This window comes from Schistocerca americana, chromosome 7, assembly GCF_021461395.2.
Source record: "Schistocerca americana isolate TAMUIC-IGC-003095 chromosome 7, iqSchAmer2.1, whole genome shotgun sequence".
Taxonomy (NCBI): domain Eukaryota; kingdom Metazoa; phylum Arthropoda; class Insecta; order Orthoptera; family Acrididae; genus Schistocerca; species Schistocerca americana.
This window is the reverse complement of record NC_060125.1, coordinates 392,513,690-392,731,234: the sequence shown is the minus strand read 5'-3', so window position 1 is coordinate 392,731,234 and position 217,545 is coordinate 392,513,690. Positions and strand designations below refer to the sequence as shown.

At 42.1% G+C, this 217,545-nt stretch overlaps 2 protein-coding genes across 4 annotated transcripts; one reads left to right on the top strand and one right to left on the bottom strand.

Moving 5' to 3' along the window:
- The first annotated feature begins 3,357 nt into the window (after positions 1–3,357).
- Positions 3,358–52,800, top strand: LOC124622969 (filensin-like). Its single transcript, XM_047148756.1, has 2 exons — positions 3,358–3,514; positions 52,040–52,800. The coding sequence occupies exons 1-2, from the start codon at positions 3,358–3,360 to the stop codon at positions 52,798–52,800; spliced, it is 918 nt and encodes a 305-aa protein (XP_047004712.1).
- A 1,005-nt stretch (positions 52,801–53,805) lies between these two features.
- On the bottom strand, positions 53,806–200,860 carry LOC124622559 (ethanolamine kinase 1). Of its 3 annotated transcripts, XM_047148295.1 has the most exons (7): positions 200,738–200,860; positions 200,312–200,648; positions 95,051–95,188; positions 87,748–88,010; positions 75,691–75,917; positions 65,118–65,337; positions 53,806–54,588 (listed from the first exon to the last, which is right to left on the bottom strand). In XM_047148295.1, exons 2-7 carry the CDS (start codon positions 200,435–200,437, stop codon positions 54,513–54,515), a joined length of 1,050 nt encoding a protein of 349 aa, XP_047004251.1. In that variant the 5' UTR covers positions 200,438–200,648; positions 200,738–200,860; the 3' UTR covers positions 53,806–54,512. The 3 variants fall into 3 exon arrangements, with proteins under 3 accessions (XP_047004251.1, XP_047004250.1, XP_047004252.1); XM_047148294.1 differs by having other exon boundaries at positions 200,312–200,852; XM_047148296.1 differs by lacking the exons at positions 200,312–200,648; positions 200,738–200,860 and adding an exon at positions 192,182–192,355.
- Positions 200,861–217,545: the final 16,685 nt, after the last annotated feature.

Below are 217,545 nucleotides of genomic sequence, written 5' to 3'. Positions count from 1 at the left end.
TATCACCAGTGTTAACATTCTTAACACAGATCATTATCTATATTCTAACTCACTGTTTACATGTGAACTGACACCGTTGGTGCAAAAATACATTTACAAGTCATACTTTATGTGTACATATCAGAGAGATGGTACATTCCAGTCATTCATATTATAACATTATTTTATATCTTTTGACAACATACAACTTTCTATGTGTTGATATGGTAGTTTGGTACAAGGGGACGGGATAAGATAATTTACTTATAACAGAGTGTGATAAAAATGCATATCTTATCTGTCCTAAAAATGTTGCAGTGGCTTGGATGCTCATACAGAACATGGAAACAGTAATTTCACATATCACTTTGTGTGCGTATACATTGCAACTGATGGAAAAGCAAAAAGGCACAAAACACTTGCTCATGAAACAACCAACAATGCAGCACAACAAATTGAGAAAGTGCACTATGAGATACTATCTCGTAAATATAAAACATGTCTTTTTGCCAAGCACTAATATGGGAAATATAATGTAATTATGTAAAAATACATATACATATAATAATACAAATTCAAGGTGCTTAAAGGGTTCTTAAGAAAAATCTAAAAAGTATAATTATACTGTATTATGAGGCCCTTCTAAAAATTGATTAGATTGAGGGAGATGTTCAAGTTAGTTACACCAAACAACCCCCATTTCGCAGTAGTTAATTTATTCACCCAAACACAAGCAAGGCTCACAAAGAACGGGGCATGGCAGAAGAAGCCAAAGATAATCTAAGTTCAGTTCAAAGATCATTAGGGAACGATTGACAGGAATGGGGGAAAGAAATACAGTAGAAGGAGAATGGGTAGCTTTGAGGGATGAAGTAGTGAAGGCAGCAGAGGATCAAGTAGGTAAAAAGACGAGGGCTAGTAGAAATCCTTGGGTGACAGAAGAAATATTGAACTTAATTAATGAAAGGAGAAAATATAAAAATGCAATAAATGAAGCAGGCAAAAAGGAATACAAGCATCTCAAAAATGAGATCAACAGGAAGTGCAAAATGGCTAAGCAGGCATGGCTAGAGGAAAAATGTAACGATGTAGAGGCTTATCTCACTAGGGGTAAGATACATACTCCCTACAGGAAAATTAAAGAGACCCTTGGAGAAAAGAGAACCACTTGTATGAATATCAAGGGCTCAGATGGAAACCCAGTTACAAGCAAAGAAGGGAAAGCAGAAAGGTGGAAGGAGTATATAGAGGGTCTATACAAGGGCGATGTACTTGAGGACAATATTATGGAAATGGAAGAGGATGTAGATGAAGATGAAATGGGAGATATGATACTGCGTGAAGAGTTTGACAGAGCACTGAAAGACCTAAGTCAAAACAAGGCCCCGGGAGTAGACAACATTCCATTAGAACTACTGACAGCCTTGGGAGAGCCAGTCCTGACAAAACTCTATCATCTGGTGAGCAAGATGTATGAGACAGGCGAAATACCCTCAGACTTCAAGAAGAATATAATAATTCCAATCCCAAAGAAAGCAGGTGTTGACAGATGTGAAAATTACTGAATTATCATTTTAATAAGTCACAGCTGCAAAATAGTAACATGAATTCTTTACAGACGAATGGAAAAACTGGTAGAAGCCGACCTCGGGGAAGATCAGTTTGGATTCCGAAGAAACGTTGGAACACGTGAGGCAATACTGACCCTATGACTTATCTTAGGAGCTAGATTAAGAAACGGCAAACCTACGTTTTTAGCATTTGCCAGCTTACAGAAAGCTTTTGACAATGTTGACTGGAATACTCTCTTTCTAATTCTAAAGGTGGCAGGGGTAAAATACAGGGAGCGAAAGGCTATTTACAATTTGTACAGAAACCAGATGGCAGTTATAAGAGTCGAGGGACATGAAAGGGAAGCAGTGATTGGGAAGGAAGTCAGACAGGGTTGTAGCCTATCCCCGATGTTATTCAATCTGTACAGGAAACAAAAGAAAAATTCAGAGTAGGTATTAAAATTCATGGAGAAGAAATAACATATTTGAGGTTCGCCGATGACATTGTAATTCTGTCAGAGACAGCAAAGGACTTGGAAGAGCAGTTGAACGGAATGGACAGTGTCTTGAAAGGAGAATATAAGATGAACATCAACAAAAGCAAACAGAGGATAATGGAATGCAGTCGAATTAAGTCGGGTGATGCTGAAGGAATTAGATTAGGAAATGAGATGCTTAAAGTAGTAAAGGAGTTTTGCTATTTGGGGAACAAAATAACTGATGATTGTCGAAGTAGAGAGAATATAAAACATAGACTGGTAATGGCAAGGAAAGCGTTTCTGAAGAAGAGAAATTTGTTAACATCGAGTATAGATTTAAGTGTCAGGAAGTCGTTTCTGAAAGTATTTGCATGGAGTGTAGCCATGTATGGAGGTGAAACATGGACGATAAATAGTTTGTACAAGAAGAGAATAGAAGCTTTCAAAATTTGGTGCTACAGAAGAATGCTGAAGATTAGATGGCTAGATCACATAACTAATGAGGAGGTAATGAATAGGATTGGGGAGAAGAGGAGTTTGTGGCACAACTTGACAAGAAGAAGGGATCAGTTGGTAGGACATGTTCCGAGACATCAAGGGATCACCTATCTAGTATTGGAGGGCAGTGTGGAGGGTAAAAATCGTAGGGGGAGACCAAGAGATGAATACACTAAGCAGATTCAGAAGGATGTAGGCTGCAGTAGGTACTGGGAGATGATGAAGCTTGCACAGGATAGAGTAGCATGGAGAGCTGCATCAAACTAGTCTCAGGACTGAAGACCACAACAATAACAGTTCAAAGATGGATGCATCGATGTTGGTGTCGATTTCATTGGCCCCCACCCCCGCAGTACCGAGAACTCTTGAAAGGCCGTCGGGGGGGAGAGGGGGGGGAGGGGGGGTGACTATGGCATCGGCAGGAGTGGTCCGCGGGAGCCGGACCACGGTCAGCTCGACAGCGTCATTGGGGAGCTGTGTGGGTAGATGTCGTGAAGGAAGTTTTGGCTACCGAACCTGGAAGATGTTGAAGCGAGCCAGGCGTTGTACTGGGCATACTGGTCATCAGTGACAAGTAGGCCGGCAGTTTGCGGGTGGAACGGAGCGACAACGACAATGTCTCAATGTCTCCGGTGAGCATGGCGAACACACGAAGCATGTCCAGGTCGACGTCGGGTGGGAGGGAAACACATTTCACCAGGTGGCAGGGAACGGTGGAGGTTGTGTCATGAGCACTGGATGAAGAGAAACACACAATGAACAGTGTACAATCACTCAGTATTATTGAGATTTCGTGGATTAAGTCCAGGGGGACAGGCACAAACATCTCGAGCGAGGGCACGTATAAGATGGGGGGGCATGAGAAACCTCGACAGGGCAAGGCAGGTGACGGTGGAGAGGTCGAAGGGACCGGCGAAGGGCCCGGCGGCGAGGGCATGATCGTAGGTAGGCTCGACATGGGGAGCATGTGGTCACTCGATGGAGTGCGTGAGACCGGAGTAGAGGGTGAGGTCGGAGGAGAGCTCAACGATTGGAGCTGGAATTTACTCGACCGAGTGTGTAAGTCCGATGTGGAGGGAGTGGTCGGAGCATTGTGAGCCACAACAGTGAGTGGCGTTGTCGTGGCCTGAAGGGGGGTAGAAGAAGGCTCGACATGAGCAGGCTTAAGTCTGTTGAGAGAGACTGTAACAGCTGAATATTTCCTCTAAATGTCATAGGTGTTGGCTGAGCGCCGGAGAATTCGGTACAGGCCGGTATATGGAGGTTGGAGGGGATCACGGACAGTGTCATCTCGGAGCATGACGAACTCGCAATTGTCCAGAGATTTCGGGACGTGAACTTTAGGGCGGGAGTGGCTGGTGGATGGAGGGATATGGAGATTGATGAAATGGCGTCTGACGCGGTCCACGAAGAAAGGTAAGTCAGACTGAGTGAGAGAAGCGGAAGGGCTCACAAGTTCGCCAGGGAGAACAATGTTCTGGCCGTATACGAACTCAGCTATTGTGCCTCTGAGGTCTTCCTTATAGATCGCACAAATGGCGAGTAGCACAAGGGGAAGGGCCTCTGTCCATAGAGAGTCATGGCATCGAAGAGCCGCCTTGAAAGTGCGGTGCCAGCACTCAACTAGCCCATTACTTTGCAGGTGATATGCTGTGGTATGGATGTGCCGGGTGCCGCAAATGTTACAAATCCTATTGAACAGGGCCGACTCAAATTGTCTACCTTAGTCAGTTGTGATGATATCTGGACATACGAAACGCGATACCATTGACTCGACGAAAGCTCGAGCAACAGTTTCTGCCGTAATATTGGGGAGGGGGACAGCCTCGACCCAGAGATGTCTGGAAACGCCCAGGAGGGATCGAAAAGGCGCCGAGGGGGGGTGAAGTGTGCTTGTGTAATTTGCAGCGTTGGCACGCGACGCAGGAGTGTGCCCATTGCTGGCAGTCCTTGTTGACATTTCTCCATACAAAGTGCTCCACTATGAGGCGGGCAGACGCACGAACACCGGGGCAGGCTAAATTATGCAATGCATTGAAGACAGCTCAATGGAGCATGGTTGGGATGAGGGGCATAACGTGCCCATACTGTCGTCACGCCAGATCTCACCAGAAATGCCAAGGAAGGTGGTGCGGACGAAATGTAGTGAAGAGATAGAGTCTGAAATCAGGTTTTGTGTTTCCTCGTCGGCGGGTTGGAGGTTAGGCAGTTCAGAGAGGTCTAACAGCGAATGAACGGCGTTGACTCATGAAAGGAAATCAGCAACTGTATTGTCAGCACCCTTTGTGTGTCTGACATTGGTGGTGAACTGAGATTTGAAGACCATGTATCTGAAGCGGCGAGGAGGCGGGTCAGCTGGCGGGTTTGTAATGGCCGCAGCCAGGGGTTTGTGGTCCGTTAAAACATAGAAAGGGCGTCCCTCAACGTCAGTCTTAAAATGCTTGATCGCTTCATAGACCACGAGCAACTCCTTGTCGAATGCGGAATATTTCCGTTATGCATTGGTGAGCTTGCGCGAGAAGAACTGCAGAGGCAAAGTATGGCCATTGATTGTCTGGCTAAGGACAGCGCCGATGGTAGTATTGCTCGCATCTGTGGTGATGAAAAGCTACGCATTGGGATGAGGATGCACAATGGTGCAGGCCTCGGCAAGAAGATTTTTGAGGGCAGTGAAAGAGTCAGTCATAGCAGGGGTCCATGGAACGGGCCGAGATCCAGAAGTGTTGGTGCCTGCCACAGCGTCCGTCAGTGGAGCCTGAATCTCTGCAGCCTGAGGTAGATGTCGGCGATAATAATTAACCGTCCCTAGAAAGCGCCGGAGCTCTTTGAATGACGAAGGTCTGGGTAGGTTTAGTATTGTTTGTACTTTCTCAGGGGGCGGTGAAATGCCGTTGGCAGAGGCCCAAAAACCAAGAAAAGTGACAGTGGGTTGATGTAGCTGCAATTTGTCCTGGTTGGTCTCGATGACTGCTGCCGTGAGTGTGTTCATAACAGTTTGCACATGTCGAATGTTGTCCTCGACGGAGGAGCTGAACACAAGAATGTCATCAAGATATGCAAAGCAGAATTTTAGGTCGAATAGCACTTCATTGATGAAGCATTGCCAGGTCTGCATTGCGTTTTTCAGACCGAAGGGCATGAATCGAAACTCAAATAATCCAACTGGGGTGGTGATTGCTGTCTTCTTGCTGTCTTCAGGTGCCATTGGGATATGGTGGTAAGCCCGTTTGCAATCAATGACAGAGAATGTGGTCGCACCTGCGAGGGAACTGATGAAGTCGGCAATGTTGGGTATGGGGTAGATGTACATAATTTTTGATGCGTTTAGTCAATGGTAGTCTCCGAACATGCACCAGGACCCGTCTTTCTTGGGTGTCATATGTATGGGCGTAGACCAGCTACTGGAAGAGGGTTCAATGACGCCGGAGTTTAGTAGTTCAGAAATCTTATTTTTATGGTCAGAGACAAAGTCGACGTGGTTTACTGGAGATCGGGGGACCTGGCGTGAGGCGAAGCTTGTGAAGTGTGCCGTTGGTGAAGATGGAAATGTTGCCGGCGGCGCAGGAGGCGGTTTGTTTACAATGTGTGGCGGGCGGGGCAGGCAAGGCGTGGTCGTGGTGTTCGGAGCCACTCGGCGGACCCGACGGGAGCCGAGGCAGCAAAGTGTCCCAGGGGTCAACGCGACAAGATGGCCGCTGGCCCGAAGCAGTGGCACCGTGGTCAGGTGAGCTCGGCAGAGCTCGTGAGCCATTAGTGAGTCCATTGTCCGAGGGCATGGCCTGTGGCAGCACGGTCGCAGGCAAAACGCTTGGCGCGAGTGCACTGTTTGTGTTGTCAGTGGCGGTCACACGGTGGCGCGCAGGAGCCGAAGTTGCATAGTTTGAGGTGCTGTCCGCAAGGGGCGGGGTAGGAGCTGTCAGTTTGGGAACACGTGACGCCTGTTGCGCGTGTGCACTTGTGTCCGGCCGAGTGTCAGACGATGCCGTGTTAAGAGGGTGTGACTCTGTGGAGCTGTCAGTATATGTTATGGCAGTCTTGATAGCACAGTTGCGAGGGGTAGCGGGAGGTAAACACATGGAGGCTCGATTGCTGGGACTGCAAGCAGATTCGGCGCACTTACTGACCTTGCTCTGTTCTTGCTGTAGTGTCTGTAATTCTTTGCTGCATCGGAGAGCTGGAGCTCAGTTTCATGGAGCTGGAGGGAGAGCTCGAAGTTTTCCTTGTGTAGGTGAGTGACGTTTTCAAGCTCGACAAGGCATTTGTGCGATGTTTCTTGTAATGTCGTCGACAGAGACGATCATGTACGGATGAGATGAGCCCAGACTGATATGTCACGGGGGGGTTTTCTCGCCGGAGCACAGGGGAAGTGAGTCTTGGATAGGTGATGAAACACGGTGTTTCACACTAGGTCCAGTGAAAGTTTGTGGTGTCGCAAGAAGTCAATGCCTAGTATAGGTTCGTAAATTTCGCACACTAAAAAAGTCCACTCGAGTTTGCAGTTTGCGGGGAGAGAGACGACGTGGGAAGTTGAACCCGAGCATTGTACTTTAGTTGAATTCACAGCCTGCATTGAAGTATGATGAGGGCGAATGTTCGACAACACTAAGGACATAGGCAGTAGCGAAACATCGGTGCCTGTGTCCACTAGGAAAAGGTATCCCGACGAAATGTCTTTAATGTAAAGTCGTCCGCAATTATCCAGTCGTTCCCGGACAGAATGGAGCACTGGGGGGTGCCTGTCATGTTGTGCACAGGAGGCGGCACCCAGACCTACCTGCGATTGGCGTTTGGGAAGTAGCATGGTGGTCTGCAGTTGCGTGCCGCCTCACGAAACCATGTATGGAAGTAAGAGTATGGGTACTACGGTTCCATTCCTTGCAGAACATTCATTGCCAGTGGTGGTGGCCGAGGTTCGGTGGCCGCAGCAGGCTCGGTTGCAGGAGGGGGCGTGACTGTGGGCAGAGCCAGTGACGCCCCAGTACCTTGTTTACTGCTTCCCGGAGCAAGCGGAACGGTCGGCACAGTGCGGCAGGACGATGAGCCTGAACCTGAGACTTGTCAGGTAGGCAGTGGCTGGCGAAATAGAGCAATGATGCATCGTGTAGCAATTGTCATTCTTTGCTCGACAGGTTCGGGAGACATCCGAGCCAGAGAAAAGTGGATGGGAGGAGATGGTTTATCTGACCAGATGGCGAGGTGAGCTGCGTCAAAGAGTAGATCGGCACTGACCAGGGCACATAGCCGTCTCCAGAACTGGGAAGGTTTGTCGTTGCCTAGTTCCTCAATGTGGAGCACTTGCTGAATTGCTGCCTCAGTTGAGCGTGCAAGGGCTGTCTTTTTGGCTAGAGTGTACCGGGTAGATGAGTCCGGGGCATCGACCAGGTCAGCAATCAAGTCCTCCTGTTCGTGCAGGTGGGTGATGAGGCATAGAAACCTGATTGACTCGTCAAGTTTGTAATGGTCGAACACTTCGTCTGCAATTTTGAACCAGTTTGTAGCTCTGTCGGGATTAAACGGCGGCAGCGTCGGTAAGCATTGTAGAATGTTCAGAACATGTTGAGCTGAGCTCGTCAGGGCACTGTCTGAATCGAGCTGTTGCAGGTGTGTTCAGATTGATGCGGCGCGGAAGACTGACACGGATGAGGCACCGGGATGTGCCGAGAATGGTTGCGGAAGCTCGACTGGAGCCGGCGCTGGGGCGACAGGTGAGAAAAAGTTCTAAGTTTGAGACCGCGTGTTAGTCCACGGCAAGCTCGACATATAATCAGAGCCGGGGCCACCTGTGTTGCAGGGAGGCTGCGGAGGTGCGGGCTGTCCAGAAGTGCAGTGTGGGAAATGATGTCGAACGTGGGACGGAATGTGTGAATGTTCACTGTTCATAGTCACTCCACTCGAAACAGTGTACTGATAAGGTGAATGTCGTGGCAAAAAACACTGAGGCATAGCAGTGGGATGGAGGTGTAGGTCAGGCACAGATAACAAGTTATTGTTCCTGTTGCAGGCCGAGGTATCGAAGTAGGAGGGCATGAGCTGATGCTGAACCGAGGCAGGCGTGGGCGTGGTCAGATGCTGAGGAGGTTTACCTGTGAACGAAGCAGTTCTGGCCACGTGGCAGGTATCCACATGGTACTGCACAGATTGTGGCATGGCAAATCGTTGTCCTGGCAGTGGTAGGTTGTCCAACGAAGCATTTGCAGAAATCGGCATAGGTCCCATACTGCACGGAGATCCATAAGAAGTAACTGCACAGTCGATGAGGGAGGGCACATGTGACGGGAACAAAGGTGTTTGATAGCTGTAGTCATGCACACTCCTAACCTCACTTATTATTGCAGGCTTGAAAATGTCCGGCGAAATCGGTGTAATCATCGAGTGAGAGGCATCGTGTTGCAGTCCTGGTGGGTGAACATCGCCCGCAACACAATGCATGTCGATCACAAAATCTGGCGTTAGGCACTGGGCCGAAGTCATTGTTCGAATGCTGTGTTGATGTAATACATGCAAAAATAACTGACGCGGAGGTCGCGGACACAGTAACACGGCGAAAACGGAAGACGTTACAACTCGGGGTCACCAGTGAGGGAGATGTTCAGGTTAGTTACACCAAACAACCCCTATTTCACAGTAGTTCATTTATTCACCCAAACACAAACAAGGCTCACAAAGAACGGGACATGGCAGAAGAAGCCAAAGATAATCTTAGCTTAGTTCAAAGATGGATGCATTGATGTTGGTGTCGATTTCATCGGCACCAAAAGATAATACAAGATAAACTCAAAATGAAATGCAGAAGATAAGATGAACTTACAAAAATTAAATGTATGAGAACGCACTTCATTTTGCCTTGTTATCATGTACAAAAATTTCTGTGTGATAGAAAACATCAGGAGCACTTATAAAAGTTGTTACATAGGTCTTATGAAGCTCTTGTAAAATACATCACATAAGATAAGAGATTCTAAAAATACAAATAAAGATGAAAGTAAAAAACGGCAGTGCATATGATTCTTCCATGTTATCAAATAAAAATGTTTTAAGCACCATACTGATTATAAGATCATGGTATGTATGTTTCTGTAGAAGATGAAAATAGACGGGAAGTTATTTAAAAATCTTCTATAGCTTTAGTCAGTCTGATGATCAACCAAGTCACCTGGATAATTTTTAATGTGATTGTAAATTTCTATTTCTTCAAGTATGCTCATAATTCTGAAGCTAGCATGATAATTGGAGTTACGTGTGATTGAAGTGAAAAAAATAACCAGAATGCTAAATAAATAATAAGAAGAAAAAGCACATTTTTTATTAATCATTTGTTATCAGAAACAATGTACCAGTGAAATAAAAAGTTTTAATTCAACTGCTGTCTTCTAAAAGTTTGTCGAGACCCAGAAGCGATCACACTAATATAGCAAAACTCTTGGTTGAATATAATAGAAAGAAACATTCCACGTGGGAAAAATATATTAAAAAAAGGTGCTGTGACTTACCAAACGGGAAAGCGCTGGTAGATAGACACAAAACTCTTGGTTGGTGACACATCTCTCTACTGCAGGACTATCTTTGCAGCAACACAGTCTGAGCTTCACTGCAGGCACATGCATCTTTTCGACATATTGCTTCAGGACAATAAAGCATACATATTTCGCATTTTCTGTCTCAATCATTCAACTGTGAGCATCCTCACCTGGAGCCTCTCTACACCGGTGACCCTGCGATGAACACTAGCACCTAATATTGATTATCCTGCATCTTTTGTCTCATCTCATGTATGAAAACAATGGGACCATGTCACGATTACAGTGACATGGAATATGAGTACAAGACAGTCACTTAAACAGAGTGCCCCATTTATCTTGTTCACCCAACATAACTTTTTATTGGTGCATTAAATGAAAAATTGTTTCAACCAGTTTTAACATCATTGGTTAGTTCTTGCTGATGATACAGGTTTTATGTATCATCACGGATATGGGAGATGTGGAGTAGAGTTTAAATTTTTTAATTGGAACCGTGTACATTTTATTCAAGAATACACTTACCGTCTCCAAGAGGTATTCAAAAATACATCGCACTGTTCAATTTTTGTCAATAAAATGTAGATATGCAAATGATAAACTTCTTTTGCTTGCAGAAACTGTGCTGTTTACTACCTTGACATTTCCTACTTATATAAACACAGGTACTCATCTCCACCCCCCCCCCGCCCCCCCCCCCCCCCCCCATTGTAGATATGAACATTTTGCTGATTTGAAACTTCCTGGCAGATTAAAACTGTGTGCCCGACCGAGACTCGAACTCGGGACCTTTGCCTTTCGCGGGCAAGTGCTCTACCAACTGAGCTACCGAAGCACGACTCACGTCCGGTACTCACAGCTTTACTTCTGCCAGTACCTCGTCTCCTACCTTCCAAACTTTTGCTGATTTGTTGTTGTGTTCTTGTATGTATTCCAGGAGTGGAGCCACAGAACTAATCAAATTTCTCTTTTCAGATGGCTTTGCTTGCTTTTTTGTGTAAACCATAGCTACTCCACCCAACTTCCCTGTGCCACAGCCTCAGACAACCAATGTGATGGATCTAACACACGTTTTTCAGTTTTAGAACCAATAAATTGCTGCTTGCTGATGATGGTACAACTACTATTGGCTGCACAAGTTGCGTCGGCTGTACAACTGACCAACAAACCAGACCAACAAGTTCTGCCGACCAGTACCACCATTCCAGCAACTTAACAACACTAAAGAAGAATGGCTCAAACACCTGACTGAGTCCCAAGAACATAGTCAAGTTCATCATGTTCAAGGTACTGTAAAACTACAATACTTCCTTTCGATTGCGGGGTCCCCAGGGTTCAGGTTAACACAAAAACTATTCCCAACCACATCTCCTGATGAAATCAGTTATGGCCAAGTATTTGATGCATTAATCAAGTACTATGACCAGCAAGTCCAAGTAGCTGCAGCCAGATATCACTTCTTTTGCTTGCAGAAAAAACTGGAACAGATGTACTGTCAGTGGGACACACAATTAACGGGCATGACTAGGAAGTGCAAATTTAAATGTAGGTGTGGCAACTTGTACAGTGATTTAATGATAAGAGATGCAATAACATACAATATTCCAGGTAGTTGAATATGGGAACAGATCCCAAAGTACTCTGATCCATCACTTGCTCAAGTATTGCAAATCTTAGAGCAATATGATTCGGTTGCCATAACGACCAATAAGTCTGCCCAGGCCTCGATTTGTCGGGTTGAGTCGCCCCTTGCTCGTGTCTGCCCCAAGCAGCCACAAGAGTGAGCATGTACACAGCCATGTGGACAGCCACATAGACAGGTAAACAGGTCTGTGAATTTAGTGAAGTCATGCCCTAAATGTTTTGCTTGCAAGACAGGATTGCCCATCACATAACGCAACATATTACACATGTGGAAAACAAGGCCAAGTCCAAGCAACTTGTTTGAAAAGGCACAAAAACGCCAATCAATTTTAACCTCTCCCAGAGAAAACAGGCTCATGCACATGCAGTGAATGCTGTGTTTTCTAAACCTACAACAGGTTCCGACAAAAGTAAGGTTAAGATTGTGCCTCCTTCTCACTCTAGTGCTGTGCAATGATATTCTGAGAAACTATTTGCCTCACTACAAATTGTTGGCCATGGTGTGCACTTTCAGTTAGACACAGATGCCTCAGTAACTTTGCTTAATTGTACCATGTACAAATAGTTGGGCTCACCACGCTTTTCTAAATCTAGCAAGCACCTCACTGCTTACAACAAACAGGAGAGTGTTTGGACATTGTAGTTCGCCTGCCACTTACAAATCTCACACTAGAACAGTGAATTTTACTGTGTTGAAATCAAGAGACAGTGAGAACAAATATGGTTTAGATGCCTTTAATTTGTTTGGCATTAGCATAAAAGACAATGTACTTTCAGTGTTGGATTTTGCACCAGAAGACAGTGTTGTTAGCCTGCTTAAAGAATTTCCTGAACTGTTCTCAGATGAATTGAGAAAAGCTAATAACTTTGTAGTGCATGTTATATTGAAAGGCAATGCATAGCCTAAGATTTACTGGGCCCACCCCATTCCAATTGCTTTTAAGAGACGAAGAAGCCAGTGAATTGAAAGAATTGCAATATAGTGGTGTAATTGCTCACATTCAAGCTAGTCAATGGGCAAGTTCTCTTGTTTTGTTGCATAAGTCTTCTGGTCACATTCACATTTGTGTTGACTTCAAGCCTATGTCAACCTGCAGACAGTAGTTGACATTATGCAATACCTCAACCTGAGGAACTCATGGACAGGCTTGGTGGAGGATGTTACTTTTATGAGACAGATTTATGTGATGCCTACTTGCAAATTCTGTTGGACGAAGAATCACAGAAAGTGTTTGTTGTAAATACACACTTAGGACTGTTCAAGTATTTGCATTTGCCCTTCAGCAGTGCTTCCGCACCCACCATTTTTCAACATTACTTGGAACAGCTGACAGCAAAAGTGCCACTTGACAATATTGTCTTCTCAGGTCGTACACCAGAGGAACACATTGCCAATTTGCTTACTCTTTTTCGAGTGTTGTCAGAAGCAGGACCCAAGTGTCATGTTGAAAAGTGTGACTTTTTTTAAAACTGAGCTACAATACTTAGGAAATGTGATAAAGAGTCAGAATGTGCAACCCCCCCCCCCCCCACACACATCTCATTTGATAGCAATCTGTGACCTGCCTGTTCCCCACAATGTGTCTGAACTGCAGTCAGTACTAGACAAGATGACGTACTACATTCAGTTCATACCGAATGCTGTTAAGATCGTGGCTCCATTGTGTTGCTTGCATCGGAAAAATGTGCCTTTTGGGTGGACTAAAGAGTGTCAAGATACATTTCAGAAACTCAAAAATGCTTTGCTTAGTGACATATGTATAGTGCACTTTGATCCTGCCAAGTTGGTAATTTTGCAAGTCGACGCTTCTTCCTACAGAATCAGTGCTATGCTTTCACACAGAATTGGTGCACAAGAAAGACCTATTGCTTTTGCCTCAAAGTTGTTAACTCAAACTCAGTGCAATTATTCTCAAATAGAAAAAGAAGCTCTTGCTATTATCTATAGTGTGACAAAATTCCATCACTATTTGTATGGTCGCAAGTTCTATTTAGTGACAGATCACAAACCTTTGCAATCCTTGTTTCATCTGTCAAAGCCAGTTTCTACATGCACTGCTGAAAAATTGGAATGTTGGGCTTTGTTCCTTTCACAGTATTGGTATTAAATTGTGTACGGACCTATGGCAAAACGTGGCAATGCAGGCATCCTATCTTGCCTCTCGATTGTCTCAGACTCTGAAATGATACATCTGCCACATCTTGTTGCCAAATCAAGGTGCAGAACTCTGAATTCCTGGGATCCTTTCCCTTGCAGCACAGAAAAATTGGACAAGCCTCGGTAGCAGACCCTGAGCTCAAGATTTTGCTGCACTACATTCGCATGTCTTGGCCTCCTTCATTGAACAGTATCCAGAACTTAGTCGTGTGCCAATATTTTGCATATTGGCATAACCTTTCAGTTCAACATTCTAGTTCAAAATGACAGTGGACAATCGTGTGTGCTTATCCCCGAAGTGTTACAAAAGAATGTGTTGCAGTTGCTCCACCAAGGAAATTGGGGAACTGTTTGCACTAAACAGTTAGTGTGACGGCACTATACTTGGCAGATGGACACCCACATTGAACAGATGACATCACAACATCATGTATGTACAGAAAACCAATCCGCTACAACACAGACATTCTCAGCTTGGCATAAGACTCAATCACCATGGCAACGAGTGACATAGACTTTGCAGCATCATTTTGGAACACTTGTTCCCTCATAGTGGTAGATTCTTTGAGTAAGTTTCCATTTGTGGTGCCTATGGCTTCTACCATATCACGTAGCATCATCCAAGCATTGTTCTCCATATTTTGCATAGAAGGTTTGCCAGAAGTACTTGTGTTGGACAGTGGATGACAGTACACTTCACACGATTTTGAACAGTTTTATGAATGTAATGGCATTCATCATCTAACAAGTGCTCTGTTTCACCCCCAGTCGAATAGAGAAGCAGAACACTTTGTACATAGTTTTAAACAGATGACCAAGCTTCACACCACCCACACATGGGAACAGGCACTGCAACCCTTTCTCACCTCCTATTGTTCCCACTCATGAGACGGACCACTACCAGCAGAACTTCTGTGTGGCCACCACCATCAGATACTGCTACACCCACTGCTGCATCTGGTGCCACCAATTGTCCACAAGTATCACCTTGCGCCACACAATCTTGTTCTGTTGAGGGTTTATGGCAACTGTGGGTGCTGGGAAAGAGGTGTGGTCCAGGAGCACATTGGCTCTTTTATGTACTTGATTGCAGGTCCTGATGGTTTGCAGCACTGCCACCAGAACAAGATTCATTCATGTCATTTGCCCCGTGATTCTGCTGTTTTGTTCCCCCAGATTCACGGCCTTACTGGACCGCATAGCCTTTGCAGCTGTTCACTGGTGCTACCAGGCACTCCCAGAAGGAGCAGATGGACAATGCGCCCTCACCCCTGTCATTGCCCCAAGAGATGCCCTCAAGCCTGGATGTGTGCCCTGGCAACAGTTTTCCAGAGGATGTTACTGTTGCCTCGCGTGCTAGATGGCGGGGTCCTGTTGGGAGTGTGCTGCCCTCCACAGTCACGAGTCCTGGCTCATCTCTATGTCCAGCATCGTGCCTCCCTCCCTGTTGTCATTTGCATCTTCTCTACATGGCAATGGTGCATCATTTCTGGGGAGAGGAATGTGCTGGTGTATGCTGTCACCAGAACACTGGTCAGCAAAGGTGTAGCAAGAAGATCAATAAGTGTGCCTGTGAGGAGGGAGGCCAAAGACAAACTCACAAGCAACAAATCACCAACATCCTCTTAACTGCAAGTATTTAGATTGTCAATGCTTACCAGAGGGCTCAGGCTCAGGCTCAGGCTCAGGCTCAAGCTCAGGCTCAGTTTCAGTCTCAGCACAATTGCTCAGTCACTGACGCACAAACTTGCTACTCCAGTATGGCTTCTCATTCATTGTATAGCGGAACTTGTACTTCACCAGCTGTGAGGCTAACATGGACTAATATTCAAGAGCTTCTACCACAACACATGGATGCTGTTAAAGCTAAGTAACAGCTATCTGTTTAAGTAAATAAAGAACCTTGTCAATACATGTGGGCAGTTGTATTGTAGAAAGAGGATACCAGCCAACAAACAACATCCTCTCCCTTGATTCCTATGGTACAAGATTCTACAGTGGTGATGAGGACACTACAGCCAACTTCTAAGCATAGTTAATTTTTATCGCAGACACATATCTCGTGCAACTGCCATCCAGACAGTGCTGACAAACACATCAGCAGGCAAGCACACAACAGGCAAGCAAGATACTGAATGGATCCCACAAATTCAACAGGTATTTAAGCAAATTAACAACTGGCTTTCTCGGGCCATGATGCTGGTACACTCACTTTCCACTGTACACCAATCAATCATTTCTGATGCGACCGATTTCTCAATTAGAGTGGTTCTCCAACAGTTAGTAGCAGGAATATAACCACTAAGCTTCTTTTTCAAGAAGTGGACCAATTCCCAACAGATGTGGTCAGTGTACAACAGCTGTATGAAGCAGTATATCAGTTCAAAGATGATGTTGAGGGCAGGCCTCTGCCCATCTACTCAGATCATCAGCTCCTGGTGGATTCCACCTGCAATCCATCACAAATCTGTTGCACACATTTTTGTCATTTAAATTATATTGCACAGTTCGCAACAGATGTTTGACGTTTCCATGGAACAGACAATATCATGGCAGACTATCTCTCTCAGATCAATGCACTCACTGGATATTGATTATGATGGACTAGCAGAAGCACAACTGCAGCACATAGTCAATTACATGAACTCCTATGCAACACTACAACTGTGTGATTCCTGGCTCATCAACACAAAAATTGTGTGATGTTTTACACAATCATCATTGATCACTTGTACCGCTCAGCATGAGCAGAATTTTCTTAATAAACAATATGGGTGTCCTACCCAGGCATCTGTCCAACAATGAAACTACTCACAGAATGCTTTGTGTAGTCAGACATCATAAGAGACAGTAGTTCTTGGACCACAGTGTGCTGAGAGCCAAGTTCTAAGGCAGGATGCCATGCACAGCTACAACACAGATGTTATTTAATCCATAAGGGCTGTTTCCAGCATGTCCACCTAGACCTTGTTGGGCACCTCCCCAAATCAGGTGGCTTCCGTCACATCCTTTCAGCAATTGACAGGATAACTTACTGGATTGACACTACACCAAAGTAGGTGTATTCTGGCAGGAATTTTGCTAACATTGGCATCAGCATATCCTGGAAAAAGTTACATCTGCACTCCCAGAATCACCGAAGTCAGCATCTGATACTCAGACAATTGTACTGTGACATCAGCATCCACAGAATTCGGACATTATGTCATTGCTCCCCCCCCCCCTCCCCCACCTCCCTCTCCCTATGGCCAATGGTTTCACACATTTGTGAAAATGCTGAAGTGCACCAGGTGCAATGGCATGCTCTGTTTCCTAACCTTTGAGCAATTTTAATTTTTATAATTTGATCCTGTGTGCACCATCTTTTGTGTTCTCTATATTCTCCTGTGTGAAGCAGCAGCAATTAGCCAGGAGAAGTAGTCTAGGAGCAACTATTTGTCAGTTCGTTTTGTTATAATAATGTGATTATTATCAGCAAAAGCTACCAGTTTGTGCAAGCGCATCTCAGCACTCCAGCATGGTGGGAGGACACCAGCTTAAGTTGTACTACTTCCATGCAAAACTTAGAGAAATTAATAACATTATGACATTCTCTTATTTAATGTGTTTATACTTAGTGTGATTAAACAAGCTGGGATCTCTTTACTTCCTCTCTTGTTTAGCCATCTGCCTCAAATTAATTTTATTTTCATTTTTGCCTAATTACCATTAATTAAAAGAGAAAGGCTGGCCCTCAGTCTTAAGGAATATAGCACCAGGTCAAATTTTTTTTTAGATTTGTGTATTAATTAATTTACTACTAGGATTCTTAAAGTATTTATTTGGCTCTATTCGAAAACTTATTCGCAACATCAGCCGTTAATTAATTCAAAAATAATTACCAAGTTTACCAAACGTATTGTTTATATAACTATATCTGTTAATTCCATTATGATAAACAAATAATTCAACCTAAACTTTGTGGTAGAAGGAACTGTTAAAAAGAAGGAATTTTTCAATGTATTCGGTTAATTGAATGAGTTAGGTTGTAATTGTAATTTCTGTAACTTAAGTGTTGAACAGTGTATAGTTTCAGTACCTGCTATTGTGAGGATATATAAAGGACCAATTTTTGGTCCTGATACAGTCAGTCCACAGCCAATTTTCAGATATGAAACATGTATTTATTAGATTGGCACCAAAGCATCAACTTAACTGTCGAATGAGTGTAACACAAATAGGCCATGTGTTAGAGCAATTAATAACAATGTCTATTTAAATTATTTGAAAAACAGTATCACATGTACTGTATTATTCTGCAAGAACTGTGAGCTGTGTGTTTAGGTTTTTACTCCTCATAGATGTTCAACAGCAAGCTATAGCAGTATGCTGATGTTTCCTGCAACTTATTAATGAGGCTTATCAATATTTACCAATAGTGAACTGGCCACATAATTGTGTAATATTGGGGTCGAGGGGGGGGGGGGGGGGAGGAGGGGGTGGAGGGGGGTTGTGAACAGTGAAAGAAAAGAACCATGAAACACAATTGTGCAACTGTCGGCTACATCAATTACATTAGTCAGTGTTGAACTTCCACCCCCCATGACACTGAGGACTATCAACGAATAAATAAAGCAGGCAAACATCACACTTAGGTGTTGTTGTTATTGTTACAGTCCCTGATCCATTGTTGGTAGAGTCACAACAGTCCATTGAATTTAGAGTCAATATGAGAGAGGCCCGTAACCCATACGATTCACACTATGCCATCTGAATGGCTACTATGCTCTGGAGTGCCATCAATGTACGGAAAGGCAATTTGTGTGATATGTTCAAGGAAATGCCACCTGGAGAGCAACTGCCATGAATGCCTTTGGCTGGGTCTATGAAGAAGAAAGAAACAATAGATAGAGGGAGTCTGACACTTTTATACAGGTTGGTCCATTGATTACGACCGGGCCAAATATCTCACGAAATAAGTGTCAAACAAAAAAACTACAAAGAACGAAACTTGTCTAGCCTGAAGGGGGAAACCAGATGGCGCTATGGTTGGCCCGCTAGATGGCGCTGCCATAGGTCAAATGGATATCAACTGCGTTTTTAAAAAATAGGAACCCCTATTTTTTATTACATATTCATGTAGTACGTAAAGAAATATGAATGTTTTATTTAGTTGGACCACTTATTTTGCTTTGTGATGGATGGTGCTGTAATAGTCACAAACATATGGCTCACAATTTTGGACGAACAGTTGGTAACAGGTGGGTTTTTTAAATTAAAATACAGAACATAAGTACATTTGAACATTTTATTTTGGTTGTTCCAATGTGATACATGTACCTTTGTGAACTTATCATTTCTGAGAACGCATATTGTTACAGCATGATTACCTGTAAATACCACATTAATGCAATAAATGCTCAAAATGATGTCCGTCAACCTCAATGCATTTGGCAATACGTGTAACGACATTCCTCTCAACAACGAGTAGTTCGCCTTCCGTAATGTTCGCATATACATTGACAATGCGCTGATGCATGTTGTCAGGCATTGTTGGTGGATCACGATAGCAAATATCAATCCACCTGTCATGAAATATGCGGTTGAATACCGCTTCAACCGCACGCGAGCTATGTGCTGGACACCCATCATGTTGGAAGTACATCACCATTCTGTCATGCAGTGAAACATCTTGTAGTAACATCGGTAGAACATTAAGTAGGAAATCAGCATATGTTGCACCATTTAGATTGCCATAGATAAAATGGGGGCCAATTATCCTTCCTCCCATAATGTCTCACCATACATTAACCCGCCAAGGTCGCTGATGTTGCACTTGTCACAGCCATCATGGATTTTCCATTGCTCAATAGTGCATATTATGCCGGTTTACTTTATCGCTGTTGGTGAATGATGCATCATCGCTAAATAGAATGCATGCAAAAAATCTGTCATCGTCCCATAATTTCTCTTGTGCCCAGTTGCAGAACTGTACACAACTTTCAAAGTTATCATCATGCAATTCCTAGTGCACAGAAATATGGTATGGGTGCAATCGATGTTGATATAGCATTCTCAACACCGACGTTTTTGAGATTCCCGATTCTCGCACAACTTGTCTGCTACTGATGTGCGGATTAGCCGCTACAGCAGCTAAAACACCTACTTGGGCGTCGTCATTTGTTGCAGGTTGTGGTTGACATTTCAAATGTGGCTGAACATCTCCTGTTTCCTTAAATAACGTAACTATCTGGCGAACCATCCAGATACTTGGACGATGTCGTCCAGGATACCGAGCAGCATACATAGCACACGCCCGTTGGGCATTTTGATTACAATAGCCATACATCAATGATATCGACCTTTTCTGCAATTGATAAATGGTCCATTTTAACACGGGTAATGTATCACGAAGCAAATACCGTCTGCACTGGCAGAATGTTACGTGATACCATGTACTTATACTTTTGTGACTGTTACAGCGCCATCTATCACAAAGTGAAAAAAGTGGTCCAATGAAAACATCAATATTTCTTTACATACTACATGAATATGTAATTAAAAAAGGGGGTTTGTATTTTTTTAAAATGCAGTTGATATCCGTTTGACCTATGGCAGCGCCATCTAGCGGGCCAACCATAGCGCCATCTGGTTTCCCATTGAAGCTAGACGAGTTTCGTTCTTTGTAGTTTTTTCATTTGATGCTTATTTCATGAGATATTTGGCACGGTCACTATCAATAGACCACCCTGTATATATGGAGTAAGAAGATATAACCTATAATTTTTTAACCATATCAATCAATGACAACAGTTTATAAAGTCCTAGCTGTTAAACAATGCCACCACTAGGAGATACGATGGAAATCCCAGCACCAATCCTAAACATGGATAAAGGAGGAGGGTTGGGCATGGGGCTAACAATACTATCCCAGAAAAAAAGAGGATTTGTGGAACCAAAGGACAAAGGAAGCCAGACAAATGTAACAGACAAACGGCCTTGGCAAAGGAAATGGAATATTAATTGGTATTTACCAATAGGGTATGCAAGAATGCTGAGCAGGACTGGAGGGTTACAGAATCTGAAACAGGAAATCAAAAAATATGTGATAATGGCAGCAATACAAGAGGTGAAATGGAAAGAAAGTGGAGTATTAGCATCTCAGACACATACATTATTCCACAGCTGTGGAAGCAGAGGATATGGAGGCACAGGTTTTCTGGCTGATAATGCTCAGAACACTCCCATAGTGTACTTTAAGCCTGTTAGCAAAAGAATCTGTGCATTATGAATGAAAGCCTGCTTCTTCAATATATCCTTCATATGTACATATGCTCCAACAGAAGATGCAGAACCAGTGGAAAAAATATATTCTGTGAGCAACTGGAACAGGAAATAGCAAGGGTGGCAAAGCATGGTGTTAAGGTGGTTATGGGGGCCTTCAATGCTCGAGTAGGAGAGAAGTTGCATACAAAAAAACAGCTGGTAAGTAGAGTCTGCATGAAGCTTCTGACATAATGGTACCAGACTAATTGATTTTGCCATGGGCAATAACGTGATCCTTAAAAGCACATGGGTGCAAAGGAAGGATATAAAGAAAGTTACATGGTGCTCCCCAGGTGGGATCACAGAAAATCAAATTGATCATGTACTCAAAGGCAGATGATGTGCTTCTGATATATTAGAAGTGGATAGTTGTCATGATGCATACGGAGATAATGATTACTATTTGGTAAGAATCAAATACAGACAGAGGATAGCCAATTACAGAAAGACCAAAAAAACTATTGTGGCAAGGTTTGATGATGCCAAGTTAAGAAATGATGAAAATACAGTACAACAGTATAAAACTATTTTGACAAATAGATATAAAGAAGCTGAAGATAGGGCAGGAGAGGGTATTCAAGAAAGATGGGAAACAGTCATTGGTATAACACTTGAGACAGTTGAAACTGTACTGGGTAGAAAGAAGCAATCGAGAACACAGGTCTGGTTTGATGAAGATTACAGGAGGAAGATAGAAGAAAGGAATGAGGCAAGAAAAAGAATGCTGTAGAGGAGAAAAAGAATTACTGCAGAAGAATACCAGGAGAAGAGAAGGGAAGCAGATAAGGAATGTAGGAGGAAAAAGAAATAATTTGAAAAATGGTGGATTGATGAGCTAGAAGAGGGAGAGACTGCTCAGAAAACAAGGAAAATATATTAGCATGAAAGGTAAAGGAAAGCTTTCCAACCCAGAGCAGTTTACTGCAAAGATAAAGAGGGAAATCTGATTGGAGGAAAAGATCAGATTTTAGACAGATGGGTGGAGTATTTTAGTGAACTACTGAATACAGAATCAGAAAATGAAGGTAAGGTTGATGCTGGTGGGGAGGAGGAGGAGGAGGAGGAGGAGGAGGAGATTAGTGTTTAATGTCCCATCGACAACAAGGTCATTAGAGACGGAGTACAAACTCGGATTAGGGAAGGATGGGGAAGGAAATTGGCCATGCCCTTTCACAGGAACCATCCTGGCATTTGCCTGAAGTGATTTGGGGAAATCACAGCAAACCTAAATCATGATGGCCGGACATGAGATTGAACTGTCACCCTCGCGAATGTGAGTCCAGAGTTTTATGCTGGTATGGTAGAAGAGGTGGAGCAGGAAGTAAACAGAGAAGAGCACCAGAATCAGTAGAGTGACCTACACTGGAAGAAGTTAAAGCTAGTATCAAGACTCTTAAAAACAATAAACTCTTAAAAACAATATTACAGTAGCAATGATAAAATATGATGGAGAAAAACTAATAAGGGATTGTAGTGGAAATAAGGCAGAAAGAAAATATGCTGGAATAGTGAAATACAGCAATACTCTGCCACATACATAAGAAACATCACAAAGCTGACTGATAATTATATACGAATTAGGAAAAATCATACCTTGGCGACTAAGGACATATGTAGGAGAGTATCTAAGTGACTACCAGCATGGTTTCAGAACTAATAGGTCCACTGCAGATCAGATTTTTACTATCAGATAGAACTTTGAAAAATGTTATGAATATAACATTGATGTCCACCAGCTGTTCATTGATTTCAAACAAGCTCTTGATAATCTCAAAAGGCATCAACTCTGGAAGGCAATGCAAGAGGCAGGAGTATCTGACAAACTGGTAAGACTGGTTCAAATGATTTTGAGAAAAATGGTATGCAAAGTAAAAGTTGAGGGCACTTTATCAAAGGCATTTGAAGTTAACCAATGATTGTGGCAGGGTGACATGTTCTCCACTATTCTGTTTAATGTTGCCTTGGAGAGAGTACATCTACATCTACATCTACATTTATACTCCGCAAGCCACCCAACAGTGTGTGGCGGAGGGCACTTTACGTGCCACTGTCATTACCTCCCTTTCCTGTTCCAGTCGCGTATGGTTCGCGGGAAGAACGACTGTCTGAAAGCCTCCGTGCGCGCTCTAATCTCTCTAATTTTACATTCGTGATCTCCTCGGGAGGTATAAGTAGGGGGAAGCAATATATTCGATACCTCATCCAGAAACGCACCCTCTCGAAACCTGGCGAGCAAGCTACACCGCGATGCAGAGCGCCTCTCTTGCAGAGTCTGTCACTTGAGTTTATTAAACATCTCCGTAACGCTATCACGGTTACCAAATAACCCTGTGACGAAACGCGCCGCTCTTCTTTGGAGTAATGCAAAGACACAAAACGGCAGCCCTGGGAGAACACTGTTTAATAGAGTGACGCAGGGTCTTGCATATGCAGATGATATTGATTTGTTATCCTGCAGGAATCAGGACCTGGAAGAAAAGTTAGAAAAATTAGAAAGATATGGAGCAAAGATGAGGCTGACAATTAATCAGTCAAAGACCAATTATACGTTAATATCTAGGAAAATGTATAGTGAAGGAGAACAAGCACGACTTTGAATGGGAAAGAATATAAACACAGTGAGAGCTTTAAATATCTTGGGTCACTGATAGCTGAGAATAATGACACAAGAGAAGAAATACCAGATTGCAGCTGGTAACAAGAGTTTCTTTGCACTGATTAAAGCATTTAAAGCAAGAAGCCTTAATAAGAGTCTGATACTGACTGTGCATCATACAGTAGTGAGAACTGTGGTGAGGTACGGTTTGGAGACTTGGACAATGATGCAAAATGATGAGTACTTGTTCAGAAATGGAAAAGGAAGATACTTCGGAACATTTATGGGCCAGTGAATGATAGGTGGTTTTGACAAATCAGAAATAACAAGGAGATCAGAGAGTTGTTTAACAAACCAGATATCATGACAGAAGAATAGAGCAATAGACTATGTTGGATGTGACAAGTTGAAAGAATGGTGGAGAACAACGCAGTCAAGAAGGCTTTCAAAGGAAATCCAGGTAGAGACTGTATAATGGGCAGACCAATGACCAGATGGCTACACAATTTGGAGGAGGACTTAAGAATGGGAGTTAGAAGATGGAGAGCCAAGGCAGTCACCAGGGAAGAATGGGCAGAGATTGTCCAGGAGGCCAAGGCCCTACATGGGCTGTAGTGACAAGGAGTCAGTAAGTAAGTAAGCTCTTAAACTTGCAGCAGCAGAAGCAGCAGCAGCAGAGTGTTGTAACAGTCACCTACATCATATTTTTTTAAAAAAATTGGTAGGACACTGGTAGTACTGGTTGTACAATTGAAAAATTCATAGGACACCAAATCTGGAACTGGTAGGAAACTGGCAGTTTGATAGGACACCAAATCTATAAATTGGTACGATGGCTGTACAATTGGTAAATTTACATTGCAGTGTCATATGTCCACCACAGTTACGCCACAAAAACACCACATATGCCATAATTACACCACAAATACAGCCTGTTTGCACCATATATATGCTGCAGTAAGATACTTCGACAATATAAAATAATGACATCATAGCACAGCCTGTAAAAATGTTAGTAGTGTGGTGCCAAATCTGGAAACTGGTAAAATTGTCTGTAAAATTGGAAAATTAGTAGGACACCAAACCTGGAAATTGGTAAAATTTGTGGGATACAAAAACCTTTGAACACTTTATGTGGATGTGTAACTGCTTACTAGATAAATGTAGTTCTTCGCTCAACAGCACTCAAGCATGAGCTAATCACAATGTTGCAATGCGCCCTGTACTCAAAAGTATTTGAATGATATGAATCATTTATCAATCATGCATTGTTACTCTCAGCCAATAGCTGTAGGGCTCCACTGCTCTCAGGCAATTTGCTCTCCATTCTATGTCTGTGCTCTGTACTGAGAGGAATAGGGTGTGCTTATTTGTTATAAGAAAATAATTTTTTAATAATATTCTAATTACATAAGTTTTTGTCACTCTTTAGTGAGAAGTAGCATTAGAAAATGGATGAGCTAAGATACTTATCTTGCTGTGTGTGAAAATTCCTCAAAATGTTGATAAATATTAATGTATGTACTTCATCATTGTAGTGTGTGTGAACTCTATAAAAATGTTGATCCTCTAGGTGAATTGTGTGTGTGATTAAACCTAAAAATGGCAGTCAGTTTTATCATGGCTTTTGTATCTAGCAGCAAAGTACTGGACATTTTTTCTGTAAGCACTACATACATATCAAAACTATGTAATGCATTTACATTAAATATTTCAACGCTGTGAATATACATTCGTGATCACTTATGTTAGAGTATTTGTCAATTAGACAGCTCGAATTTTTGCTGTCCATACACACGTGCACTTCTACTGAGTTGCTGGTTGCTAAAAGTATTGACTAGGTACTTTTGCAAGCCCCAACTTGTCAAAACAAATATTCTGTCTACTGCTGTGTGTAAATCAATCCCTATGTAGCTAAGCAAGTATTATATTAACGCAGCAGGAGAAACATATTCCTTTTACCACAATACTGTTGTGGCATCTGTACCACAGTATTATGTGGACAGCAGTGTGCCAGTATTTGCCAATCCTTGGCAACACTGCAGTGCCTATGGGTGTAGAAGAGACAAAGTGAAAACCAGTGCGAGCTAGAACTCCATGTCCAGTGGACGTTTATGAAGATCACAGATTCTGTCAACTGGAGATCACATGGGTCGAGCACAACATGTGCTCCCCACCAATGCATTTGCAATTTGAACAGACCTTGAGCATTCCCTCTGTACCATCGGATCTACAAATTAAGCAGTGCTATGTGCACAAGAGGTAATTTGTGTGCTCAGCCAGACACATGTCCTTTGCATCTCAATGGCCACAGGATCATACTGTGTGCTCTGCCACTGAGGAGTGTTCATCCTTCGGGATCAGTAGTCGAGCTATTTACTGCAGACACACAACCACAGGGCAGACAGTACTTCTGCAAGTTTTTAGTGTACCAACCATTGCCAGTAATCATGTGTTTGATCAATTACTATCACCTAAGCCTACGCCCTGAAGTCAGCATGTGGATGCAGCAGGAAAAGCCCACACACCACACAATAGACTTGAAAGTGGTAAACGGGACACGTATTGGTTATGCTGCCCCTTTTTGGTCCTGTTCATGTGGTTTAGCCAAGTGGAGGTGATTTTTGTAAGTAACAATGTCACTTGTGAGCTCAGCAAATCTGGACACATACTGAGCTGGCTTGATCAAAACTACTTGGCAAAAGTGCAGGACATATCACCACTGTACTGTCTGAAATGTTCACATGCTGCGGTCGCATGACTGTGATAAATAACTTGACCATTGACCCCAGATGGTGCACACACCTCAGGGATTGAGTGATCTGGTGGCCCTGGAGAGACAAACGACACATGTTCGGCCAAATGAAGAAATTACCTCTTGTCTCACTGAGCACCATTTATATCATTCATGGACATGACAGGACGGAGTGAAAAACTGGCACCTGTTCAAACTCACAAAAATGTCGGTGAAGAGTGTGCAATGCCCGTGTCCCATGTGGTCCATGGCTAACAGAATCTGTGACTGGCATAAACATCCAGTGGGCATGGAGGTCTAGCTTGCACTGTTTTCACTTCTTCTTTTCCTTACCTGTGGGCACTGCAGAGTTGCCAAAAGTTGGCCTAATGGTATAATCTGTGCTCACAGGTGAATACTAGCATGCTGCCCTCCACAATTCTGTGGTACGGCTGCCACATGGATCACCCTCTTGGAGAGTGGAGCTCTGTGGCCACGAGAAGTGAAAATGATCCACTTGCTGCCAGCATATGTTTGGGCCTAACGTGCTTCGTGTTGATGTCAGCGCAATGGCAGTGGCCCAGTCAGGTGTGATTGGGCAGCGGTGCATGACATCACGTGCCTGGCTGGCTGTGTGATCACATGGATCAGTAGCAACGGCAGTGACAGGCAGCACTGTTTGGGAGCTGTCTGTGGTGACATGTGGCTGCAAATGTTCAATGCAGAGATGTTGCCTTGAAGGGCACTGGTGCAGATACAAAACAAAACATTTACACTGATGTACTGTTCATAACACAGTGAATTCTTGACACATAGAAACATGGTGTGGCACTTGCTGCATCCTTCATGAGTGTGGCAGTGGGGCCACGGAGACTATGGAGTAGCTAGGCTCATGTGAATGCGGTGTCATTGAGACTCGAACGTGGGTCCCGGAGCAGTAATGGACAAGCCTAGAAGTGTGGGAGGCAGTGTCTGGAGCTCAACAGTAATGCGACACAACACAGCCTCAATGTTCAAAACATCAGAGGTACAGAAATGCGGCAGCAGATCCAGGAGCTGTATAACAGACCAACATCCAGTACGGCAGTAGGTGATGTTCAGAGCTCAACTGGAGAAGGGCTCACAGCAGGTGAAGTAGCCCATCAGAGACTGTCTCTCAATGGCACATGGCAAGTAGGATGCATGCAGGCTGCATTGTGTGGCATGAAATCATTATGATGCAGCATGGGCACTTGAAACAGACACAGTGCTCAGCTTGCATGACGTAGTCCACTGGCTGCTGTGGTAGGGGTGGCCAGCATACCCGTGTGAACGTGGGCTGGGTGGGGTGGGGCGGAGGTAGGCTGAAGCACACGTGGCTGCATGGCAACAACTGGCAGTGTGCATGCATCACCAGCAGTTATGGGATTGGGCTTTACCTGACCGGTTATGTGGGGCAGGTCCTGCACTGGGTTGAAGAAGGGAATGGGTGCCAGAGTGGTCAGGACATAAGAGGGCTTGACTTGGTCAATGGAGACTATAGTCAGCTTGCTGTTCCATTTGATCTGCAGAGTCTTCTCATCGTGAGTTACCACATGGTTCAGTCCTGAGTAGGGCAGCATAAATGGTGGCTGTATTGCATCTGTGAACAACATAATATGCCTGCTGTGCTGTAAATTGTAATGAACAAATACACTGCTGGAGCCATTCCACATTGGCACATGCAGTCAGAGGCCAGCCATCTGACTGCACAGACATTCTGACAGTGGTTTGGTGATGGTGGTACTTCCTTCACAAATCCACTGGGGATGGCGAGCATTTGACCATAGACTAGGTCTGCTGGTGAAATGCTGATCTTGTCCTTTGGTGTTACTCACTGGCCAAGAAATACGAGTGGAAGTGCCTCTGTCTAGGTGAAGTTGTGACACATCAGGGATGCTTTGAGCATCTGATGGAGCCATTTCACCATGCTGTTGGGTACTGTATGGCAACTGATCATTCAAGGTAGACATACGCCACACAGTCGGGTGATGTGCGTAAACAGCCCCTAGTCAAAGTGGCAACCGCGATCTGTTGTTACGCGAGTCGGGCAGCTGAAGAATGCCACTCAGGTGTCAGTGAAGCAATGGTGATGGTCTTGGTGGTGATGTCCACTGTTAGTATTGCCTCTGGCCAGTGTGTGAAAAGGTTCACCATTGTAGGTAGATACCGCTTGCCATGGGACAGAGGGAGGGTCCCACAATGTCCACATGGATGTGTGCGAAGCAGTGTGTCATATTAGGGAGGGTGTCAATGGTTGCATGGGTATGCCTGCCGACTTTGGCATGTTGGCAAGCAATGCAGGTATGTGCCTATTCCCAGCAGTCTTTTCAGATTCCCAGCCAGACAAAATGCATAGCCACAAGCATCACAGTGGTTTTAACACTGGGGTGTGATAGCCTTTGAATGCAATCGAACGCACTGCACCAGAACTTCTCAGGAGAAATGGGTGATGTGATGTGCACTTGTCGAGACATTGCATCAAATCTTGTAGGAGGAACTGGGGATGGGCACGAGTTCAAGTTGTAGGCCACTGGAGGTGTCTTGGCAGAAGTTGTCCAATTGTTCATCACTCCCCTGTTCTTGTGTGATGTCTTCAAAGTTTACGGGGGAGGAGACAGCAGCACAAATGTGAGACAAGCTGTCAGCAATGATGATGTCATTCCTGGACATGACACATGCTCCAGCTGTTGTAGTTGATGCAGTGAACAGTTGATGTAGCAGCTCTGAAATGCATATTTTATTGGATTCTGGCTGGTAAAAATAATGAAAGGACAGGCTTCTACCTTTGAACGGAAGTATTTCACTGGCAGGTACATGCAAGAAACTCACAGTCCTACCCACTCCATGAGTGTTGTGGATAACTTGTGTAAAAAAAAGTTAACTGGCTGCCAGCTGTTGCCAGTGTGTTGTTGGAGTGTTACACCCATAGCAGTCTGGCTGGCATAAACAACTACAGCTAATTCTGTGTTGTGTATTGGGTGGGTGAGCAGTGTCGCTTCAGTAAGGCTCCATTTGGACTCGGCAAAGCTTTGTTCCATTGTGTCTGTTCAGATAATGAGGGCCTTCCTGTGTCAGTTGGGCTGTGTAGCACAGCAGTCAAGGATTCCAGCACAGTGGTAGCATTATTCATATAAGGATGGTGAAAGTTGATCATACTGAGGCATCAGCAGAGACCTTTGTGCGTCTGTGGGTATGGCATGTGCAAGATCACCTGTAACTTGTCCTTTAGGGGCTTGGATCCAGTAGGGGTGTTACATGCCCTAGAAATTTGATCTCCATTACCCCCAATATGCATTTCAGTGGGTTTATAATGATGCCAGGCTCGCTGAGGCACTGAAAGACAGTCATTAGTTGGCCACGGTGGAGTTCGAGCAGCTTTGAGAACATGAAGTTGTCGTTGAGGTATGCAAAACATCCCAGCAAGCCTTGCAAAATGCCATCCAGGAAACACTGCCAAGTCTGGGTGGCATTATGAAGGTTGAAAGTCATGTACATGTTCTCAAAGAGCCCAAAGGGAATGACGATCACAATTTTTTTTGCATGTCTTCCAGCACCACAGCGATTTGCCTGTACACCTTCTTGCATTCGATCTTGCCGAATATAGCTGTGCCCAGCAAGGTGTAGGTAAAATCCGGCAGGTGTGGCACCGGGTATCTGTATAGCACTGCCCTTGAATTCAGTGCATGGTAGTCCCTACATGGGTACCACAAATTGCCCTTTATCGGTACTAAATGTAAGACAGAAGACCACGGATGGCTTGACACTCACACAATGCCATGCTTCAAACTCAGCCTTTGACACTGCAAGCCTATCGGCTGTGGGCAATGTGGGCAGCACAAGGTGGAGGGCTGGGCATGGTAGTAATGTGATGGAGTGTCATATGTTTGACTTCCCTCCAGATGGGCAAATAAGCTCAGGAAATTTCTCTAGGAATGGCTCTGTAAGGTTCGGAGAATTCACAGGTTTTATGCAGAAGAATACTGCCAGCTGTCACCGTCCCACTACCCTCAAACTCATTGTGGAGTCAATCAGTTGAACGTTTGCAATTTCAGCAAGCAGCTCATAGTGGCCAATTAAATCTGTGCCCAGGATCAGCATGAGAATGTGCAACGCAGTCTGAGGACCACATTCTAATGATGAGTACTGTATGTCTTTATGGTGGAATTGTTTCTGCCATGAGACACACAGTTTCAGCCTTCCTACAACCTCTTACCTGAACCAGTGTTGTCCAGGTACCTGACACCCCTTTTACATCCTTACACAGTAAAGCCATACTTACGGCAAAAAAGTTCCATGTACCTGCCACGTTATTTGCCCTGTCATGTGACACCTCCATCAAACATAAAGGGCGCTTTGTCTATGTCTTGATCACCTCGCCCACCAGAACTGAAAGATGAGTTACCCACTGTAGATAGTCCTCCAGATCGGCAAGAAAAATTTCATCTTGACCATCAGAATACTGGAATAACACACATCCAGCATCCATGTAGGCATCAGCACCACCTCTTAAAGGATATGTAGAAATTAATATACGGAGAGACTGTACAGCACCAGTATGTCACTCAAATGGGCAGCTCTCTACTGAACGCATTTCACAATGTGCTGCACCTTCCGTGTCCCTCTCAACTCACCAGCTGGGCAGCACATACACAGAGATGTCATTAGGCTTCACGATAAATGTCAAATAACACACATAGCCAGCACATGTCTTGATGTAGTGCGCTCTTGTTCCATTTTAGTGATACACAAATCACCTAAACTATAAATATTATGACATTTATATGAGAACTAAAATTTATTGATCAACTCAGGAACCCTTCAGTATGCATGTGCAGTGCAGAATAGTAGGTTGTAGTATGCTTTTTTCATGGTGCTGCATCACAGTCCACATAAAACACAAATGATGTGGTCATATGTGTGTACATTTTAAGTACTGTTTGGTCTTGTTGTTGTTCAAACAGATGTATACGTAAACATTGGACTGGTTTAACAGCCACACAGTAAAGTAGGTTTTCATCATAGTTTCTCATGATAATTATACCTCAAATCCATTATTGCTTAACCCGGTAAGTGTCCCAGGCTGATGAACAAATTCAATATTTTCATATAAACACCATGAAAACTCAAAATTTGTTACACTGATGATAAATAATTATAGATTAGATCAAACATGATGTGTAATCATGAGTATTTTTATGAATGCATCCAGACACTAGCATAGTGTGATGGAACTGTAGCACATTTCCAGATACACACATAAAAAATGTTTTGCATCCCCCTGCATCCTTTAGATAGATGTTGATTGTGGATATTGTATCACAGACACAGTCCCTTTGACTGTTCAGAGATGTCACTAAATCTGCCCAAAGATGTAAACAACCATGCATGAGCAGCGCCTAGTAGACGGAGGGGGTCTGACAGCCGATCAGTTCCAGTCATTCCACCAGGAAGGAGGTACATGGCTCATGTTGTCTGTAGTTCAGCCATGCTTAGACGGTCAATACCATGGTTCAATCATATCCACATTCCAGAATGAGATTTTCACTCTGCAGCGGAGTGTGCGCTGATATGAAACTTCTTTCACATTGTTACTTTGTGCCAAGGAGGGCTCTCAACAAGGGAAGTGTCCAGGCATCTCAGAGTGAACCAAAGCGATGTTGTTCGGACATGGAGGAGATACAGAGAGACAGGAACTGTCGATGAGATGCCTCGCTCAGGCTGCCCAAGGGATACTACTACAGTGGGTGACTGCTACTTATGGATTATGGCTCAGAGGAACCCTGATAGCAATGCCATGTTGAGTAATGCTTGTCGTGCAGCCACAGGATGTTGTGTTACAACTTAAACTGTGCGCAATAGGCTGCATGATGCGCAACTTCACTCTCGACGTCTATCTTTGCAACTATGACACCAAGCAGCTCAGTACAGATGGGCCCAACAACATGCCGCATGGATCGCTCACGATTAGCATCACGTTCTCTTAACTGATGAGTGTCGCATATGCCATCAACCAAACAATTGTCGGAGATGTGTTTGGAGGCAACCTGGTCAGGCTGAATGCCTTAGACACATTGTCCAGCGAGTGCAGAAAGGTGGAGGTTCACTGCTGTTTTGGGGTGGCATTTTGTGGGGCTGACGTACACCACTGGTGCTCATGGAAGGCGCTGTAACAGCTGTACGATAGGTGAATGCCATCCTCTTACAGATAGTGCAACTGTACCACCAGCATACTGGCGAGGCATTCATCTTCATGGATGACTAGTCACGCCCCCATCATGCACATCTTGTGAATGACTTCCTTCAGGATAACAACATTGCTCAGTTAGAGTGGACAGCATGTTCTCCAGACATGAACCCTATTGAATATGCATGGGATAGATTGAAAAGGGCTGTTTATGGACAAAGTGACCCACCAACCCCTCTGAGGGATCTATGCCAAATCGCTGTTGAGGAGTGGTACAATCTGGACCAACAGTGCCTTGATGAACTTGTGGACAGTATGCCACGACGAATACAGGCATGCATCAATGCAAAATGACGTGCTACTCGATATTAGAGGTACCGGTGTGTACAGAAATCTGGACCACCACCTCTGAAGGTCTCACTGTGTGGTGGTACAACTTGCAATTCATGAGCAATAAAAAGGGCAGAAATGATGTTTGTGTTGATCTCTATTCCAATTTTCTGAATATGTTCTGGAACTCTCAGAACTGAGGTGATGCGAAACTTTTTTTGATGTGTGTATAATGATGTATTTTGTAATGTTAGAGCATAAGTTAACACATTGAAAAGCACTGTCAAGGTCACACAACCAGCTTACCAGCTCTTAATAGGTAATGCGATAAGTCTGCTTGACACATTGACACCTTTAGGTATCTATATCTTAGTTATCAAGTCAGCCAGATCTATAGAGATGTATGGGTATTCTTTGCAGTCCCATAGTTACTGCCAAGGAGACAACAACTCTCACTATATTTTCTCCTTATTCTTAACACTAGCAAAGAAAGTGGATGGGAAGCTGGTGCTTTTGCCAGACATAGTACCTGCCAGTAGCCAAACATTGGAGTGCTGGTTGAAAATGTTGGAATCAAAAGTGTTTGCTGCATTATAGGATATGCAAAGATGTATTTATAAAGATCCATTCACATCTGGATCTGCTTTAAAAAAGGGGATGTTTACATTGCATGTAAATGTGGCAGAGAGGATGTTCCACACCTAGTCCCATGGACAGTAGCAGCAGTTTAGCAAGCGATCAGATGCCTACCAGTTTATACCAAATTAGAATCTTATAGCTGGGAAGAGAATGGATTTTGTGTTTTATCCTGTGCAGAGACCAACAAATAATATTTACAACTGTACTCTGTGCCAGTCACTTCCTTTTAGTACCAGTATAGAACGGCTGTGGGTGGTGTTTAGCAGTGTTCTGCAGTTTGTCTCCTGCGGTAATAAACCCAGAAGCACAGTTAATATGATAAGCATAATGAAAAAAAGAATACTAGAAATGGAGGAAATTAAAGTCAAGAAACAAAAAACTGGAATATATGACTCAAACAACTGCCATAAAGAAGGAATATATAAACTGCAAATGGAAAAGAAGAAGAATCTATTACAATGCACAAGCACAAGTTAACACATTGCTTTCAAGATGGGGAGATATTAGCATTTACTTTACATAGCAATTGGTAAGTAGCTATATATCTGAGTACTGGTCAACAAAATGTCAGACTCGAGACCGTTTACTGCATTAAGGGATACACAAAAAGTATTTTTATAAAAATACCTCGCTGCTAGCTACAAAAGCCATTAATTATGTTAAAACTGACCACCAGTTTTCAGTTTAGTCACACTGACAGCCTCTCTGTAAGGTCAAAATATCTTACATTTATATTTATCACAATTTTGAGGAATATACTGTGGTGTCACACACTCTGCAGTATCAAAGTATCGTGACTTACCAATTTTTTTTTTTTTATTACTCACTACAGCAAATGATGAAAACTCATGCAATTGGAGTAATGATGACAAATTAATTACTTGTAACAAATCACCACACCCTAATCCTCTCATACAGAGTACACACATAGAATGGAGAGCAAATTCCTAAGAGCTGTGGAGCCCTACAGCTTTTGGCTGAGAGATCATTATTTTATGCTGTTGAAGTATCTTACTGTGGAATATGTATGGTGTATGTGTGATGCACGTATAGTATATCTATGGTGTAATATATTTGTGGTGTAATGGAGGCATAATTGTGGTCCAGTTAGGCATAGTTGAATTGTAGTGTACGTATGCCATTGTGATGCCAATATACCAATTAAACAGCTAGTTTACCATTTCTGGATTTGGTGTCCTACCAATTTCTGGATTATATCTCCAAGTAGTTTCGTCAATTGTGGAACTAATACTACCAATACAAAGAAACATAAATATATCTAAAAACAAAGATGATGTGACTTACCAAACGAAAGTGCTGGCAGGTCGATAGACACACAAACAAACACACAAAATTCAAGGTTTCGCAACAAACGGTTGCTTCATCAGGAAAGAGGGAAGGAGAGGGAAAGACGAAAGGATGTGAGTTTTAAGGGAGAGGGTAAGGAGTCATTCCAATCCCGGGAGCGGAAAGACTTACCTTAGGGGGAAAAAAGGACAGGTATACACTCGCACACACACATATCCATCCCCACATATGTGTGGATGAATATATATATATATATATATATGTGTGTGTGTGTGTGTGTGTGTGTGTGTGTGTGTGTGTGTGTGTGTGTGTGTGTGTGTGCGCGCGCGAGTGTATACCTGTCCTTTTCCCCCCCTAAGGTAAGTCTTTCCGCTCCCTCCCTTAAAACCCACATCCTTTTGTCTTTCCCTCTCCTTCCCTCTTTCCTGATGAAGCAACCGTTTGTTGCGAAAGCTTGTATATAGGGAAACATTCCACGTGGGAAAAATATATCTAAAAACAAAAATTATGTAACTTACCAAATGAAAGCGTTGGTATGTTGATAGACACACAAATAAACACAAACACACACTCAAAATTCAAGCTTTCGCAACCCACGGTTGCTTCATCAGGAAAGAGGGAAGGAGAGGGAAAGACGAAAGGATGTGGGTTTTAAGGGAGAGGGTAAGGAGTCCCGGGACTGGAAAGACTTACCTTACGGGGAAAAAAGGACAGGTATACACTCGCACACACACACACATATCCATCCGCACATATACAGACACAATCAGTTTATTTGTGTGTCTATCAACATACCAACGCTTTCGTTTGGTAAGTTACATCATCTTTGTTTTTAGATATATTTTTCCCACGTGCAATGTTTTCACAAACTCTCTCTGTTACTTCTTTCTCATTCACAGAGCCAGCCACACACACAGTCATGGCAAATGCTAGCTGGGTGGCCTTGTCTCTAACATATCGAGCAAAGTGCCTCCAGACACTCTAGAACAGGGTGGCCATCCAGGTTAGATAGTATGCATCTTATGGGATTCAGGCAACTGCCCACTGTAATGTTACTGATATTTAAAAAATTTTTAAATCTTTTTAACCCTGTCTTCTTGTGACAAAGCTTCTGAAATGGTAAAATAGTGCACAGAAAATTTTTACTTGCTTAATAATGAATTTACATTCCACCATGCAGCATCAGATTCCCATCAGACCGACTAGAATGTTGACTGACGGCATTGTTTAGAGGGCAATGATCGATCTCAAAGCTATGTAGTTTGTGTAATTACATTTCCCAGATACTAATATAAAAGATCTGCGACAGAAATCTCAGGGACGCTGAAGTAAAAATTTGATAAAGTAAATGCCAACTGAATACTAGTTTTGTTCAGCTGTGGCCACCAAACAATTCGTCGGCAAATCTCCTTTGCTGCTGCCTGAACAAGGGAAAAGGAAAGTAGATTTCTTGATTGAAATACAGCTGTTATCATTAGCTTAATGTAATTGTTTAACCAAAAGTTACTGGTATGAGAGTGACACTTACTTTTTATGAGGCAGCAATCAAAAACAAATGAGAGAGAGAGAGAGAGAGAGAGAGAGAGAGAGAGAGAGAGAGAAGGATCACAGCTCCTGCTTTCGTACAGTCAAAACAAATTACAGTGACTGCCTTCAACTTGCTTCACAGAGTGTCTTTTATCAAGTTTCAGTATATAAATATTTCTCTGGAACATTCTTTATATGAACAGTATAAATAACATACATTTTTTATATTAAATTATGACCTTTTCTCCTTACTTTACAGATTTATTTATAGAGAGAAAATTTATTCTTAACATATTTTAGGATTAATTAAATGCTTGGGGCATATTTTATTAATTATTTAAAAAAAAAGCAAAATTTCACTAGCCAGGTAGCCTTGCCTCTTATATATCATGCAGAGTGCCCCCAGAGTATATTGGCACTCAGAGCTTGGTGGCCATCCATGTTACATTGTATGCACCTTATGGGATTCAGGCCACTGCCCATCTCTGTCATATTGCCTCTGAATCTAACAGCCTATTGCGACTATTCCAGCACTGGTTTGAGGGCTGTGACAATAACAACAAAATCTAAGTAGAAACACATTAAATAAGAGATTTCATAACATTATTAATTTACCACAATAGGTCAATGCGTCTGTAAAAAAAAAAACCATGTGCAATAGCTCTCTCAGTCTTACATGGAAGTACTACAACATTAGCTTCTGTCCTTGTGCCATGTTGCAGTACTGTGACATGCATTTGCAAGTTGGTAGCTTTTCCTAGTAATAATCATACTGTTATAATTAACAAAAAGAGCTGGCAAATACTTACTGTCAGATTTCTTCTATACAGCTGATCGCTGCTGCTACATACTGGACAACATGTGGAACACAAATGATGGCACAGACACATTCAAATTACAAAAATTAAAACTGCTTGAAGGTTGGGGGGCTGAGCTTGTGGTGTGCCAGGGACCCTCGGTGTTTTTGCGAATGTGTAGCACTGTTGGAAATGGAGGGGGGGGGGGGGGGGGGGGGGGGCTTCTATGTCAGAATTCTGGGAATGCTAATACTGATGTCACAAGTACAATTGCCTGAGCACTGGATGCTGACATCAGTGATTGTGGGACTGCTGATGCCATTAGTTCCCGGAATGCTAATGCTGATACCAGAAAAATCCATGTCAGAATATTTTTTTCCATTTATGGATTTTCTGTTTTGGCTGGAACACCTCCATGACTGATCAAGGCAGACAATTTGAGTCATCACTTTTTATCAGACTCTGTCACTTGTGCAGCATTCAGCACTTCCGAACCACGGCATACCACACTCAAAATAATGGCCTCTTGAGCAGTGGCACCACACACCCAAAACAGCTCTCATGTGCCACAGAAGCCCTACTGTCTTTATTTTTAGGTTTGTATTCAGTATATAAGGAAGACCTCTGCACATCCCTAGTGAAAATCTCTTACAGGGAACTGTTAGCTCTACCAACAGACTATATAGCCACCTCAACCACCAACTGGTAAAGAACTTCCTTTCCTCACCTGCAAGGTAAAATGGCACATTACTCATCTCAAAATACCACCTCCAAAAGCACACAGTTCACGCAAAATCTTCATCCGTCAAGCCCTAATGAACTGCAGTCACTTAATGCTGAGAGACGGCGATGTCCACTGGGCTGTGCAAGCACCACGTTCAGGCCCACAGAGAATGATTAGTTGGGGTAAAAAAAAAAAGTTTGACATCTTACTTCACAGGAAGCTGACAACTGTTACTATCAGTAGCCTTAAGCCTGCGTGGATCCTAAAATGTACCTCTGTCATGACTGACAATAGCACCGACTCCACAGACAACAGTAATTATATCCCTCTGGATGATGACTTAATGTAGTGCAAGTTAGATGTGCAATAATTTTGGCCCAAAGAGATCTCAGTTAAACTCCTTGATGACTTTCTCATCACGGAAGGGCAGTACAGGGAACAGCTAGCAGACGGAGGGACAACTCCCAGAATTTTCTCTTGCAGTTACAGACTCCCTCTGGATAATGACCCAGACTCTATCACTTCTCAGCTTTCAGCAGATAGGACCCTTACTGTTACTGCTGCTAAGAAATAACCAAAGCTTCAGCACTTTAAAAGGAGCAGGGTACATTTGTAGCCATGACATCTCTGCCTCCACCATTTAACCCTCTCTCATCATTCCAATGCCAATCATCAATCTCCTTACTGACAACACTGAATCCCCCTCACCTGCACATTATCATCTCTACTGAACAGCAGCAATTTTTCTTCTGTCCATCCAGTTGATGCACTGAGATTTGGTACAGCCATGCCCTGCTTACGCAACCAGGTGAAAAGGAGGACAACAACAGTGTTGTCTGCCCTGTCCACAATGCTACAAACACTCTCAATTGGGGGAAGATACAGCAACCTTGCTGATCAAGGTAGGGTTTGGCAAGCACAAAGACAAGAAGTAGAAACTCTCGGCATGTGCGGATGGACATTATCTTGCTGAAATGTGAGCCCAGGATGGCTTGCTGTTAAGGGCAGCTAAACAAGGTGAACGATATTGTTGACATACTGATGTGCTGTAAGGAAGCCACAGATGACTACCAAGAGGTCCTGCTCTCGACAGAAATGGTGCCCGAGACCATCACTCCTGGTTCTTGGGCTGTATGGCGGGTGACAGTCAGGCTGGTGTCCCACTGCTGTCCGTGTCGCCTCCAGGCACATCTTCACTGGTCATCGGGGCTCAATTCGAAGCAGGACTCATCCTGGGGACAATTCTACTCCAGTCAATGACACTGCAGGCCGAAGGTGTGTCTGAAGATGCCCTGGATAGCTATGGAATACCAAACCGAATGTTATGCACCATAAGGCCTGACAACCAGGAGTAATGGTGTGCTGTGCCATTCCTTTTGTAGCAGGACCCATTTGGTTGTAATCTACAGCACACTTGTAGCATAGTGGTACATCAATGATATTCTATGCCCTGTTTTGTTGCCCTTCATGGCGAGTCATCCTAGGCTTACATTTCAGCAATACATTTCGGCAAGAGTTTCCACTATTTGTCTTTTTTGTAGTGTTGGCAGAAGCACCAACACTGTGTTGCTAGAGGAGGCCGAAATGCACGCGTTTAATTACACGCTGACTGGCGTGAGGTCTGGAACAGGACAATATCTTGAGATATGTAAATAAAGTACGTAGATGATTAATACTTAACTTTAATCCACAATTGTAGAACATCTCTCGTTATGGTACATGCTTCATAATATTAATTATCAATTGAATACGGCGCCTTGCTAGGTCGTAGCAAATGTAGCTGAAGGCTATGCTAGCTATCGTCTTGGCAAATGAGAGCGTATTTGTAACTGAACCTTTCCTTGCAAAGTTGGCTGTACAACTGGGGCGAGTGCTAGTACGTCTCTCTAGACCTGCCGTGTGGTGGCGCTCGGTCTGCTATCACTGACAGTGGCGACACGCGGGTCCGGCGTATACTAATGGACCGCGGCCGATTTAAAGGCTACCACCTAGCAAGCGTGGTGTCTGGCGGTGACACCACAGTCTTCATGCTTAAAATCATTCCTTGGCTAGCAAAGTCCCATATCTCTCTCCAATTGAGTACATTTGGAGCATTATGGGCAGGGCCCTCTAACCATCTTGAGATATTGACAATCTAACATGACAGTTGGACAGACTTTGGCATGATATCCCTCAGGAGAACATCAAACAACTCTATCAGTCAGTGCCAAGCCAAATAGCTGCTTGCATAAGGGCCAATGTGTTATTGACTTGCTCAGTTTGTGAAGCTCTTTCTCTTGAATAAATATTCCAGTTTTCTCGAAACTGTAATCATTTATTTGTCTATTCATGTACATGCAGCAATTTCCATCCTATTAAAAAAATCCTTCATATGCATCATTTGTCTCTCTTGTTCTAGAGAGTATATGTAGACCTCAATAGGGAGAAAGTTTTCCCAGAAAATTTCTTCATAAATGGTTTGTAAAAGTCAACTAATGTCAAAGCATTAAATATTTGACAATGTGACCTGACTGCACATCTATAAGTTCAGGATGCAACTCCTCAGGGGCTGTGTCAACATCAGCAGTGATGAAATAAAGTAGCAAATAGAATTTAGGCTCAAGTTTCTTCGAGTCCTGAAATCTTCTTGTGAATTCATCTTCCAAAGTTTACAGGTGATTGCTCATCTTAGCAGAAAAACTTTCTGTTTTCCTAATAAAGGAAAGTGACAATAATTGCCTTCACCTGCTTGCCTTGCATATGAACCTAGTGTTTGCTTTGAATGGTGTGTGTGTGTGTGTGTGTGTGTGTGTGTGTGTGTGTGTGCGCGCGCGTAAACGCATCCACATTTCATGTGCAAACATGTCTTTCCCCTGTAATGTCATATTCAGTTTCTCAGATGTATCAGCAGCAAACGTCATTTCATATCTCTACTCCTCACATCCTATTTTTGTAATCAAATCATGAGATATCTCCTTCATGTTGGTTTTATTCTGCAGTGCCCAGACTCTTTTTAACACTTCCCCAGGCTCAACCAACTTGCACTGTTGTGAAAAATTACATCTTCATACTCTGCCCTCACATCCTCAAAGAGAGCGTGGAACTGTCGATGGTAGAATGTCCTTTCTCTGATTCTGTTCACAATACCAGCTACTAGATACGAGGGCAGTTCAATAAGTAATGCAACACATTTTTTTTTCTGAAACAGGGGTTGTTTTATTCAGCATTGAAATACACCAGGTTATTCCCCAATCTTTTAGCTACACAACACTATTTTTCAACGTAATCTCCATTCAATGCTACGGCCTTACGCCACCTTGAAATGAGGGCCTGTATGCCTGCACGGTACCATTCCACTGGTCGATGTCGGAGCCAACGTCGTACTGCATCAATAACTTCTTCATCATCCGCGTAGTGCCTCCCACGGATTGCGTCCTTCATTGGGCCAAACATATGGAAATCCGACGGTGCGAGATCGGGGCTGTAGGGTGCATGAGGATGAACAGTCCACTGAAGTTTTGTGAGCTCCTCTCGGGTGCGAAGACTTGTGTGAGGTCTTGCATTGTCATGAAGAAGGAGAAGTTCGTTCAGATTTTTGTGCCTACGAACACGCTGAAGTCGTTTCTTCAATTTCTGAAGAGTAGCACAATACACTTCAGAGTTGATCGTTTGACCATGGGGAAGGACATCGAACAGAATAACCCCTTCAGCGTCCCAGAAGACTGTAACCATGACTTTACCGGCTGAGGGTATGGCTTTAAACTTTTTCTTGGTAGGAGAGTGGGTGTGGCGCCACTCCATTGATTGCCGTTTTGTTTCAGGTTCGAAGTGATGAACCCATGTTTCATCGCCTGTAACAATCTTTGACAAGAAATTGTCACCCTCAGCCACATGATGAGCAAGCAATTCCGCACAGATGGTTCTCCTTTGCTCTTTGTGGTGTTCGGTTAGACAACGAGGGGCCCAGCGGGAACAAACCTTTGAATATCCCAACTGGTGAACAAATGTGACAGCACTACCAACAGAGATGTCAAGTTGAGCACTGAGTTGTTTGATGGTGATCCGTCGATCATCTCGAACGAGTGTGTTCGCACGCTCCGCCATTGCAAGAGTCACAGCTGTGCACGGCCGGCCCGCACGTGGGAGATCAGACAGTCTTGCTTGAACTTGCGGCGATGATGACACACGCTTTGCCCAACGACTCACCGTGCTTTTGTCCACTGCCAGATCACCGTAGACATTCTGCAAGCGCCTATGAATATCTGAGATGCCCTGGTTTTCCGCCAAAAGAAACTCGATCACTGCCCGTTGTTTGCAACGCACATCCGTTACAGACGCCATTTTAACAGCTCCGTACAGCGCTGCCACCTGTCGGAAGTCAATGAAACTATACGAGACGAAGCGGGAATGTTTGAAAATATTCCACAAGAAATTTCCGGTTTTTTCAACCAAAATCGGCCGAGAAAAAAAATGTGTTGCATTACTTATTGAACTGCCCTCGTATATCACATGCTTTAAGTCCAGTGCAGCTTTACAAAAGCTTTCCTGATGCAAAATGCAATGAGAAGACAAGATATCATTGTCTGCATATTATGCTTGAATTTGTTTTTTAAAAGATTTAGATTAGCTATCCTTTTCCCACTGACAGCTTTGGCCCCGTCTATTGTAATGCTTATCATTTTGTTCCAGGACAAGCCACTTTCCTCCACACAATTCACAGCACACTCGAGCAAGTCCTGACCAGCGATTCTATCTTTAATTGATTCTGGGCCAAATAAGTCCTCTGTGGTGAAAGTGTCATTAATTCCACAGATAAAGACAAGTAATTGTGCAGTACCTTCATCATCTGTTCTCTCCACCATTGCCAAGGAAAATCAAATAAAATCTGCGCTTGTAGTCTTCAGCTTTTCTGTGAGTTTGTCACTAATCTTTCTTGCAGTACAGTCTTTCTTGACAATGAAATACTTTCAAATTTGCTTCTAACATCTGGACATATGCTCACACATTCTACCAGACATTGCCTAATAAATTCAATATCCAAAATAGATTGTTGTGTTTAGCAAGATTGAAGACTACCACAAAACTTGCTTCTTTGAGGTGTAGATCACTTTTTAAATAATATTTGCTGCTTCTTCAGACTTTTCACACACACTGCAGCTTTTATTTTGCATTCTTTGTTGGAAAGTTTGCAGCCAAATTTGTTATATTTTGTTTCATAATGTTGTATCAGATTGTACTCCTTAAACACAGCTGTCATTTCACGACACAAACACATTGATATATTCTCTGTACCAACAAAGAAATATTTGTTCATCCATTCTTCAGTAAGTACAACACATCCATCATTGAGTTGTTGTTTTTTTTTTTTTTTTTTTTTTTTTTAAATTCATGGTTTCACTAATGTTGGAGATTTATATATTTGCTATTGCTTAGACAAAATGGAAATAAATCAGATCCACTGGAAAAGTGTCTTACTATTTGTGCTCCCATCAGCCATCATGCCAAGTGTCAATTCGGTATGCACAAATATCTACATTGCACACATATACTGACATGGCCCTCCTAGTGGAAATCTTCAGTCGTGCACATGGAGGGAATCTTGGTTCAAGGTGGATTTTTCTGATCGTCTTGCGGGTCACATAAAAACCAAACCATTAGCGTGTGGCCCATGGGCACTATTTGCCAACACCTGACCTAGGACAAAGAGACATTCTTGGCATTGTTGCAATATGTTACACTGTATATAAGGAGAGATGACACTGAAATGAGAAAATTGGCAAGTGCTTCTGAAAGTCTTATAGTAACATTGAGATACTTGGCAACTGGAAGAAGCTTCGCCAAACTGAAATTTTTGAGCAAGTATCATCAAATACTGATTAAGATTTTCAGCTTTAAGACAACAGACAGACATTCTACAGATGAGGCACCGGATACTACAGAAAATGCAGTTTTTGGCTTACAGGCAGAAGTAAATATAGATATCCTGTGGCATGAACACTTAATGTTTTCAGTTTTTCAGCTTCACATTTCAATTAATAGCGAAATGAAGACTAGGAAATCTCTTATGAAATTACCTTAATCACACTGTCAATAGAAAGCTTGTCATTACCAAAAACTGCACATTCCGTGCATATTCTCTATGATCTAAAGGGAAAGACAAGGCAGCTCTCACTCTAAATCTAGTATCCAGACAGGCATATTCTGCCCTTTCTCCCTGTGGCCACAGACCGAGTGCCTTTTCACAGATCATATGGAATAAGTTAAAAAAGTGTAACATCTTAAGTTATCGGTGGGATCAAATCTGAAAGCTTCACAACTCAAATTCATGTCCCTAGATATAAGAAACTGTATCTTCTGCAACATATGGCACAACAGAAATTTGACAAATATAGTAAAAGAACTTGGAGCTCATTTAAACCTTAGTCAAAAGCAGTTAAAAGAATTTTACTGAAACATAAACCATTCATTTCCAGATCTGCGAAGAAAACACTTTTTTTAGTATGAAGTGCGAAAACATAGATTACACCTCAATGAGACATGAGATTCTTACAGTAGTCTCCATTGGACACGTAAAAATAGTGGGTGGGGTTCTCTCCAAGGTTCTGCAAAATAGGCTATTTCTTTGCATGCATTCATACTACTAGAAGTTATTTTAATTAATTTTTGCTGTCATTGTGTCCTTTAACAGAAAGAACACTTTGTTATTTCGCTAATGACTTTAATGTCAAACAAGCAGATATGAAGAGCTAATTACCCTCAAAAAGTGAGGACCTTTAAGCAGGTCTTCAGTTATGTCAGAGTACACTTGGCAAATTTCAGTGAGCAGGTAAGAACAGTACGAGCTGGAACACATTGTGTACATCATAAGCAGATGGAGTAGTCATACTGAGCTGTAATAGAGCACTTAATGCAGCAGCTTGTTCTAACAATTACATCTCCAACTCTCATCTGGATATTCTGACAGCCCTGAGGCACTGTTAATATGAAAACAGAAGGAAAACTCGAATAAGGGCAAACTGCAACAACTTCAAAGCGCTGTACGGAAACTCTGTTTAAAGCCAATCTATTTTTTTTTTACTTTGGCCATCAGTCAACTCGTGGACTGCCAGTAGAGTATTCTTGTGGCGGGGACTGTGCTCCACAACTGCAAGGCGGTTACGCCCGCTGCTCATGAATCAGATTGGCTGCAGAAACCTGTTTCCTTCTACTAGAAGAATTAAGACTTGATTACAATTAATCTCAACTTCTACATTCTGAATGCTGTTTTAGCTGTTGCTTCCAACCTCGGTGGAGGACTAATATACTTGCACATTATCTTTTGCTATTATTGGCTTTTCCATCTTAAGCTTACTGCAATTTAATTAAAGAAAATTTTACACCAGACTTTTATTTATAAAACATTTTCCACATTTATTCTGCAAATTGGATACATTTGTTTGTACATTTTTCATTGTTTTAGATTAAAATGTCCTCAGCTTATGGTAGCATTCTCACTTCCTGAGCATGGGGTCCTGGGTTTGATTCCCGGTGGGGGGGTCAGGGATTTTCACCTGCCCCAAGATGACTGGGTGTTGTTCTTTCGTCTTCATCATCCTCAATCATCCCCATTATGGTCGGAGGAGGGCCAGCAAATCGCCCCCATTAGGACCTTGTCTGGTACGGCAGTGCGTGTCTTCCGCATTGTTCCCCTACACTCTGTCAAGAAGCATGGCATTTAATTTCCATTAGATTAAAATAGCACTTTGTTTATAAAGTTGGAGTGCAAATTGCTCACTGTGTTTCTGCCTCTTGTTTACATATTCTCCAAACCACTGCTTCTTCCTTGCTTGTTAGCAGCAGTTGATGTCGAAAGGCTATTCCACATACATACTTCGCAGTTTTTGCCTTTCTGCAGTATTTCTTGTGCTGTATTTGTGTTTTTTACATTTGCATTTTTTACATTTTACCTCACTTTTGTAAATCAAACTGAAGTTGTGTGTGTTGTCACTCAGCACAGTATTACGGTGTTTATGTAAATTGTGCAGTTTTCATTATTAAATCACGAATGACACAGTTGCAGCCTTTCCCAAAACATCTAATAAGACGAACAACATTAAAATTTTAACAGCTGCTGAAGAAAATGGTGATGCAAACAAACATATCTTTTGGTTTCTGTCTCAGGTTCTTCGACAAACTTGGACAAGGCAAGTCATGCTGATGAAAAGTGAGAAAAATTGTTAAATGTTGGCCAAAGAACCAGAGGAAGAAGCCAAAAAGCAATATGTCTACAGACTAAAGATTTTTGACTAGTAAACTCAGTGTCTGTCCTCTTCTTGCAAAGAGCCAGATTGAAAATTGGCAAGAAAATCCTAAGAAAGCCTCTGCAAAACCTTCATGCAAGCATGGTCCAGTACACCATTGACTTGAAATACTTATGAAAGTGAATTGCAAGCTTGCTTATACTGGCAATATTTCTGCTTCATTAGATAAAATTTTAAATTTTTTGGGAATACACAATTTGATTAGTTTCTGAGCAGCATTAATAATTTGTTAACTAGGTAAATTACTTAATTTCTTCTGTAGCAAACTGAAACCTCCTTGTACAGACAATAAATAAGAGTTTTAGATGCTCACACCACCTTGAACCCCTAGCCTGTGGATTGCATGTAAATTATATTCTGGAAATCTTGTGTAGTTTTATGTGAATATTGTTTTACATTTAGGATAAAACCCTTGATGGAAGTAGCAGAAATACTTAACTCTGGCCTCACCATTACGGGTAGAGAAACAAAATCATTTGAATCCAACCCTTAAAAGTACTCAAGTTGTCCAAAACCTGTTGAGCAAGAAGGCTATTGTAAAAGCAGAATAGAAAGTTTGAAATAGCTCCTGGGAGTATCAACCTGTCTTCAGATACTATAGATCAGCAGCTCTTGTTTAACTGAAAGACTGCAGAAACAAATACAGAGGGATCCAGAAAAATGAAGACACTATTTGACAGTTGAAAATTTGCACTACAGCATAGTCCATTGTTCTCTCAGCAGATATCGGCATGCGTTTTGCAGCAGATGACAGTGCAGCACTGAAGAAGTAAGATCGTCATTTGAGCAATGCAAGGCTGTACTGAAGTGTTACTGGAAGTATGAAAACACGATGGAGATATAACGGCAATGGTGTAACGTGTAGGGAACTAAGCCACCAACACATGAAACAATTTATCATATTCAGGATAAATTTTAAGCCAATGGTACTGGTACTATTCAGCATATGCATAAGGAATGGTCTGGCTGACCTAAACCATGAAAAAGTCCAGTTTCCAGTACTGCTGTATTGCAACGTTTTGCTGGGTGACCTCAAAAATCTGTTAAGCAGGGTGCACGTGAAAGTAGACTAAGCATGATCAAGCATATGACATATGCTGAAGACTGAAAAGTGGACATATATATTCCAAGATCACTGCACGCGATGACCCGGATTGAAGAATGGAGTGGCTTGAAGGCATACTTTTTGATTAACGGGTTGCACGGATGGTTATCTGGTTCTGACAAGACACAATTCAAACTGAACGGTACTGTAAACTGCCACAGCTGCGAGTTACGGGCTCCTGAAAATCCTCAGGTTCACATGGACAAACTTGTTAATCTACTGGGTGTTAATGTGTGGTGTGTAGTGTTTTACTACATTTATTTGTCCATAAATGATGAAACAGCCTCTGGTATGTGTCACAATACCAGAGAAGGAAAGTTGCTACTCACCATATAGCGAAGATGCTGAGTCGCATTAGGCACAACAAAAAGATTCACCATTATAGCTTTCGGCCATTAAGGCCTTTGCCAGCAGTAGACACACACACACACACACACACACACACACACACACACACACACACACACACACACACTGCTTGTCTGCAAATCAGTGTCTCCTCTGGGTGGTGAGCAGCAGTCTATTTTTTTCATTATATTATTATTCTGTCCTGGATTTTCCACTGTTTAAAATAATTTTCAGTGAGGAAAGTGACGAGCTTTGAAGACTATAAACTTTAGATAGTGTCTAGATGGGGGGCGGGGGGGGGAAATAAAAAATGAAAAATGTACAACTGGCATTTCCGAGACCCTAATTGAAGTCATAATAGTGCACGTGACATTTATTGTTGACAGTCTTACTTCCAACTTTAGTTTATTTTTGTACTGGCACCTCTTTTATAGTATAATGTATAACAAATGTATTTGATATCCAACATTGACACTGACTGCATTATCTTTCAAATCTTTCACCGGGTTTTTCTCAGGGAACATAAAATGTTACTTATACAGATATAATATCCACCCCTTCAATTAACACTCTTCTGTTATAGTTTCAAAGAATTACAGGAATTAAATTAGGGACACTTCACAAAAAAGTGACATGTACTCCGAGTTAATTTTATTACTTCCATCTTCTTTGTATTAACAGAATCTGTTAACCTGTTTACTTATAATTGTACTTCAAAGTTAACTTGTCCATTTTCTGAGTCTGGTTCCTACCAGTTTCCTTTGGGGTGGGGGCAAATACGGATGCTTACGTCCGGAATACAATAAAATTCAATCATGAATTTTCATTCCTCCCCACTTCAGCATAACTGCTATGCAATACCAAGTATGTGTAATGCTACCTCACTGCACCCCAGGACATGCACACTTCACATGCAGTTTTTACATACTGAAAATATCCAACAGTAAAACAAGCAACACTTTTAGCTTAAAATTCTAATCAGTTTCAAAATATTTATTTTTAATCTTTACATCAGTGAAATGAACACAGTCGAAACAATCTCCAACGCACAGCATGTACTAAAGAGCGCTTAAGCAAGATGTTTTCCTATTTATCAGTATTTCCGCAAACCAAGTAATACGTTCATTTCAGAAATAACTAAAGATAAGCTGCTTCTACACATACTGTCAGTAATATTTTTGAAGACAAATACCCGGAAAATTATTATTTCATAAGATTCAATGCAATTTATAAATAAAACTGGAAAGAAGTTAAAGTACAAATCATGTCAATACCAACCAAAATCATTACTAAATTTAACTGTCCCAATTTCTAAATGTACAAAGAATGTGTGTTTCCACCTACATTTGAAGTATTACAATCTGTAGACAATTCAAGAAACAACATACAGCCATAAATGTGTCAGGTTTCTTGCATTTTATTTTTTACAAATTACAGAGTTCACTTTAATACGTTTCCAATGCTTAACAGTTTGGAGTTGACATTTTATGTATGGATCATCAACATTTATAATTTTGCCAGTAGCGATCTTAAGGATACGTTTATGCATTTAATAGAACAGATTATCATCATTTAAGGTTTAGTATTTTATGAACATTTCTTTTGAGTTGAGATAAAATTACAAACAAATAAAATTACCTTTACTTTTATTTGATATGCAGTAGAAGAATTAATTTGTATTAATTCAAATACACAATTACAAATTCTTATTGATACGCAGCCAATAATTAAATATATCCTTTTGTCCCTCCTTCTTTGAAGTAGATTATGTTTTAACACATAGGCTACTAACATCAGTCATTAAGTTATAGGAAGACAAACTGTGCTAAAAAAGGCACTCACTTGCAAAGTAACACAGACTAGATAAAAAAAAAACTTCTTTATATAACTGTAACATATATCCTGTCTCCAAGTGAATTTATTTTATTTTAAATGGAAAAATAATCAGTTATTTAACAACGGGAATAAGCAGCACAGATACACTCCATATGCTTTGTATGCTACAAAACAAAAGTTAACGTAAAACCACAAACATTTGTCTTGAGATTTTTTCCTATATGTAATGTGTAACAAAATGATTAGTGTACAGTTTCAATAATTTTAAACATGGAATTGTTACAGAAAATCAATACCAATGTCAATAACAGGAATGACATATCTGTGAATGAAACACCATTTTAATTACCCAACTATATTAGTATCCATTAGGCATACAAAAAAATTCAAAAAATATTTACATTATTTACAAAGTATACAGTGAGCATAATATACACAACACGGTTGACTATGGCATTTGTATTTCTGGAGGCAATGCAGCAAGTGTGAACCAATAAAATATAGCTTTGCTTTTCAGCACCAAAACAATACCACTGTGATGAAGAATGAATGGTTGATGAAAACACCATGGAAATTACTGCATACATTAACTGAACTTTATGCTGCTCAGAAAACTGACAGTAAAGCAGTCTACAGTCTGTCTCCTTCCACATAGTTTATAAAAATTTTCTGAGGCAATTTCTGAAAGCGATTACACCTGTGCACAACAGTTTACTAAAAGAGAGAATTAAAAATGTGCAAAGGAAAATATTGAAATAATTACTATCTTCACTTCCATGAAAGAAGGGAAACATTATGCTTATGGAAAGGGGAGAAAGGGGGGGCAAGGGGGAGAACAGGTAAGTGATGACAATTATAATCATTTGAGAAGATGAGAAATACATGGTAATGAGGAACTGCTGGTTGACAAGCCCTATTTTTTTACATTATTTTAGGTTTGAGCATTAAGAAGGCTCTAATGAGAGAAAAGACTAAGGAGCTGAAAATGAGATGTCAACGCAAAGAAAACCTAAACAAAAGAAAAAAATAATTATGTGAGTAAGTGTGTGAAACATGATAAAGGTGATGACAAATGAGAATGAGATAACACGTGTAAAATTTTCATTTTGTTATTTAGTTCTTGCATGCCTGCAGCATGTCCAATAATTGCCAGACGTGTCCACTTCTGATGTCTAATTAGCTTCTGGGTTCCATCACTGGCAGCTTGTATCATGCTAATGAAAACTAAATGTATTAAGAAGATTTATCTGATTTGGAAGGTTATATTTTCTCTGTGAATGAAGTTAGAAATTTGGATTTCCTTAACTTATACATCAGAAATATCATCTCAGTGTCAGTTTTAAGTTGCAGGTTCATGTGGCTGCTGAGGGGCTTCCTAGTGAAGCTACTTCTATTCCCTAATTTAGATCAAGGTATGACGACAAAAATATAGTAACAAAAGGCATTTTGTGCTCTCCATTTCAACAGGTATACTTCAGTTACAACTGTGCAACATTACTGCTCCACCCACAGCTGACAGCATTCAACAAAGTCACTAGCCTTATGCCACTGGTCTCCAAGGTTGCCTGATCTAATTCTATATGACTTCCATTCCTAATACGGAAACATTTTTAGGTCACTCTCATGTGTGTGTCTCTAAACAGAATATTAAACCTATACTCAGTCCGTGGGCTCATACATACTCACTCTCTATTAGTCTGTGAGCTCATCTTCAAACAGTGTTTTCTTGGAGCATAAGCTCAGAGTAAAGCTTACTTCATCATAATGTGAGTGCCACAAACTATGTCTAATGTGGACTGGGTGGAATACTTAATTGTTTACACTGCTTGACAACTGCTACAGAACAACTTGCTATGGAATACCCAACCAACGACAGCAAAAGGAAATGTAGAGGGCGGGACTTGTTAACCACATCCAAGCCTGTGCATGAACACACTGTCTGCATTCAAGATCCAGCATGCAACACGGTATCTGGCAAAGGTTGTTGTGGAACTGGTTAGTGTAACATTCCATGTGGTATGGTAACATGTCTGCAAGGCATCAGTTGAGTGCTTATGATTGTGGATGAGCAGTTTGACTGGCCACAGTAACTGGGATGTCCAAAAATTGTCATTTCAAAATTAAAAAAGGCTGCTGGACATGGAAGTGCTATGTGAAAGCATGGCGGTGGTTGTAGATGGGTCAGTACACAGCAATATGTACATCTAGCAGTGGAAAGGAACAGATATCTCACACCTAGGCAGATTGCTGCAGACCTTTCAACCACTATTGGTACACTTGTCATTGACAACCATTTCACAGTGATTAAATAAGGATGGTTAATATGCTCTGAAGCCTGTCAACTGCCTTCCACACTTCTATCACACCATCATGAAGAAAGGGTTTGTTGGTATGGGGAGTTTGAGGGTTAAGGTCAGCAACAGTGGTCCACAGTGATGTCCTACAATGAGCCCTGCTTTACTGTGACGAGGGATTAAGGTAAAGGAGGAAGGATAAAGGAGGAAGGAGGAAAGGTAAAGGAGGAAGGTGGAAGGATAAAGGAGGAAGGTGGAAGGATAAAGGAGGAAGGTGGAAGGATAAAGGAGGAAAGGATAAAGGATAAAGGAGGAAAGGTAAAGGAGGAAGGAGGAAAGGTAAAGGAGGAAGGAGGAAAGGTAAAGGAGGAAGGAGGAAAGGTAAAGGAGGAAGGAGGAAAGGTAAAGGAGGAAGGAGGAAAGGTAAAGGAGGAAGGAGGAAAGGTAAAGGAGGAAGGAGGAAAGGTAAAGGAGGAAGGAGGAAAGGTAAAGGAGGAAGGAGGAAAGGTAAAGGAGGAAGGAGGAAAGGTAAAGGAGAAAGGAGGAAAGGTAAAGGAGAAAGGAGGAAAGGTAAAGGAGAAAGGAGGAAAGGTAAAGGAGAAAGGAGGAAAGGTAAAGGAGAAAGGAGGAAAGGTAAAGGAGAAAGGAGGAAAGGTAAAGGAGAAAGGAGGAAAGGTAAAGGAGAAAGGAGGAAAGGTAAAGGAGAAAGGAGGAAAGGTAAAGGAGAAAGGAGGAAAGGTAAAGGAGAAAGGAGGAAAGGTAAAGGAGAAAGGAGGAAAGGTAAAGGAGAAAGGAGGAAAGGTAAAGGAGAAAGGAGGAAAGGTAAAGGAGAAAGGAGGAAAGGTAAAGGAGAAAGGAGGAAAGGTAAAGGAGAAAGGAGGAAAGGTAAAGGAGAAAGGAGGAAAGGTAAAGGAGAAAGGAGGAAAGGTAAAGGAGAAAGGATAAAGGTAAAGGAGGAAGGATAAAGGTAAAGGAGGAAAGATAAAGGTAAAGGAGGAAGGAAAAGGATTGGTGAAGTTTAATAAATAGGGAGAGTTACGGAAAAGTCACTCGGAACCCCCCCGGTCAGGTGAGACTTATCAGATGGGATGAGAAGGTAAGGCATTTCTGGAGACTGCAGTGGACGAGACTTGAAAGCCTGAGTGCTTAACGGAGGAAGACAGGGTAATAAGTAAGATGAAAATTACTGACAAAACATACTGCAAGAATTACTAAGAGCTGAAAGCAAAGTGCATTATATGTAGTAGACAGGTGGATTGGGAGTAGGGATGGGTGAAATACTAACAGGCCAGGAAATAAAAGATAGAGAAAACTAAAAGTTTTAATTTTTCCTTGCAAGTTATTCTATAAATAATGTTCGTACCTGAAACAAAACTTTTTCTTGGCCATTCTGAACATTCATTTCTCAGGTCCTAATAGGACAGTTGGTAAATGCTCCTTTCCACTGGACACAGCTTGTGATTTCTAATTCTCTACCACTGGTACATTCCCGTTTACTTCTGAATTGTTCCATTCTTCCAGTTGTAACAATTTGGTGGTAGCATTCAGCATCAACAATTCTTACAGTCATCAAGTTCAATAAGATCCAACACGGATAAAATAACACGTATACGTATATCTACAATTAAACATGGAAAATAATTTGCAAGGGTAGTTACAACTTACATCTTCTTATAACAGATTTGCCAAAACCAATGATATATTATGTACCCACTGCTCCAGAGGAAATATGGAAAGGTACAACAGCGAGGAAATAAATATTAGAGTAGCACTTCCATTTGATCCTGATCAAACAGAGTGATAAAGGAACAAACAGTTTTTAAATGTTGTATTCTTAGGCCAGGTATAATAGATACAATAAATAAAACTTGAGGTCCTCACTCATCATCAAGTACGAAGTGAGTGATAGCAGAAACTCATCTTGCAGGTAGAGTTAGTAGCAAGACAATCTGAAAGGAACAGTGTTTTATTTGCCAAATATGCAACTACATATCATTCTTTTCACATATTTTATTTTGCTAAGGCCTCATTACCCTGTGCACACAATTACAACTAATTTTTAACTTAATTCTGAATGTGGGAAGTACGACACACAAAATAACAGCTGTATCAGATTTATTATTACAGTTTCTCATACAATACCCAGATATATCACAATCCCATTATCATACTCAGGACAACAAAATAACAGACAGGCAGTGTGAAGATAATAATGTTACTTTCTTTTCACTCCTTAATTGCAGCTCTTTTCTTTGTTATGTAACATCACCACATGGGGGAATCTTATATAGTCCTCTCATCGCCCCCCCCCCCCCTCTCTCTCTCTCTCTCTCTCTATCTAATATCTTTGCACACATGCACAGACACCTAGCATTGATAACAGGCTTTACTTACATTTCACAGTGTGTGTGTGTGTGTGTGTGTGTGTGTTTGAGAGAGAGAGAGAGAGAGAGAGAGAGAGAGAGAGAGAGAGAGAGAGAGAGAATGCTCTCAATAGAATGTCCTTTATTCATCATCACACCAGTTATCACATGTTAAGATGAAGTATTAAAAAAATATTGCCCCCAGTGTTTCAAGTTTCTTTTTTTTGTGTCTTCTGACTTCTATAAGTGAAACAACCATAGCTGCACACCTGTGCAAGTAATTCACAGTTATCATCATGAATTAGGAAACTCCATGTTCAGGAACTTTTCTTTCTTGCCAAAATATTCTTTCAACTTTATTGAGGAGTATCTGAAAACAAGAAAGATAATTTTATATATACAGTAATGGAAATTCCTGGCTGGAGCAGTTCCAAATAATTTATGCATAAGAATATTTAGGACTTACAGGGATCAATGAAATACAATAATTAAAATTACATGAACAATCATCAGATAACTATGTGACTTAATTAGGAAGATTTAATTAAAACCAACCCTTTGGATGATATTTAATGACTTCAGGTCCATCTATAGTTCTAAACTTTATATGCAGCTGTTGTACATATTTCAATAGCTAATACAACTAATTATCATTGCAGAGGTACATAACAGTATTTTATCACATATTTCACTAGGAACAAAATACGGCAATTCCATTTGCAATCATAAAGTCATCGAAGATGTTTATATTGTTACTGTAGTTTACTCTGCTGCTGTGACTTTAAATAAGCATTTACTAGTTCTGAACAATTTACAGTTCAGGAGCATGTAGCAATATTGACAAAAATGGGTGGTGGAAAAATGCTGTATCAGATATATTATTACAGTTTCTCATACAATACTCAGATATATCACAATCCCATTATCATACTCAGGACAACAAAATAACAGACAGGCAGTGTGAAGATAATAATGTTACTTTCTTTTCACTCCTCAATTGCAGCTCTTTTCTTTGTTATGTTACATCACCACATGGGGGATGTCAAAAATGGAGGATGCATGAATAGTGCGGGTGGATATTATAAAGGATCATAGTGGGTGAGAATAAGAATGTGAGGATCAGTGACAAGTAAAAAGATCACCTGAAAGATTACACATAGAAAAAAGGAAGGTATAGATAGATGGTAGATGATCCCAAGTTGGAGGAATATTTAAGGGAAGATTTCAACATTTAAGTTAGGTTGGATTAAAAATGTAAAAGGTGGAGTGAGAGGCTGGTGGAGAGGAGGAGGATGGAATAGGTAGGGAACAAAAGGGAAATTACAAAGACAGACTTAAACCACGAGGGGGAGTGTGGGGGGACTGCAAGACTGGATGATATCGAAGGGCAAATTCCCACCTGTGCAATTCATAAAAAGCTGTTTGTGGGATCGAGGTGGGGGGTGGGGGTGGGGAGGGAGGGAGGGAGGGAGGGAGGGAGGGAGGGAGAGAAGTGGGGGGGGGGGAGAGAGAGAGAGAGAGAGAGAGAGAGAGAGAGAGAGAGAGAGAGAGAGAGAGAGAGAGAATATATATACAAGTAGTGTAGATTATGATGTAGATGTTGAAGTCAACTACATCATGTGCATAGCTTACTTTCAGCTCGATGGCCTACCTGGCCTTTGGACATTATTTGACAGTGGCCACTCTTGAGATGCCACAACAGAATGCCGTAGAGTAATGGAATAAGAAATGTTGATGCTGACTAAAAGAAAATTTGATGTATGGACATATAGAATACGTGTTATGCTTGTGTCTTCCTCAGATACAAGACCCATTGGGTAGAGGGTTGAGAGTGACACAGACATACGGACGTGTGGTGATGACAACGACAACGACATAGGGATTAGCTGAATGTGGAATACCACAAGGTAAGTGAGAAAGACTGCAGGAAAGATATTCCTAAATTCAGGGAATGACAAGGGAAATGACACACTGGTAGATTTATTAGTTCAGGTCCTGGGTGGTGCTGCGAGATGAAGGTGGTGCCCCTTTGTGTTTGGTCAGTAAGTATGTGAGTAATGAACGGTTCGTGCACACAGAAATTACTCTCTCAAGCTCTCTCACAAACAGATCTTCTGCCTCCAAAAAACTGTTTACAAGATCTTCAAAAATGTTCAAATGTGTGCGAATTCCTAAGGGACCAAACTGTTGATGTCATCAGTCCCTAGACTTACACACTACTTACACTAGCCTATGCTAAGAACACACACACACACCCATGCCTGAGGGACTACTCAAACCTCCGGCGGGAGGGGCCACGCAGTCCGTGACACGGTTCCTCAAACCACGCACCCATGACATCTTCAGCATTTTTTTAGACGAACTACCAAACACTACAGATGCAGCTGCCTTAGCTAGTTAAGCCTTAAGTGTCCAGAAGGGATTTTAACATTTCCACACACCCTCACAACCTAAATTATACCTTTGTCTGCACCTCAAAGGTTTTGAGGTTTTGAAAAGTAGAAGTTTCTAACCATTACTCTGATGTAAGTGTGAACTCAAATGACTTGCAAATACTCAACCATTTTAAGACATTTCCGATTTCTGCATCCTTTATTTCACCCTGACCACAACATTGTATTCTCTTGACTCCCACACTGTGAAACTCTTCCTCACTGTTTCATACACAGAACAACTCAGTTCATCCAGCCAGTCACTTTGTCACATATGCGCACTTGACAGCACAAAAAGTGGCAGGATAAAATCATAGCTAGAATCCTGTAGGGTACTGACATGAATGAAATGCAACATCCTATTTTTCAGAATACACGGATAACACCCAGAAGAGGAATCATCATTTGGAATATTAAACAAAAATGATCCTAACTGCAAATAAAATAGATTTATTAACTTAGACACACTAAATAAGCCTGTAACAGGAAAATGTTTGCTGTTCAGCACTCTAGCTGATAGGCAACCTGTAGGCTTTCTATGTAAAGAGGCAGAGGTTAGATTCCATACAAAGTTGCAAGAGTTTTCTTTCTTTTCTTCCTTGCCAAAAGAGAGATGTCCTATATAGAAAATACATCTCAATTCTAATGATGTGGAATTCGTTTTTCACACATGTGAGTTTTTAGGCTTTAAATCAACAGTGGCAAGTACGCTACTCTTAAAACTGATGGCAATTGCTGTTAGTCAACACATGTGGACTGGCTCCTACCTCTAAAAAAAAAAGTTACAATAATGTAGTAATACTAAATTATTCCCATCCCAGGCTACCAGATGATGGGGGTTACAAAAATTTGATTATTCATTCTACATAGGAGCACAATCACTGATGTTTTTTCGATGATTATATTATTGATTTCTGGTAAGGAAAGGCTACACTGACAACCCACAATTTTGATGCGTTTTAAAATGCTGATTGGGAAGCAACTCTTGTAAAAGGGTCCAGTATCCCTGGTTTCCATTCAGGCAGTCTCTTTCTGAAATTCATTTTGACTATACATAGAGGCCAATAAATAAATAAATAAATAATATATAAATAAATAAATATATAAAAAAAGAATCGTCTGCACCATGCATACTGAATAGGAGGCACTTTTGCACATATACCTTTTGTCTAATAGTTAATAGAATACAAGCTTTTATATTATACATGAAAATGCATCTGTGCACAGCTAGCTAATGGTACAGCACTGCCTAAATGATAATATGGAAGATAAACATTATGACTGTAACTGCATACCATGTCAGTCTTACCTGTACAATTATGTTATCCTGTAATTATGGCATGAAGTAAAGTTCATATACAGCTTTATTCAATACTTTTATTATTCAATGAAAAATTAATGAAGAAACTTGAGCGTGGGGATTTTAACCCATGATATTGTGGTCAGTAAATAAACGCTCTAATTATTGTGCCACAGACAAAAGCAGCAAATGCTATAAACTGTGATGATTGCCTACTGAGTTTTTTCGTAAAGTAAAGTCTACTGATCTACACTCTGTATGGACACCATTCAGAGAGATAAACTGCTGACCTTTCTTGTAGGATCACCTTACCCAAATGGAAACATCATTACAGAGAAATTTTCCCATGTTGGACGTTAACAGATGGTTGTGCACCTAGTTAGATCTACCACTGTACGATTCATTCTATAATATCTCATGACAGTACATAATTCGTGATCAGATACCTGGACCACTTCTGTTTTAGTCCAGCCACATTATCATGAGCCATTCCTCATTATCAACATGTGATGTGCGACTGTGTTACGTTCTTGTGGAAGAAGGGTATTTCGTGTCATCAGAAGCTGGGCTACAATATTAAGTTCCTGAATGCACTGAACAGCAATGGATAAAACTATATCATGATACAGAAGAATCTAATACACACACAGGAATTGGATGTTGGCATGTAATAACAACAACACACAATAATCAACCTGAAAAGCAACAGCAGAAAAGTTCTTTTTTAAAGGTGGTTCAATTGAAATATACTACCAAGTTTCCTGATTTGGTGCTAGTAGCTTTGTGTGGCAGACATCAAGGGGAAACTATTATCACAATCGACTTTACTGATTAATGTTTATGGACAAAAAAAAAAAAAAAAAAAAAAAAAAAAAAAAAAAAAAAAAAAAAAAAAAAAAAAAATCTATTGTGACTAGCAGAATTTAGTATTTTCTAATAAATTATTATTTTCTGCAGTGAATTATGTATCAGTACTATTATACAGGCTGTTCAGAAATTCCTGTTTCAAACTTCTAGGACTTTTTGAGGAGAGTAAATACATATATTGATTATGAAGCGATGTCCAGAAATGTACTGTTTCCTTGCTGCAGCTGTTTGAAAACATGCTTTCTAAATAGATTTACAACAGGGTAGTCATAGCGGGCAGTGTTTACATCAGATCGGCTGGTATCATTTGATGTCTATCCTTCCTCATTGACCTGGTTCGAGCCCCGTTCACGTGTCCGAGTGTTAGACCAAAATGGTTGAGTACATGTTTGCAGAAGACACCAATGTGATCCTTCTGAATGTTGAAACTCATTTGATGGAAGAGCTGCTCGTCGTCTTTATCAAGATCATTCTGTACAACGTCCAACTCCATTGCATACCCTTTCTGCTGCAATTAAGCAATGGCATCAAGAACAAGGTACCTTCACCAACAGCAGGTATGACTGAGGTGCTCTAAGGAGATGCTGTACACCCAAACTGGAAGAGGCCGTACTGCATCATGTTGAAGAGAACCCGTCATCGAGTTCAGAAGCAATTTCTTTGGCTATTAATAAGTGGAATTATAAAACAAGTTATATACTGGGTGACACACAATCAATTACTAGTAAAAGTGGTCGCATTTGTTGAATCCTGCCTACTCGTTGAATATAGGGTGTTTAGGAAATCTACTTTCTTGAACCACTAGACAACATTCAAACAAATCATATTAATGAGTTTTATTACAAAAAAGTAAATGACAATACTTAACTTTTACTATTATACAGATGTGTCACAAGCAAATGCCAACATGCAAAATAAGCAAGGTTCTCCTGTATAACAATTCTAATACAACCAAAGTAATACAATTGACGCTTCTGCTCAGGTCGCTAATCTTGAAGTTTCTCCTTGATTGGGCGCAACCAGTCAGGTGCGACACTTATGTCCTCTTTGCATAGAGCCGCTGCTGTCGTGTTGTCCTGGAGAGGGGTCGGTTAGTGTGCAATTGGCTGATGTCTTGTCACAGCCCTCTCTGCCCTACCGTTCCCTCCTGATGTGCCAGCACTTGACTTTACACCATAACAGCATTACCAACATGTTACAGAAAAGGTATGGTTCCAGACATGGGTTGCAATTCAGAATATTATCTACTCATTCCCCTCTACAAGTCCTTGAAGATTGTAACAGAAATTCCCGAACACACTGTATAGGCCACACATTGTCTATTTTGACAATATATCATCTGCCGTGAACACGTCCATGTCACATGTTCACAGCAAACTCCTATATTGTCTTTTTACACTGTTTTTGTGATGGCTCTGAATTCCACCTGCCAACAGTATCTTTGGAATGGGGGATAATCACTACTGATTGATATTATGTCCACTCTTCCTCTGATAACATGTAAACGATCTGCCATCTGGCAATTATCTTTGCTGATGTTGCATGTACTATAATCAAGCATAATGGAGAAACTTCAATACTTAGAAACATTCATAGAATTTTCTTGAAAATTAAGTTTTCTGTAAATGATTGTCGTTGAACATAGATACAACAATGCATGCAATTATGTACTACACAGAGCATGACCACACATTTACAAATAATGTAGCACAGAAAAATCAATAAATGAACCATATTCCAATTTCTTAGGTGTTTATGCTTACAAGAAACTTAACTGGAACTCTCATATTACAGATCCTCTTAAATGTCCAAACTCTGCATCATATGTGTGGCAGTTACTATTACAGTTTAGAGATGAACATTTAAAAAAGTTGACATTCCAATTTTCATTCACTAATGTTTAATGGCATGGTGTTCTGAGAACTTGCTATTGAAGAAGAATGTATTAGCTGCGCAGAAGTGTGTAATATGTACTATACGTAATGTCCACTCTACAGTCTCTTTACGTCAGCTCTTTAAACAGTTTACCATATTAACAACATTCTCACAGTAGATTTACTCCCCTATGAAGTTTGTTGCCAACAATCACAATTTGAAAACAACAGTAACATTCATATTATAATACTACAAGAAAAGCTGATTTACATTATCAATTATTCAGACAATTACTCAGCCTTATTTGTGGCAAGGAAAGAGTGAGGCATTCAACCGTAAACTATTTGACCACTTCCACAGTGATATAAAGAATAAATAACAAAATTAACGTCAAACACTAACTAAAATCACGTGTGCTTGTCTGAACATTACACACAGGTAGAGCAGGCTTAAGGGGAAGGAAGATAATGTAGAATTAGATTAAATGTAAATCACTTTATAAAACAAAAAAGCAACCACCTTGAGACAAGCAAGTAAGTAATCAGTAAACATGTTGCCACTTCTGTACCTCAGGAAATTTATCATATTTTACAATTGAATTGTTCTACATCATAATGAGGGGCTACATTTAAGACCCATGGAACACACACAGAATTAAACTAAACTATTCTCAATATAACCACTGCTTCCTTTAATTTGTAATTACTTTTATTTGTTTAACCTTTTGATGTGTTGGGACACCAGTCCAAGCTGTGCCATGCCCTGAGTCTGGTCGACTGCTACAACAGTTCAGTCTCTACATGCGTGGAATGTGGTCAACCCCAGTAGGAGTTTAGAGTTGTATGCTTGTTTACCACTTAGTTGTGGTGAAATATGATGTGTCCATTTGATCGTGGTACTACTGTCAGATTCTTGCAATATCTCATGTCTTCTAAATCTAAAAGATGCCACTTCAATGAAAGTTAATGATTTTGTTGTTAGTGTTTTTCACAGAGCTGTACAAAACTCAAATGTGCTGTGAATCCTACAGATGTTTTCGGAACATAGGTTGGGCGATTTATGTCAATTGCGAATCTCTGCAGTTTTTTTTTGTGAATGTTGTATTGTTATAGACTACAGTTAAAAGTGTAAATATTGAAAATAAATACTCTTATTAACTCTCCTACAGTCAGTTCAAAGCCTAGAAGAAAAACAAAGCTGAAAAACAGGGAGTGCTTCAGAGGTATTCAGAACTCAGTGCACAATGAGATGTGAAAATGCAACACCCAAGGCACAGCTACCTAGTCTTGCACATGGCACTCAAAGTAACCCTTTACTCTTACAGCATCTAAGATTATTTTTCTTTTCTAATTTCCCTTTCACAGAATCCTTTACTGCTACTATATAATGACAAATGAAGGGAAGATGCTGCTCCATTACCTCATTTCCAGGAGGACCACCCAGTCTCATTGACTTATTATGAACTTTTACCTAAAAGATGCTGCAGTGAAAATCATCTTTTCCATGTTCTGCATAACACACAATCACTGTAAACTACAGTGATTCACAGAGAGGTGTTTTGTCAAATGAATTTCTACAATGCCAAAGTCAGTTTGAGAGTGAATCAGTGCCATATCTAAATGGCTTCGACTCTTTCCATGGTCATAATCTTTCTTTGGATCAATGAATTCTGCAATATGAAAGTTTTGGCAAGTAGAAACATCTGGTAGCGAGGAGCATATATTTAAAGCTCAGAGGACGACTAGAGAGGATACACAAGAATACATATTTAATGCTTAAAAGCTTATAGAAGATGGCACCATCTGCTCCTCTTATCAGCCATCTTTAGTATCTTATACAAGTGTCTCCATGTCAGGAAGATTTGGAGTTTGCAAATATCTTAAAATTCGAACTAGAAACCAAAGGTTCAGTGTTTACAGTTCAGTTAATGGATACCAGATTTCACTTTGCCCATTCCATGTACATATTAAGCACGACTCTTGGCGAGAGATAGTTGTATCAGTTTAAAGCAGAAATGAAGTAGCAGTCATTGCAGGATGTACATTAAACAGACACTAATGTTAACAATGTAAGTCATACATCATTACAAAACAAACTACAGTAAAAATCCAATCTGGCAGGGCGAAATGTGAAGACCTGACAATTTCAACAAAAAGCAATGGATTCAATATTTGGTACAAATAATAATAATAATAATAATAAAAATAAAGATTTATAGCACAAGGTACTCCATAATTTCCTCATTTGTTACAATTAATAACATCATAATTCTGAATGAGAGAGGAGGTAAATGGTTAGCACACTGGACTTGCATTCAGGAAGACGAAGGATCAAATTTCCATCCAGCACAGATTTGTGTTTTTCCATTATTTCTTTCCATCGCTCCAGGCAAATGTTAGGATGGTTCCTCTGAAAATAGCACAACTTCCCCATCCTCTCTTAATCCAAGCTCTTACTCACTCTTCAAAGACCGAGCTGTTGACGGGATGTTCAATCTTACTTCTTTCCTTCCTTAATTTTGAGACACATTTTGTAATTAAACTTGATGGTCAGTAGACTCATTTCATTTCATTTGTTAAAAATAATAAGAAAACAATGATGATCAGATACTATTAGTTCATGAGTATCACATTTACTTTTTTGATGAAGGGATACAATTTCAACACAATTTTAACTATTTACTTTATGCCACCTATACTTCATATATAATGGGAGTAGCATTCTATTACTGTGTGCCAGACTAGGACAATGGTTCTATACGTTGCTTTCATGGCAGTGTTACTGCAGCTGAGCAAAACCAGCATATCGCAGCATCTCACCATCTTCCAAAACTCACCAATACTTCCAATACTACAAGTCAATGGCTCAATGTTACGCTAATATAGAAATTACTGAAAAATGCGTCTGTATATGTGTAATGCCAAGGAACGAAAACTGCCACAAAAAAAATTAGTACACCCTTTCAGAGGTTTCAAATTCACTCAAGATTTATTGTTGTGAAAGTGCACATGAAGTACACAAAATGATTACATTTACAGATCAATAACACAACCAGTTCTGATGTACCAGGTATCGAACCATACTAAAACACACGTCAGTATGTTGTGTAGCCTCCACAAACGGCAATGCTGGCACTGACTTTGGGATCCATTCGATCGTACAGATGGTGAATACTGTCCTGAGATACCTTTGCCAACCTACTCCACCTGTTCATGTAGTTCTGTCACAGTAGTTGGTTAACGAGTAACAAGTTGCTTCTCATCCTATCATATCCCAGATGTGCTCAATTAGAGACAAGTCCAGCGATAGTGCTGGCCAGAAAGTTGCTGCATTTCTTGTAGAGCACACTGAGTTTCACAGATAGTGTATGGGCAAGCATTATCCTGTAGGAACAAGACATCACCTTTCTGTTGCAAGGAGGACTATAACATTCTGCATATACTGAGCACTGGTTAATATCCCATCCAGAAACATCAAAGGCGTATGAGAGTTTTAGCTTATGACACCACAGACCATAAGTTCTGGGGTGAGGCTAGTGTACCTTCGACAAAGGCACTCTACAAGACAGCACTGACCAGGCCTACATCATATGAGCAAACGACCATCAGTTGCTTGCATGCACAATCTGCTTTAGTTGTTGAAGACCGTGGTGCACCATTCCATCTTCCAAGTGATCCTCTGATGGCACCAGTTGAGCTGTGCATGTCGATGCTGTGAAGCGAGTGGAAGAGGGGCTAGAGGTGTGCGTGCTCTTAGTCCCACTGCTAATAACTGGTTCACAACAACTTGTGTTGACACATACAGGCTTACGAGCTTCTTATCTGTGCTGTGGTAGTTGTATGATCTGCCACTGCTACCCTTACAATATAACGATCCTGGCGAACGTCTGCTGTGTGAGCATCCAGAACCTCTTCTACAGATGTGAGAATGTTCACATGTCCCCAGTACCAGCATCATAGCACAACTGACAATACATCCAACTTGTGTGACAATTCCCTGAAAGGACCAGTCTGCCACTCAAAAGGCCACAATTTGACCACTTTCAAACTTGAACAGTTGGCTGTATGAAGCACAAGTGCATCTCCATAGCATGACTGCCTACATCCTTCAAATGTCTGCACCACACTAACCCTTCTTGCTGCGAGGATTCCCTATTAAAAGGTAGACACAGGCGGCACTCTGGTAGCTTCACCACTACAATATCTGTTGGTGGACAATGCTGAAATCATTATCAGTACTACTTCTATCCCCAGGAGACATATGCTATCATTGGATCAAAATTGCCAACTTCTTTCAAGGTATACTGATTTTTTTTTTTACTGACCGTGTATATTTATGAAAAAAATTTAAAATAAGAAAGCATATAAATACAATACTAAAGACAGTAAAAGGATTATTAAGCTTGGTTGCATAATGAGTTCTTACCCAAGAAAGTCAAAATCAATAGAGGAATGCTCAGCCTGTATAAGGGACCAGACAGCCCATAAGAAATGTGCTGCAAGAGCAAATTTATTGACATGAACAAGGAGCTGCTCAACTTCATCATTTGTAGGCTCACGATCTTCAAATGCTTCCAGATACACACTAATCCACTGACGCTGGAAGTCCTCACTTGGATATCGGCCAAAGTCCACATCTGACACTCCTGAAAACAAATAGTTTTGTAGGTACACACAACATTCACTGATGAGCCAAAACAAGTACAACCACTGCCCACTACAGGACTGAATGCCACCTTGTGGCATTGTGGCCACATGACATGGTAAGTATACAGTACAAGAGACAAATGAGGAATCATTCTAGTGATGATATGGGCCACAAATGGGGAAATCCAACTCTGATAAAGATCAGATTGTTGTGGCATGGTGTCTGGGGAGGAGCATCTCTGAATGTGTGAAGTTAGTCAGCTGTTTGCATGTTAATCTCATGGAATGTGTAGAAGGTTGTTGAAAGATGGTGGAACCGCAAGTAAGCTACAAAGTGTTGGACCACCACAGCTCACCAATGAAAATGGAAGTTGGAGGCTTGCCTGCTTTCTAAAGCAGGATTGGCAGTGATATGTGCCAGATCTAACAATGAAGTGCAATGCTGGTGCAGGCACAAGTGTTTATGAACATACCCTTCAGCGAACATTGTTGAATATGGGGCTCCACAGCAGGTGACCTAAACATGTTCCCATGTTGATACAACTACATTGTCAATTATCAGTGCAGTGAGCACACGATCATCTAGACTGGACCATGTATAACTAGGAATGTGTCACTTGGCCGGATGAATCGCATTTCTTGTTACACCATATCAACTGTCATGTCCAAATACATGGTCATCCAGATGACTGGCTGCTCAAAACCTGTACCATGAAATGGATGCAGGCGAGTGTGTCATTATTGTGCTACGAGGAACAACATACTGGGCTTCCACAGATTGGTTGGTTTGGGGTATAAAGGGCCCATACTACTGGGTCATCAGTCCCTTTTTCCTCACGCAAACAAGTCTCAAGGTAAAACAACTCCCAAAATTAGTTTGGGAAAGTAATAGGCATAAAAGTAATTGGGAACCACACTGAATGAGAAAACGAAGGATGTGAACAAAAAATGAGGAAAAGTAGAGGAAGGTATTAAAATAATAGAGCAGATGGCCTGGGCTGGCTGATCACCAGAATAAAAAAAGGATGAGCCAGCCACTCTTCCACACACTAAAATGTCCAGCCTAAAAGACAAGGTGAGATGAACACACATAGGGAAAAGACTAACACCATGGCAAACAAAATGCAAAGAAAGAGTGACGAAGAGGTAAAATGGAGGGGGGGTGGAGGCCTTGGAGAGAAGGCCAGATGCCCATTATAAAAACCGAGCTACATGAATAAAATGTAAAACTAAATTGTCCGTTGACGCATTGTCACCCAGCACCAAAGGTAGGGTGCTGGGAACGTTGAAAGTCTGCTGCAGAGAGGTTAATTTGGGCAGTCCAACTAGATGTTGATGACAGTCCTAGGGGAGCCACAGTGACACAGAGGTTGATCCTCACAATGGAGGAGCTGACCATGCATTAGCTACGTATGGCCGATTTGGAGCTGGCAAAGGACAACATAGTCCCTGTGTCTCCTTCATGGTGGAAGACCGATCACGAATCAGTCTCCGGCAGGCCAATCTCCAGATCTGGTTTACCAATAGCATGTTTGGCCAGGCGGTCAGCAAGTTCATTGTCCTGTATCCCGACGTGTCCTCGGGTCCAAATGAAGGTCACTGAATGTCCTTTGTTGCCAAGGGCATAAAGAGACTTTTGGTTAGTTATTACCAAAGGATGTCGAGGGAAGCACTGGTTGAGAGCTTGTAGGCTGCTTAAGGAGTCACTACAGATGACGAAGGACTCACCGACGCAGGTGCGGATATGCACAAGAGCACGATAGATGGCTACCAACTCGGCAGTGAAAACACTGCAGCCATCCAGCAAGGAGCGCTGTTCAGTATGTCCAATGTGAACTTCAGCAAAGCCAACAAGGCCGTTTACCATTGATCCATTGGTGTAGACTATTTCTGAGCCCTGGAACTCACCGAGAAGAGAGAAAAATTGCTGACAAAAGGCCTCAGGCGGAACTGAGCCAGCTTCCATGACAAGACTGTTCACTGGGCTCTTTCAGAAAGCTCCCATTGCGAGCCAAACTCCACAATGGTTGACAGGGTCCAGCAGACGCAGTGGGGAAGGCGATGCTGAACCATACACCAGGCTCCCATAGTCAATACAGGACTGTACAAGGACTTCGTATAGCTGCAGCAGTGTAGGAAGATCAGCTCCCCAATCAGTGTGGCTCAGGCATCTAATAATATTAAGATGCTGCTAGCACTTTTCCTTAAGCTGACGAAAGTTGGGGATGCCAACTTTAGTGGGTGTCTAAGACCAGTCCCAAAAACTGGTAAGTCTCCACTACATAAAGGAGTTGGTCATTGAGATAAAGTTCTGGATGGGGTGGACAGTACAATGACGACAGAAGTGCACAACGCAAATCTTTGTGGCCGAAAACTGAAAGCCGTGACAGTCCATGACTGCACTTTCCGTATAGCTCCCTGCAGCCAGTGGTCAGCCACATCAATAGAAGAGGAGCAGAAGGAAATACAAAAGTCATCAGCATATAGGAGGGGAGATACTGAGGACCACACTGCTAATGCAAGTCCATTGACAGCAATTAAAAAGAGTGGGACACTCAGGACAGAGCCCTGCAGGACCCTATTCTCTTGTATTTTGGGTGCAAACTCTGGAAATGTGAAGTGACAAAAAGTTCTGTATAAAAACTGGGAGCGGGCACCAGAGATCCCACTCATGAAGAGTGGAGAGGATATGTCGTCACCAAGTGGTATCATAGGCCTTCCTCAGGTCGAAAAGGACGGCAATAAGGTGTCGCTGGAAAAATTCCAATCGAATGACACACTCCAGGTGGACCATGCTGTTGGTGGAGCGCCTTTGGCGAGAACCGTCCTGCGACAGAGCCAGAAGACCCCAAGACCAAGGAGCCAACACAACTGTGGGTTCACCATACATTCGAGCAGCTTCCACAGAATGTTGGTGAGGATGATAGGATGATAGCTATACACATCTAGTGGGTTCTTCCCAGGCTTTAGCACTGGAATAATGATACTTTCCCGCCATTGCGACAGAAATTGGCAATGAATCCGGATGCAGCTGAAGATGACAAGAAGGTGCTGCAGGTAAGCCGCTGACAGATGTTTAAGCATTTGGGAATGGATGCAGTCTGGGCCACAGGATGTGTCAGAACAGTCAGCAAGGGCACTGAGAAATTCCCACTCACTGAATGCAGCATTACATGGCACAGGGTGGCAGGGAGCGAAAGATAGGTGTTGTTGTTCACCCGCTGTTTGAGGAGATAAGATGTAAGGCAGTAATTCTGAGGCACAGAGGTGTGAGCATAATGCTCGGCAAGATGCTCTGCAATTATGTCTGGATCAGCTGATACAGCTCCTTATGTAGAAATTCTAGGTACACGTGGAGGGGTCTCATAGCCTTAAAGTCATTTGAGCTCAGTCCAAACCTGGGGTGGAGGGATTCATGTGCCAATGGTGGATACGTAGCACTCGCAACCCTCCTGCTTCCATTATTTGATGAGTAGCTGGACCTGGGCATTGAGCCATTTGAAGGCAATGACATTCTCCAGGGATGGGTAGCACTTACGACGTTGGAGAGCCCACCTACAGTCTCTAATGGCCACAGTGATTTCCAGCGACCACCAATGAACTGACTTCCACATGGGGGGGGGGGGGGGGGGGGCGGCAACCTGAGGAACAAAGGATTGCCGATTCGGCTGTGGCAACAATGGTAGTAGTGAGGATGTGAAACACCTCATCGATGTTGCCCTGCAATGAAGATTCAATAGTGGTAGCGGAGGTGAAAGCATCCCAGTCAGCCTCGGGAAGAGCCCATCTAGGCAAGCGTCGAGGTGAGGGACACTGGGGTAGGGGCAGGAAGAGTGGAAAATGGTAACTATCACACAAGTCATCGTGAGCTCTCCAGCTAATAGATGGCAGAAAGTCAGGATTGCAAACCGAGAGATCAATGGCCAAGTTTGTGCCATGTGCCACACTGAGACATGTGGAGGGACCTGTATTTACGAGGCAAAGTTCGAGTTGAGTTAGTAGGTCCTCAAAATCTTTGCCCCTGCCAGTAAACTTGGTTCCACCCCACAAACAGTTACGGGTGTTAAAATCACCCACAAGGAAAAAGGTGGAGGAGGAGTTGCGAAATGAGTGCAGCCAATACATGGGGCAGTGCATCTCTATCTGGAGGGAGATAGATGTTACAGATGGTAATTTCCTGAATTTCCTGTGTAGTCCTCACCCTGACAGCCACAGCTTCTGAAGATGTTTGAAGGGGCACAGATTCACTACACACAGAGGTAAGGACAAAGATACAAACTCCACCTGATGGTCTGTCACAGGAAGGAAGGTAGAGTCCCAAGGAACCCCTTCCACTTGAGAGGAGCCAGAGGAGGCTGTTGCTTCTCCGACTGTGGGGAGGGGACAATGTCCTTGGCTTTTGGGGGATGGGAGGGGGGGGGGGGTGATGCTCCAAAAGTAGAAGCTTCAGAATCAACAGAAGATGTGCCCCCAACCAGCTGGAGGGCCCACTGAAGGAAGTGTAATGAGGGGCATAATGGAGTCATTGATGGCGATGGCGTTCTAGCAGCAGCATAGGTAGATAGCATTTGAACAGGGTTCAACCTTTTTAATTTTAGTTTAGCCTTGCAATAAGACAGCCTGTGCACGGTCTTTTACTCCATAGTTTTCTGCTCCTTTTGGAGTACTGGACGGTCCAGCGAGCAAGGGGAGTGGTGCTCTCCACAGTTGACACAGGTGGAGGAGGTGCACATGGAGTATTAGTTTGCAGAAAATGTTTGCAGTCTCTACATGTGGTGCTGGAACTGCACCAGGAGGACATTTGCCTGAATTTCCAGCATTCAAGGCACTGGATAGGGGGAGGGCCGTAAGGTTTGACATCATAGCAGTATACCTTCCAAATTGGCACATAGCTCGTCGTCGGACTGCAACAGGAAAAAATAAATCCCTGGCCTATGTTGAGGCTTTTATGGGGAGTGACCACAACAGGAATATCACCCAGTTTGTCAAAAGCGAGTAACACCCAGGACTGGGTTGGGGATGCCATCTGAATCAAAACCGATCCACTGTGCACTTTGGGCAGAGCTATCACTTCCCCAAACTTATCCTCCAGATGCTCAAAAAGAGAGACTTTTTACCTGGAAACGCGTTCCCATCAGTTCTGCTGCACACTGAGTATCTAGGTAAATATGAATCTCTGCGTTCTGTAGCCTTATGTTCCTCCCATGGTGTTGCTAGAGTGGGGAACAATTTAGGGTCATACCTGTCAACATTGTAGTCAACCTTCCCTTTCTTAGAGACTGCTTGGGCCACTCAGTACCCAACAAAATATGACTTGGTTCACTTCATTGCACATCATCCACCCTGATGCCACCCACCCCAATCAGGAACTCTCCCCCACAGGTGGCACCCAGCCACAGCAAAGACCACCTAGCATGATGGTTGTTGCCAGGAGTCCTGATGTCCCAAGATGGGCATCTACTCTTTGGCATATGTGGGGAGTTTTCAGCTCTGGCATCAGCAGTGCGATCCCTGTGTTGTCAGGGGCCAAACACCAAATGGGTACACGATGGCCCCACCACAATGGGCTGGCTACCATGCTGGATTTTGGTTCTGAGAAATAAAATTTTGTCTTAGGGCAAAAGAGGGTAATTAACTATGGAGGAGGAGGAGATTACTGTTTAACGTCCCGTCGACAACGAGTTCATTAGAGACGGAGCACAAGCTCGGATTAGGGAAGGATGGGGAAGGAAATCAGCCGTGCCCTTTCTAAGGAACCATCCCGGCATTTGCCTGAAGCGATTTAGGGAAATCACGGAAAACCTAAATCAGGATGGCCGGACGCGGGAGGTAATTAGATATGGATGTAGATAATGTACCCTGTAAGATGACCTTGCCAAGATAACTCGATTGTAGGTGGTGTTGCAGATTCAGGACAATATGAGGTGCAGAAGGTCTAACTGCACACTGGATGTATGGCACACCACGTAAGGCATCCATCCCCAAAAGACCTGCACTTTGGATAATTTTGAAAGAGGTGTAGCTCAAACCCTGAAAGGGGACCAGAAGTCAGTCAGCCAAAAAGTGGGAGATTCCTCCTAATTACCTCTTATAACAGGCAGGAATACCTCGAGCCTATTCTAACCCCCGGAGCCACAGGGGGTGGCTTCCATGGAACCTGTGATAGTAACTGAAGGCACCACGGTAGCTGTGGACTATGAACATTACTACGAAATACTTGCAGCCCTACAAACTACGTCTTCCCGATGGTGATAGTGTCCTCCAGTAGGATAACCTTGCGTGTCACAAGTCCAGACTTATGCTACAATGGCTTGATGGAGTATGACAGTGAACTCTCAATGTCTTTGCCACCAAATTTAACTGATGTGAAAATGATGGGACACTACTGGACATCAGCTATGCACTCACGAATAACAACATCTAATTTACAGAACACAAGTGACCCGTACGTAGACATTTGGTGTCACATAGTTCTGCAAAGTTACCAAGGCCTCAACAGATATATGCCATGCAGAATCATTGCTCTGTATTGCATTCTAAAGGTGGACCAACAGCTAGTAAGTTTGATGGTTGTAGTGTTTAGGCTTATCAGTGGACATACATGCATACAATCAATAAAAACTAAAGTTAGTACAAACTATGCAGACACTGTTTGTCCTAATACAATTTACTATAGATAAGAAATTAAAATCTCTAATGTTACAAAATAATGGCATTTCATATTTTGTAATCATGTAATATATGGAAAAAAAAACAAGCTGCAGCTACATTTGCACAACACTGTTTTTAACATACACAATGACCTTTACTTTGGACAAGTATTGGGAAATTATCCTAATGTACTAAAAATTGTCATTTTCTGAATACTTATGGGAAACTTTTTAAATTAATTTTAACCAGTGTAAAGTTGGAGTTTCATATTTATGGCACTTGTTTGAGACAATACCCTCTATCCTTTCTCAAGTATGACAAGAACTACTAAAGTACAACTACCTATCACAATGGTATTGAGAGAATAATTTCTTTCTCCACAATCTTCAACAGTTTTCCATACTACTGTTGGTATATTTAGTCTGTGAGCTTTAACCACTGATTTCAGTGCTCATTATGAATGTGCGTACAGTTTTCTCAATCCAGTCTGTCTTTTCAAGAATGGTATGATGGTTACAACTGAACTTTCAGTACTTAGCCACTGTAGACAGAAAACTATTTACCATAACGGGTAGTGATCTTCCAATAAAGATGGTCAAACTGTGTGCTAGTGTTAGTGTGATGACTTACAATTACGCATCAGTGATGGTATGGCAAAGTAGTGTTGAAACCCAAATACCAACATGGATCTAGACAAGGTGAGCAGAGCTTCATTCATAAAGCTGTTTAGTAAAACAACAGCAATAGTGCTGCTGCTCTTCGCACATCTTGACGCATTAAACGAATATGGAAAGATGCACTTTCTGCACTGCAGTTAAAGAATGTGATCCAAAAGTTTGAATTAACTGGTAATTTGGGAATTGCTTCAGGAGAGGCTGATGACCAACTGCGCCACAAATTGTTGATGTTAGTGCTGCCATGTCTGGGAATGGTGGATGCAATGTGCAATCTTCAAGCAGTACATGAGCTGTGCCATGACAGTTGAACATTCCAAGGTCCACCATTCGAAAAGTGCTGCGAACAACTGTGAAATGGTATCCCCAGTGCAGTTCCAAGCTACTGAGCAAAATTTGTAACCGGGAGTGTAAACAAGGTATGTAATTCACATAAGCTACCCTCTTTGGAAACTAAAATGGTTTTCTTTCAGTGGTTTATTAATTATTTATATTCCACATGTACTTACAAATATTTCCACAAAGTTTCATTGTCTTAGAATTGCTCATTTTTCATGGTGGCCCTCTCCAGTAGCAAAACTTTAATTACAACCACCCTGTATATGAAGTACAGTCATGAGCAAATACATAATCACTTCCCTTCCCTTCAATGTTTTTGATGGATTTATCAGTGGCCAAAATTTGTTTTGCGTACTCCTTTTAACATTAACATCATTCTTACATCATGTCCCTCCAGTGTTCAATCAACAAAATCTTCACTTTTGACAGCTCCCATTCCTTTCATTTTGAAAACTCTTTTCTTATAGTCAAGGTATCTATGGTGAACAAATATGCTATAGAACAAATTTCTCAACATTTACAATAATACTGTCCATTAAAATAACTACTCTAACCTACTTAAAAAAAAGATCTCACAAGCAGTCTTCCCACTCAGAACAGCACACCTCGTGCTTCTATGCCAATTGGAAGCGTCTCCTTCACTACTCACTACTAACCAAGTTTTTTACATCTCCACAGGTTACAACACCAAGAGTGCAACAGTCAAAGTTGAGTCCTCATACAAGATCATCCCTCCGTATTCCCCTAACTAGTCTGGGTTGCCATGTGTCGCCTTCCTAATGTTTGAATCATCATTGTCGAACATATGACATTACGTACCCATCATTTCCCACCAACAACACTGACTGCTGTAAAAATTGCCTCTCATGGAATGAGAACCATCACCTACTTCAGTAGCATCACTAGCAAAATTTACAATATTAAATGCAGGGTCAAATGCAAAACTGCTTGCATTATTTATCAAGTATTCACCGGACAACATAAAAAATATGAGGGACTTGCTAAGAGCCTTGTAGAACACATTGATGATGAGAAAATGTCCTACATTTGCAGTAGCCAGTTTGTGAGCATGATCTATAGTGCGGCTCACAAGGCTCGAATGCTGGCTATATCACATGGTGCTTTTGGAATCTCTACCCAATACCTTCTCCCCAGAACTCCCAAGAATTTACTTCAATACATCTGCTCATCCCCAAAAATAACAGACTCAACCTACACTCTCTTCACACCTCCCCTACCTGTCCTCATTTTTCATTCCCATTTACTCTCGTCCCTTCTTCCTTAGGATCCACTGCTTCCTAATAACTTTCCTCTATACAATTGTTATATACAGAAATCTAATATGATTAAAGACATTACAAATGGCTTCATCTGTTTAATTCATTGTGATATATTTGTAAGAATTACTGGGAATGAAAAACCAAGTTCAAATTTTCAGCTGGTGCACAAGCACAGTGATTCCTAAATGAGCCTGCTGCTGATATGTAGTTAAAATTATGCAGTCCCTTTTCCTTCATTGAGCTAAATATTTGCACGAACATTTACCTGGGCATGCTTGAGCAATGCCCAGAGCCACAGCTTGATACAGATTCCATGGACTACACCCTTACATCTTTCAGCAACACAGCGCTCCATGTTGGGATATAGTGGTTCACACAATTTTAAATCTATATCTTCTAAACCATTGAATCATTCATACTGAATGTGATGACAATTCTGCTCTTGGCACATAGATTTCTAGACTTGGCACCCATGGATTTCTTTTTATTTGGTTATGTGAAGGATCCTACGTATGTGCCTCCTTCACTAAATAAAGTTCCATTTGTAATTCAGTCTTGTCAGTAACTCCAAAATTGCTTTAGAATGTATGGTATGAAATTAATTATTGCTTAGATCTCTCCAACTGACCTAGGGGAGTCTCTTAGAATACTATAAACTACCAGTATGTAAAATTTCTATGAACTTACGTTTACTTTCTCTGTAATTTTTATCAGTGTGTCGCAGATGCATTAAGTAGTTTTAACTGTTTGTAATCATTATATTCATTTTGAATTGTCTTGCACTTTCATAATAGTTCTCCAACTTATTTTATCTTTTCTTCTTGTATATTCATCATTACTTCTCCCCCCCTCATAATTATCTTTGAGGTGAAGTTGACACAGATTACTGATTTACTAATTTTGGCCTTCTAACCCCTCTGAAGCTGACTCAGTTTTTGCCTTTTTCTTCCTCATCTCTCATAGGTCTTTCTTGCCTTGAGTTCCAAGTCACATGCCCTGTCACTTTCTTTGGAAATAAGGTCTTATGGGACCAAACTGCTGATCATCGATCCCAAAGCCTACGCGCCAAGTTAATCTAACTTAAAAAACCAACCACACACACACACACACACACACACACACACACACACACACACACACACACACCTGAGGAAGTACCCGAATCTCCAATGGGGGCAGCTGCATGGATCATGACAAGGTGCCTCAGACTGCGCAGCTACCTCACATGGCCCCTACCCCTGTTTCTTATGAAACATGTCTCACCACCACCTGGTGTGCGTGCACATGCGAAGGGTGAGGGGGGGGGGCACTTTTAGAAAGCCAGTCACATAAAATATCCACAGAATCTACATCATAAAAATGCAACAGACAAGTATTTTATTTTTTTAGAAATACTGTGAAACCTTACCTGCAAATTCTGCAAAATGGTTTCCAATATCGAAGGCTTGATAGTTGTAGCTGGAATACTCATAATCTATGAAGGTAACAGAGTTCTTTTCAGCATTATAGATGACATTTCCAAGCAATAAATCATTGTGACAAAACACAATTGGACTGTTCAGACGTGTCAACTGTAACTTTAAATTTTCAAATTCTTCTTCCAATTTCTTCTTTGGAGGAATGAGCTCTTCAAATCTGGAATGATGTACAAGTCCTCTTCAGTCACAGATTTCTGACAATAAAAGTGAAACACATGTTAACACTTCAGATTACCTACTGACACTGTAATGTTTATTGAGTGTTGAGACATTTATGATAGCTGGCTTTACAATAGGAGTTTGCACATTACATAAACAATAACTTTCTTTGATGCACTTCTTTTAACCTGTGACAGTATCGGGTGATTATTATTAATTTAAATAATGAGAGTGATCAGGTATCATAAAACTGTGAGATTTATAGCAGTTTAATACTAAGAGCAGCAAACCATCATTTCAAATAACATGCCATTTTTCCTTGTCATTCTTAACTGACAGAACATAAATAATGAATGAATCAGTGGAGCGCTGCTGTTTTTGAAATTTTCTAGCAAATTAAAACTATGTGCCAGACCGATAGCTGTATCCAGAACCCTGCCTTTGGATGGTATTTTTTACTGACTAGGCTACCCAGGCACAGCTTGTGACCTAGCTTCGCAGTTTCACTTTTATCACTAACACTCTTCCATTTCCTCTTAATCTTGTTGGACAGGCACTCCTTCAAGAAACAGAACTGGAAAGAAATTCCTTACCCACAGTCTTGCATATTGTTTTCAGAATGAATCTATCATTACAGTTGGGTGGGTACTGTTTTCAAACTGGAAGAAAGGCATGCTACCTAACAAGGTAAGCACGGCAATCTATCCTTTTCGTAATATTGATGTTATTCCATCCTCAACTTTCCACTGTTTGTACTTCTGCATGTCCATACATATGAGTAAGTAAGAATATAACCTTTTCCACATGAATAATTTCTCTTTAATGAGCAAACAATGTTGGCAGCAAAACAAAAATAATTCTGAGTCTATGTTACAAGAATATATTGCCAATGTGGTGTCCAACCATCAACCTTCTTTGTAATACAATTACTGTAATCAGAATGCCAAAATGCCTGCTTATCATTTCTTGAGACAGGAACAACCACAGATAAAGAAGTAAAGAAAATGCACATTGAAATTTGACAATATAAAAATAATTAGTTCACCAGATGGAAAGAAATTGAAGACTTTTTAAAAACTTAGTTGTTGCATGATGTGATGCCTAGTGCCATCACAAACCGCTATTTTTTGTGTGGATACTATGATGTGATAACCCAGTTTTCCATCATGACAAAAATTCTCGCCCTGCATGCATATGTTTAGAAGGCAGCTGCATGTCGAAAATTTATGCAGTGTTGTGTAAATATCCTAATGCCAGCTAATAAGAAACCTCTCAAGTTAAAAACATGACTAACTGATCATCATAAAATATGGCCTGTTTGAGTATTACTGTTTTCAAAAGACAAATGCTCCTCTATAAGCCTGTGGGGAAATTTAGTTGCACAATAGTTTTTGTATTTTCAGTAATCTGTAAATACTTCTTAAATAATGTTATACGAAGTATGTGTACCAGCTGTTCACTGAACCCATTAAATGTGACATTCAACTGTTCCCCAAGAACAACTACACTAATGATATGACACATTTGGTGTTTCTTCACCCTCAGAATACTCTCAAACACAGTCACTGAACAGGTAATTGATGTAGGGACCTACTTTCTTCACTGAAATCATACTTTTCTCTTTTAATGAGATTTCACACCATCTCATAATTAGCTTTAGCGTTTAAGTATTCACACTATGATTTTCACTTAATTATATTTTTAGTCTTTTAGCGTTTCCCCATACTTCTACAGGGTGAATTCAAACACCAACAAAATTTTGTAGGTTGTTCAGGGATATTGTTGGCATATTTTTGTACAAGGTGGTCTCCAGAGACTTATTACATAATAACAATTTGATCCGAAGAAGAGAAACACGTTTCATTACAGGTTTACTTAGCAATTGTGAAAACGTCACTGTGATTCTCAGCGAACTCCAGTAGGAGATGCTAAGAGAGGCATTCTGCATCACAGTATGGCCTACGGTTCAAGTTCAGAGAGTGTACATTCTTAGAAGAGTAACCCAGTAAATTGCTTCTTCTTGCGTATATCTCATGGAAAGACCATGAAGATAAAATTATAGAGATTCAAACCCACACAGAAGCTTACCAGCAATTTTCCTTCCCATAAACCATTCACTATTAAAAGGAAACGGGTGAAGCGACACTGGTACGTAAAGTATCCTCCACCACATACCGTAATGGCGCTTGCAGAGTATACAACGTCGGTGCAGAAGTAATTGCATCATCTTTTTTGCTTGTAAATATGTGAGCAGATCACAAACTGCTATTTTTTGTGTGGATACTATGCAGGTGTCTTGAGTATTCACAATAATAGGTGGCTCTACGATTTTTGGTAGCAGCACAAAGTGCACTGCGAAATCAATTGTGCATCATGATAGATGGAAGTAACCCAGGTTGAACAGCATGCACACATCATAACAGCCATTCTCTGAGGGACACATGCAAAAGAGTATCAGAGTGAATTGATGGAAGCCCTTGGTAATAAAGCCCTCCAATACCATGCAGTAGCACGGGAGACAGTACAGTTTCAGCAATAATGTAAGGCAACCAGTCATCAGCAATGCTTGGGATGACCTGTCAGAGTGAGGGCCAACATGATTGACTAATTGAGAGGGGTTATGAGACCAAATGGCGAGGTTATCAATCCTGTGATTCTGAATTGAATCACAGAAGAAAGAGGGTCTGCTAAAAGTGGACGGATCCAGTCAGGGGGGTCAAATTATAAAATAATGAACATTAAACACACACAGTAAAGGCACAAAAGGTGAGACCAAACCTAAAAACTGGAAAAAAGGGGGGGGGGGGGGGGGGCAGTCATGGGATCACAGACCACAACCACCCACCTCTGCTCCAAGACTATAGTAGAACCTTATATCTGGAAATAAAAACCACTTTCACGGAGGAAACTGAGGACCAGTTCAACCATCCACGGATCATCTGATAATGTTAACACGAAGGGCTGAAAGAAGGAGTCATACCACCAACATGTGAGAAATCGTCAGTTTGGCTCCACAACCACACTGTGGGGTGGGTCGTTACATAGGAGGAAACAATGGGTGAGCCAAGTATGATCAATGTGTAAACGGTATAGAACAGTGAACTACTCCTGAGAGGAGTAGAAGGAAGAGTGCCAAACTGCAGCAGACTCCTTGAGTGTGCGGAGTTTATTACTAGGAGCAGTAGCGCTCCCGATGGCATTCCACTTTTGGGTAAAGAGAGATTTGACATAGATCCGCGTATCCGCAGCTGGAATCATGAACGGAATTTGGGGGGGGGGGGGTAAGTAACTGTTTCTTTAGCCAAACGGTCAGCCAGGTAATTCCTGCTCACATGACTTGGGACCCAGAGAAAGACAACTGAACAGACAGCACGCTCAAGGGTGGAGAGAAGGTCATGGATAGCAAAGACCAAAGGGTGACAAGAGTAGCATCTGTCGATAGCCTGCAGGCTGCTCATGGAGTCTGAACAAATTAAAACACTGTGGATGGAGGCCTGAGAAACAAAAAGGAGGGCCCTATGAATGGCTAGAAGCTCTGCTATAAACATCCTACATGATCCTGGCAATAAATGGTGTCTGAAGCCAGTAGGAGAAGTGAAAGCGTATCCCAACTTATCGATTGTCTTAGAACCATCAGTATAAAAGATGGTAGCACCCTGGAACTCTGCAAGGATGGCACATACAAGACACCGGAAAACCACAGGAGTGACAGACCTTAGGATCCTGGAGTAGATTGCTCCTTATCCGTGGTCTATGCACCATCCACGGGGGAGGGGGGGGGGGGGGTTATCAAAAATAAGGTCCAAGAAATGGGACTGTGCTACAACATCATGGAGCTGGTTGCCTGAAAGTTCTGGATTGGGAGGCACTATGGGTCCACGACAAAAATGCATAACCCACATTTTGGAGGGAGAAAGCTGGAAGTCACTGGCAGTGGCCCACACAGAGGCCATCAGATGGCACCTTTGCCACCTTGGAGCTGGTGCTCAGCAGACGCTACCAAGTGGGAGCTGCACCAGATGCAAAAATTGTCAACATACAATGCTGGGGTAACCAGAGCCCCAACATAGATCACAAGCGCATTGATGGCAATGAGGAAGAGTGTGACACTTGGCACAGGATCCTGTGGGATACCATTCTCCTGAATCTGAAGGGCAGTGAGTGAAGTGCCAAGTGAGGTGCCAACTCTAATTCGGAAGAGCCGGTGGGAGAAAAACTCATGGATAAAAATTGGAAGGGGACCACAGAAGCCCGTGTCATGGAGGGTAACTAAAATGTGATGGTGCTAAAAAAGTGCTACATAGCAGATGGTTTGCATGTTCTACTAAATCACTTGCAAACTCCAGGGAAGAAGACATCAATAAACCAAGAAGTGTGATATGAACAATGACAAATATTTGCACCATTAAGCTAGCCCAAAACTGTTGCAGCTTGTCATCCTTATTCTGAATACGGGCACAGGGACAGTTGGCATCCACACTGGTCCCTATATGATCTATTAGGGACACATCTGGGGATCGTACTGGCCACAGGAGTATCTCATGCAAACAGACCAAAGACATACGTGTCATGTGGACGAGCATGATTCTGTCTAAAAATGTCAGCACAATATTGTGGCACGAGAGGTAGCACATGAGGGGACAGGATGTCTGAATTACTGTTGTGCTATCAGACTTACCTCAGTTCATACCAGCAGTGACCTTAAGTCTTACCAGATGACACTCCACACCATAATGTCACAAGTAACATTGCGCCTCCAAAATACATTGAAAGTGTGGGAACTTTCCCAGGTCACTGGCATACTCATAATGGTCATCTAGGGTAGTGTGAGCCAAGAGTCATAGCTGAAGACAACGTGATGCCACTTGTCAGCAGTCTACACTTCCGAGTCACACCACCACTCCAAAAGCAGTTGCGAGTAGTGGTGTTAATGGCACCGTATGCAGGGGGGCAGTAATTCCACAGTCTGGCAGTCACTAGTCTCCGACCAATGGTGGCGTATGGCACAGAAGACTGAAGGTTAGTTTTTAATATCCAGTTGATGAAGATGCCATTAGAGACAGAGCACAAGCTCTGTTTTAATGAATGATGGTGAAGGAAGTTGGCTGTGTCCTTTCAAAGGAACCATGCCAGCAATTTAGGGAAATATAAGACACACTAAATCAGGATGGTCAGATGTAGATTTAAGCCATCAAATGTATGTCCAGTGAGCTAACCACTGTGCCAACTCACTTAGTAGATGATACAGAATGTTGAAGGCATTCCATACTTGTTCTCAGATGGCAGGCACAGATGTGACGGGTTTACGATGTGCCTGGTGCACAGAACAGCTATCCTACCTCATAGTGGTCAACTGGAATCTTGACGATGAGTATGCTTGCCTCACATTCTCATGCAGTTCAACATTGAGCCAATGTCACATCCAAGTTCCCAGCAAATCTAGACATTGTATGATTTGACGAAACAACCAAATGGGGACCCACAATGACGCCCTTTTCAAACACATTTAGATGGTGGCAATTTTGTCTCATGCAAGTATGTGCCATCTGCATCTCCTGAAAGTATCTCAGTTCAAGCAACACTAATGCACTCTAGTGGCTGATGTATCTGTCACAGGGAATTGAAGCTAATTATATACGTACCTGTCGTTGGTGCGTATGTGTACAAAATTACTTTTATATGTCTGACCATCTCTCACGAGTGCTTCACATGTTTATCAGGCAGTGCATATAGACAAAATGGACAGTGTACAATATCTGTAGATGTCAGTAAGTTTATAACCACATACTGTCCTATATTTGAACAAATTAAGGTCTAAAAAATTCTGCATAATGTTTGTAGGTACATACACAATCCATACATATTATAAAAATGTATAGACGTATGTTCCACATCTCCTAACCACTGGACCAATTTCAACCAAACCTGGTACACATATCATTACAACCAAGTGACAACTGCTGTGATTATAAGAACCACTTACCTATCACAGGTCAGGAGATACGGTGTCAAACACTGAGTTGCATGAATAACTGCCACACTGTGCACAATGATTAAATTTATTACTTTTTTGCTATTAACACTACTTGCAATGCATGTCCCAGACAGTATTTACATATGCCACTGAATGTACCTACACAAATATGTCATTGTATGACACACAGTTCGAGACACATGACATCACAAAACACTGAGATGTGTGGAAGAATGAAGTTTTAATACTGTTGTTCTTTACTACTACGACCCAGCTACAGTTGAGTTAACTTAAGGAAATTCCTGACACCTGGCAACACTTTTGACAGCGTGCAATAGTAAAGTGCAAATGGCTGTAGGTGAAAACAATAGCCATTTACCAAGTTACAAAGAGGCAGTGCCTTAGAGACATTTACAAAATCGCATTGTAGATACGTAAAACAGGTGCACCAGCATACGGAAACTGTATGGGGTACTGTACTTCTACGTTTGTACATCGTGCATATTTCTTTGTATGATTCTTTCATAATCTCAAAGGTGTTTGCACAAATACAAAGAAATGAAATATTTTCACTATTTCACTAAAAAAACAGTTCATTTTTTGTTTTGTTTTTGTTTTGATATAAAACTGGCAAAAGAATACCTGAACAATGTGGGGTTTTCAGACAGCTTAAAGTAATACAAGAAATTAAAAATTATATACTATAAGAAATTAATTGTTAGTAGTGGGGGTGACAAGCTGGCTAAATAAACAATAAGGAAAATTTTTTTGGAAAAACTGTTTCTTCTTAGCACCATAGATAAAAATAAACGTATATTTTGTGCACTTACACATAAAAGGCATTGGATCACCTGTCAAAAATCTAAATGGGAAGTTGGGGGGTTATAATTGACGATTTACAAATTTTTTGTGTCAGAACGGAGAAACGTTACAGCCCTTTGCCTTACAAAAGACATCAAAAACCCTATTAGAGGATTACTACTGTAGCCAGTAGCTTAAGTAGAACTAACATAATTCCTGGAGCTCCCTACATACTTACTAAAAGATCTTTAAAATATAAAGTAAGAGCTATTTCCAATTTTATGAACAATCAGGACATATTTGAAAATCACTGCATACAATTAAAGGACTAAAATATTTTGTACACACACACACACACACACACACACACACGTAAATAAGTAATGACTCAAAAGTCTCTTTCAGAAACTAACAACAGAAAAGAAATGGAAAGGATTGTGATAGCTACCAATTTTAACACAAACACCATAAATTAACTTTCACACTTAACTTCATACAATTCACAAGAGAGTGAGTGAACTCCAACCTGTACACATAACATTCTGAGAAATTTTACATTTAGTGATACAAGAAAATTCTGCATTAATTTAGGAATTCCTGACCATTCTGCATGATTTGTGGAGATACCAAAAATCAATGAACCACACTTTTAGAAAATGTATATCAAACTATACCTCAGCAAAGGTAACATGTACTTACTCTATTGTAGATTTTCAATAGTAACCTGGCTATTGGGTAACAGTATTACAAGCTTTTAAAACTGTGATATTTCTTGGAAGTTATTTACACTCTTTGCCCCTACAGTGTGCTACAAAAATGGCAAGCAAACTTGAGCAGGTACTACTGGTGTAACGCTGGCAAGTGACAAAATGATGGTACCACAATGACACGAAAAATAATACTAAGTGGACTTCATAAATTATATCAAATGATATAAACCTGTATTTAGAGTATAGACAGAGTCAGCAGAAGAAATTGCATAAAAAATTCACTCTGACCCACACAAACAGAAGGCAGTATGTATGTCAGAGAACATGAAAATCATTTCATAACTGGCACCCCACAAACCTCCCACATTAAATTAGGTTACAAATTCATTGTAAAACCTTAACAAATATCATATTATTTCAATGACTGTTTAATAAATGTATCAAAATCAAATTATGTAAGAGGCTACCCGGGTAATGGCCACCTCACCTGTTTAGGGGAGAATAACTAAATACACTACTGGCCATTAAAATTGCTACACAAATAAGAAATGCAGATGATAAACGGGTATTCATTGGACAAATATATTATACTAGAACTGACATGTGATCACATTTCCACGCAAGTTGGGTGCATAGATCCTGAGAAATGAGTACCCAAAACAACCACCTCTGGCCGTAATAACGGCCTTGATACGTCTGGGCATTGAGTCAAACAGAACTTGGATGGCGTGTACAGGTACAGCTGCACATGCAGCTTCAACACGATGCCACAGTTCATCAAGAGTAGTGACTAGCGTATTGTGACGGGCCAGTTGCTCGGCCACCATTGACGAGACCTTTTCAATTGGCAAGAGATCTGGGAATGTGCTGGCCAGGGCAGCAGTCGAACATTTTCTGTATCCAGAAAGGCCCGTACAGGACCTGCAACATGTGGTCGTGCATTATCCTGCTGAAAGGTAGGGTTTCGCAGGGATCGAATGAAGGGTAGACCCACGGGTCTTAACACATCTGAAATGTAACGTACACTGTTCAAAGTGCCGTTAACGCGAACAAGAGGTGACCGAGACGTGTAACCAATGGCACCCCATACCATCACGCCGGGTGATACGCCAATATGGCGATGACGAATACACGCTTCCAATGTGCATTCACCGTGATGTTGCCAAATACAGATGCGACTATCATGATGCTGTAAACAGAACCTGGATTCATCCGGAAAAAAAAAAAAAGACATTTTGCCATTCGTGCACCCAGGTTCGTCGTTGAGTACACCATCGCAGTCGCTCCTGTCTGTGATGCAGCGTCAAGGGTAACCGCAGCCATGGTCTCCGAGCTGATAGTCCATGCTGCTGCAAACGTCGTCAAACTGTTTGTACAGATGGTGGTTGTCTTGCAAATGTCCCCGTCTGTTGACTCAGGGATCAAGACGTGGTTGCATGATCTGATACAGCCATGCAGATAAGATGCCTGTCATCTTGACTGCTAGTGATACGAGGCCATTGGGATCCAGCACGGCATTCCATATTATCCTCCTGAACCCACCGATTCCATATTCTGCTAACAGTCATTGGATCTCTACCAATGCAAGCAGCAATGTCGCGATTCGATAAACCACAATCGCAATAGGCTACAATCCGAGCTTTATCAAAGTCGGAAACGTGTTGGTACACATTTCTCCTCCTTACACGAGGCATCACAACAACGTTTCACCAGGCAATGCTGGTCAACTGCTGTTTGTGTATGAGAAATCAGTTGGAAACTTTCCTCATGTCAGCACGTTGTAGGTGTCGCCACTGGTGCCAACCTCGTGTGAATGCTCTGAAAAGCTGGTCATTTGCATATCACAGCATCTTCTTCCTGTTGGTTAAATTTCGCATCTGTAACACACCATCTTCGTGGTGTAGCATTTTTTATGGCCAGTAGTGTATGAAAGAATTACAGCTGAAGGTTTAGAAAATTCAGTACCTCCGTAAAAAATAAAAATTCCACTGCATGAAATACTAGAACCTGTTCCAATTGCTGTAGTGGTTATTCACATCAGGATCCCAATATACAATAAATTATTTGCACAAATATACTTCTCAGGTGCTGTAAAGCATGCAATAGTAAAACCACTGTTCATGGAAGGCTGAAAAGAAGATGTAGGGAACAACCAACCAATCAATATTTTCAAAATTGTTTGAAAAAACAGTAATTTCTTAGATCTCCCATAAAAAGCTTTTTATTGCATTAAATTAGTTTGGCTTCCAGGAATGTGAAGTACAATGTGTGCCATCAATAAATTCATTGAGAGAATTCATTTGTTTCTGAACTACTCCCAGATGCTACGAGGGATTTTATTTGACTTTACAAGGGCTTTTAATTGCACCACCCACTCTCAGTATCTTCATAAATTAGAGAGATATGGAATCGAGGGTAGTCTTTTGTGCTTCTTTCAAATGCTTTGAAATGAGTGAATCATATTTATAATGCATAAGAACAGTATTAACTCTAAAATGCAATATTCTACAACTCCCTGTGAAATAATTTTCCAGTGGAAATCTACTAAATCTGATTTGAACTATTTGAAAGCACTACTCTTGATTTCACATCTTTCTGATCTCTGAATAAAATATACCATTCAGTTTTATTTGCAGAAGACATACCTGTACTTACTGAAAGTGAATCCACTGAGCAAATTTCCTAAAGAGTCATCAATATCCTGAACAGCTTAAAAGATTTGTTTGATCTAAATGGATTAATTAAACATGACAAAGGCATAACTAACACATTTGAGAACAGTCAAAAACCAAATAACTTTGTTTCTCTCAAAAATAAAAATCTTTGTTTGTACATAAAAACTACTTGCGAAACAAGTTTAACAGTCTTTCAGTCACAATGACAATTCTGGCCTATGCAATTGCCATGTCCATCATTTTATTATAATTACTTTGTGTGTTTTGAAATATGATTTTTTTTTGGGGGAGGGGGTGAAAGTAGCGTAAAATATTATTTACAAAAATCTTAGCAATATGTACAATATTGAGCCTAGGGATGCATGTCAACCACTATTTAGGTATCTAAACATATTAAGTATTCTGTACATTTACATTTACCAGCTATCTTTCTTTGTATTGGTATGTAACAATTCAGAATTATTTATAGAAAACCCCTTCCTACATTTGTGTGACACTAGAAAAACACTAAATTTATGATATTTTCATACTGCTACACGCTCTAAAAAATTTCAACCCCGTTAATAATCTGTTGCTTTAATACTAATCTATACCTATTAAAAATACAATTATAGAATTGTGTATGGTTTCAGCTAATCTACAATAATTTAAAAGATTTTTATTTAAAAAAAAAAAATCAGTAGTTACATGTAAACTTCCACTGCAAAAGTTAAGACATGGTTGATAACTAGGTAAAAAGGCACGAAGGTACCAAGCAATGTGTGTTAATTATATTATGCTATTAACTACTATTATATTAGTCTTACCAACATAAAATAAAGGATTATTTTATATAGCTTGTGCTAATATAATTTTTGGGGTATTGGTACAAATACCATCCAGTTCATATCACGTACAAAACCAGGAAACAACACAGAGGTCAAGAAGTGTTGTTATTGGCAGTTGAAGGGACTGGGATACTGTACTGTTAATGATGATAATGAGTAATGCTTACTATGTAATTACTGGAATATAAACAGCACTTGCTACTCTGTGAAATTTAATTTGTTGAGCCTAAATGAAAGCCTTCGTGCTGCCTCCAGCCAGAGTTTTATATACGAACAATGTGGCAGCGAAACAGTATTTTTTTTATTATCTGCAAGAGGCTCTTTAAGAAACCCAAGAACCTTACCATCATAAAATTTCCCAATATTTGATATGATACAATATGTGTCTGCTTGAAGAAATAATATTCTTGTGTTCTAAACTAGAGTACTTAATTATTTGAATATCTCTCTCTCTCTCTCTCTCTCTCTCTCTCTCTCTCTCTCTCTCTCTCTCTCTGTGTGTGTGTGTGTGTGTGTGTGTGTGTGTGTGTGTGTGTGTGTGTGTGTGCTCTGATTCTGATTCTGATTTTTACATGTCTATCCGTGCTGATGCCCAGCAAGCCATTAGTTTTCTATTTTAGGGGGTGGGGGTGGGGAATGGGGATGTGAGGGAGGGGGGAGGGAGAGGACCGGGGGGAGGGGCACGCGCGAGAGAGAGAGAGAGAGAGAGAGAGAGAGAGAGAGAGAGAGAGAGAGAGAGAGAGAGAGAGATAGAGAGAGATATGGGGGAAGGGAGGCGGGTTATTTTCTATGTTGATAGGACAGCTAATCAGGTAATCCAGGCAATATAAATTATTCTTACCTATTTTGCTTTGCAGGATCTTCAAACTTTGTTGGCATGATGTCCATGAACTGCCGCACCTTAGACCATAAGGCAGGGCGCCTAGGTACTCCTGGACCACAATCAAGACGATGCATGTTCGCCATCATACGTGCCACCAAGGGAAAAACAGATATATGATGACAAGTGTCCACTGTAAGGACATCCCCCGACACATACTCATATGCCAGACCATTATCAAATGTGGCATACAATTGCGGGGCATAGCCTGCAGCATGAAGTAGCTGTAGGCACAAGCACGAGCCACCTGTTTAATCAACCCAGTCACTGTACGTTTTTGTTTATCACTAAGAGCATGGTCTAATTAATTTTGTTTAATTGTCATTTAGTAGCAAATAAATAGAGTCCCTATTGCCACAAGCAAGCAATAATGTGTACAAAATAATGTATTCTGTACACTAATAAGGTCAAAGAAGACGTTTCATGAGGCAGAAAATAATGTCTACATAAATTGCCAAAATATAAGTATAAAGGTACACACAATTTTAATTTAAGGAAAATAGAATTTCAATTACGAACTTACCATTTGACAATTCCTTCATCAAGAGAAGAAAGCAGTTAGTTAATAGGTTTTCCTAATTTCCAAGTTTTCCACGCATTATCTTTCTAATAAGCAGTTTTAAGTGAATTTTTCTTATCTACATCATATTCACTGTTTTCCTTTTATCTCTTCTATTCTCCTAAACCTTTGCTGAATTTAAAGTTACAAAGTATATCACTGTCAGTTCAGCTGCCAGGACAACATGTGTCACTCATTTCTATGGACCTGTTTCTTAATTGTTTATTTCAATATCTGATATGCAGGCACTTCTCTTCAACCCAAAATACTGGCCATCTTATTCCCCCCTCCCTTTTAAAACTGATGGCAGCAAAGAATATGTACAGATGCAAATAGTTTCTTTCCCATGCACATGGTTTTGTTTCAAACTGTTGAAATATATTACATTGCCATTACCAGCAATTATACTTTTTGACCTAAAATGTCACTTAACTGTCTTTCACATATACTGTTAAAGGATGTTAAGTATGTGCAAAGACATTTTAGTAATGAGAAAATTTATTACAAAGTGACACAGAAAACCATGATTCACAGGCAATAGTACCATATTACAAAATTACACACAACAGATTGGAACAAATGAAAGAAAGAACAGTCAATTACTTTGCGGTAGATATCTCATTACTTGACACTTTTATGCAAGATGTGAAACATTGCAGCAGAAATAAGACACACTGATTTGGGCTACATATGTCCTATATTGTTTCCATTCATGAACACATTTGCACTGGAGATTTATTACGGGTCCAATTCAACTTCAGCATCTTCAGCTGTCTCTCAATAATTTGCTGCTGATCCCACTAGGAAGTTATCAGAAAATTAATGAAGCATAGGTGGTGTTAGGGGGCAACAAATCAATCATGTTATTTTTATTCTCTGCAAAGGGAAATGGGTTTTAGTTGCTTGTTCTGTTGTTCTCTTCACAAGAGTGTCATGTCTAGAAAAGGGTGGTGAATCCAATGTATCATTTTAGTTCAACACTAGTATCTTTGATAAACTTTAAGCAATTTATGTTTAATCATGGCAATTGATCCACCAACATCAGTTTTCTTCACTGTCAAAGCTTTTTTCAGCAGTTCTAAATACTGGATAAAATCTGATGTTTCATCTCTCCTTATAGCGATAGGGGAGATGCTGAGTCGCAGATAGGCACAATAAAAAGACACAATAAAGCTTTTGGCCATTACACACACACACACACAGTTTCATCTGTGTTACAGTGAAGTGTTTCTTCTTCCATTGGCTTAAATAGTTATATCCACCCATGTATGTGGTAAATCTAAATTCTTTCCTGTATCATTTTTCTTTCTGAACATAATTAGTACTACATTTCATACGAGTGTAACCCGGCACTAAGAGCTTGTGATCTGAAATGTCCAGATTTTTTACAATTCTTTAACACTGCCTTAAACTTTGCAATCATGTGTGCATTTATATCCTGGCCAACTAAAGTATCTGATGCTTTACCTCAGAAGATAAGTTTAGCTATCCATGAAGCTGCGTTGTTTGCTCCTCTGCCACCATCTATGCAGCAATTCATGGTTAAGTTAAAGGTCTGGAGTTCTCATTTATAAAAGATCACAGAACATTGCAGGAAAGGGGTGAGTACATACTTCTGCATGTGAAAAGTCAACACAGGCATCATGTCATTGGCTGATGCATCATCACCACTAGATTTTAAAGAGTGTGCCCCATCAGCCATTCTATGGTGTTCACTCGCGTGAGCTATTACTTTTCCATCTATTTTATTTAGTCATCAGTCTTCTGACTGGTTTGCTGCAGCCCTTAAAAATTCTTCTCCTGTGGCAAACTCTTTATCTCAGCATAGCACTTGCACCCTATGTCCTCAATTTTTTGGATGTATTTCAATATCTTTTTACCCTCTACAGCTCCCTCAAGTATCGTGCAAGTTATTCCCTGACGTCTTAACCAGTGTCTTATCATCCTGTTCTTTCTACTTGTCAACATTCCCCATATGTTCCTTTGTTAACCATTTTTGCAGAGAATCTCATTTTTTTACAAGTCCACCAAATTTTCAACATTTTTCTACATCACTACATCTCAAACGCTTAAGACACCCTTCTGTTCTGGTGTTCCCAAAGTGCAAAATTCACTACCAAACAATGCTGCACTCCAAATGTACATTCCCAGAAATATATTTCTCAATTTAAGGCCCATGTTTGATACCAATAGAGTTTTCTTCACCAGGAATGCCCTTTGCCTGTGCTAGTCTACTTTTTATGTTCTCACTTTAACTGTCAAGGGTTATTTTCCTTCCAAGTTAGCAGAATTCTGTAACTTTGTCTACTTCATGAGCACCAGTTTTGATGTTGAACTTCTCACTATTGTGATTACTGCTACTTCTCATCATTTGCATATTTCTTCATTTTACTCCCAAACTACTTTCCATATTCCTTAGACTGTTTTTCCACTCAACAGATCTGGTAATTATTCTTCACTTACACTGACAACAGCAATGTCATTAGCTAATCTGATCACTGATACCCTTTCACCCAGATTTTAATTCCACTCTTTAATCTTTCCTTTGTTTGAGGCCATTGCTTCTTTGATGTATAGACTGAACAGTAGGGGCTAATGACTACATCTCCGTCTTACACTCTTGTCAATCCAATCACTTTGGCCTTTCAGTCTTATTGTTCCTTCTTTGTTTTAGTACATATAGTATATTCCCTGTCTATCCCTATTGTTTATCCCTGTTTCTCTCAGAATTTTGAAAATCTTGCACCAGTTGACATTGTGGAACACTTTACTCAGGTCAACAAATCCTATGAACATGTCTTGGCTTTTCTTCAGTCTTGCTTTCATTATTAACATCAGAACTGCCTCTCTCAGGTCTTTACTTTTCCTAAAGCCAAACTGATCAGCGTCTAACGGATCCTCAATTTTCTTCTCCATTCTTTTTATCAGTATCTTGGATGTATGACCTGTTGCGCCAAACGTACAATAGTTCTCACATTTTTCAGCTCTTGCTATGTTTCAAATTGTGAGGATGATACTTCTATGGAAGCCTCATGGTGTGTCAACAATCTCAGATTCTACACACTGACATCAACAGTCATTTGGCTGCCTCCTAACCCAATAATTTTAGAAATTCTGATGGAATTTTATCTACCCCTTCTCCCTTATTTGATCTCAAGTTTTCTAGAGCCCTTTAAATTCTTACTCATACTGGATCCTCACATCAATTCCTATTTACTTTTCTATTACATCATTATCAGACACCACCTCCCCTCATAAAGGCATTCAACACGCTCTTTCCACCTATCAACTTGCTCCTCTGCATTTAAAAGAGAAATTCCCATTGTACTGTTAATATTGTTGCCCTTTGTTTTAGCTTCATCAAGGCTTCTTTCAACTTTTGTATATGCTGAATCAGTCATTCCTATTATTTCTTTTTTGATTTCTTCACATTTTTCTTGCAGCCATTTCACCTTGGTTTCCCTGCACTTATTATTTATTTCATTCCCAATTGATAATATTGCTATATTCATGTCTTTCCCTGAACATTTTTTTTATCGATATATTTAAGTATTTCTTCTGTTACCCAAGATTCCTTTGCAGTTACATTCCTTATACCTGTTTCTGTCCAACATCCGTGATTGCCATTTTTAGAGATGCCCACTCCTCTCCAACTTAACTGCCTACTATGGCATTCCTTACGACAGCTTCCTTTTCTGCCTTACCTAATAGTAACATTTCACTGCACTGGAACACACATGTCGCAAGTGTCAGACGAAGGACATTTATTTGAAGATTTGTTACTTCATCAGCTTACGGGCTGTAAGTCTTTGATCGGTACCTTATATAGGGTGTACATTTGAGCAAGAGGTTTGTGTGGTAGAGGTATCTTATCCACATGTCTCCTTGCGGGTACAGACAGCAAATGGTTCCTGGCATTTTGAAAATCCAGAAACTGCTCTGAAGGCAGTAGTATCTTTTCATGTCATATGGAACTAATCACTTAGTGGTGCTTGTATCTTAATTAGTGCATTTATCACTAGGTTACTACTCTCAATGAATCATGATAAACACTTTTTACAACCAAGCACCATCGGTCCACTGATGCACAGCTGATGCCGATGAGACAACAAATGTTCCTTCTGGGTACAGGATATTTTTTGGCGTGGTGATAATACTACCCTCCTAGAATGATCTCCCATTACTGAGTATTCTTCCAACATCACACAGTGGTCTTTGTTACTAAATTTTTCTTTGCATGAAGACCTGCAGTCTGGCGATGGTTTACAATCCCTTGACTTAACCACCTGTCCATTTCAGTGACTTAAGTCTCATCTCCCTTTCGTTTTCCCTTTATGATTGCACTGACTTTCCACGATATTCCTATCATGCTATTTGCTTCCTTTAGTTTCTTCCAGGCTGTTTCTTCAGCATCCATCAATTCAACAGCACTTCTGATTCTTTGCTTTTAACAAAGCTCCTGGCGATTGAGATTTGAAAGACTTCTAACGAGTTTTCTATTTTTGCATTATCTCTCTTCAATAAAACTGCCTTTTCATGCAAGTTATAAGGTTGGTGCACAAGTTTGCAGCATTTTTGTTTTATATGTTCGTATTCTGGTAGCTATGGGTTTATTTATCGACTGCCATTTTTTATTTGTTGTCCACTGTTGCTATCGAAGTTTACATTCTATCAGTTTGTCATCTGGAGATAGCGAGTGGAGCTGTGGACACTGGAAAATGGAATGAACATTTCTGAAATTCTTCTGTTCGAGTTTAATAGAGTGGTGACAGCAATGGAGGCAGCCAGAAACATTTGCACCGTGTATGGGGATAATGATACTGGACAGAGCACAACAAGAAGATGGTTCTCTCATTTAAGGAGAATCGTTTTGCCACCAGTGACTCTCCACATTCTGGAAGGCCCTTGTGTTTTGAAGAATATAATTTAAACACATTAATCCACAAAAGTCTATGTGAGTGTGTTTGAGAATTGGCAAATGTGATGAACTGATCATTCCACCACTGTGGGATATCTGCATGCAATGGGATGGTTCAAAAGACCAGATGTATGTGTATCAAATGCTGTAAGCCAAAATCACAAAAATCAATGCGTGGCCATATGCGTATCTCTGCTTGCTTGTCATCAATTGGCTCATGAACACCACCAACCATTCCTACTCTACATCATTACTGGTGATGAGAAATGGTGTTTTTATGCTAAAATTAAGGAAAAGAAAGGCATAGTTTGGCCAAAAAACATCAACTCCCCATACAAAGACCTGCATGCACCCACAAAAGGTAAGGTTATGCATATGGAGGAACAGCCATAGTGTGGTGTATTACAAATTCCTCACGCGAGGTGTAACCACCACTGAACTGATACTACTTCACAATAACACTAACCCACATCTACTGCACTGACAAAAAAGTGCTATACAGGAGCTGTGTCTTCTGCTCTCTATCCAACAACCTTGAAGCAACTTCCATTCCAGGTGAAACTGCACTCCGAACATGGCTTGACAAATTCTTCACCTCAAAACCACGTGATTTTTAGTCGCAGAATCTAAAAGTTATCCCAGTGTTTGTAGACCATTGTAAATAGCAAAGGAAAATATATTATTGTTCATTAAAGTCTCTGTTATGTGTATCTGTTGTGTTTATTTAAGTTATGCACCAACCTAATAGATGCATGCCCTCTAATGAGTGAGGAGTTGTTAGGGAGTCTTCTATTGATAGAACCACAGCTGAATTACCATACCATGTGATGACAAGGCACATATCTTTCATCACAGCAGTGAAGCTAACTGGTTTCTGTATGGAATGAGCCACTTAACTCCATTCTGGCCATTTCCTTACACATACAACACCCCCCCACCCCCACACAAAAAACACTTTACATCACATAAGTCTTACATTCACATTTTTCTGCAGGGGATAAAATATTTTTAATTGCATTAATATAAGTTTCTTGACTTATAATGTGCAGATGCCAGGTAATTATATCAAGTGGCAAACTCATTCAAATACTCTCTAGAGAATTCTAGTTTAGAGGGGAGTATACATTACAGCAAGCTTATGGCATGTTCCAGATGAAGCTACAGATCAAAATTTACTATCAATAAAGCAAAAGTTTTTAAGTAAAATGGAACACCAAATGTAAATAACAACAGTTTACCTTACCCATGCATACCATATTAATCTTCCATATAGGGAACAAGACTTTTTTAATGAACACAAGTTATAGACTGAGAAGAATAATTTTTTAGCAGCCTAAGAAGTAATGACCACCTACCAATCAATCATACAAGGAGGATGATTCCTTTATGCACGAGTATCACAATAACAATGTAGTATGTCAATAAAGGAACAGGCAACTACCATGTAGTAAAAGGTACCAGTGATTTGCAATTCTTATCACTGTGGCAGTGAAAATAATTAGAAACATTATATGCTAACAACTACAATTTTCATAAGGAAAGTTGAAATTACAAAATTAAATTGAACAGTGTGTCAAATTTCTTACGAAACATTATTACAGCTTTCAATACAAAGTCAGTATTATTCAATTTTGCCTAAATTGTTAATTTGTCTTTTAAAGATTGTATTACTCACCTTCAACTTTATAATTAATCAAGAAAAATGACAATGAGAATATTGTGTCACCAGAACAAGAACATTAAATGGATACTTCAGACTACAGTTTCAGAACATCAGTTCCCATTACCTGAATATTCCGTGTTTCTGCATGTCTGTCTATTAGGAGATCTGTCTTCTGGCCATATACTCTTACAAGAACCACATCGTCAGGACAGTCACCATAGAAGCACCCCACCAGTTTGTTGGTAATACCATCAGTAAACACCTGAGACCAATTACATTTCACAGTATTCCACCAGTGATATATGAGATTACTGCTACATTAGATAACTTAAGATAAATTTTAATACATTAATAATCTGTGTACATAAAATTCATTTTATGATATACAATTGAGGAGCCTGCTTGAAACAGACCTTTGGTAAACAGTATGAATTGGTTTACTACAGAAACTAGTCAGATAAGTGTCTGAATAAACAAAACTAATAGTTACCTCATCAGAAACAGGCAGAAGAGGAGTATCCTACAGAGAAAAAAATCTTATTGCCTCTAACTTCAAAGGTGCTGCATAACATGTCTACCTTATTAAATGCCATGCCACCAGAATACAAAGTACACATTTAGCACTTATCCTCAAAACATTTCAGGACAACTCAAACTCACAAAGACAAAACAGTGAACACAGTACTCCAGATTGAATCTACATGTTAGCGGGACTACTGGTAGCACTTTAGAAATCTTTAGTGATTCCTTCTGCTGGTTTCATGTGATTTTTTTGCACCCATCTTCCAAATTCTCGACAATCGGTGCCCATCGGTACACGAGGGCTGCCTGACCTTGGTTTAGCTGTGACTATTCCCCAATTTCTACTCCACAATCCAATCACAAACAACTCACTTTGTCAGCTTTAGAAGGGTTGATACATAGTGAATGGTTGTTTTCATTCACGGGACAGCCAGTGACTACTCCAGTTCGAAGTCACTGAACCCTCCTGACCATCTTATCCTGCTGTTATTACTCCTCTAGCTGAAATGATCGCACGGCAGTATTGGCTGAGAGGGACTGCCTGTGGTTGGTCCGTCACCGAGCGCAAGTCTTTCTATTTGATACCCCTTTGCGACTTCTGCGTCAATCAAGGTGAGAGGAAAGAATTAGGACAACACAAACACCCAGTCCTCGTGCTATCATCATCTCCATCTGGTCGGGAATTTAACCTGGGATCTCACAATGCAGGGGCAACAACGTCAACCTCTAGACCACTAACTGTGGACTACTACTATACTAACTGGCGACAAAACAATATTAACCACCACCTTTTACACTGGTTGGTCTCAGCTATATTGACACCCGCCTATGTACAAATTCTCATTTTTATACAAACTGACCACCAACGTGATTTGTGTGTGAGTGTGTGTCACTTTGCCTCTGGTCATAAATTTAGTACAGCCATCTTCTGTCACCATGAGAGACGATAATTATCAATTTGGAAAGGGCTGTATTAGGCACGCAAGTGAATCAGTAACACTAAGGTATTCAGAGTTTGTTCTAAAATCTTTGAAATGTGGACAGCAGTGACTCCCACTAAAACAGGACACACACACACACACACACACACACACACACACACACACACACACAGAGAGAGAGAGAGAGAGAGAGAGAGAGAGAGAGAGAGAGAGAGAGAGAGAGAGAGAGAGAGAGAGAGGGGGGGGGGGGCAGTCCCTCTCGGCCAATACTGCCGTACGATCGTTTCAGCTAGAGGAGTAATAACAGCAGGATAAGATGGTCAGGAGGGTTCAGTGACTTCGAACTGGAGTAGTCACTGGATGTCCCGTGAATGAAAACAACCATTCACTATGTATCATTATTTGGGCTGCACACATTTATATGTAAACAAGTAAAAAATAATGTAGCCAAATTTTGTCGCAGTGATAATTAGCGCTTCAAGGTTACCCTTCATATATCGTCATCTGGGTAGCAGCACGGCCGTTGGAACAGACCTATTAGATTCGACTCGCCCATCTGTCAGCCGCCTCACCCCTGGGCTACAAAAGTAGCAATTATAAGGGCCTCTGGCGTCTACGAGCGATTCGTAAACCGAGAAGAAGATGGACTTTACTTCTCCGACGCTTGTGTTTCCCAGTAAAAATGCGAATACTTGACCATGGCACAAGTAATTCTTATGAAATCTTACACTCAAGTGCAGCGTTGAAACCGTACATAATTTGTTACGCATTCCCTCGATTTCTGTGCGGAGCAAAAGCCATAACAATAAGAAGGTTTCGATTCGGGCGGTCGAGAGTCAGATTGAGATGACTGCACTCTGACACGCGCCGGCAGGATGGAGAGGTTCTCTTGCGAGGACACGCACGATCGTTAACAGGAACGAGGAGCGGGTGCTGCGGAGCGATAGCCTGGACAAAGTTCTGTATATCCCCTGCTCTACGTACCATACAATATTGATATAGAGCAGAGGTCACCTAACTTTTGTCACGGCGGGCCGGATAACTGACGAAATTACGTGCGCTAGCCGCATCATCATTCTGTATAAAACTTACAAACCAAAACAATAGCTCTGGAAAAAAAGACGAGAAACCAAGTTCAGTGTTCCGTGTTAATAATGAGTGGGTGGCACAAAAACAAGGACAACCAGTATATTTATTTACTAAAATAGATTACATAAGGAGACGTTAGCAAAAAGATAGTTATATCAGAGCTTGTGGGAGCATATTCGAATCTCACGAACTAAGCAGTAAAAGAACGTTTGTGAGATTTTTAGAAACTGACTTTCGGCTTTCAAGATACTATCAATGTTTCCTGCATCTAATGAACAGAACTGTTTTCAAATGCTCATTTGTCTATCTCGTTCGATGTGATGACTTTAAAACACCTCACTGTCGAAAACGTTTGCTCGGACATACTTTGATGTCATATCAGCAGCAAATTTCTGTAGTTTAAGAAACTCCGCTTTAGGTAAGCAGCGGTAAAATTCAGTAGTTTTCCTTCTCAGTTTTTCTCTTTGAATAAATCATTTGTTTGGAAATCAAACAGCTTCAACTATACTTCAACTGCCACACCACCAAGGTTACAATCAAATGGATTTTGGAACAGAAGAACGCCACTCTCACTTCTGTCAAGATCTGAAAATCTCTCCAAATAGATGCTTCAAGACGCGCAAGACTTCTTTTTCGAAAAATCTTGGTTGATATCTTTGAGGATTGTAGCACAAAACTTTTTCAAACACTTAACACGAGAAAAGTTCTCTCCTTCCAGTTTTGCTACATCACAGCTTTCTTCGAAATCCTTCGATGATTCTTTGTAGATCAAAAGACGAGTTTATCCTTTCCCTGAAGTTTCAAATTCAGTACATTCATGTTGCGTGTGACGTCGACCAAAAATGGCAACTGTCAGCTAACTAGAATCTGACAGCTGTAGATCAGCTCTGTTTCTTCCGTGATAATAATACCTGTTTTGTTTCGAAGCACGTAAACTCGAAGCAGGACTCAACCGCAGCTGAGCCACCTCACTACTTCACTACTGTGTGACAAGGCGAGTCACTGATATCTGAATTCATATCTTCAAGGAAAACCTGTAACTGACGGTGGTTGAGCGCATGCCTTCAATGAAGTTCACAGCAGAAAGACTGGTTTCAGTACAAAAGAAAGATCTTAATTTTTTTCCATGGTACGCTTGCTGATGGACAATGCCACGTACCAACAGGTCGCCCGGACTTTGTAAATCTTCCTACTGAGTCCTTATCAACGAACATTGTAGGCCCAAATTTAAGGCACGTAACAAGAGGTCTCCGCATGTATGAAAATCTAGTATTCTAAAGATAACACTCAAATTTAAATTATACACATTGTGGCGTGTTCGATACAGAGCAGTGACTTATGAAGTCTATTTAGATATTAAGACACAATTTTGTGAAAAATGCGTTACGTTTAGCAACAGCAAGAATCTGTTACTCTTTTGCAACAAAGGGCGGAAGGAAGATTAGGATTAAATGTCAAATCATCTTGAAATGTGCTGTAAGTGATTTTAGCAAACTGACCAAATCCCACAGCAGGATGATCAGTAGATAAGCCGAAAACCACCCTCTATGACATTCAACGCCCCCCCCCCCCCCCCATTTCAGCCATTCTGCATACCTGCCTACACCATAAGGCTAGGCCATGTCGAAGACGTTCATGAATGTGTTTGTGTTCCCTCCCCCCCCCCCCCCCCCCAACTCTCTCTCTCTCTCTCTCTCTCTCTCTCTCTCTCTCTCTCTCTCTCTCTCTCTCTCTGTGTGTGTGTGTGTGTGTGTGTGTGTGTGTGTGTGTGTGTGTGTGTGGTCGATCTGACTATCTGTATCGAAGCATGCTGTTTAGGCATTAAGAACCACTTACCAGCTCTTATCTATAAAGTTAAAGCGACTGCTATGTCACATGTCGAGTATAATTACATAATAAACGGGGCTTTTATCTATGCGATAACACGACACCTAAGGTATCGGGTACTTCAAATTGTTGCATTTTGCTTCGTAATTCGCAGCTGTCACCTTCTAGATAACCGGCATCATTTTATGGGGTAAAAACTGAACAAAATATATGTATCCTGTAGATCATCAAAAGGAGGCTAAACACATCAGATATTAAAACGAGATCACTATCCCTGCGCCAAGTGAGACACAAATGGATTGCTCCTTAAATGGTAACTGTAAGCATTTACGGGTTCTTGAAAGTTTCGTAAATATCCTTTTACCAGTGAGGTTTCTTTCTTAATCTTTCCCGGTTTAGATTATTCAACCTTTACGTAATTCTACAAAATTGTTTTAAAGATAAAGTGGTCATTTCTAATTATTATTTCTAGTTCTTTCAATGTTCGCAGATTAATGTAACATTGATTCCACAATACTTATCGTCTGGACTGAAGTTTCCCAGTCTGTTACGGATGAAATGAAGAGTCTTGTGTGCCTTATCCAGCAATAAATCTATGCAATCGTTTCATATATCTTCAAGCATGGTAGTACGAGTGCTGGGTAAACATTTATACGACAGTTAGTGAATGACTACTTTTGAGGACAAAATCTGTTTTCCATGCATTACGTTCATGTCCAAAATTTTTCCACTGAAAGATTTATGCCTGCTAAGAATCTGGAAGATAATTATCTAAAGATGTCAATCTCTCCATTGGACCGAGAACATATTTCAGTTACATTTCGTTAGAAATGGAAGCAGAAGGCCCTAAATCTGATGAACTGCGTGTTTGTTCCATCAATCAGCACTTAGAATCTCTTAGCTTTGCCACAGCCAGAGGGCCAATGTGGTCAGACGTCCTGTCGTTAGGATTTTGGATATGTATGACATCCTTTCTTTAATACATATTTTTGATTTTCTGATCTGGGTCTTGTTTCCGATAACAACGCCGTATAAGCATCTTCTTATTTTCTCTAGACAAGTGACGGAAATGGATGACCAGTCTCACCTTCTTTAAAGAAACCAACCGAATATTCACCTCAGTCGATTAAGGTAACACGTAAAATCAGAAGACAGAACTGGGATTTGAACCCTGTTTGTCCCGAATGCACGTTTTGTATCTTAATCATCACGCCACCTTCCTCGTTCTGCACTGGAGCCATGATTGAAACCGGGCAGCAGCAGCAGCAGCAAGTGTACGGGGACTGTACAAAAATACGGGAAAACCGCGAGAAACGAATGCTTGAACATAAATGCTGATGTTTGCCAAGCCTGCAGTGTGACTTTTTCTTTCTTTTTTTGTGGTTTTAGGGCGCACAACTACAGTTGTCATTAGCGCCCAGACTAGCAGTGTGACGTGGTGTTGTATTATATTTGATCGCGAGCAGCACCCGTGCAATGTCCCTAATCCGTTGCAAGTGTCATCGTGGTCACAATAGCGTTCTGTGTAATTGTGAGTGCTTTATGGCGAAACTAAGTGATTTCGAACTTGGGAAAATTGTTGCTGCTCGTGCGGTAGGTGCTTCCGTAGCCAACAGAGCCGAAGATTTACACCGCATACAGCGAAGGCGGAACAATCATCATCCTCCGAGTCACAACGCGTCAGAAAGTGTTGAGCGCTTGTGACAGATGTTTATTTAAGAGGATTGTGACACAAAATAAGAGGACGGAGCTACTAGAGTCACAACAGAACTGAATGTTGCACTCGCCAACTGGAGTTCCAAAAACAACACACCAGTTTTGCAAATGCTCGTAACATGAAAACGAGGTGCCGTAGCCATAAAACCTGGTCTCTGAAGCAGTGGAAGAAAGTCATTTTGTCGGATGAGTAACGTTTCACACTGTTTCCAACCTCTGGGCGAATTTACGTCCCAAGAGAGGAATACGGCAGAGGGTCCGTGATAATGTGGGCACCCACAACGTGGTATTCCATGGGCTCCACGGTTACTGGGCAAAGTCGCATTATTGCCCAAGACTGTGTGTCCATTTTGGCTGGTAAAATCGTTACTATATTACACCCTTTGTTTCCCAAATCATGCTGTGTTCCAAGACGACAGTGCTCCTGCTCGCACATCTCGCCTTGTGCAGAACTGGTTTTGTGAGCAGGACGAATTGTCGCACGTCCCCTGGCCACCATAGTTACCATATCTAAATATTATTTTTGAGCCTTTGTCGTCCACTTTGGAGAGAAGTGTACGTGATCGCCATCCACCTCCCTCTTTATTACCTGGACTTGCCACTAGTTCGCGGGATGAATGGTATAAGATACCCTTTAAAACCAAGCAGGACCAGTGTTCACCCATGTCGAGACGACTGGGAGCTGTTTCAAATGCCAGCTGTGTTCCTACACTGTGTTAAGCATGGTAATGTGTTTTTTGTGTTTCCATACTTTGTCCTACTCCTGTTGGTCTGACCTGTCACACCGTTATCTTGATACACTTTCGTAGCTTCCGAGGCATTAACTCTTATTTATACAGCAAATTCTACTAAGGTATGACATTTGTCATTTCTCGTATATTCTGAGCTATGCATTTAAGAATTGTTCGGCAGTTTTGTCCTACTTTAGCATTAAAATCCTATCATAATTTCGTGGTCTTTGCTGTCATTTATCACTTTCTGTAACTCTTCATAGACGTCTTCCATCTCAGACGCTAACAACTACGTATCTTAAATGCCTACGCATATAAACTTGGGAAACTTTTTACAATCTTAGGGCCGAAATTTTCATTTATCTTTCACAAATGTTTAATTTTGCCTACGCCGGATTCATGATAAGCATCCAGACTAATGCATGTGCGCGCGCACGCACGCACGCACACACACACACACACACACACACACACACACACACACACACACACACACACAGAGAGAGAGAGAGAGAGAGAGAGAGAGAGAGAGAGAGAGGCGCGCAAGACGCCTTTTGTTGGTGTGTAGTCGTCATTTCTATTCTGCGTATATTATGTTAGTAACGAACGAGTGAGCTGCTGCAATAAAGCCACCCTTATTGACAACCAAAAAATTCAGCAGTTTAACAACCTGCGCGAACATACTTTTAGTTCGAAGCTTAAGTTACAATTTACCACAAGTTGCTGTTGTTATTTATCTAAAAGACTGACGTCTTGAAAAACCGGATAAAACTGTTTCAGATCCCCTATACGGATCTAGAGTGTAGCATGTACTGAGGTGAAACATGGACGATGAACAATAGAAAGACGAGAACATAAGCATTTCAAATGTGGTGCTACAGAAAAATGCTCAAGATCAGATCAGTAGATCGAATGACTAAGGAGGTGGTACTGAGTCGAAATACGGAAAAAATTATGACGACCAGACATGAGGAAGTGATCGGTTGATAGGGAATATCCTCTAAAAACTGTAAAGGGGGACGCAAGCATAACTAAAGCAAGTACATTCAAATGATTGTAGGTTGAGACAGATACGCACAGATGAAGACTGTACAAGATACATTGGCTTGGAGGGCTGCACCAAGCAAAACTTCAGACTGAAAACAACAACACCACCCCAATAGACTAGTTCTGTATCTTGTCTAGTTAAACTAGAGTCTGGATGAATCCTAACTAGTTCAGACTACTTTCTTGTTTCGCAGTAGTTACACGCATTTCCCAAGCCAATTTTAATGTCGTTTCATTCATTCACGTGTTGCAACATCAACCGCTTCTTACATCGGAAGCACGGATATCAATGACTTCCTTAACTGAGTTGGGGAAACAACATCTTTCCCTGCTTTTGCCTTCATCTACTAGCTGATATTACAAAAAAATGGATGAAGCCGAGTTTTAAAGCACCTGTAAGAAACAGAGCTATCAATTATTTTGAAAGTCGTTACACAGAAACAGTCGCTCTTTGTCGTACTACAGCAGGAGCTGTTGCTTTAGACACTAATTCAGCGACTACGATGCCTTGTATGCTGAAACGGACGAGGGGGAATTACAGGGGAGAACGGCGGGAACAGGACAGTGGCGCAACTTCCTAATTCTGTGCAGCAGGCAGGACGCGGCCGCTGCTTCAGCCAATCTGCATTCGCTTTGCCCCACCGCCGCTGATTATCGAAGCTTGGCATACGCACGTATTTCCCTGCAACTCTCCAAGTTCCTGAACTACCCTCTGGTAGGTTCAGCAACGAGTACTAAAAAAAATTAAATCGTGCTATTCTTTGATCACAAGGAAAACAATATAAATTTCAGAATTTTAAAACGTTTACTAAATATCAGTAAACCACCGATTCTTTAAAGAATCCAGCCCCATGTATAAAAACTTCTGATTGCTTTACAAATGAGTTAACGTGTTCAATACGTTACGTTAAGCATGTAAGCGAGGAAAAGGTTTGAAATTATGTGTAAAGTTCGTTGGAAGCTGCCAAGTTCTCTGATTATAGAACATTGGATGAGTACAGTCAGGGTAATTTGCGCCACGTTTCAAGCAAAAGCTAGTTTTTCACGCATATATTCGTTTGTAAGGTAATATCTCCAGAACTACATGTTGTTGAATGACGTAATTTTGCACGTACATTGAGTGGTTTATGTGGATACTGTCAGCAAAATATGTTGCTAACAGAAAAGTAATAAATTAAAACGTTATGTCTGATGCTGAAGTTTTACTGTATGCAAAGCGAAAATCTATAACTTTTTTCCCTTCCGTCGTTTTTTTGAGGGGTGTCAGAGAAAAAACTTCGTTGCAAGTCACAAAGTGCTCTCATTTTCAAATACTGGAAGAATATAATATGGATATACGCACGTGGGCACTTATGCCGCCACAAGACATATACACAGTTTCTAACTGTAATACTTGTCTTCTTGTGTTAAGGGTTATAACTCTTAATGACTACATTATGAAATTTTCAATTTTTAAATTTGGTCAATAATTACGAAAGAAATATTGAAAATCGAATTTTTGTTGACCCTAGAAGCCGTTCACAGGCAACATGCAACTGCTACTCTGTTTCTTAGTAATCTCTACATCTAAAAGGCAATGTCCTGACTGACATCGCCCAGCCCAAACCGCTAAGGATAGAAACGAAGTTTGGAGATGGTGTGGATCTTATGCTGTTGGCATCGTTTAAGACAGGATTGTCCGAAATTCCACTCGTAAGGGGGTGAAATAGGGGATGAAAAGCTTTTTGGAAGTATGTCGTTAGTAAGGGAATTTCGATGGTAGAACTACGAAAACTGGCATTTAGCCCGCATCTCGTGGTCGCGCGGTAGCGTTCTCGCTTCCCACGCCCGGGTTCCCGGGTTCGATTCCCGGCGGGGTCAGGGATTTTCTCTGCCTCGTGATGGCTGGGTGTTGTGTGCTGTCCTTAGGTTAGTTAGGTTTAAGTAGTTCTAAGTTCTAGGGGACTGATGACTATAGATGTTAAGTCCCATAGTGCTCAGAGCCATTTGAGCCATTTGGCATTTAGTTTCACACTCAGAAAATAGTGGGTGACAGTTGTTTTGAAATAAATAATTACTAAAGAACTTTTAAAGGATTTTTAGTGCTACATCTATGACGATTGGTATTTGACTTCTCGGTTGGAAAAAAAGAAATACGTGTTTCAGAGTTTCTGGGAATTCAACCCCTAAGGGAGTGCAATAGGTAATCAAACATTTTAAGAAAATAATGCGTTACATTAAAAAATTTTAAAGCTAAATTTATAAAAATTGATATTTCGATTCTCGGTTAGATATAAAGAAATATTTGTTAGTGGATGAAAGTTGCTAAGGAAATACCTCCACAAGAAAGCAAAAGGCATGATTAACAAAAACTTTTGACTCCAAGTATCAGAATCGCTTCTTGGTCAGTAGTTCATCCGGAGAAGACCATACTTATATGGCCTTAATTAGCGTGAAAAGCTTAGAAGGTGTTGCAATTTGTGAACATAAAAATTCGATTAAATAAAAACAAAAATCTCTGCAGGTCATACAGTCTACACGAGCGAAGCAGCAAACGGTCAGCTAATAAGTAAGGAAATATGTTGACGTGCAAGAAATTTAGCTAACATTTAATTTTTCTTTAGACTTGGGTGGAGGTCTCTATCTGTGACCAGTCTCGATAAAACTGATCTGATGTAGCACACTCATTTGCGATCGCGCCGCGCCAGCGATAAAGCCTGAGTGCAATATCTACAACATTTCTCATACTTTTCATAAACGGATTGAGATATCGAAATGATATTTTGGCAAATGATAGCAGGCAAATAGCATTTTGCCATATAATTAGTATGCAAAACATTATCTACCGTGTTATTCTAGTAACCATAGAACTTATCGATGAAACAATGTAAATTTAAGGGCCGTCGACAGCTGGTGAAATGAGAAATATTATGGGTTTTGGAACAACATAAGTGAAGACTTTACCCGTTTATTTTGTACCGAGGATGCGCTTTTTCGTAAACTGCTGACCTAACTTTTGCCCAGTTCCTCACTTAATAAACCACTGTTTCAGAATTCTCTCGCAATTGGGTCTTCACAACGTGTTAATGAGGCGACATTGTATTAACTCCGCTGTTTTTTGGGAAAAGAAGCAAATTTTAACATAGCAACAAGAGTAATGTGTTCGCTTTTCCTCGAAATTCGCCAGGCATGACGCTTCTCTGAAAGTTACAAAGAAACCAGGCAAAAATAAATAGCGGCTTCCGTTGCATTTTCAGTGGGAATCTTTTTTGATTCTAACCAAAGTGTAAGCTACAGATCTTTCTGAACAGTCACCATGCAAGAGTGGGTGTGAAGGGACTCCAACCAATATTTAGAAAAAACACTTTTCCTCCGGGGATCACCATTTTCACTACATGATTTGACATACACCCCACTCCCCACAAAAAAGTCACATGCTATCAAATCACACGATCTCGATGGCCAGTTCTGATCGCCATAGCAAGAGATAAGAAGAGCAGGGTATCTTTCTCTAAGTAACATTGTTATTTCAACGGCAGTGTGGCAGGTTGCCCCATCCTGTTGGAACCACGTGCGTTCCAAAATTCTTGCAATTGCGGCCATAAAAACTTATGTGGCGATAACGATCACCAGTCATTGTTACTGCTTCTCCAGTCCCGTCTTCAAAAAAGTTTGGCCCAACTAGTCTGCACAAAAGTGACGCTTTCTGGATAAAGACACTTCTGACGGACCATGCGAGGATTCTCTGTGCCCGAAGTCTGGCAATTTTGATTATTCACTTAAGTATTAAGGTGGAAGTGTGCCTCATCACTGAAGATTATTTTCTTATGAAAGTCATTACAGAATTCTTGTTTTGTGAATACCCAGCCGGCAAATGTTCGACGCTTCAGATTGTCCATCGGCTTCAGATTTTGTGTTAGTTGAATCGTGAAAGAATGCAAATGCAGATATTTTGTTGAAATTCGATGCAAACTGCTTCTCGGAATGGCTAACTATTGAGAACGGCGGCGAATCGACTTTCGTGGACTCTTAGATACGCTCTCATTGTCGAGAGCGACATTCTCTACCGACTGACAAGAACGAGATGGAAGACGTCTATGATTTGATGATCACTGTCGACCGTGTATCTTCAAATTTCCTTATTAGTCTGTGCACTGTTGACACATTAGGTGCATTACGCCTATCAAAAATTGCAAGAACACTTCGAACGTTTTCTGCAGAGTATTCACCGTACTTGAAATGCACTTTCAAAATCTGGATGCATTGATCCATCGTGTATCGCTCTGCTGACAATGACAGTAGGTAATCGCAATATCAACAGATGACGGTTGCTTAAATTTCGGGTCCGGCAACCTAACATAGGCGCTAAATTTAAAAATTTCGTTCTTTGTGGGACAACCTTTATTTAAGTTTCCACGATAACTTATCCAAATGTTTTCAATTTTTTGGTGACGTAGTGTACACCTACAAGATATCTACACTGAAATACAGCAGTTGCCTACACGCCGCAAGCTCTTATTGATGAGTCGTCGAAAGTGGGCCACGTATATTTTACGCTTCTGATGTGTGGGGCTATACCTGCCCCTGTTAATGTTAACATTATTATACAATTAACAGTGTTTATACACTAAACTAATATCTAGTGTAGCGGAACCCACAACTCGTTAGCTGAATCAGTATCTCATCCCCGCTAGGATTAACAACCGATAAGCTGTTACTACAGCAATACTGATTGGTAGTAGGCGACTTCCCACGCTTCCCTGAGCAAATCGCTGACAGCTTCTGTTTATAGTGACAATGGGCATCCAACCACAGAATCAAAATAATTACCAAATCGTGAATGATTGACTCCCTACTATTATCGAACTCTGACGAATGCACGACAAAAACACAGAAAAAAATAATGAAGCGGATTGGCACGATATACTGTGAACAGCAACAGTCTTATCAATACCTTAATGATAGCCAGACCGTATTTTCCCTTCTAACGACGCCCATTCTTATAAATGACAAGCTCTAATTTGTGAATGATCTACGGTATTAAGGGGAGGTTTACTATCTTTTGGTTCAAAAAATCTATTTTTTTAAATTGCATTTTTGGATCCATAAAAGTGTTTAGAATCCACCCCTGAAACGGTTTTTCCGAATACGGAACGGAAATGTTTGTTATTCGCGGTTGAAAAAAAAATGCAACTGCCTGAAATCGGCCTTTTTCACGCGCCAGTTTTTTTGTTTCGGAGGACGAGTTATTGTACCGGTGCTTGGGAGAAAACACACTAAAAATTGAAAGTTTGAACGCGAGTGTTTGGCAGTTAGCCCCCAACTATTTGCATTCTGGTGCGAATACTGTGGAGATTGCGACTTTCCTGGCAGTGAGCAGCTTCAACCAAGGGTATTCAGCAATTCTGAAGACCACGACAACGATGGACGTCACCCTGTGACTAACGCAGTTCGCCAAGCATTCGGAGGACCACCGGATTCGAGCGGCCGAAAACCGCTTGTCACCGGCCGTAGGAGCGGCTCTGGGGCAGCGCAGGATGGCCCAGATCGAGCAGAACGCCCTCTATAAGGAAGAGGAAAGATTAGTTTATCGACCCAGAATAGCAGATTGAACGTACGTTGTATAATATTGCATTTATATGTAGTCAAAACTTCAAACCCGTTTGTCTCGAAATGACTTTTTATCGCGCGGTATGGTAACTTCAAATCTACTGAACCGCTTGGCATGATTCTTTGTTTCCGACGAAGCTAACCAAATTGTCTAGGAGTTGTACCACTTTTATTCCGCTCCATGAACTATAAATATTTTTACTTGGCCGACGAAGCCGCAAAATCGATGAAAAAATCCTTTTTTTCAAATGGCCGCCAATTTGTTTCCTATGATCCAAATAACTTAAGCGAGGTGCAGCTCCTAAAGAATCTTATGTACTTCGCTAACGTCAACTCAATTTTTATTTCAGACGAGCCGGCTGAACATACCGCGCTTGGAGGTCTATATCGAAATTTTGTTTCGTTCCGACGGCACTTCCTCCTTTGCTTTCTACATTTCCGGTCGAAAAAATTCTAGTTTGTAGAGGAAATATCAAACATTTTGACCATATTTGACATTGATATTTATAAAGCATCTCAAGAAAGAGAATTCTCAAAAAACATGCTTTTTTCGGGCCAAAGATAGTAAACCTCCCCTTAATTTACTTTGTTCTACATTAATACTGTAGAACATCCAGAATCGGTGCTTTTCATTTCCAGTTATGAAGCTGTTCTACCAAGAAACGACGGAAGATTGCGTTAACATTATGCTTGTTCTGTTTCATAGGAAGTCTAAGACCATTCGCATATCCGTTACGATATTCCCCAGCACGACTTTTGTCAACTGTGCTGAAGTTTGTCGAAGGCTTTCTGAAAGCTAAAGATACACACTTAAGTGTCACAAGGGGTGACCCGGCAGTATGGAAAGCAGGTAACAGCAGTAAGTATCAATCTGGAGAGCTCAGTGACTTTGAATGTGGGTTAGTCATTGAATGTCACCTGAGATATCCATCACAAACATTTAAACCCTTCTGAAGCTGCCCACAGCCACTGTTCCTCATGTGTTTGTGAAGTGGAAACGCGAAAGAACAACTACAGCTAAATCAAGATCAGGCAGACCTCTTGTATCGACTGACAAAAACCAACGAGCATTGCGGAAAAAAAAACCTCATGAAATCAGTGGAAGCCTATCTCGTGAGTTCCAAAATGCTACCAACAGTCCAGCTATACACCAAGACTGTGCGCGGGAGTTACAGAGACAGGAGTACAAGTACAAAGGCCGAGCAGCTTCTCAAAGCCATGCATTTCTGTAGTCTATGCTGAGCGGCCCTTGAGGTTGTGTAAACAGCGATCCGACTCACCACATACTCTGTGGCTGCAATTGTTTTCAGGGACTGAAAACCAACCATGCAATCAAACGATTTCGGATATTTTCGTCTGTAGATATGCGTTATATTACATTTATGGTTGGGTCGGCTGCAAACTTTGGACTAAATGCTTATTATCTGCTCGTGTTTCTGAATTTCGTGACACTTCTCTCACAATGTTGTCACCTACTTGCCATCGAATAGCCACAGAGCTGTAGACATCCATCAGGTTATTTACAAAGGATGATTTTTCTAAACGGGGAATGACTGTAAGAAACTGTACTTGAGAGACAAAGGACCAAAAACTGTCATATGGACATGTAGCCAGAAATGCCTTCCAAGGGAGATACGGGTACACCCACTTAAAGTTGGAGCTACAAAATCTTTGACAGTGACCAAGCAGGAATGAGGAAAGCATGCAAGAGAACACATCAGGTAAGCGGAATTTTCTGTCTGTACTAGTGTGCAGATATGCCTCACCTGTGAGGCGTTCACTGTTCATCTGTTCATACGAGGCAGTCATCAACAATTCTCCCCCCCCTCCCCCCCCCACACACACACACAAACACACACAAATGATGCCGCGCCGGTGCTGAAAATACCAGTACAGAGAAAACATTCCCAGTTGCCTTATGTGTTCTCATGTATGCTCTCAGTCAGCGAAACTGTCAAAGATATTTTATCTACACTCATGTGCGTTTACCTACATCGAAACGTATGTCCCGCCATATGTCCATATTCTCATTATCTTCTCGGGGTCGATTCCTGCAGTTAGTTCCCGCTTAGCAAAATAGCCCTCTATACGCCGTGAATACTGCCGCCAGTATCACACTACCTCGAGGTACATCACATACTACTTGCCTTTCTGACGATGCCTTTTTACCGAGGACAATACACTTAGTTGTGTTTTCTAGATGGTGTTCACTCGCATTTCTTTTGGATATTCCATATGAATGCGTATTTTGTTTACGAGGCAGTGGTGAGGAACTGTATCGAATTCTCCCTGAGAGTTAAAAAAACAGGCCAACATCATAAACTCTGAACTACCGACCCAACAGATAGATGTGGCTATGGGAACGCTACCATGATCGTTTGCGAGTCCAGGGTACCCATTTACTCATGCTCCCGCACCGGTGATCTTCCGTAACAACAACAAAAATTGTTCAAATGGTACTGAGCACTATGGGACTTAACATCTGAGGCCATCAGTCCCCTAGAGCTTAGAACTATTTATACCTAACTAACCTAAGGACATCACACACATCCATGACAGAGGCAGGATTCGAACCTGCGACCGTAGTGGTCGCGCGGTTCCAGACTGAAGTGCCTAGAACCGCTCGGCCACCCCGGCCGGCGTTCCGTAGCAACAGTAGTAGTTACATACAACGAAGACGTTCATTACTCCACATCACAAATGACGCAGATACAACTTTTTAATTCCTCAGTGACAATTAACCACAGACTTAGTTACACAGCTGTATTATAGAGATTATGGATTACGACATTTTCATCACATAATACCCGCTCTGGTGTAATTAAACTGTGGCGTGTGGCATACGTTTTCAAATAGAATATGGACATTGAGTCAGTATTATTTTTGGGTATGTTTTGGCAGATCTGTAGAACAGTTCAAAGTCTAGGTTAGGCAAAAAGGCGACAGCTTGATGGTAAGTTCGCGGAGGCAACGAATATGTTGCATGAGAGAAGGTAAAATTATTGTTATGGTTAAGCATGTTACATTCGAAGAGTCATTGACGCCCGCTATTTTGGTGACTGTGGTAACTCGCGGAACGGTGAGCATTTAATCTGATAAAATTACAGTGACATAACTATTCAAGCTGCATGTGCAAGGCATCAGTATCCCAATCTACACAATTCCTGAGGAGGAAGAATATTCAACACTGCAGTAGCCCGCCACCAGTTACCTATGTGGAGGAAACATAGGACATTACTTTATAAATCCCCACACACAGATCTCGAAACAAACAAAAGCTACCCTCTCAAAACATGTCCCTTGTTACAAATGCAAAATGCATTAATATTTCCATCTATATTTCTTTCTTGCGTTTTAGCATTTCCTTTTACGGTAAAAGCCATATTGTATACCCCCTACCTCTTGCATTTTTCGTAGTTTGTGTAGTGTGCATCATAATACTCATCCAAAACTCTGAATTTATTTGCAATTTTAATTTTTATGGCGAAAGGTTCGTCAAATATGGCAAAATGTGATATATATAGCGCGAACATAAACATTAGGTAAATGAACAGGACAATCTATCACCACAAACTTTACTTAGCATCCATATTCGTTGGCTTCGCCAGCTCTCAACCAAAAGTATCACCTCCCTCCCTGGCCCACAATTCGGACTAGGCTACACATCAGTCTGTCACCGCAACCAACTTCAGTAGTGGGGTCCAATACCACACGCCTGTCCCTTTCAATTCATCACAGTTTCATTTAAATCGGGAAACTGAGTTCGTACGAATCTCATTCTAACACTTGCCTTTCAGCAACGGCATTCATTTGCAGCTGCGAACTTTTCGAGCGAATTTTCAAACTGTATGCATATATATTCAACAGAAAAAGATGCTTCGGAAAACTGAACGGCCTAACGTGTTTTATTAAGGTAATGCTTTAATGAATCGGCGAGGGATCACGGTAGCGTGACCGTAGCAATATCTATTGGTTTATTCGATAGTTCCGCGTTCATAACGATGTTGGCTCCAGACACCCGTGTTAAAAAAAAAAACATTGTATCAATTTCATAATTTTATCTGCACTATCTACTGCCCTCTGGATCTCATGTTGATACAGAGCAAACTGGCTTTCGCACGAAACCATATTATTCCTGCGGAGATGGTACTCGATTTAAAAAAGGGGTCACAGACGAGTACAATGTTCAGTAATTTACAACCGACAGCGAGACAGACGTACTTCATACGTGTCTGGAAAGTAGACTTAATAAAGGTGTGCTTCAAAATGTTGCCGAGTTATTTTTTCCATTTTATGCACAATACTTTTACGACCGATCCAGTCATCCTCAAGTGAAGTTATATTTGTTGCTACTGTGTACTCACTGTTAGTTGTTTGGAGACGTGGTGTCGCACATATTACACTGTGCATAAATGGCTGCGTAATGACCGTTTGCGAGAAACATTTCCCAACAGAAGTGTTAATCACCACTAGCTGCTAGACATTTGGCATGTGTCATCACTACAGTTGTGTAAGTACAATCTCATACGCTGTAGTCATCTCCGTAAGTGTCCTTTTCGGATGAAAGAGAACAGCACTGCCACTCTATTGGGTAGTTCAGAACGCCTTTAAGGCTAATATTGACAATGACGATGGACCCTGTTGAAACAGAACTACATAACAATGTAATGCGTCCGTCAGATCGTGTGAAAAGCTATAATAATTTGAATTTGGAGCTCACTACCGAAGTACCGTTTCCAGTCCCAAGTCTGAGTAAATATGCATCCCCTGATTCGAGCCTGCTACGCTGGTGGTTTTGAAGGGAAGATACAGTGGAGCAACTGACGACGGCATGTTGCGGCAGGTCGTACGTTAGCCGCCGCACAATTTGAATAAATGTTTTATTCATAAGCTCGGCGGCCACCACTGCCACGTTTCCTTGACGCCTCGCACACCGAACCCGCACTTCCAAGCCTTTACTGGGCCTTAAGCGCATTACTCTGCGGGAGCCCAACGATCGATGATCACGGCTCTGCGGACTCTTGCCCGAGAGCTTCGCCGGGACAATATCAACGTTGAGAAATCTTCACGGCAGCTGTAATATATCCAAACTTTGCACTAGGCCACTCGCCAATCAATGATATTCCAACGTGGAAACTTCTCCGCAACTCTCTAAAAGTTCTGGGCAGCTCTAAAGGAGAACTACAAACTAAACAGTTCACCAGGCCTCAGACACGTGAAACCCGTTAAACAGGCGTCAGCAAGGACACTCTTATCGCTTTTGGTCGCGGCACGTTCTCACTGAACTTCAAGATGACGCAATAGGATTACAGCATACTGTACATTATATCCAAAGTACTCGTCTCCTATTTACTGTGACACTTGCAATACACGCAGTAGAGAAAGCAATGAGAATTAATATCACAATAGCGCACAATACAAGGAAAGGCGGGAAACTTAATAACAAAACTCATCTATCGTCTTTTGAGTAGCGCATTTACTTCGCCAAAGTACATCCCGATGCACAGTGTCTGGGCCTCAACTGCCTATCGCACGGTCTTCACTGCGGTACCAACACGCTAGGAATGCCTATCTGTGTTATCTTCTGATTTCAGTCGTATACATCATCACAAGGAAGTAACTTCCAACACTATGTTTGCACTATTATGTGAACGTACGAAGTCTTGAAATAATAGTGTAAACAACAAATTTAGTTACTTATCGAAGACCTTCATTGCGATGTCAGCATTCCAAAAAACCATTATCTCTGAATTTTACAAACTGCTTTTGTATAAGCCATCGCAATGAAATAAGCTAAATCGTTGATGATGCTGTGTTTCGAAATATAAATGCCGAAGTAAATAAGCTATTGGAAAGACATAAGGATTCAAGTTTTCCCTTCATTTCACCGACTGATTTTTCAAGAACAGATACTAGGGCTACCACGAAACGAAAAAAGATACACAAAAATGAGCAGAGTACGAGTATTTTTCATGCTGATGGTAGGTCTGAACATCAAACTGGGATGCCAGGCGTGGCTGTATTAAAGGGGTACATAGTATACATTCCCTCCGTCGACCTGGAAACGAAATCATCCACTAACCAGGGGATCCACTGTTTACCGGGGGATCCTAAAATGATCATCATGCATAAACTAACAATTGTAACGAATATATTCTACAGTATGGTTAACCTAGCTTAAAATTTCGCAAGAAACAGCTTCCAGAGTAAAGTAAATCCTAGTACCGGCAGTAGGATCTTTGGCGAGTAAGTAACCAGTAAGTGGCAAATGCCAGCTCTTCCAAACGACATCACTTCCAATGCGGCCACACTTTGGAAATCACAGGTGCTGCATAACAAGTTTAGAATCTCTTATTACACTTTTAGACGTTAGTTCTGAACACATGATACGTGTTACGTTGTACTATTTTTATCGACCACTTTACTTTCGCTGCTGTACTGAATTTACCATTTCTCACACACATTCAAATTTGAGTAACTAGAGGAATCTTAATTTTCAAAACGAAAAGTAAAAAAAAAAATGTGGAGGGCAGGAATTGGACTCTAAACGCAGATCTTTCTGTCAAGTGTGACCGATACCTATTTTCATGTCATGACTGTCCCCCAAACAGAGGTATGAAAATCTGTTGAATGCTGTAATAACTACATTAACTGATCAAAAGAATCCGGGCACCTGTTACGGGGCGTGAAACCCTTTCGCCCTTATGGCGGCTTGAAGACTGCTAGAGGTGCTTTCAATGAGGTGTCAATGTCTGAAGGAATGGCAATCCACTCTTCCCGAACAGTAGAAACCAGGGTAGTTAGTTATGTCGGACGCTGGGGTCTGGAGCGAGGTCGACGCTCCAACTTATCCCAGTGAGTTTGAAACTTTGGGCGGGTCTGTCCATTACAGAATTGTCCGCAAGACACACACGATGCATTACGAAAGGGTGACTTCTTTATGCACAGACTGAAACGGCGAGTGAAAATTTGTACGAAGGCCTGGAATCGAACCCTGGGCTCCTGCTTCCTATGCAGGTGTGTTAGCCAACAATCAACCTAGGCACAGCGGTTCACACAACTGCACGGAGTACCCTGGCACTTCTTCCTCCTCGATCCAAATTCTCAAATTTTCACTACCGCCCCAGTCTACTTCAAATTCCCCTTCACGTACGAACAGAATTGCAGAGGCTCCCATATTCTTGAAAAGCATCTCAGCATCGAACGTCAGTGCTTACCGCTGTTGTGTGAACCGCTGTGCCGAGTTAGCTTAGTGGCTAACGCACCTGCCTAGTAAGCAGCCGGCACGGCAGCTCAGTGTGTTCGGTCAGAGAGCTGATTGGCCTCTTTAATAAAAAAACTGAGTGGAAGGATCAACAAACGAACTTGACCGGATGTAATGTGACGTCCGCAACGACCAAACAACGATCAACAACGATTAAAAAAAAGTAAGATGGAGATCGGGGTTCGAGTCCCGGTCTTGGTACAAATTTTCACTCGCTGCTTCAGTCTACAGAGGGGTCCAAAAAGATGTATCTACTGTTTAAAAGTCCATAACTGGTAAACTAACTGACGGAGTTCTCATCTTTGGTAGTGTAATAGTTTGTAGTTCCAGCAATCGCCACACAAGCGTTGTATTGCGCTGTTTTGTTTTGTCAGATGACTGTCGCCAGATAGTGTTTTGTTCTCAGTTGCACCTAGTTACTCGAGTAAACATGGCTGGCACAAGGCTTACATTCGATGAAAGGAAGTCAATGGTACAGCAAATCGCCTTAATTGGATCTACTGGGCCGCCGAAAATCCGAACGTGCATGCAGACAAAGCCGTGAATTTGCCAGGAGTAAATGTGTGGTGTGGGTTGTCTTACCGGGGCTTGATTGGGCCATTCTTCTTTGATGGCACAGTTACCGGTGAGGTGTACCCTCAGAAGCTTCAGACATCCATTTTACCTGCCATCCAAGACTTGTATGGAGACGGAAGAGTTTACTTTCAACAAGATGGTGCCCCAGCCCACTATCAAAATCGTGTTAGGGCGTATCTCGACGAAAATCTACCAGGAAGATGGGTAGGCCGCAGAGGTGCTGTGGAGTATCCACCACGTTCCCCAGACCTAACACCTCTGGACTTTTACCTGTGGAGAACACTAAAGGACATCGTTTATCGACAAAAGTCACGCACATTGGATGAACTTCGAGAATCCATCTTACATTCATGTGCAAATATCCAACGGAACACGTTGCAGTCAGTAGTTAGTGCTGCATTTCGGCGGCATCGTTTGTGTGTGGCTGTTAATGGTGACAATTTCGAACACCTACAGTGATATCTTTAAGTTGGACTTTAAGCTACACTTTCACCAAAAATGAGACAACTCCATCAATTAGTTTTCAAGTTATGGACTTTTAAACAGTGGATACAGTTTTTTGACCCCATCTGTATATACACAAAAAGTCGTATCTGTAAGAGACTAGTAGTCTCTGAAATTGTGTCATTTTCGTATAAGGGTGCATTCTCATGCCGATAGTCACCGTCTCCGACCATTTCCTCTACTGTATGCAGTACAGTATTTAGCGTTTTCTTAAGCACAATATGAGGACCACATCCTGACTGCGAAAAACACCGCCATACTTAACGCCGTATTTTCATACTTCGGTGGTGCCACTACACATAATGACATAACGTTCTCCAGGAAATTGCCAAACCCAAGCCACTCTATTGGATTGCCACACAGTATAGCGATTACTCACACCATATCACTCGTTTCCAGTGGCGCAGCTCTGTGTACTACCAAGCGTCGACAACACTGAATTCAGAAATTTGTGGTTTACGAGCTAGTCGACCCTTGTATCCCATCTTTTTAACTCCCCGTGCACAGTTATTGTCACAGTTGGACTGTTGGCAGTACTTTGGAACTTAAGAGAGATTGCTTCCGCTGATTTCATGCCATTTTTCACAGCCAACGTCCACAATGCTCGACGATCCCTGGCTGTCAGTACATGAGGTCTATCTGGTCTTGGTTTAAGCTGTGGTTGTTCCTTTACTTTTACACTTCACCGTCACATCAACAGTCGACTTGGGCAGCTTTAGAAGGGCTGAAATGTCCCCGACGAATTTGTCCCTCGGGTGACATCTAATGACTGGCCCAAGTTCGCAGTCACTGAGCTCTGCTAACCAACCTATTCTGGAGTTACTGGTTCTCCACTGGGAACAGAGTACTCCTCGCCTCCTCTTATACTTTTTCCGTTTTACATTGGGGGTGTCTGGATTCTTTTGATCTATAGTGTACAAAAGTGCATTTCACTGATGAAGTGCAGAACCTTCAGACTTGTATGGGGGATAGACCATTAAGGGTCGTCGATGTACATGAAACATGTAATACCTGCACTGAAGTGTGCTCTGGCGCCATTAAGGAACTTATCAGTGAGACAAAAGGTAGTGTACTCTGGACAACTGGTAATGAAGCATGGGTGGCATTTAAAGTGTTCCTTCCACCGGCAGCACGCTGAATGACGATACCGGATGTGTGATCGGCCTTGTGTGGCAATACAGGACGCACAGCAACTTTTCATTCAATATGTGGCGACGAGGTAACGCCTCCTATTGATGAGCAAACGTCCTCTGGATGTCACCAATGGACCGTGACGGCACTGACAGTGCTGCGATCTTCCAACCCGGCGTATCTTCAAACGGATTTATGTTCAGCAAGTGGCCTGTGTATGTCCCTACAGGCGGGAGGGGGCAGCTGCCGCCTACTCTTAAATCTATTCATTCAAAAAGCGTATGGCACCTTGTATTTATAAAAAGTAAAAAGGAATTTTATAGTAGAGGCGATTTCCGTGTCCAGAACGGGTTCCTTACATACAAAAATGAAAAATGTAAAAGCTGAACAATAACATTCTTTTAGACTGCGCTGATTGAAGTCTTCGTGTGCACCATTAAAACTGACGAATGTTACGGTGGACACATTCAGAAGAAGATATGTTAATGGCTCTGGTTTACCAACAAATAATAAAAACTAATTAAAGCAGATGAGTCTCTGTATGTCCATCTTTTCAGAGATGGTTCGAGACCTCGGCTGTTCAGTACAGAATGTCAAATCAAACACCTTTCAGCGGTCTAAATTTCAAAATTGTTATTTTATTGAGCTAACAGTCGGCAGGTGATGTTTGAAGTGATCGCTGTCCCAAAAATCTGCAGACACCAGTCTTGGAATGCTGCCCCCCAGTTTGACCACAACCACACACTTCCTATACGTCGGGCAGGGGGCGTGAAGATGGCGAAATATATAGCAGACACTGGTAGCGCAATAAAATAATTCTGTAATTTAGATGGCTGAAAGGTATTTGATTTGACAATCTAAGGCAGAATATGTGGTTTGCTTTAGAAGTACCTTCTGCTACTATTTGCATACGGCTGCGAAACCCGCAAAATTAAGTTTTGGACAATAATACTGAGCATTCCAGAGAAGTATAAAACAAGGATTACCTTTTGTGAATGGTGTAACTTCGTTACTGGTAATAAAATGCGACAGTCGAAGTCACACTTTTATAATGTAGATAAAATATTCTACTTTCCAACGTCACCACAGCATATATTCAAGTGCACACACTTCTCGCTATTCAGAAGAACAGGATAAAACTGCTAACGAAAATTTGCAGAGATACGGGTAGGCGTAACAATGGACAATACGTGATGTGGCGTATTACATGCATTTTGTGTGCCTTAAACTGAACCCCCCCCCCCCCCTCCCCCGCCTTCCCGAGGATTTAAGGAGCCTTTGACAGCGTTGTGGGGAATATACTCTCTGAAATTCTTACGTGTAGCAAGCTATGAAGGAAATCAAGGAAAAATCTGGGGAGGAAATTAAAGCACAGGGAGAGAAAACTTCGAGGACTTGTCGATGACCCAATTCCCTCAGGAACGGCAAAGGTCTCCGATGAGCAGTATAATGGAATGGATAGTGTCTTTCAAAGAGATTCTAAGATCAACATCAACAAACGTGAAACAAGGGCAGGAAATTCAGTCTAATTAGTCCGGTAATATGGAGGAAGTTAAGATATGAGATACTAAAAGTAGTCCATGAGAGTTGCTATCCGGGCAGCAAAATATCGATAGATTACGGGAAGAGGATACAAAATGCAGACTGGCAATAACTAGAGAAGTGTTTCTGTGAAACAGAAATTTTGTTAATATGCAATAAATTTAAATGCTAGGAAGTCTTTCATGAAAATAGATACTTGGAGTGTAGCTTTGTACGTAATGAGACGCGCAATATAAGCAGATCGGAAAAGAGAGCAGAAGCTTTTGTGATGCGGTGCTATAGAAGATTGCTGAAGACTGGATGGGTAGATAGAACAACAAATGAAACTGTTATTCAATTGAGGCGAAAAATTTATGACAGAACTTTATTAAAGAAGGGATCCGGTTGATAGGACACATACTAAGACATCAAGAAATCGTCATTTAGGTACTGGAAGGAAGTGTGTTGAGGGGTAAAATTGTAGACACTTGACTATAGTAAATGGATGTAAGCTGCAGTAGTTACACTGTACAGAGATGAAAAGGCTTCCACAGGATGCAATAGCGTGCTGAGCTGCATCAAATCAGTGTAGACCACAAGAAGTTGAACAATGGCCATTTTATCAGTAGTTCGACGTGTTGTGATCTTCGTGTAGTTCCTATCAACAACACTTCAATCTTTCCACGCGTCAATGTAAACCAGTGAAACGTGGGACCTATCGTGCGTTATCACGAACAGCTTCACCTGATTGCCAGTAGTGTGGCTGACAAGCAAGACTGATATGGCGGGGTTTTCTGCTTAACCAGAGAGCTCATTGCGATGCACAAACACGCTGCCGGTTCTGCCGTCCTTGGCCTGGCGACAGCTCAAGCGGCTTTCGTGTGGCGTAACAGTCACATTTCGTAATCCACGGAATAACTATCTCGGAACGCAGTAACCGACAAGTCTGTGTCTCAGCCACACAGAAATCCTACATGTGAATTTCAAGATTTATAAAATCTATTAAGTGAAAAAATGACACGAACTTGAAAATCACGTGAAAAATGTTACTACTGTACCGCTAACAAATGCCAATGATATCCTTCGATGGCACCACTTTTTACATTACCATGTCCGTGGATGAGGCATTAGCAGTAATACAGGAGACCCTGATAATGAAAACTAACAGACATCAAGCTGTATAAGAACCAATCACCTTTAACTAGCATTAACATACAACTACTTCTCATTCAATGACAAAATTTACAGGAGACCATTGGCCTTGCGGTGGGTGCCAGTAGATCAGAAACAACTGCGAAAAATATTTCTTCATTACTTTGAACATTAAACATTCAAGCGCAGAGGGGAACGAAGACGTCGCAAGCAAAGGTTCTACTGTTGCTGTTGTTAATATCTATCTCTAAACAGAGTATTGCACTAGGCTAATTTGGGACCGCTCTATTGAGTGAGCACGTAAAATTCCGCATTAAAAATAATTTTGTTTGTAATTGGAAACAAACCGGCGCTTTCCAATGACAGTGAGCGTAGCACGAAACATGTAATCGGCAACATTTATTTGGGCCGATCTCATCTATACACGGCAAAAACAAAATTGAATGTGTGTGCTAAAACACCAGAGATAAAAATCACCTGACAGCACTTTGGAGAGAGACCCCACAGATGCTTCAAGACCATTGATGGTTACTAGAAAGAGGGACACTCAATACAGAACCCTGTTTGACATCACTCTCTTAGATAAGGGGAGAACTGTGTGAGGCACTAACGTGGACTCAGAAAATAGGATAAGCCAAGAAGTTCTGGATAAAAATCAGGAGCAGACCCCCAGAGACCCCATTCGTGGTAGGTAGTGAAGATGTGGTGTCGCCATGTGTTGTCATAAGGCCATTTGCATGTCCAAGAAGATGGCTACAAGGTGTTGACATCAGACAAAAGCTGTTCGGATGGGAGAATCTCCTCCTTGGAGGATTGTTTCTTATCTTTCCTCTCCTTAGAGGATTTGGATGATTGCGACGGTTTCTCTGAATCGGTTTCAGGTAATTATGATGATCGTGAAGCCCTGTGACCAGCAGCCTATGACTCCAGTCACTACATGGTGTGCGGTTGCAGACCGGCAGAAACCCAGGAAGTAAGTGTCCCAAGGGACCACTTCCTAGGGAAAGATGCTGGATGAAGTAAGTCTGTCTCCAGCTGGGAAGTGGGGACCAATGCCCCAGTGGGTGGGAAGCCAACAATCCTAAAGTAGGTGTGGGGAAAGCAAAAAGAAGAGAGCCGCAACCATCAGGGGGGTAGGCAAGGTCGAGTGGCTGTGAGGGCCCACTGTAGGAGGCGTAACAGGCAGAATTACCGTCGGAAACGACGTCATTGCTGTAGCATATGACACTGTTATAGATACTGGTGCAATCACTCTCACTTCTTCCTCGCCTCTTGATAAGTTAATTTGTTGAGAGTCATATAGTCTTGTATTTTCTTCTCTCTCTGGAAACCTGTGCAATCTGGCGAGCAGGGAGAGTGGTGCTTTCGACAGCTAACACATATGGGGGAGAGGTACGAGCAGGATCTGTCCAAAGTCTCTACAGATTGGCCCAGCATGGCAATGGGGAAGATGTGCCCAAATTTCAAACATAAGAAGCACCACATGACACACACACACACACACACACACACACACACACACACACACACACACACACACAAGTTTTCACATCACATTGGTTTACCATCACCTTGACCTTTGCAGGAAATGAATCGACTCTTGTCCTTTGGCCCCCTATGGACACAATGTGCTAAGTGTACGCCCATCACTCCAAGGTGACACGCAGCTCATCATTGGATTGCAAGAGGTGGTCTCAGTAGAGAACCATGCCCTGAATCATATTTAAAGTATTACGGGAATGAGAGTCACTGGTATGCCAACAAGCTTGTTACAAGCTAGCAGTGCCTATGGCTGGGCAGCGGATTCTGTTTTGATCAAAACAAACCAATTTTCATTTTAGAGATGGTTGTCACCTACTCAGACTTTCTATGTTGTCCCCAAGGAACCCCAATCAGTCCTTGTGCAAACCAAGTCCCGGACTGGGAGGGGGGAGGGGGTGTTTGGAGTATGTCTCTGCTTGCCGCTTAGCCTTACGCTCCTCCCATGACCATATGCCTTCAGCAGAAGATAACTTCATCCGCTTGATTTGCGGTTCATCTGCCATAGTGCCACCCACTATGAACGGGGGCTCTCCCCATGGGCGCCACCCAGCTTCAGCAACGGCTTTCTGCCCAGTAATCCATTGAGATGGAAAGGTACAAAGGTGGAGCAAACAAATGCTGGGCGACCTTCACTGGACGATCGGCACTTACGGAGAATTGTGAAAATTGATGGCAGGTCAAATCCAACAATGGGGACTAAGCATATATTTAAAGAATAGTTGCTGAAAACGCCGAAAGTGGAAATTCGAGTTCCAAATCATAATTTAGGTCCAAGCAGGGTCTGCACCAAGAAAACCATTCGATGGAGAGGTAGAATGGGACAGCGGAAGTAAAGTTTGCAGCATGGAAAAGAAGTAGTGCTGCAAAGGCTCGCTGTGGTAGCCAAGCATGTACTCACAAAAAGAGAGTTGTGAGCCTCCTGGGGGAGGGGGGAGCGGTATACCGCTGTCTGGAATTCAGAGACTTAGAGAAGGTTTTGAACGAGTTCCAATAAAATCTGTACCGTCAGCCCTTGAGAAACAAGGCATTCACTCAAATTATGTTTGGTGTGTGTATAATATGTACGTCACGCTATGGCCAGAATTTATCAGGATCGAGACAAATACGAAAGAAAGAAGATTGCATATCACAAAAGCTATTTTCAGCTATCTTCTTTTAATCCATAAACTGGAGAAACAAAGAAGAAATAGGCTACTACATATTATACTGAACATTCCAGAACCCAACTAATAGAAAAATTGAGAAAATTTGAAGCGGCCGAAAATTATATAGGATTAAAATTACGTAAATTAACATACCAAAAGGAATCTAGTACAAGTTAGCAAAGAAATCATCACCAACTTCTAAGTTGTTATGTTTACTACTGTTGAAGATGACGACTGTATGGGCAGCAAAAAGAAGTAAAAATAGCCTGGAGTGGTTTCAGGAAACTAAACAGAACTTTCAACAAAGAATCCAGTGTGTGCGGAGCCGAACGTTTACTTTTAGTATGAATTACACGTTCTGACTTAAACGGCAATGAGACACGGTTTTTAAACAATTTTCACATTATTAGTCCGTGGGTCGCTCGGCGGGTTATGAAGTGATGCACGTTGGGTACTACTAGAAAGACAGGAAAGAGGACAACAAATAGACCTAGAAACAAACTAGGATCAGACATCATTAGGACTGCAAATTTGAATGAAATGAGGGTAAGCGGGTGACGCAGGCGCGCAAATGAACAGTCCAGATAGTTACGTAGCCCCTTTCTCCATGCAAAACCTAACAAAAGATATTAGCCGATGACCTACTCGAGGAATGGTAGATGACATTAGAAAATATGCAGGTGCGGCATGGATGCATTAGGCTGAAGTTTGCAATGCGTGAAAGTGTGGAAGAGTCCTTCATCTACTAGATGTTGGTGGTGGCTCGAATGCTTTCACGGCTAATATTTCCCACTCGTTTAGTTTCCTATAAAACACTTAGCTCATGCCAGTATCGAAATTAATAATGAAACTCCAAGTTTCCAGGAAGCAGTTCAGCAAATCTGACACTTCTTTAAGAGTCGTTTTTAAATTTGTTATCAATATACAGGGTGAGTCAGGAGGAAAGGTACATGCTTTGAGGGGTGTAATATAAGTGATTCTGAACCAAAAACTTCCTATGGACATATGCCCTATTGTGAATGGTTTCCGAGATGGAACGAAGGTAATAGTACTTAATTATTTTGTGTTAGGCCTATTCAAATATCGTTGTTGTCCACTACGTACGACGGTAGTGTACAGGAAGCTGAGACGTACAGTTTGATACAGGACACTTGTGTTCCATCAGGTCGGGAAACTACTTCAAATTTGGCTACAAAGAGTACCTAAGCTACAGTGAATGCGCGTCGCATCGCATCAGATTTTCAGTATCCTCGCGCTGTCTTTGCACAAACTGTTAAGTCCTAGAGAAACATGAATAGGTTCTTTTTTGGTAGGAAACTGCACGTAGTTTAAATTTGTACTGCGACATGTTTTCGCTGGAGGGTGCGGCTTTCGAGTGATTCCAGAATTCATACAAAAGTGATATTAAATGAGTTCTATCTCGGAAACCATTCGAAATAGGGCATATATCGATATAAAGTTTTTTGTTCAGAATCACTTATATCATCACTCCTCAAAGCCTGTACGTTTCCTCCTGAAAACCATATATGTAACTTCATACTTTACGGATTTAACTGTTTCGTTTAGTATCACCCCGTTTACGATTATCAACTAGTGTGTTTTAGTATAACATATGAGAAGCATTTACGTGTAAATTTTAACGACTTTCACCTCTCCCTAATTTCAAAGACCATTATGTAAAAAGTAAACTGAATATTGTGATTTTTAAACGTAAGTGGTAATTTACTGTTACAATATAAATATTAATTTTTAGTTATAAGAGGTTATATTGTTTTCGGCAAAAGACAATGATATTCACTGACATGTTATATAGTGAGAGCTTTTTCAAATTAAAACTTTCTTCTGAAACGTGAACTAGGTAACTTGTCTCCACTATAAGGATATTTCAGAAGCTTTGCATCAAACGTCTAGGCGTGACCACGTCATGGGGAAAGGCATTTGAACCAAATATACGCTGTTTCTCCCCTGTGACAATAGATTCCTTTTGTACTGGTTATGTCCCTGAGAGGCGGCAGAGTGTAGGCACTCTGTGGCGTGTGTGTTGCCTACAATCCAGTCATCTGCTCCGTATGACAAGGGGCATGGCCCAGCAAAATTAAAGTTCCCGATTCACTTCTAAAATGTCTTTCTCCGCTTGGACATGCTAGGGTTGCTTGATATGTCTGGTAAAAGAAGAAAAAATGATTTTTAAACACCTTACTTCTCGAGAGTGTCTCCTTTGAGGGATATGCCCTTGGTCCATCGATCCTCCAGTTCTTTTATCCTATCAGAACAATAGTTTCTGTGAAACTCTGCAAAATACTCGTTTACTGCACTATCATTTCCTAATTTCATGAAAATTTCTTCCAAGTAAGCCAAAGTTTCTAGTTGGGGAACAGGAGGAGGTCACTTAGGGTTAAGTCTGGTGAATAGGGAGGATGAGGAGCCAATTTAAAGCGCAATCCATGCAATTTCGCCACTGTTATCGCTGATGGGTGGGATGGTGTATTCTCCTCGTGAAAGAGCACATTTTTGCGTGCTAACTTTTGTCTTTTTCATCCAACGAATGTTTCAAACCAGCCAACAACCAAGCATAATAGGGTCTAGTTACGGTTCTAACTTCGTGGAAGTAATCTATGAGGATTATTCCCTGGGAATTCCTAAAAAACAGCGGCCATCTCCTTGTCAGCTAACAAAATGGTCTCTGCCTATTTCTGTGAATTTTCATCATTGTTTTGACTGCTGTCTTGAGGCTGGTGTGTAATGATGGATCTTGGTTTCATAAAGTCACAAATCTGCGCAGAAAGTCTTAAGGATTGCAATTAGACATGGTCACACATTGTGTTGAAAAGTTATGCCGGACGTGCTTTTGGTCGACTGTTAGTAATCGGGGCACCCACCCGCACACAGATTCTCCGTGCAAGATAGTCGCTCAGTTGAGACTGCCTACAGTCTCACGAATTTTTATCTGGCGGTCTTTCACTACCGCATGATGAGTTTAGTCAATGGCTTCCTTTTTGGTGACCTCAATTGGGGGGTGCGCCTGATCTTCGGTGCTTGTCTCATCACGTTAAAATTCATTAATCCAAAAGCAAATTGCCTTCGATGACGGTGCAGAGTCCGCGTGAACTTCATACAGTTCTGTTTTGAGTTGTGAAGCAGACAAAACCTTCAACTGAAAATGTTTAACAGCGCGAAATCCGCTTTTCTCCATTTTTACACGCAGCCGACACACTGACCAACCGAGACGGCCGTCAACAATGTACTGCACGCTGTACATCATTTGAATAATCATGCTTACCAAGTATGAAGACGCAACAAAAATTTTCCATTCTTCCATGGAAATTTATCAGGCTTATCAAACCACTCTCGTACTCAGTTAATGTTTTCTTGTACAAAATCATTCGATCAATTTACTGGGATAGGCAGCATTTGGCACACCTGGTTAATAATGCTGTTAGTTCTATGAAATCTCGCAGCTAACAATCTGCCCTTAACAAAAGTTGTGCCGCGCTTTCACCGGTAGAAGTTTGATGCACAGATTTTGAAACACCCTGTATATACACTGAGGTGACAAAAGTAATTGGATAACGATATGCAATAGGTGGCGGTAGCAGTGCGTACACAAGGTATAAAATGGCAGAGCATTGGCGGAGCCGTCATTTGTACTCAGGTGATTCATGCGGAAAAGTTTTCCGGCGTGGTTATGGCCGCACGGCGGGAACTAACAGTGCGAAGTGGTAGTTGGTGCTGGACGCATGGGACGTCCCATTTCGGTTATGGTGAGGGAATTCAACATTCCGAAGTCCACGGTGTCAAACGTGTGCCTAGAATACCAAATTTCTGCATTACGTTTCACCGATGACCACGCAATGACCGTCGACCTTCACTCAACGACCGAGACCAGCAGCGTTTGCATAGAGTTGCGAGTTCTAACAGACAAGCAAAGGCTCCATAAGGGTGCGAGCTGTGTGTACATGAAACGGACTGGGTTCTATGGTCCAGCTGTATCGATCATTGACTGCAAACGGTTATGTTTGGCTAATTTGAGACCATTTACAGCCCTTTCATGGACTTCATGTTCCCAAACAACGATGTGCCGTGCCAGCAGGCCACAATCGTTCCCAATTGGTTCTAAGAACATTCTGGACAGTTCGAGCAAGTGTTTTGGCCACCCAGATCGCCCGACGTGAGTCTCATTGAACATTTATGGGATATAATCGAGAGGTCAATTTGTGCACAAACTCCTGAATCGACAAACCTTTCCCAATTATGGACGGTCATAGAGGAAGCATGGCTCAATGTTTCTGCATGAGACTTCCAACAACTTGCTGAGTCCATGTCACGTCGAGCTGCTGAAATACGACACGCAAAAGGTGGTCTGACACGATATTAGGAGGTATCCCATAACTTTTGTCACCCCAGTGTAAACCGGATCTCTAGCTGCAGCTGTTTGATAGGCCAGTTAAAGATTCTCGTATTTCAAAAATACTGGCAGAAGTAGAGCTGTGAGTACCGGGCGTGAGCCGTACTTCGGTAGCTCAGATGGTAGAGCACTTGCCCGCGAAAGGCAAAGCTCCCGAGTTCGAGTCTCGGTCGGGCACACAGTTTTAATCTGCCAGGAAGTTTCATGTCAGCGCACACTCCGCTGCAGAGTGAAAATCTCATTCTGTATTCTCGTATTTCGTTGGTACACCACAAAGAACAGAAGGAAGTGTCATTACAACAGAAAAAGAAACACTTTCCGGCTCTTTGCCCATAAGTATGAATCTATAATAACGGGTGTTCCAGATTTCTAGCGAAGAACCAATTAAACTTATCAAAATTAGTGCAAAAATTTACTATAGTTGTTCGGTATACTTCCAAAACTACAGTTTGATCCCAGCACTGGCAGGACAACTGGAAAAATCTCTTCTGTTTTAACTTCGCTTGTGTTTTATTCATTCTCTAGCCACGCTACCCACCACCACAAGGTGTAGTAGAAATCAAAATTCCGCATGACTTTTCGTAAGTTAAAGTGTCCCACACGATGACAAAGATTAACATCATTTACTCATGCAATGGTCACACTGGTAATCACAATGACCTATGTAATTACTACTTGAGTAGACATAGCTTATACGTGCAACGGAACTGACTTCTCTATCTAAAGTTAGATGTTCACATGCTTTGTATCTGAAGTGACACACTGCTTAACAGCATTTTTCTCTCAAAGACACGTACTATAAATGTAATCATCATCATCATCATCATGATAATATCTTAAATGTTGGGTGTCATGATGATGATCTGCACTTTTCGGTATTACATGTAGTCTATTTTGATAACTAAGAATGTTTAAGTAGTACAGACATAACTGGAAGCAAAACAATTTGGCGCAGATTTAGCTATGGAGGTTTTGCGGGAGAGAATTGTGACAACGCAGCTCACGAAATGGAGCGTGTTTGTTCTGCTTTACGGCTCATTATCAGGGGCCGAGATTTATGTCTACAGCGTGAGAGGTCGATAGCCGACTTACCTCTATGTCGCCATTATCTGTTATTTTAAAGGTATCTCTGGCCTTCGGTATCTGCCCGTTCCTTAGTACGTATTTTGTCAATCTGCACGCAATTACAGACGTTTTAGCAGTGACAAATGAATTTCTACACGTGTCACACACACACACACACACACACACACACACACACACACACACACACACACACACAGACAGAGAGAGAGAGAGAGAGAGAGAGAGAGAGAGAGAGAGAGAGAGAGAGAGAGAGAGAAAATCAATTGGAACTCGCCACTGTGTTCTTCGAACCACTCATCACATTCCTGGCACATTATCTTGTTGAAAAATGCCACGGCTGTCTGGAAACATAATCGTCTTTAAGAGCTGTACGTGATCTGCAACCAGTGTACGGCACTCCATGACCGTCATGGTGCCTTGCACGAGCTCCACTCGACCCACAGATGCCCACGTGAATGTTCCCCAGAGCCGTCGCCAGCTTGTCTCCGTCCCGCAATACAGGTGTCAAGGATCTGTTCCCTCGGAAGACGATAGATTTGCGCCCTCCCATCGGCATGATTAATAATGTATCGGGATTCATCAGACTATGCAACGCCCTGCCACTGCGCCAACGTCAAGAGCTGAAGGTCACGCGCCCATTTCAGTCATAGTTACCGATGTAGTGGTGTTAACACTGGCACATTCAGAGGCCCGCCGTTAGGAGTCTGAAGACACACTTGTGCTCCGCAGAGACATTAAAGTCTGATGTTAGCTGCGCCACAGTCCGCCGTCTGTCCTGTTTTACCAGTCTGCCCAGCTTACGACGTCCGATATCTGTAATGAGGGGTGACTGCCCACCGCCACAACGTCTGGACGAGGTTTCACCTTCGTTTCACCGCATGTAGAAGACACTCACCACAGCACTTCTCGAACACACTAGTCGTGAAGCTCCTGCTGGGTCTCCGGGCCGTCACAACTCGTCCTCGGTCAAACTCAGATCGCGCGTCTTCCCCATTCTACACACGGACAGCATGTTCACTGATACTACATGCACTGTGCGTGTGTCAGACCAGCAATCATTCCTCGCCACGTGACGATTCTATCGCAAGGAGGGTTTATATCTATAGTAGGCGGGTGGCTGATCAGTGTGTATGTCAGTACTGCAGCTTCTATCAAACTTCAACAGGACAGTGAAAAATTCAAAGCGAAAGAGTTGGGCACTGAGATTCCAGATATTTATATTGTTATTTTTATAGAAACTCAAAATATTAGCTTTGAAGTAGAGCGTAATGATGCAGGTTTACTATAAAGAAATGAAAACACTTCAAATATATTCTTTGTTAACCACACGCCACGCCGTGTGTCGTAATGACAAAGTACTTCTAGTAAATCAATAAGTCTGCTCTGTACAACTCTTAGAGCCCCCCGCACACGAGCGACGAATTGCTGTGATTTGGCGCCAGGGCAGACGATCCAGATTACACCTGCATGGACAAATCGCAAACCACATAAATCGATCGCTCAGACAATTTGCTAGATTACTATTTGGAAGCTTGTGCTGTCTAAGTAGAAATTAATGGAAAATTCAAGGAAATCAATGATTATTATAAAAATGCGCGTGCGCGCGTGTGCGTTTTTCCACATTTCCTCCTCCTAAACCACTCTACCGATTTCAACCAAACTTGGTAAAAAAATTCAGTATGTCTGGCAACAATTGCTGTGGGGGTAAGAACCACCTACCCATTAGTGTTTGACATCATCGAACACTGAGTAGAAACTGTCTCAAATTTATTTCCTTGCTACTATCTATTTCGCAGATAGCATCCACATATGCTCCTGAATGTACCTACATAAATACACTTAGTTCAAGAGATAACGTCATAAACACCGATATGTGAAAAATGCCGCATCATGCATGAAGTTTTAATACATTTATTAAAACTTCCCACCGCACCCCGCTAAGATTCAATAGTAAAATGGCCCGGACGACAGCTCGTCAGAAACCAGACACAGATCGAACATGAAAACATGTGAAAAAAGAAGCAAAATCGAAACAGTGAACGGTCCATGCTTAAGAAAATGACAGGAATGACGGCGTCATGGTTGTGTGTTCACGGTGTTGGACTGCCAAGCGAGGCATCCGTGTTCAGATCTCCCTCATGCCTCACTCTTTTTTCACAAATTTTCGAACTGTTCGTACTGTCGTTGACATTTCTGTCCTCCTCCAGTAGTCTTAGGAATTGTCATGCTATACATTGGTTACAGAACATGAGTCATATGGTGAGAATATGTTACCGTCGCAAGGAAATGTGATGACTAGTGAGAGCAAAGCAACAAATAAACGGGTGTCAACTGCGTGACAGCAAAGGAATTCGAAACTTCCAAAACGGAACGCAAGAGTCATAAAAAGTGGTGCTTGTGCAGAAAAAACAGGAGGTACGTACGTCTGGAGGTTCCTCCGTTACAACTCGCTGCTGCAAACGGACGTTACACCATGTCATAAACACAAATTTGAATATAGCGAAGACACGCGTCAATGACCAGACAGACAACAGTTCATAAGTTTGAAAATAATAATAATAATAATAATAATAATAATAATACGGAGCAAGAGGGAGGTTTGAACACGTATCTTCTCCGCATTCCAACACCATAATCACATAACCACGACACCGTAGCTATTCAAATTCCGTCGATGTTGCACATTTTGAGTTTGGATCGTTCACTGTTTCTGTTTTGCTCCTTTCATAGTTCAGTATAGTTTCCTGTTTTCATGCTTTATCTGTGCTCTGTTTTTGACGGGCTATCCACTGGACCATCTTACCATAAAGTCCGAGTGACGTGCGATGAGGAGTTCCCTTGTGAGACACTCCTACAGTTGAGATAACTTAAGGAAATCCCAAACACCTGGCAGCGCTTTTAACAGCTTTCAACTGCCAAGCACAAACGGCTGTAGGCGAAAACAGTAACCGTCTTTAGGGCTAGGAAGAGGTGTTGCCGTAGATATGTTTACAAAATCATGTTGTAGACACGAGGAGCAACTGCGCCTAGTGTACAGAAAGTGTCCGGGATCATCTCTCACCTAGTCTACAGCATAATTACAAAGGCGTTTTTCTGAATAGATGGAAATGATTTTTTTTTATATTACGTCGCAAACAGTTCATTTTTGTTTTCTTTTCTAATGTAAAACTGGCAAAATAAATAGCCGGGCAATTGCGGGTTTCTCAGCTAGTGATAATAATAAAGTGAGCTACAGTCGGTGACAGTTGCTTAGGAAACAATTAGACGCATTATGAAACATATTACAATCCTAAACAGAACGAGGTAATAAATAAGTAGGCATTTTAACGTTAATGTTTACGTCATAGTCTAAAGCTATACTTAAGTCCCACTTCATTTTATATAACTTAACTCTTTCTCTTACAATGTACAACAAGACTAACGGAAACCAGCAGTTATTGATAACATTTCTATAAGCATATCTACATTGCAAAACCACAGTGTAAATACTTGCTGTTAAACTGCAAGGCGTCACGTTAAAAAAGGAATTTACGACTTGAAGACGTATTTACGCAATAAAGACTAGCAAGATGTAAACAACACACAGTGTCAGTGAAAACTGGAAGGTATTCTGTAACAGCCAACTGATCCCAGTAAAATAATTTAAAAACAAGTTTAATAACTGTCTTTTTATTATAATTATTTTGCAAGCATTAGTGAACAAATGAAGGTCAATTGTCACTGCCAATATACGCAGCAGTTTATTTTGATGGAAACCCAGTTCTAAGCAAAGAAGGGAAAGCAGAAAGGTGGAAGTAGTATATAGAGGGTCTATACAAGGGCGATGTACTTGCGGACAATACTATGGAAATGGAAGAGAATGTAGATGAAGATGAAATGGGAGATACGATACTGCGTGAAGAGTTTGACAGAGCACTGAAAGACCTGAGTCGAAACAAGGCCCCCGGAGTAGACAACATTCCATTAGAACTACTGACAGCCTTGGGAGAGCCAGTCCTGACAAAACTCTACCATCTGGTGAGCAAGATGTATGAGACAGGCGAAATACCCTCAGACTTCAAGAAGAATATAATAATTCCAATCCCGGAGAAAGCAGTTTAATAAGTCGCAGCTGCAAAATACTAACGCGAATTCTTTACAGACGAATGGAAAAACTGGTAGAAGCCGACCTCGGGGAAGATCAGTTTGGATTCCCTAGAAATGTTGGAACACGTGAGGCAATACTGACCCTACGACTTAACTTAGAAGAAAGATTAAGGAAAGGCAAACCTACGTTTCTAGCATTTGTAGACTTAGAGAAAGCTTTTGACGATGTTGATTGGAACACTCCCTTTCAAATTCTGAAGGTGGCAGGGATAAAATACAGGTAGTGAAAGTCTATTTAGAATTTGTACAGAAACCAGATGGCAGTTATAAGAGTCGAGGGACATGAAAGGGAAGCAGTGGTTGGGAAGGGAATGAGACAGGGTTGTAGCGTCTCCCCGATGCTATTCAATCTGTACATTGAGCAAGAAGAAATTAAAACTTTAAGGTTCGCCGATGACATTGTAATTCTGTCAGAGACAGCAAAGGACTTGGAAGAGCAGTTGAATGGGATGGACAGTGTCTTGAAAGGAGAATATAAGATGAACATCAACAAAAGCAAACAGAGGATAATGGAATGTAGTCGAATTAAGTCGGGTGATGCTGAGGGAATTAGATTAGGAAATGAGACACTTAAAGTAGTAAAGGAATTTTGCTATTTGGGGAGTAAAATAACTGATAATGGTCGAAGTAGAGAGGATATAAAATGTAGACTGGCAATGGCAAGGAAAGCGCTTCTGAAGAAGAAAAATTTGTTAACATCGAGTACAGATTTAAATGTCATGAAGTCGTTTCTGAAAGTATTTGTATGGAGTGTAGCCATGTGTGGAAGTGAAACGTGGACGATAAATAGTTTGGACAAAAAGAGAATAGAAGCTTTCGAAATGTGGTGCTACAGAAGAGTGCTGAAGATTAGATGGGTAGATCACATAACTAATCAGGAAGTATTGAATAGGATTGGGGAGAAGAGGAGCTTGTGGCACAACTTGACTAGAAGAAGGGATCGGTAGGTAGGACATGTTCTGAGACATCGAGGGATCACCAGTTTAGTATTGCAGGGCAGCGTAGAGGGTAAAAATCGTAGAGGGCGACCAAGATATGAATACACTAAGCAGATTCAGAGGTACGTAGGTTGCAGTAGGTACTGGGAGATGAATAAGCTTGCACAGGATAGAGTAGCATGGAGAGCTGTATCAAACCAGTCTCAGGACTGAAGACCACAACAACAATAACAACAACAACAACATTATTTTCCACAGCAGAACTTTGACACAGTGACGTTCCAAATACTGGTCGAAATGATTGAATTGCACGTGTGTGGTTAAGTCCAAGCGAGAGACGTATTGCAGGCTACATCACCAACGCCCGTCGCTCGTATGTGGATTGTTTGCTTCTGTTATACCATGTCCATTTGTCTTTTTTGCGGACAATTGAACGGTGAAAGATCTCTCAACTAGCTGACTTAAGGTATTGTGGAATTCCGCGGAAAAATTCCTGTCAACAGCGAGTGCTGAGTAAATATTTGGCTGCTACTGAAACTACTCTGAAGTCGAGCCTCAAACATTTTGCTGACAGCGTTATATTGTTTGTCTGTACTACGAATAAAAATGACCCACTAGCGGAAGAACTTAATAAGCAAGTTAAAACACTTGAAAATAGTAACACAAAAACTAAATACAGTTTTCACAGCTAAGCTTTCGATGTATCCAACTTTAAACATTTACAGTCCTTGTGTATTATTAGTTTTGACTTTTAGAAATGACACACGGACTTTAGATACGAAAACCAAAACCTGACGGTTGCTCAAGCAGCAATGAATAGGTAATTCTTGATAACACGAAAACAAAGAAAGCGTTAGCGTACAGGCTGGGGTAAAACGTAAATATGATCGTAACGGAAGCGGAATAATGTGGGTGGGGCATGTCGTTAGGACAATGTATCGTACACAGACTGAGGGATATTTTTGCTGGTTTCGAAGGTATAGTAAAAAAACACGGTCAACCACCATTAGGAAACCTTCAGGAGCTGTATGAATTCTAAAGCGGAAGACTGAGGTTCACGGAAAACTCCTAAGATGATTCTATTCACAAATCAAGAACGCCGGTAAGAGGATGGGGGAAGTGAAGATGACGCAAGAAGGGGCACACCTCCCCTCCCCTCCCCTCCCCTCCCCTCCACCTCCCCCCCTCCCCGGGATCTGGAGTTCATAGTTTTTATTCGTTACGGGATTCTCACACTCTTCTAGAAGTGAGTGATCAACAATCAATTCTATGTGATATAATAAGTTTTCCTGTGTCACCTACAAAATTTAGTTCTTGTTGCATGACGTCTCGAGGAAGGGATCAGTACTTAACGCCCCGTCGACAGAGGTCTTTTAGAGACGAAGCACAAGCCTGGATTAGGGAAGGATGAAGAAAAAAGTGGCCCTGCCCTTTCGAAAGAGCCATACTGAGATTTGCCTTAAGCGATTTAGGGAAATCACGGAAAACCTAAACCAGGATAGCCGGACTCTGGTTTGAAACGTCGTTATCGTCCCGAACGCGAGTCCAACATGCGAGTAATGACTCGAAACTGACCGTCGCATTTATATACAAAATGGCAGTTTTAGAGTCTTTTCGCCTCCTGGCTAAATTTCTGCTGACACCCATGTAAACAATGGATGTCAAATTTAACCTTTTCAATGAATACTTATTTTTTGACCAGTTCTGTGTTCGTTATCTTCCTCTCATAAAAGAAAACGTAGAAGCAGTCGTGAAAGATATTCCAGATCCATCCCAGGCAAACCTTGATTCTAGATCAGCAGCAAGCTGCTGCTTCCAGCTATACGCTACTTTAGGTCTATGACCTATATCAAATTTTGCTATCCTATACTGGAGGCAGTAAATTTAGCCCAATGATATATACAATTTTCAAAAATGACTTTGGATAAAGGACTCACTAAATTAAAAACTTTAAATGTGTTTTTAGTGATGGAACGAATTACAATTATAGGCAGTGTTGCTTGTTACATTTGTCACTAAAAGCGCAATGATGTGCACGTTAACACTGATCGATGATGATGATGATGGAGGAGGCGCGTGATGATGATGATGATGATGGAGGAGAAGCGTAAATTCCGGGCGAACAAGCTCATGACGCTTCTCTATCGATTCAAGAAGTAGTTCGTCCATCAATGTTTTATTGTACAGGTCGATTTATACAATAACTGTCACAACGATATGAGGCCACGAAGGAAGTCAACTCAGTTTTCCAAACTGTTGAAACAAAATTTATGCTTAAAGCTTTCGATGACGCTCTGGATGTAGCACTGAAGAAAGCGGTGGAAATTAACAATGAATTTGATAAGAAGCAGATGCTGCAAGAAATAAAAAGGTATTTCAGGCTTCTATGTGCAACCGATCAGTGTTGTTGCCACTGCCGCAAGATACACGACCCAAGAAATCTTTAAATTTATAATTAAATGAGGCTTCAGTTATTTCCCTGTACATCACGTATAGTCTAATATTTTTTGACCATTAGTGTCTCACCAGGATCATACGAGAAAAATTTTTCTAAAACAAACACTAATTAAAAAAATTGTCTTCGCTCTATGACGATTCAGGAACGACTAGCTGATCAGCCCGTTTTATCAACTGAAAAAAAAAAAGGCTCAAATGAAAGATTTCAAGGACATTAAATGGTTCAAATGGCTCTGAGCACTATGGGACTTAACATCTGTCGTCATCAGTCCCCTAGAACTTAGAACTACTTAAACCTAACTAACCTAAGGACATCACACACATCCATGCCCGAGGCAGGATTCGAACTTGCGACCGTAGCAGTCGCGCGGTTCCGGACTGCGCGCCTAGAACCGCTAGACCACCGTGGCCGGCTCAAGGACATTAAGAATTTCATTAAAATAAACATGTACTTTTAATAATATCAATATAGCTATTATCTCGTACTAAGGTTACGAAGCTAATAACTCTTCAAGCTTTGTTTCCAGAGGTACAAAATAAAAGGTTATTTTCTTATTCTATTCTTTATTATTTCTCTGTATTCTACCAGAAGATAGATATGCTAAATGCTGTTTCGTATTTTAAGTTTCTCACCTACGGTATATCTTTAGATATTTAGTACAATTACTAGAGCATAGGATACACTCTTACAAATACTTGACCTTTCTGCCAGTCATTACGTCTACACTGTTCATTTATTACGTTATGTACACAACAAATACTGGCCTGGGGGGCTGATTTAACTTCGCTGGCACGGGCCTCCCACAGGCTTAGTCCGCCACTGCAAGCCACGACACTCTGAAGTGACAGAAGTCTGGATAACGATATGCACATACACTGACCAATCACAACACAATGAGCACCTACCTAATAGCAGGGATGTCGACTTTTGGTGCGGATAACAGCGACAAAGCGTCGTGGAATGGAAGCAATGAAGCTTTGAGGGAGTTGGCACCATATCTGCACCTCCAAGTCACCTAACGGGGAAGGGGGGCGAAGAGTTCAGCCGCCACGTTCACTCACATCGCAGAAGTGTTCGATCTGGTTCATATCTGGCTAGTGGAGGGTCAGCGCATCGATTGGAATTCACCACAGTGTTCCTCGAACCATTCCATCACACTACTGGCCTTCTGACATGGCGCATTATCTTGTTTAAAGATGCCACTGCTGGAGGGAACATGATCGTCACGAAAGGATGTACGTGGCCTGCAATCAGTGTACGATACTCCTTGGCCGTCATGGTGCCTTGCACGAGCTCCATTGGACCCATGAATGCCCACGTGAATGTTCCCAGAGCAAAATGGAGCCGCCGCCAGCTTGTCTCCGTCCCACAGTACAGGTGTCAAGAGACTGTTCACCTGGAAGACGACGGATTCGCGCCCTCCTACAGACATGATGAGGGAGGTTATCAGGATTCATCAGACCGTGCAACGCTCTGCTAGTGCGCCAACGTCCAGTGTCTATAGTCACGTTCCCATTTCAGTCTTAGCTGTCGATATTGTGGTGTTAACACTGGCACTTGCGTGGGTCGCAAGCTGCTAAGGCTGATCGTTAGGAGTGTTCGGCGCACTGTGGGTTCAGACAAACTTTTACTCCACCCAGCATTGAAATCTGATGTTAGTTCCGTCACAGTCCGCCACCTGCCCGTTTTACTAGTCTTCCCAGCCTATGACGTCCGACATCTCTAACGAGGGGTGGCCTCACGACCGGAGACGTCTGGACGTGGTTTCACCTCGGTTTCGCCACGTGTTGAAGACACCACAGCACTCCTCTAACACCAGACAAGTCGTGCTGTTTCCGAAATGCTCGTGCCGAGCCTCTGGGCCACCAAAATCTGCACTCGGTCAAACTCTGATAGATCGCGCGTCTTCCCCATTCTATACACAGACGGTACGCTCACTGATACTACGCGCACCGTGTGTCTGTCATTTCGCGCCAGGTGATGCTGCTATCGCCTGGACGGCTTAATTTCAATGGTAGGTCAGTGGTCATAATGTTCAGGCTGATCTGTGTGTACGGAGTGCGGTAGTATCGCGCACAGAAGGTATGAAACGGCAGTGCACTGGCGTGAGCTGTCTCTTTTACTCGGGGCATAATCCGTATCACTTCAGGCAGGGGCGTTACCTTCGTAGTCTCGGATGTTATTGAATTTAGCATATGTTAAAACTCAGGAATAAGTAAGAAACACGTAGTTTTTGATTCCTCCGAAAAAATTCCTGCCCCGAGATATAGGCCTCAAAAGATGACACTGCGAACATCATTTTGAAGATGCGAATTTCGGAAAAAAATTTTAAATGTTGTATCTCTAACAGTTCTAGATATTTTGTTAGAGTTTTTTTATTTGAAAAATAATTGCTTTATGATTACAATGGTATCCTCCGTTTGGACATATCTGTCTAAGTTCTTTTACTGTAGCCTTTTGAATTTTTTAAATAATTTACACAACCTTTTTTTAAAAAAGGCCAATCAAGAACAGATTTTGCTGTTGATTAGTACCATGCAGTACTATATTCTCTATAAAGGAGAGCTTCCACTTTTGAGGGGGGTAGGACGTCAAACAGGCCGACCTGGAGCGGGAGAGTCACCACAGGACAATTTAATTTCTACTGTCTATTCTTTTACAAATTCATAAAACTTCGTCACCATGACAAGGAAGGATTGAGTACTCACACTCATCGCAGTGGAAGTTAAAAAACGTAGCAAAATACTTTTTTTTACATATGAAATTTCATCATTTTTTCACTTATTATTGGCTGCATTTGTTGCTATAGGTACACTTGTCTTCCTAAATAAGAGAGATTCTTCGATGAATTTTTCATAGCATACAAACAGTAGTTACAGGTGTATGAAACTCTAGAATTTTCCAAATCTATTAAAAAAACTGTGGAAAAAAATTGAGATAATTAACTATAAAACTTGAATTTTTTCTAAACATGAAGTTTAAAATGTAACAGTTCATTCATTTTTTCATAAATTAAATAACTTCTAGAGTTTCATACACCTGTAACTATGGTTTGTATGCTGTGCAAAAGTCATCGAAGAATCTCTCTTACTTAGGAAGAAAAGTGTACCTATAGCAACAAATGCAGCCAGTAGTAAGTGAAAAAATGATGAAATTTCACATGTAAAAAAATGTGTTTTGTTACGTTTTTGGGCTTCACTGCAATGAGTATGAATCTTGAATCCTTCCTGGTCATGCTGTTAAACTTTTATGAATTTATTTGTAAAATTATAGACAGTGGAAATGAAAATGTCCTGTAGTGTCTCTCCTGTTCCAAGTCGGTCCGTTTGACGTCCTACCCCCCTAAGTTGGACAGGTTTTACTTTAAAAAATCATTTTTTTTTTACTTTCCAGGGTAATGTATGTCTTCACTCAAGTTGTTTCTTACTAATTTCTTTGTTACAATGTTTATTTCTATTGTCTTTTTTGCAGTTATTTCTTATCACTTTCTTTATTGCAAATATTTCTTACTTTGTTGTTGTTTGTCAGTTTCTTTGTCATGGATGTTCATTGCAGATTTCTGTATTGCAGTTGTTCAGTGCTAACTGGTTTACTGAAGAGGCTTCTAAGAAATCTGAGACCATCCAGTGAGTCCTATGTTTTCGTGAGGAATCTGCCAGTTGATGCAGTTGCAGTGTGTTCTGTGAAAAGGACTGTTTGAAATGCCTTCTGACTGGGTCCACAGGAGAGTGAAGTGTGCTGACTATTTGCATATCCATGAAAGAGTGACATATAAGACAAACAAAAAAGTGGACCTTGTTCAGACTGGGAATAAGTGTTCTCATTTGAAGACTCTCTTTCAAAGTGAAGATGTTTCCAGTGAAGACCGTGTTCTAAATGTTTTGACAGAATAACAACAATAGTAGTATCTGAACAAGGTGAAGCCTCCCATGGTGCAGATGATGCAGATTTTGCATTAGTAGAAGAACTAAATACCCTGAATCAGTCAACTACAGAGGTAGGTGTTAGTCCTGTTAAGAAGGTGTGGTGAGTGAAGTCGAGTCTTGCTCTGTGCAGCAAGAAAGCACAGAGCAATTACTAAAGCTATGGATGAATACACTACACCAAAACTGACCACACTCTTCAAAGTAGAAATTCCATCTTCAGAAGAAAATGAGCCAAAGCACTCTTGCATTTCTTGCCAGGAATTTTTCACAAATATCAATTCAGCTGTTGAATATTGTGCATTCTACAGTGAAAATGTGCAAGTTTTAACTATTATTCCAGAGACATTTTCAAAGGAAACAATTTTAAATCACGTTCCATCAGTATCAAAGTACGTGGTAGACAAATCAAGAAATGTTACGTCTGTAAAAGGCGTCACTGGAAGACCAGATTCCTATTATGGTCATCCTGTAGCAGCAGCTCAAGTTCAAACAGTGCAGCCATTTTATCTGGAAGATAAATGGGACTGTTCTCGCCAGAGTGCCTACAAAAAAGGCACTATAACTGTAACAGTTTAAGGTCAAAATTTGTGAAAGTGAAGAGGTACATGACTTGTAGTATTAAAGAAACTTTTGTAATTTATAAGAGCAACTATACAACTTCATATGTTGGAAGATCAAAATTTTATGCACTAGGATCTAAGTGGATAGTTCCACACCAACCTAGAGATGTCTGTTTATGTGTGTACTGTACTAATTTTGAAGAACTTACTGGAGGACGTGACGTATGACACCTTGGTTGGGCGTGAGAAATTATTTGTAGTCTGTGACTTAAGGCGACAGACTTGTTTCAAGACTGTGGTGACTGCCCTGAAAAGGGAGGACTGTCTTTACAGACGCGTAGCCTGGAAGACGTAGCAGATAGTTCTGTAGCAATTACATATGCGACATGAGAGGAAAATGAACTAAGAAAACTGTTGACTTTGACAGTTTCACTGATGAACTTGGTAAATGATCAGTGATAGCAGTAACACACCAGCATCCGAAGAAATTGCAACAACACATTGCATAAGTGAAAGGGTAGGTACAGGCTGAAGAAGTATGTTTAGTGCCTCACTGTGCTTTTGCTGAGAACTGGTCTGTAATTCTCCCACACGAAGTACAAGGGTATCATTGGAGTAATTACCAGGTTTCGATTTTTACAGGAGTGACATATTTTCAAACCAAGACCACAAGTGTTGCAGTTATAAGTGATGACACAGGACATGAATCAGCATATGCTTTGCTAGCAAAGCGAAAAATTCTTTAACTGCAAACAGGAGCAAAGAAGATCATCATCATTTCTGATGGTGCTCCTAGTCATTTTAAAAATCGTTACCAGTTGTTTAAATTGACTGGGTATACAGTGATAATGGTCACGGGAAGGAGCCTTGTGATGGTGTAGGCGGCTTGCCGAGGCTAAACGCTACAAAACACAACCTTTCCAGACCAAATACAGCTGCGATTCAGAATGCTGAAGATTTTACAAGAGATATGAAATATTACACATCCACAGCTCTCATTCATTTGTCCAAGAGGAAAGAGAAGAATTCCGTGAGCAGATAATAGAAGAACGATCCAAACAAACTACTACACTGCGAAAGGAATTCAGGAGACACATTTCTGGACACAAAGTGATGGGCGAACTCATATTGCACGCACTTTAAAGAGCAAGAAAGGTGAAATTTCTTTCGTTCGGCTAATACCTCAGAAACAGCAGGATAATATTGATTCACAACCTGAGAATGGGGATGTTTGTGGCCTGTGTGTATGACTGAGTGGTGAATTGCAGAGATTATAGACACCAGTTATGGGTTAAACGAAATTGTACTGAACTTTATGCTACAACATGGACCAGCTGCTGGATGTAGGTTTCCAGCTGAAGGACAGCAACAACGCCATCAGTGCTCAGTTCCTGTTCACAATGTTTTGAAGATTGTAAGTGCTCCAGTTCCTATTGATTCAACAGGAAGGCATGACTCTATATCAAAGGAAGATACTGAAGAGGTGTAACACATTTTTAGTTCAGTGACTGACTAATTTCAGTACAAAACAGAGTGAACAGAAGTTGTATAAATTGAAACCTTTAAGTTTTTGGACCTTTTACATACATTTTGAAACCATTTAAAATGCTTGAAGACAAGGGGCTCTTACTCAACTTTCAAAACTAAAATTATGTTAAATAAGGCTAGATTTTTATTTTTATGTGCCTGTTATGTGTAATAAAACAGGTTTTACGTATGGCAAAAATTTCAGTTGTTTATAAAACCTGTTCAGCCTGAAAGTGATAGCTCTCCTTTTCAGGGAATGCAGAACTACATGGTACTACTCAACAGAGAGAGAGAGAGAGAGAGAGAGAGAGAGAGAGAGAGAGAGAGAGAGAGAGAGAGAGAGAGAGAGAGAGAGAGAAATTAAAAAAAAACACCTATGGATTGACATTTTTGAAAATTTTTTTCCATAAATTATAAAAACGCTCAGCACTCTACAGTAACAGAACTCTGACTCAAGTCCAAATGGAGGATTTGTTTGTAATCTTTCAAATAAAAAAACCAACAAAATTTTTAGTACTGTTCCAGAGATACAGCATTTTAAATTTTTTTTCCATAATTTGCATCTTCAAAATGGTACGCGCAATGTCATCTTTGGAGAACTGTATCCCGGAGCAGAAATTGTTTTGGAGAAAACAAAAAAATACTCTTTTTTTACTTAGTCCTGCATTCTAACATATGCTAAATTCAATAACATCCGAGACTATGAAGGTAAGATTTTTTTCTAGCCTGCCTGAATTGATATGGACTATGTTTCAGGTGCTGTGTGTGAAAAGGTTTCAACTGTAACTATTATTACACGACGGAAATTAACAGACTTTGAACACGGAATGGTAGACGCATGGGGAAATCCCATTTCGGAAATTGTTGGAATCCAATATTTCGAGAACAACAGTGCCAGGAGTGTCCCGAGAATACCCAATTTCAGGCATTACCTCTCACCACGAACAATGCAGTGGACGATGGTCTTCACTTAACGATCGACAACAGCCGCAATTGTGTAGAGTTGTCGGTGCTAACAGACAAGGAACGCTGTTTGAAATGATTGTAGAAATCAATGTGGGACGTATGATGAACTTATCCGTCAGAACCGTGCGGCGAAATTTTGCGTTAATAGGTTTATGGCAGCAAACAGACGAGTGCCTTTGCTCACAGTACGACATCGTCTGCAGCGCATCTCCTGGGGTCGTAATCATATCGGTTGGACCGTACATCGGAAAACTGTAGCCAGGTCAGATAAGTCCCGATTTCATTTGGTAAGAGTGCCGCTCAGACCACACGAAGCTATGGATTCAAGTTATCAACAAGGCACTGTGCGAGCTGGTGATGGCTCCGTAAGGGTGTGGTCAATGTTTATATGGAATAGGATTGATCCTCTGTGTACTGAACCTCCTGAGGTGGTCATGAACTTTAAGTGTGTAAATGCCATGTATCGATAATTATTGTATGAATAGCTTGCGGAGCATGCCAGCGAGTAAAGAAATGCCTTATATAGAATTCCATGGAAATTCAAGATTCTGTGTCTGAACACTATTTTTTTGTCCTCTTCTTCTATTATTGGACTTGAGGAGAAAAGAACGATTGTCTGAAGTTCAACTTGCAGTAACAGTCTAAGTAGGTTGAAAACGAAGAAAAATATAGTTTTTCATAACTTGAAATTTGTGTACGGTATTCAATAATGTATGCTCTTCAACCTTACTTGTCCTGAGTAGACGTGGCCTTAACGAAATACTGACCATTGTTAGGCGCCATACTACAAAATACTTAGTAATTTTCTTTCAGCCATTCTTCGAGGCGTACCGCCGGTTAGGACACTAAATTTACTTTCAGATTCTACGAGCAATGTGGCCGCTACGAATAATTTAATATATTTCACCTTCAGATTTTCTCAAGGCTGCGAGATAATATATTAGGCAGAAAGGCCTGGTCACAGGATTCTAGTTCTAATATGTCATCTGCAAAAGATTATGCTTGTTATCTTATACTAGTATTCGAGACGAAACCACGATATGGAGTCACGGGTTTTATTACCTCAAATTGAACTGGAATACGAAATATTATCTGGTGCTATAAGCACATGAGTTTTAACTCTGTGAGGATTCAGGAGAGAGAGAGAGAGAGAGAGAGAGAATTATTTATGGTCCCGTAACCACCCTGAGTACTGAGCTAGTTTGCTGATTGCTGATCCGCGTCGGGCTAAATTAAATTACATTACACTGTTCATAGTATTGTTAAGAGTTTTTTCTTCTGACGTCACTTTATTAAAAGCTATCAAAGCAGATATAATAAATTTAAAATGTTATTAAATTACATCTGGTAAAATTGAACCGATTATTGACCGGAACTGATTATGTTCGTCTACTTGGAGACGATCTGCAGCTATTCATGGACTTCATGTTCTTAAATAACGATGACATTTTTAAAGATGACAATGTGTCATGGTCACCGGACAAGAATTGTTCGCGGCTGGTTTAAGGAACATTCTGGACATTCTGGACATTTCGAACGAATGATTTGGCCACCCAGATCGAACGTTTATGGTACATAATCGAGAGGTCGGTTGGTGCACAAAATCCTGCACTGGCTACACTTTCGCAATTATGGACAGCTATCGAGGCAGCACGGCTCAGTATTTCTGCAGGGGACTGCCAACGACTTATGGAGTCCATGTCATGTCGCTGCACTACGCCGGGTAAAAGATGGTCCGACACGATATATTAGGAGGTATCCCATGAATTTTGCCGCCTCAGTGTACTGTGCGTGGCGGTAACAGAATGAAATGGCGCTATGGAAAGACACTGAATGGACTGGCGGCATTCAGAAGGGTGGCGGTTCAAATCCCTGATCCGAACATCCAGATCTGGGTTCCCCGTGATTTCTCTAAACAGTTTATGGTTAATATCAGGATGGTAGCTTTGAAAGGACTGTATTTCCTTCTCATCCTTCCCTAATGCGTGCTTGTGCTCCGTCTCTAATGGTCTCGTTTAAGGGATATCAAACCTTAATACTCCTCCTTTCCTTCATATTCCGGTTCTCTATATTTGCAGAGTTTCGAAAGCACGTGATCTTTCCCCGGAAGAGTCCTATTTAAGTTTCGCGAGCATCTTTTTATCCTTTCTGAATTCTATCGATGTCCTGGCAGTCTACCTAATAATGACTCGAAAACGTTGGAACAACAGTCTAGAAGTGGACGCATTAGGTTATGGGGAAGAATGTAGTATGAAAAGAAGTCCAAAACAAATGTGATGGCATGTGATAAAAATAAAGTTAGAGACAGAATTTACGTAGGCAACGTGCTACTCGAGCAAGCTGATTCATTTACTTGCGAATTAATATTAGTATGGATGGCAGAGAAAAGCGATAGTCAAAAGCAAAACTGCTCGCGCAGAGACGGTCTTTAAAAAAAGGGTGAATAGTTAAATTCAAAAATAAAATGAAGAAACTAAAGTCTTCAGAGATGTGGTGTTACAGACGAACGGTCAAAATAAAATGGACTCTCATGGTTACAAACGAATGTGTTTTAAGGAGTGGGTGAGAAGAGAAACGCGAAAATCAATTGTAACACAAAGAGTGCAACTTGTTGACCACCAGATGAGAGACAAGGGATTTCTGAGCAGAACATACGGCAGCATTAATGGAAAGACACAAACTACGACCACGAATGAGGTACGCAAATCATGAAAGATGTTGGATGTACGACCTATGGAGAAATGCAGCGGAAATCGAAAAGATGCAGAGTGGAGTTCTGCTTCCATTCCATCTTCGGACTGATTACCGAAGAAGAAAAAGAAGAAGAAGAAGAAGAATCTTACGTGCGCTTTACTTTATCTACGAACTGCTCTTCCCAGAACCCTTCCAAGAAATCAGTTTTCAATTCCTTTTCCTTATATTTATTTCATGCATCCGATCCATTTCACGCTGTGTATCTCTAAATCTTTAAAAGATGTAATGGGCTCGAAATATTCGCCACGAATCTTGTAACCAGATACTATCGAGTTTTTATTTTTTATTTTTATTTTTCTGCAAATTGCATATACTTCGTGTGTGCTTCGGTCAAACGTATGAACTAGGGTGCAATGTGGCCATAAAAGTCTCTGTTTTGCACTATTCATCAATAGCAGGATTCACCTAAGATTGTTCGAGGCATGTAAGGAATGTGCCGTATCAACTTTTAGATAAGCCCATATCAACTTTTAGATAAGCTGTGAATTGACTCGTCACCACGCCTAGCTTCGTCGCAATGAGCAGTAAGAACGTAGCTATTTGGGTCACGCTGACGTAGGCAATAACGATCCGATGGGGCTATCTGCGCGACCCAAGACAACGATCCTCTAGCGCCTTTTGTTTGATCGAAGTTTACTTCAGTGATCAGCTCCTGCACAGATGACTAAATGAGATTTAAGGTGTGCCATCAGTTACAGATATTAAACACACCAGTACATTATTACTCCGTGAGCACCCATTGTCTACTGATTAGGAGCGAACAGATCTGTCTCCTGTTGATACAGGTATTATCAAATCTGAGACATTAATACAAGGGAAAGAAAGTTTTGTTAAAATTGTTCAATCGAGCTACGCGAGTGAAATGTTAGATTTATCAAACTAGAAGTACAGTACATACATTTCTGCGCATGATAAAGTTTAACTTTGTCAAGAAACGTAGAATTTAAGAGAGAAAGCATTAGGTACGACAATAAGTTACGCTTTATTTACTGTACGCAGCTTTAAATACTGATGTTCAATTACACAGTATCTCCAGTCAATCTGTGCATAACGTATTCACTGCACGAAACTTGCATTAAAGATAATCTGTGCTGTACACCGTATCTCAGGCAACTATTTAGATATCCTACTAACTAATAATCACGATAAACATAATCCATGGATTATTTTAGAGCATTTAGCAGAGTGTACCTCGTAATGTTATTTTAAATTTTGGTCCACACGGGAAAAGAGCACAAGAAACAATGTCTGTCTGCATGCCTCCTTACCCGCCTCAGTGTGACCGAAGACGTACTATAGGGCCAGTAGTATCTTGAAACCATGTCTCTGAAGTTGTTTGCACTACTCCGTAACAGCCTCGCGTTACAGTTTCGAGGGGCCAAGTCTCCCGTAGTAAAAAGCCACACAGGACGCACAGCACACAAACGCACGGCGCAGGGCAAAGTGAATGTAGATGTGCAGCAATGTCCCAGTGCCCAAACGCATCAATAAATATGGGAAACGAGAAACACCGTCTTAAATCGCGCACGAAGGATTTCTCTTGGCATACGGAGACTGCGCGGAACATCGTTGTTTCGTAGAGTGGCGTGGTTTAACGTCCACAATATACGCGGCTTACACGTGGTCCACGGCTCGAAATGTGTTGCGCGAGGCTGTATTCTCAGCGAAGCAGACCCCACTCTGTGTTTGGACGAGTTTTCTAATTGCCACGCTTCGCTCGTTTCGAGAAGTGAAACGTCGTTACTTGGTGCATGTGACGCATTTAGCAAGATTATAAGTACCTTTCTCATCGAATCGTGCAAAAACCATTCGTTATGTAGAATCGCAAAGATAAATGCCATAACAGTCTGGCAAAAAAGGGAGGGCGTGCACACGGAAATGATCGCGATATTTCAGCCAGTCATCTTTCATACAAACGAAAATTGCTGTAATGCAGAAGCGAAAGGTCAAGTGAGAAGAACAAAAGGATTACTGGACTGGGCATGAAATTTTGTCTGTTGTGTGTACGCCCATTCATTTCCTAATGGTTTTCGTGACTAGAACCACTGTAATTTCGCTTATAAGGGTGTCCGTATTGGTGCCCACCAGAAGCGACATCTGCATCGCAGCCGAGGGTATCCTGTAACACTACTCTCTTCCACTCTCAAACGGAGGGAGGGAGAAACGACTATCTATATGCCTCCGCATGAGCCCTAATCTCTTTGATCTTATCTTCGTGGTGCCTACACGAAATGTACGTTGGCGGCAGAAGACTCGCTCTGCTGTCGGCCTCAAAATGCCGGTGCTCTACGTTTTATCACTAGCGCTCCTCGAAAAAGAGTCTCTTCCTCCAGGAATTCCCATTTGGCTTCTCTAAGCATCTGCGTAATACTGGCGTGTTGTTCGAACCTACCGATAACAAATCTAACAGCCCACTTCTGAATCGCTTCAATGTCTTCCTTTAATTCAACTGTTGCAGATCCCAAATACTCTACCACTAATCAGCAATGGATCGCATTGGTGTCCTATACGCGGTCTCCTTTACACATGGACCACATTGTCCTAAAATTCTCTCAACAAACCGAAGTCGATCATTCATCTTCCCTATTACAGTCCTTACACGCACATTCCATTTCATATTGCTTTTCAACGTTACGTCTAGATATTCAACTGTATCAAGCAGCACAAAAATTGCTACACTCGAACACTGAGTTTATTTTTCCCAATCATCTACATTATTTTTTCCACATTTAGAGCTTGCTGCCATTTATCGCAGCAATTAGAAATTTTGTCTAAGTTGCCTTATGTTCCTGCAGTCACTCATGGCGACGCCTTCCCATACACCACAGTAGAAAACCCGCCGATTGCCGCTTCCGTTATCCGTCAGATCATTTACGAACACATAAAAACAACACCGTTACTATCACACTTCCCTGGGACACTCTTAACGATACCCTTGTCCCGGATAAATACTCGCCATCGAGGACGACATATTGGGTTCTATTACTTAAGATGTCTTTGAGCCACTCACATACCTGGGAATCTATTCTGTGTGCTTGTACCTTCGTTAAAAGTCGGCAGTGTGGCACCGTATCAAATGCTTTACGGAAATCTAGGAACGTGGAATCCTCCTGGTGCCCTTCCTGTTCGCAGGATCTCATGTGACAGAACAGCAAGCCGACTTTCGCAGAACGATGCTTCCTAAAAACAGTGCAGATTCGTCGACAGAAGCTTTTCTGTCAAGCAAATTTATTATTCTCGAACTGAATATATTGAATTCTGCTGCAAACCCATTTTAAGGATATTGGCCTGTAATTTTGCAGGTCCCTTCTTTTACCCTTCTTACGTAGAGCAGTCACGTGCGCTTTTTTTCCAGTCTAGGACGTAGTGCTGGGCGAGAGATATGCCGTAGCGTACTCTCTGTAAAACCGAATCTGGATTTCATTCAGACCTGGCGACTTACTCATTTCCAACCCTCAGCTGTTTCTCTACGCCAGCGATGTTCAAATAACGGTTTGTTTATACAACTCTGCTGAGTGAATGTTTTCTTAAATGCGAAATTTAAGACTCCGGCTTTACTTCTGCTATCGTTTACTGCCGCGATATGAACTTTCGCCCCGCTTAGCGATTTTACGCAAGACCAGAATTTTCTCGGTTCTCGACAAGATCTACTGCTAAGGAACGATGCTTGTTGTACAGCAGTTTTAAGTTTCGGGCATCGATCTTTTTACAGACGCACAAATTTCTATTAACTTTTCCGATCGTCATTTTCGCTTTCTCTTTTGGACCGAGAGTCCAACATCCTTTGTTTCCTCAGCAGTTTTCAAATTTCGTTGATAAAACGCGGTGGGTCTTTTCCGTCCCTAATCCACTTATTCGGCAGATATTTGTGCCGAGTATTATTTACAATCTGTTTAAAGTCTGCCTATAATTCCTCTACGTCCATTGTATTGGAACTAAGCGGTGTCCATTCATTGTCTAAGTGGGATGCTAACTATCTGCTCTTTCTAGCAGAAATACTCTCTTACACTTCTTCATTGGTTTATTAACGTTAGTAACAAAAGTCGCTATGATGACATCATAGTCACTAATCCCTGTCTTTATAATGACGCCATCGATTAGGTCAGGCCTGTTTATAGCTACGGGGTCTAAAATATTTCCATAGCGTGTTGACTCCATAGGCGTCCCAGTCTATAATCAGTTTTCTTTATCTTTCGCAAATATAGCACTTCCACGTGGGAGAACGCGAATGCAGCAGTCTAAATGCTCAACAGAGTACGCCGAAATGTTTGTTTCGATCAAAACTTTTTCTCTGCATGTTCCGCACTGCATTTCACTCTTTGCAAATGAAAGGGCGATACCGCCGTCTCGGGAGACAGCTTCACAAAAACTATTTTGCAAGGCTAGTCGACGTAGAATTTATTTATTTATTGCATGTCCAAACTGCAGACAAATATGACGTGAACAACAGAAAAATAATGTACAAAAACAGATGAAAATTTGAAGTAGCTAGTATAAAACTAGAGCAAGTGAACATTCAAAAAACTTAATCCTAGGTCTATGTCCAGCGAGCTTAATCACAGACCAACCTTAGTTCCAAATGGTTCAAATGGCTCTGCGCACTATGGGACTTAACATCTATGGTCATCAGTCCCCTAGAACTTAGAACTACTTAAACCTAACTAACCTAAGGACATCACACAACACCCTTAGTTCCAGTTGTCTTTAAATCATCTTGTTGGATATTCACGGTATGGTCTACTGTTTGTTCCACTCGACCAGTCACATTCAGACTCTGGGCGATGTTCTATTTATAAAGGTATGTTCTGCATCATGCATACTTTGTTATGAAGCAGTTGAAGCTCCGTCTTTTTTTTTCCCGGCAGCACGTGTGCAGACTCTACTTTTGTATCAATCTGACTCGCCAGCCCTCGCAGAGGAAACAGTGTTGCATTATATCTCCAGCATTCTTCTAAATGGCACGGAGCAGTTTGGTGATTACTACGACCCACACGGCCTTTCTACATTTAAGGCTGGTATGAGAAGGTGAGTTTCTAGGAAATGTTTCCTTGTATATCTAAACTATTCTCGCTCCACTCATTTGTCAGAGATATGGTGGTGCCAAAAGAGGCGAGACATGAAGCCAGAAAATTGGTCTTTATTTTATATTGCAAGTGAAAAATTTTCACTGTCCTCAGGATGGACCTCATATTGCTGACACGACTGTTTCTAGTCCACACGTGAGCTCAGTAACAGAATAGATATCCTATTGTGCTGCCGTACGCGAAGTGCCTGCTTGTGGTCCCAAGCTTGTTCCAGCCAGCTTTCTAATAATGTTTCTAGTTTCAATTTTTGTGCCCGGTTATTTCAAGATATTTCCATAAAGTCAGAACGATCAAGTATTGCACTCAGATATGCGGGTTCCGTATAACTGAACTGCGCACAAGTTTAGTAGTTTTGTATGGGCGAGCATTTAATATAGATGGAATGGCGTGTGGCGTGCAGACAGCTTTCAAAATTGCACACTCCGCTCAAGTTTCTGCTAAAACAGAACGACTGAAAAGTCTACACAAATGGCAGCCGAATTATATTTCGCATCTCTCTCGGCCAGAGAAAATTTACACAAATAGAAGAAAGTTAATGTCGTTTTCAGAACCGAACAATAGAAAGATAAAGGATACCAAATATGCATCTCGCAGTTACACATAGAAAAAATGAAAAGACAAGGGTTAACATTCGAACAGGTTAGCCGCAAGTCATAACACAGACCTTATCACATTACAATAACCATTTAACGCTGGAAAAAACGACTCACTGCCACAGAAATGCTCCCAGGATAATAACTAACAGTTCATATTAAATATACCTGGCTCCCTACTTCCTGCACACCTTAATAGTGAGTCAACTTTGTCAACGGTACTACTAACGCTACTTGAAAAGTCATTTCGCGCTAGAAAATGCCATGGTGGAATAATTTTTTATCGAAATAATTTGGTCAGCGTTCCGATCACAGGACTGTGTAAAAAAAAATCCTCGGTTAACATCAGTTATCCATAGGCTGAACAGTAGGGGCGAAAGACTGCATCCCTATCTTGCTTCGTTCTTGGGCTTCCACCTCATTGTTTCCTCTTGGTTCTTACGCATACATAAGATCAACCGTCTTTCCAAGCACCTCACTCCTATTTTTCTCCGACTTTTGAACATCTTCACATTGCCGAACGGTTTTTCTACATCGACGAATCCTATGAGAATATTTCTATTTTTCTTAAGTACTGCTTCAATTATCTAGCGCAACGTCAGAAATGCCTTATGATGCCTTTGCCTTTCCTTAGGCCAAAATGATCGTCACCTAAGAGATTTTTAATTTTCTTTACTATTCTTCTGTGGATTATTCTTGTCAGTGGCTTGCATGCGCTAGACGTTACGCTGATTAAGCTGTATTTTCGCACCTATCTGCCCTTGCTATCTTATCTCTAACAGAAACTACACAAGGATGATATAACGGCCCGCTAAGCCCCCATGACTGCAATACGGTCCTTAGCGTACTACAAGGAGATCGAAAATCTGATTAGGAAGTCAAATAGAAAGACTTATCGACAATCCCAAAGGGCCCTTGAAACTTTCAGGGAAATTAAAACTGCGATACACGACCCTAAATCTTACCTTTCGCGCCGGCAATGCTGTAGCAGCTGGCCAATCCACGCTCACGTAGGCCTGTTTGAATTCAGTACACCACACTGCCAGAGCGGCACTAGGGGCCGGAGAAGCCGAGAACCGTGCCACCGCGCAGGGCGGCAGGCTAGTAGGAACGGCAAAAACTTAAATTTCAATATGGTTCTGAAAGGATGAATTAAACGAGATAATGAAAGTTTTGCGTAAATGTGCAACACGTGTGAATACGTGGAAAATACAAATCAATAATAAGATCCAATGTCTTACTGGAAATTATCCATGGAATTGTGAAACATAAAAGAAGCGCTGGGGTTCGTGAACTTGAGTACACGTTTCAAAACAGCAAAGCTAGTGGCAGTGTTACCAGCTAAATTTCTACCATGCGCCTACACAATATTCTAAATATACCTGCGTCAACTTGATAACCCTTTCAAAAAATGTCAGCGTATGAAGGCCTAACATGTGCTATACAGTATACAGCAACCTTATGCACCTATTGCAACACCGAGGAAAACCACTTTGTAACAAAGAATAAGTAAAATATGATCTGCCCACCACATGCCACATTCTTTTGAATCCAGACTTGACTTTTGAATCCACTTGAAAAGACGCATGACATCCTTCCCCCTACTACCGCCTCTCCTTTGGATCTGCCATTAATAGCACATGCTTGCCACGTTCCTCTAATTCTTCCGCTTTTTTGTGACTTAAGTTTTCCCTTATTCCCTATTTTGTCGGTATTGAAGCTATGATAAATAGATATTAATATTAAGATTGTTCTCAGACAAGCTATCAAACCTTATTTTGGAGCTGAAGCAACTGAACTGCACTGCACCAACAGCTTACCCAGTTCCGTCGATCTCTCACTGTTTGCGTTTACCTACCGTTGAACTGTTACTTTTCTGTACAATTAATGAAAGTGCTTTCAGATCTGCTTGTTTTGAGCCATAAATCATGGTCACAGATTGTCGGAAATAACCCCCTCTCGACATCCGAACGCAGCCGTTTTTCCTTTATTAAAACGGACTCACTGAAAAGGCACTGGCGATTTATTTATGTACGTCGTGCATTTTCATTCATTTAGTGCATCAAGTTCTGTCGTAGAGTAAGACTCCATTAGTTCTGTCTAACGGCGAAATGAGTTGGCAAATGTCGCCCGCCTGTGCAAAGCCATTGTATGTTCTACATACTACACTCCTAGAAATTGAAATAAGAACACCGTGAATTCATTGTCCCAGGAAGAGGAAACTTTATTGACACATTCCTGGGGTCAGATACATCACATGATCACACTGACAGAACCACAGGCACATAGACACAGGCAACAGAGCATGCACAATGTCGGCACTAGTACAGTGTATATCCACCTTTCGCAGCAATGCAGGCTGCTATTCTCCCATGGAGACGATCGTAGGGATGCTGGATGTAGTCCTGTGGAACGGCTTGCCATGCCATTTCCACCTGGCGCCTCAGTTGGACCAGCGTTCGTGCTGGACGTGCAGACCGCGTGAGACGACGCTTCATCCAGTCCCAAACATGCTCAATGGGGGACAGATCCGGAGATCTTGCTGGCCAGGGTAGTTGACTTACACCTTCTAGAGCACGTTGGGTGGCACGGGATACATGCGGACGTGCATTGTCCTGTTGGAACAGCAAGTTCCCTTGCCGGTCTAGGAATGGTAGAACGATGGGTTCGATGACGGTTTGGATGTACCGTGCACTATTCAGTGTCCCCTCGACGATCACCAGTGGTGTACGGCCAGTGTAGGAGATCGCTCCCCACACCATGATGCCGGGTGTTGGCCTTGTGTGTCTCGGTCGTATGCAGTCCTGATTGTGGCGCTCACCTGCACGGCGCCAAACATGCATACGACCATCATTGGCACCAAGGCAGAAGCGACTCTCATCGCTGAAGACGACACGTCTCCATTCGTCCCTCCATTCACGCCTGTCGCGACACCACTGGAGGCGGGCTGCACGATGTTGGGGCGTGAGCGGAAGACGGCCTAACGGTGTGCGGGACCGTAGCCCAGCTTCATGGAGACGGTTGCGAATGGTCCTCGCCGATACCCCAGGAGCAACAGTGTCCCTAATTTGCTGGGAAGTGGCGGTGCGGTCCCCTACGGCACTGCGTAGGATCCTACGGTCTTGGCGTGCATCCGTGCGTCGCTGCGGTCCGGTCCCAGGTCGACGGGCACGTGCACCTTCCGCCGACCACTGGCGACAACATCGAAGTACTGTGGAGACCTCACGCCCCACGTGTTGAGCAATTCGGCGGTACGTCCACCCGGCTTCCCGCATGCCCACTATACGCCCTCGCTCAAAGTCCGTCAACTGCACATACGGTTCACGTCCACGCTGTCGCGGCATGCTACCAGTGTTAAAGACTGCGATGGAGCTCCATATGCCACGGCAAACTGGCTGACACTGACGGCGGCGGTGCACAAATGCTGCGCAGCTAGCGCCATTCGACGGCCAACACCGCGGTTCCTGGTGTGTCCGCTGTGCCGTGCGTGTGTTCATTGCTTGTACAGCCCTCTCGCAGTGTCCGGAGCAAGTATGGTGGGTCTGACACACCGGTGTCAATGTGTTCTTTTTTCCATTTCCAGGAGTGTATAATTCGATCATAAGAATAAACCAGATGTAAACATTACACTATGTATTCTTCCGCATTTGCTGGAACCCCATTCGATTTCCGTTTCACGTGGGACTTTAGCCAAACTGTCTAGTACTGTCAAGTACGATAATAAGGGTGCGTTTTGTGCTGTGCGTTATGTCCACATCGATTTACGGGACAACAACTTTATCGACGCATTTAACTTACACAGTACTGGCCGGTCAGCTGGTACAGCCAGCCTGCAGTGACGTGGCTAGCTGCATTTCACAAGTAAAGAGAGACGAGTAGAGGAGCGATACAGCTTCGAATGTCATTTAATTTTTAAGCAGAATGAAATAATACACTGCAAATATCTCAGAATACGCTCCTTAGACGAAAACCGCAACACGTTATCGTTTTTAGCTGAGTACTATTGTAATTAAAAACAAGAATGACGAAAATTCCTGACTTAACCACAGGGTAATTTCTCTGCATAAGCCGTGTGTGACGTAAGAGTACTGAAGGATTTCACCACACAGTTAAATATTGAAGCCACTGAAGACATTACTTACAGTCAGTCGTCTGGTAATCTCTTAGCTACTTCCTTATTCGAAACCAAGAAATACATTTCAGTTCTGGTAGTGTCACCTGCTACGTTGATAACGCGCGCATCATCAGCAGAATCCACGAAGCCAACCAGGCGCAGCATTTTCTCTTCTTTTATGACGAGCCGTTCTATACCCGCTAGCGTTCGGCAGTGACGTGTGAAAAAGCTGCGTGCGTTAGTTCCAGTACGTCTGACAGTTTAACAGTCTTGTTTTGTTACTTCTCGGGCCAAACCCGCAGCTTGGCTCCAAATCAGTTCTGCTGGGTTCATATTGTAATGGTACAGTAGCAAATGTAAAAATGCAGCATTTGTATGAGGTGCTCGATACTGTGAAAATGATTGTGTTTCTATGATACTTAACTATGTGGTATAAAACGATGGACATAGTCCAAATAAAGAGGATTTGGTTTTTCATTTCTGCCTTAAAAATTACATTGCTGTATTTTCTTCATTTAAACAACTTTTATGAACAGTCTTTCATAAAATATCGATAATTAAGAATTTGTATTTGAAATGGAAACAGGAATTTCGCTTCCAATATGTAATTAGAAACAAGACGACGTGCGTTATTCATTTAAAAAATGATGAGTTTTATAATTACGAGATGTAGGTGTTTCAAATTGAACGAGAAAAAAAACTGGATACTGGGGTGATCTGAACCAAGGCACGTGTAACCGCATTTGTTCAACATTCCATTACGCTACCGACAGCGCTACAACTTCAACGAGTTTCAGTGCCAACTACATTATATACAACACTTGGAAAACTTCAAAACCGATTATCTCCGCAATTTTATGAAAAACATTAAGAACAGCTATTTCTCGGCAATTTTTTAACTGTGTTCCACGCGCGTGTTTCACTACAGAACAGAAAGCAGCCTCAGCCATTTTCCTACTGCGCATTGACAGCGCGACAATCAGAGCACAACGCTGCAGAGACTGTGACTGTACACGATTTTTGAAATAAAAACTACGTAACTAAAGCGTGATTAAGAAAAATGTTGATGGCTGTTAATACATTTGAATATCTTAACGTTTCATTTACCGTAACTTAGTAATAATAGATCTATTACATACGTAAGACCTATTTCCAAGAGCGTAACACCACCAGTGCACGTGTGCGACGGCTTCTGATCAATCACCGCATTTGTGTTTGTTTACATCAGGTTTATTCTTATGATGAAAGGATTATAGTCTTGTTGCCTGGGACCTATAGTTATGCTCGGACTCGTTGACATAATTCGGAACGTTTCGTCCCTTTTGCAACTTCTGCCAATGTATGCGATCTACCACTATTCGGAGTTGTGAACAGTCAGTGAGTGCGCAGTGAACGGGTGTGCGTTAGTTATTTGACTGTAGTGTGCGGCAGTTGAACGGAATGGACAATATATTGAAAGGAAGACATAAGCAAAACGATGATCGTGGAATGTAGACTAATTAAATCAGGTGATGCTGTGGGAATTATATTAGGAAATGAAACACTGAAAGTAGTAGAAGAGTTTTGCTATTTGGGCACCTAAATAACAATGAATGTGGCGGTTTTCGCTTAGGCAGTTATTTAAATTACTACTCCAGTTCACAACTAGTTTCGGCTTTTTAAATCATTACCTACGTTTAGTTAGAAAAAGGGCCATATGCACAAAAATGGCAGCGTATTCACATTTTGTGCTTCCATTGGTTTTCGCTGTAGATATAACTCTTTCTGATGTTTCGAGTGCCAGATTAGTAAACCGAAACGAACGGAAGCATATAATGTGAATACGCTGCATTATTATACGTATGGACGCTTTTCTAGCTAAAAGCTGATAATGGCTTAAAAAGACAAAATTTGTGGTGATACGAAGAACTTTAAACAACCACCTAAGTGAGAAACGCAACTTCTTTTAATCGAAATACTGATGTGAATACATTTAGGTCGGTGCATTAAAGGAGAATGCTATAGGATAGGCCACGGCAAGGAAATGATTTTCTCGTTTTAACGAGGATCGCTCTGATATTAGTGATTCTCCACGTTCAGGAGACCTTCGGTGTATGATGATCGTTTAAACGCGTTAGTCCACAATGATCCATGCCAGTGTATTCGAGAACTGGCAAATTTGATGAACTGTGATCATTCCGTCATTGTGCGAGATTTGAATGCACTGGGAAAAGGTTAAAAAAATCGGATATGTGGGTAGCGCATGCTCTTAAGCCAGAATCACGTAAATCTGCGGGTAGGCATATGTGCGTCGCTGCTTGCTCGTCATCAACTGGCTTTTGAACAACACAGACCATTCCTGTCTGTATCATTACTGGTGACGAGAAATGGTGTCCTCATGCTAACATAATAAAAAGAAATGAAGGGCTCAGTCTAGGCATAGCAGCAACTTCCCGTACAAGGATCTGCGCGCATCCACAAAAGAATGTTGTGAATCTGGTGGAACAGCGACGGTGAGGTGTACTACAAATTGCTTTCCAGGGGTGCAACCATCACTGCTGACATTCACTACCAACAACTGAGACGTCTTGTAGACGTAATCCAAGAACAACGACCAGGAAGACCGTGTGACGTGGTGCAATTCCACGCCCGCCTGCATTCTGCTAGACTGACTGACAACATTATACCTGATTTTGCGCCCTCATATTTTCACATTTTCCACACTATCAAACAGCCTTCAAGTAAATTTCTTGCCTGATGAAAATGCGCTCCAAACATTCATCGACGAGTTTTCACCTCAAAAGCAAGTGATTTCTACTGTCGCGAAATCTGAATGTTACCCCAGTGTTGGCAGACTTCTAAATAGTTAAGAAGAATGTATTACTGATGACTAAAGTCTCTAATACATAACTATTGTGTTTATTAAACTATGGAAAAACGCTTCGAGTTTTTACACCAACCCATTGCATAAACTAGTTAGCATTACTGACTGACAAGGGGTACAAGAAACTCGGACTTATCGTTCAGACCTCTACCAGAAGAGGAGTTACAAAATTAACACTTAGATTGTAATTACGGACTTAATAGCCCCTTTTCCGCAAGACGGTTTTCTCGTTTTTTGATGGTTGAGAATATTGTCATTTTGTTACGCCACTACCCAAATTGCCGTCCGTATCTTGCAGCCAAGGAAGTAGAAGGCCGTCACTGCATTAACTTGCCAGAAGTTGTAAAGGGGCCGAACCCACACGATGTAAGTCTCCAGTCTGGCACTAAAGCTGTTTCCTACGCCGCGGGTCCTCTGTTCGCTGCCACGCTTGGGCGCTTCCTGTACCTAGTCCACCACCAGCTGTTTGCCTGTTGGTCCTGCGCTTTTAACGGCGTGTCCGGTTCGTAATAGAGTACGATGCGTTCTGCAAAACTTTGTTCTGAAAACAAATTTATTCACATTGGTTGAAACAGGAAATAATTGGTTTAGAAGACGTAAACACCACCAAGCCTATAAGCGAACGCTATATCGCAAGACAAATTCGCATAGTACGGTATTTTGTTAGTACTGAAGACGATTAAACATGGACAACATATAACACAGGTTTTAATAAGTAATAAAATAATACATATGATTAATTTTTACACAGTTTTAATTTCTAAATAAAGTATTTTCTTCTTCTTCGTAGCATTATGGTATTCCATCTTATTGCTACAGTTCTCATTCACTGAAAACCAAATTACAGGACGACGTTTTACGTCAAAGATGAAAAGTTCTACGCCGAAATCAATTTTTGCTGTACGAAAGAAGAACAAAAATCTTTGAGTCGTCACAGGCTAACCATGTTATTCAACTATCATGAAGCGCTAAAAACAACAAACGCAGCACAAGCTAGCGACTCGGTTAATGTTGCTCTCGCAAATTGCAGATTGCAGCCGTGCTTATGGATGCCAGGTGTCCGGCTGCAGCCGGGCATGTCCGACTTTTTACGGTCGTGTCCGGCCAAATATATACACGTCCGGCATGTCCGGCTTTTAAGCGATGAAGAAAAGAACGCACAATTAAGGTCTGTTCCAGGCTAATGACGTCAGCACGAGGAATAAGTATAAGGAGGTATACCGTAAAGGCATATAGATATACCAAACCAGTGTTTTCCTTGTCTGTGTCATGTTTCTCTTCGTAGTGCGAACGAGCCTAACACGCAGATCGAGCGTGGCAAAGTACACTATGCCAATCAGCTGATGATAGGAACAAGAATGGGCAATTAGGGAGACCACGGTAATATTGAGTAAAAATAAATTAAAAATTCTTTATTAAAGAATTCTTCCGGGAGAGTCAGAGAGAAAGTATTCAGTAACTTATGCCATTTCACTTAGACGTGTGTAGACAAAACAACATGTAGTTCAGCATGAATTTTTCTCTTCTGAACTCACTATCTGTTTAGTAAGCAAACGACCAGGGTCCGAATCCCGGCGCCAGTACGAACTTTAATTCATTCTTTCAGGCTACGTCACTATCTTAGTTAAAAGGGAGAGTCAATACATCTCAGGAACATCAGCTGTATATGATTAATTTATAAAGAACGTTATTTACCTTTGAAATCATTTCGTGGAATTTTCGACAGTATAATTTTAAATTACACAACAACATCTTTGTGACTGTGTCAGTTTATAATTTATTGCGTTTCTTAGTACATAGGGCAATTATGAAAGGACATCCATTTAATGTTTAGCATTCTGGTGTGGAACTGTAAAGTAATATTCTGCCAATTTCAGTAATTCAGAATAAAAACTCTCGTTCGCGCATGTGTGTCAACACAGGCAGACCCGACGCGCGAGCGTGACGGACAGGTTCGCATAAGATATAAATATAATTTTCAAGACTTAAGTGTTTTTTTTTTTTTTAATTTAAGGACGTCTGAATTTGAGCTGGCAAAAACAGAGATTAACTGATTATTAATGAACGACTGAAAAGACCCAACTGACTATTTCTATTTAGAAAATCTGGTTCAGCTTTCAGGGCAAAACGTCGGGCTAAATATAACGTCGAATGCGGCTTTTCTATTTTTGGACCTGGCAACCCTAGTCGCATTGCTAGATAGAAACTTGCTAAAGTGTCAACTCTGACTGAGTTGCTGCGACCAGTCGCAGGGACTGGCGGATGCACAGCGGCTCGATGGGTTTAAATCGCGGCACCGACGACAGCGAGGCAACGCTTTCGTAGTGAATCATTGTTGACTAGATCATTGGGTCCTGTGTTCGAGTCCCGGCGGGGTTGGAGATTTTATCCGCTCGGACACTGGATGTTGTGTCATCATCATCATCGATGCGCAAATCACCGGAGTCCCCTCAAAAATACTTGCATTAGACGGCTAAACAATCTCTCATGTTGACACTCCCGACCAATAATGCCGTATGATGATTTTATGTCACTATTGTATGAATTCCCACAAACTTCTTGTTATTCTCTCACTGTTGCTATGACTCCACGACGGCCGACCACTTGCTTCTACGTATCTGCTATCATGTCAACCTTCATGCAACATCGTCTAGACTTGCTATGACCCGAGCGAGTTGGCGCAGTGGTTAGCACACTGGACTCGCATTCGGGAGGACGACGGTTCAATCCCGCGTCCGGCCATCCTGATTTAGGTTTTCCGTGATTTCCCTAGATCACTCCAGGTAAATGCTGGGATGGTTCATTTGAAAGGGCACGGCCGACTTCCTTTCCAATACTTCCCTAATCCGAGCTTTTGCTCCGTTTCTAATGACCTAGTTGTCGACGGAAGGTTAAACACCAATATCCTCCTCCTCCTTGCTATGAAGTCAAATATTCGAGCCACCCTGACCCCATTGGCTCATTAATATTGATATTTTATATGTAACAAGTTTCTGTATGTCAGCGATAGTCTCCAAGAATTTAAACTATTCACTAAGTGTTCCAGAAAAAAACGTCGTCTTCAGTTTTCGGCAAAGTTCGCAGTCTAATATCTTGTATCCTCTTCAGTTCGGTTTGGCATAATGTCTGTCTCCGAAATTATCACTACACAAGCTTCCGATTAGACTTTACTTTCACCTGACCTACCACATCCCTTTATTTGGTCATAGAAGATACATCGAAGAGAACGGTCTACTGACACGTAATCAATACGGTCTTAGAAAACATCGTCGTTGTGAAACACAACTAGCGCTTTACATACACGAAGTGTTGATTGCTATTGACAAGAAATTTAAATGGATTCCGTATTTTTAGATTTCCAGAAGGCTTTTTGACACGGCACCACACAAGCGACTTGTAGTGAAATTCCGTGCTTATGGAATATCGTCACAGTTTCGATATCTACCATTTTGTCATCTGTGCGACAATCTAGAGAAGGAACTGCAGTGCAGTGCAGTGCAGGCAGTGACTGGATTCGTCATTTCCTGCCAGAGAGGTCACAGTTCGTAGCAACTGACAAAGTCATTGAGTAAAACACAAGCGATTTCTAGCGCTCCCCAACGTAAAGAGTTTTAAGCCCTCTGCTGTTCTTTATCTATATAAATGATTTAGGAGCTAACCTAAGCAGCCGTCTTGGGATGTCTGCAGATGACGCTGCCCGTTTATCTACTAAAAGTCATCAGAAGATCAAAACAAATTGCAAAACGATTTAGAAAAGACAAAATTGGCAATTGACCCTAAATAAGAAAAAGTGTGAGGTCATCCACATGAGTGCTAAAAGGAATCCGTTACACTTCCGTCAAATCTAGAGGCCGTAAATTCAACTAAAAAAAATACCTAGGAATTACAGTTACGAACAACTTAAATTGGAAAGAACACAGAAAATCTTGTGGGGAAGGCAAACCAAACACTGCGTTTTATTGGCAGAACCCTTAGAAAATGAAACAGACCTACTAAAGAGACTGCCTACACTACACTTGCTGCTCTCTTTTGGAGTACCGCTGCGCGATCTGAGATCCTTAAATATAGGATTAATGGAGTGTATCGAGAAAGTTTAACAAAGAAGAGCAGCACGTTTTGTATCATCGCGAAATGGGGGACATAGTGTCTAACATTATACAGGTTTTGGGTGGACATCATTAAAGCAAAGGCGTTTTTCGTTGCGGCAGAATCTTCTCAAATTTCAATCGCCAACTTTCGTCTCCGAGTGCGAAAATATTTTGTTGACGCCGACTTGCATACGGAGAAACGATCATAATGATAAAATAAAGGAAATAAGAGCTCGCACAGTAAGACGTAGGTGATCATTTTCTCCGCGCGCTGTTCGAGATTGGAATAATTGAGAACTATTGTGAAGATGGTTTGATGAACCCTCCCTCTGCACTTTAGTGTGGTTTGCGGAGTATCTATGTAAATGTAGATAGTCTCATTGCAGACCGTTTGCAAATTATGTGCCTTCCATACAGCCGTGTCCATGATAACGGTCCTCTCAGATTTGTTGATCACTGTTATAACAGATGGGTGTATCGGTTGCTTTATCACTTACAATTTTGGGGTTCCAGTAAATTTTGAATTCACGTCCTGCAAAGATAAGTATATTTAATCTGTAAAGTGGAGGAAAGTCATTAACTAATAGCGCTGTTCCATCTTGTGATGGCTCATACTGGCGACATCATGTCTTTTCAATTATTCTTTGAGTGCTAGAATCTTATATCCAGATACTGTGATTTCCTTATGATCCCTAAACTTCGTGCAGCCGTTGTCTATTCCTTGCTCTTTCAGAATATACTTCCTCGTCGCAACGGCCTAGTCTCTTTCAGTTTTTACAAACATACCTGCGTTCATTAATCACTTGATGCTACTCGATATGATCCTACATGTGGTCATTTCCGTGTTTCCCATAAAAGACTCTTCTAATCCAACATACTTCATGTCGATTATTTATGCCTTAGATTTTTGGAATGTTACAAATGTTTTCCCCAGGTTAAGTGCTGTGTGATTCATACCTGCAGTTCATGTTGCTTTATGTAGTGATTAATTGCTGCTGTGAAAGTACTGCTTCAGTTTCGTAAGTTGCTTTTCATGCAGTTCCCCAGTAAGCGTTGGCTCCTACCTTGCTTCTTAGGAAAGAAGGCAAGGGGGCTAACGTTTATTGAGGGGTGTCCGTGATACTACTGACAAAGTTGTCAGCTTTATCACATTCAGGGCACGAAAGTTGGGCAACTGTTTGTTACGCTCCACAGCTGCTCCTGGGAACTGTCAGCCCGAGAGAATTTTCCAAGCATCAGTTCTGTCTGAAATTTACTGTTGCGCTGCGTTTATCTCGGTTCTTAGCGGCCATTGACCCTCACTATCTTCCATTGTAACGGCCGTTGACAACGTAATAATAAATGGTAGGAGAGCATCGAAATGTGGGACACTTGCCTTATCCTCATATCGGTACCGTACTTCCCAAAAGTTGTTCTGTCTCAGTGCGGTTGCTATCACAGGGCACAGGAGAATAAATTAGGAGATTCAAGACTACTAACTCTCTCACTTGCTCGTTCTCCTCCCCACCATTATGGAAATTAATTTTAAGGAATAAAAGATTATAGGACTACAACTGCTCAGTGGCCGTAAGGTCGCCAAAGTCATCTGGATGAAGGCGGAAAACCGCCTTCACGGCAAGAAAAAAATGTTAAGCGAATAAACAGGAAATACCTCCACATAAATCAGTTCCTAAACTCAAGTGCCGATCAATCTTTAATTACTAAGAGTTTCTGAATTATTGTTCCGTGACCGTATGGATTTACTTGGTACGCCGTTTTATGAACAAAAATTAGTTTTTTTTCATTCTGCGTGGGACAGTGCATTGAATTGAAATGCATCAGTTTTAAAACTCTTCTTTGTCCTTTGCTGATGCATTTAGAGACAAATTTTACGTTTGTGGACGCATTTTTCAGTTTCCCCCAACATTTCAACCATTTTATTACTGTGGGCGTATCTCAGCCCAATAAATTACTCTATTATCGACGTTCTGGGTAGCACTAAGTTTTTGTCAATTTCTACGACTAAATCACTAAGTGAAATTAATGGTCGTGGCTCCGTCATAAGCTGCATTGAGAAGTACTTTATTTCTTGTTGGTGACTAGTATCTGACACCCGTGTCCATTTTCGGACCATCCGTATTATGTGACAATACAGGCGATAGCGTATGTACAAAACTGCCCCTGCAGTGATATCAAAGCGGCACTATGGTCCACTTAACAGTAATCAGACAATTCGGACGAACATAAGAGAACTCTAATGTCCGTCTGTGTGATTACTGCAAGTGGCTTTTGAGCAACATCAACGACACTTTGTTAGACTCTTCCCATTACATCATGAGTGATGAAGCATGGTTTCATTTTTCCGGGCATGTGAATTCACATAACACGAGGTACTGAACAACAGAGAACCTTAACATTGCCGACTTCTATGTTGAAAAATTCTGCGTTTGGTGCGGATAACATTAACACACATCACTGCACAGGTATTTTTGACACTACCGTCAACACGGTTGGATACACGGGAATTTGATACATTTTGTGTTAAAAATAAAATAAAAAACCGTCACTGAATTTGAAAGATAATACTGCTTTTCTTCCCGCACGAATAAGGTAAGTCCATGATGTCTTCAATGAGGAACGAACTGTAACCAAAAAATTTAAAGTCACCACGTTCGCTGGATCTTAACAACATGTTATTTTTTCGATGGGGACTCTTTAAGAGCAAGGTTAATAAAACAATTCCACAAGCGATACATGAACTGAAAGACATCAGCCGTGAATTTTCCCTTATCGATTCAGAGCTTCACGCCGGATGTTTCTGAATTTGCTTACAAGGGAAACTCCCCATCGCACCCCCCTCTGATTCAGTGGTAAAATTGCCCAGTGGATAGCCAGTCAGAAACTGAACACAGATCAAGCATAAAAACAGGAAGGTGTACTGAACTGTGAAAAAAAAGAAAAAAACTGGATAGAAACAGTGAACGGTCCACGTTAAGGATGTGCAACATCGAGAGAATTTGAACATCCACGTAATGGCTACGTGGTCACGGCGTTTAACTCTGGAGGCATATGTCCGTGTTCAAGTCTCCCTCGTATCCTTTTTTTCTCCTTCACAAAATTATGAACCGTCCGTCTGGTCACTGACGTGTCTCTTCACACTACTCAAATTTGCGTCTGTGCCGTCGTGTGACGCCTGTTGGCAACAGCCAAGTGTAACGAGGGGACCTCCAGACGTACATACCTCCTATTTATCCAAACACAAGTACCACGTGTTATGGCTCTTCCGTTCCGTCGGAAAGTTCTGACTCTTTAATTCCTTTATTGTAACGTTGTTCACATCATTTTATTTACTGTTTTCATTTCTGTGAGAGGTCTATGCGTTAACTGGCCTGCTCTCACTATTCATCATATTTGTGTTATGTTAATATATTCTTAACACATGACTCATTCTGTAACTAATGTATAGTATGACAGTTGCCAAAATTACAGAAGGAAACCAGACTGGGAATGACCGGACGGAGAGTTCATAATTTTATGAAATATATGTATATATATGGAATGATGGAGATCTGAACCCAGATCACCCGCTTTGCAGTGTAACTCCGTGACCACACACCGTGACACCACAACTGTCACACCGTGGTTCTTGCAATTTACTCTATGCTGCACTTCACTTCATGAGCTTGCACCTCTGACTATCTCTACTTTGCTTCTTTTTCCACCATTCAGTACACCTCCCTGTTTTCATGCTTGATCTGACTTCAGTTTTTGACAGGTTAGCCACTGGGCCATTTTATCACTAAATCTGAGGGGGGATGGGGAGTTTCTGTCTACTGATGTTGCAGGGGTCACCATCATCTATAAATTTATTTTTCACTGTCAATAAATGGTGATTCCATTTCATCTCTTTTATCTGTAATTTCACTCCATTTCCTTTATACTTACAAGGACTACTTTTATCTACGCCATCCCGTACCTGTGAAACGGAGACTAACCGAAACATGGGATGATAAATAGTTTGCGTGTTTTGCAACGCTTTTGTGTGTGTTGTTATTGAAACTTTTTCACATTGCGTGAACTATTGGCTTCGTTGTTTCTGATGAACTAAGTTTTCGGGCTTCGAAATTGAAGCAAACTTACATAAGAGTTTGCGACTGGAATTTACGGCTATGTATGGCTTATATAGCAGAATACCACGAAGAAAACAATGGTTAGTCTAATAATTGAACGGGAATCAACCAGCGGAAGAATGCCCCTCTCAGAGCACATAAAATGCGAGTATGTTCCAGTTTATTTAAAAGGCTGGGAAAGTGGGGTTCCAGCTGTCTCATTCTACCTTCCTCAGCATCTTCAAAAATTTTCCCAAAAATTTGTGCACGCGAACACAGTCGAACTTCTTGTAACATGCAACTTATCTCTAACGCCCATAAGCTCCGCTAACTGTAACTCACTCTCTCACAACAGTCCATACCTGTAAGTCGCTCATACCCATCTACTCCTCACTCATTCAGTCCAGCTCATTGTCGTCGTATCTATGTCACTGTCTCCTGTGTCACAGCCACAGTCCCCTTCGTTATCTCCTAGTGCTACAGTTTCTTCTCTCAATAGCTGTCACCCTCTTGATCTCTCTCTTACTGCTAATATCCAACCCCTTCCTTCCTACTGGTGCTGTCTCTTCTCACTGTCACTGTCTCCCTCTTCCTCGTTATCATAGTCATATACTCTGTGTCACTATCACTGGCTCTCACACACTTATTACTCTCCCCTCCCGGGAAATTTCTCTTTCATTATTTTTCTAGAATTGTTCTGTCAACCAACTATATTCCACTGCCACTACGTCCCTCCCTTTCTCTCACATTGCCATTGTCTCCTTCGACCTTTTTATAACACAATCACTGTTTATATTTACGCCTGTCACTGCCACTACTTTCTTCTCTCTCAGCAGAAAAAAAGCACGAATGTGTTCTCCTACTAAAACTTTTGGGAAATTTTTAAAAGTGCTGTGGACGGTAAATGAGGCACCTCTTTTCCGTTACATTCTTTTAAATAAACAGGAACGTACTCGCGTTTTTGTGCTCCGACAGGAGCATTTTAACGCTGGTTCCCTTCTTTTCCCTGTTGCAGCAAGATATGTAACTTCTATGAAAAGAAATGTATTGATCAGTAAAATTTAGTTTACTTTTATGAAGCTGAAATAAAGCAAAACTAATTTTACATCTCAGAAGGATTTTACAAGTAAAACTTTTTGCACGTGCTTCAGTACTACAAGAACGGGTTTCCGGATGATAACGTACACTTCACAGCATATTTCTCCGTGTTACTTTGCCTTGTAAACTACGTTTTCGTCTCACTTTGTATATTACGTGTACAAGTAGGATAACTTTATAAATCTCCATCATGGAAATGTACACACATCAAAAAAGTTTTGTATCACCTCCGTTCCGAGAATTTCGGAACCTGTACAGAAAACTAGAATAGAAATCAACATAAACATCATTTCCGCCCTTTCTATTGCTCATGAAAGTCACACATTGCATGTTGTACCACCATACAGCGAGACCTTCAAAGGTGGTGGTCCAGATTGCTGTACACACCGGTACCTCTAATACCCAGTAGCACGTCCTCTGCATTGATGCATCCCTGCATTCGTCGTGGCATACTATCCACATGTTTGTCAAGGCACTGTTGGTCCAAACTGCCCCACTCCTCAAGGGCGATTCGATGTAGATCCCTCAGAGTGGTTGGTGGGTAACTTCGTCCATAAACAGCTCTTTCCAATCTATCCAGGCACGTTCGGTAGGGTTGATATCTCGAGAACATGCTGGCCACTCTAGTCGAACGATGAAGAAAGTCATTCACAAGATGTGGACGGTGGGGTTGCGAACTGTCATCCATGAAGACGATGATATATATATTACATTTTTTTAAAACAAAACAATGCCTACTGACATTAAACTAAACGTAGTAAATTAAAATATCAGCGGTTTTTGTTGCAGGTTTCTGGTGCGAATCATGTAAGAGTATTCTGAAAAGTTTCCACACCGACGCCAGTTTGTCCCATTCAGCCTGCGCAGTTGCTATGTACGATGGTATGTTTGCTTACAGTGTGCTTGTATGTTTCGTAAGTGCGTTACGACTTGCTAGTCAGTGTTTTACAGTCCACGCAGTAGGTCGTGAGTGGACGATGGGATTTACACATGCAGAAAAAGCCGACATGCTCGTGGGTTATGGAGGGTGTCAGAAGACCGCGGTTCTTTCTTGTACAGTGTGTGCGTCAAGATATCGCAACAGACGTCACCTATCTCGGCAATTATCAACCTCTTCACTCAGTTACTTGAAAGTTGTAGTGTAACACTCAGACAACGTAACAGAAGTAAACAAGTGATGACAAATCGCACGAGGAAGTGGTATGAGTCAAGCAAGTGTTCTCCATCGACATGGGTTCCGTCTCGCTACAAGAGTTGTATGGAAACGATTGTGAGAGTAGTGGCAGCTTCTGTATAAGAGCATTAAGACAGGATACTCTAGATGTGTCACGTATCTGTTATGACTTCCTTTGCACGCTGTATGGTTCTTTAGTGGATACAGGAACGAGGAACAAATGTCGTTCATGAACAGACAATTCAGATATTAATTTAGCTTACATCAAATAACAAATAATAAAAATAATATATAACTTCTGTAATATTACTAATTTTCGCCTCACAGACATTAATATACGCTCAATAGTAAACGCCTGGTGGCCTAAAGTTATCGAACAAGTGTAAAGTAAAAGAAATGAACCATCGCATAGCAGCGACAGAATCTATTATTCTTTTATCTTTGCCGTTCTTGCGCAGTGCCTGTAAATCTCTCTGTACATGTATCGATTAATGATATAAAAAAGAATTCTGTTGTTTCAAGACAAATGAGGCATTTGGCGCCTCACTTTTTACTGTTTGTATTCCATGAAAGGTGGACGCGGACTTGCTGCGTTCTCCGACGGTATTTTATATTTCATGCGAATATAAAAATGCACAGAAATGATGTTTCTCTTATTCAGGTATTTAATGCTCAACGTATGTTATTACAATAGTGTAATCAATCCCTGATTCTGTTGCCAAGTGGCCCACCAAAATATTAATTTTTTCAAAAAAAAAATCGCACTTTTTCTTTTTGCCCCCAAGAGCAACGCTGCACTTCGTTACTGAAGTAGCAGTGTAAGTTGCTAACAGTAGCTTTTTAATGAAGAAATACACTCCTAGAAATGGAAAAAAGAACACATTGACACCGGTGTGTCAGACCCACCATACTTGCTCCGGACACTGCGAGAGGGCTGTACAAGCAATGATCACACGCACGGCACAGCGGACACACCAGGAACCGCGGTGTTGGCCGTCGAATGGCGCTAGCTGCGCAGCATTTGTGCACCGCCGCCGTCAGTGTCAGCCAGTTTGCCGTGGCATACGGAGCTCCATCGCAGTCTTTAACACTGGTAGCACGCCGCGACAGCGTGGACGTGAACCGTATGTGCAGTTGACGGACTTTGAGCGAGGGCGTATAGTGGGCATGCGGGAGGCCGGGTGGACGTACCGCCGAATTGCTCAACACGTGGGGCGTGAGGTCTCCACAGTACATCGACGTTGTCGCCAGTGGTCGGCGGAAGGTGCACGTGCCCGTCGACCTGGGACCGGACCGCCGCGACGCACGGATGCACGCCAAGACCGTAGGATCCTACGCAGTGCCGTAGGGGACCGCACCGCCACTTCCCAGCAAATTAGGGACACTGTTGCTCCTGGGGTATCGGCGAGGACCATTCGCAACCGTCTCCATGAAGCTGGGCTACGGTCCCGCACACCGTTAGGCCGTCTTCCGCTCACGCCCCAACATCGTGCAGCCCGCCTCCAGTGGTGTCGCGGCAGGCGTGAATGGAGGGACGAATGGAGACGTGTCGTCTTCAGCGATGAGAGTCGCTTCTGCCTTGGTGCCAATGATGGTCGTATGCGTGTTTGGCGCCGTGCAGGTGAGCGCCACAATCAGGACTGCATACGACCGAGGCACACAGGGCCAACACCCGGCATCATGGTGTGGGGAGCCATCTCCTACACTGGCCGTACACCACTGGTGATCGTCGAGGGGACACTGAATAGTGCACGGTACATCCAAACCGTCATCGAACCCATCCTTCTACCATTCCTAGACCGGCAAGGGAACTTGCTGTTCCAACAGGACAATGCACGTCCGCATGTATCCCGTGCCACCCAACGTGCTCTAGAAGGTGTAAGCCAACTACCCTGGCCAGCAAGATCTCCGGATCTGTCCCCCATTGAGCATGTTTGGGACTGGATGAAGCGTCGTCTCACGCGGTCTGCACGTCCAGCACGAACGCTGGTCCAACTGAGGCGCCAGGTGGAAATGGCATGGCAAGCCGTTCCACAGGACTACATTCAGCATCTCTACGGTCGTCTCCATGGGAGAATAGCAGCCTGCATGGCTGCGAAAGGTGGATATACACTGTACTAGTGCCGACATTGTGCATGCTCTGTTGCCTGTGTCTATGTGCCTGTGGTTCTGTCAGTGTGATCATGTGATGTATCTGACCCCAGGAATGTGTCAATAAAATTTCCCCTTCCTGGGACAATGAATTCACGGTGTTCTTATTTCAATTTCCAGGAGTGTATATACAGATACAAAAGATTTATACATGTCTCGCTCTTCAGTACGATGACCGTTCAAAGGACGTCGAGCACTGGCCACTAGGTAAGTCTGTACATGTTACTCAACTGGCAGACCAACAAAATTGGGGCAGCGCATGAATGTTCGAAATTGAGCACACCCGCCGCTAAGTCCGAAGATGGGATGCTTGCATCTCATTGGCAGGAGCGCAATCGTTCGTGACAGCGCCCTCGTGCCGCCGTGGCGGCTGTGGGAAACGCAGCGGTAAAACTGGCGGCGCGCTTATTTGAAAGTGTGCTGCAGAATGTGGTTCAGTGATACGCTACATTTAGCAGTCATAGCCAGGTGAACCGCCGAAACACGCACCGTTGGTGTGTTGACAATCCTGAATTGGCTTCGTCAGGTGGAACATCAGCATCGATTTAGTGTAACCATGTTGGGTGGGACAGTGAACCATCAGCATCGATTTAGTGTAACCATGTTGGGTGGGACAGTGAACCATCAGCTCATACGCCCACTTTTCATAGACGGAACGCGGACAAGTATCGTAGCCTCCTAATAGACCGTCTTCCACAGATGCTAGAAGACGTTTCTCTGCAGACTAGGAGGAACTTGTGGAACCAACATGATGGCTCTACAGCCCATTGCACACGGAGTACTCCAACAGGTCTTCACGAATTGTTTCAAAATCGTTGGACTGGACGCAGAAGACCTTGGCCGGCCCGTTCCGCGTATTTGACGCCTGCAGACTTTTTTCCGTGGGGAAAGCTGAAAGACGCCGTGTACAAAGAAATACAAACTACACCTGATGATATGCAACGACATATTACTACAGCCTGTTCGAACGTCTCCGCTGAAATGCTAGCACGTGAGCAGCAGTCGTTCCGTACCAGATTGGAAGAGCGTACTGCCGATACCGGTGGTCATTCTGAACACAACCTGTGATGGTCAGTTGTCTTTCTACTACTCAAAATCCACTTAACTAGTGCATGCACTTGTGCTGTCTTTTAGTGCGTCCTACTACAGGTATTGTACAAGTGTTGGAGTGGAAACTTTTCAAAGCACGAAATCTCGTAAACGACTGACTAGAATCAGGCAACAAACACGACTTACATTCTAATTTACCCTACTTTTAGTCTATTAATGTAAATAGGCATTGTTCCATTTAAAAAATGCATGTTTGGACAAAAAATACACATAAGTGTTAATACAATCTGTTGAGTGTCTAACAATACAAGCCCCTGACTGATCAATAGCACGTTCCATTTACGCAACATTCGCGGTGAAAGTTTTAGGTGATTTACCCTGTGTGCTCTGGAAACCAACTTAAGTGTGATGGAGGGTATTTTCATGTACCGCCGTCACCATCTTTCCTGTTCCAGTCGCTAATAATGCGCCACTTCCTGATTATTCTTCCACCGGTTCTTAGCTGCCATCTGCTTAGTTTTATGCGTATGTTCCGCTTTACTTTCGTACGCATATTCTCAGATATTTAATGAATGTGACTGCTTCCAGTGATTGTTTGAAAATCGTGTAATCATATAGAAACAGGTCTTTCCGACTGTTTACGTGCGGTACGTTACATTTGTTTATGTTAAAGGCCAACCGGCAATCCCTGCACCAAGTGTCGATCCTCTGCAGTTCTTTCTGCAATTCGCTACAATTTTGTAGATCTACATACATACTCCGCAAGCCACAGTGTGCTGCAAGGCGGTGCGTACTTCGTATCCTTACAGTCATTTCCTTTCCAGTTTCGCTCGAAAATAGCGCTAAGGAGAAACACCTATCTATATGACTTCGTACAAATCATATCATCGCGGTCCATATACAAATGTACGTTGGCGGCAGTAAAATCGATCTGCAGTCACCTTCAAATGCCCGTTCTCTAACTTTTCCAGATAGTGCTCCTCGAAAAGAATGTTGCCATCCCTCCAGGGATTCACTTTTCAGTTCCCGAAGCATTTACGTAATACCTGCGTGTTGTTCGAACAGATCGGCTACAAATCTAGCAGCTTGCCTCTGAATTGCTTCCTTTTCTTTTTTTAATCTGACTTGGTGCGGATTCCAAACACTTTAACACTACTCAAGAATGGGTCGTACTATTGTCTATATGCGGTTTTCTTTACAGATGAACCACATTTTCCTGAAATTCTCGCAATATCCCGACGTTTACCATTCACCTTCCCTACGGCAGTCCTTCCATTCTTGTACTACTTCATATCCTTTTGCAACGTTAAGCCTAGATACTTAACCGATGCGACTGTCAAGCAGCACACTGTTAAGTTGTATTCGACCATTACGGGATTGTTTTTCCTACTCACCAGCATGTAACTTACATTTTTCTACATTTTGAGCTAGCTACCATTCATCACACCAACATTTTGTGTAAGTAATCCTTTATCCTCCTACAGTCTCAACTTCGGCATCTTCCCGTACACCACAGCATCAGCAGCAAACAGCCGCAGATTACTGCTGACGCTGTCCGCGAGATGATTTATGTATACAGAAAATAACGGCGATCCTTCCCTGTCTCTGATTAACATTAGCCGTCGGATTCAATATACTGGGTTCTGTTACTTAAGAAATATTCGACACCCTCACATATCTGGGAACCTATTGCGTATGGTCGCACCTTCGTTAACAGTCTGCGGTGGGGTATGGTATCAAATGCTTTTCGAAAATCAAGGAATATGGAATCTGCCAACTGCCTTTCATCCATAGTTGGCACAATATCATATGAGGAAAGAGCAAGCTGAGTTTCGTACGAGTGACGCTTTCTAAAACCATGCAGATTCGTGGCCACAAGCTTTTGTGTCAAGGAAAATATTACAACAGAGTATGGTGTTCAATATTTTTGCAGCAAACCGATGTGATTTTGCGGGTCAGTTCTTTTATCCTTTTTATACACAAGAGTCACCTGTGCTTTTCCCCAGTCGTTTGGGTCTTGAAGCTGGGCGAGAGATTCGCGATAAAGCAACGTAAGTGAGGGGCCAATGACGTAGACTACTCTTTGTAAAACCGAACGGGAATTCCATCCGGACCTGACGACATTTGATTTCAACTCTTTGGTTGTTTCTCTACGGCAGTTATGCCTGCTATTTTACCCTCCATAGATGAGTCTGTTCGATGGTCAAACGACGGTATAATAAGTTTGTACGATTCTCCTACGCGAACTATTTCTTAAACGCGAAATTTAAAAGTTCAGCTTTCCGTTTGCTGTCTCCTATTACCACACCAAACTGCTCAAGGAATGGCTGTGTGTCTTTACCTCGAACGGGGTCTGATTTCGCTATGTGCGTGTTGTTTGGAGAGTGTTCATCACAGTAATTAAAACTACCCTCTAGCCTAAAAAACCCCAATTACACTCCGCAAGTACTCCGCTACTGAGCAGCTCTTTCCTTTGTGTAGTGCACCCCTGACGTATCAACGGACGTCCTACAGTTCCCCATGCGATAAAGCAGGTCCAGAAATCTGCAGCTAATTCCGTCACAGAGTCGACGACCGTCACAGAGTCGACGAAGCCTTCGATTGAGACCCTCCACGCGGCTCCGAACGAAAAGACCCTGACCAATGCTGCACAAACTCTGCTTGCACACCGCGCGCGAGACCAAACAGCTTTTACCACTTCCGCCAGCTGCCTGTACGAAATGGGGATGGCCTCAGAACTCAAGCGACAGGCTTCGTTGGTGCCGGCGTGAGCCATAATTTGCAGTCGACTGGTCTTGCACACACTAAAGCTGCAGGGAAGGATGCTCTGATCAGCCCCCCCCCCCCCTCCCCCTTCCGGCAGACATACCGAGTGCACATTGGCGGCTTTCTCTCCGGCCCTGAACGCTATCTCCAAGAGACTGCTAATACGTCTGAAGTTGGAGCTCCCTATAACTAGCAAAGCCCCCTCACATGAGGAATAGGCGAGACCAGAGAGCCAGTCTTCACACTGGCCCGCCGCCTCGAGCGACGCGAACGCTTCACCACCCGCCGCTCGCCCTGCTGTGAGGGACGATCCAACGCGTCGGGTGCATTGTAATGTGTCTTGGCAGCAGAGCCTGTGGGCGAAACAAGCGACACGTAAAGCCGTCGACACAAGGACCGTGCATTCGAACGCTGAGCGCGCCGAGTTTCTGTCGTCACAGCCGTCGATTAGCACGCTAGGGAGTCTTTCTAAACGCGTAGAGCAATATCTAACATGTTAGACATTCTGAACGTGTGTTTGAACGTTGACCAGTGAGATGGCACATGCACATGCATGTTGTATCTCACTGTTACTAATGGAACTTTTATAGGCCGATGTCCTTATTGACTGCACATTATAAAATCTTCGACTTTTAACACGTTCACGGATGTATACCGTAAGTTTTTATTTGTGTATACTACAAACAGAAAAACGTAGCATATGGACCAGGAAGGAAATGAACGTTTTAATAGAGCTAACATAGGAATTTTACGCTCGTCCATTTCGTAAACATTGTGATTTACGAGCCACATAGAGCCACAAATGCCGCTGGAGCGCGTTGCGATCGCGTATACCACGTTGCGGCCCACGTACCGTATGCACAAGTAGCATCGTTACTGATCATTCAGCAGCACTTTGAAATCGCCACGCCCAACGTTGACTTTCAAAAGCAACGTCAGTGTGCCAACTGCTTAAGGTGTTCCATGCGACACGCCTGATTCTCGAACATCGCTATACCCCTAGATAGCATCCTGATGATGGCTGACCGCAGCCGAAAGCGCATTCAGCTGTTCGCGAACTGCGGTCAGCTGCTCCGGCGCCCGCACGCAGCACGCGCACACATCCTACCCGTCCTAGCACGGCTAACTCCGTAATTAAACTATGAAAGCACACAGAGAAACCTAGATATGCAACCCGCTACCCTCCTGACGCGTCAGAAACAAAGGCTGCCTCAGTGAGCTGCACAAAAAAATGGTTCAAATGGCTCTGAGCACTATGGGACTTAACTTCTGAGGTCATCAGTCCCCTAGAACTTAGAACTACTTAAACCCAACTAACCTAAGGACATCACACACATCCATGCCCGAGGCAGGATTCGAACCTGCGACCGCAGCGGTCGCGCGGTTCCAGACTGAAGTGCCTAGAACCGCTCGGCCAACCCGGCCGGCTGAGCTGCACAGTTAGCCGTTCAGGAAATATGCCAACTGTGCTATAGACTGCCTGACTATAATTAACAGTTACAAAAACGCGAGATTACACCTCAAACATAAAAACGCGATCGAAATTTACGAATTATACTGCTAAGAAAACCCAGAAAAAGTTAAATACCTAACTTGCCGATCTCCAGGTGTCTCAGGAGACTCTGACTGACTGACTGACTGACTGACTGACTGACTGACTGACTGACTGACTGACTGACTGACTGACGCTTACTATGCTGAAACGAACGGTTCCTAACTCTTCAAAACACACAAATAACTATTGCGCTACAGACTGCCTGAATTTGTGCTTACTGTTACAAAACGCGAGATTATACGTAAACAGAATCATGGCGCTTCAAACATAATCCACTGGTTAATTTATGTACAATCTCAACAGCAAGGGTCCTGAAACAGCCTTGGGTTGCACCTGAACTTACGATTTAAGACTGCTCTCCATTAAGAATGATGCGTTCTGTTCGATTTTCCAGAAACTCTTCAATTCAACCACAAAGCTGTTGTGTTCACTAACCGACAGTGTGGATCCGACTGAAATCATTCCGGAAAGCAAGGAACACGATTATTATTAACCTGTGCACTGGTATCTGTTGCCCGCTAGATCTCATGTTACGCGAACAGAGCGAGATGAGTAGCGCGATCGTCGCTTGCAGACCACGTCGATTCCTACAGACGAAATTTCACGACTGCAGAAAGGCCGTAATAAGCACGCATAAAACGCGTTAAAAACTTCTACAATAGGCACTCCTTGAAAACGTGAACGACCTGCTCATTTTTCCAAACACTTTGAACGCTTCGTTCAACAGTGACCTACGGTGGGGTGCTACCAGGAGAGGAGCAAGGTCTCTCGCATACGGTACTCTACGTGACGTGAAATCTTACACTATGCCAACGGGCCATATCGCCTTTCTTCAGTTTAGCGATTTTAATTTCTTTTCTAACCAGCGGTCACTTATTCCGGCATGACTTTGGCGTTCGTGCGACTATTGGAGCGATGAACCGTCGTACGATCTTGTCATCCTCCGTTTTCATTTGTTATGGTCAATGAGTGCCTGGACAGCTGGCCTTTATCGACCAAAACCTCTTAGGGTTTCCTTTCAGATCGGTAAATCTGTGTTGCATACTAGAACGTCGTGTTCCCAGTTTGGCACACCTTTGCCACAGGAGACACGAAAGCGGTCGAAGACGTCCGTCTTCTGGTCGGCTCCAGATCGTTGTCACAAGGAGGCTAGTTTTTGACTGCGCAAAGACTTCTATTATTTGGAAAAGAACAACCCGGATTTCTTTACGTAATGAGTATGAATTTTATAATTACCTAAGGGACCTTTAACATTGAACAGTAAAAAAAAATTGCATTTGTAAATGAAATCATTAATAAATAGGGCAGCTATGAGTTGTATAGAAGACAAAGAGCGGCCTTCTGTCTACGACCAGGATGCCGCAGTATTCTCTGCTGTAGTAAAGGCTGTTTGATATTTACAAAAATAATATGACATGGAGGTAAAAAAATAAAGGAAAAGAATAGATTAAGAAATCTGGTAAACACTAAATATATTTAAACAATTCTCACCAGCAAATTAGGGCTTATTTATAAACAGTATAACTTACATAAGTAGTTTTCTAACTGTATGGTGCGATCAGATTTCAGCCTGCCCTGTGCTGTCTCCTTGGTTCACGTTTTTGTCACAAATTACAGTCATTACTTTTCTCCTTCGTTAAAGACAATTCTTGCACTGTTCAACACCTTCATAACAATAACTTGCCGATTTACAGTTTCGAATATAAATTACTTGAATTTTATTAATTAATAATGTTGTCTGCACGCTGGCAAGACCGCTCACTTTTCTAGCTTTAAGTCGACCTTCTTTACCTTTTTCACATTACAAGCAGAAGTACATTAAAATCTGAAGATCTACAAAAGTTTGTTACTGTCATCTTTTATTTAGATCGAAGCGGAACGTCAGTTCAGCTTCTGTTAAAATGTTTGACTGTGCAATCGATGTATTAGCGTTCGCGCTAGATGCGCATCTTTACAGTTATGTAAATTACATAAAACAAATGTCTTTCAAAGAATATGTCTCATCTCATAAGTTGATCATTTAATATACAGATAGGTGAATGCCTTTTCAAGGGTACTCACAGCTTTCATACTACTGAAATCCCAATAATATTACAAACTCTCGGAAAGCTTCACTCCGCACTGATTTTAGCTTCGTTGAGTTTTTGTTTGTTAACAGGCTTTGGTTCAGTTGAAATGCACGGTCGTCGTTTCACAGACCAGAGGAATAAATACGACACTGACCGACGCTGCACTTATAGTTATTGCCTTAGCAACTATTTTAACTCACCTAGCTTCCACTTCCAAACTACATGCCTATAGCAAATGAAAGGATTAAAGCTAACTTTCAGTCGTTTAACCACCATTTTCGTTGTTAAAGAATGTTTTGGTGATATTTAAGAAATACCACGTACGTGCCAGAATACCTACATTTAAAGAGAAAAATAACCATGTTTCTAACAGCTTCACTGGACAGAAAAGGCTTCACAATTACTACTACTACTACTACTACTACTACTACTAATTTCGGATTCAATTGTAGGCTTTGGTTTCTTGTATTCTTTTGAATTTTTTTCCTGTCATCAGGAATCGAACCGGCTACCTCAGATCCGAACGACACGGAACGAATATGAGTTTCCGACCTCGGGAACGGAGACGGGCTTTGATAAAAGTGAATACTTACAACGAATTCAAAAAATTCTTTCACGGGCAATACGTTACTGCGCCGTATTTCGCGTCTCAGATTACGCTGTACGTGCCCCCACAATAGGCCTGGTGAACCTGTTCTCGGGCCGGAGGAAGCCGCTGGTTCATCCTGGCAGTGTTCACCGAATTTATGACTATCGATGGTTGGATTATGACCTGAACAGTAACGCCATATTATAAACTAATTAATGTTCTTTATGGCTATGAAAATCATGTTGATGTCATCTACAGTCACTTGTAGGACAACAGATCGAAGTTTAGAATGACATGTGCAGTACTCGGCCACCCCCTTAACAGTTGTTAAATGAAGGCCCTTTGCGGCACATAGTCCAACAACACCCATAATTCTATAAATAGCCTACAGGAAATCACGCTTTTTTTGCACCAACCTTCAAGGCAGACATTCGTTTCCAGAGAGAAATAGAAAACAAAAATGATAAACTGCTATGCATCGATTATTTTGCTAGTACAAAGGTTACAGATCCATCAGCCTTGTCTATTCAGGGCAAGGAAAGTAAGAAAAATTGTTTAATTTCTGGTCGACGACGAGGTCATCAGAGACTATGCAAGAACTCTGACTGGGGGAGAACTGGAAAATTAAATCGCCCGTGTGGTTTTCGAAAGAACCATCTCTGCATTCGCCTTGATTTGGAGAACCATGGCAAACTTGAACCTGAATGGTCCGACCGTGAAGGGAACCCAAAACTCAATTCCAGTGTATTATTACCACAGCAACAACTAGCTCGATCCCAGATAGGAGCCAGGGCTACTCAGAAGAGCTGGTGGAATGAGGTGCTTGATTGACTATTAAAATGATTTCAGATATTTTAAAAACTAGGTATTTGACAAGCTCAGAGCCTTAAAAAGTGACAGAACATACTCCGCTTTTCCAGATAATCTTCGAGGAAAACCACCACCCAAATGACACAAACTGAGTAAGATTATCAGAGACAGTAATGGTCTCTACAAATACTTAAAATATCTACATCTACATCCATACTCCGTAAGCCACCTGACGGTGTGTGGCGGAGGGTACCTTGAGTACCTCTATCGGTTCTCCCCTGTATTCCAGTCTCGTATTGTTCGTGGGAAGAAGGATTGTCGGTATGCTTCTGTGTGGGCTCTAATCTCTCTGATTTTATCATCATGGTCTCTTCGCGAGATATACGTAGGAGGGAGCAATATGCTGCTTGACTCTTCGGTGAAGGTATGTTCTCGAAACTTCAACAAAAGCCCGTACCGAGCTACTGAGCGTCTCTCCTGCAGAGTCTTCCACTGGAGGGTATCTATCATTTCCGTAACGCTTTCGCGATTACTAAATGATCCTGTAACGAAGCGCGCTGCTCTCCGTTGGATCTTCTCTATCTCTTCTAACAACCCTATCTGGTACGGATCCCACACTGCCGAGCAGTATTCAAGCAGTGGGCGAAAACTGCCACACACGAACAGTAATAATACAAGAGAAGAGTTTTTAACGAATTCACAGCACACACACCAAAAAGGTTTTCAAACGTACCTCGAAAACTCTTAATAAAAATTCAGAATTGGTGTCATATCGGACAAAAACAAAACGATGAAAGAGTAAACTAGGCGGCTACAACACAAGTGTCTCACGGTGAGAGCGGCGACAGAAATTTACTTTCATATCCCGTTTTGAGTATGAAAATGTTTTGTTTTGGTTTTAGGGCGCAAAACTGCTATGGTCATTAGCGCCCGGTCCGTGACTTAGGAAACAGTAAAAAACCGAAAATGGAAACCAGCAGCAATGGGAACGAAAGTCAAAATTGGAGAAACTAAAAGCAGAAGGAAGGCTTAAAAATCCACTACAGAAAGGGGTTGGTTGTCCCCAAAAAAAGCTTCAAATGACTGACGTCATTTCACTGGCACTAATAAACTTGAGAACGCGGTCGGCTGAGGGCGTGTCATCTGCTAAAATCGACGATATATCAGGCGATAGCTGTAGACGGGAGCGTAACGGATTAAAATAGGGGCACTCAATTAAAAGGTGTCTTACCGTCCACAGCTGAGAGCAGTGGGGACAGAGTGGGGGAGGATCGCCGCTTAAAAGATGTCGATGGCTAAAAAGACAGTGCCCTATCCGGAGTCTAGTTAAAATTACCTCCTCCCGACGACGCTTTCGGGAGGAAGAGGTTCAAGCACAAGGAAGAGCTTTCACGTCCCGCAATTTATTATGGGGAAGTGTCGACCAATGCGCGTGCCATAAATGAACAACACGACGACATAAAACGCTCCGGAGATCGGCGAAGGGAATCGATTGAATAGCTGGCCGAAGAAGAGAGACTGCAGCCTTGGCTGCAATATCGGCCGCCTCATTTCCACAGATACCAACGTGTCCCGGGAGCCAGAGGAACGCCACCGAGACGCCCCCCAGGTGGAGCAAGCGCAGACAGTCCTGAATCCGGTGGACCAGAGGGTGCACAGGATAAAGAGCTTGGAGACTGAGGAGAGAGCTGAGAGAATCTGAGCAGATAACGTATTGTTTCCGCTGATGGCGGCGGATGTAGTGGACAGCCTGGAGAACAGCGTAAAGCTCCGCAGTATAAACCGAGCACTGGTCGTGAAGCCGAAAGTGATTTGGGGTGTCGCCAACAATATAGGCACTCCCTATACCTAACGATGTTTTCGAGCCGTCGGTGTAAATAAATGTGGCGTCCGTCATTTGTGCACATAGAGCAGCAAATGCCCAACGATAAACAAGTGAAGGGGTACCATCCTTGGGAAATCGACAAAGGTCACGGAGCAGGCAGATCCGGGGACGGAGCCAAGGCGGTGCTGTACCCCAAGTTGTCAAGAAGGTTTTAGGAAAGCGGAAGGAAAGAGAATGGAGCAGTTGACGGAAGCGGACTCCCAGTGGTAGTAGGGAGGAGGGGCGGCCTGCATACCCTACATCAAAGGAGGCGTCGAAAAAAATGTCATGGGCTGGATTAGCAGGCATGGAAGACAGATGGCTAGCATAACGACTCAGAAGGACTGCTCGCCGATTGGACAGCGGAGGTTCAGCAGTCTCAGCATAAAGGCTTTCCACAGGGCTGGTGTAAAAAGCTCCAGACACTAAACGTAATCCACGGTGGTGGATAGAGTCGAGACGCCGAAGAATAGACGGCCGAACAGAGGAGTAGACTATGCTGCCATAGTCCAATTTCGAGCGCACTAAGGAGGTACCATTCAGGACACGGAGGGTGTTGAGGGATCGCAGCACAGTTTTCTGTCAAACATAAGACCCAAGAATTTAGCGACGTCTGAAAACGTAAGGTTGACAGGACCTAGATGTAAGGAGGGCAGAAGAAACTCCTTACGTCGCCAAAAATTAATACAAACGGTCTTACTGGGAGAAAGACGGAAGCCGGTTTCGATGCTCCAAGAGTGGAAGCGATCGAGACATCCTTGAAGACGTCGTTCAAGAAGGCTGGTCCGTTGAGAGCTGTAGTAGATCGCAAAATCGTCCACAAAGAGGGAGCCCGAGACATCAGGAAGGAGACAATCCATAATTGGATTTATGGCAATGGCAAACAGTACAACACTCAGCACGGAGCCCTGGGGTACCCCGTTTTCTTGGGAGAAAGTACGGGAGAGTAGTGTTCACCCGCACCCTAAATGTGCGCTCTGCCATAAATTCGCGAAGAAAAAGGGGCAGCCGACCTCGAAAGCCCCAAGAGAACAGTGTGCGGAGGATGCCTGTCCTCCAACAGGTATCGTATGCTCTCTCCAGATCAAAAAATATTGCTACTGTTTGGCGTTTCCGGAGAAAATTGTTCATGATGTAAGTGGAGAGAGCAACAAGATGGTCAACTGCAGAACGATGCTTTGGAATCCGCATTGAGCAGGTGTTAAAAGACTGCGGGATTCCAGCCACCACGCTAAACGGTAATTCACCATACGCTCCAAAACCGTACAGACACTACTCGTGAGAGAAATGGGGCGATAGCTAGAGGGGAGATGTTTGTCCTTTCCAGGTTTCGGAACAGGAACGACGATAGCGTCCCGCCATCGTCTGGGAAAAGTACTGTCGGTCCAAATTCGATTATAAAGGCGAAGGAGGTAACGCAGACTATGGGTTGATAAATCCAGCAACATTTGGACGTGGATACCATCCGGTCCTGGGGCGGAGGAGCGAGAAGAAGAGAGTGCATGTTGGAGTTCCCACATGGAGAAAACAGTATTGTAGCTTTCGCGATTTTGAGAGGAGAAAGCAAGAGGTCGCACTTCCGCTGCACGTTTCTTCGGGAGAAAAGCTGGCGGGTAATTTGAAGAGCTCGAAATCTCAGCAAAGTGCTAACCCAACGAGTTAGAAATTGCGACGGGGTCCACTAATGTATCATGCGCGACAGTGAGCCCAGAGACCGGGGAGAAACTAGGCGCGCCTGAGAACCGTCGAAGCCGACTCCAAACTTCCGAGGAGGGAGTGAAGGTGTTAAAAGAGCTAATAAAGAATTTCCAGCTTGCCTTCTTGCTATCGCGGATGACACGACGGCATCGCGCACGGAACTGCTTATAGCGGATACAGTTGGCCAAAGTAGGATGGTGGCGGAAAACGCGGAGAGCACGTCGCCGCTCACGTAGTGCATCACGGCATGCCTCGTTCCACCAAGGAACTGGGGGGCGCCGGGGCAATTCGGAGGTGCGTGGTATTGAACGTTCCGCAGCTGTAAGAATAACGTCGGTAATATGTGTGACCTCATCGTCGACGCTGGGAAAGTGACGGTCATTGAATGTCGCTAGAGACGAAAAAAGTGTCCAATCAGCTTGGGCAAAACTTCCAGCGTCGCGGGCGCATATATGGCAGTTGAGGCTGCAGTCGAAGGACACATGGAAAGTGGTCACTCGAGTGTGTATCATCAAGGGCGAACCATTCGAAGCGCCGAGCTAGCGGAACAGTACCGACCGCAAGGTCCAAATGAGATAATTTGTCGTGGAGGCAGACAAAAATGTAGGGACCCCAGTGTTGAGGCAAACTAGATCCGCTTGGTGGAAGACGTCTAGCAATAGTGAGCCACGTGGACAAGGATGTGGAGATCCCCAAAGCGGGTGGTGAGCATTGAATTCCCCAACCAGCAAATAGGGGGTGGAAGCTGACCAAGAAGATGAAGGAGATCAGCTCGTGCCATTGGTGTGGACGATGGAATGTATACAGTACAAAGAGAGAACGTGTACCCGGAAAGGGAAAGACGGACGGCGACAGCTTGGAAGGAAGTGTTTAAGTGGATTGGGTGATAATGGAGAGTATCATGGAGAAGAATCATGAGTCCTCCATGTGCTGGAGTGCCTTCAACAGAGGGGAGATCATATCGGACGGACTGAAAATGAGGGAGAACAAAGCGGTCATGGGGACGCAGCTTTGTTTCGTGAAGACAGAAGATGACTGGCGAGTAGGATCGTAAGAGGATTGACAATTCATCCCGATTGGCTCGAATACCGCGGATATTCCAGTGGAGAATGGACATAGGGTGAACAGAAAATGGAGGAATGTGACCAAGGTTGCTGTCAACTCAACGACTGCTCAGAGCTTGCGACCGACAGCATGGAATGGCATTCAGCCGAAGGCAGAAGATCCTGATCCATAGGTTGTTCAGGAGCAGCTCCTGCCACCAGCGATCGGCCGGTTGATCGGCCGCCAGCAGTGCGCCTCGGCGACACAGAAGACGGCCGAGGGCGATTTCCGCCAGGTGGTGCTGTAGATGGGACACGCCTTGGCGGAGAAGGAGAGGAACTGGGTTTCTTTGTAGCCTTCTTGGAAGTATGATGTTTAGATGAAGGAGGAACCGATGGTTGGGAAGTTGCGGTACGTAAAAACTCTTCACGAGTATGCTCTTTTTTCGAAGTCTTGGTGTCTGACTTTTGGGCTCGAGATTTAGCAGAACCCGACGAAGGGTGAGCCAGAGAGTGGGCAGGCGAAAGTGGTGAGGTTGAACGGGCGATCTTTGCGCTGGCCGATCTGACGACCGTGGCACTAAAGGTGAGGTCGCAAGTCTGCGTGGCCGCCTCCTTTGTTGGCCGAGGAGAAGCAAGGACAGTGCTGTATTTTCCTGTCTGAGGCACGGTGGGCTGTCGACTGGCGAATAATTTTCGAGCAGCAAAGGTCGACACCTTTTCCTTCACTCTGATTTCCTGGATGAGCTTTTCGTCCTTAAAAACGGAGCAATCTCGAGAGGAAGCAGCGTGGTCACCCATACAGTTGATGCAGCGAAGGGATGGAGGTGGACAAGCACCCTTATGGGCATCCTTGCCACACGTAACACATTTGGCCGGATTGGAACAGGACTGGCTGGTGTGATTGAACCGCTGACACCGATAGCAACGCGTAGGGTTTGGGACGTAAGGGCGAACGGAAATTATCTCATAGCCTGCTTTGATTTTCGATGGGATTTGAACTTTGTCAAATGTCAAGAAGACAGTGCAGGTTGGAATGATGTTCGTGTCAACCCTTTTCACAACTCTATGAACAGCCGTTATGCCCTGGTCAGACAGGTAGTGCTGAATTTCTTCGTCAGACAATCCATCGAGGGAGCGTGTATAAACGACTCCATGCGAGGAATTTAAAGTGCGGTGCGCCTCAACCCGGACAGGGAAGGTGTGGAGCAGAGAAGTACGCAGCAATTTTTGTGCCTGGAGGGCACTGACTGTTTCTAACAACAGGGTGCCATTCCGTAATCTGGAACAAGACTTTACAGGACCTGCAATTGCGTCGACACCTTTCTGAATAATGAAAGGGTTGACCGTGGAGAAGTCGTGACCTTCGTCAGACCGAGAAACAACAAGGAACTGTGGCAACAATGGAAGAACTGTCTGTGGCTGAGACTCAGTGAACTTACGCTTGTGAGCAGACATAGTGGAAGGTGAGGAAGCCATTGCGGAAGAATCCCCCATGATTACCGGCGTCTCCGATGGCGCGCTCCTCCCTTGTGGGGGCCCTCTCTGAGGGCACTCCCACCTTAGGTGATTGTTCACACCTCAGGTCACACCTCCCGACAAACGGACAGAGGGACCAATCGGCACTTTCGGAAGGTATCAGCTCGGGTAATCACCCCTCCCTGGGCCTGGCCGTTACCAGGGGGTACGTACGTGTCCTACCTGTCTACCCGGGGCGGGGAATTACGCGTTACCCCGTCACCGGCTACGCATGGAAATGCGTGGGTCGGCCTTCAGACACGCACAGGGAGGAAAAAAGAGAAAGGGAAAGGAAAGAAGAGGGGTCTCAAACGCCGCAGCGGAGAAAAGGGCAAAGAGAAGAGGTAAGGAAAAGAGAAGGACAGAGGAAGGACGAAGACTTGCAAGTGTAGAAAGCAAGGAATTTGTAACAGTTTCGAGCGTCCGTCTACGAACGTAGGCACAAACCATACTCCCAGAGGGGGAGAAAGGGAAGGAAAGAGCCAGAGGTGAGGGGGAGGGGGAGGGGCGAAGATGGGGGACGGGGAAGGATGCGGAAAGGGAAGGTATGCAGCCCAGAAAGGAAGGAGGGCCACATTAGCTCGAGGTCCCGTGCTCGCTACGCACGTATCCACAAAAGAGTTGTGGACCCCCTGGGGGGGTATGAAAATGTGTGTTTGAGGGCAGGTGAAGTGCGAAAGGTATGAAAAACAAGGTTCGTACATTGCGGCCAAAAAACAAAATACACCAAAAACAAAGATGTAATATGCATAAACAGGAAGTGGAAAGTCCAATAAATTTGCTTCATTAAATCTTTGCTTTCAAACGTTTTCCCACTATAGTTGCATTCTGGAGAACCAGCATTCAATTTTCCGACCAGCTATCCAGATTTGGGTTTTCCGTGCTTTCCCTGAATCACTTAAGGCATATGCAGAGAGAGTTCCCTATCAGGGCATGTGTTCCGATCGAGTACGGTGGTGCAGAGGCAAGACAGAGGACTTGCGTCAGGGAGGATGCCGGTTCAAGCCCTCGGTTTTCCGTAGTTTCCCCTAATTCGCGCAAGGCACTTGCCTTGATGGTTCCTTCCCAAGGAAAAAGCCTATTTCCTCCTTCATCCTTTGCCAATTCGAGCTTGAGCGCAGAAGGGAAGTTGGGACTTAGTCTTCCTGCACTTCCTTGCAACACGTCTCATGTCCTCTTAATAAACTGTCGCAATGCTTATATCGTGATTTTCCTCCGTTTGACACCTTTTGTACAAAGGCTGAAGTGTGCGAGCGTGGCAAATGTATCAACGGTGATGCGATCAAAGGCATGACCTTCAGGTTTCAAGTGCTGGATTTTGACCACTGGAGTTGCATATCTGTTTTAAACATTTTTGGAAGGCGACTATCAACAATCGTCAAGTAATGTATAATAGCAGTATTCTGTGTACACTTGGTATTATTATGTTTGCTTCTAAAAGTCCTGTATCGTATACTGTTCTACACGTTATTAAGTAATGTTGTGGCTTAAACCACTTTAACCCTTATACATGAGGGCGGTCCATGACAAATCGGTCGATATTTGGTTTTAAAATAAAAGCAGCTGATGGTCAAACATGCATTTTATGCATATCTGTTTCATGGCTCATACGAGCTCACCTTAAACAAAAACCCCAAGCAACTGCTATTGTTAATAATTAGTAACGGCCTCTTTGGTGAGGTCTTTTGATGTCTATACTGTGAGAATTCATTTTCCAACCATCTCGTCGCAGTGTGTAGTGGTCGTGCCTTCAAGGCAAATTACCCGAAGAGTTCAGATCCATCTATCGTTGGTGTCAAGTTCGGTCTTATTTCTTTCGCACTTTTACACTTACAAAACTTTACAATACTGCCTTATCGTATTATTGTCATCATCTTCTGTCTTCGGATATAGGCTAAGATAAGACAGGTCTGAGTTCAACATATTCTATGTCTACTGATTCTTATTTTTAAAATGTCCGAAGAAACGAAATTCATTCGCAATTCGGGATCTTTCTGAAATTAGCTGCATTAGGTGAGACCATATTACCTGTGACCCATGAAAATTTGTTACGGACCAGGAGTCGAACCTGGATTTCCTATTTGTCGCGCTCACCTCAACTCTGGCTATTCAAGCACGCTTCCAGAACTGTCTACGACCCCATCGCTCGCAACTTTACTTGGATTCCCGCCACACGGTTTCAAGAAGACAAGCGTATTCAGCGTTAGTATTGCGGTCGTTATTTTGCCCGTTGCTAATACTTATTATTTTTAAAAATATCTGAAGCGACAGATGTTGGTGGTGACATTCTTGTTATAAATTTAGTACAGCCGCAAGATCGTCACTAAAATACGAGGTTTGTCCGGAAAATACGTATAAAAGTTGAATAATGTCTTTATGTTTCAAGTTGCAGTCACCGCCAGGTGGGACTACTGCTGTAATCAATCCCATCAACGCTAATTTCGAGTCAGACCACTCTGCGTGAAGGTGGGAGTGTGCGGCAGCTTGTTGACAGTTACCCTTTTTCACCTGCCGTCGGCGTGGAGCTCTCTCTGATTGAGGAACAGCGCGTCAACATCAAGTTTCTTGCAAAGCTAGGCAAGAATTTTTGAGTGTTTGAAACAGGTTTACGGAGACAATTCTCTGCAGGAACCAACCGTGACCAAGTGGTTAAAAAGGTTCCGGGATGGCAGAGAAGTAGTGAGCGATGACCCTCGCCCAGGACGCCGGTCGACATCGAGTTCCGATGAAGATGTTGAACGAATTCGGGCTTGTGTTCTTAAAGACCGTAGATTGACAGTCAGAATGATTGCTGACGAGCTGTCAATCTCCAAAACAATCGTTCACGAAATCCTGACACAAAAACTTGAAATGAAGAAATTGTGTGCGAAAATCGTACCGACGCTCTTGACGCCAGAACAGAAAGGAAAGAGGGTTGAGTGCTGTGAGGATTGGTTGGAAGCAGAGGAACGATGGGAGTTTCTCAACCGAGTCATCACTGGAGACGAGTCCTGGTTTTACGAATTCGATGTGGAGCTCAAATCTCAAAGCAAGGAATGGAAACTAGCAGGAGAACCGAGAACAAAAAAGTCGCGAGAATCAAGGTCCAATGTGAAGAAAATGTTGATTGTTTTCTTTGATTCTAGGAGCATTGTTCACAAGGAATTTGTTCCTCCCGGCCAGAGAGTGAACGGAAACTTTTACGTTGAAGTTCTGACACGTCTCAGAACTCGTGTGGCCCGAGTTCGACTGGAGTTGGCGAAAGGGGGCAGGTGGATCCTCCATCACGACAATGCACCTGCTCACACGTCGCTCGTTGTGCGCGAGTTTTTGGCCCGAAGCTCAATCACCGTGACAGACCACCCGCCTTATTCTCCCTATTTAGCCCCGTGTTACTTCTTCATGTTCCCGAAATGCAAAATGGTGCTTCGGGGGCGGCACTTGGGAGATGTGGAAGCCATCATGGCGGAAACGACACGGCAACTGAACAACATCACAACTGAAGACTTTCAGCAATGTTATCAACAGTGGAAACGGCGTTGGCAGAAGTGTATCGCGTCTCAGGGCGAGTACTTTGAAGGAGACCATATTGTAATACCTGAATTATTGTAAAATAAAGTTATTATTCAACTTTTATACGTATTTTCCGGGCAAAATTCGTATGTTTGTCTCCCTGAAACACTGTGGTGGGAATCCAAGTAAAAGTTGGGAGCGATGGGGTCGTAGGCAGAATGACATAAGCGTTTGGATCGATCCTGGAAGCGCAGTTATGGCGCATGGAAGTCTGGGTCGGTCGTGGAAGCGTGCTCGATAGCCGAAGTTGCTAAGGCTCGCGACAAGCGGGAAATACGGGTTCGCTTCCCGGTCTGATACATTTTCATGTGTTACCAATAGGTAACATCCCCATACCAAACGCAGCTGCCGGCCGCTGTGGCCGAGCGGTTCTAGGCGCTTCAGTCCAAAATCACGCGGCTGCTACGGTCGCAGGTTCGAATCCGCCTCGGGCATGGATGTGTGTGATGTCCTTAGGTTAGTAAGTTTTAAGTACTTCTAAATCTAAGGGATTGATGACCTCAGATGTTAAGTCCCATTGTGCTTAGAGCCATTTGAACCATATCAAACGCAGCTAATGTCAGGAAGATTCCGCAATTACGAATAAATTTCATGACTGTCTATTGATGTTCTCCTCAAAGCCTTAAAAAGCTTTATTTGAGATTCTAGTCTCCGACACACGCAAACCATGTTACTTCAAATTGTTTTTACAGCTATGAGGAACCTCCTTTCCTACGTTTCCAACTGCCTTGGGAGTTCTTACAAATGCACCACGTATTCTGTGGCATTTTACTTTTTGTACTTGGCCTTTTCATAGGTTATGTCCAAGCCAAGAGACTGGAAACAAAACACTTGCTCCAATGTTTTACCATCGATAACTCATTTGTTCCTATCCTACGACAGTCACTAACAGAGTTTTGGTTGCTGAAATCTTTATAGCACATGCAAAGCTCAAGACGTGTAGCTTATTTACATTCCTATGAAATTTGTAGCTTTCTAATTTTATTCCCGAAGGAACATAGTCTTCCCAGTTTCTTGCCAAGGTCAAAACGGCCTTATTTCATGATCTTATTGAGTTTATGAATGTTTTAAAAATTGACGAGGATATTTTAAATCTCTTCCTAACGTCGTAAATCATCATCATCATCATCTGACTAAGTGGCTATGACGATTCTGTTAATGGTATAAATACACAGGTGCGGAGGATGAAACAACGCTGAACAATCAAACAAGCAATATTGTCGCACATTTTAAATCACGTCATCCCGAGTCGGAAGTCCATTGTTAAACCTAGTTAAGAAGAGCAGTATCTTACCTTTTTATGCCTAACACAATACCAGCGTCTTTATCATCATCTTGGCTGACTACTACTCATGTCCATAATCTTCATGGTAAACTACTTCCATACACCTTGTACAGGTGTCCGTTTCAGAGTTTCGTGTCATTCTCTTCACGACCCCCCCCCCCCCCCCCCCAACAACAACCCACCTCAGTAGAATTATTTGTGCACGTTTCATGGAGAGATGAAACTCTTTCGCCTCCGCAAGTTCATTACCTCATAGTGGTACGCTACTCTCTTCCTTAGCACTAAAGGGTCTGCCGGGAAAGCAAAGCACAATTTCCTTTCTCGATGCATCTGTGCTATCGAACTTTTTGTTTACAATAGCTTTCCTGTTACCGGTTGATAAGGCAGTATCTCAAATACTTTAACAACAATTAATAATACTAGTAGTAGTAGTAGTAATAAAAACGCCAGGGTCATTCCTCCTCTAAATGCGTCTAACTATACGCACAGAGCCAAATTCTAAATTCACCTTTTTCTCAAATTGCAAACAAACCTTGGTGCATTACCAATACGCTATTTTAACACTCCTTTTGAAGTTAAAGTAGAATTACCGCCGCGAACATGCCCATTCTTTCCACGACAAAGCACCAGAGAAATTAGAAAGGTCCAAGATAAAAAAATGTACAGCTTTCCTAAGTAACAAACACAATTTCGCAATTAACAGCCATTTAACTTTCAGGATTTAAATTATGCTAACTACCGTAAAATAATTTGTTCTTAATCTAGCTTGAGGGAGGGCGTGATAGTTTCGCACTAACGAAACAATTAAGGGCATCAGATACAGAAACAACACGGCCAGGATCCAATGTAAAGAGGGAATAACTGTCAACTAGGTAAATTTCACATACCGTATCGCACTCCGGCAGGCACTCAAACACGCAATACGTGGGAAAACTCGATTTAAAGAATTAATTCTATAAAACTTATACGAAGTAGTATAAGCTCCCTTAAAATTTCTGCGTCGTTCGGATATTAGTTGTTTAATGTGAACTACTTTCGTCGACTGCTTAAGTAACGAAACGCCAGGATTTGCTATAGCAGTAGCGCACCATTTAGCACGTCATACTAAGTAGTTAGCCAAGTTGCGTCGCGTTCTGTCACCTTGAATTTGATCCTTTCTTCGTTCCAGTGAGGCTTGATGTGTCTAAGCACAGCCGCGCAGCCACCTGGAAGGTTATCCTCTTGGATGGTCAGCGGCAAACGGAGCGCGTTGTTTTGCGAACCCATCAGCGCAACAAACGTCACTTCACACTACCAGCTTCCGTGAGCTACTGAGGATCCCTGCACCGGAGTGCCTCTTTACGTAAGCTCTCATGTCGTTTCTGATAAAGTGCTGCCCTCTCTCTCTCTCTCTCTCTCTCTCTCTCTCTGCCCTACCAATCCATTCACACATCACGCGCAGATTGTATCAACACAACAGGAGCTGTGATGCTGACGCGTAGTACGTCGCACCTAAAGACCGTTTTTGGTCGCCGACACACAGATTCGAACATCGGAGTAAAGCTACTTAGAAACTTTACTCTCATGTCCTTTAACATGCGGATAATATTTTATGGAGGTCATCCAGGGAAATTGAAGCACTAGAAAGGTAAAGAGGTATAAACGAGTGTATCACGTATGTGTATCATTACGGAAAGAAGATTACGATTCCACATCCCATCAGCAAGGATATCATTAGATTCACAAGTTGCAACACGGTCGCAGATTAAAACAGTGATCCAGTAAGTGTAGAATGAATTTCTCTTCTTTCCACATATGATCACAAAACTTTTGGCCCTTAGGCTACCATTTTCGGTCAGCAATGACCATCTTCAGGTCTGCAGCAAAGCATGGGAAATGAAATACAACCAGTGAACAGATTACGTCTTAGAATAACAACAAACGCCATAACGAAAAATTATTACTGTCATGGATGTGAAAACATGCTATTAAAATGTGACGAGGCATAGCCTACCATTTTTATAACACGTCCAAATAAAGCCAGAGTGGCATCGTCACAAAACCAGCTTATCATCGCAAATATTTGAAATACGCCGTAAACTAGACCACAGTTCTGGCACAGTCATACCGTCTGTAGACATAGCTACCATTCATAACAAATTGCAGTACAGTAACGACATGTGATTGTGACATAATCTCGTTAGATGTCGCTACTGTAATTCTACACATATTCGTCAATTATAAAATTGTACAGTTCGCAACAACTGAAATGTATCCTTCATTTATCGCATACTGTACAATTTTATAATTGACGTATGGGTGTAGACGTATAGTAGCGACACCTATCGAGCTTACAGCACGAAAACGCTGTGGCTACTGCTCTGCAGTTTATGAACAGTAGCGATACTTCAGAGAGGGTACGACTGCGAGAACTGAGGCCTACTATAACCATATTCTACTCGTAAATACGTGCGACGATGGTAAGCTGATTTTGTGTACATTTTGTGACGCTGCCACTATAGCTTCATTATATTACTGCATGTTATAAAACAGGTATGCATCATATTTTAATAGCATGTTTTCACCTCAATGAAAGTAATAATTTTTCGTTATGGCATATTTTATTTGTCTAAGACACTATCTGTTCACTAGTTGTATTTCATTTCCCACGTTTCGCTACAGATACGAGGACAGAAATTGGACGTGCTATACCAAAGCAACCATCTTGGGATTAGGCGATTTAGGGAAATCGCGGAAAAACTGTATCGTATATGGACGGATGTTTCTAACGCTGTCCTCACCACACTAATCCAGTTTCACGACCGCGCCAGATCGGTCTGTGTGTATCATTGCCGGAAGCTTTAAGCTTCTTATCTGGATAATAGCTTGCAGTGCAAGCTACCAGAATCATAGTGGAAGTATTAATTTGAATAACGAAATCACAATAAAATGTGGGTAGCTAATTATTCCCAAGCGAATAGTGCTAACGTGTTCCAACTTTTTGCCTCTGGAACATGCAACTTAGGACATACTCCAACACTTTTACTCCGTCAACACAAAATGCATGTGGAATACATCTGTTACAAATTTAACTCCATGAAAAGAGCTACCTGTTGAAGTAGTTAACATTGTAAGAACTACTTTTCCATACCTTGTACACCTGCGCACATTACTAAACGACTATCTCGGAACCCGAAACAGGTTGCCGTCGAACTGCCTCCACGGACAATAAAAAATTGATTTCCAACATTTAAAAATTTAAAATGCTGTCACAATCTACTCATTAAGAGGTACAACATTACGCTAAAGTATCTCAGCAACTTCCATCAAACTCCACACACAATTTCAAACCTTTTCCGAACTTTTTCTCGCTTACATGCTTAACATCAAATATTTAACTCATTTGTAAAAGAATCAGACGTTTGAAGCTGTTTTACATATTAAAGTTAGGTTCTTTGAAGAATCGCGGGGGTGGGGGAGGTGGCAACCCTTCAATTTTGCCACATTAAACACAGTAAGGCTCATCTACGCAATATTAGATATAGAGCCCGCCTCTGTAGCTAAGTGGTAAATATAAATAATGCCGTGTGACGAGGGCTTCCCGTCGGGTAGACCACTCGCCTGGTGCAAGTCTTTCGATTTGACGCCACTGCGGCGACTTGCGCGTCGGTGGGGATGAAATAATAATGATTAGGACAACACAACACCCAGTCCCTGAGCGCAGAAAATTTCCGACCCTGCCGGGAATCGAACCCGGGCCCTTAGGACAGACAGTCTGCCGCGCTGATCACTTAGGTACCGGAGGCGGACAGCTAAGTGGTCAGCGTGTGTGATTACCGCAGAGAAACCTCTTCATCCCCGAGTAACTACTGCAACCTACACCCTTCTGAATCTGCTTAGGGTGTTCATCTCTGTCTCCCTCTACCATTTTCACCCTCCACGCTTCCCTCCAGTACTAAATTGGTGATCCCTTGATACTTCAGAAAGTGTCTTATCAACCGATCCCTTCCTCTAGTCAAGTTGTGCCACAAATTCCTCTTCTCCCTAATTCTATTCAGTACCTCCTCGTTAGTTGTATGATCTACCCATCTAATCTCCAGCATTCTTCTGTGGCACCACATTTCGAAAGCTTTTATTCTCTTCTTGTCTAAACTATTTACCGTCAATGTTTCACTTCCATACAGGTTACACTCCATACAAATACTTTCAGAAAAGACTTCCGGACACACAAATCTATACTCGATGTTAACAAATTTCTCTTCTTCAGAAACCCTTTCTTTGCCATAGCTAATCCACATTTTATATCCTCTCTACTTCGACCATCATCAGTTATTTTGCTCCCCAAATAGCAAAACTCCTTTACTACTTTAAGTGTCTCATCTCGTAATTCCCTCAGCATCACCTGATTTAATTCGATTACATTCCATTATCCTCGTTTTACTCCTGTTGATGTTCATCTTATATCCTCCTTTCAATACACTGCCCATTCCGCTCAACTGTAGGAAAATCCACTCCCAGACCCAGATGGAACCTGAAGAAAGCAGATTGGGACAAACTAGCAGCACAGTTAGATGGGATGCCAGGTAGATATCTCCATAGAGGGGGTGGGGGGGGGGGGGGGGAGAGAGGGGGTGGGGGGGGGGGGGGGGAGAGAGGGGGTGGGGGGGGGAGAGAGGGGGTGGGGGTGGGGGAGAGAGGGGGTGGGGGGCGGGGGAGAGAGGGGGTGGGGGGCGGGGGAGAGAGGGGGTGGGGGGCGGGGGAGAGAGGGGGTGGGGGGCGGGGGAGAGAGAGGGTGGGGGGCGGGGGAGAGAGAGGGTGGGGGGCGGGGGAGAGAGGGGGTGGGGGGCGGGGGAGAGAGGGGGTGGGGGGCGGGGGAGAGAGGGGGTGGGGGGCGGGGGGGAGAGAGGGGGTGGGGGGCGGGGGGGAGAGAGGGGGTGGGGGGCGGGGGGGGAGAGAGGGGGTGGGGGGCGGGGGGGGAGAGAGAGGGGGTGGGGGGCGGGGGGAAGAGAGAGGGAGTGGGGGGCGGGGGGGAGAGAGAGGGAGTGGGGGGCGGGGGGAGAGAGAGGGGGTGGGGGGCGGGGGGGAGAGAGAGGGGGTGGGGGGGGAGAGAGAGGGGGTGGGGGGGGGAGAGAGAGGGGGTGGGGGGGGGGGAGAGAGAGGGGGTGGGGGGGGAGAGAGAGGGGGTGGGGGGGGGGTGGGGGGGGGGGGGGAGAGAGAGGGGGTGGGGGGGGGGGAGAGAGAGGGGTGGGGGGGGAGAGAGAGAGGGGCGGGGGGGGGAGAGAGAGAGGGGCGGGGGGGGAGAGAGAGAGGGGCGGGGGGGGAGAGAGAGAGGGGCGGGGGGGGAGAGAGAGAGGGGCGGGGGGGGAGAGAGAGAGGGGCGGGGGGGAGAGAGAGAGGGGCGGGGGGGGAGAGAGAGAGGGGCGGGGGGGGGAGAGAGAGAGGGGCGGGGGGGGGAGAGAGAGAGGGGCGGGGGGGGGAGAGAGAGAGGGGCGGGGGGGGGAGAGAGAGAGGGGCGGGGGGGGAGAGAGAGAGGGGCGGGGGGGAGAGAGAGAGGGGCGGGGGGGGAGAGAGAGGGGCGGGGGGGGAGAGAGAGGGGCGGGGGGGGGAGAGAGGGGCGGGGGGGGGGGGGGAGAGAGGGGCGGGGGGGAGAGAGGGGCGGGGGGGGAGAGAGGGGCGGGGGGGGAGAGAGGGGCGGGGGGGGAGAGAGGGGCGGGGGGGGAGAGAGGGGCGGGGGGGGAGAGAGGGGCGGGGGGGAGAGAGGGGCGGGGGGGGGAGAGAGGGGCGGGGGGGGGAGAGAGGGGCGGGGGGGGGGAGAGAGGGGCGGGGGGAGAGAGGGGCGGGGGGAGAGAGGGGCGGGGGGAGAGGGGCGGGGGGAGAGAGGGGCGGGGGGAGAGAGGGGCGGGGGGAGAGAGGGGCGGGGGGAGAGAGGGGCGGGGGGAGAGAGGGGCGGGGGGAGAGGGGCGGGGGGAGAGAGGGGCGGGGGGAGAGAGGGGCGGGGGGAGAGAGGGGTGGGGGGAGAGAGGGGTGGGGGGAGAGAGGGGTGGGGGGAGAGAGGGGTGGGGGGGAGAGAGGGGTGGGGGGAGAGAGGGGTGGGGGGAGAGAGGGGGGAGATTAGGTGGAGAGAGGGGGGAGATTAGGTGAAGGGGGGAGAGGAGGGGAGCGGGAGGGGTGGTGAGAGGAGTGGGGGAGGTGGAGGTATTTACTACGGGTTTCTTCACACAGATCCTGACCCAACTCAGCGTCACACACCGTAACCGGGATCTCACGTAATGACATATGAACTAAAGAAATTTGGTGGTCGTCAGTAGACTCACTGTCTATTCTGCACACAATTAGCGAATGAAACACAAGAGAGTGGACAGCACTGCCCTACACGGAGTACCCTCCATAACACCGCTAGTTGGCTTGCGGAGTAAGAACGAAGAACATTTACAATCTCCTGTAGTCTACGATAGTAAATTATTTTCTACAAATTAAAAAAAAGTACGTAGGCTTCCTGGTAAAACGATTTATGTCATTTTCGGATGTATCGTAGCCGGACTCTCGATTGTATATTGATACCAAAAATTTTGTCTTTACTCAGAATACGTTTCCCTGTCGGGCAATTCTTTCGTCACCTTACTGAACGAGCCATAGTGGCATTAGTTTGAAGCGATTTAAGGATTTCACAGAATATCCTAACACAAAAGTCTCAGGGATGTGAATCTAGCAACACAGCCTCGCTTCTTGTTATACCAAGCGATTATCAATCAAACCAATCTTACTAACTATTGCAGTGTAAAGCAATCCAACTTCAGTAGAGCTATAAAAACATTACTGCACATAATGGAAAGCAAGAAAGTAGCGTTCAGTCTACACTGAGGTTACTGGAGATGAATGGGGAAAAAGTGTAGTGTGTGTCGTGCAGCATACATCCAGGCATTCGGCTTGAAGCAATTTCGATGGAAAACCCGAATGTAGATGGTCGGGTGGTGATCTGAATCCAATTCACCTCTAATAGGAGACTGCTGTCTTCACCTAGGGGCAGGGGGATCAGCAAAACGTCTAAGCTTATGAGATGCCTAACAATGTGGAATCCGCGTAAAAATGAAAAACAGTACACTAAACGCTTCAGAATAAACATTGCAGCGGTGCGTACGCTGCATTAACTACACTAGCTCTTTCAATTTGAACGGTTACCAATTCGAATGATGGGGCACCGAATGAGAAATATCTAACGCGATAGGAATATCGGAATGTTTTAGTTCAAGAGTTAACATTGAGAAAGTTTTACTGCAGACTGGCCCGGATTTGATAAATGCTGGCCAAAACCATACACACGCCAATTTCTCAATTTTCAGAGTTCTTTGAGAAAGAATCCACCGAATTTTGTGCTTAGATTTGTTCCAATTGACGCCAGAAGCTAAATAGCAATTACACAAGCAGTAGGTGCAAACTAGATGACCTGCACAAAAATCAATGTTTAGTGTTACCCGGTGTCATCTGATCACCTCGTAACAAAACTCCTAACTGGTGAATACTATACGAATATTCTGAGACAAATATGTCGTATGATTAAACCTCTTAAGTGTTTCGTGCTCATCTTCCCCACTCCATATAAAGTGAAAGTAACATTCGCTTTTATAGCTGTCGCCCGTAATCATATGAAAGGAAAGCAGGACGAGAGCTTTAGTTAAAAAACTTACGATGCTTCTAACAAACTGCATGGCCACAGCCAACTACCTACCCGATTGTTTATGTACTGCACATTCCTTTAGCTACTTATTTTCATTATATTACGATCACACTCCACATGATTGCAGAATGATCCCTGAATGAATAAAGCCCATACTTCGGGGGACTAGGTACCAACTATTAAAAAAAACCTTGAAATGTGGGATGTTTTGCTAGGTCGTTCACCGCCAATTTTAGTGATCGAGAAAATATCCATGTTCAATAAAGTAACCTATTTTTCTTCGGCGTATTACAGAACTTTTATCATTTCCCAAGCAACAACTAATGAGGACGAATACTATCGCTTCAGTATTTCCGCTGTACGTTGATGTATTGAGTGAGTGAGTGAGATTTAGAATCTACACACTTCAGTATTTGAAGGCCGATAATAAGTGTTCGTGCAGCCCAGAGTAGCTGCTTTAGTTTTTAGATAATAAACGGATCTATTACTGGAAGATTGGTTGATACTGTAGTGCTGCTACTATAATAGGTGTGAAACTATCGAGATAGTGTCTCCTGGCCTCTTGACTGTCACACACGTCACACCGACAACTACAGGAGGATGCAATTTGACATTAACACAATTTTGACTTTCTTACCACTGACTTACAAATCCACGGTTTCCCGTGAAAAAGAAAGCATAATCTCTTCGTAGTGGCCACTGGAAATGTAGTTACGGCCTAACTATAAGTCCTACTATCAGAATATTAATTCTCAAGAAGTAATCAGTAAAATTGTGTATCATACGAGGGATCACCAGTTTAGTATTGGAGGCAAGCGTGGAGGGTAAAAAACAAAACGAAACCAAGAGGTGAATACGCTAGGCAGATTCAGATGGATGGTGGTTGCACTACTTACTCAGAGATGATGAGGATTGCACAGGATAAAGTAGCATGGTGAGCTGCAGCAAACCAGTCTTTGGACTGAAGACAACAACAACAACAAAGCAACATGCAGTAGAAAACTTTAATTTTTAGAGGTACCTGCAGCAGTTCGGACATAGTTCACACAGCCTAAATAATAGGTTTCTACAACTGAAATCTAGAGGGGCTTCTGATAATCCAGCAGTTTGCATTTGGAAATGGCAGTGAAAACAACGTTATTTTCAGGTATAAAATGCTAAGTCAGAACAGACAAAAATATGATTAACGAGCACTTACGGCCATGACGTGCCTTCTAGTATTTGTTTCAGTAACCCAGTGGCTCGTTTCAGTCATGCACACAACAATACTGCAAAATTCAAATACTAGAGTGGCCCATGGCCGTGTAAATAGTGATAGAATGCGATTGCGAAGTTGTATTTAACGGATTAAACAAAATTTCAAATGTCTTCGTATAGCATTGTACAGTTTGTGAGTTCGGAAGCTCGGCAGGAGCGACATGCCCGCAACAGGCGTCGACAATTTCAAACACCAAGAGTATGTAACTCCAATTCCGTGACTCATAATGGATCAGATGAAATTAAATATGCGATTGAGAACGAAACAAGATCTTATATGACTCCGAAAAAAAGCGACGAAAATGTATAAATTATGCTATGAAAGGAACTTTGAATAAAAACAGCAATAGTGTAAGTACCTTGAACTTTATTTTGTCTCTGCTCCATGATGAACGAATATGTTGCAGCACGGAGAATGCTCCATCGATGAGATGATCCTCGTCAATCGTGATGGGGATTACCAGGGAATTTTGTTCGAAGGACATCTCGAACTGTCCCTTCACTCACCGGCAACTTAGTGTAACTGGTGGGGCTCTTGCGCCGATCGCAGCTTATATACTGCAGCACGACCCCCAATAACCACCACTCCTCTTCGTTCGAAGTTGCAACATGAAATATAGAATTAAGGCAGATTTCATTTCTGCACACTTTCAGTTCCCGGTCATAAGAAAACAGAAGACTCGTCGTAAGCTGCTACTGTGAAATTAAACACTTTCAACATTATGTGAAATCAGACGCTGAATTACATGTAATAAGATCTATAATTTCAAGCGTTTCATCCTCACACAGAGATAAACACACGAGCGTTCTAGATACGCCACTATACGTCAAAAATTCTCTCTCAATACTAAAACAGCTGAACCACCAACCCGGCAATTTCACCGTATTGACTTGACAAGCGGTTGAAGACGGCGGAAGTTTATGGTCGACGAGGAAGTAATCGATACAAGCCTATCGAAAAATGAGTGGCGATAAATCGGATGAAACTGCCCAAATAATCAAATATCCATATTCTGAATTTCTCAAGCGCAAGCGTAGCTGTGGAATTGTGACAGCGTTTGCTCGAATGTCGGTTATAACTTATAAGGGATGTTCTCGCTGCATTCTTTTACATACTACAAAGACTGTTCTATTTATGTTTGATTCGTTGGTGACTGAAATATATTTTTGGAATAAATATTTGCCCTCGAGGACAATTAAACAGCCCGATTCCTTAGTATATTTGGCTGTTCGTCAATGGGATAGTGTGCCATGGAGCCGCTCACTTTCCCCCTCTACTTCCTTACAGCACTGAAATCTTGGTTATAATCACAAGACTGATCTGTAGCGTAGCCCATGGTTTTTTTTTTGCTATTAAAACTAGTACCGAAAGGTAAACACAGAAAATCCGCATTGCATATGGACAAGTCCTCGACGAATTTTTTGATGCATTATACCATGAAAATTGCAAGGGGTCACACTAGATAGCTTTTTCCCATCTCTGACATACCTTTGAATTATTCATTTGTTTAAATATCTCAAGGATGAAAGTTTTACAAAAGTGAAATTATTACTACATACAACTCCTACTTCATAGACGAATGCCTTTGTTGAAAGTATATATGCAGTTGGGTTGCATGTATTAAATTTTGTGGTGGATTAAGATTTTGTGATCATACAGTTGAGCAAATAGCCAACTTGAAACCATTTGAGAGAAAAATTAATTTATCCCTAAACCTAGTGATACATTCCTAATCATGTTCCAAAAAAGTGTTTGAGATATTAAATATATTTATTTGGATGGCACACTTTCTTCAAAAATAAAAATTTATCAGAGTAATGGTAAAAGGGTGCCTCATTACAATAAGTAGTTTTGTTTTCACTCTCATTACAGTGACTTGTGTAACATTAACAACTTATCATTCCAAAAGTGGGTATATAGTCCATCTTCACTGAAGGAGACCTTTCATATCTTAATTGAGTTTCTTCTTGCCACATTACTGATAAAGTCAGATTCCAGCCCCTCTTGTGAGATTTTTGTCAAGAAATGAGGCCTGCTTGCTTTGATTACATCATAGAAGTACCTGTGATCTAACAATGATCCTAATCCAATGGGAAAAGAAACAGCTCATATTGATGGTGTATCAGGGGTGAATTAGATTGGCAACACCAAAAGTAGGTTATCAGGTTTCTTAAATCTATAGCAAGAAGTCATAACATATGTGAAGATGTTTGCTCTTAAACTCCAATCAATATTTGCAGAAAACATAAAATCAGCAACATAAGCAGCAATGTGGAAGCCAAAAAGATGTTTTAGAGCACAAAAAGAGTTATAAATTCTCCACCAGTCTATTGTGGTAGAAGTAACATAGACACCTTGCAGAATACTTTTGGTAGCGATCACTAATTTGACAAATACTGGTACTTTAAGCTTAATTTTGGCCCAAGATCATGTGGTGTTAAGCAAGCTTGACAACCATCCATTCCATAATATAAGAACTGGGGATTATGTCATAAACATCACTGAGAAGGTGCCCCAAGAATTTTCAACGGTCCAGAGGAAACATTGCTTCGTGTCTCTATCTAATGTTCAGTAAATAACTGCTGAGAGTGAAATAGTCAACTGTACACATGATATATAATGCCATTAACTTGACAGTATTACATGCAGGTTCCATGTAAATCACAGAGAAGTACAAAAACGTAGAAAACGCATTGTATTGTCACAAAAGTACTGCATTCTAACCAATGGCACTATGGTCTCCTTGTGTCATTTAAACTTAAATGTGTTCCAGGGTAAAGTCAAGTGCCGGCATACCGTTTGGGAATGCTAGAGAAGAGAGGGCTGTGAAGAACACATCAGCCAACTGCACATGGACCAGCCCCTCTCTAGGATGACAACCTGACAGCAGCAGCCTTAACATGAAGAGGACATAAATACCACGCCACCTGGCAACGGCCCAGTTAAAGACTAGTCAATTCTATGAGTTCTACAGCAGTCAATTCAAGCATAACATCGAGACTAATCATTTTGCTTCTACTATGCAGCATACTGAAGGGATTTCTATTTTGTCTGTCACGTTTTGCCTGTGACACATCTGTATTTCACAAAGTTAAGTATTGTAATCATTTCCTTTTGTAACAAACTCCATTAATACAATTTGCTTGAATTGTTGTCTAGCGATCCGAGACAGCAGGTTTCCTAGGAACCCCATATTTGACGAGTGGAAAGGAGACAACAAAATGTAACCTCCAGTTTGAAAGACTAAGTGAGGTGATGCAAAGGTCAGTACACTTGACTCACTTTTGGGAGGACAATGGTTCAAATCTGCATCTGGCCATCCAAAATTAGGTTTTCCTTGATTTCTCTAAATTGCTTTAGGCAAATAGCAGAATGATTCCTTGGAAAAGGCACTGCTGATTTCCTTTCCTGTCCTTGAAACGGCCAGAGTGTGTGCTCCATCTCCAGCAACCTTATGTTGATGGGACTAATTTTCTTTCCTCCGTGTTTGAGGGTAATATGGAGATTGCTGTTGTGAGAGTTTAAAAGCTTCGAAACATGTTATTGTGACACTGTTTACCACAGGGCCTGCAATAAGAGGACCATTGGTGAAATGGAGGTAGGTCCTACTAAAAGTGCTATCAAAGATCTTAAATGTAGTTCATGGGCTGTGGCAGAAATTTCCAATAAAAGGTTGTGACGTTCTTCACCTGTCCTGATGAACACTTTGGTACATGTCGAACTGTGGCAAATAGGAAAAATACAAGAATCTCCATCTGCGTAATGGATGAAAATCCTAATCTTTAGTTCGATAGTGTAAAGCTGGGGTGAAAGTTCACAGGTTAACTTCTTATGTGTTTATTTCATGACCAAATGTCACTGTTGCATTACAAGCCAGCATGAGTAACTAGTTGTCAACCTAAACTTACAAATAAAAATCATCTTGCAGACAGCAATAGCAACCCAGATCTGGTTTATGTGAAAGCTCAGCAACTTTACCAACAGTTATGACACGTAACAATGATTAATGGCTGATGTCATCATTAGGGTTATATCATTGAGTACAGTGTGCTGAAGGCTTAGAAGAGGTGGCACATAAGCAAAGGGTGGCCACATGTGTATGTTGTGTAACAGTAAGCAGCATTTTCTGCAGGAACCATAATTAATACTTATACAGGACTCTGTATAGCGGAAGACTATCCTTTTTACAGATGAATCCTGGTTTTAGCTTGGGAAGAGGAAAAAAAAATGTGTTTCAGATTGAGGAGAGGGCAGAATGCATTATCAGCCTTCAAACGTCTGTAAAAGATATAACTCGAGATGTGAAAGTGTCCATGTCTGGTGTGTTGTATTCTTAGGCAAACAAGTTCCAAGTGGTAAAGTAACAGTTATACAGAGATGAAGTCCTTGAATTTTATCCCTGTCCTTATGCTGGTGCAAATGTGATTACTTACATTATTACAACAGTTGATCTCCTGGGAACACCTCTGCAAGAAAAGTGGCATTCACTTCCTAAGGAGCTCCCATATATACCCTTAAAGACATCCCACACCACTGAATGTGGTGCACTGCTGCTTGTGATATCTGTACCTTGTTTATGTTAATTTTCAACACCAAAATGACACATTTGTGTGCTGTCTATGTTCTGAGTTACAACATAACTCACCATATAGCATTGGCCAACAAGGCCTTTATCAAAAACACACACACACACACACACACACACACACCACACACACACACACAAGATCACAGTCTCTGGTAGCTGAAGCCAGACTGGCAGTCTGGCATCAGATCACAGTCTCTGGCAGCTGATGCCAGACTGCCAGTCTGGCTTCAGCTACCAGAGACTGTGATCTCGTGTGTGTGAGTTGCGTTTGCATGAGAGAGACAGAGAGAGAGAGAGAGAGAGAGTATCCATTCTGTATTTTCCATTTTACAACATAACTCTTTATATGATCATTGTTTTCATATTTTGTTTAGCCTATATGTGCATTCTGTATTTTGGGTATGTTTTATCACATGTTCCACACGATTTGTCAGTTATATTTATATTTGTAATTTTTCCTTGATTTATAAAACCCAGTGTTAATATCATTGTTGGGGCCCCAATGAAACAGATAGAAGGCTGATTAAAAAGCTAATTATTGAAAACATTAAATGTGACAACATTAAGTACCCTCAAACATCTGCAGTTTTGAACACCTGCATAAAGCTTTCTCTCTGTTAGAAGAAAGGCAAAGTTAAAGTATAAATGTAAGGCTGACTACAGTTGACACTTTAGACTACAAAACATAATATTGGTGACTTATCATGCATATGTAAATCAGCTATACTTTTAGAATACGTTTCCCACTAGCCATTAGACATGCAACACCAGGAAGGATAGCACATCATGAAATTTTACTTATTCTGTGTATAAGTACAGTAGAAAGAATATATGATTAAATTTGTTGGTAATTTAAGAGTATACAGGTGCAAAATTCAGTAGATAGGCCAGCCACATTTGGAAGCAACAGTGGCTCTGACCTGTCTTTGATGACAGGTATGGGTATGTAATTCCATGCTTCTTCAAATCAATGATGGAATGCATCAACTGTAGTGAGTGGCAGTCATGGCATGCCAGTTTCTTGGCAATCCATACTCAGTTGTCTTCAATGAGTGACAGATTTGGAGTGTGTTGGCTAAAGCAACAGTCAGCCATCCTTTGTATTGACGTAGGCGAGGACATCATGGGCAACATTTGGTCATGTGTTACCTTGTTGACAGAAAAGATCTCAGAGACCTCAAAAATACATCGCATCCGCCATTATTAATGTTGCAACTGCAATGGCTGCTGTTAAAACTATTGGCTGTGCAAACAGATATGATCATGTGATTCTTGAAGTTTTCCTGGCATACTTGCCACTGTCCAGCCAAAGTATTGTGGCAAGAAGTCAACATGATCTGGCTTCAATCCCTGAACTTAATAGAATAGAGATGGTTATGTTCTGCAGCCAGTGGCACTCCGTACTGTCATGCGCCCAGTGCTGGGCCAGGTCATTGTGACAGTGAGGAATGCAGCCTGGCAACATTCACTCTTCTCAGAGCCTCCCCACACAGATCTTATCTGAAAGGACAATATGGTGTCACTTCTGTTTCCAGTATAGTTGCCATGCTGACAGTCTATGGTGCCCCAGATGTCTGTACAGAAGTCTGTCTCCCTGCAAACAAGTCCATTTTTGGATATAAGACAGATGATGTGGATGTATGGTCAGCATGGCAAGTGAACAATATGCCTCTCCTCTCAGGTGTTAGTCACTTGGGGATGTTGAGATCCTGCATGGTACTGATTGTGACCCTCCTGAACCCATTGATACAGTCTCGTGACAGTTGTTTATCCTAATCAAAGCAAGCAGGAATATTGTGGGATGATAAATCACAGTCATGACAAGCTTATGATCCTGCCATTATTAAATTCTGGTGTGCTGGTAGATGTTTCTCCTTCTTACATAAAATGACACTGCCTTCTAACAAACCAACAGCATTCAAATGCGATTTCTGAATGAGTAACCCATGGCATAATCTTTCCTTACATACAGAATGTAGAGGTCATTACTCTTACGACATTGTGCAATTGTGGTAAAATGCTTATCATTTGCATATCCAAGCATATTGTACGTGTCATGCCATTTCAATATTTGTTGCACATCATCTTCAAGGTATTGCAATTTTAATGGCCAGAAGTTACATACTGATATTAAAGTCTTAAATAAGTGGGGTAAGTCTCACTTTGTCTCATGAGACATAAATGTGATTTGATAGGTGATCCACATACACAATTGTACATGTACCTTAACAAGAAAATTAAAAGTTATTCTCCAATGCAAGAATGCAGGAACATTAGGTAAAGGAAGGTAACAAAAAGCACAAAATTTGCAAGAGAATGGCGAATAGAAAAATATGGATCAGAGAGGTTACATGTGTGTACTGCTAATATCATGAGATACTACATCACTTAGAAGATTTGCAAATGTAAATGTCATCTTCAATGAAAACTGCATACAAATTAAAAGACTGCATGTAGAATGTTATAAGCTTCTAGCCCTTGCTTTCACAGAATCAACTTTAAAAAATAACTGTGACAATTCAAACATATATAATTTATATCCAATACTTTGCTCATTAATGCAATGAATTATGCAAAAAAAATCTGTTTATGGGCATTACAATTCGCAGTGCACTTCTGGAAAGCACCACAGTATTCTGTGTGCACACAGAATATTTTAATATTATCCGATAAGGAGTTCTGTACATCAGTTTCAGTTTGTTAATGTCTGATGATTGTCCTGTAATCTGAAAACTGGATCAAAAATAAACAAATATTGAAGAATATCATCAATTTGTTTTTCATTGTTAATACCCTGTCACTTGCAAATTATGCGTATAAAAATGATAAAAGAAATCTCTGTTGGATATTTTAGATAATCTGCAACCATACCAGTGAAAAGAAATTTTTCAGTTAAACGAAACATGTCAGAAATTTTGGTTACTTTGAGATAACACTATGATATCCATTGCACCTTAAGAGAGACTAAAACCAACACAAATACAATGAAATAGAGGAATGTGTAACCTTTGGCTGTGTAATGTTATAAGAAGATGTGTTGTACTAAAAAATAGCAGATCAAATGAAGGGCTTACCAATAGTGGTACAAGTCCATTACCTCCACTTTTCTGCCTATAATGCATCTGAAATCAATGATCCAAACAAACAGAAAGAAAGGTTCATCTCTAGCAAGAAGCCGTATGCTTGAATATTTCTGGTATCCCAACTGCAGATTTTTCAGTGCTCTTTTAACTTTAGGACTCTGTATCTCAAAATGAACAAAAATGGACTTGTACCACTATTGAAATAAGCCCTTCAAATAAGAAACTGAAAAAAGTTTAGAACATCATAAAAAATGAAATAAAATACACAAAGCCTGCACAGAATATTTATGTATTTGCTCTTTGACCTTTGAGTCCAACAGTACAGGACATCTCAGACACATTATGTATATAATTTGTAAATACACAAAACATATACAATCTTGGTGCCTACCATAGTGATGACATGTTAAGTTGCAGACAGGCTCAATTAAAAGAATTTACACATAAGATTTCAGCCACAGCCTTTGTCACAAAAAGAGAAACACACACCATTCATTCACACAAACAAGTACACATCATGCAAATATGACTGCCAACTCTGGCAGCTCGGGCCAGAATCCTGTGGGATGGAAGCAGAAATCTGGAGGGGGCAGAGGGGGGGAAGGGATAACATTGGGTGGAGAGAGAAGTGATCTGGTGGAGTGTGCAGGGATTAGAATGCCAACATGTGTAGCATCAGGAGATTGTGGGACAGGGAAGTGAGGAAAATGGAGCAAACAGAGGAGAGGGGAAAGAAAGGCTGGTGCATTGGCAGTGTGTGGTAAACAAAGAGGGTGAGAATTGGAAGGAGGTGACAGGACAGAGGGGTGGAAACTGTTGGGTGGGGAGTGTCTGACAGTATGTTACCATAGGCTGAGGCCAGAATAATTACGGAAGTGAAGAATGTATTATAAGGCTAAGGCTCATCTGTGTGGTTCAGAAAAGCTGGTGGTGGAGGGGAGGATCCACATGACTCTGGTAGTGAAGCAGCCATTGAAATCAAGTTCAGCTACATTTTGTCCCAAAGGGTGGTCTACTTTGCTCTTGGCCAAAGTTTTACAGTGGCCGTTCATCCTGGTGGACATCTGGTTGGTAGTCATACCAATATAAAAAGCTTTGCATTGATTGCAGCAGAGCTGGCAAATGGCATCTGCTTTCACAGGTGACCCGGCCCTGGATGGGATAGGATAAACCTTTGACAGGACTGGAATATGAAGTGCTGGGTGTGTGGAAGGGGCAGGTCTTGTACCAAGGTTTTCCACAGGGATGTGATTCTTGTGGCAAGGCATTGTGATTTGGAGTGGCATAGGGATGGACTAGGATGTTGTGGAGGTTCGATGGGCAATGGAACACCACTTTAGGAGGGGTGGTAAGGATCTCAGGTAGGATGTCCCTCAGTTCAGGGCATGATAATAGGTAACCAAAGCCTTGGTGAAGGACATGGTTCAGTTGTTCAAGTCCGGGGTGGTAATGGGTGACGATGAGGACATACGCCTTACTAACTTTATTCTAGCACACAACTGCTTCTTCTTTTAGGGGAAGGTATGCAAAAAAATCCACAGCACAGCCATGGGCACCCATATGGCACCCTTCTATGTCAACCTGTTTATAGGCCATCTAGAGGAGACCTTCCTAGCCACCCAAACTGCCAAACCCCAAGTCTGGTTCAGATTAGTTGATATCTTCATGATCTTGACTCTGGGCCAAGACACCCTATCTTCATTCTCTCAATATCACAATATCTTCTCTCCCATCCACTTCACCTGGTCCTTGTCAGTCCAGTGTGTCACATTCCTAGACATTGACCTTATTCTCTCTAATGGCTCCATCCGCACCTCTGTCCATATTAGACCCACCAAACACTGGCAGTACCTGCATTTTGACAGCTGTCACCCCTTTCACACCAAAAAAATCCCTCCCATATAGCCTGGCTACCCAGGGATGGTGTATCTGTAGTGACAGAAACTCCCTTGCTCAGCGTGATGAGGGTCTCACCAAGACATTCACAGACAGGCACTATCCCCCAGACCTGGTGCACAAACAGATCTCCCATGTCATTTCTCCTCTCCCACCACCCCCAAAACCAGACACAAAGGAGTATCTCTTCGTCACCCAGTACCACCCTGGACTGGAAAAACTGAACTACATCCCTCATCAGTGCTTTGATTACCTGTCATCATGCCTTGAAATGAGGGACATTCTATCTGAGATACTTCCCCTCCTAAAGAGGTTTTCCATTGCCCACCCAACCTCCACTCCATCCTAGTTCATCTCTATGCCACTTCCAATCCCAACCCCTTGCCACAAGGACCGTATCCCTGTGGAAGACCCAGGTGCAAAACCTGCCCAATCCATCCCCCCCCCCCCCCCCCCCCCCCCCCCAGCACTTCCTATTCCAGTCCTGTCACAGGTTTATCCTAGCCCATCAGGGGCCAGACCACCTGTGAAAGCAGCCATGTCATTTACCAGCTCTGCTGTAATCATTGCACAGCTTTTTATGTTGGTGGGCCACTTCCAAACTGTGGCCAAGAGCAAGATAGACCAACATGTGGCACAACATGCAGCTGAACATAACACACTTGATTTCAATGGCAGCTTCCCTACTCGAGCCATATGCGTCCTTCGCTCCACCACCAGATTCTCTGAACTGCGCAGATGGGAGTTATCCTTACAATACATTCTCCGCTCCCATAGTTATCCCAGCCTTAACCTATGGTAACATACTGTCCCCCTGCCATCCACCCAACAGTTTCCACCCCTCTGTCTTATCATCTCCTCCCCATCTCATCTCCACCCCTGTTTACTTGTAGCCATTTGCCAGTGTATATGCCCATTTCTCCCCACTCCCCCCCCCTTTTTTGTCCCTTTTTTACCCACCTCTCTGCCCCACAACCTCTTGACACTGTGCCTGTTGGCAGTCTTGTCCCTGCACACTCCACCAGACAGTGTTCGTGTCTCTCCCCAACGGTACACTCCTATCTCTTCCCCTTCCCCTCCCCCACCCCCTCCAGATTGCTGCTGGCATTTTTAAAATTTTTTTTAACTGATGAAGGCTGTGGCTGGAAGCTATATGTGAGAGTTTTGTAATTGTGCCTGTCTGCAACTTGACCAACTGGACATGTCTTCTTTACAGTAAGTAGCATCTCTCTTCTCCTACATTGCTGCAACATAAAATTGGTGAGTAATAGTAAAATTGATGAGCAGCTGAAGAAAAAGCTGTTTACAAAAAGTAATGAGCAGCTGAAGAAAAAGCTGTTTACAAAAAGAAAATCAAAATCAACAACTGTGAGCCCAAAAAGCATTTACCAGCAAACACAACTTTTTCAGAAAAATTGTGGAGTGATCTTTGTTACGGCATAAAACAAAAGATGAGGGTAACATTGTTTATTCCCCTAGGTTTGCTGGACATCTGTAATCATTCAATGTCCAATTTTGTTTGGTATATGGATAATTTAGAATTTTTTCAGCAACTAATCTTAACAATAGTGAATTTGGTTGGTACAAGATGGCTGACTTTGAATTATAAGAGCATGCAATGGAGCACCACTTGTTTGTTGTTTCAACCAATTAATGCCAGCTTTCCCGAACATTCACACTCAGCAATATTGTTATTTGTATGCTGATATTAGATTAAGATACGTGATTTCAAACAGATGAATTCAGCCACCTTTTATGATATGGTAAAAATATACAGCCCACAAAAGAGGAAACTGAAACACGAGACAAGGCAGAATCGAATGCTGGTGATAATGAATTTGCTGATGTGGGCATTGAGAATGTTGATATTTCAGCAAATGAAATGGGATCTAATGCTGGGAACAAGGAAATTAGTCCAACCTCTAGCTTTATGCCGGGGTGGTTCCTTTGAAAGGGCACGGCCGATTTCCTTCCCAATCCTTCCCTAACCCGAGCTTGCGCTCCGTCTCTAATGACCTCGTTGTCGACGGGACGTTAAACACTAACCACCACCACCACCAACCTCTAGCCCAACACAAGACTGCTATGCTGTCTTGTGGCATAGGTTAGAGGAAATGTAGAAAGCAATTGCTGAATAACTCTCATTATAGGTAAATAAAGAGCATGAAGCCAACTGTCAAATGAATTGCATAATGAAATGTCCACTAAACATAATGATCTGTCATCTAATCCAACAAACTTAACAAATAATGTATCAACTTTAACATTACAACAAAACAAAATGTTAATCAATTATAATAAATATAATACAAATTATTAAATTTATAAATAATGAAATAAATTATATTATTATAAAATAAATTATAAATGAAATTAAAATAAATTACTAAGTATAATTTAAATTATAATAAATTTAACCTTACAATAAAATGACATGTCATCTAAATTTGACAAATCTGTCAGCACAGCAAAGTGCCTTGACAAGTGAAATTACAACATTGAAAACTGCATGTCAAAATATACCTGCTGCAATACAAGAATTATTTGATGAATGCAAATAAAGGAATCTGTTAGTAATCTAGATATAAAAGTAATGTAATGGGATAGATAAAAAATCTACTCGCCAAGCAGCAGCAGGAGAACATACATACAAAAAAATAAGTTTTACACGTGCAAGCTTTCAGAGCCAGTAGCTCCTTCTTTTGGCAGATGGGATGAAGGGGAAGAAAGAAGGGTGAGAAGAAAGGAACTGGAGAAGTTTAGGAAAAGGGGTAGTGTTTGGAAAAGTCACCCAGAACTCTGGCTCAGGGGAGACTTGCCATATGGGATGAGAAGGAAAGACTGATTGTTAGGGACTGCACCATATCAGATCTGAAATCCTGAGAGCTTAAAGGTGGATGACAGGGTAATGTGCAAGACAGAGATTACCACTAAAACATTGTGCATGAGTTAATAAGGATGAAAAGCTAAGTGCATTGTACATAACATATTTGGGAAGGGGACAGTGAAAACTAGACATGTCAGAAAATTAAAGATGTAGAAAACTACAATGGAGTGAAGAAAGAAGTAGTTACTGTGAGTAAAATCTGAGACAGAAGGAATTAATGTAAATTGAGGCCAGGTGGGTAGCAAAACCAAGCACATGTTGTAGTACTAGCATCTACCTGTGGAGTTCTGAGAATCTGTTGTCTGGAGGAAGAATCCAGACAGCACATGTAGTGAAATACACACTGAGGTCACAACTGCCATGCTGTAGAGCATGCTCTGCAACAGGATAGTGTGTATCACCAGTATACACTCTCTGCCTATTGATTATTTCCATAATTATAGACATAAAAGTAAATTATTTTGCTATTGAGCAAGGGACAAAGATAAAAATTGATAAAAATTCAGTTTGATAGACAAAGAAAAGTTTTTATAAAGAATTTTACAAATGAGTCTCAAGTAAGAAAACAAATACAAATGAAAGAACAGATTCAAAACTACCATGTGTTGTTGAGCAAAGTCACTGAGGTGTCATCACAGGGGGGCACTTTGGGAGAAGTATTTAACACAGAATTAAACCAAATTAAAACTGCACTAAGCTAAAATGTACTGCAGTGACTACATACTGTCATGTCACCAGATAGTAACATCCAACAATCAGTGATTAAGCAGGAAGTAAATGTTACACCACCACCTGTTGATGGGAAACGTGATGAAAATAATAGTCCTATATCAGATGAGGGAAGGTATAGTAATGATATAAACTGATATAAATCACACAGGTATGTCACCTAACCATGTACCACGTTGGGTGGGGACGGTACCTCTGTTGCCAACTATTGTGTTAGGTGAGAGCTTATTAAATCACAGACAATTTCAACTTTATTGCCCCTGACAAAAAAGGTATTCATCCTGTCATTTTCATCACCTCATTTAATGGCATGTCACCAAGGTTGTGGACAGATCAGCAAAAGATCCACTTCACTATAGGCTTTGTTCAGGGAGAAGCCGCCCTTTGGGCAGCCAAGACCAGTGAAAACTGTCGAACCTAGAAACAGTTTGAGAAGGAATTCTTATCAGTTAACTGGTCCAGTTGTGTGCAGGAAAGGCTCCATTAGGAAATATTTAATGGTAGGCAAGGAAGTCTACACAAGTATTATGAGAAGTACCTGAATAAGACATGGTGTTAGGATGAGCTTGTAACACATAGGGATATTCAGCAAATATTAAATACAAAATTGGCCCTGGACCTAAGGGGAAAATTAGTCTATGTTCCAGAGACCAATCTTGAGCACTTCACATTTACATTAGCAATGACAATAACAATGATGAGTTGGCTCAGTCCTGTCCACCACATACACAATCTTGCAATCACAGGAAAGACAAGAGATGATGTGTCAATTTTGTGATGCATCCAGTGTCACCCCTGCTGCATAATGCACAGGCAAATTTTAATAGGAAGAGAAGAAACGATAACAGATATCACCGTGGCTACTGTGGTAATGGTAATAGGTACCAGCAGAACGACAACAGTAACAGTAGGTGGAATCCTCAAATGGGGAACCATAGTCAACCAACATGAGCAATAGTAACACTCAGGAAGGACTTGTGCATGACCTTATGACTGAAGTGCTAGTGGTGCAATGTTAATGTTGCTTTAACGAGCGGTGCTGTTTCTCTATGGTTTGTCTTAACTTCCATTTTTCAGATGCTTCTGTTTTTATTTGCATCCTGTGTGTGCATTAATGTTGTATGACATTGAGTGTAAACTATTACATATTTAAATAAACACTCTACAAACAGACTTATAATAGAGCTTCATTTAGTGTGCCTGATTACAGGTTGTGGGTCCAGGTGCATATGCTAGCTTTTCAGTATACTGGCTGATGATATTGTGAGTGACAGCAGACTAGACGTTACAGGGAGCAGTGTCTCATGAAATGGCACTTGAACACTGTGTACTGCAGCACTCTGTACTTGGCCCTCTGCTCTTTTTAATATTTGTCAATGACTTAAGTGATGGCCATACCCTGCTCTTTACAGATGATACAACACTAATGACTAAGGGTAGAAATTCACTTGAGGCACTAAAGGATACTGAAATTTTGTTCGAAGTAGCCAAAAAGTGGTTCAAAGCAAACAAAATGAAATTTCATGAAGATAAAACCCAGAAAATAGTATGCAGCCTTGGTGACTGTGGACTCGTATCAATTGTTGATTGTGTCAAACTCCTGGGAATCACAACTGACAATAAGCTGACATGGACCAAACACACTGCACATGCATGTTCTAAGCTCACAAGAGTGATTTATCTCCTCAAGAAGCTCAAATGTCTGATAACAAATCAGTACCTAATCAAAATATGTTATACACTGTTCCACAGCCACATCACATATGGTTGCTGATGTAGGGACACTCTTCAGGAAGTAAAAACATATTGGTTCTGCAAAAGAATGCTGTAAGAACAATATCTTCCAACAAGAAATTTGACCACTGTAGACCCATTTTTGAGCTGTTGGAAGTAATGACAATCTCGTCCATATAAAAGAAAATCAAGGATTCTTCTGCAAGAGACAAGAGATTTTCAACTACGACACACAAAATAAGGCTGACATTGATGTTGCAAGCGGTCACACAAGTAAGATGCTGGACAGTTATCCGACAGTGTTCAACCACCTACTACCAGATGTTCGAACATTGCCACTGAGGATGATCAGAGCTAGAATGAAGTGCTTGATCTAGCAAAGGCCACTGTATTCTGTAAATGAATTTTTCTCTACAAGTGGAGTTGTAGACTGGTCAACATGATACCATCATATGAGAAACCGCAAACTGACTTAGTCTTAGGAGTGATTTTAATATGTAATAGCTAAGATGTGATGCAATCTGTCTGGCCATGGCTGGTGAAAGAAGTTGACTTTGTAATAGTTGTAGAAATAAAGTAGTAGTAGTATGCATACTTATGCTGATTTGTTTTTGTATTATAATGCTTGTGTAATCTTAACCTGTAACACTGATACAGTCTATTCAGGTTTGACTGGTGAATAACATAGCTATGGTAATAATTCCAGACTTTAACCCTAAGTCACAACATCTAATGTTTTATTGCAAAACTTCAAGCAATCTATTATGATAAAATGGCTTACCTAAATCTCATGACAAACAAATCAATTCTTTCGTATTAATAAACTGTAACTGCTTACCATGAAGCATTCTTTGCGAAAAATTAACATTGAGCCCCAAATGTTATAACATTGAATGGTGCTTTCAAAATCTGTGACAGACATTATCTGTGTCATTCCAGGGGGCAGTGTAGAGAATCATTATACTTTGCTCTGCCAGAGACAGAGCTTGAAACAAAATTTATCTCTATGTCATGATTTAATGCTTTTGATTGTATCATTTTACTTCTTTATTTTAATTTAATTTCTTTTTTTAAGAAAAAGTGAAGAATGATAAGTCTTCTTCTTTCCACTGTTATTGTTCTGACCACCATGCTTTATGTTCTGTAATCTTACTTGAATAATAATGAATACAAGTTTAACTATGTTTTTATTCTCTAGTAATATGATTGATCCTTTTTACTACTATTGTATAAAGATTGTGTAAATGGTTCAACACCATCAGCATGCTATCGTTATGAAGTTTCATTTCTACAAGTCAATCCTGTAGTTAAATATTTTTTACAAAGTACAATTATCACCGTTATTTTCATGCAAATCATTTCATTGGATTGAAACTAAACTTTAAGACGGTCTTGTGTCACCAAACTTTTCTGCTCTCCAACAATGACTTCTGGGTCCAATGGATCATTTATAAGAAGATAATAGCTATTTAATCCATCAACAGGGTTAGACATAGCAGAAGAACTTGAATATAGTTCATTAATTCTGAAAGTTAGGTTTTCAAGACTTTAGTATGCTATCAATGTGGTGCAACCTTGTGTCACAATCTTTTTACTTCTAATACCAAAACCTGTTTAAAAAATCCCCATTGGTTGAAACAAAGCCAATGTTGCAAATGCTTTTTTTCTAGTAAACATCTTCTGTCTGGATTTTGGAGCATCCAACATACTTCAAAATACTGGAAGGATGGTCGGAGTCATAGTGATAGCTCAGAGTGGGATATGAATAGTAACTGCATTTGTAATGGTGTGTTGCGGAATGTTGTCAGGATTTTATAAGATGGACTTGTGGCTTTCAATTAGGATACTAGTGTGGATCTGGACATGATGAACATTCCAATCTGTGTGGAAATAGTCTGGATTGGTCTGATGTGTAGTATCAAATCTGGAGAAAGATGGGTATTGTGTGTTAAATGTAAGTTTACTGATTTCAGTAAGGTTGAGCAAGGAGCAGAGGAAGCCACCATGACCCAATATAGACCACAACTGGGTGAGGATCCATGCGCAGAGAACAAGCCATGCTGCTGGAATCCTAAACTGCACTTCTTGTTCTTGCAAAAGTAGAAGTCACACGCGGAAAGAAAAATAGCTTAAATGTTGTTCATAAATGAAACTGTCTCGTATATTGACATGTTTAATATAGAACTTAATCGCAGCAATTAAAAGCACTTTGGAAGAAAAGGGAACAGTACTAAGCACAGTGAAGTACAACAAAGTAACACTGCAGTCAACAATGACTACCTCACGCAGTACTGTCAGTTAAGTAACTTGGCTGTAGCCAAAAACAATTGCCTACTGGTTGTATCCTTCAGGTGTCTACCAACTTCTACTGATTCAGGATGAAGGAGCAGAGTGGCCAACTTGTAGCTGATCACTCCCCGTTGGAACCAGGATCTCTACTGTAGTTTGCCTCGCAAGATTTGGGGAAGCATTAATGGTATCAGGGATTGTATCTGTGTCATATCATGTGAAAGCAGGGTCAAGGACACCCTATGAAATTTTGAAGGGAGAGGGGGCTGGACCTGGTGGTATGGAGTATTTTTGTATTTTAGAAGATGAATGATGGCTTGTAAATAGCCACAAGGAAGTTCCAGTTCTGAATGTTAAAAACATACATAATACCGACTTTTAAATAA

Excerpts from the sequence above, each read along its gene's own strand:
- LOC124622559 (XM_047148295.1), bottom strand. The coding sequence starts at position 200,437 with ATGTCCTTCGAACAAAATTCCCTGGTAATCCCCATCACGATTGACGAG. Across the intron at positions 95,189-200,311 it reads GAGACAAAATAAAGTTCAAG|GTGTTTACTGATGGTATTAC; the intron begins GTACTTACACTA and ends AATTGGTCTCAG. Across the intron at positions 65,338-75,690 it reads CCATTTTGCAGAATTTGCAG|GAGTGTCAGATGTGGACTTT; the intron begins GTAAGGTTTCAC and ends ATTTGTTTTCAG.
- LOC124622969 (XM_047148756.1), top strand. The coding sequence starts at position 3,358 with ATGGGGGGGCATGAGAAACCTCGACAGGGCAAGGCAGGTGACGGTGGA. Across the intron at positions 3,515-52,039 it reads GCGTGAGACCGGAGTAGAGG|GTAAAGGAGGAAGGATAAAG; the intron begins GTGAGGTCGGAG and ends CGAGGGATTAAG.